This window comes from Salminus brasiliensis, chromosome 1, assembly GCF_030463535.1.
Source record: "Salminus brasiliensis chromosome 1, fSalBra1.hap2, whole genome shotgun sequence".
In the NCBI taxonomy this organism is placed as follows: Eukaryota; Metazoa; Chordata; class Actinopteri; order Characiformes; family Bryconidae; genus Salminus; species Salminus brasiliensis.
Genome location: NC_132878.1, coordinates 72,224,897 through 72,451,947, shown reverse-complemented (window position 1 = coordinate 72,451,947; position 227,051 = coordinate 72,224,897). Strand labels below are relative to the sequence as shown.

General features: G+C 38.1%; 3 protein-coding genes across 9 annotated transcripts; all 3 read right to left on the bottom strand.

The window, feature by feature from the left end:
* Positions 1–209: 209 nt before the first annotated feature.
* On the bottom strand, positions 210–15,935 carry LOC140535862 (uncharacterized). Of its 2 annotated transcripts, none has more exons than XM_072657398.1 (5): positions 15,657–15,935; positions 14,510–14,580; positions 13,226–13,385; positions 9,445–9,574; positions 210–1,749 (listed from the first exon to the last, which is right to left on the bottom strand). In XM_072657398.1, exons 2-5 carry the CDS (start codon positions 14,527–14,529, stop codon positions 1,541–1,543), a joined length of 519 nt encoding a protein of 172 aa, XP_072513499.1. In that variant the 5' UTR covers positions 14,530–14,580; positions 15,657–15,935; the 3' UTR covers positions 210–1,540. The 2 variants fall into 2 exon arrangements, with proteins under 2 accessions (XP_072513499.1, XP_072513507.1); XM_072657406.1 differs by having other exon boundaries at positions 14,510–14,576.
* Positions 15,936–18,646: 2,711 nt separating this feature from the next.
* On the bottom strand, positions 18,647–24,310 carry timm21 (translocase of inner mitochondrial membrane 21). Its single transcript, XM_072657387.1, has 6 exons — positions 23,709–24,310; positions 23,551–23,613; positions 22,704–22,801; positions 22,521–22,594; positions 20,072–20,177; positions 18,647–19,728 (listed from the first exon to the last, which is right to left on the bottom strand). The coding sequence occupies exons 1-6, from the start codon at positions 24,019–24,021 to the stop codon at positions 19,636–19,638; spliced, it is 747 nt and encodes a 248-aa protein (XP_072513488.1). The 5' UTR covers positions 24,022–24,310; the 3' UTR covers positions 18,647–19,635.
* Positions 24,311–24,880: 570 nt separating this feature from the next.
* Positions 24,881–130,092, bottom strand: neto1l (neuropilin (NRP) and tolloid (TLL)-like 1, like). Of its 6 annotated transcripts, XM_072688638.1 has the most exons (12): positions 129,133–130,092; positions 125,948–126,001; positions 125,727–125,861; positions 123,575–123,823; positions 58,244–58,285; positions 57,953–58,080; positions 46,951–47,179; positions 38,571–38,684; positions 35,134–35,689; positions 31,816–31,885; positions 28,409–28,439; positions 24,881–26,394 (listed from the first exon to the last, which is right to left on the bottom strand). In XM_072688638.1, the coding sequence occupies exons 1-10, from the start codon at positions 129,158–129,160 to the stop codon at positions 31,825–31,827; spliced, it is 1,596 nt and encodes a 531-aa protein (XP_072544739.1). In that variant the 5' UTR covers positions 129,161–130,092; the 3' UTR covers positions 24,881–26,394; positions 28,409–28,439; positions 31,816–31,824. The 6 variants fall into 6 exon arrangements, with proteins under 6 accessions (XP_072544739.1, XP_072544733.1, XP_072544738.1 ...); XM_072688632.1 differs by lacking the exon at positions 28,409–28,439; XM_072688637.1 differs by lacking the exon at positions 24,881–26,394 and having other exon boundaries at positions 26,401–28,439.
* Positions 130,093–227,051: the final 96,959 nt, after the last annotated feature.

Sequence of the window (227,051 nt, the reverse complement as noted above, 5' to 3'; positions counted from 1 at the left end):
CACTGTGTTCCTCACCATGTGGCTTTATAGTTGTTAGCTACATTGGCCCTGAAGCTGCAGTGCAAAATGACATACACCAATCTTATCTGATTAACTACATTTGTGTAATGTGTAAACTAGATTTTTTAAACACCCAACAAGATTTAGCCATGATGGACTATTTTATATTGTTGTTGTTTTTTTTTTTTTTGCATGTTATATCTCCAATCTTTTCATACTTCTCACCCTTTTTTAATTTTTTTAAAATTTTACACATGGATTGGAAGGCTTTGACACAAATACAAAAATAGTATGTACAATACTATTCAATGAGCAATAACAATAAAGCAGTATTAGGACTTCATGGAGGGGGAAAAAAAAAACATGATTATATCAAATTATACTGTGAAATATGGGGGACAAATATAACGTCTACAAATACATAAGGATCCTTTATCCTGACAGTTTAATAATAATAAAAAAGTATTGATCCCATTACGTTAACCTGATAGTTTGACAACTGCACACAGTTGACCTCATACATTCTTCAAAACGACATGTGTACGAAAAACAGAATGTGTTAGATCACAGACTTGACATACAATATAATCATCATACGCACAGACCAAACAAAAAAATTAAGTTACTAAAAAAGTAAGCAGAGTTCATTGATGTGGGTTCTGTGGCCCGAATGCATAAAAATCTTTACCGTCACCTGATAAGCCAAAGCCAAAGAGTGTAGGAGTCAAACTCCCTGCATTTAAACACAACTTCATTAGGCCACGAGTCACGCAGACTCCACTGATTATACTGGTCACTTACAAACAGCCAAAAAAAGTAAGGCAATTACAAGACACAAAAGTGCTGAGGGATAGTTTTTGAAATTGTCATCACATACAAACTGAGGTTATGTATGAAGGTGAGGTTAAACCTCGATACATAATGCTCTCCCTTTGGGCCTTTAGAGAAGAGAGAAAACCTCAGCGTCAGCGGTTTCACTACGTGTCTACAACATCGTCTCTGAGGAATCTGCTATACATGATTTTTTCCTTTTTACGTGGCACTGATCAATCCACAAGCTTATGTACAGTTACTTCAAGCCGCTGCGAGTGGAAGCTGTGCTGCTGAATCCATGGCACCAGTCAAAGAAAAACAAACAAACAAACAAATAAAAAAAGCTGAAATGCATATAGGACTAGATTACTGCATGTGCATTGTGTGTTAGATGAATATGTGCTAGCATGATGCTGGTTATATAAGAGGAAACCACAATAAGGCATGGGTGAGCTAAAAGCACCCTTTACATCATGGGAAGTTAAGCAATCCCACCACGAGAGGGCACTATATCCTCTTTCTATTCCAAACTACATCACCGTGAAATTCTTCTTAAGAGGTGTGATGCTAAACACCCTTACCAAATCAATGTTACCTCCTTAATTAGAAAACTAAGAGAAGATCGTAACTCAAACCGTGGGGCTCAAAAGAAACTTCCATGTGGATTAAATACAGCCCTTGCTGTGTTTCGAAGTGGACAAAACTCAAAACTGAGCAGTGAACAACACTAGCTGGATCTGCCCTCTGCCACCAGATGGCCCTGAATGCTGGTGTCTGCTTGCTGGCTGGCTGGAGAGGTGGCACTGGGTGTGTAGGGAGGTGGGTCGTCGGTGATGGTGCTGGAATCATTTCCCTCAGGGATGGCGATGCTTAGAGATGCGTCTGTGTCGTCGTTTGGAGCGTACTCACTGTATGGAGGAGGCTTCAGGTCATTCGCTGTAAAGAAAATAAAGAACAAATGGGAGAATATGGTCAGTTTTAGTAGTCTTGAGTTACTATTACTGTTGCTTTGGAATCACTGGGACCATTTGCAGATGTGACCATATTTGTTGGTACCCTTCCATAACCACTCGCCCCCCCCCCCCCAAAAAAAAACAACCTGAAACTGACTAAAGTAGTCACTTTGCTTATTTAACAGCAAATTTAGAAATAAGACGTAAAATAGTAACAACAACAACAACAACAACAACAACAATAATAATAGCAACTCAAAATATTATCCGTTCAACTAGCATACAAAGCCTATCCAGGCACCCTTCAATGTATCACGGTAGGTTTAGTGTTCTTATATTTTTGAAAGCTTAATTTTCATATGAGAACATAAGCCATGATGTCTTCTTGGAGAAATCTTTGGACAGATGAGAAAACTGGAGCATGTTGGCAAGTCACATCAGCTCTGTCAATATGCATTTTAGCAAATATCAGCCTGCCGTTTTTTTTCTCCAACTTTTAACAGTGCGGTCCTCTTGGACCTTGTTGCTCAAAACACAATGGGTGTGATTAGACACTGAAGTGCCTTAAATTTGGAGTTCACCTTGTACCTCTTTGGAAGTTTTCCCCTTGTCCCTTTGTCTACCACTACTACTATCCTTCTCTTGAATCTGGGGTCGACTTTCCTTCTGCGGCTGCGTCCAAAAAGGTTGGCTACCCCATTAGAGGTTGGCTAGTCCTATCTCATAACTGTGGTCAGAGGATGTTCTTACAACCTTTTCTTTCTGATCTGCTCAGGTAACTCCTTTTCTTCATTTAAATCGGCTGAATGACTGGTAGGAGCGAAGACGTGTGTGTGGTTATTCATAAAGAAATCTGTTTGTTTGAAATATAATATATATAATCTTTTTTTTTCTACCATCAAATCTGTCCAGGGCAGAATTAGGAAATATCTGTAAAATAAGCAGTATCTGCTCTGTTTTCACTCTCTTTTCATTAAACGTTGTTTGTTGTACCAACAAATTTGACTGTAAATGTAATTACAATCAGCAATTTCAATACATCAGCAATGTCATTTTATTCAGAAAACCAAAGTTTCAAGAAATAAAGTATTAATAAAAATGCATTGTACTAGACACAAGCTATGTTCAGAATATCTATGGCATGTATATGTACATATGTGCTTGTTTGTCAAATAAACCTAAATATAGACCCTCGAGACACGTTTCCTTTGTCATTCACACGGTTAGCCTGTGAACACTGCTTGAGCATGAAAGTTACTCATCATATGGCTGGCAGGTCAAACATTAAATGCTTTTATTTAAACATGTTTATTTTTACAATTTAATTTAATTTAATTTATCTTTGACTAATTCCAAAAAAATTACTACTTATTTTTCAGTTTACAATCAATGCAGCTGAGGTTTCTGTATGAAATGAACATATGTATGTGTTCTAACGCACCATTCAAACTTCTTTTTTCCCCTTTCCTTTACCACATAACACTTCATGAAAGGTTAGCCCTATTTTAAGCAGAGAAAGGAAAGTAGAGTTAGCAACCCACTCAACTAAGAAACATGTCACAACCAGCACGACCTGGAAACCACCCTGCTAAACCTACCCGCCTTTTCTCAACTATGCGATTTCCTTGAGATGGTATAAACAAGTTGACCTGCCCTCGTACTGCTGCTTCTCCTGCACAATGACTCATCAAAAAAGTATGATATTGTCAAACTGCAGGAAACCTGCATGGATTCTGCACACCTACACACACAGGACTGCCTGTGTTTAACATTCTGGCCCCAGTCCTAAAGGCATGACCCCAATGCGAAGACATGCCTTCAAGCTCTACTAAAGCTTGCAGTGGATCGCACTGACAAAAAAAAAAATATATATGGCCATTTGGCCATAATGACCAGAGGTATGTTCGAAGGATTAAAGCAAAAGCATTCAACCTCCAGCCCACTGTACCAACTGTTAAGCATTGTGTTGTTCTGCTGCCAGTGGAACTGGTACGTTCCACAAAGTAGATGGTATAGCTAAAGCGGAAGGAATGACAGAAGACTTCCTCAATAATTCAGCATAACCTCAAACCATCAACTTGACGGCTGGGGTGTTTCAACAGGACAAAGGTGGTTGTGAAATGGATAATGGGTAAAGCAGCCTAGCATTAAGTGTTTCATATGGTCTTCCCAAAGATCTGACCTGAACTCTATGGAACATGTATGTGGACAGTGCTTAAAATGTGGGTCTGTACCAGGAAAGCAACACATTCAAATAAACTCTACTATTCTGCCAAGAAGAGTGGTCAAATATCCAACCAGAATTGTGCCAGAAGCTTGTTAATGGCTACCAAAGGCATCTGGTTAAGGTGTAACTTGCAAAGAGGCATTTATTCAATCATTAAATGTGCTGAATGTATCTGTATTTAGTTGGTTATTAATATTCAAGCCTAATAAGAGACTGCAGTTTGTCTGTTAATCAGACTAATTACTTTTTGGTCAAACACAGTTACACAAAATACTTGTTGAAAATATTGTTACCACTTGAATTAAACTGATTTTGAACTAAAATGCATATAGTTCTATCATTATTTCAGATTTACACCCCTCTGAGTGTCCTCAACATCATCCTTACCTCAGTCATTGGTCTAGACTCATTATCTTGATATACATGAAGAAACATGCACTTAAAAAGGTAAATTACTGATGCAGTGACTTTTGTTATTATGACTCATGGAAAAGTTTCAGGAACAGCTAAAATATGTGCTACAACTAGCCAGTTCTTGTTGTGTTCCATAATCATGGCTGATGAGCAATCACACACTTAATGTTTTGCCATTTTTGTTTTCACTCTTCTCTACAGTTGTGAACAAGCTCTTCGAGCTTAAATAGGTCTGCTAGAGCAAAGAAAACAAAATGGAGCAAGTCCTGGGCCGATCAAAGTTTCCCTGTTCCTTTATAAATGCACTTATAATAATTTATTTCTTCTCTCCATGAAGAGGATTTGTTTACACTTACAATTCAAACAAAAAGTGTGCTGTAAGCTGAAGCATCAGTTACCAGTAACGGTTATGACAGATACTATAATGTTTGATGTGACTTTAAATTTGCCTGTGACCAACTTTATGACAACATTATGACAAACACTGCATCATCTATCCAGTGAGCACTATAAATGTTACTATTCCTGGTCAATTGTATTCAGTTGTGTGGAATTAGCTATTTATTGTTGATCTTTTCCCCCGATGCAAATCAAAGAATCTACGAATCTGAGGATTGTTAGATCATGTTCTTTACATGATTCTGTCAGAAAGAGCTGCCTTTTGTCCCATTATTGGGCCCTTCAACAGTTACCCTCTGCTTTTATAGTCATTACATCAAAAAGTCAGAAGTGGGTGGTAACTAGTTACTGAGTAAGATCTGTTTCAGTGTTTTTGAGGCATTTCTTTTTTCTTCTACTCAAGTTTCCTTAGAGTTTAACCACACATACAATGAACGTAATAGAAACAAAGGCACTGATAATGTGGTACTGCAGTTTGTAGTAGAACGTACTATATGATGTGAACCGATACTGAGAGGGGAAGGAAACAGTGATCAAGCAGCTTTCGACCTCCAGTCACAGCATCATGGCCACATCCTGTTTCTAACAAGCAAGTATGCTTTACTAATTAAAACAAAAAAGTCTCTCAAGGTCTTAACTGCGAGACATCTATAGCCTTTACTGTCAGTTTCTACTCTACAGGAAGTAAACTTAAATATGGGGTATTTACTTATATATATATATATATTTTTGCTAAATTTAATATATTGGAAACAATAAAGCATAACTTTCTGTTGCTTTTAATTCAGCAAATGTACAGTAATTATGTGCAGAAATGTGTTCACACAGTCACCGTCCCTGGTAACTGCCTTTTCTTAATAACGTCCTAAACGAAGGAAACTGCTGAAACCTTGCTACTTACAGGTTTTTTTTTTGCTTTATCATTATCAGTAATTTGTAATGTTCAGAGTGCTAGGCAGTGGCTTAAAGGAGACCATGGCTGCTAATTTTTAGCTCTGAAATGTGCATCACCTAGCATTTCCTAACAATGACTGTTAACAAGCCATAGCCTTAACAAGCAAATTAAGAGCCAAGACACCCTTGGGATGACCCAACTTCTGCATGTGGTTCCTTTTATAGTTTCCTTCCTTTAAATATTGTATGAATGCTTTTAAAGATCTGGTCATTCTCCACATACTTAACTATTCACAATAACAGAAATTGTAACCAGAGGTATGCATGTGTGTGTAATTTTGCTTATTGCAAAACAGGACTACACACAGACAACTCCACCAAATTCAGATAATAAGAAAAGATCTCTTCATCTACTCACAGACACCAACATGGGATGGACTAAATGTTTACAATTTGCTCTTTCCAAGAGAGGAGTAAGATAGAACATATACGGTATGACCCCTAATGTGAATGTTTAATTAAAGCTCTATATTGCAGCTGTGATCTGCAAGCCTGGCCTATTGGTTACCTTTCTCTTAGAATAAGAACGGGTAGCGGCTATTCCTGATGTGCAAGTCCCAGAATTGCATCTGAATTTGGCACAATATTCCTGAATGTAGTAAATCTGATAGCTTATGTGAACCACACATTAAGTAGTAGTAGTAAGCAAGCTTCAGATTTCACTGGAATGTCTTGGAGTGTCAAGGATAATAAGCTGTCTGCTGATGTGGAGTCCTTGTCTATAGCCCCTTTCGCACATGTGTGTCCCACAGAGTTTTGGGCAGAAAAAACACAATAAAGGTACTTTGCAGATTGTATGTAATTTTAGTAGCACACACTTCAAGAGAAGCAAGTGCCCTGGATGCATGAACAGCTGCTACTGTGCAAAAACATCTTACAGAGTGGAACCTTTCTGTGGCACTTTTTGTGTGAGAAGTCACATGACTAAAAATGTGAGAGCCGTTGCAGAGGAGGTCATGTCCTGTTTAACTAAACTAACGAATGCACGAATATTGTAAAGAGATCATCTATGGTACCAAAGCCTAAACATAAACAGTAAAAGGTATGTCGTAATTAATGTATCAAGATTTAAGACTTTAAAAAAAAAAAAAAAAAAAAAAAAAAAAAAAAGATAGAAAGGTACATTCTTTTTCACCAAGATGCAAATCATTTACCCTCAAAAAGACACAACGTGGTGCTGAAGGTTCACCACATTTCCTTTCTAAGGAGAAAATGCATGTTTGTGCCTCTTCATCACTGAACTGTAAATGAACAAAAAATGAAACAGTGTATGGAGGCAATGCAACCCATCAACTGCAAAGTAATACAGTACAGTTCTACTCCTTACTTAAAAGTACTAGGAGTAAGACCAGTGGCAAGCAGGGTAGCACCCAGGTGACAGTGTGTACTTCACCCCGCCCCACCCCCCCCCCCCACAGGAGTGTAGCACTAACTGTAAAGAAGCTATTGGGCTTTTCTGATTCTAATTGTTATTTAATGAATATATTCATTTGTTCATCCCAGCATTTTTAGTAAAAGTACTGAAAAAAACTCATTTTATTTGAAGCAACTAATAAAGTACATTCAATTCCAACTTAACCAGCCACTATTCCCACAAAAAAAGAACATCAGTGCATTACTCTTACAGCAAACAAACAAAAGTTAATTCAAGCTCATATAGCCCATTACAACACAGATGTCTGAGTCTCAGATAAACATGTACCCTCTGGACTTGTCTTCCGGTACAATCTGGTAGTTGGAGCACCAAAATAATCTTTGCAACATGTCCCTTCTGAAACCTGATAATTAAGAGACATCCGTCTAAATTTGGCTGACATGCTGTTCTCAGTCCTACGCTTCAGTTTCTTTCAGGTCAGCGGCAGAATGTTTGTTGTTGTTTTTTGCTTGCTTTTTTTTTTTTTTTTTTAAGAGCAATTTAAAGCAACTAATTTGAATTTTAGTTGAACACTAAGTAGCAAATTAATGATCAGCAGAAGGACCTTCACAGATGATTCAATGTATTTATCTATCCTTAAAAACCATTGGCATAGAAATGGTGTTGGCGAATTCAGCAAAGCCATGTCGTCCAACTTGTTAGTGCAATACTGTCATTCACTGCTACTGTTTTTTTATATTTAGAAGTTTAAATTGATTTACTACATTCATAGGGGCATTTCTTTTGCCTGTGTAATTATGTTTTAAGGGGGCATGTTTGCCCTTTGCCTCTAGTAATTTCTGACGCTGTTCCAAGCTATCATAAATTGCTTGCAGTTAATCATGTGGACAAACCAATAAACAGCCAAAAATACTTTCTCGAATAACAATAGCAAAGATTTATATTGACGTCTTTACCTGCTTAACGACCTAAGGCCAGGGAAACTGCTACAACAGACTTTCTGCAAACATTCCCCACCAGCCAGCTGTCATCCAGTCTTCGCTAAGAGCATTTATTGATTCGGTTTTGTTACAAAATTGTCTTGCATCCAATTCTAAGCAGTGACGGATTCTCATCACAACTTCAAGAGGTTTTTAATGGGTTAAAATGTTGTGAATATTGGAACATCACTAGAAAGCTACAGGAGAAAATTTTATATATAATCAATCACCAGTACCAGAATTATACAGGTTGTTTTTTTTGTTGTGCCTTTAAATAAGCACTTCTCAAAAATGACAAATTTAAAAGAAGCAATTTGCCGCTAGTTGGCCAGGGGAGCGAAACTTGGAAACTAACAATGTTTACATGATGTTTGTTGTTTATCTGCACATCTTAAATGCATTCTTTGCTAAATAAAATAAATTAATTGAAAGAAAAACAAACAAACAAAAACAAAACAAAAAAAAAACACTGCCACGTATTATAATTGGCCTTCAATCCTGCAATGTATTAAAATCACACTGGAAAACCTGGTTGTGGCATTTTAATATGATTTTTTGCTTGTTGGATAAGTTCAGTGCTTTTATTCAAAATCAACTACAAACAAACATTCTCCACCACCCAGCTGTCCCCAGTCCCAGCCAAGTGCACTTAAGAATTCAGCGTTGTCGGAAATGTGCATCTCTGAAAATTTCTCAGTGTTTGTAGGTACATGCTCCTAAGCTTTTAATGCTATTAACAGACCATCTAACAGATGTTTTTCAGGGACTGATGTTGGACAGAACTTCAGAAATAAGTTATGGTGTCATAACAAGAGAGGCCAATAGACACTGAATCATTTGCATACCAACATTCTGTTCTTCTGCAAACACGATAAATTTGATTAACCTTTTCAGAACTAAGCCTAGAAGCGACTGCAGGTGCATATATAACTGAAGTGCTGTGGACTCTACACACTCAGTACTGTACAGAGATGTTTAAATACACACTCCCTCTTGCAGTAAGAAATAGAGCTTGATTAACACACATTTACTCACATTTCCAGCCACCACTCATTTAATTCCTTCCTAACTTAGATTTTGCCAGTGAACTATTCTGAATCTTTTAAAGGCTCTGTGTGATTTGTCACAGAGTCCTTGTATACAAATGAGCGCAGTGGCTATTTGCTTTTAATGGCACATCAACTGTTTAAGGATCAGATCCAACATATATAAAATAAATAAATAGATAAATAAAATAAAATCATTCATACATCAAATAAAATACACTGTGAGAGTTTCAGAAGAATTTTGCTTATTCATCCTTAGTCTCCCTAAAGTGGTTAGTCTTACCTCCAGACACAGCCTCATATGGAGGAGGCATGTCTAGCTGAGAGAGGGATGAAGCTGGTGGAAGAGAGGCGGAGGGTTCACCCACTGATCCGTCATCCTGCACTCCATACCAGCTTGGCCAGATTGATGTCTGTGGAAAACAGCAGAAGTGGGAGTTAAATCACCCACACACAGACTCGGATATCAAACATAAAATACATTTAGATGAAGATCTTAATTACCACTCATCATCATGAAAACACATGACAAACTGGTGGTGAGGGGGGGGGGGGAGAATAGTATGGGGTAATAAAGAATCTTAGTAGAGCTTAGCACTGATGTGGTAAGTGAATTTAGAGGAAAGCAGACATGATGAAAGACATGAACAAAAACCATGACGCTGCTAAGGATACTGGGAAGCTTCACAATTTTCCTATCATTTATGATTTGGAATGTCTGTCCTAGAGAACCGACAGTCTATATCCTGTCTTTCGCTATATTATCTATTAGATCATCCATTTCTCTCTATATCCTACACAAGAAACTAACTGAAGCAGTTAACGGTCCACAGTCCAGACCCAGCCAATTAGCAAGGTTTCCCTGGTGTAGTTCCCACTCCTCCCCAGTAGTTATGTATAAATCAACAAAAGGCTGAGAAGCATTGGAAATGGACCTTCGCAAGGATAGCCTAGCTTAATCTAAGCCAGAAGTGGGTTTATTGTGTTTATTTAAGTGTCTATTTTTGACAACATGTCCAGAACAGAGAACAGGTCCATTTAGCATTTTGTAATTAAAAGCATACATCTTCGTATCGTGCGGATGGGCTGGGGAGATTGGCACAATATGTATCTATATGTATCCGTTATTATGAGAAGAACTAAGAGAAGTGGCAAAGCTGGCTCATTCACCCTTCTAGGCAAATAAGTCACAATCATACGGTCCATCAGCTTTAATACAGGAAGACTTTGTGTGCTTACATGCTTGTGCCTTCACTCCTCATTTGCCTAAATACAGCAGATAATCAAATCAGACATGGCCAATTTGTACTGCACTACAATTGCACCAGTATTAAATTATTAATTTGAATTTAAGTTTCCCAAAGCATTTTTAATCTTACCTGGGTTTAATCTCCAAATTAAGGATCAGCTATTGTTCATTTCCTTTGATTTTGTCCATTACTGCGTATTCTAACATTTTTTTTTTTTACAGACTGTTTGAATACACTGACATTTTAGCGGAGGTTTCCCCAACAGAGGTGTCTGTTTGGCATCAAACAAAGATCAGATAAGAGGTGATCTTTATGAGCTGTAGATCAACAGATAAAAATGTGGTGTGACTCACTCCTCTGAACTCCTCTCACAGATCAGCCATAACATGAATACCACCGACAGGTGAAGAGAAAACATTGATTCATTTATCTGCAGTGGCATCTGTCAAAGGGTGGGGTATATTAGGCAGCAAGTCAACAGTCAGTTCTTAAAGGTCATTTGTTAAAAGCAGTTAAAATGATAAAGCATCTTTGCCAAATGAAGGCAAGACGACTGACTGGGTGGGTCAGAGCATCTCCAAAATGGTGTGGGGTTTTCCCCCGGTATGCCCGGTAAGTTCATGAAGAAAGAAAAAAAAAATGTCTGTCACACAGTAATATCATTGTCAAGTGCTCAAACTTTGGTCTAGTGCTAAAATGAGGATTTCCTGTGACAAGATAGTTTTGGGGAAATATATATATACATGTTCAAAATCAATAGCTATCATTATACAATAAGGCCCTGTTGCAGAAAGATGTTTTCTATTAAGTCCAGTAACTACTACGGTCAACTACTACTCTATTTTAAATTCACAACCCAGTCCTAAGACTACATTTGATGTTGTTGATTACTGTAACAACATCCCTGTAACAGTACCTAATAGTAATGAAACAAACACAATGTAATCTGAATCAAGCTTAGACATAACGGCACATCAAACACACGTGCAACAGTCAGTTGATCATGTTTTAGAAGTATAAATGTAATAAAAATAAAAAAAAAGTTTGGGTCTGGGTTCTAGAGGAGTTATGGTGCAAACAGAAAGTGGTCCTACATTGGTAGTAGTAACAAACAGTAGTGGAAACAAATGTGTAGCAGGTCACTGAGAAGTAACTCCAGTGCTTGGTGCCCAATATTACCCAGCCTGGCTCCTGACATTTTACAGGCACCAGATACATTTGACAAGTGACTAGAAGAGAGAGTAAATAAATAAATAAATAAATAAATAAATAAATAAGCTCTTCCACATTTGAGTCACCAACGTTTTATTTTCAAAGTTCTATTTTCGACACTTCCGACAAACTTTCCGACCGTTTGGTCGGCACTGGAGTAGTGTGAACTGCTGAAAGGCGCAATCTGAGAAGTCAGCGAGTGATCAGCAAAGCCTCGCAAGCCCCCGACAAATATCTAGCAGGTTTAAAAACCTGGAGCCGTCAATGACTAAAATTAGTAATGTGAAAAGTGTTGTGATTGGAAGTTAGTGCAGTGACTAGCTAGAGCCGCAAAACATGGGGGGAGAAGAAAGCCTAAGGTTTCTCATCCATATCCTTTTCTCTTTTTCTTCCCAATGTGTTTTCGCTGCAAATTAACACACAGACAGCTTGCATTGCTCGTTTCTTACGGACATCCCTTTTGGAAGAAAACATTTTTAAAAAGTGTCTCATGCACAGCTTCACATCAGTTCTTGCTTTGGGGACAGAGCGTGTTTTTGGAGAGCAGAAAGGCTTGTTGCGAGTCCCTTCTTGTGAAATATCTATAAATATAATTTGGGCCCCTGTGTCACTGATCAGTCGTGTAGCGTGCAAACCACATCGACTGAAAGATTCCCGATTACAAGTCGCAAAGTGTGAAAAGTACAATGATCTGATGACTCTGAAAGTCATGTAGTGCGTATGTGGAATAAAGAGCGTTCGAGTCTGGCCTGCTTTTTGAATGAGGTTCAGTCAGAACAGAGCTAATTAGTATTAAAGGCACAGTAAGAAAAACAGTGTTTCATTCTAAGGGGTAAAAGATCTGTTTTAGCACTTTACACAAAATATTGACTGACAGCACTGATCAAGACTTTAATTATAGATTTTATAGATCTATAGAACTATAGATCCAGGTCTTTAAACAGAAAAAAAACAGAAGAAAATAGAAACATCAACTAGTATTGTTATCAGCTGATACTCAAGGCTTCGGTATCCGTATAGGAAAAGGAAAAGCCGCCTTGTGCCAAATCTAATATTTACAGTCAGTCTCACTAAGACTTTGACCTGATTAAAACATGAGGGAGTGTACACATGTGGAATGTTTCAAGAGGTCTCAGACTGCTGATTCATGGTTTCTTTTGCACAACTTAACACATCAAACAACCTCAGCCTCCTCCAAATGAACTGAAGTCAGAACCATCTTCCAAGCAGTGGCCCCACTCCCATGGTGGTCTCACAGGTGATACACAGATTTACATTTACATTTACGGCATTTAGCAGATGCTCTTATCCAGAGCGACTTATAAAAGTGCTTCACTGTTTACTCTAGAATATCTTCAGCTAGTCTGAATAGACAAAAAAAAAAAAATCAGATGCAATTTCAAATGTAGATGAGCTTTTGACCATTGCAATCACCTCCTGATGCCATCTCCATACTGAGATCACTTCCTGATGTGGTCTCAGTATGGTTCATTTGTGGTTCAGCTTGTGGTTCAATTGATTTGGGCACTGTGAAAAGACATCACTGCAGCAGTGCAGTAAGGCTAGGAGGTCATTTCCAGATGTAATTGGTAGAATACTTACATTTTGCCTCTCGCACATCTGGTGCAGGTAGGCTCGTCCCCCTACAATAACGATCTGTGCATTGCGGGGATTACTGAGATACGCAGCAAGTTGCCTCTGTCTTGAGCGGTACCAGCAGATGTAGAAGAAGATCTTTATCATAATAAATATTATGACAACTCTGGGAGGGAAAAAAAACAAATATAAAAACATTCAGAAACGAGAAGAAAAAAAATACACCAAAATTGACAACATATAATATATCCACTGAAATTATGTGCATGTGTTACATTAATCATTTCCAAAGCTCTCCTGAAGGAAGCTTTCACCCAACACGTATGTAATCTAATCAGGCCTACATTAAATGAAATTTAGGTGTGATGATGCAATGTAAGCTTTCCTAATGTCTAATGTGTTATCACGCTGCTGACAGTTGTGAGTCATGAAGTAGTTATTTTTTATTTTAATTTCTCTTCATTTCTGGGAAAAAAGTCCTAAATATGTTTCACATTTCTCTTTCTTTTTTCAGCACGGCTGTGTCCTCCATATAATCAATTACTAACACCATGTAGGAGGGGGCTTCCCAAACACCTCATAGTGTTAAGATTGATAACTGATAAAAAGAGTCTTCAGTGTGATTGTGCTAAGATGAATTTGTGAAGTACATGGTGACCTGGCCAAAAAGCAGGTGGTGTGTGCCAGCCCTGAGCAAAAAGAGCACACAATTCAACCTGACAGTCTTTCCGACATGTTCAGTTAAATCATTTTGTTAACCAACTGTGAACTTCTCAAGAAAGGCGAGGCACCCTCAGGATGTTGTGACTTGCACTACTCTGTCGATCGCTATCTTTCATCATAAATTTCGACATCAGTACAAAGATGTTAACGCAACGTGACATGAATCTGACCCCAATTCACAAATACCCAGAATGAGTATCGTTGGACATTAATCCAATCTGCTTTCTAGAGAGCAAATCCTAATTAAATCTAGCACACCCCTTTCCAATCAAGGATTTCTTAAGGCAGTAATCAGATGGATCAGAATAGGTGCACTAGGGCTGGATCTTAAGTCTGCAGCAAGGTAGCTCCCCAGGAGCAGGGTTGGAGACCACTGCCTTACACCAACCAGAAATCAGGCCTTTTCCTCATATTAAATTGAGTTGTTGTCAATGTAGCCACATCTGTCTAACACACAGGTTGCAAACCAGTTCTAACAAAAAAGGGAAGGCGGAAATGAATACACCCACGCCTGCTTTAATCACTGAATATAATAAGGAATGAAAAAAATGTATTTCCAAGACTTACATGTACCAGTACAGCTCCATAGCTATCCTCAGTAAGAATCAGATCTCATAATCAATCTGTGGTCAATCTGGCTGAAAAAGAAAAAGACATTTAAGAGCCTAAAGTTTAAAATGATCTTCTGTGGAAGAAGCCTGTATAGTTGCCCAGCCCATCTTTCACCAGCTGCAGGTTGTTGAAGAACTAAACAGCTGTATCTGTAGGCTGACTTAAATTCCCATTACAAAGAGAGCTGGACACCAGCATGTCTTCAGAATACTGGCTGAGATCAGTTCAATGCGATAGAGCTAGGTTTCTTAAAAAATACTAAGCTTTAATGATATTTTATGTTAAGTTTTATATTACATACTTCAGCTGCTCTCGCACACCCTTAGCGTTTCCGTGGGCCATAATCATGGGGCTGCTGAGATTATACAACAACCTCCTTTACCTCAGAGTAGCAGAGCTAGTCTGTGCTGTTATTAAGCTCAGGGTGATCAGACACTTATCTTTTTTTAATATACAGTATCAGATCTAGCTAACGTTATACTCTAAATATTAAAACTCTCAGAGAACAATATTAAAAAGCACTTTAAAAAGCCAGGCAGGTCAGTTTAGCTAATAACGCTAGCTAGCTAGCTAATTACAGTAATACCAATAACGTGATAAATGAGCCCAGCAGCTACCCGTTCACTCCATAATGTCACTCCAATGTTTTCGGTTTCAAAATAATGTTTCCTGTGTTCAGACTAACAGACTTGCTTGAGTTAGAAGACACGGAAGAAGAAGATGATGAAGATGATGGTGGTGATGATGATGATGATCATGGCAATATTGGGCCATATTGAGCCATTCTGGGCTCAAAGTACCGCTCGTGTGTGTTTACACGCAGCGCAGGCTCCTTATTTATTTAATCAGCTAGCTGGTGCTAGCCGCGTTATTTACATTCACATAGTTGGGAGCTGTTCTCCGGGTAACCTTAGCTAGCTAGCACTAGTTTAGCTAAACAGACAACAGCTGGTGCCTTCTTAGTGCTGGCGACAGACTTATCCTAGCTACTTTAACAGCCAACGCTGTTTAACAATACAGATTTAGCTAGCCAGCTCTTTATCTCAGCCGATAAGATTAGTCAGCCAGTTTAAGAGCTAGCTAGATAACAAAAGTGACTCACCTTGCGCCGATTCGCTAAGCTAATTACAACCCAAAACACACAGACCGTTAGCATGCCAGCTAACCAGCCTGTCTACTGAAAAATGTGCTTCAGGTTGGTGGGCTTCAAAATCCGCAAAGCCAACGATAATCCCAGTCCGACTGTTGGCGGATCAAACTCCCAAAGCCGTAAGGATGAATGTGTCTCCTGTTTTACTTACTTTACCATGAGCTAGACAGCTAACATTAACGCCAATCTTTATGTGCGTCTAGCTGGCTTTCTACTAGCGATGGCCGCCTCGTGAACGAATCTTTTTTTTTCCACTCGTTTCATTTTCGTGAATCAATCCGAATGGAACCGACTCACAAGTCCGAACGAATCGAGCTTTTGTTTCTGGTACAATATATAGAAATCAGTTTCAGCCATTGAATACCATGTTTTAACAGACCAAGAAACCCCATGTTGGAATTCACTTGCTTTATTTTCTCTGTGTAGAATTTATTTGAACAGTACAACAGTGCGGTTAGTGTGTGTGTGTGTGTGTGTGTGTGTGTGTGTGTGTGGCGCACAGCTCCGGGTGGTTGGGGTGCTGAGGTGGGGAGTTTGGAGTGCCCCCCATATCTTTTACTGTAGGTAGGCTAATATTGTTTCCTTATGCCTGCAAAAAACACACGGTAGGTGAACTGGCTCTGCTAAATTGCTCCTAGTTCCGAGTGTGTGTGTGTGTGTGTGTGTGTGTGTGTGGTACCCCGCGATTGACTGGCGCCCTGCACGAGGCTCGGTGGGAGCCTCTAAGTAGATGAATGAATGAATACTACAGTACAACCGACGTTACAGTGGAGCTATAATACTATATGTCTAATATCTGTGGACACCCCTTATTATGAATGCATTCCGCTACCTTAAGCTGCATCTATTGCCGACACAGATGTGCAAATGCACATCTAGTCCCTGTACAGAAGTATTGAATAGGACTCTCTGGTGCATGGACCTATTGGAAGCATGCCTAATGCTTTACCTAATACGAAGCCCCCCAGTATTGAGCTGTGGAGCAGTGGGAAGGTGTTCTCTGGATTTATAGGAGTTGAGGAGTTGGGGATGAGGTGGGATGGTGATCATCATCATCGCTGATGCCAGTGGCTCCACAGTGGTCAGACAGGGTTAAACAGTTTCTCCATTAAAGTCAGTGAGTTTGGGTGAGTATGAGTGCAGGCCATCAGATTCAGTCATTGAAACGAGCTGCTCTGTCTAGCTAACGGAGTACAATAACGGTACAACTGGACGTTCGATTCATTAAATCGGACAGTTCGAAGGAATCGGTTCGATGAAGTGAATCAAACTTTCCGTCACAATTTGCTTTCGTCTTTCCTCAGAGAGGGCGGTGGCACGACGTAGGCGTGGCGTGTTGTGTATACATACAGACTCTTACGTAAGTAAAAACGTACATTTACTAAATAACTATATACAAACAATTCAATACAGGTATAGGTTGATTGAATCAGACATAGATAAACACATATCAGCCCCATTAAACGGAACTACTGTTTATTATTTCTATTATTATTATTATTATATTATTATTATTATTATATTATTATTATCATTTATTATTATTATTATTATTATTATTATTATTATTATTTTATTTATTTTTGTGGAGTTCTCTCATTGTTTGCTTAGGGAACCTTAGTTGTGACTAAGTAGTGTGTAAACTAACCCTGCGGTGCGGAGGCCGTACTTCACTCTGGCTAGCTCTCGCCGTGAGTTGTTGATCTGCTTCAAAACTGTGCTCTATTACAGCCACCAAGAGGAGACTCAAATCATACAGGAGTAAACTCTGTGACTTCTACACTCAACTTGGTCTTCAGGGTGAATCTGGAGAAATGGGTTAGGGTTAGGGTTCAACCACTGTCTCCTAAGAAATAGCCTTTCATATAATAGTGCATCTAACACTGCAGTGGACCAACTGATATTCTCTTTCTGATTATCAATATATTTCTTATTATGTAGTAGTGATAGTGAACTAAAAAACATTATAATTATATTTATATTTGCAGCTTTATATTTGGACACCAAACAGAAAGGGCAGTGGTGGCGCAGCAGTTAGAGCTCCGGGCTGTTGAGGACAGGTTTGGGGGTTCGATACCTGGGCCCTTGAGTAAGGCTCTTCACCCTTTCTGCTCCCCGGGCGCTGGAGGTGTGTGTCCACTACAACAGATGGGTAAAATGCAGAGAACACATTTTGCTGTACATAGTACAGTGACAAATACTCGCACCTTTACCGTTTTTACCTTTTTAAATGAAGCATATATAGTGATCTACTGTGGTGTCTCACCGATTTGTCTCTTGCAAGTCAAACATTTGAGCAATATCGCCCCCTGCTGGACACATGATAGGTAGCTTTCACTCTTGATTTCCAGTGGAATAATGTACAATATATTTAAAAATTTGGGGAAAATGCAGCCTTAATGAAGCAGTGTGTGCAAAACGACAAGCAAGCGAGTGAGCTCACCGCAGATTACATCAACCATACAAATACTACTAAAATAAGTATGAATACTACTGTATATATGTAATAAAAACTACAGTACAAATGTAAATATGAACTACACAGCAAAATATATTTTTAGATGTTTTGCTGAGAACAAGAATTGATAAACATAATGTAATCATCTCCATTTTTAGAATACATTTATGCAGTTTTGTGCCTCAATACTTGATCCCTACTTCTGAAATACTGAATATTTATTAAAACATCATTCATTTACATCATTCTTAATGTTCCAGTTTTTGTTTAGTTTACAATCAACTCATCACTCTGCATCTATTTTATATTTAGATTTAAAATGTGTAAAGTTTTAGGGTTATTAATGAGTAAACAGTTATATGAGTAAACAGGGTTATTATTATTATTATTATCTTCATCATCATCATCATCATCATCTGCCTTTTCATCAGGAATGAAGGCCATCAATATTATTCAACATCAGTCAAGAGAAATAAAACATCAAAAGATTGCTTTTACCTTTAATCTGCTCACAATACAGACAGTAAATAGTGTATGAAACATTAAGTGCATTCATTCAAAATTCCATGTCTTCAACATTAAATCACTCAACTAACTGAAAGTCAGTTGATAACCAGCCCTTTAAAGAAAGATCAACCTCAACGATACATCCTCTGGTCTTATGACACAACTTTATAAAAATATGATCCTTGGCATCATTCTAGTCCCATCCATTGAGACATCCCTCTTTTTTAACAGCCCTTCACATAAAAAAAAGCTTTATTTCTAGAAAAACATAATTCAAATATGGCCAATATTCATTATTACAATCGAATAATCTGATTACACAACTGACCACGTCCCTTAAGTCAGTTAAAAAAAAATGCAGAACCTACTCAATGTGTAATTTTTTTTATTATGTAAAAACAGATTAAGTATTATAAGAAGGTGGCCAAGGACCCAGGGAAATCAGGCCGTTTGTAAGCATGTGAGTGAATCCTAAGTTCATTTTTTTTCATTTATCTGGAAGCAGTTATTTTAATATAGTGGGTGCAATTAACCAGAATGTCATATGAACGAAACGGGGCAGCAATAAGTGGGCCCATGTACCTGTGATCAAACTGATCACTGACCTGAGAGTAGAGTGTGGCAATCACTAATCTAAAATAAATTGCATCATTTTTGAAGCGATGTGGACACCCAGTGTAAAACAATCTAAATTTATTTAAAATATTTCACAATTCAAGTCCAATTATTTTCCTGTAAATATAATGGCACCCATAAGCATGACCCAAGAAATTTGGAGACAAGAAAACCTGAATTCCTCTTTAGGTTGAGCTGAAATACTGACATAATCGAACCATAGCCGTGCATGTAAACCTAGCAAACCTGGCAAGCAACATGAAGCTAAACAGATCTTATTCCAAGCGTTATGCTGAGGGCTCGAAGAAACTTTCTGTTCACTGAAAACTGAAAACTCTAATGAAAACCATCTCATCTGTTGTCCTCAATCACGATCGTCCTTCTGGGATACGTGTCTATATCCACAAATATGTAGCGGAATTCATATTTTCCTGTCTCAGGATTCTGTGGAATTAGAAACACACAGCATTTAACTTCAGAAGCCTTTCTACATTAGATGTTAGAAAATCATCATCATTGTAAATAAGCTGTCAAAATGCTCAGGAGGCTGTTTACACAGTGCACAGACATGCATTTTACACTGTAAAAAAGCCTTCTCCTCTGCTAATACAGTTGATTCATTGTCTGTTTCTTCTGATATTAAACACTGCATAATAAGAAACTAGCTGTGCTGTACGTGGAGTTAAATTAAACCTGATCTGATCACACTGGGGAAGCGAAGTGTCAACGGAATCCGGCCATGAAACACAGGTTAATGCAAGGTGTAAACAAGCTCCCTGAATTTTACCTGCTTTGATTCTGAATGTACAGTTCCGTGCAGTCCTGGCTCCGAACCCTCAATGTAAAATTTCAGCCTCATGTACTTCTGGCCGTCCTTCATGTATTCAATATGACTAGGGGAAAATTAGGTGGTTAAGTCAGATATGAAAGACAGTAAAGATATTACAGTATAAAAGTGACCAGAACTCGACTCTCCAAACTGTGCACTCTTGTTATTATTTCTTGGTCAGACGGAATTAAGAGGGCAAAAGAAGGTTGTCTACTTAATGCTAATGCTAAGACTGCACATTTTCTGACAGTAAATATTCCAAATATGAAATCTACAACCTTAAACTGACCAGGGTAGGCAAGAAAATATTAGATCACAAATGATAACACTGAGAGTAGTGCTGAAGTGCTTCTAGGAAAAAATAAGATAATCCTTTATTGGTCCCACAGTGGGGACATTCACAGTATCACAGCAGCAAAGGGATAGCAAGACACATACGTGCCCACGTTCTGCTGCATTTTTGTTGACAAAGCTTGATGCAGGGCTAACATTGTTGGAATCAAATTTGTTATTAACAGATAATTTCTTTAAAAAAGGGCAGGTGTTTTGGGATGTGATGTGATTATGTGTTTATTGGACTCCAGAGGAGCAGAATGTTTTAGATATACAGTACAGGCCAAAAGTTTGGACACACCTTCTCATTCAATGCGTTTTCTGTATTTTCATGACTATTTACATTGTAGATTCTCACTGAAGGCATCAAAACTATGAGTGAACACATGTGGAGTTATGTACTTAACAAAAAAGGTGAAATAACTGAAAACATGTTTTATATTCTAGTTTCTTCAAAATAGCCACCCTTTGCTCTGATTACTGCTTTGCACACTCTTGGCATTCTCTCAATGAGCTTCAAGAGGTAGTCACCTGAAATGGTTTTCAGGTGTGCCTTATCAGTTGTGTCGTGCAGAAGTCAGGTTACTACACAGCCGACAGCCCTATTGGACAACTGTTAAAATTCATATTATGGCAAGAACCAATCAGCTAATTAAAGAAAAACGAGTGGCCATCATTACTTTAAGAAATGAAGGTCAGTCAGTCCGGAAAATTGCAAAAACTTTAAATGTGTCCCCAAGTGGAGTCACAAAAACCATCAAGCGCTACAGCGAAACTGGCACACTCCAGGACCGACCCAGGAAAGGAAGACCAAGAGTTACCTCTGCTTCTCAGGACAAGTTCATCTGAGTCACCAGCCTCAGAAATCGCAAGTTAACAGCAGCTCAGATCACAGACCAGTTGAATGCCACACAGAGTTCTAGCAGCAGACCCATCTCTAGAACAACTGTTAAGAGGAGACTGCGCAAATCAGGCCTTCATGGTCAAACAGCTGCTAGGAAACCACTGCTAAGGAGAGGCAACAAGCAGAAGAGATTTGTTTGGGCCAAAAAACACAAGGAATGGACATTAGACCAGTGGAAATCTGTGCTTTTGGTCCAAATGTGAGATCTTTGGTTCCAACTGCCGTGTCTTTGTGAGACGCAGAAAAGGTGAACGGATGGATTCCACATGCCTGGTTCCCACTGTGAAGCATGGAGGAGGAGCTGTGATGGTGTGGGGGTGTTTTGCTGGTGACACTGTTGGGGATTTATTCAAAATTAAAGGCACACTGAACCAGCATGGCTACCACAGCATCCTGCAGAGACATGCCATCCCATATGGTTTGCGTTTAGTTGGACCATCATTTATTTTTCAACAGAACAATGACCCCAACCACACACCTCCAGGCTGTGTAAGGGCTATTTGACCAAGAAGGAGAGTGATGGAATGCTGCGGCAGATGACTTGGCCTCCACAGTCACCGGACCTGAACCCAATCGAGATGGTTTGGGGTGAGCTGGACCACAGAGTGAAGGCAAAGGGGCCAACAAGTGCTAAACACCTCTGGTAACTCCTTCAAGACTGTTGGAAAACCATTTCAGGTGACTACCTCTTGAAGCTCATTGAGAGAATGCCAGGAGTGTGCAAAGCAGTAATCAGAGCAAAGGGTGGCTATTTTGAAGAAACATGAATATAAAACATGTTTTCAGTTATTTCAACTTTTTTGGTTAAGTACATAACTCCACGTGTTCATTCACAGTTTTGATGCCTTCAGTGAGAATCTACAATGTAAATAGTCATGAAAATACAGAAAACGCATTGAATGAGAAGGTGTGTCCAAACTTTTGGCCCATACTATACAATCCTCTGCTTCTGTGTAAAGCTGACCCAGGTGGAGTTAGTTCAAATTTGTACATTCTAGAAATGTTTATGTATTGCCCTCCACAGATATGTACATGAAAACTAGATGATATCTGCACATTTATTGACGAAACTGATCATCTGCCATCATGGGACAATCTGGGGAAAAAAGCATGACGGCATCTCACTAAAATAATAAATATTTTCATCTATCCTGTAGACATGCGTCATACCTAACTTGTTGTCTTCTACCTCGGCGAGTCGTCTCTCCATAGCCTTTGATGGGCTCACCAAAAGCTCCAATTACCTAAGGAGAAAGGCAAAAGGTCATTTATTTATTATTATTATTATATATTTTTTTATAATAAAATGCTAAATTGCCTCATGTAATGATGAGATTCTCCAGATTGGCTGACCTCGGGGTGTGATCTGCATTTTTCGAAAGCTTTCCCGTAGAGTTTGCTTGGACTGGATGAAGAAAACAGTTCTTGGAAGATGACATAAAAAAGTCCTCCTGCAAAAAGTGATGCTAAATCAATATTTTAAGAATATTAAGATCATTTAACATATTTGACAGATTATTTTATCTTCATCTTGCTTTGTTTTTTTCATGCTTTTTTTTATTCTTGCCAACCGTATTTCAAAATGTTGACTAGATACAGCATTCTAGTTCTCAATGGCTTCACCTTGTCTCATGTGTTTAATGAGAGAACATGCATCTTTATATGTAGCTCCACTCTCTCTCAGACTATACCCGTCTCATAAATGTACATATCAGAGAATTTCTACAGATCTTTCCTGTCTTTGTATATTCTGTATTTTGTATTTATTTATTATAATTTTTATAACTTTATTTTAATATGTTTAGTATGTGTATATAGTTTTATCCTCCTGTAGAGTATCAACCTGAGCCTCACCACAAGCATTTCATTTCATTGCATAAATGTCCTGACATGTTGTGCATATGACAAATAAACCTAAAACTTGAAAGTAATTATCTATAATCTGAAAGTATTATGTTGAATATGTTACATAGATAAAATATGGGCCAATTATTTTTTCCTACGTCATATTTAGACAAGAGAGTTGCTCAAAATTGTGACATGCGAATGGGAAAAAAACACACACCTTTTGGGAATGGGCTTTTATAAGTGTATAAGTTTTACAGTGTGTGTGTGTGTGTGTGTGTGTATGTATGTATATATATATATATATATATATATATATATATATATATATATAGTTCAGGGCATTCTCTCTCACCTGTAACTCCAAGCCCAATGAGCACCACTATCAGATAGGTGAAGTCTTTGCCAGCTTGCTTGACTGTTGAGAGTTAGAGAAACCCAGGCAAAACATATTAAACGTCACACTCAAGTCCTGCAATAAAGTTACTGGACTGTCAGACCCCCTAAACCCACCTTTCTGAGCTGTAGAGACGCCAGAAGGTGCCTGGCTTCTGTGGACTGACACCTGAGCCCTGTCCTTTCCCTCACGGTCATCAACGTTACTGCACCGACCTCCAGCATGGAACCCTCGAGCTTGAACACCAGCGCAGCGACGCCAACATGCCCACTGAGTTAGGGGCGACTTAGCTAACTTTAACTGGGTCAAAACAGGAGTATTCACCTGCAAAGGAGACACTTGTAGAGACGTGGAGACATTCACACGCTTCAGTATGTGCTGTGCAGAATGTGATGCCCTGCCATTTCTAAATATGAGTGAATAAATCATTATACCAGATGTTGAGAGCCAATGGTTGCGTAAACGTGTTAATAACTGCTACAACGAAGCTCAACCCAACCAGGCAGCTACATAGCTAGCTAACCCGATATAGTGCTAGTTAGCTAAAAGCTACGAGGTGGCTGCGTTTTATTATAGCTAGCTACATGAAAAACACCTCCTCTCTCAGATTAGGTAGCTAGCTAGATGCTGGAAACGGCCAAAATGACCAGTACAAAACAGAGAAAGGTGATCTTAGTGCTCATTAAGAGTGCAGCAGCTTGGCATAGCCTCACTTGTGCTAATTCCCCCCTTCAAAATTAAAGTGTACTCAGATAATATAGGTAAATTATAAACCTAAACTTGTGTGTATATGCCGATTTGAAGACAATCAGTTGACTATTTTACAAATACTAGTTATGAATATAAACATATTTCTCAATAAAACAGCAACTATCTTTATGTGTTGAGGTACTTTTATGTTTTCCATTTTGAAGCTTTTAGTCCCGATGTCCGGTGACTGACACAGCTTAGCTGAGGATCATGGGAGTTGTAGTGTTTTGACTTTCACAGTACATCTCTGTACAACACAACATTAAAAAAAAAAAAACATAAGACAATCAAATTACTAATTAAAACATTATCTGTAATCTATTAAATAAAACATTTTAAAAAACATAAACATCTAGGTTAGGTTTTGCAACACCAAAATAGTCTAATAGTCTAATGAAGCAAAAAGAAAAACATCCAAAAATATTCAGTTTGCGCAATGCTCTCCGTAAAATAATAATGTCATGTAATAATCAATGTTGAAACAAAACTTTGACAAGATTTATTTCAATTTCATGTCATTTATTGAAAACAACCAGTCTATGATTTATCTAATGTTGACCCAAATGTAGACATTTTGGCAAATGAGCAGGTTTTGAACATACAGACATTTCATGAATAATAGAAAAAAAAAGATGCGTGATCTACTTTCATATCATCGGTCAATAACCTGTAGCCTATATGTGATCGTAGTGGCATTTGTTTCTATTAAAGTATGCATAGACAAGACCTGCTGACCAATTTCTAAAGATTCTGGTTCAAATTTGTATCTAATATGGGTCCACAATTATCATTCTGTGTCCACAGAGATGACAAGCACTTACCAGGCAGGTGTTAAAGAATTGAAAAACGGGTCACTGAAAAATCAGGTCAAGTAACTGATATCTGTTTGTCAGGTGATAAACACAATAGACATCAAATGTTGTGTGTCATTCTGCAGTTGGTCCTTATTAGAAACTCCAGGTCTGAGCTGAATTTTGTTTTTTAAATCTCGGCTATCTCACCCTGTGGTAAATACACATGTACATTTCCCCCCGAACGTCTCTGGATCCTTGAATTGCTAGATCTTACGAGTTAAATTGATTTACACTACATCCATGCCCAAAGCTAAGCTAACACTCCTGTGCATTGACATGACTCGATGCAAAAGCCAACGACTACTAAACTTTAACACTATTAGAAAACAACAACCGCTACTTAAACTGTGCTCTACCGCTGCCAAAGACACATACCTAACCTCATCTGTCAAAGCTTGCTGATTTGTTTGGTGCATATTTTGATGAGGTCAGTCCTATGGTATCAGTTCAGTGTGCAGTGGTTGTAGCTTAGCATGTAGCAACATGTCCATGTCCAAATTTAGGGTATCCAGTGGTATTAGGTGGAAAAATATACAAAGCCAGTGTGGGGTTCGGAACATGTGTGTGTTTACTACAGGGCAAGACAGTCGCAAATTTTATAAAACCCACCCGGAGTTCCTAATGTGGGCACAATGCTGACTACAAAATGATGACACGACTTCAGCGGCCTGTGCAGCTCAAGCCTACTTCAGGAAAGGGGAAAATAAAAAGGCATGGACATCCAGTAAAGTTTAGATTCAAATCTTATTTTAGCTTTAGAGTCATTTTGTTAAGGTCACAGAATAGAAAAAAAAAACATCATATCCCACACAATGGGCAAAAAACACAGAAAAAAACAGAATGGAAAAAACAATCCCACCCCCATCCTATTCCCAGTATCCCAATGAATCAACACCCCCCCAACATCCCAATGAACCCCTGGATATCAGTTTGTAGTCAGGAGCTGTAGACGTAGGCCTACTGTCTAGGCCCCAAAATGCTGTTCGGTGGCTTAACTAACAGTTTAAAGTCATTGTAGGAACACAAGTTAGTGTCATCCACCAAAAACCAACCAAGAGGCCCTAGGCAATCACAGGAAAAGCAGACTCTGCCACACTTAATATTCGCTGAATCTGACAGTCCTGTCTGGACGAGGGTGTTACGAGTTATTCCCTTAAGCTGTCAAACATGGAAAGATGCAGGGCAGTGATGCATCTGCCTGTAGAAAAAGTGAAAACACTATTAGGGCAACCCTGAAAACCCAGCACATCGTTCTTCTTGCTCTGCATTGGTTTCGCACAGGAAAAATAGAAAACATGGTTCCAAATATCTGGCTATAGACTACATATATTTAAAAGGATAGGTCAAAATGCCAGTCTTGTTCTGTTGTTTGGTGCTAAAAATATTGCTAACAATAAATAAAAATGAAGAGACATCAATTAGAATTTGCAAATTATATCATTCTGTCAGCTGTTAGCTTCCATTTCCTTTCCATTTGGCTGAGCTATTCTGTTAACAATGCACTAAAGGTTATGAGAAGAGATTAGTTTAGTTAAATAAAGTTGATATTGCTAATATAATGCAGTATAGGTCCCCACAAGAGGTTTACTGTTTTAATGGGTGAAAATATTAAATAGGCATATAAACATTTCATCTAATTAGTTCAAACACATCACACTGCCACTGTGTAATCAAACAGTCAATAGAATGGTGTATGTGTATTAGCCGTCAACATTTGGACACACCTACTAAATATGCATTTTTCATCTATATAATTAAATACAGATCTAATGCACAATTAATATCTTTCACCACATTCAATAAATAAACAAATCAATAAATAAAAATCATTGCCCAACCATTTCAAAGTCTTGTTTTTTTTTTGTTTTTTTTTTTTGACAAATGTAATTGGAGACTGCCAGCTGAATCAAATTTCTAGCTTTATAAGTTTTCTGACTCTTCATACCTCTTACTAACACTTATCAAACATGGGCTCCTCTAAGCAACTCTTCAAAGATCTAAAAATTAAAGTAATAGATGCCTATCTATAAGAAATGTATAAGAAAAATCCAAATAGTGTCTTGTGGTTTCTACACTGTAGACTCTTATTAAGAAATGGTGGTTCGGTGGGAACTAGGGGGGTCAAAATAATATCTAGAAGACCAGTAAAACTCTCTGAGAGAACTGCTCGTATGCCGATCAGACAAGCAAATTAAAAAGAAAAAACATATGACTGCCAAGAACCTGCATTAATTTGGTCCTCCAGACTGTAATGTTGGTAATATGCAGTCCTGCAGTCCTCCACCAAAGCAGATTTCCAAATATTGTGATTCATTACTCCAGAGAACATGGAGAGGTGTTCTTCACACCTCTCCAGATGACTCCAGGCCTGTGTGCAGCTGCTCGGCCATGGATATCCATTCCATGAAGTTCTTAACACCCAGTTCTTGTGTTGCTGTTGCTTCCATAGGCAGCTTCGGACTCATTAGCGAGCAAGGCAGCAGAGGATGTGTGTTTTATGAGCACTACATGCTTAAAAAACGTTTTTGACAGCCCCACTGTGATTTTCCTTGGTCTACCGCTTCATGGCTGCCCTGTTTGTTACTCACAGACACTTCCATTTTGTAATAATAGCACTTATTTCTGATAGGGGCAGCTCTGTCGGGGCAGATCTCACAAACTGACTTGTGACAAAGATGGCATCCTGTGACAATGCCACGTTTAAGTTCACTGAGATCTTCAATATGTCCCGCTCCACTGCCAGTGTGTGTATATGTTGACTGCACTGCTATGTGCTTGATTTGATACAGCTGACAGCAATGAGCTAAAACATCATAACTCCTGAATAATTAGCAGGCCTGTTCATGTACTTAGAGCCACATTCAGTATATACAAGATGGAAAAGCACCCAGGAGGTTCCGTATGAAGCTGCCTTTTAGAATGTCAGGAGTGTATAAGGCTGGGTAAGTACAGCTTATTGTAGAATAATGTCTAATTATAATAATCTATAACTACAATGCTATTGTTATTGCATAGCAAACAATACATAAGTAAAGTGAAAATAAAGAAAAAGTAAAGAAAATCTTTCTATAAGTAGGTGTGTCCAAGCATCTGACTGGTACCATACATCATTAGCTCCGCCATGAACGTTCGCAACGAGATGTGCGTGTATGTGTATGTACAAGATTGCTAATGCATCACTGAACCACAGAATCGTTTGGTATTAGCATTACCTGTCTGTAGCAGAGGCAATGTACATACGATCTGTCCTCAGAATTGGAAAAGAAAATGATCACAGTATCATCATTTTAATTTTGCACAAATTTCTTTGCTATTTAATAACTTAATTCACAACATGCCAATTACAACATATTGATCCCAATTCAGGGAAATCAACTAATGCTTCATAATTTAGGCTCAGCTGGAATAATAATAAAAAAAAAACATGAAAGGGACGCTTGTCAAAGTTTATTATTTTCATAACGGATACACAAACTGTGTTAAAGGTGGTCCAGCTTTCAAACAGCTACAAAAGGTTTGTGTACAAAGGTTATGTGCCACGAAAAAAGTAGCAAAAGTTACTGTATTTTGCACCTGCACTTTAAATATGTTAGACTGCAAAATCATCCACTTCAAATTAAGTACGTTTAAAGAGGTTAGCCACACATATTTTATCTTTCACTTTCAGGATTTTAGCATGCATACGTTCGTGTAGGAATTAGCCTTCTAAGGGAGGTGGCGGGGTGGGGTTTAGTTTAGTTCACAATGCCTTGGATCTGACTCTGTATTATCAACCGTTAAACGCAATGCCAAATAGACATAAAACATGCAAAAACGTTTGTCTTGGGGTGAGGTAAATATATGTAGACTATATATATGGGGAGTCATAATCAGTGGCAATACTGTTTATCCAGTGTGAAAACAACAACAATATAAAAACATTGTTTAATGGAAAAATAACAAATGCATGCAACAGGAAAGTTCTGTTCACACTTATTTGTGTAAATGGATGTGAAAAAAGATTTCTCTTTCTAACAAAAACAGTTAATACAGTGTGTTTTTGCCTGATGTTAACCAAATGCCATAGAAACGTCGAAGATGAATGGGAAATGGAGTAGCGTAATGCTCTTAAATTCAAGTTTCAGATATTTCAAGAAATCTCGATCTAAAAGTCTTTGTTTTTTTCTCTGCTACTGTGTCCATGTCCTCCACCCAGAAAAAATTACATCTGCAGTGTGTTCTGTAGGCCCTACGCTTGTCACTAAGGTGTCCGTGCCATCAGGCTGCTGTAAATCTCCGGTCCATGTTTTCATATTTCACTGAAGCTCGTTCGTACTGATCCAGGACTGCACTATTTTCAAGAAGTCTACATGATGGAGACAATGCAACATAATGTAGAGTATGAGCAAAGACACACAAACAGGGCACATTTCACAGTGTGACTACAACAGACACGAAATCACAGGCTTAAGGTAACCTCAATGCATCATCACAGACAGTAGACGGGAATGCTGTTCAATTCATTCAAGACTGGCAATGAAGTCAGACGTGTACAATTTGAATAAATAGTGCATAACAGGCAGGGTTTCTTAACACTCAGTCTGTTTCACCAGATAGGCCTTGTGAAAAGGGCTGTATGCCACATTCGCATCATACCTACTTTTATTATATCTTATTTTCGGATCATACTTATGGTATTATGTTATTATCTTTTTTGACCACTTTAATAGTATTCAGTATTAATAAATGCTGAACAGGAAGGTTATATATTTACATTATACACCGATTAGCCATACAATTAAATCCAGCTGCGTAATATTGTGTAGGTTCCCTTTGTGCCATCCAAAACACACTCTGAAGGAGTTCTGTAGTATCTGACACCAAGACAGCAGATCCTTTAAGTTCTGTTAGATGTAAGGATTGCATCAATGAGCCCTGGGAACCTGGTTCACCAGTTTTTTCTTCCTTGTAGCACTTTTGATAGACACTGACCACAGAATACCAGGAACATAAAAAAAAACCTGCTGTTTTAGAGATGCTCTGACCCAGTCGTCTAGCCATTACCAATACATTAACTGACAGCATACTTGTTTACTACTGCAACTAGAAAATTACTGTTATTTACTTCACCTGTCAGTGGTTTTATGTTATGGCTGGTTGGATGTATATCCATTTATATACTTTTTCAGCTAATCTAAATGTTAGATGTGGCTGCTGTAAATATAACAGTAAGATTTTAGCTACTTGGAAGTATTGCAGTTTCTTAAATTGCTGAGAAAAAGGTACTATCCTTCCTCAATGTCCCCCATATTGATTACACTAAAAGACTTTATGGGTTCTGAAGATAAATGATTAAGAAACCCTACACTGTACGTCAACTCACCCAGGTAAAAAATTGAAGCCCAATGTTTATACTAACATTATATTCAGTTATATTGTACATTATTTATACATTATTTTCAAGCAACCAATTTCAATCTGTGCTCCAAATATATATATTTCTTATTGATCTATGTTTTTTGTTTTGCATTTATTGAAAGGGCATATAATGTAAAAGCATCTTTATATTAAATCAAATTTTTATATTTATATTATATATTATATTTATATTTATATTTATATAAAAAAATTTCAGTCAGTTTTGGAAATGTTTTCTGCAAACTGTAGGTTGTATTTCTACAAGTTGACCAAACTCAGGACTGGATCATGGCCATCTATAAAAAAGCTTCATGTAAATAATCTGGCCCATTATTTACATACGCCACAATTTAGAATCTTGATACAGAAAATGTTCAAAATAAATCATTAAAAAAAAGTATCTGGAGCACAGTTTTTCTAGATATCTAATGGACATATATGACTATTGCCAAGGTAAAATCTGTGATTCATGTAGAAACCACACCCTTTATGCACTTAACCGCACTGTGAAGGAACACGTCATACCTTCTGAAGAACTACTGCATTATATGTTGAGTTTCTAAGAGATGAGTGGCATCATTTAATGACATCCTTTCTTGGGCACAAACCATCATGAAGTTATTTTCAACTGAGGCTCGAAGTTTTGAAGTAGAATTTAGTCCAGATCTTGACTGCTATGAAGATGAGCCTGAACTGAACAGCCGCATAGACTTTACTTTATAATGTTTTGTGCCTGCTTTGTGCACTGAAAGAAAATGCATAACATTTGCTTGCTTCTAATGTGTAAATCATTTCCATATGAATAAAATATTAAACATTCTGTCTATCAGTGAGCTTCTGCTGTTGTTATTTATGTTATTCATTTAGAAATGATGTACACATTCAAATCAAGCCAATTCCAATTACTATTTCAGTGCAGTTGTGGTTGAATCTGCACCTCTCCGCCTCAGTAGATTCAGCACTGAAACAGAAACATATACAATCCATGCACATGAGCAAATGATTCACAAGTGTAAACAGAAAGAAAGAAACATGTAGAAAGGAAAAAGAAAAATCACAGGACAAGCAAGATGGTTTCACATCCAAATGCTAACCATCTCTATGGGCGGTAAAAAAAAGAAAGAAAAAAAAAGAGCAAATAACGAACAGAGACACTGAATCACAATGACCGCACAAAATATCAAAGAAAAGAGTTGTATGTTTTTGTTTTAAAAGGGCTTACCTGATTGTCTCACACCCTAGTTGTGTTGTACTCTGATTCATGTTTGCTTAGAGACCCAATGAGGCAGAACCTGAAATATCACCGCTCTTACATTTAATCATTTAATATCTTAATGGGATTTTGCATAGAAAGAAATACTACCCATATTTCATCTGCTCCCTGGGTCTAAAGGTCTTGCATGCACACATCAGGTACAAAGGACAAATTCTCAAGGGACAAATAGAGCACACACACAATGTGCATGCAAATGCACATCTTCTATTGCAATAGTTTTTTTAACGAGCGTTTCTGTAAAAGCTTTTAACGATTAAATCCAAGCAGTCAAGGTGCAGAAAGTACAGTTGAAATGATCTCAGCTTCATGCCAATCATTTTAGTAGTTCTATTTCTCATTATAACAGTTTACATATTCCTGATTAGACAAAGCAAGGTGGCCTGTGTGCGTCTAATATAAAATAACATCTGTATGAAACATAGGCCAAAACTGTGAGTGTAGATTTAAAAAAAAAACAGCATATCACAGGTTTATTAGAAAAAAATAAACCTCTGAACAAAAGAGGTCTCTGTTGGTCAGTAAGGATCCACAGGTGTCTTCATGCATCCGGTAGAATGCAGATGACCTTCAATAAATGAGCACTTTATTCTGTATAGTTGGTGGAATCTAGACATGTAAGGAGATTTGAGCAAAAACCCAACTAGAGCCTGGACTAAATGGTGTCTTTAGGCTTTTTTTTCCCTTTGCCATTCAACCAGACTGAGGTTGCAAAATTAATCCATATGAATGCACTGCTCATATTAAAAGTGCATAAACTGAATATTTATAATGCAACTCTACATAACGCCCTGTGTATTGTATATTGAATATGTCTGTTGTTGCTTTTAAAAAAACTTTTTTTTCCAAAAACCTCATATCTCCATTTCAGCATTTTTCACTTTTTGAAATTTAATCAGTCAATTATTACATTGACTTGTTTTGAAAAGTTTTATTTTCTTTCTGTTGTAAAGTTGAAATTTTAGAAATAGAAGGTTTTTGTGTGACAGAAACAAAATATACACTAATGTGCAAAAGTTTGGAATAGTTCAAAATGATGAACAAGGCTGTAGATCATTGTAAAATTGTAATGAATGGCATTTTAATAAATGCAGCGTTCAGAATGCCTCCGATTTGAAAAGTGGTTATGAACTTTGAGGTAGTTAACGTTAGTGGGACATATATATTTGCAATCCTTGAAATATTGATGAAAACATCTAAAATACATTTTATTGCATAATTATGACATGTAAATCTACAGCCTGTAAGATATTACTGAATATGAAGTACCATCACCACCTCAATGTAATGAGTGATTCCAAACTTTTGAACAATAATTTCATTCCGTCTCACTGTTCACTGAACTGTTCACAGAGGGTCTCACCACAAATTTCCATGTAAAAATTAAATCTAAAACTTCTAATCATCGCAAAGCAATGACAAAACAACTACTTTCATCTGATTTACATTCCTCTGTTTTTTCAGGAATGTTTTTATTTTTTAGCTTGACCTTGACAACATGGCAGAAGCCACAGCAGCAATTGCTTGCAAATGCAACTATTTAGCATTTTCTTCAAGAAATGCATTTTTCGAATTAATCGTACAATAAAAACAAACTAATCAAACCCATTCTCCGAATGCATTTTTTTAAACTTACAAATTGCTCAAAATTTTTTTTATAACTATTGAGTTTAAATTCTTGCAGAATGTCTGAACTGAGCTAAAATATTTCCTTAGTAATAAATACAACACTAAGAATAACTCATTTCCAGTATATATAGTTTTACAACAGGTCAACTCGACCCATTGAAAGGCACATATTTTGGGTTGCAGAATCTTTCTTTGAAATATAATCCTTTACTTAGTATTTCTCTTTCTGTCAGTGCTATGAATTATTAATTTCTACATGCAATATTTGTCAAGACATAGAGACAGTCAACAGAAAAATACCTTCAATAAAAACAGCGGGTGAAAAATATTGAACACGTCGCCAATTTTCTCTGTAAATATATTTCTAAAGGTGCTATTGACAAATTCTTACCAGATGTCTATAACAACCCATCTAATCCACCTATTAAACAAATGAAACCATAGATGTTCGTCAATTAGGTTATGTGTAATAATGAGAAATGACACAGGGAAAAGGTATTGAGCATGCGTTGTCAACAGACCCTTTAGAAATATATTTACAGAAAAAAATGTTGACGTGATGATTTATTTCACCCACTGTATAGCTTCAGAATGCCCTAGGAAGTCTGTGTGTTTTAATGTACTTGCTGTTGCATCAAGTTTTTGTTTCAATTTTTCATGGAAATTCATGACTTGATCTGTCAGGTCCTTGGCAAGTTGGTGTGGAATGGCCTAAACAGTTAAGTGCAAAAGTATTAGGCAATCTTAAATATCTTTAATCTTAAGTTGTATCTCATCAGTCAGTGTGTTTTAGAAGTAAAAACTCTATATAACATTAGAATAAACCCAAATAAACATAAAGTCAGTGGTCAGTGAGTGTGTTTACTGTAAAACTCTATATAACATTAGAATAAACCCAAATAAACATAAAGTCAGTGGTCAGTGAGTGTGTTTACTTTAAAACTCTATATAACATTAGAATAAACCCAAATAAACATAAAGTCAGTGGTCAGTGAGTGTGTTTACTGTAAAACTCTATATAACATTAGAATAAACCCAAATAAACATAAAGTCAGTGGTCAGTGAGTGTGTTTACTGTAAAACTCTATATAACATTAGAATAAACCCAAATAAACATAAAGTCAGTGGTCAGTGAGTGTGTTTACTGTAAAACTCTATATAACATTAGAATAAACCCCTGTGCTGTGGGTCAGTAATGTTCATGATATTTTGGTCTGTAGAACAGTTAGAGGATCACAGGGTTGGTTGGTAACTGCTCTGTGAACTCCAGACACTGTATGTATTGGTTCAGTTCCATGTATTCTAATGCGGTGTTGTTTTTACCAAATAAGCTCTTAACGCTTAAGACTTTTGCACAGAACTGAAGATAATCTCAATTTTAGTGGAATTTAAACTGGGAAATCCTTGTGCCTCTTGTTCTTGCTGAATAAAAAGGTTTAAAATATTCTTAAGGAAAAAAGAAGCTTAAAAGGAAAAAAAAAACAATGTAAGAAGGAAAAAAGTAGAAAACGGAAAAAACGGAAATGGGGAGGAGGGTTAAAAAAGGGAAATGAAAATCAGGGCAAAAAAAATAAACCCTCCTTCCCCCAAAACTCTGAAAATGTGTTAAAAGTCCATCAAAAATCAATGGATACTGACCGCTGCACTGCTTTTTCGTGTCTGGACAGCCTGTGGCTGGTGGTCGGGACCTCATCCAGCTCGTCGTCGAGCTCACAGGCGTCCTGAGAGTAGCTGTGCTTCATCACCAGGATGCTGCGGCGGTTGGCTGTGTTTGGAGGCAGCAGCGGCCTCGCGGGCTGAGGCTGCATTTCAGTCATGATGGCCGTGGGGCTGAGGTTGGCGCCCTTCGAGCCAGCCGGCTGGTTGGAGCCACAGTGGTGGTCGTGGATGCAGCGGGACGATGACCTCCGCAGCCTGTGGAAGCTTTCCAGGTCCTCGGCCAGCTCGGCCAGATCAGCGGAGGCCGCGGCAGCGCTCCGCAGCGTGCACAGCTCGTAGTGCGGCGGCTCCTGGAACACCTCCTGGAACACGGTGGGGTCGAAATCATCCCGCCGCAGGATGTACTTCTTCCGTGGCTGCTTTATCTGGACCACCACAGAGACTACCAGCAGGATCAGCACCACACAGCAGGTCACCCCAATGATGGTGCCGTTTGTGTTGTTCAGGTTGTCCAGAAGGTTTGCTTTCCTTTTCTCTGACCACAAACACACACACACACACACACACACACACAGAAGGAAAGGGAATCAAGAAATTGCGCAGTACTGAATATAGATTCTGAAGATGACTTCAAAATATACTTGCACTGCACAAGCATGCAACTGGGAAGGTCCTGAAATCTTACAGGTCGGCCAAGGGAAACAACAGCAGTTGAAACAAAAAGAGCTAAGGTCAAAAACAACAGCCCATGACATCTCTCGCTTATTATAGCTAGTTGTTCTACTGTTACGTACTGGATGGTTCACATATGGGCCTCAAACAGTCAGGTTGCTTACTTATTGGCCACATTCTGGAGTCTTCTTCAGTCCACCTTCAGGAGAAGGGGGATCACCAGAACCTTTTTGTGGGGATGCAGGGCTATATCACCTTCAGCCCAGGCCCTGTGTTACTGGCTGGATCACTGGAGAGTCAATACTGAGTCTACCCAAAAGGGGGAGACATTGTGACAGAGACCATACCACAAGGTGCAAACCACTCATCAGCAGTAAGAATGGAAACGCCAGATTGGATTTTGCAAAGATGAGCCACAAAACGTCTGGAGTTTTATGGACTGATGAACCCAAAGTCAACCTTTATCAAGTCTATGGAAAGATCAGAGTGTAGAGAAAAAAGGATCTGCTCACGACCCAAAATATGCAAACTCTTCGACCAAGCAAAAACGAAAGAATTATGGTAGGAAGGTATTCTGGATACTCATTTTTCTACAGTTTCATTTGAATATTAATTTTATTCATCACTCTGTGTATTAGTTGTTTTGTCAACCGTACACAAAAACATACATACACAAATACACACCACTCATTCTAGACTCAAGTCTTTTAAATCATGTGGTAAAAATTCAGTTAATCTGAAAATAGTTCATAATGAGGTGCTATAAATAGTATAGTTTATGGATTAATTGCTGTCTGTTCGCTGCCCAATAGATCACGTTCTGTCCAAGCAGCTGAACCGAGCAGCTGAAACATCATAAATGGCACATGAGAAAATGAAGAAGTAAGTAAGATAGATTTTACTGGTCCCCTACAGGGAAATTCAATGGTTCCAGATCAGGAGAGGAAAGGATAAAGTTACCCTAACCCCACTCCTCACCCAATGAGAAAACAACATGCATTTATAACATTGTTATTTTCTATTCACATTTCTGGCCCTTGACCCACCTACAGGTCTACAGAATGAGTACCCAGAGTACACTCCCTGTTGCTCCATCTCGTCTCTCCATCTACCTGTCCATTCATCCATCCATCTATCTGCCTGTTAATCTATATGTCCATCCACCTGTCCTTCTATTCAATATCACCTTTTGTTTATATTTTAAATACTTTTTGCTAAATTTGCTAAATGTAACATCAGGAAAAATAGTTATATCTACCTTTTTTCAGGTTCAGTAAATAAACAAAAACAGTGTTTAAATGTTTTTAACATTTAAACACTGGGGGCTTTGCACACAACTTTATAAAGAGACAATGTATGTCCAAATATTTGTGGACACCCCTTTTATGTGCAACTGCATGCACACACAGCTTATCAAGTCCGTGTAGAAAAGTACTGCCAATAGAATAGGACTAATAAGACTCATGCTATGCGTCCGCTTTAAGATGAGAAGCAGTGGAACTGTGTTCTCTGAAATTATGGATGGTGCTCCATCTAATACTTATGGGATGAGTTGGGGATGAGGTGGGGTGGTGATCATCTAACATTCTAACAAGACCTCACGAACACTACTGTTACCGAATGCAATCAAATCCTCACAGCAATGCTTCAAAATCTAGTCGTTACTCGTTAATCTAACTCGTTTGTAATACAACAGGTTTTGAGAGAAACACTGATTGAGCAGGTGTCCCAGTACTTTTGTCCACACAGTGTAGTAATGTGTGTGGTTAAAAGAACACATTGTCTATATATTTTAGATATATGTTCAGATATAAATACAACTACTCAGTAATGTACATATGAGTATTATTGCACTTGTCGTTAAGAATCATATTGCACTCGTTGCAGTAGTAGAAATAATAAGCAGTGCTGATGCGTAGTATGTGCTGACAGAATGCACACTGTCTCGGAGTTGGAAATATTGCACACCAGTAAAGTTGAGGTGTATGTTTAGGCTCAGCTTTACCGAAGTGTTGATAATTTAGTGCTACACCTTGGCAAGCAAATCACTCTAATAGGAAAAGTGTTGGACATTTATGGGCCACACTGGAGACGGGCTTTACTCTGAAAGCAGAAAATGCTCACACTGCAGAGGTTTATAGACAGTACTGTCTCTAAACACTGCTGCACAAACAGCAGAAAACAAACCACTCTGCAGCACACCTCTACATCCGTAGACGCTGACAGCCTTATATGCAGCTTCCGGCTAATTGTGGCTTGGGATGCCTGCGTGAGACACAAACCTACAATATCTACAGCCTGGGAAATGTATAAATTGTGGTTATTTTCATATCTGACCCAAATACAGTCACTCTGAGATAAATGGATGGCTGCAGGTGAGATCATTATTTTCTCTAAGTCTCAGACAGCCTTAAAAAAAGTCACTATGGTGCTTTCGAAGGACGAGCGCTCCTCATGAAATAATGTAGGACATTATCTACAATAAATAAATCTGTATTTGGTCTAGCTAATGTAATGAACCTAGAAATTACATTTACACTATATCAGTGTCTATCAGTGTCACTCTCTACAAAAACACACGCTAGACAGTGGATGTCAGAACTAATACAAAATAAAAAGGTCTTGCCCTGCCAGTGTACCATGTATCAGTCTGAAGCTGCCAATTCAACTGCATCAATGGGTGACAACAGAACTGTAATATGAATATCTATGACTGTTAAACATCTTGTTAGAGTTGGCCTCACCTTTACAGTGGTTTTCATCCCAGGGGTAGACGCAGTTCTGGATTCCGTTGCACACCAGTGAGTTGTTGATGCACATGTTGCTATGGCAGAAGAACGTATCTGCCTCGCAGGGGGCTACAGGAGAGGAACGGAGAAAACAACATAGTTGGAAATAAGGGCACTATGCTAACGTTTGGCCTAATAACATAACAACAAACGACACCCACTTTATTTTAGCAGCATGACCTTCCACAGACATTAAAATGAAAAATCCTCTAAAATGAATAACACTTATCGTGATATAAACTTATAAAGAACCTGAGAAATTTGACTGTAAAGAACCTTTAAATTAGTACAGAACCTTTACAATACATAAAGGTTTTTTTAAAGCCTCACTCACACATGTCTATTTCAACCATGGTTCTTTATGGAACCAAAAGTGGTTCTTCTATGGCATTGCTCTCAGAACCATTTCTAGCATCTTTCTTTTTAATTATATAAGTATGAGATAATAAACTCTTAATAAAATGGTCACGTAAAAAGTAGGCTACCAAGCAAAATAATTCATTCCAGAACTCATTATATAAATGATTTATTAGAAATAAAATGATTTTACTAGCTAAAATATGTGTCTGTCATATTTATAGAAACAAACAAAAAAAAAAAATTCTCAAAAGCATCTTAATAAATAAACTTTTTTAATAACTTAACACGCTTACATACTTTGATATTCTTCAGAAATTGTATTAATATTGTTTTTCTGATTTGCCTTATTTTTTCACTTAAGAAAGATTTTCAGAACAATTAAATATTTCTTAACCTTACAATAGCCTCACACTTGTCTTAGAGTGTAAGCGTGCAATAGACAAGCTCTATTGCCAAAATGGTCAGTTCGTATAGGTGAATTACAGAATTAGTGTGAAGGTTTGAATGCTGCGTTTGATTTTGTTTTTCCTTTATTTTTAGTGAATATTGGAAAAATAAGAATATTTCTGATAAGCTGAAATACATGAAATACAGCATAAAAGACTGTGTTACACAGGGTCTAAATAGGACAGCAAGAAGAAATAGTGTCTTAGGAAGATCTTAAGAAAATTGAAAATGAAGACTTAAAAGAATGTTTGAGAACTTCTCAAGATTTTTTTGGAGAACTGTGTTTAACAACAGCTTCTTATTGTTCTTATCTTAAGATCCTACATAAGTTTCTTCTTAGGAAAGCTTTTGTGAATACGGCCCCAGATCGCCATCAACAGATACTCAGCATTGAAGTACTTGTATCGGATCGCGAGGCAAACCCATGGATTGGGGCATCCCCAGCAAATATTACCTTCATAAGTAAAATGACACAAAAATTGACAATGTGTAAAAGGGTACGTGTATGTTACTTGTCATAAAAGGCTTATGTGGTTGTAATGTAGGCCTATGAATATAGCCCTTTAGTAAAGTATTTTACTACAAACAGTGTAGTGTTTTCTACAAACACTATATATATATATATATATATATATATATATATATATATATATATATAATGTGCACATACACTACACTACGGCAATAACATTAGCATCACTTCATCTACAGTGACATCTGTCAATGCATAGGATATATTAGGGAACAAATGAACAGTCAGTTCTTCAAGGTGATGTTTTAAAAGCAGATAAAAAGGTCGAGCGTAGAAATCTGAGACACTCTAAGGGTCAACTTGTGATAGCTAGGTGACTGACTGGGTCAAAGCATCTCCAAAACATCAGGCAGGTCTTTTGCGGTGTTCCCAGTGGTCATGCAGTGGTCATTATCTACCAAAAGTGGTCTAAGAAAAGAACCACCTGTGTTGATCCGATCCATGGAGGTCTCACCTCACAACTTTAAGGATCTGCTGCTGATTTAAGGACTTTAAGGATCTACTGCTAACGTCTTGGTGCCAGAAACCACAGGACACCTTCATTCAGTGTCTAGTCATTCAGTGGTCACATGCTGCTCTGACAAATGACCATATCTGGCTCATGGAGGCAAATGAAGAGGGGAGAAAAATCAAATGTCACATTCAATCTCTTTTTAACAGCACGCGGTACATAACACTCGCTTCCTGAACACACCTGGTAATTATGCGCACCGCGTCAGCCTGACATCTGTGCGCCGATATCGTTCAGATTTAGTAACACATTACTCAAATCCGGCCAAGCTAGTTCAATGGCCTTCTGCTGCGCATGAATTTTAATCCAGCTGTTCAAATATGAATGGAATACGTATGTGGAGATTGGACACAGGTTCTTTTAGCAGATCCATTAACTCCAGCTCTGAGGTCAGGTGTAGCTGCACGGATTTCACAAAATTCCTCTAAAGCAGCAAACGGACGACTAACCAAGTCAAATGACTTTCCTAAAGTTCTCACCCTCAATGCCTATTTTCAAACATATGGATTCCCTGGACACTTTTTCAGAAACCCCTTATTCTGCAGCCCATCTGTTGATGCACAGTTTGTGTTGGCCTTCCTCTAGCCCCTCATCAGTGGTCAGTTTCTGACCACAGAGACGCTGAGTACTTTTGAATGGTGTCCCATTCTTACCATACCAGGACTCCAGCAACACCTCTGTACTGGAAACACTTGTATCAGTGCCACTGCTTTGCCTAGAACGGACCATCACTCAAATAATATCTGAACAACAGCTGCCCTGTGGTCAGAAACTGACCAATGATAAGTGAGGGGGAGGAGGGCTCATAAACTATAGCAACAGATACACCCTTCAGTACAAATGAGTGAAAGCACAAGGTAGGAGTTTCTAATAAAGTGTCCAGTGAGTGGAGGCACAATGTTGATGTTTCTGATGGAGTGGTCAGTGAGTTAAAATGCAAAGTGGTTGTTTCTGATAAATCGCCCAATGATTTGAAGCACAAGGTAGGGGTTCCTAATAAAGAGGCTGGTTGTTGTATATTCATTGAAATATTTAAATTCATTGTCAACCTTTGTATAATTGCTGGTACTCCAATATGATGAATGCTTGTATGAATGAAGGTTGTGCATGTGTCCCAGATGTCCTGACAGACAAACATATGATAAATGCAGAAAGAGAAAGAGAGGACCCAGAAGAAATTAATATCGCTCCTCACTCTATGCCACACTACTGTCATTACAGCAGCTTAATTACTGCGGTGCCTTTCACAAAGGTGCTTTTGTGCCACCCACCCACCCACCAACGGCACATGCATCTCCTTTCCATGTTTCAATGTTGTGCTTTATTGGACCAGAGAGCATTTATACCACATACTGGGTTTACAAAGGCACTTCTCCCAAAATAACTGAAAACTTCAAGGTTGCAGTGAATTATGCAGGTGATGTATTAATGTTTTTTATTTCCTGAGCTGATCCCAAGTGAATAATAACAGCACAAATTAGGATGACTCATCACTCCAGCTGTAATGTCCTCACAGTACTTAAACCACCCGCGTTTCCTCTTAGAATCACCAGGTGGCGACAATCTGCAATGTTAATCTATATAAGATGAAAAATAAACACAAAAAGAGATACAAAGAGAGAGAGAGAGAGAGAGAGAGAGAGAGAGAGAGAGAGAGAAACAGAGAGAGAGAGAGAGAGATAAAGACATTTCAATCAATTGGACACAATTTCAGAAACAGTAAAAACAGGGGTTATATTAGAACAGGGTCTATTGTCTTAATATTATTTATCTGTTTCCCAACTACCTTTCATGTGTGAAGAGGGTCTATAGTTTTAATATTGGCCTGTTTTATCTGTTTCCCAACTACCTTTCATGTATGAAGAGGGTCTATAGTGTTAATTTTGGCCTGCGTTATCCATTTCAGAGCCTTTCGTGTATGAAGAGGGTCTATAGTCTTAATTTTGGCCTGCGTTATCCATTTCACAGCCTTTCATGTATGAAGAGGGTCTATAGTCTTAATTTTGGCCTGCATTATCCTTTTCACAGCCTTTCATGTATGAAGAGGGTCTATAGTCTTAATATTAGCCTGCTTTATCTGTTTCCCAACTACCTTTCATGTGTGAAGATGGTCTATAGTCTTAATATTAGCCTGCTTTATCTGTTTCCCAACTACCTTTCATGTGTGTTTGAAGTCCACCTAATAGTATTCAAGTTTCAACCTTCTAGCTGATGGTCTGAGGTTATGCTGAAGAATTCTGAGATAGTCACTGTCTCCCTCATCATTTTTCCATCCACTTCCAGTTCCTGCAGCAAAACAGCCTATGAGTATGATGATTGACTGCTATGCTAAACAGTTACAGTGCTACAGTTACAGTGTTCTTGTGGTTGAATGGTTCAATGCAAACAATCTCTTTTTTCATGTGGCCAAACAGTAGTCACCAGCTGTAGTCAATCATGATCACTAACAGGAGGCCTTGGTGAGTTAAACATTGAATTAAAACGGAATAAAAAATGTAAGTTTTGACTCTGTATGCATACTTTGGACTTTTGTTTTCCTATGTTTTGTTTTGTTTTGCACCAAATTCTAGTTTGTTCTTTTGTTAAAGATAGTAGAACAGCTTAAGGAAACTAAAAGCCCAACATTGCCATGATGGGTGTATATAAACTTTCAACCAGAACCATACATAATAGTCATTGAAATAAATTGGTCAATAAAGCAAGCTGAATTGAAAAGAAAAATAAATTGAAATGAGCAAGAGAGAGAGAGAGAGAGAAGAGAAAGACAGGTACAAAGAGAGATAGAGTGGGAGAGTGAGAAAAAGAGAAGAGAAAGAGAGGGGGTACAAAGTGGAATAGATAAAGAGTGAGGGGAGAGAGAGAGAAGGAATGAAGACAGAGAGCAAGATAGATAGAGAAAGGGGTACAGAGCGTGATAGAGGGAGAGAGAGACGAAGAGAGAGAGAGAGAGGGAGAGAGAGAGAGAGAGAGAAAGAGAGAGAAGACTTTATTAAAAGCTGATCTACTGCAGTCTGCAGAGGAATTAATTCCTAATGATCTTCTAATAAAAGTGGCCTTTTGCTCAGACAGGAGCGTCGTCTCCTCTCACACTCTGTACAAACTCAGCAATCAGAGGGAGATGTTTTGGGTTTAGCTGAAGTGCAGCTCTCGTCTCAGACAGAAGGCGACAGGGATCAAATCTGATTTGTTCTTTTTTTTCCTAACTGGATCATCTGCGGTCAGACCGCCCTGCCGAATAGGCACGCTCCAGATCAATCAAAATCATGTGTTTGGATTAGGAGTTTTTGGATATTTAATCTCTCACCAAAGCATCAAATATGTGCAAAATATCACATCTGATGACTTGTTTAAAACAGACTGACCCCGGCTGCACTTAGCTCTCGTTGATGCACAGTTTGTGCATCAACGGAAGACCCGGAATGGAGGGACTAACGCCCAGGAAAAAGCTAAAGATGACAGCAGAATGAGAGTTTTTAAGTCACTGTGGAGAAAATAAGCTGCTTTTTCAGTCAATGTAAGAGCATGTCACATTCACTACCATTTATCACTGAGAGAGAGAGAGGTAGAGAGAGAGGGATGACAGATAGATTGAGTGAGTAAGAAAAGTGAGAGAAGGGTGGTTTAAAGGGGACAGAAAGAAAAATAGTGAGTGAGCACATGACAGACTGAGTAAGAGAGGAAGAAGAGGAAAAGAAGAAGAGAGAGGGAAAGAGAAAGGCTGAGAGAGAAAAAGAGAGGAAGAGAGAAATGGGAAATACAAAAGAGGTACAAAAGAAGGAGATAGATAGACAGATGAAGAGATGATGAAAGAGAGACAAAAAGAGGAGAGAAAACGAGAGAGAGGAGAAAGATGGAAGGGGGACGAACGTTGTGCAGGAGTGTTACCCAGGCAACAGCACATCCTGTGTGTTCATCCAGTGTACAGAGGTAAAGAGGGACGCCAATACACCTCAATTCACCACACACACACATACACACAGCATCTCCCACCATACAAACTGACCAGGGCTACAAAATGATGCCTTTATTTCAAGTCAGGGGCCGGTGTGTTTCCTTTATTTTAGCGGATGCTTTGAGATGCCATAGTAACAGTAATGAAGCATGGGTGGTCTTGGAGAGGAAGATAGAATAAAGGATTTACACATAAACATATAAAACCCCCTTATACTATCTCACAGACTGCCTCTCTCTCTTTGCTATCTCTATCTCTATTTTCTACTATCGCCACACATATTACACCACCCATATCTATCTTCCATTAACCCTTGCATTTTCTCTCTTTTCAGTCTGCCCCTGTTGACGGATGCATGGGCAGACTCTGTCTATTAGTGATAATTCAGTCAGTGGGAGTCAAACAGGGCAATCAATATTCAAAACCAAACAAAGTAGACAGAGAGCTGGTAGATTGTGGTCACTGTATGGAAGGTGCGGTCATGACAGAAATACAGTTTCTGCTTTACTGAGAAAAAAATCAAACACAAAGCAATTTTTTTTTTATTCTGCTAATACACTATGACTCTACACTGTTATCCTACACTGTTTCACCACTGACCAGTAACACAATCCACACTGTTATACTACACTTTTTTACCACTGACCAATAACACACTCCACACTGTTATACTACACTGGTATACCACACCAAAATCACACTCCACACTGTTACCGTACAATGTTTCACCACTGACCCATAACTCCACACTGTTACCCTACACTGTTTTACCACTGAACAATAACACATTCCACACTGTTACCCTAAACTGTTTCACCACTGACCCATAACTCCACACTGTTACCCTACACTGTTACACTACATGGTAAAACCCTCACCCATAACACACTCCACACTGTTACACTACACTGTTACACCACTGACCAAAAACATACTCCACACTGTTACACAACTGACATATAACATACTTGTGTTTCTGTGTGTAGTTTTCCATGCTGGCTTTTCTTCTCTGTTTTTAATAGCAGGGTGCTGTGTACAGCAGTATACAAGATGTAAAATGAAATGCTATAAAAGCACCTTCACAGCAAAAAGCATCATAAGCTCACTGCGGTTCATTTCAGCCTTAAGCCAACTGCAGGTCATAAACACCAGCAGCTTAATGGAGGAGTGTGTGTTTAATGGCCGCATGTAAAAGGATTCAGAGAGCCAAAGGTTGAACAGTTTTAGGTCATGTGTGTGTGGGAGTGTGTGTGCACAAGTGATCTAGATAATCATAATACAGATAATATAAGAAGAATAATATCATAGATGGTTACACTAGATCCATTTCCACAGTTACACTACACTCATATCCACGTGTCTTAGAACGTAAAACTGAATTTTCCAACAATGCGAGTTTGGTACATGGAAACGACACACTGTAAACCTCAAACAATGTTATGTTGCCCTTCAAAAGCAAAATCAGGAAATGGAGCTATAAATGGGCCAATTCCAAAACCCCCAAACTGTTATGTTACGTTCTTGACTACGACCTCAAAAAACATAAAACATAAATCCAGCCAAATAGTGAAAGCCTGGAAGTATGGAACATGGAGGAAGGATCACTGTGGGTATCTGTATCAAGGCTGGGGGCGAGCAGCGTGCCACAGGCTTGGTGAGTGAGTGGACATTAATGCTGGGCTAAAAGCTAACCATAGCAGATCCTATTACAATCTCGTCAGCTACACAACAGTTGAAGTGGTGCAATGACTTTTACCACTCCCGGTGAGGTACCCCACCATATGGGGGACTGGGGTTTGATTTTTGGTCTGGGTGACTTTTCTGCACCATACTAATAAGGGTCCTTGGGCAAAACTCCTAACACTGCATTGGCTCACCTAGGTAATGTGAGTAATCTGGATAAGAGCACCAGTATTAGAGCACCAGTTAAATGCCATAAATGTAAGTGTAGCCACACACCTTGCTGACTGGACCTCAGGAGGACTCAGACTGTAACACTATCCAGTAACACTCTGGAATAATTACAGGGCTAAGACAAAACTACTCTACGTTCAATCCAATGGTTTTACTTAGGGATGGGCAATTAATGAATGTCCATGTAGATTATGTCCATAATATATTGTTTCAAATTCTGTTCATACTTAAAAAAAAAATTGGTTAATACTTTCTACACTGTGTATGTTCATGTACTGTTCCCTTATAAACACACTACTGCATGTGTAGTCACGTGAGTCCACCCCGTCCCCCTCGCCAACATAATGGAGAACTCCCCTAACCAACACTGAGCCAACTGAGGAACTCATGCATCTTCTAAAATCATTCATCAATCATAATCAAGGTAAAATGTTACCATTAATCTCATTAAATAATCAAATTAACAAATATTAATTTGAGGTCATATCCCCCAGCACTAGTTTCACTGCACATATTTTCATGGTTACACTTATAAGAAATGCTACGAACACCGCAACCAATATGTCCAACTTCCCAGTGTCTCTCTCACTTCTGAAACAATGCATGCAGTTGTTCTTACGCTCTTGGAAGGTGGTGAATAGGATTTTGAATCGGCTGCGGCGGCTACCCTCGTCAGCCCACATTCGCACCACTCCCAGTGCGGTCAGGAGCATCACGTCACTTGCCACCGTACTGCAGAACTTCACCTTAAGATCCTCCACAGAACTGCTGCCGTCGTACACCGCTACAAAATTACGCTTACACTCGTTAGAGTTCTGCATCTCGTAGTCCAGGAAACGCAGGTAGATCTGCGGGAGACAGAGAGGGAGGAGAGAGAGATTAAGAGAACTAATTGTAGTACATACACTGCCCTTCTGAGGACGTCCTTTTTTGTGCATGTGAAACAAAAACTTTTTCCAATTCCAATTCAAATTTCACCACCATGAAAACAGGCCTGCTGAAAACACTTGTGTCCACATACTTCTGGCAAACTGTGTTCACAGAGCATGACTTACACCTCTTGCAAATAGACATGACTAACAATAACACCTTTTCCCACTACAAACAGTACAGTGATTCTGTCATTTCATTCATGACACCACTGACACTAGATCATGTACAGGTGTACAATTCAGCAGCTCTAGGACTGTATCAAAGTCACCAAAGCTCTTTCATCTCAGCCGCATTACTGGGACTGATATCTCCAATAATGAGACGCCATCAATAAACCTGTCTCACACTTCAAACTGTGCCCCCAAATTAGACATTGCAAAACAAAGCAGATTTAGATCAGTGTTTCTGTCTCTGATCAGTGTGTCTGTAAAAAAACACAAAACACAGCTTCTGCAGGAGTCTCTCCCAACAGACAGATCCAAACATCTGTTTTCTGCTTACTTGAAGGATCCATTCAGCGAACAATCTTTAGTTTCGCGCTGGAGCTGTAAGGCTAATGTAGGTAACAAGTAATGGACTCACATCAAACCCTTATGCCACATTTTTTGCCATGCTTACACTACACCTATTTCTATGGTGATGTAACCCAGTTTCTACTGTTATGCTACCTTTATGTCCATGGTTCAATGGAACCAATTGGCTCAGGTCTAACTGCATGCCTATCTAGTGCCCTGTTTTTAGGTAAGCCATCAACCGCGCACTGTGCAGCTTGATTTATGGCGTGTCAGTGTGTCTTTGCTATCATAACGAGAGAAAAAGTACACCTTGCACGGCTCGAAATGCGCAAAAAGGCAGTTGCTATGTCTTTCAATTATTCATGGGTGTGTTTTGGGCGTAACGTGTAATAAACCAATCAGTGTGTCACTTGCCATTCCCTTGTGCGTTCCATGTGCGTAACAAGCAGGGTGTACGTGTGTCGGGCATGAAATTTACTGCCAAGATAGCAATGAACGTCTGACTGTTGACGTCTGCCTATTTACCTGAACACACCTCATTTCGAGACCACCATGCCCATTCGCCACTGTTGCTATGTACAGACTGTTGGCGGGGTGTAAAATAGCAAGAAGCATCGCAAAGCACCTTGCACATGGTGTAAAATAGGGCCCCTAGAGTTATCCAATACAAACTGTACGAACTCTTGGGGCTATTCTTTGTTAATATAAGTTTGTGATAACACTTTCAGCCCACCAGTGGTCCAAAGACCTTTGATGGGGTTTAATATACTTGCCTAGGTGGTAACAAGATAGGTGTTTGTAATAAAGTAGCCAGTGAGTGGAAGCACAATGGTGGTGTTTATAATAAAATGGATGTAGGTGTACATTAATTCAAACATACTAGCCAATAATCATCAGAATTCCTGTGATAGTTAACACTGAATCATTAACAGTTCTCTCAATGAATGTTTTATGGCTATTTTAATAAATAATTAAGTAATAAATTCAGAAAAAAGAAAAAAACAACAACTTTTGTATCTCTACTACTACTACTACTACTACTACTACTACTATCTGTTATACTACTAAAATCAGCTTAATCACTGCAACTTTGGCAAAGGTGCTTTTGTAGGTAAAGGTTTCTGATAAAGTGGACAGGGAGTGTAAAAGTGTATGAGTGTTTCCCCTCCTCCAGGAAAACACATAAACACATAAAGTGAGAGCAACATCATTGGGTTTGTCCTAGAGATGCTGCACACCCACACGCCGTCAACATTTCTAATGAGCTGAAGGACCCCCGGTGTTCCTGCAGGCCTCCACCATCAGCAGCCTGACACTAAGCAGTGTGGGCGTTGCACAGACACACTCAAATAGAACAAATGACGGTGTGTGAGAACCGCCGGTCTGTTTGGCCGTCCCCTAGGGAGATGGAGTTTAATTAGATTCGGAGATGCCCACTGCTAATTTCCCACATTTGACACTTCGGGGGAGTCTGTGGGCTCCGTGTGGGCATGGGAAAAATGACTTATCCTAGGACTAGTTCAACTAGGGCTACTTTTTGATATCCAGTGCTTATACAACTTACTTTCAAAGCTAGTGGTTGTAGACAAATCAGTAAATAGTGCAGATCTACTTTTACTAACATGGCCTGATTGATAAAATACAAAAAAACAAAACAAAAATACAACATAGTTATATAAATCATTAAGCTGTACAGGTTTCTGTGGTTATTGTACACACAATTTTTGCTGCAACCATTTCCATAGTAATGCAATCCTCACTTCCTCACTTACATTCATTTTCATAGTTACAGTGAACTCATTTCAGTGTGTATGCTATACAAACACCACTCCCATGCTTAATCTTCACCTAATTATTTTGCTACCTTTCACCCATTTTGAGGGTTACACTATGCCCATTTCCACATTCCACTTCTATGGTAGTGTTATATCCATTTTAATGGATACAGTATATTTCCATGGCTGTTACACTCACTTCCATATGCATGCTCCATTAATTTCTATGGCTATGCTACATTTCCATTGATATGTTACACCTATTTTCTTGCATGTTGCCATCAACAACTTAATTTTGTTGCCCCCAAATAATACTAGCTAACATATTGTCTAGCTAACAGGTAGTCTAGCTAACATGGTAGGCTTTATTTAAAAAATATTTTGTTTTTTAATTGTACCAATAATTAATGTTTAGTTTCTACTGTTGGTGATAAATTATTTTATGGTGTTGCAGTTTTATATTGCCCTCCTTGCTTGTGAAACCAAAATGACACAGTTGCAAACAACAGGCCTAACTATGGCCAAAAGCACAAGATTAAATATTCTTTTAGGCAGAGCTTATGATGATTTGATTCCTGCAGTGTAATGAAGTCAATGAATTATACACTGGGAAACAGACTTCATATTCAATTACTCATATTCAATTAACTATTGCTTCATTTCATAAGTTTCATTTATTATCACAGTTAATCAAATTGTGTTTGTCCAGGTTTCACATTAACTGGTAAAGGAGCAGACCGATGCGAGACAGCATTTGATGTTCATTCTGAATCACTGGAAAGGGGTCATTTTACATGCAAACCTTTTGTTTTGACTATAGATGTTGGCTCACATGCATAAAACTGAGCCAAGGTAACTTATAATTGAGTTGATTATAATTATATGATGAGTGAAGTTGATCATAACTGAGCCCTGAGCTAAAACACCAAAACATGACCTCTAGAAATTAAAGGGCAGGTTTATTAAAATAGGCAATAAATACCAATTGTTTACAGACAATGGGCCACATTTATAAAAGTCAGGACTAGTGGCACTGTGTGTGGCATGAAATTTGTGGCATGGAAGTCCTTTTAAGTCACAAGGCAAAGTGTGAGTAAAAGCCAATCAAAGTCCACATGTTAAGGAGAATATGCATATTAGAGATATATGCATATAATAGCTTATAGTTGTTGAAAATGTTAGAATTCTATGGATAAATCCTGTACGGTAAAATACAGTAATATATACACAGCAGAAAAATTTAAGATTTGGTAAACAAACAATATGAACATGAAAAATAGTAATAACTTCTATTTACTTAGCTAATTAGCTGTGTGTGTACTGATGTACTGATATCCTGAAGGACCAGACTTATTCAGGTAGTATTTTTCTGCCGGACAGTGTTCTTTATTCTGTTCAGTGCGGGAAAATTGTTACTATTACACAAACAGTAAAACACACTGGTAGCTATTGTTGAATGTGTTACCACAATGCTATTTGTTCTTAACGTCGCTGATAAATCTGGCAGTGTGTTTTGTAGTGGCCCATTATCACTACAGGCTTCATAATTACATATGAGCAGCACAGTACAAACCCTTGTTTGCTTCACATTCTTTTTGGATGGTGCCAATTTCCATTTATAGTGGCTTTTCCTCTGGTTCTGGTAGCAGTATGACTATATTTGTGTTTTTATGTTACAATATTGGCTCATTATTAAGGGGTTTGACATAGTAAGTCAAAATAATTGTATAAACCTTAAGAAAGTGTAATGGTTTTAAAGCATAATTAATGATTAATCATTTCTTTCCTTGCCATTACACAACAAAACTAACACTATTACTCAACCTACTGCACTGAGAGTAAACAGCTTCCACACATTGCTGCACACTGCACCAAGGCTGGCTTAAAATGAACTTTAAGACAATGTTTTAGAAGGCCCAAGGACCAGAACTTAGCATCGCTCCAGGGCTCGAACACAGCTTTCACACTCAACCAAATGTCCCGAATTCTCTGGGCAAATAGACCAAGGCCCATGAGAATGCTCAAATGTGAAAACACCCTAAACAACAGTATGTTGGACACAGCAATCATCATTACTGAATGGTGTAAACCTCTTTAATGTCTTGATGTTTCTTTTTTGGCAGTAAATGTGTGGATGTGAAAAGTCATTACACTCTCTCAGAGGAATGCTAAAGCAGACTGAGCGGAGGGGCGAATCTAACTGTATGCTTCAGCGGAGCTTAAATGACCAGCAGTCTTTCTTAAGGATGAAAAGAGTCATCGCAACAGGCTGTAAATGCCATGACATAACCCACCCAGTAATCTTACCCTGAAACCCTTATCCCTCTCCCAGTAGAGTCCCAAAAGCTCTGGAGGGATTTCAAATGTTCAAAACCCTGCTCCCTTGTACACTCTGCGATTTGAGGAAACATCTGGTTATCACTTATCATTTGACCATTTTGGTTACCAATCTTTTGAGAACGATCCATGATCTCAAATTTCACCCAGATTCATTTCATAACAAAACTATTCTTTTACATTTAATTTTGGCCCCACACGTTATTAAGCTCCAAAAATAAAGCAATACTTAAGCATTTATGAACAGCATATGCCAGTGTTCACAAGATGACGAGATGTTTTATGAACTGAAACACGAGTAAAACACATTTGGCTTATTTATAACACTGTCATGAAGCATCAGGTAATAAATCTTGCAAGGCAGCCCAATTAAAAACGCAATATATCAGTCACATGGACCAATCTGATGCCCTCAAGCTTAAGTGACAATGTTTTATTTATTTCCTCATATCTAAATGCCAGATATTACTTCATTCCTACCTCTCAACCTCTTAAATTCCTCAGACCAAAGTTTTCATCGCTTTGCATGTAGTTACCGATTAGTAATCCTTAGGGTATAATAAAAGTCACAGAGCATAAGGTGGTTAATAAACACTTTCTATTAAGCTGACTTCTGTGGTTATAAACACAATTAAAATTAAGTCATTAGCCTTATTTACACAGTGTACAGGACAGTTACTGGGTTCAAACGATGGAGAAAACTACATATAGACTACATATAAACTCATTTTAGTTCAAGGGCTTATACGCAATACAAAGCCATTCAGTTCATAAACTTTCAGGACAAAAGTTGTGGACAGCTCTATTAGCCATTATTAGACATGTTGGATGAGCTTTTGTACTTCCAGTCTTGTGACTACTGGCACAAACTTTTCATGAAAACTATGTTATTCTGTGTGTTAAGTGCTAATGTAGATAGACTTCAGGTTATAAATATAATATACTATACCCAAAATATACAAATATAAAACAAATATAGGCACAAGTGTCACATTTTACAATCATATTTAGCTTTTCACTGAAGTTCCAGCCCATATATGTTCTTCCTGAAGTGCACCTGAATAGTGATTTCAGTATTCAAATACTTACACATGGAACAAGTGTACTGATTTGCACAAGCACGTCTCAATTAGCAACATTAGCCTTGTATTTCCTCGCAAAAGTATAGATTCAGACAACAAACATGTCCAGACATGGGTCCCAAACTGTCCCTTTAATTCTAGCAATATTGTCTACCCTGTTCCCTTGTGGATCATTTTAAGTGCCCCCCAACAACTCAGGATTGCAACCCAGGCTTGATTGCTTGAGTACACTCTAATTAGCCTTCTCAGCTACAGTTTTTCAATTAGTAAGCTTTTTCTCCACCGCTGGTTTGGAATACATTATCACTGTGTGCCTGTCGTTACAGCAGCAACCTTTAGGGCTGTGCGTTATCTCTTTTCTTCGCTTGTATGTGTGTGTGAATGTGTGTGTGTGTGTGTCTGTGTGTGTTTGAGGTGCAGCTCACGTCCCCTGCGCTGGCTAATTTGGACTGGGTGCCAGCTGATGGCTAAGGCTCCAGTCAGCTGACAGAAAGCTTCTCTGTATGGTGAAGAATCGGAGCCATTCATGTTTGAAAGGGGTCACTGCAGTCGCGCTAGAGTGTTTGTAAACCCAGTGCATAACTGCAGATTTTTGTGTTTTGTGAAGCACAAAATGTGTGCTGGTGGGCCTTTTGCACCAAGTTTCAACTGCACACATGACACATTTTGTCCCAAAAAACTGCATTACACATTAAACTGAGGTACCATTACAGTATAAATATGTTCCTTAACTAAAGGCATTGAAGACATACCCTTGCGGGTACCAACCCAGTAACAGTTTTGTGCTCTTTTAAGTGTATATTTGTAGGTAGGAAAGGTAAGATAATTATTTTTATAACAATTAAACAAAAGCAATCCCTTGCAGTGACAACTAATCTCTAACTAGATTTCCTGAAGGCAATTCCAGGGCTTGCAAAGCAGAAAAATAAGGACAAACGTGGAAAAATAAAGCTACACACAAACTCATATATGAACGCACAAATCCATTGATTATGAGAGAGAGAAAGATAAACAGACAGATAGACAGATAATTTGAGTTGTAGAGAGGTAGATAGACACATATACATAGAGCTGTAAAGGGCTAGACAGACATACAGACAGACAGAGTTGTAGAGAGATAAGAAAGTAAGACAGACAGAGAGATGTAAAGGGATAGAGGGAAAGACAGACAGACATAGAATTCCAGAGGCATAGAGACAGACAAACAGACAGGCAGAGTGCTGTAGAAGTATAGACATAGAGAGTTGTAGAGGGATAGACAGACAGAGGGTTGTAAAGGGATAGATAGAGGGGGTAGAAGGAGTTGTAGAGGGATAAACAGACAAGGGTGCCAAAAGATGTCTGGGGCACAGACAGACAGGCAGAGGCTCTGGAGACTCCAGTAATACAGTGATATTTAGAGAGTCAGAGAGAGAGGGAGGCCAATGCAAACCTGATGATAATTCCACAGTGGCCCATTAATTAGTCTATGGAAAATATGCCATAGACTTCCTTTAATTTCTTATAATTTATCAAATAAAATGTTTGAATGAAGGTTCTGCGGTAAGCGGCTCTTGAGTTTTTGATACTGGAAGAATAATTAGAATATAATGGATAACAAGTACTTTGCATGCACTGTAATTATGCAATTAATTAACTAACTGTGGTGGCTTGACTGCACCTATAAGCAGATTAGGGCTTCAGCTATCACTCTTACATTCAGCCAGTAAATCAAACAAAGAGGCTGTGGAGTGAACTGTGTATGTTGTTTAACTTTGAAAGCTCACAGGTTGGTAATTGGTTAAGAAATATGAGTGGGTGTGTAGAATGCTGTAGTTTGAACTGTGCTGTGATGTAATTACAGCAGTGCTGCCCCCTGTCTACTGCGCTTACAGTAAACATTCCTATGAGGCCAAAGAAAAACGACAGTGATCTAAAGCCATTTACAGAATTAACTCTGGCAACCTATAACGGGGATTATTCGCGATGTGTGGCAACCCTGCTCCGAAACACAATTAAAGTCTCACGGTGAGAGGCTTTGGGCCGCCCAATCACTTACAGTCCATTTAAATGTATTAATACTCCAGCCAACAGCCTGTCATGTAATCTACTAAATGGCACTGGGGAATCAATAGGGGTCTAGCAAAGAGACTACAGCGTTTAAGCAGGGGAGAGGGGCTGGGTGCAAATTGATCTATCCATGCCTCTGCTCACGAATTAGCTCTTCCGTAGCAACTGCTGCTAGGTTGGGTGTAGTCGTGTGTAGTTCTTGTGATGTACTCGAGCTATCGTGGCAAATTGCATAGCAGTCAGGTGGGTTAAGGTGTTGGACTGTGTTTTGACTACAGTCAAAATTTCAATATTTCTTTAATTTAAATGCTTATAGTACTGTGTTCAGAGCTGTGATATTCTACCGAAGGAGAAGTTACATTAAACTGGTCTCATTCAAATGTGGAAAATTAGCAATTTTTTTTTTTTATGAAAATGAAATTTTACAAACATATTGTAATTAAAAATAGAAGGTGTTAACATTAATGTACTATCACTCTAGCACAGAAACATTGCCATTTTGCCATTTTTCACTTTGTTGTCATAATGTGAATCTGGCAGATGTTCTTTGCATTGTTCTTGCATTTTAAGCTTAATGGATCAATAGAAATGCTCCAAAATTACATGGACGTTTACATTGAAAAATATGCTTTTTCATTTTCTTTAAAGTTTTCATTTTGCCACTTTAAAGAGTTTCTTTTTGTGGTTTAGCAACAATATATTACCAAAAGAAATGTAACATGCTATTTGTCTCAAAATGCTGTATATGTTTAAATCAAGCAAATATAATATACTTTTACCTTTTGTGTGGTAAACACTTTTGGCTAAATCAGAGAATCAAAAAAGCACAACCCTTCACTTCACAGCCTTCTGAGGTTTCTTTGCTGGCAGATGATAAAACCGGCTAAATGCCTCAGTCAGAACGATCTGTCAATGAGTGACAAGGACATATGCTTTTAATTTGCTTCCCTACAAGGACATCAGATAGCACTGAAATCAATTGGCAAGGCAATAAATCACATTAGGCCCAAATATTATCAGCCAAGAGCTGCATCATAGCACATGATGTGATGTTTGTGATTCTTCTTCTTTTCTCTATACTTTCATTCTCCTTCCAAGTACCTGCAGATGTTAATAGCTACTACATACAATTTGCCATAGTTTAAATCATAATAAAATAATATAATATCTCCTACTTACTTGCGAACACTAAAATTAAAATGATTATAATTCAAATAAATAATTCAAATAAAACTTACCAGAATGAAAGTATAATACTAACCCATGTTGATGGCCAATGGCTTTATGGGTATCAGCATTGCTGGGATTTGAACTCACAGTCTGCTGATGAAGAGTGAATCTTTATACACATGCATGTTTAACTGTGTTTGTAATGGTAATTAAATGGGAAGGGGTTATTTCTGCTGTGTATTACAATTAAAATATAAAATATAAAAATATTTTAATTTAATTTAAGTGATATTTAAAAAAAATAGGATCAGCACTGTTCTTAAAATGATCATATTGAACAAAACCTCATTATTCATAGTGTTTACATCATATTGTGGACGTCTTTTGTGCAGATTTTTGCATTTTTCCTAACCTCTATAGCCTCAGCCTGATAAAGAAACGGGTCACAAACTTTGACACGCTAATTGGCGTCCCCAATCAATAGCGCTGCGTCTCTGGCTGTGTGACCTATGACACCCTCTGTACTGTCTCTGCTGTACTGTCTGAGCCAACATGGAGGCAGTGCTGATTGTTGCAGTTAACTCTTTTTTTGCTGATTACAGAGTACAACACAAGCAAGAGGCAGCGTAGTACACAGTCAGTCGGGAAGAGGAATTAGAAGGTAATTGTCTTCTGTGATTTTAGTCGTTTTTATAGAGCATTAGCTGGTTTCTGAAGCTGCCGTTTGTTGTGAGGCCTGTTTGCCCTGCTGATTTTCAGCCCCACTTACAGCCACGCCCATTTAGCAAGGCAGCGCGAAATGCAAAAACCCAGTGTGTCCGGGCATTAAGGCAACTGCCACTGCTAAGCAAGCGACTAAATGACTTTCGTCTCATCCGTCTTCAAAACGGCCTTAAAGGCACAAAGCAGAAGCAGGAAAACACAGCGAGTTGTGTGCTGAAGCACCGTGGACAGGACCAAAGGGCTGAAAAAAAGTGTCCAGCGAAAGTGTGACAGAAACAGCCTGGGGTCTGGACTACTTCATGGGCTGTAAACCTCCCCCTTGGCAACAGCTTGCTGATTAAAAACACTCCTGACCCCAAATAAACCACATGGCTCATAGCCTGACCTTTTCCAGCCCAAAGCTGCCCCTCTGCACTCTCCCTCTCATCCTGCGTGATATGAATATTGACCCTAAAAGAGCATCTCCGTTCTGCTGTAAAAAAACAAAACAACATCCACAAGCAAAGACACACAGCATCAGCCAGAAGACTCTCTGACACCTACTCATAAAGGGGTTTCTTTTTATTGTACTATGGTCAATAGCACAGGTGGTTATTTGTCACAAGAGGATGTTTAGCAGGTGTTTTGAATGTGTTTAGAGGGATTTACGTCTTCTTCACTTTGTAGACAACTACAAACAAGAACTTGCGCAAGATGCCACACTATTAGCACTGTCCAACTCCAAATAGTTTGAGGTGAGTGTGTGATGATTTAGGTGTGCAGTTAGCACCATGCTAATCGATAGAGTTTAAGCACACAGTAATTCTTAGCTTGGTTAGCCTCATAACTCCAGTGTAAAACTAAAAAAGAAATTTCAGACATCAAACAGGTCTTGGCTGACTGACTACATTAGGGGTATGGGAAGGGGGGAGGTACTATGTTAACTGGTTTTTAAGCCAAATGATCACTTTAATAACAACAACAACAACAACAACAACAACAATAATAATAATAATAATAATAATAATAATAATAATAAAGGTTAATAAATAGTTAACCTTAGAGCGAGGGGGTGCTCTAATGAACCACTTGCAGTCCACGGCCTCTGTGGGAGACGCTTTACCGTCTTTGGTGATTTGTTGAGATTCGATGATGCCTTCAGGTCCACCCATTTCAAACTCGCAAACTGCAGAGAGTCAGAGTGTGTGTGTGTGTGTGAGAGAGAGAGAGAGAGAGAGAGAGAGAGAGAGAGAGAGAGAGAGAGAATGTTAGAAGAGTTGAAAAAGCACACTGTATGTACTTGGAGCTGTGGAAGGGTTTAGAGGAGAATGATAATGAAGGATACATACAGGGAAGAGGCTTGGGGATGCCCATGTCTTTAAAGTCAGGATCTACAAAGAGAACAAAACACATATTAACATATAAAGCTTCATTATCCTTCATGACCACCGATCTGTCAACACTGATTATGTCCTAAAGTCTTTGGCAGATGCATTCTAGCATCTAACATTCATTCTGATATAATTTCCGCCTATTAGTAATGGGGGAATTCAATTGATCTGCTGCTGCTGAATTGTGCAAGCAGCACTGCTCTGATGCACACAGGTTTATTAAGGACAAAGCTCAAATGGCAAACAACGAATGCAATCTAATAGCCGCCAATTAGCGTGGTGTTATTTGCATAATGATAATTGGCAGCTATTCACTTTCATTTATTTCTGGCAAATATTCCAAAGCTGCACATGTCGCATGTCTTTTGGTGCACACAGAGGTTATGTGCACAAATATGGTAGGAATTGAACAGCAGGCCAAAAGATCAGCTTTAGCCTCTTCATTTGTTTCTAATAACAGCTGCAGTTTTGCAGACAAAAAAAAAGGCTTTTCCTTGTGGAGAGCTGCCAAATGTCTCCGCAACTATTAAATGTTCATGTTTTCATTATCCTGGGGGGTTTCAGTCCCCACAGGAAGCTAAAAACACACATACACACACACACACACACACACAGTAATAAATTGGTTTGGAGGGAAAAGTGTCCCTGTGTGACCTGCTGTTTGCCTCCAGCAGCTGCAGCTGCCTGAAACTGCCCGATAATACTGAGCCAAACTTACTGAAAACCTGATCAATCGTTTTTCTAACAGAATCAGACTGTCCAAGTACAGGCATTGTACACTTTATTAGGACTATCACTACCTTTGCTTGTCCACACACTGTTCATTTTATCAGAAACACCTACCTGTTACTTCCTTCACTCGCCACTTTATTAGAAACACACACCTTGTACTTTGACTTACTGGCCTCTTTATTAGAAAGACCCATCTTATGCTTCCACTCACTGGCCACTTTATTAGAAACCCATACCTTGTACTTCCACTCACTGGCCACTTTATGAGAAACACCTACCTTGTACTTCCACTCACTGGCCACTTTATTAGAAACACCTACCTAATGCTTCCACTCACTGGCCTCTTCATTAGAAACACCTACCTTGTACTTTCACTCACTGGCCACTTTATTAGAAACACCTATATAATGCTTCCACTCAATGGACACTTTATTACCTAGTAATAAATGCTCCCTGGTCCAATAAAGCACAACATTGAAACATGGAAAGGAGATGCATGTGTAGTGGATGGGTGGGTGGGTGGTTCAAAAGCACCTTTGTGAAAGGCACCGCAGTAGAGCTGCTGTAATGACAGTAGTGCCGCATATACTGATGATACACATTTGAGGTTTGTGGTTTGTCTCATGCTTCTGTGCTCCACCCTTGAGTAATCATGGTGTGTGGATCAGACCTGACACCTTAGTATCTTATGAGTGATGCTGTGGAAAGATATGGGGCACCCACACTATGGAAGGTGTACGAGAAAATCCGGCATAACTGAAAGCTGGATTTTCCATTCATTAAAGCAGGACTGGCCAGGCTCTTAATGTAGTATCGTTTTCAAAAGGTGTCATACAACCACGCTGGGGATTCAGATCAGGCTGTGACCTGCCTGAGCCTAACCAGCTATGGAGCGGAAATAATAAAAGAATGAACCGATATTACAGAACAAGGGTATGAGAGAGAGAGACAGGGAGGGAGAGAGAGATAGCGAGAGAGTAAATTGCTATATCAAATGAAGTTCGCTGGCAGTACGAAGATGAGATGTGTGATCAAAGCAGAGAAGAGTGTGGAAATGGGACCATGGCTCTGGCATTTACATTCACAATCAGTCTCTCGCTCAGTCTCTTCAAACTGAATCCGGACGCTCGGATGCTCTTTGAAAATGCACCCAGCTGGATCCTGAACATCACAAATCACGAAGGACTCGCCAATGGCTCCTAATCCGCAGATTTACACAGCAAAAATCTGGACTGTTAAATTAACACTTGCAGTATTCATGTGGCTTTAGACTGAGTTTGTGAGAATGTGGCTAGCGAGTAGAACCTTTGGTCAGGCTTTTATAAACACTGTACCATTTTAATTCAGCCTTGGGGAATTTGGTGTTGACAGATTTGCGAATAAGGTTGCAGCGGTATAAAGGTTTTAAATATAGCATAGTATAAAAAATGTATGGTTATCATATCGTGTACATGCCTAATACCACTGTTAAAAAAAAATGTAACCGAACAGAGATTTCCACCAATTTTTTAAAATCAAACAATCAATGAATTAATGTAGAATATGTTAGGTGAAAACATGCACTATGCCGGAAAGCTAGCTAGTTAACCAGCTCTTGACCAGCATATTGTGTGTTGCATTTATATTTGGACATGCTTGGTCGCGCTGGTCATGCTGGGTGACCAGCTTGATTATGCTAATAATGCTGGCCGACCAGCTTGGTCAAGCTGCTAGACACCAGCATCAATTCTCTCTCTCTCACACACACACACACACACACACACACACACACTGTTTTGGTCCGGCTTGTTCCATCAAAGGCAGCTGTCTCTGCCTCTTCTTGGTCAAGCTGGTCATGATGGTCAACCAGCATGGCAGAGCTTGTTCATACTGGTGGTCTAGCTTGGTCAGGCTGATCATGCTTGTAGGCCTACGCCATACCCTATGCTGGTCAGGTTGAGGTGGCCAGTTTTTGTCGTTGTCTGGTTTTTAGCTCTGATTTAGTTTAGCAACCAATTAAAGCTATTTAAAAAGATGTGCCCTTTTTTGGTCTAAAGTGTGTGGTTAAATAATACTGACTGGTTATCAGGGTTGCTAATGTTGACAGACTCATCCACCCACACAGAGACCGATTCTGCTTTCCTGCTTGTCCAGTGATGTTTTTACTGGACAAGATACTATGTATTTTGAGGTGTGTAGAGCTAGCATATCACATGGGTAGCTAATATTGTGCTAGCATAACACTGAGGTGGCTAGCTACTATCTTAACTTTCAGCGGTTTAGACTCCATGCCCACAGTGCCAATCCCTAGACACCAGCATCAACTCTCACACACACACACACACTCTCTGTTCTTTGGTCCGGCTTGTTCCATCAAAGGCGGCTGTCTCTGCCTCTCTTCTTTTCACGCTGCATGTGAGTGCTGTCTCTCAGCGAGCGCAGAGAAAAAAGGATGTTAGAGTGGAGGGGTGTTATCTGCTCTCTATCTGATGATCTAGTGAAAAAGGTTCTGACACTGTTTACACGGTTGGACGTGTGCTGATCATGAGCATGCGTTTGTGTGTGGCTTGGAAATGAATGGCTAAAGCCCATGCTGTGATCCGCCAGACACAAATAAACGAGAGCGGGCGCGTACAGGAGATTTGAAATAACAACATGTCAACAGTGGCTGAGTAAATGTAGTAACATGTGATGTGGCAAAATGTCAAACTACCAGTATAGATAGATACATAGCTATAGATAAGACAGATGGAACAGCTGGATAGATGGATGGATTGATATACAGATAGACCAAACATATTTGCAAATGTTTGTGGACACCCCTTCTAAAGAGCGTATTCAGCTACCTTAAGCTGCACTTATTGCTGATACAGATGTGCAAATGCACGTACACACAGCTTGTCTAGTCCCTGTAGAGAAGAACTGCCAACAGACTAGGACTCTCTGGAGCAGATAAACATTAAACTGTTGGCACCATGCCATATGCCAGGCATGGGCTAGATGGGGTATAAAGGCCCCCCCAGCAGTGAGCTGAGGAGATGTGGAAGTGTGCTCTCTGGAATGATGGTGGTGGAATGATCCATCCAATACTTCTGGGATAAGCTAGGGATTTGAGGATGAGGTGGGATGATGATCATCCAAGATGACCTTGCTAATGCTATTGTCACTGAATGCAATCAAACCTTCACAGCAATGCTCCAAAATGTAGTAGATCTACATCTAGTCTTCCCTGGACAGTTGGTCCAACAAAAGCAGGACACACTCTTTTTTAAATACTTTTGATTTTGAAAGAAACAAAGAATGAGCAGGTGTCCCAATACTTTTGTCCATATAGTGTAGATAGAAAGATAGATAGAACATAGAAAGAAATGTTATGCGCACATGCACAAGCCATTTATTTGTGTGCATATGTAGGGTGTGTGTGTATGTGTACACTACACACCCAGATCAACCATAACATTAAAACCACCTGCCTAATATTGTGTAAGTCCTCCTCATGCCAGCAATACAGCTCTTTAGGCATGGCCCTCACAAGACCAAGCCAACATTATCCTTTTCAACACACTCTTGTCTTGGGTCCACTTGCCTCATTGAATCTTGGGTGTCCATGGCTCATGTCTGATCACTGTATGTCTATAATTCTCCAGATATTCCTTCTAATGAGCAAGTTCAGCTACTTTAAGGTGCACCTACTACTTACATAGATGCTTATTTATGCACACACATAATCTCCACAGAAAAACACTGACCAATAAAACAAGCTCTGCAGCCACACATTGGCCTAAGGTCACTGTGTCCAGTGCCAAGTTTGACTTAAATAGGTGTAAAGACTCCCAGCATTGGGCTGTGGAGCAATATAACTGGAGTTGTCTGGAGTGATGGAGCTCAATCCAATACCCTTAGAATGAGTTGGAGTGGCAAAACTCATCCAACATCAGTATCTGACTGCACTAATGCACTCCCTAGCCATGTTTAAATGTGTGTGTATGTGTCCAAGCATATGTGTGGATCATGCATAGATCTGGCCCTGTGTACACTACATGTGAGGAATGCCTGTTTCTTATGTTGTGGCGGAGTGCAGTGCTAAAATCAAAGTGGCAGCTGGTTAATGAAACACTGACCTATGGGGTCAAGTGAGCTGGTTACTGCACTGATTTATGATGAGGGTTTGGCATTGTTTAACCCGGAAGGGTCCAGGCAGTTTATTACAGGCAACACCAGTTCCATCAGTAAACTTACTCTGTGTGTTAGAAAACCTTTCTGAAGGTTGCATTACCTTTGTTTAAGGAACACACCAACAGACAATGATTTTGATATGCTATATTGAATGGAAATCTTGTTGACTCAAAACATGATTATCATGGGTAACATGTAGGTAAACAGTTTAAGGGGATTTATGTCTCACAACAAAGAAGACACATTCGTAACATAGTAGTTACTGGAAAATTCAGTAACTACTGGAAAATTGTGAAATAATTCACAAATGACAGTAGATACTGAACAATCCATAGTAGACACTGTATAATTCATAGTGGATACTGAACAATTAATAGCATACACTGAATAATTCATAATGGATCCTGAACAATTAATAGTATACACTGAATAATATATAATGGATACTGAACAATTCACTGTACATATTGAGAAATTCATAGTAGGCACTGTATAATTCATAGTGGATACTGAATAAATGATAGTAGATACTGAACAAGTCATAGTAGACACTATATATTTCATAGTGGATACTGAATAAATGACAGTAGATACTGAATAATACATAGTAGACGCTGTTTTCTATAGTAAATCATGAATAATTAATAGTAGATACTGAATAATTCAATCTGGATATGAATTTTTCATAGTGGATTTCTAATGATAAATATTAGATAACGAATAATATATAGTGAATACTGAATAAATGACAGTGGATACTGGACAATTCAAGGTGAATACTGAATAAATATCAGTGGATACTGAACAAGTCATGGTGGATACTGAGTAAATGATACTGAATAATACAAAGTAGACTTGAATAATTCATAGTAGGTACTAAATAATTAATAGTAAATACTGAATAATTCATACTGGATACTGAATTTCTCATAGTGGATTCCTAATTATTAATAGTAGATACTGAATAATTCAGAATGCATAACGAATAATCCATAGTGGATTGCGAATTGCATTTGCTATCTATTTATATGTACAGAGAGCTCCAAGCCTGCACCTCGTTTTTCATTTATTTATGTCAAAAACGAAAAAACTAAAAACAATATAAAATGAGTTTTTTCTTGTTTCAGAAATCAAGACTACGCACACAACACTACATGTTCATTAAAGTCAAATCACAACAAAAGATCTACTTTTCTACTTAAAACAATAATGTGGCCTCAAGTGAACGTTTTCACAGGATTTCTCTGCTTGTTTCAATGAGCTACGAATCGGAAATGATTAATATAAAATTACAACATGAAAGAAGCACAAGGCTCTACATCCACTCTGTAATGTGGAGAGGCCTTGCGGCAAAGATTTCTTTATGAAAAGCAGCCTAGAAATAGTCTTCTATCAAAGGCGCTAGAGCTAAATAAAAAGACCGGGAAACTAAATCACAGATTATACTGAGTCAGTGAGAGAAATGTATTATTTTGCTCATTTCCACATTCAGATGGTGACAATACTACTGAGCTCAATGCCAGTAACTCATGCATGAATCTCTCTTGCAGGAAAGAAAAAAAAGTGACATACAGTGGAACAAAAATTAAGACCAAAGACACAGAGGGCTTGCTTGTGTGTGTGTGTGTGTGCTTCACTTTTCAGTAATCTCAATTTGCTTTGAAAACTGAAATTCAGTCAAATCGTACCAGGTCATCACTTACTGCAATGGCTTCTAGTCCACACTTATCTGGACTTAAGAACAATGCCTAATGAGAAAGGTTACCCATCTTGTCATTGCCACTAAGAACACAGCTACTAACTGTTACTAGTACACATAAACAAAATAATCCATCCATGCAAATGAGCATATTACTAGCTTACTACTAACAGCTACTAGTGATCTACTGTAGACTGTTTTATTTCAGTGTAATCAGTGTAAAACACTTGTGTAGGGATTGGTTTGGTCTTGTATTAATTATTTACACACTTATAAAGGATGGAATTGCTTTCTTGACTCTCCTGCTAGCTGCTGCTTACATTTCTTTTAGTAACATACCACCAAGGTAATACTGTGCTAGGACAACACAGTAGTTCTGTGCTATCTTCACATGTTTGTAACTAGTTAGTCTAACTTTTAGCTGTCATGTTATTGCTGTCATGTTAGACATACATTATTTGGACCTGAAATACAGTACTTGGAATTTGGTGGATACTGAACAATTCATAGTATATATTGAATAATTCATAGTAGACACTGTATATGTCCTAGTGGATACTAAACAATTCATAGTATACATTGGATAATCCATAGTAGATACTGAACAATTCATAGTATATACTGAACAATTTATAGTATATACTGAATAATTCATAATGGATACTGAACAATTCATTGTAGACACTGAACAAGTCATAGTAAATACTGCATAATTCATAGTGGATACTGAATAAATGACAGTAGATACTGAACAAGTCATAATAGACACTATATAATTCATAGTGGATACTGAATAAATGACAGTAGATACTAAACAATTCATGGTCGATACTGAATAAATGATAGTAGATATTGAATAATACATAGTAGACAAACTGACCTATTTTAGTAGATACTGAAAAATTAATAGTAGATACTGCATAATTCAATATGGATCCTGATTTTTTCATAGTGGATTTCTATTGATAAATAGTAAATAATGAATAATATATAGTGAATACTGAATAAATGACAGTGGATACTAAACAATTCATGGTGAATACAATGCCTAATGCCTAAAGAACAATGCATAATTAGAGGGGCTACCCATCTTTTATTGCCACTAAGGACACAGCTACTAACTGTTACTAGTTGATTAGTACTCAAAAAAGAAGTATTGTCATAGATAAAACACATAAAACACATAAGAAATAATCTATCCATAAAAATGAGCATTTTACTAGCTTACTACTAGCAGCTACTAGTGATCTATTGTAGATGTGTTTTATTTCAGTGTAATCAGTGTAAACCACTTGCGCAGGGATTATTTTAGTCTTGTATGAATTATTTACACACTTACAAAGGGTGGAATTGCTTTCTTGACTCTCCTGCTAGCTGCTGCTTACATTTCTTCTACTAACATAACACCAAGGTAATGCTGTGCTAGGACAACACTTAGGCAGTAGTTCTGTGCTATCTTCACATGTTTGTAACTAGTTAGTCTAACTTTTAGCTGTCATGTTATTGCTGTCATGTTATACATACATTATTTGGACCTGAAATGCATTATTTAGAATTTAGACATACAATATTTAGGATGATGAAATTTTTGAAATTCTGTACATAGCGTCATGCTATCCCATCCTGGGGTAAACAAAAATGCTTTAAACCTGAGAAACCTTAGTCCCCTGTACATTTTCCAGATGAAAAACACTGGATCCTCTGAATGACTTAGTCAGTGAGAAGTTAAAGTACGAAATGCTACATCTATGGAACAACCCAGCTAACATAGCTGCACAATACACTGCTGTCACACGAAAGTAAGTTGAGCAGTTAATCTCAAAACTATGATACAACTGCACCATCTACTAAAACTACTGCCTAAAGACAATGTCTTTTGGTAGGAGGACATGCTTCTTAGCAGCTAAAAGCATACAGAAAACACAACAGATAAAAACGAAAGGTATCACAATGTCTACATTAAAAATATCACTCATACTGTCCAAAATGTAAAAAAATAAAAAAATAAAATGCAGCTTCAAAGCATTTTCTAGCATTTTCATTTTATTGTAGTGCATGTTGTAGTTGCTGCCGGGTGCTGTAGCCACAAGCAGCCTATAAAACTGCTCTCCTGCCCCTTTTTCTTTAATTTAACATGGCCACTCGGTTTATTTCTGTGTTATGCCCAAGCTACCTGCATTAAATACACAGTACTTTGAGGTCATCCTGCCTTTGACTCGTCTTTGAGGTGGAAATGAACTAAAGTTTGGGTACTACCCCAGAACGGGTGGAAAGCTCAAGGGTGTTACGAAAAGTGTCACGACCACAGTGGAGAGGCAGAAATCAGGAAAAGGTAACAGAGTGTCAAAAGTAGCTTTTCCTCCATGTTGGATGAGTGACGTGAGAGAAGGCTTGATCATTATTGGTCAGCTACAGCTGGCATAAGATACATTTTCAAACACTACAAAAAATAATGGTGCTCCAAATGGTTCTCTGAATAATGCCATTACTACCATAGATGTGTGTGTGTGTTCGTGTGTGTGTGTGTGAAGAAACTTAAAGAAACTTAAATGTAAAGAATCTTCACATAACAGTCTTGGAAAGGTCCTTTACACTCACACATCTCTATTATAAAGCCAGTTCTTCTGTGGCATCGCTCAAAGAACCATCTGCAGAGTGTAGGCGCTCAGAAGACACGTTGATGAACGTGCAGTTTGAACATGCGCAGAGTAGAGGAGTGGGTTTCAAATTCTTTAATATCACATAAATTCAAAAATTGCAGACGAGAAGTGACGGAGGATGACGCGATAACTTAACATGAGAATTTTTTTAATCCTGTAATGTAAAGATGTGGATGTCTGCAAGAAGCGAGTCATTAAATTCCCATGAAAAAAAGAGAAAAGAATATGGGTGAAGAATTGTATTGGGATGCGAGGCAAGCAGGGATGGTCTGTTCTGCAGAGGGAGCTGGAAGTAAACAAATATAAATTTTTCTAATGAAAACGTAGGTATTATGGTTGAGTGTATGCCAATGTGTTTTGATAGAAACTATAATATGCCTCTGCACCATACACATGTAGATGCTGTAAGGCTGGATTCAGGGAGTCCTTTTCATTTCATTTCTTTTCATATGATAAGCTGATTGTTTCTCTGCGACTTCCAGAACCTGTTGGTGAGTGGAAAATCAGGGCTAAATTTATGTAGTGTGAACTCGGCATTAGAAGGCGTCACTATAATTGAAAGAACAGCGGATCGCAGTGCTGTGATGCACCATGTAACTTATATCCACCACCACCAAAAGAAGAGGACCTGCATCTGTGGTTGAAGGCACTAAAAACATCCACCCAAACGTCCAAACACCTGCGCTTACCATTTTGTGGAGGGGAAACCAGCATCAGAACATCCTTAAAAAAAAGTAAATGCATCACTGTGACAATAACCAATGGTATCGTATGGCTCATTTGGTCCCTGCATTTGCACTAACACCATACCACAGCACAAATAAACAATAAATGCAATATTTCAGCAATACATCATGGCATCTTATTGGCTCATTTCATCTAGTATCATTTAAAATCCATTTTTTTGTTGTCAGTTTTGTCAACTTCTTTTAAAGGTTGCACCACCACTAAAACTAATAAGAAGTGGTCATTAGCAATCATATATCATATACTGTCTGAACATGCTTTGGGGGAAATGAAAGCAGATACGTCGGATGCATCACTGTAGAGCAAGATCAGCTCGATTTGTTCTAGAGAAATCAACCTCTGAATACAAATGAACAGCTCTGAATAAAAGCTTTTTTAATCGCGGGAGTGATTTATGAATGTCCCAGCTTTCGCAAGGTGTAAAGTTTCTGCAGTGTTACACACATTATCACACTTTTGCTCTGGGCATTAATCTGAAGGGCATGTTTGAGATTTTACTGCGCAGCAGAATGGAAGTGTGTGTATGTGTATGTGACCTCTGTGTACACACACCGTGTCCTCAGATCGGATCTGCCCAGGAGGGAGCTGAATTATACAGTGTTTCCTGATTCTGCTGCAGCAAAACGAAATTTCATAAGCAAAAAATAAATATTTATATGCTGTTTATTCCTCGCTCCCTCTACATTCATAGTTCTTTCAAACTTGCGATTAAGGTTCTTTTCTGTTTTTTTTGTATACCTAGGAAAAGCAAAGCATTTTAATTCCTGATATTAATGGTTGACTTAATAGTTGGACCATATAACTTAAACTCAAAAGAATAGTGTGCCAGTGCTTCTCGGACTGATCGGATATGTGTTTTTGTACAGCAGCCAATTATATATATATATTGTTTCCCCATAGGTAAGAATGGCAGAATGTCTAGAGAGTTTGTTACCACGCCTAATGTCATAATAAGGGCCGGCCTATCATGGCTGCAACAGTGGCTATTACAATTTTAATGATGTCAAAATGGACACTTCTAAACCTCGTCAGTAGGTGCCTATTATGATATAATCAGCACCGCTTACAATGTCAGTGATGTCATAATAGGAATTTTCAAATGAGGTTTAGAGGTGTCCATTATGACACATTTAACATTGTAACTGCCACTAATGATATCATAATGGCCGCCTTCTGTTAAAGAACTTAAATAACACTGTAACAGGCACTGATGATGGCACCTATTAATGAGGTTTAGAGGTGCCCATTGTAACTAACATTGTAACTGCACCAACCACCAAAAAACAACATACTAATCATTTGGAACATTACAGCAATCACATAGTAACAACCAAGCAACCACCTTGGATGCCATACCATTTTCTTAGAAAAGCTTTTACTGTTTTTTTAACAGCAAAAATAAAAATCCAAAATATGAAAACAGAATAATAACAAAAAAACAAACAAACAAACAAAAAAACATACAAGTAAACGCCCAAATTCTTAGGAAAAGTGACAACACTTCAAGTGTTAATCGCTGGCTTTGTCAAGTCAACTTATTTCTATGTGTAATGTAACCCCATGTCCCGAAAAGGTATAAAAAATTATGTGAGTGTGAGACTGTAAGTAGATGGAGTGTGGTCACCTCTTACTCCTAATACTTGTGTGCAGTCTCAGTTTGTGAAGTCTAGCTTAGAATGTAATCCTTTGAAGCGCTCAGTATTTACTCATAACGACAGGCAGGAGAAATATGTTTCCTATGAATGCTGAAATTGCATCGGCTCATGGTCTCACTAAACCATGCAGGCCAATCTCACCGGTCTGTGCACACCCCTGCAAACGCTATCAAACATAACTACCAGCACCCCCCCTCCACCCAACACACACACATACACTCGCACATTTGTTTGCTTGTCAACAAGAAATGCTAGGTCTGAACCATGTACAGATTATTTCTTCTAATAAACAAATCATGATTGAGTGTTTCATCCTGCATCTTTTGATTACTGTAAACATGTCCACACATGCTAGCGAATAGATGCTTTACGTCTGGTCACTTTATTAGAAACCCCTACCTTGTGCTTCCACTCACTGGCCACTGTATTAGGACCCCTACCCTGTGCTTCCACACACTGGCCACTTTATTTGAAACCCCTACCTTGTGCTTCCACTCACTGGCCACTTTATTAGAAACCCCTACCTTATGCTTCCACTCGCTGGCCACTATCAGTTTATTCTACCTATAGAACAATGCTTGTTTGAAATATGTACATTTTATAAATGCTATTTTGTTCTTTTAAGACCAAGGAGTGACATTCTTCCTGCTTTCCCCATTTAAGGACATGCATTAGCTCGGTTTTCTGAGTGTCTCTTACTACATTTCCCAGAGGCTTTGCTTCTGTTCTGTGGCTTCCTGGTGACATTTAAAAAGGTGGCTGATAAATATCACCCAAGGTGCTAAATTGGTTGATCAAACTAATGAATTACTTCAATTAATCAGTGTCAGACTCCACTGAAGAGGTTTTAAACCATCCCCCTGTTTACCAGTCCCAAGCGCCTTAGCGCTGCTGCCTGATGGAGCGCACTGGGGCTTGTTGCTCATTCACAATTCAAACAATTCAATGCATGAAGTAATCTCAAGTATATCCTAGATTCTATTCACTTAGATTATGATTCCGTAGTGCACCGTGATTCAATTAATTTTGGGAAATGACTTAAAGTATCATGAAATTGAAAATTTTATATCAGGTCAATTTGAATCCTTATTCTTTCATGAATGATTTAATACATCATACATGTAAAATTATACACTGGACGAGTTGAATGTTGTTCTAGTAGATTATAAATGATTCAAACATTCCAGAATCAGAGCAGAACGATGCATCATGATGCACTGGTGTATGTATACACCCCTACTGCATACACACATTTCTTCATTTGAGTCTAAAGCTCAGCAGGGGAAGGGCTCAGGCTTATCTCCACAATTTACTGAACATGTACAGTAATGGCGTGTACAGACGAGATGCCACACTTTTACAGACGAAATCCGTTTAGAGGCTCTCGAACAGGGGCGGGCTTTTCATGTAGCAGCAGAAATGAAGCGGAGATTTAACAGAAACGTGGCATGGGAGGAAGGAAAGATGAAACAGAAGGGATGAATGTGGAGAAATCTGACGCTTAATGATAATATTCAGTAAACGGGGGCGAAACGCGAGTGTGTGTTGGTTTTTTGCCCTAAACAGTTATTAGAGCGGATATTTGTACTGCAACTCTTCTGGATATAAAGCCCTGCTAAGCCCCAGGGCAGTGTGTCTGGCCTGAAGCCACACACACACACTCTCACACGCACACACACACACACATCAAAAGTGTTTTTAGTGCTGTGTGTGTGTATGTAACCCTAACCTTAACCTCAGCAGGCCAAAAGAGCAGATTTTACTCTTTTACTTTATCTAATAAAAGCTGCAGTTTTTTTGAGGGATTTCTCTCAGCTCCAAATTTTAATCAAACTGGAAAGATTTGGAGCCAACAGAGAGCTATACACATTTATATGCATGCATTGAATACATTACATTGCTGGCATTTAGCAGACACTCTTATCCAGAGCAACTTACAGGGTTACTCGTATTACAGAGGTGGGCCAGCATAGTGTTGGGAGTCTTGCCCAAGGACTCAGCCCACAGTCACCCAGACCAGGAATCGAACCCCAGTCTTCCACATGGTGAGGTAGCTCACTGGCAGGTAGTGGTGTTATCTGTTGCGCCACACCAACCGTCATTGAAGAGGCAAAGCTTTCTGATCTGTATCTATATTAGAAATGCTTCCCATTCTTCACATTGTGTCAAAACTGCATGGTGAACATATTTACTTTATACTTTATATAAAGTAGGCTCTTTACTTTACACACTATCCATATTAAAGTGTTTCTTAAATCTCAGATTTAATTTCTCTGTATGTATATAGCAGCAATCTGCAGATGCAGTTTTAGATTTTTGGGAGTTATGATGTACGATGAACGTGGCAGCAATCATTCACAACCGTTCACAGAAATGACTGCCTTTTTCAAGCCTCTTATTCCTCCACGTCTTCATGGTGTGAACTTCATTACTTTATTGGTGCTAACAGAGGGAGTCCCTGTACAATTTCCCTGTGGACCCATCACTGACCAAGCTGTTATTTTAGCTGAGGAATTAGTGGGTAGACTTCAGGCTGGAGGTTTTATTTCCCTGGAGAACAGCTGATACTGATCAATACCCTCCACTCCTCACTCAGACAGCTGCTTATAAACAGCTGCTTCTATTTAACCCTGGGAGGTTGCACCTATCACTGGCAATAACAGGAGCAAGTTAGAATTTTATATGAATTATTTCTGACATGTTGCTTCACTGAAACAAGTGGAGAAACTGTGTGAAAAGTGCAGCTTGTAAACTTTCAATCCATCCCACATTACTGTCTGTGAGTAGAAGAGGAGATATCTGATAAGGAGTTTATAGCTTAGAAAAAACAACAACAACAACAACATCCTGTAGTATTTGATGTTGTGGACCAGTAAGTACTTACCAGTAAGAAATATTTAATGGGTAAATATGTAGTAATTATCTGGTGTATACTTTGCGGTACCTAGTAGGTACCTAGTGCTGAAAATGCTATAATCGCTCAAAACCAAAAATATTAATATTATATTATATTATATTATATTATATTATTTAGCACTTACAAGTAAATATTTGATGTGTACCTTGCATGTTCACTGAGTAAGTACAGATTAATTAATTTACTAAATTTACAGTCTAGATTTTATCATTATATTTCCCAGAACCTATGACTAGGTACTTGGTAGTATGTGTGTGGGTATATTCTGCCTAGGATGATGATAGGAGAAAAGCAAGTTGCTACATAATTACTGTGTACAATTCTACACTTTCTACTTGTCTACACCTGTTTACAATGAACTAATCACTTTATTGAAAAATGTACTTACTGAGAACTCAGTGGTAAACGCTCTACAGTTACTGCACATTGTACTTACTTAAAATTCTGCTATTTCTTACATTAGACATTTGCACTGTACTTGCACAGTAAGCTTGCAAAGAATGCAAATATTACATAATTACCTTTTACATTATAGAACAATTACTGCATTTTGGTTCTTAGTTCGGCTTTCATTCTTGGTAGTTTGATAGCTTCATTGTTTACCTGGTAGCTTCACATACAGGATAAACCTTGTATATAGGTCTTTAAATCCTTTTTATGTTGCAAAAAGAGGGTTCCACTATTGTTACAAAGCAGTAACAATAAAGTTTGGTACTATAAATAACTCTGCATCCTTAAAAAAAGAGTTATTTAAGGGTTCCTTCGCGAATGCAATGGTTTATGTCTTGTGCAAATGTTTGGGCACCCCTGGACAAATCATATGTTGTTAATTATCTCTTTTGCAAATTCCACATCTTTTACAGAGACAAATTTATGTGTCTTTCTGTCTAAAGCATTAGACATTGTTATACTTATGTTTGTTTTATGAAGAGGATTTATTCGCACATTTAGAAAATCTACAAAGTAGGCGTCTAAAGTTTTAGGTATGACTGTATTAAACTTTAAATTTGAAGACCAGATTTTCTAAAAAAAAACCTTTAAATGGTTGTATTTAGCATCAAAAAGGGCATAAAAACTGTTATATTAAATCCACATAGAACCCTTTTAAATTCAGTTCAAAATCATTCATCATCATCAATTGTGTAATTGCAGAATTACATTTAAATAGTGTAGCACAAATACAGCAACGAGTCCAGACATGTAAGGGTTAAGCGCATCTCTCTCCACAGCCACAATCAACTCCATCCGCATCCCGCTAGTCAAGCAATAAATCAATACTACAGTAGATCTTTTTCATCACAGCAGTTCAGCATATTAGAGGGCTGGGACTGAGGCTGAGGGGATATTGCCGAAAGGTAATTAAAGTGTCTGATTGCATTTTTGAGATTGCATTTTTTCCCTTTTTTTGTTTGGTTTCACACCAAAAAGAGTTTCCAGATCAGATAGCAGAGCCTATTTTCAGATCTGCTGCCTTCTAGTAGCACTACAGGCTGATGAAGCAGGTTATGTATGCAAAGCTATTTGCATTTCCCATAGCGCAATGTTTCTCCGGGTCTGTGCGAGTAAACCAACAAACAAATAAACGCACTACAAATACAAAACACAGCTGCTAAACACTTTGCAAAAACAAAACAGAAAATAAAATTTGACATGATAGAAATAGCTGAGAGGGAATAGGACGATTCAGAAAGAAGCAGAGATTTGCTATATTAACCCTTCTAAGTACCCAAGGGCCAATGAAACTGCTTATATTCTGTTGAATTTCGTCCAACTTGTAGTTTCACTGAAACAAGTGGAGAAACTGTGTGGAAAGTGCAGATTGTATGGATGGCTGTGGCATTACCAGGGATCAAACTATTGATCTCTGGATGATTGGGCCAACCATGATATATAATTCTTATCTGTTTTGTAGTTTCACCGAAATAAGTGGAGAAACTGTGCAAAGTGGAAAGTGCAGATTGTAAACTTTCATCAATGTTAGTAGGTAGAAGGTAGATCTTGTATTATGATCTAACTGGGAGAAAGAAGTGGAAAAGATGAGAGTGAGACCTGTTATGCTCTCTGGGTCTTTCAACCATGGATGGCTATGGCATCAACAGGGATTGCATTACTGATTTCAAGATAATAAGGCTAGCCACAATACATGATTTTCATCTGATATGTAGTTTTTAGTGAAACAGCTGGAGAAACTATGGAAAGTGCAGATTGTAAACTTTCACTCAATCCTACAGACGGTGAGTTTTATTATGATCGGAATTTGATAGGAAGTTAGTGTTGTGTGTAGATGTTATCCTTTATCATTTTTCCATTTCTTAACACAACAACAGAAACAATCAACCTCTAACCTATCAATACAGAACATAAATTACATTCAAATTAATTTAAGAATAATAATTTTTTTTGTGTTTACCCCTTAACACAGCAAGGCATATTACTCAGTAACTAAAGGGACTTCTGTACAAACTGGTGGGACAAAAACAATTTCTTGGGAAATAGAAGTTAATAATAGGTGCTAGGCTGATAAAGGAGTTAATAACCTATATAAGTGTAATAACCGATATAAGTGTCTCTAATAACTAAGTCATTACATATTAGCAATTAGATAAACAACAACAAAGTAATTACTACATGGGTTAAAATAGTATAGAATAGTATAGATGATGTAAGCACACAAGTGTATCTCAATAGTTTGAATAGCTTAGTCTGTTAGTAATCATTTTAATAGAGTAAAGGTAATTACACTTATATGATGTGTTGTTAAATGACAGCTTTCCTAACATTTAGCTAGCTGTAATAGTGAGCTTGTGCTGAGGCAGGATAACCTAACCTATAATCTAAGCAAAGATCTGTCTTAAGAGCATTCTGTAATGTAACAGTACTTACTTACTCTCATTACTTACCATCAGATAAGCCCAGCAGTTCATTTAAATGTAATTACCCCTAACCTTATTAAATGTGTACAAAGTACAAATAAGAGAATATGCTGTTATTGACTATACTAAGTAAGTTACATCATTTACACAGCTGTAATCCACCTATAACAGCCAATACGTCATTAGTAGGTACATTGTTGTTGCAAAAATTGTTGTACTTAGGTTCTTAAAGACACTTCAGATAAAGTAGGATCAACATGGTTAATCAGAGCTTGTGCAAGAGGTTTTGAGAGGCTTTGGTTTGGCACTGGGCATGTAAACAGGGGGATGTCTGAGAGAAACCGTGTTCAGAGACGCAGAGGAAATCACAGCAATTTGACTTATTGAACTCTGCAATGCTGCTGCTTCCACTTCCACTTGCACCAAACACGCACACAGTACTACTCAGCACAGAAGAGCTTCATGGAGGAAAAGCCATTAAGAAGAAGCAACTCTGAATGTTGACCTTCTGGATACTTTATACAGTAACTGAAACAGCCTTAACTTCTCTTCCAAAACAACCTGCAATCCGGAGGATCACAAATTACTTCACTATCATACACATCATCTTACACTCTCAGACCATCAAAAACTTTGGCCCCAAGGTGTTCATAAGGGGCTCATAAGTTTTAATTTTAAGACCTATTATTCAGGAACGGCTATGACGCTACTATGCAACTTGTGTCGTTTGAGAGTGAGGAATTGAAGTATGGGCTTTAAATTAAAGAATGGGCTTTATAGGCTCTGCATTTCGCTGCAATAGCCTTAATTTACTGAAAAAAAAATCACAATAATTATAGCAGATCATTAGATTACAGTTTTGCTATCGCCAGCAGGACCTGTAACTTCAACCTGTACCTGTAACCTGAGAGCCTTTTTTCATAATGCAGTCCTGCCTGAGTTTAGTCCAGGATGAATATCTCTCTCTTAGCATCTTTACATGACCCAAGGCTGATTTTGGTCCAAAAAGCCAATAATTGGATTTATGGCTGCATTAAGGAAATGACACCAGTCCACATCCATCAACTGACATGTAGCCAAAAGAGATATAAAACTGATCGGTATGTGAGTTTGATAGAAGTGCTGGTGCAGAAGCATCTAGGACATTTCACTCATGCTATAGTTTGTGGAGGAACATTTTTCATGTTTAGAAATGTCTCAAAAAGAGAACATCTTTAATCAGGATCACGTGCATCTATGTAGAATAGGCCTTAATACCGTATGACTTTAACCCCATTACCTCCAAACACAGATCTGCTCTGATCATTTTAGTCTCAGCTGGATACACATCTCTGTGATTTTCCGGACAGATGTTGCCTCAAGCTGATAAAAAAAGGTTTGACTGGTGTTAATTGATGTATGTTAACTGCTGTATTGCTGCATTGGTCTCCATCCTATCTACACTGGGTGTCAGCAGGAGGGATCCTTGCATTATCTGTGTTTCTGTCTATGAGCCTATTTGTCGACCTGTCCATCCATACATTAGAGACTTCTGTGCACCCACAAAGCATTAAAATAAAGACCCTTTAACCACACCTTAAGTGGCACAGTGGGTAGTGTGTGTGCCGCACAGCTCCAAGGGCCTGCAGTGCAGTGTTCACCCATGCAGGCACTGGGAGAACACTGCACTGCGCAGTGTACTCCCAGTGCCTGCATGGGTTTCCTCTGGGTACTCTGGTTTCCTCCCACCTCCCAAAAACACACATATTAGGTGAATCAGCTATGCTAAATTACCCATAGGTGTGAGTGTGTAAGTGAATGTGTGAGTATGGTACCCTACGATTCCAGGTAGGCTCTGGACCCACTGCGACCCAGACCAGAAATAGAAGTATAAGACGATGGTTCAATGACTCAGCCATTTTTTCTTTAACTGCTGCTTTCCTTTTACAGTGGGGTAACATTAATGCTAAACTGGCTAAATCATAATACAAAAATTCACGTTTGTGACCTATCCCGATTCTGTCACCTTTTTAATTAGGCTAAAGAAGTCTCAGAATGCTGATCACATTCCTGTCTAATCTAAATGCCACAGACTGGCAAATCCAACATTAGATGATTAGGTAAGAATCTGCTGATCGGCATGAAGACATGGAAAGAAGGAAATCTTTTTGGCCTTCTTGCCCATTTACTCTTTCCCTAATCAAAGCTTTTACACCAGCCAATCAGAGTGGTGTGCTTTCTTGCAGAAGACCATAGCTGAGTGTGCTGCAAATTATTCCTGACAACACCACTTAGTATAACAGATAGACCGAACACAGTCTATAATATCCGTATGTTATGCTGCAGATGCATGATTCACATTGCAAGATTTTAGACCCAGGTCTGTCTCTTTACTGCCTAAAATAAAAAAACACCACACAATAGCAGTGCAAAGTGCAGACATACCTACTCGTAGAAGTGCCTTCCGTATTTGACTAAAACATTGATAGAATAACAGAAGAGAAATAAGGATAACACCACAGTTTGCAATTAGATACGTGCCATGATATCAGAATAACATAAAAAAAGAAGCACTGAATAGATTATCAAATATGTCTGATAAATGAAGCTGATATTTCATTAAATGAATTCATAGGATCAGAATGCCATGGTGGATGCATGACTATAGTAGTAACATATGACATTATTTGGGAGCCATGATGGCACACAAAACATTTATTTTATATACAAATGTATATTTTATTTTATACTTGATCTGAAGCCAAATAAATTACATACTTTTGAAAACACTGATTTCAATTAGGAGCACAATCAATATGTGGGCCAAGGACAATACCTGCTATTTTGCATATGCAAGCATATGCATAGCAAATGTAACAAATGTATTGTAGCAAGTGTTACATTTATACTTACAGTATTGATTTAACACTAGCAAATATGTAAATGGCAACAGAATAACTTTTTTCCATTTTGGATCAGCATCACATGAAATATGACATTTAACTAATAATCTTGTACACCTTAATAACTGCCAATAAAGCAAAACACGACTGGTATAGTAAACTGTTGTAGATGTAGATGATTTTAAAATGACCAGGGAAAGATGCAGAACATATACATTTGAATAACTATAAAGGTTTTAAATCTACATTGTAAAAGCTATTAATGACAATAAAATGTAATAATATAAACTTTTCTTTTTTTTAATATAAGCTATTCTAATTTGGTCTAACCATTTAAGGCCAATGAAAAGTGATTTTGTACTGTTTAATTTACTCTCAACTTACTCAATTTTTGCACAAAGCTGAATCATTGTTCATAGATTGCATCACAACCTACCATTTGGAAACAAACCAATGAGCATTTCTGTTCTGAACTTGTGGCATACAGGTTCAGAAAATATTGCAGTGCATCCAAATATAAAGGATGCATTAAACTTATGTTCTATAGTCATAGAAACACAGTAGACAGCACACGAAAAAGCTCTAACATTGCTTATCAATATTACCATAATCAATGAGAACAGGCAACACATTGCTCTAAGGGCAAGTTTAACCAGTTAAAGGAGCCAAACACATAGCCCCTGAATGCAGCCGCTCAGTTTGAAAGGGTTAATTGTAAAGCACGCACATTTCATCAGTTGTGTCCAAACTTTTCACTGCTACTGTACCGATGAAGATTCATAAAGGCAGCTAAATGAGGGTACTTAAATGGCTCTGATATTCCATTGCTTAATGATAAACAACCCAACCCCACCTCATCACACTCCATTACACCGCCTCATCTGCTACGACAAATTGTTCGGAAAAGAAAAACATAAGCAGACATTTGGTTTAGAGATGTGTAAGTGTGGCGTGTAATTGTGTTTTCAAGCAGATGGGTTTGCAATATGGACCTCGGTGCTGCTCTATATACAGCGTTTTTACCAAAGCGACCTTGCTTTATTTTGACAGAAAGTTTAATCAGGCATAATCAGACACTGTCGGTTTAAGAATAAGACTTGTGTACATTTGAGATTGAGTAGCATTGCTGTAAAGAGTGCAGAGAGACTCCACTATAGTGAAAGTATGGGCACTATATCATAGTCTAACTCAATTAAAAGAGCAGAAACTGTACTATAGTGAAAGTATGGGTACTGTCTCACAATCTAACTCAATTAATAGAGCAGAAACTGTACTATAATGAAAGTATGGCATTGTATCAAATTTTACCTCAATTAAAAAATCAGAAACTGTACTGTTGTGAAAGTATGGGTACTGTATCAAAATCTAACTCAATTAAAAGATCAGAAACTGTACTATTGTGAAAGTATGGACACTATCAAAATCTAACTCAATTAAAAGAGCAGAAACTGTACAATAGTGAAAGTATTAGTACTGTCTCACAATATAACACTAGGAGTATAAAGTGTAAAGCTGTAAAGCAGCATCTAGGTACAAGACGCACTAGATGGTCTGGATTTGTTTAATGTATATTATAGCCGTTATGTTTTCATATGCCTGTTTTGGAATATAGGAAATATTTTAAAATACAGGAAAATCCTTCTGTGAGTCGATCTACCTTGGTACTGCTGTAATTTTAGACTGCTACTGTACTTCCACTGTACATGACCTCACTCCACCACATTTAGTTGGCTGCTCTCTTTTGTCTTTGAAGAAATGGAGACTATTTCACGGCTCTTGGCACTCACTCACTGCTTTTCCGGTTTTAGAGGAACTTTCGGATAATGGGCTGTAATCTGGGAACAATAATTCAGCCGAGAGGATTGTGATGAAAACGAAAATTCATTATGTAGAGGAGAGAGAGAGAGAGAGAGAGAGAGAGAGCGAGAGAGAGAGAGAGAGAGAGAGAGAGAGAGAGAAAGGAAAAGAGAGAGAGAGAGAGAGAGAGAGAGAGAGAGAGTGAGAGAGAGAAAGGAAGAGAGAGAGAAGATCAGTGCCTTCTGCAGCAGTGCTCACTTCCTCCGATTACTTCTTTTCAGACATTAAGCCTGAAAGTCTTGTGATATGCAGGTATGCACAATAAATCTATTAGGAGTTCATTAGGATTTACATTCAACCACTGTCTATCTGTCTGTCTGCCTGTGTATCTATATACCTATCTGACCATCTATCAAGCACCGAGAAAGCCATTCACAAAACAGAGGAATTTGAGACAATTGAATGGCATCTTGCTTCAGCCTACATAAGGGCCTAAAAATGGGGCCAATATCATACATATCAATACAACATGTTGTATTCTGTATTAGACTCTTTTTTATTATTTTTTTAAGTGAGAAATATCTTTCAGCACAATGTCATTAAACATGCTAAGGCTAAGACATGGTTGGTGTTGGAAATTTGCTTCTTTCCCAGGCAACATGATCATGTGGGGCTTATATTTGTAGAACTTGCGCAAGGTGGGTTCCAGGTGGGCATGGGCTCTGAGTAAATTGCACATTCATTTTTACTGAGAGCCAGTTGGGCTTCCCAAATGGGCCTCATCGATACAGCCCACCTTAATAATTTTGGCTCAAATGTTAGCTGATGGTTAGTGACTTAGCTTGTGTCTAGCATTAGCTCTTTAGCCCCGTCTGAATGCACCACACCAGTCATTTTTACAGACTGTGCGTTCCAGCATCAGCAAAGGAACAAACTACAAAAACCACAGGGTTATATTCATCCTGTAAGAATTGACATATGGGTTAATATTTGATCATGTCCTGTGGAAAAGGAGTTTTGGTCTTTTTCTCAAGTATGAAGGTGCTAGAGGAGGCATTTAGTTCTTTATTGTGCATAGCTCACATAGCTTGGGTCATTCAAATCTCTGGCAAACCTCAGTCAAATCCGGAAGATGAGCCAAAGAGATGCAATGTTACTGGTAGCTTTAGGCAAGTCATTGTGTACCGCAATTTTCAAGATAATTCATTATTACTATAAGTGGGATATAGTGTTAGTTATCTCGTTTTTTGGAGGTTGATGGCAGTGCCTAAATTGTGTAGCCACTTTTATCTCTGTCTTTTATGCTGATTTATGCTGATTTTATGCCATATGAATTGTAATAAATTTTACAGACATCCTGTGGTACAATTACTTTACTCCACCTCCCCATGTAAAACTAATCCTGTTCGAACATGGCTTAAGATGTGTATTTGTGGCTGTGTAGAGAAAGCAGCCAACTCACTCTGTATTCAGTTCAAATGCAGTGTGGATAAACACAGCTATCATCCTGCCTGTCTTACTTAAGGAAGAGCCTTTTACTGTGTTAAAGAAAACAACTCAGTGACTTCCATACACTCTCTTAGGAATTACACACACACACACCACCTATTTCTGGCACGTGTTTCTGAAGTTACCACTTCAACATATTCAACATATGATATCAAGAATAAAGCTAAGGTTATTAAGCAGGTCACAAAATCAAACGTTTACATTACATTTACCTTTTTGGCATTTAGCAGACACTCTTATCCAGAGCGACTTACAAGGTTACTCGTATTACAGACATGGGCCAGTGTAGTGAGTCTTGCCCAAAGACTCTTGTTGGTGTAGCACAGCATTGTCACCTAGACCAGGAATTGAACCCCAGTCTCCCACATGGTGTGGTAACTCAGTGGCAGGCAGTAGTGTTATCTGTTGTGCCACACCAACCACTGCAAGCACATTTCAAATCTCTGCATCACACTATCATCAGTTAGATGTGTAAGAGTTGTGGCTATTGCTGTCAAACATTATTTACACATTTTATTTTAACATTCACAAGCTGTCAATCAAATTGTCTGCAATCAAAAAACTGTCTGCAACTTTGACACACACACACACACACACACACACACACACACAGATAAGAGCATATAACAGTAAAGCAATAATAATAACAATACAACGTTCAGTAATACTCATAATAGAGTATACACCTACTATGTTACATTGTTATTATTATTATTATTATTACTTTCTATTATTTTACTGTATTAGGGCACATTTCCCACATAACACAACAAAGATTAAAAAAATCCTTCCAATTAACATGTGGGTGTTATTTTTTTCCCTTTTCTTTAAAAGCCAACTGTCATTCTTAATCAACATCCACAAGCCTGCCATCTGTAATATGCCTTTTCATTTTTACATAATATGCTAAATGTAATATTCATATTCAACTTTCATTCAAGCTGATCTACAGTTTGATCTTCCCTCAGCTCTCTCCTCAGCCTCAGCCTCTCTGACTAATAATTTAACACACCTGGACTGCAGAACTGCAGCCACGTTCAACCGCAACATTCACAATCCTATTCACAGAAACAGAGTTTTTTCTGAGTCACTTAATGACAGAGATAGAGAAAAGAGAGAGAGAGACAGAGGGAGAGAGACGGGGGGAGAGGGAGGGGGGGGAGAGAATGGATCACTAGAGATAAAGAGATACATAGATAAACACATACATACATGAAAAGATATTAGCCCCAGTGAGTCTACCACATCCTCACCAGCCACATTTAGCCAGCTATGGCTTTGAACAATCCCAGGATGGATCAATGGATGGACGGATGGATGGACAGACAGACAGATGACACAGCTAGGACTGGAACTCACAATCTTCTAATGACGGGGCACACATTTCTCCTCTCTCAGTTCAATCCTCACTTTCTTTCTGTCTTTTTTGTATCAATCTCTCACTTCTGTGAATCTTTTACTTTCTCAATCTCACTCTCTCTCTGTCTCACCGTCTCCAGGTCCAGGAAAGCAGGAGAGGAGGCACACTGCATGTTGGCAATGCAAGTCAAAAGTCATTTTAAAGCACCTGAATCACGTCTGCACTTAAACCTGCGTCAGCACAGACGCAGGCACACACACACACACACACACAAACACACACAAATACACACCAGCCATGATGACTTCACTAAATAACACACATCCACTAACCCTCCACTGATAATTCTGCTTTTTAGGGAGATAACGATCTCCATTAGCCCACAGCTTGCACCGGCCGAGAGGAGCTCTTAGCAGAACAGCAAAAAAAAAATACACTCTTACTAAGCAACAGGAAACACACACACTTACACTCACACACACACATAGCCATCCAGCACAGTAAAGGAGACGTGAGGCTGAATCACCTGCAGAGACCATCAGAGAGAAAATCCAAACTAAAGCTGGTGAGAGTTCAGAAGCAAAGCTGAGGGCAACAATGGGTTAATCAAGTACAAACATTACAGCCCACACACACACACACATACAAAATACTGTCAATAAGTAAACAAATATGTGACTATATTTAATATAATGCATAATGGATATTATTATGAAATATTTTGCATTGATTGAAGGGTTATTTTATTTGTTATATTGTATTGGCTATACTGTATCATGAAATAATGGTGATACTTTACTGGTTACAGGATTATTGGTTAAATTGTATGTTTAAATGGTTGTATTATACTGGGTAGCTGGTAATTACTGGCTACACTGTACTGTTAGATGGATTTATCAATCCAGTATATATATATATATATATATATATATATATATATATATATATATATATATATATATATATATATATATTGGTTTGATGTAATAATTGATCTTATTATATATGTATATGATTATATCATATTGTATATGAATATACAGACGATGTAGTGTACTTGCATAGACGGGTTATATTGTACTGTTTTATATTATTTTACTGGTGATATTGTACTGGTTAGATGGCTATACTGCATTCTGGCCGCTCCTGATCCGGCTGTAATTGATTGGCCATCTGATTGAAAGCACTGTGAGTAGCCAGAGTGGGCAGCCATCCATTACAGCTGACCTTGGGGAGTGCTTCTCTTCCATTCTCTCACCTTTCCACTCCTCCTTTCCTCACCATCTCCCTCTCTGCATCGCTCTGTCACACGCACGCCTCACACACACTCCACTGCTCTGCACTACGGGGGGAAAAATGGCCCCCAAGGCTGCATGCTATGAATATACATGTGTAAGAATGATACTAGGCTTATGAGCCACACAGAACAAAACACACTCACACAGGTCATTTGGAGGACTGGTCAAGCAATTGTTTTATATATATATATATATATATATATATATATATATATAATCGCATAATTTTTTTTTGCAATTTAGAAAAATATTTCTAGGTGTTTTTAATCTACAATTAATGAAATAATCCCTACTTTAAATTGGTTCAGAGTCTAAAACGGCATGCTAAGCTTTTACAGACTTATCACTCAATTATGTTCTCTGTTTCTCCTATTTGCTGAAGTGATTTAATAGCTGCTGCAGTGGCACACCGAGCATGCTTTCAAACCTCACCTTTCAGGCAGCTTTTTTCACCGATTCTCATTTCAGCAGTAAATGGACTGGCTGCTTTAAATGGATTCTCATAGCTATATTTCAGGATGGAATGAAAGAATGAGGGAATAACATTTTTAATCAGTGACTGAATGAATGAATTAATGATTGGATGAGTACCATAATAAATGCAGGGAATACACAAAAGAATATATATAATATTACATACATGCCAAAACCTAATTAATAAGCACATAGTAAATAAATGAATGGACAAGATGGAATAAATGAAAATAGCATATGCAGTGCAAAAATAATGCATGAATGAATTATTAGCTAATAGTACTAATTAGTTAATACATGAATTGTGCATACAACAAAGGAATGAATTAATAAGTAATTGAATTAACGAATATATAAATGAATGAAGTAAGGAACAGCTTGTAAACAGGTCTCTTAACTTTCTGTTAGTCTGGAATTAGACCCAAACTGTCATCCTCAGCTGAGAAGGAAATTGGTTTAGATGGTCAAGAACAAAGCAAGGACCACAGAGGAAACGGCCTGCTATGAACTGGAAGCTGCTGAAACATCAATGTCATTGTTTACAGTCAAGTGAGTTTAAATTGCCATAGACCAAGAGCCTGCCATCCAAGAAAGAAGCCCCTGCTCCAAAACTGACACCTTTAAGCTTGACTAAAGTTTACAGTTGACCACACTGACAAAGAAAAAGCCTTTTGGAGGAAAGTGTTATAGGCAGATGAGACAAAGATTGAGCTGTTTAGACACAATGGCCATAGGCATGTTTGAAGGAACAGAGGCATTCAATCCCAAGAACAACACCAACTGCTAGGAATTGTGTTGTTTTACTGGAGGACTGGAGTGTCATGGTCAATTATCCAACCAGAATTCAGCCTCTTGATGGCTGTCAAAAGTGACTGCTCAGGAAGCATTTCACCAAATATCAGGTGAGTAAGACATTACTGAAAGTCCAATATTGCCATGACATTCATGTCCAGGATGTATGTATGTAAACATCCAAACCAGAATAGGAAATGTATGAGCAAATGTATAGTACTAGAAATCCATAAATAAAAGATTAAACAGCCGTTTTTACTAATTCATAATTCAATTATTACCACATAAAAATAAAGAAATTATAAAAATAAAAGTCAACAATCAGAAAAGTTCTGTTTTAACCTGCTGATGAAATCCATGCTTCATATTTGTACTACAAACACACACACGTCACAATCCTGTCATCCATCCAAGAGTCAAACTGCTCATGCATGTGAAACCATGTCTGAAGCTGCCTCTGTCCTGCATCTCAAACAGCACACATCAGCCAATGTGCACATACACACATACATACACACACAGTATGTCTAAAATTGCACACACGTGTCAGACACCTGTCTCATTTTACCCCTTTGATTCATATTTCACATTTACAGGTAATTATACAGTTAATTATGCAATTAATTACAGGTTTGAATTTGCTCTTCTGACTTTTTTCTGTTTGTTTAAAGGGCAAAAAGCAAGCAATTTCTGAACACAGGACCACTGTATTCCACATGTTATTGGGGTGGTGGACCGTTCTCAGCAAAGCAGTGACATTCTAGTGTTCATGGTAGTGTGTGTGGTGCTGCTAAACTAAGAGTGGGTCCACCACCCAAAATATCCAGACACAAGCAGCTCTGTGATTAGAAACCGATGAACCACTGATGAAGGGTTCGAGGATGGATAACGCATGTGCATCAGTGGATGGGCTGCAGTCTCTAACTGTAAACCAGCAAAGTGGAGCTGAAATTGAGAGGTTTCTGATACAGTGGCCAGTAAGTAGAATTCCAGTTTTTGTAGTAGGATGATGAATAATCCATCCTTTGTGGGCCTGCAGTGCTTCGTCTAATTTATGATCAGAATTCATGTGGGCCCGTTAGATTAAAGCGATCACAGTAGTTTCTCCTGCTCCCCAATTATCTTTTCAGTGTGGCTGTGTCTTAACAGTGATTATAACCCAAAAGACTTGTAATAGTATGTTTCCTCATTTCAAATAGATAAGCACAAGCTAAGCTTCATTATGAAGTCTCTGTGGAGTCTCCTGCTTTAACATTTAACGCTGCAGCTTCCTGGGGGAAAATACTGCTTCTGTGATTCTCAACCTTTTTGAGATGGTTTGTTTCAGATGAATAATCTGAAAATGACTCTGGGTGTGGAGGAGAGCACCATCATGCGTTGTTGGAGGACCTTTTAGAATGACGGCATGTAGGCTGAATGAAACGGGTCATTAAATAAACATTTAAAAGCTCCACAACTTATACATTCTGTATATATACATACATTTTAGACCAAGAACCAATAATACAGTACATTAGTGCTGTAACCTCTCCAACCTCTCAAGTATTCACCCAACTCAGGGGTGCTCACCTGCTTGTGGCACAAAGCAATAATATTACATCCGGATTCCTGAAATGTCTTTTTTAATAAAACCTTTCAACAGCACTGCAGGACAAAGAGCCGTGCTCATCATTTATTAGCTTCAGAAACCAAAGCCTTACTCCCTGAAAGTCTCTCCATCATGCCTGGCTGCAAATGATCAGCAGATTAACATCTACAACTTGAGTAAAGCAAAAGCTAGTTTAGCAAAGCTCTGAACTAGCTTCTGTATTTGAGTAAACACACATATTAGTTCACTGTCAGTGTAATCAACAGCAGATTCCTAACTAAATAAACTAAAGACATAGCAAACATAGAGGTAGCCTTTTTCCGCAGACACGTTAGATGACACTTGGCTGGTGGAATGGAAATGTACTGGTTAAATATTTCATTTACTGATTTAAATCGATAGCTAGGAAAGTTAGGGCAGTTTCACACATCCTACCTCTGCATGACACAGGTGATGTGGCAGCAGGATGGCTACAGCTCGCATGCACTGGTACAGTGGGATATTCTTTGCTTAATAATAAAAATAGAATAGAAGAGATAGAATAAAGAGAATTTGTAAAAGAACACTATTTACCTAAAAGTAGGTTACGTTTGTTGGATGCGCTGTGTTTTTTCCCTCACAGTGAGCACAAGTAAGAGCTCGGTCAGAGAGCAGTTTGGATTAGTAAGTCCTAATTCTTTTATTATTTTTTTTTTTATCTGAGGAATAATAAACGTGAGTGATGTGTAACTTTTACACCTATTCATGTGTTTTCTTGTCCAGAATAAGGGTTTCAAAAAATGCCTTTCCTTTAACTGCTTGAGTAGAAGAATAGAAGCTGCAGCTTAGAAAACTACTGGCTAAGTACTGAGTAACTTCTAAAATATTAATACTTTGTTATAATAATTAATAATGTGAAAATTACAACTTATTTTAAATTAGCATGTTATAAATTATACAAATGATTATTATTATTATTATTATTATTATTATTATTATTATTATTATTATAAGAATTAAGTAGTTATGTTGATAAAACAAGTCATTGTTTTGACATACTAGGTCAAAATGTTGATATAATAAGTCTTAACTCGAAAACAAGCAAATATTTTCTCTCAATTTTTACTGTATTGTGTAGAATTTTATGTCAGCCCTCATAAACGTATGTGCTGCAACATAATTACAATAACACATGTGTGTGTGTGAGTGTGTGTTCACTACCAGATGGGTTAAATGCGGAGGACACATTTCGCTGTACAGTGCACACTGTACAGTGACAAATACGTGCACCTTTACCTTTACCTTTATAATTTTCCATTAGGATCAATAAAGTAAAAAATGACCTAATCTAATCTAATCTGACCTAACGCAAATAGTGAAAAAAGACATATGCCAGAAACAAACACACCTTCATATACTTTGAGCTTTAGAAGCAGAGTAAGAGATTCTTTATTATAATGAACCCCTCCAAGTGTTCTCGCTAGTGATCATATATTTAGCAAAATGTGAGTTGTACATTTGAACTTTTCCCCCATTCTTTATTTGCTGCTGGATTTCATTAAACAGCACTTCTGCTTCTTCATTGTGTGACTGTGAGGTTTTCTTTGTAAATGTGAGATTTTCAGTTCAATCTGACCTCAAACAGTTATAGTTTATAAAAAGTATGATCTCATTTAAAAGTTTTCTTTTTAGATTGGCTATTAGTGAGGTCACATACAAAAATATATGTATGTATATATATATACATTTTATATATACATACATATATTTTTGTATGTGACCTCACTAATAGCCAATAGCCTACTTATGTATATATAAAATCTAAAATATAAAATATAAAAAATGATAAAAGACAGAGACCACTGCAATGAATGGGACTTCATTAATGTACTCTGTGCCTCTGTTTCCATCAGGCCCTTGATATATTTAGCTGTCTGATCTAGCCTAACTGATAGATCATTACACACACACTCAAAATGCAATATTATTTTCCAACAGATTACTAGTTTTTGAGCAGTTCTACCTGACAGCAAAGTTATGGTGGTGTCACACTGATGTGACTTGCAATGACTGGCATCCTTTTGCTGAGCAAGAGGTAAATGTTCATGAAAGCAGTGCAGGACAAAAAATCAATACTGCGCTTCACATAAACTCTTCATAATAGGCAGTTATTTTTTCAGGTTTTTTTCCTTACTTTTATTATCTTGGCACTGAATGTAATTCTCTAACACAGTGGCAGACACATTGCATTTGCCACAACAATCAAAGCATCCTCTGGGTGGTTATCCCTGGGAGGGCTTCTATGAAAGATGTGCAAAGTACGATATTGATTTTTGTTGACACCGTATGTTGCTTCAGCACCTGCTTTATAAAGTGCATTTCCTGCGCAGTTACTGTTTCTGGCCAAAGGCATGAGCAGGGCCAGGGTGCGTAGTGGTATGTTTAGCAGGGAGGGTTCTTTTTACCTAGCCATTGGTGGAGTGGCTGTGTGGCTGTGTGGCTAAAGGCTGAATGCCGTAATTGCTATGAGCTTCGTTAAATGAAGAAGCAAATGCGGCAGTTTTGAGAGCACAAGTGCTTGGAAGAAAGTCAGGTGTTGAATTAACTTGATTCAAATACTGTGCATCGTTTCCACATGAGTTATTATTATTGCCATAAGTGTGTATATTAATGTGGAAATGATGTACATACTTGAATACAGTACATTCAATGCATTACTTTTACTACAGGGATTTAATATCTCCCAGAGGAGTACACAAAATGCACACAGTAAAGATCATGATCATCACTCTGCAGTGAATTACATGTGCTCTCAAGCAATATGTTCATATATTACTTTTAAAATGTTTGCAATATTGTCTGTTGTTATATTTTATATTCAAATGAATGGATAAAATGTGAAATTAAAGATTAAACTACACACAAGGTAGTATAAGGTATTTTCAACTGCTTTATTCAGCATTTTAACAATTCTGTGAATAAGAGGTGAATAAAATGAAGAAATAGTACTCTAATTATGTATTTACACTCATTTTGTAGCTTCTATAATCTATAATCTTTTAAGCTAATTACACTAAACAATAAGGCATTCAGTCATTATGTCAACAATATTACTGTTATTTGATAATGATTTTTATCAACAAGCTCAAAAACCCTAACCTCTGTCTCAACATCAAATGTTTTTTTTATCTGTTTCTATCGATACAAACCTCAAAGTATGATGCCCACCTGATATTCTAACTGTTTTAAACTGAAGGTACAGAAAGTATTGATCTGATTTGCCAAACGGGCGTTTGTGTGCAACTCTAAATGTGGAAGGGTTAAAGTAAAAAAAAGCAACTGTCTACTTGCAGTGACACTACAGCCCAACACTGCAGGCTACACATGCATAGTGATATGGAGTCTGCCCTATTTCACTGGTGTTACATTTTCAAAGGTTAGGCTAGGTCCTTATCTTACTTCTTCCACTCTAAACTCCACTCTTTCTCTCGAACTCACTCTGTCTTCTTGTCTTTGAACGATCTAGCCCATCGACCTGCAGTCCTTGGCCGTCTGATGCTATCAGAGCAGCACTGCCATGGCAAAAATCCAATTTACCCACAGATCTGGTGGAGGACCAGCTGTTTTCTACTCTACCATCCCCAGAGCTCCATCTTTACACTAAAATCACTGCCCCTGTGATTTTCCCTCATCTTTTCTTCTCTACTTAAAGTTCCATCTCACTTCTCACTGTGTACACAGAAACGAATAATAATGCTATTTATTTGATTGACACGTGAACATCGTTGTTAGAAGTATAAACTATATTACAATACCAAATATTATTAATATAACAGGACTTGTTTAAAACTTTTAAATAATTAAATGGTTAAGATGTGAATTCAGAAAATTGAGTAGGTTTGGTGTGAAACACTGTATTCTAGAGAAATTTACTCAGAAATGTTTACAGTGGTTCTAAATGGACCCAAAAATGTTATGGCTCCTTAAACCAAATGATCATGAATATGCTGCATGAACATAGTTCTGAGAAGCTTGAAACAAATCAAATGTCATATCACGTGGTTTCACAAAGCAGCTTTACAGGGATCCGTAATAGGACAAGAGAAAAAAAATACAACATACAAATCTAAAACCCCCGAGTGAGCAAGCCAAAAGCAACAAGGATGGCAAGGAAAAACTCCCTCAGAGCTGGAGGAAGAAACTATGGGAGAACCTGGTTCCTCTGGTTGGAGCTATTTAGAAATTACTGATAAAAATCACAGCACATAAGACTGTTAAAATATATAGATTTTCTAATCTTTTCATGCTGTAGGGGGCAATAGGGCACAAAATGGTCACAAAAAAGATTCCTCATCATTTTTACCATCATCAACATTCCATATTAAACTTAATGGCTATATGTGTGTCATAGCCATGGTGACCCTGGTTCCCATTACCACCACTGTAAAGAAATCTGAGACGGCAGGTTTCTGTACAAGGACTGTTTCTCACCAAACTCCACTCTGAATGGCTCTGAACATCTTGATCACTGAATAGTGTAGAATTTTGTATTCTGTCGAATTTCCTTTGAAAAGTAAAAAAAATAAAAAAAATAACCAGCCCCTTTAATGCTGCACAGAGACAATTCTTGGATATGACAGACAGCTAGGATAATTGAATCAAGACCCTACCTCTGAGTGATCACAGCATATTAGTCAAAACAAATTACACTGCCCGTCGTGCCAATGATAAAGTCATGCTGTTAATTTATATGAATTATTTCTGACTCGTAGTTTCACTGAAACAAGTGGATTACATTAGCACCACATCAGTGTCTGTAACTTGAAGAAGATTTTTTTAGGGTCTAAATCTGACTCTCTGAAGAGTTAGTCGCTGTGTATGAAGTTCTATTTTGTGAAAAGAAAATCCCTTATATGGGCGCACTATCAAATATTGTCCATACAATAAAGTAAATCAAATGAAAACATATATCTATCTATCTAACTGTGTAAATGTGTGTTTGCTGCTCTGCCACCTGCAGAAATCAATTTAGATTCATTTGGATTTGTTAACCTCCTATGGAGCAAACAACCAAGCCATGCCATGACTTTGGAGTGTCCTGACCGTTGGTATGGGCACAGGGCCGGGAGCATATGGGCATTGAGAGTGTGTGTGTGTGTGTGTGTGTGTGTGTGTGTCTATGTGTGCGTGCAGGGTGGCTCTGCAGAGTTTGTCCTGTGTCTGCTGGTCCTCATTACCCGCCCCTGCAGACCGGTGCCTCCCCTGCCCACTCATTTACATACCAGCATGACTTTTAACTAGAGTCCAATCTGCCAACCTGAGAGAACCCTGTTCATCAGCAGGGGAGCATATGCTGCCCACAACCTCACACCAACACCACGCTGGACTCAGTGTGTGTGCATAAATGTGTGTCTGTGTGTGTGTGTTCCCTCGCATGTGTTCAGCCCGTGGTCTCACAGACAGAATTTTATACATAACCATATACATGTATCAAAACATAGAGAAAAATGACCACTGACTTTATGTTTATTTGGGTTTATTCTAATGTTATATAGAGTTTTACAGTAAACACACTCACTGACCACTGACTTTATGTTTATTTGGGTTTATTCTAATGTTATATAGAGTTTCACAGTAAACACACTCACTGACCACTGACTTTATGTATATTAGGGAATATTCTAATGTTATATAGAGTTTTACAGTAAACACACTCACTGACCACTGACTTTATGTTTATTTGGGTTTATTCTAATGTTATATAGAGTTTTACAGTAAACACACTCACTGACTTTATGTTTATTTGGGTTTATTCTAATGTTATATAGAGTTTTACAGTAAACACACTCACTGACCACTGACTTTATGTTTACTAGGTTTTATTCTAATGTTATATAGAGTTTTACAATAAACACACTCACTGACCACTGACTTAATGTTTATTTGGGTTTATTCTAATATTATATAGAGTTTTACAGTAAACACAGTCACTGACCACTGATTTTATGTTTATTAGGGTTTATTCTAATGTTATATAGAGTTTTACAGTCAGAAGCACCCTCACCACTGAGATAAACAATTTTACAAAAAATGTTTTAACTAGGAGGTCATGTCAAATTAAAATCTCATTTTTTCGAGGAAGACCTGGTTTAAAAGCATTATCCTTGCCTATCTATGATAGCACATATACTGTATATACACTACAAGATACTGTCAATCAAATCTTTATTTTTTGGCCTTTAATTCTGGATGACAGTTCTATTATTTTGTTTTTGCATTGTTATGTTATTAATACTGGGTGTTTTATCTGTCTTGTCTTTTTGCTTTTACTATTTTCATTGGACAGCGATTTGGTCAACATTTGCTTTTTAATTGAGCTTTTAAAATAAAATTTATATAAATATTACTTACAGAGTATTTCTATTGGTCTATGTGTCAAGAGATTTGAGTACAATGTAAAAAAGGCACAAGGCTTTGCTCCAACAGCAACACAGGGGAGCCCACATGTCCAAAATTGATTTATTTAAATATTAAAATTAAAAGGTTTTAGAATTTGAGAAGCAAATAATAAACATGACATGCAGGTCTGCATTATTTCTAGGGAAATACACACAAATACTGCTGTTTTTTCCACCCTACAATATGGTGTAATGTTAAACATATTTTCAGGTTTGTAAGGATTTCAGTTCTGAGACAGGATTTGATTATAGTTTGAATAAACAAAACTCACAATGGTTTTCATAAAAGCAGGGAAAAGGAAAAGTAAATGAAAAATGCTCAGGAGAGAGTCTGCCACAGAGTCTTACATTTCCATATGCATTTTTATTATACCCTTTTGTATTGTGTATTGCCCTTTTGAACTATGTGTGTGAACATGTGCATGAAAGTAAGGTATACAAAGCATCCCGTTGATGTACCTCTTAACTTTATTTGCCAGTGGTGTGAATATTTGTTTAAAAATTACATGTGTGTGTGTGTGTGCGTGTGGTGTGAATGAATGAAGGGAGTTTGTGTATGTGTGTGTGTGTAGGAGGATGTGTGTGTAACTGAATGGAGAGAGGTCACATTAATGAGATTTCAAACAGTAGCTTTTCTCTTTATAATGTGTGAGTGTGAGTGTATGTGTGTAGTTTGGCCATTATGTGGCACTCCAACATGGTGCACAGATAAGAGTATTTTGTACTCCACAGAAAGGATGAAACATCAGTATTTCAAACACACACACACAAACACACACACCTCTTCACATTTTTCTCACATTTCCGTCCCAGTGCCAGTGCTGTTGGTGCATCACCATAAAAACCATTCCTTAGGTAAATTTCTGGATTCAAAGCTATTAAATGGTGTGTCACTAATGTATATACAATTTTTGAATATAGCATGTTAATAACTACAGTGCTTTATAAGGTCATTGTACCACACTACCCACAGTTTTAAGCCAGCGCTTAAAAGTGGTCACTGATGATGGCTATCTGATGTCTGATGTGACTGTTTCAGTTGATCAAATTTCAAGGAAAACTACAGCTGTGGATTGTCTTTATAGCCATAAACATGCCATAAAGGTTCATTTTTAAACTGAGAAAAGCTGAGAAAGAACTTTTTTTCCCCAAAACATTAAAGAAATGTAAAACAAGTATTACTGAGTTACTGAGTGTTTCTTCATGAAAGGATGAATGAAATGTTGGTCTGTGATGACTTTCTGAAACTATATTCGAAAAATAACCTGCTCTTGCAGATCTCGTTGAATCTTAAATGACATTTGTAACTTATCTTTCTTCCACCTACGCTCAGCCTTCCTGCATTCTTGCCTAAGAGCACTAATTGAATCGTTCAGCCAAGGTTGGGATTTAAATCTTGCATGTCTGGCTCTGAGAGGGGCAACTGGCTCTAGCACAGTTGAGCTGTGAGAATGGAAAGAAGCAACTCACTATTCGATGACTAAGCGGGGAATGGTTAATGGTTAATAATTAGTTCATAAACACACTACAAATCAGTGAGCTGGTGCTTATCAAATACTGAGCCGCATTCATCTATACTGGTAAATATTAGATCTTGTTGGTTACCGATTTGACCTGTGCTGATATTTGTTAATTTGTTTATTATTATTAACCCACCTACAGAAATGATCACTTGGCTTATATCGTCCTATTAAATCACTGTGAGTAACAGATAATGCTGCACCACTAGAAGTGAAAGCTTCACTGCACGTTCTACCAGGAAACTCTAATGTGCTGGCAGCACAGGGGTTGGCTCCGCCCCTGTCCTATCCATGTAGGGCAGGATCTGCGAGGGTCTAGACGTTAACTGATCTGGGTCGTCGATAGAGCCTTCGCCAAAGACTTTAACCTACAGTTACTGTTATCTATTACCTTGTTAAATCTATCTAGATGAAAGGTCTTGCCTCTGGAGTCTTTCTGGTAAAAGTGCACTCATTAATGCGGTGAGTAAAGTGTAGTTTGGGACACAGCAGAACTCTCCACAGCACAGTGGAGAGGTGGAGGAGGAGCTGGAGCGAGGAGGACACACAGAGACCAGATTAGGTTTAAAAGGAATGCTCTTACAGATGCATGTCTAGAAGAGGCTGCAGTGTCTGTCCCTAAATAGGCAGTTTTCAAACAGCTCAGAGAGATGGGGTCTCTTTGCCGATGGCTCTGATTTGGGAAAATCTGATCAAATTAACAGAATGTGCAGATCAAGAGATTATGGGGATGCCAGGGAATCCCACAGTGAGGAATTCATCACAAACATAAAATTAAAGATGAAAACATGTTAAATAGCTTTTTATATTCAAAAACTAAAACATTAGTGAAAACTATATTTTTCCAGGAAGTAATTTCATTACATAAAGTGCTTTTATCACAAAAAGTCAATTTTACTGTGACATGCTGCTGGACAGCAAAAAGCCAGAACATTGGTTGACAATTTTTATTTGTATCATCTGAAGGATTTAATTAATTGGACATGTAGCTGCAGAGTTTAAAACTAAATCAAAATTAACATTTTTTTCCACCAGCCTTCATTTAAATCACCCACTTTGGTTTCTTCACATTTTTAGGATTTTAATATAAAGCAATTGTGCTCTAAGTACAGCTGGAATACTCTGCATCTCTGGGTGTTGAATGCCTGAGGAATCCAGTCTGTTTGTCTATTGGTATCTTGAAATGAAAAGCTAAATCATCTAAATATAAATTTCCAATGTCTTCTGGATCCCCTGAAGTTTAGAAAACCAGCGCACACGCTGCAGATACCTGTCACTTCTAGCCTGGTTGCTAGGTCAACAGCAGCTTTCTCCCAGTGCTTTCTGTTTGTGTCTGATTTATTTATAAAGGTGCAGAGAGGGCTTTCTACTGGACACAACTGCAATGTAATACCCTTATGCAACAAAATTATAGTTTGCTGCAGAGAAAAAATGCTAAAATACTAAAATACAAAAAACAAACAATGTACTTTGACTGGTTGGTTCTGGTCAGGTTTGGACCTGATTGAGTCCATAAAGAAATCCAGGGTATAAGTAGGGAATTTGCACCCCTTTACTGCAGTAACAGCCTTTTGTTGGAAAGGGTTTACACTAGATGTTGGAACATTGCTGTGAGAAGGATTCACTTGCATTCAACTATTTGAGAGCATTAGTGAGGTCAGACTGCCATTCCAACTCATTCCAATTTCAGATCCATTGGATACATCCCCCATCACTCCAGAGAATGCAGTCCCACAGCTACACATGTCAATGCCAACCTTAGGTTCAAATGCAGCTGCTATAGAGCTTTGGGTTCATGTGCAATGCTCTGGTTCTATTGGAATGTCAAGATACTTGGATGTATTCATATATTTAAGCACGTTATTATGCTGTGTTATAACAGCATGTCTTTAAGATGATGGACATTCTCTAGAGTGGATGAATAAGGCTGCTAATGCAGTCACTGTGACTTTTACACTTAGTCATCCTCACACGCATGCACATACACATAGAAAAGCCAGACATTAGATTATTGGAAACTGATGACCAGGTCCTGCACTGGGGAAAAACTGAAGTTTCTAAAACCTTAGATTTACTGGACCTTTCCTTCTGCTGATTTTTTCTGTATGTACAGTACAATCACAAGGAAACCCTGATGTTTTACTCCCACTGTGTAACTTCGGTCGATTTTCTTCTAAGAACACTGTAAATGTTGAATGTTGTTCTTGTGTAACCACACAGCAGCACCGCTCATATTAAGGAGAAATCAGAGATTAGATCCAATCCCATATATGAATAAAATATACTAAATAAAATAAAGTAAAATTAAATTAAATAAGTGTAAATATAAAACACAAGACACTACGTGGGCTGTAACTAAATAAATAAAGATTAATAAGAAAAAAAATGGAACATACCTTAATCATATTAAATGTGAACAGAACTTATTTATTTTATTTAGTATATTTCATTCATTTCTAGCTGCATTCATGGTTTGTTTTAATCTTAGATTGAACTATTATAATTGATCATTAACTATTATAATTATATATATATATATATATATATATATATATATATTTCTTTTATAATACATACATTTTCTCAATTCATATATTATACATTAGCTTGGCTACATGAGGGTAAAGCTCAATGTACTATATATCACATTTCGTACTAGTCATTATTTTTCATACAATGTTAGAAGTCATAGCTACTGGCAGTTAAAACAAAACCCCACTGTATTATTTTTAAATATTATTAAACATTTGTTTTAATGGATTCTGACTCATAACTCATCGAAGCAGAATGTGAGTGATGTGATGATGTTAGCTGTGGGGTACTAGAGTGAGTAGATTTAAGTTTCATAGCCTACTTTTAGACTTTTATTAACACTCTGCAGATTTTAAAGAAGAAATCTTAAATCAGTATCAAATAACACTCAACATTTTAGTTTCCATACCCGAAAACTAAACAAGACAAAAAGCTCTATAACGTTATCTCTAGTAAAGACTGCCGACCTCTAGGAGTTAAAGTGCAGCCAGAGTATAAAGATTACCCCAAGCTTCAGAGAACATGTATCTGCAGAACAGATCCTCCAATCAGCACTAATCCGTCCTTTCTCACCATCCTCACACCCACCTCTCCTTCAGCTCACAGCACTGAGGCAGCGTGTGTATTCACGCATGTGTGTCCTGCTGCAACACATACCGACCTGCCGAAGTGGCCTGACTGGGCGATAATTGCCCGAAGAGGGAGACACAGAAGTAGTAGAGGAGGTGTGACAGGACAGGAGAGAGAGAGAAAGAGAGATAGAGAGGGAGAGAGAAAAGGGAAATGGGAACTAGAGTAATAGAGAGAGAGGTAGAGAGGGACAAACGGAGGATGAACAGACGGAGAAAAAGAGAAAGCAAGAGAGAATGAGACTAAGATGGATAAAGAGGGGAGGTGAGGAAAAGAGAGTCAGTGTAGGATTGCCGACAAACACACAAAGTTACTCTGCAAAAAAAAGGAGTGCAACAGAGTCCAGCACTGTTTAACTTCTACATTAATGTATTAGCAGTGCAGCGGGAATCAGTCTGCAGCCCCCACCCTCGCTCTGCAGGACAGGAAAGTGCAGTTCCTGAAAAAACTGTGTTGGTAAAAGAACGGTGCTGTTGTCTACTCTGAATAATTCTGCATATGTTGTACATGTTTCAGTATCGACTATGAATTATACATTGAAGCTAAAATGTGAGTTATGTTTATATTTATGTAATACTCATTTTTTTTCACAAGAATATTTGTATTTGTATCTGTTTAATATTTGGATGTAAAAAACAGAAACCCCTCCTAACACCTCCTGCTAACTTATATTAACTGTGTAAATTCACACAACATTCATACAAACATACAGAATAAGCCTTCTGCTTATTTGAAGAACCTACAACCTACGAGACATAGTCTTGAAGATTTAGGCCATATCGCATTTGTGTAGTTCATAATTACACACTTTCTAAACAGCAGAAGAGCAGGTTCAGCATGAGTGCGTTGTAGAAATCCACTCAGCTACTCACACTTAGATCACTGAGGCCCTGCATGCGGCCTTGCTGCTTTTTAACTCCGGGAGAAAGTTTCCAGTGGCAGTGGTCACTGGAATAAACACTCCATGAGAATTGGTGCGAAAGGCGCCAGTATGTAACTGAAGGCTGGATTTAGCCATGAAAATGTTGCCATGGTGATAGCGTTAGCTTTACCACAGGATGAGGTAGAGTTTTTAGTAGGTTGTAGGGTCTTCAAACCCCATGAATTAGCCATATCATCACACTCCAATGATGACATGGCATGCAGAATCTGTTTTATTTTGACTGACTTTATTTCATACTTTCTCGTCCTGCTGAAGCTCCCCCACTTTACAGAGGCTGGAGACCAGGTTCTACCATCTAGATCGAGTACAGAGAGACTGGTAGTGCTTAAGATGGATAAGTCGTGCGCAAGGAGACTTTATGCAAGCATTTATCTAGAACATAATGGAGATATGAATCAGGACGAGACTCAAATAATTACAGCAGTGCATTTTTGTTTTTGTAGCAGATTTAAATGGCACTAAAAGGTATGTTGGATAATCCCTATTACTGGATGAATGGACCAAATAATCAGAGTAAAAATAATCAGTGAAGATCTATCTATAATAAAAGCTCTGTCGACCCAAGGACGTTTTTTAACATATAAAAAATGTAATCTCTGATGTAACTGTAATGTAATTTATCACAGTGACCCCAGCATACTGTCATATTTCCCAAACCCGACTGAAACATTCAAGGCACGGGCCAGTCACATCAATTAGAATGTTCCTACATTAATATCAGTGTTATACGGTCAGTTGAAAGGACGCTCACTGGCCTTTGAAGTGGAAGACTAAAAGACTGAGGATCCAGGTTGAGTTTAATATTCTACACTAGTGTGTGTACACCCTCTCTCTCACCCACTCACACAGCCTCAAGAGGACAGGGAAGAAACATGGTGATGCTTGTACATCACATTAAAACCAGACTTTTCAGATCAGAGGCTGCAGGTAGAGTGTGTGAGACTGGAAGCAGAAGGTAGGTGTTTCTAATAAAGTGGCCAGTTAGTGGTTGTATAAGATAGGTGTTTCTAATAAAGTGGCCAGTGAGAGGAAGCACAAGGTGGGTGTTTCTAATAAAGTGGCCAGTGAGAAAAAGCACATGGTGGTTGTTTCTAACAAAGTGCCCAGTCAGTGGAAGCACAAGATAGGTGTTTCTAATAAAGTGGCCAGTAAGAGGAAGCACAAGGTGGGTGTTTCTAATAAAGTGGCCAGTGAGAGGAAGCACAAAGTGGGTGTTTCTAATAAAGTGGCCAGTAAGAAAAAGCACAAGATAGGTGTTTCTAATAAAGTGGCCAGAGAGGGGAAGCACCAGGTAGGGGGTTTTGATAAAATGTAGGGTTAGTCTGCGCAATGTATTGTTCGTAAGATATTAAGGAACGAAAAGCAGACAGAATGAGTTGAAGAAGGAAATGTTAGACCCTCCTTCAGCCTCCCTCTATTTCTCTGTCATTACTGCATGTCCATGAAGACAAAGCAGTTTTTGACATGGCCTGTCTGGAGGAGCTTTTGGCTTGTGGCTTTTGACGTTTTTGCTTTTGATTTGATCTGAAAGAGGCAGCTGCCCAGATGATGGGTGAGTAAGAGTGGAGTCATGTAAGGCTGAACGAGTCAGGGTGGTTTGGGGGGGATGCAGAGAAACTTTTTTTTCTTTCCCCCCCCATCCTTCACCAAACACACTCCACTGATCCTCCATCCTTTATTCTTTATCTAAATTACATAGAGGAATATTTATATCCAACCTCAAGAGCCGGTGTTAATGGAAGTCATGCCTCAGCTGAGCTCCATAAAGATGTCTCGGGGACTTGGAGATAACTTTATCGCTTTTAGAAAATTGTTAATGGTCTTAAATTGGCTTTTTCTGTGAAGAGCAGTATTAATCAAGCAGCTGTAATCAGAGATCTCACCAGCCTTAAAAAAGCCCAGGAAGGGATCAGAGAGGATCTATCATTGCTGTGATGAAATCCCAAGAGAAAGCTCAAGCAGAACTAATCATCTTAATAGATCCAACAGCTTTTACTAATTCAGGCAAGTGTCTTAAAGGGCTGTCAACTCAACTGCAAATATTAAAATTATTATCTTAATGATGCTAAAGATTTGGGATGGAACCATTATTAACCAAAGTCATATTGGAAAGAAAAACCTAAACATTATTTAAAACTGAAAGTTAAGAGCTGGAAAAACTCATTTTCAGTGTCTGATTAGGATCTTTCAGACAGCACAGTGATCTGCAGTGGCGTAACCATACCTCACAGTAGCAGGCTTTTCTGCCTCTGTTTTCTGTCAGAGACCATACTATATATATATATATGTCGGGTTACTTTGAAAAAGCAATGTTAGTGGCCAGTGCAAGTATAGGCCGAGCCAATTATGCAATTAATTATGCACACGTATAGCCAACAAACTCTGTTAAAATAACTGCAGTTTATTTACTGCAAACTCTACCCTCAGCTCAGACATGCAGTGATAGCAGAATAGCTGCTCTGTCAACAAGCTGCTCTCCAAAGCCCAGTTTCACATGTGTGGAACTGCAGAACTGATTTTCAGACACTGCAGATATTCATTTTTAACCTAAAGACGTGTACTACAGTCATTTTACCACAAGAAAAAGACGAGCGAGATCGCCCACTGACATACAGTCTTGACACTAAAAGACCGTAGTGTGTGAGGGGTGGTGTTGTGATTTGTGAGAGGCTGGGTTGCAAGTGTGTTAGGGGTTGGGCCTGTGGTGTGTGAAGGGTGACATTTTGGTATGTGAGGGATGGCGTCATAGAGGGGTGGGGCTGTTGTGTTTAAAGGGCTGTGACATCAGCATCTTCCAACTTAGGGCACATCCTATTTGTGCACTAATTACTAATAATAACTAGAGTATTAGCATTAATATTTAGAGTATGTAGTATGTATGTAGTATGTATGTAGAACTTTGAGTGTGGCTGTGATGGACATTATTATCCTACAATGCAATGCAAAAAGTAAAGGAGGAGCTACTCACATCCATAGCAATTTTAATGAAGGTGTTTTCTAATGCGACATAACTTCTTGTAAGTATGTTAATATTTTGTGCACTAACCACACAGTCCTTTTCACAGCTAGCAGTTGGATTGTATATCCTAGACTATTTAATATCTTAGAGGTCTGGAGTTATTCCTGTATTTTTATAACATTAAAAGAGTTTAATGTAATGACATAATTACTTACACAGTTACAAAATGAACTACATTTACATTTAGTAAAGATAGGGTCAATTTAGCACTTTTTTGTTTTTGTTTTGACATAATAAAATTACACAAATAACCTCTCGCTGAGCTGTGGCCACCTGCTGGTTCTCGATAAGCTATACCTTTTTAAATAAACAAATTAAAATCACAATAATATATTTACGAACACAAATGTGGTGTGGATTTAGAAAGTTTAAGCGCAGGAATGGTGCTTTTCTAATGCACACATGCCATATTAGCACATTCACAACATTATAAAATAGTTATATACAATAGAACAATAGAAGCACACATCACACACAAAGGGCTTGGACTGCAGTGGATTAGAGGAACTGGGAGCTGAATGGTCAGGGAGGTCAGTCAGACTGTATTATAAGATATTACATACAGTACAAAAATGGTAATAATAATTTACTACCTTAAATAATTCAGTCCAGAATGTCACATTACATAAACTGTTACTAATAAATGATCATTTTACTTTAGTATTATCAGCACATCTTATTTTAAATTGTGTGGCTGTATTATTTATAGAAATGAAAAAGATCAAATCAGTATCCAAAAATTGGATTGGGACATCCCTAGTAAATATCACAACTGTTTAATTGGCATTCTCTTTGCATTTCAGGGGTTGACTGGACACTCACATCATTCCTTGGCTGCATGGCTGCATTCAATCTTCAACCATTTGTTTATTACAGAATGGCTATTCTCTGATAAATGCTGCAGGCTGTATGAATGGACTGGCATGCACGAGTGAGGTTTTCATTTTTTTCCCCCTCATTTAATTTTGCAGCCGATGTCATTTGCGATCTCATTTGGTTTAATCTGGCAGATGAATCAGTCACTTAGGAGTCCGGTTCCATTTCACATAATTAGCGACTTGGTGGAGGAGGCAAATGATACCAGAATTAGACTCTAATATTCTAACCCAGTGTTTTCCAATTCTGGTCATAGAGTTCCCCTGCACTGCTAATTTTAATGCCTTCTCTGCTCGAAAAGCACACATTTTAGACTTGTTTCTGGGCAGATGAGTTGAGTCAGGCATTTTGAGTGCAGGAAATCACTGAAATGTGCAGCGCATGAGGAAAACCTAGAGCCATAACCCACAGAGAAACCCTAAGAGACTTCCTTTCAGACCTGATTCTTCCTTTGGTGATCTGCTGAATTCAATAAACCTCATAAACCTCATCTGCTTATTTATCTCATAAAAACACAACAGGGGTAAGAGCTTAGAATACAATTTGTTAATCATTACTGCAATCACAGGCCCCAACTATGGGGTGGCATTGATGCCCCAAAAGAATTGTGGAGGCAGTGCTGCCAGGGCTGCCAGATTAGCTGTTGTCCCGTTTTCCAATTTGTAAACACAGTCTGGGGGTGGAAATGCTGAAAGTGTGTTATTTTTGGGCTACCTTTCTAAATCTACTGCTGCTGCCAAAAGGTTTTGATATGTTGCAGACAGTACAAAATGAAAATGAATAATATTTCTGATCTGCTTTGTGCTGGTCCTGGTCTTCAGTGGCTGGCTAAGGTAGATTCAGTAGATTACTTACATGTAGAGAGATTAATTTATTAAAACTATGTAGTTGGGTTTTACCCACTGTTTCATTGTCTAACACTACAATTGCCAAATAGCCACTAGAATGGTACTTTCAACAGTTTTGATTGTGATTTGATTTAAAATAAAGCATGTTTAAAAAAGTGATAAGATTAATATTACAAAAGATTACTGAAACTTTTGTTTTATTGAAAGGCCACAGTGGGTTTTGAACGTTTACAAAAAAGATGCTATTCCAGTGCGTCTGTTGGTACCTTGGTGTTTCTGCATCTAGCTTCCTTCAGAAACGACTTGCAGTAAAAACTGACCAATGGGTTCTGATTTATAGCTATATCAGAGTAAAAAAAAAACATGATCAGAACAACAGAAAAAGAACAGAAAAAGAAAAATTAGGTTTCCCTAAAGTTTCATTGCCATGACATGTTAAAGGGGTGTCAGGCTCTGATATTGTGCAAGGCACCAATGAGAAGATTTATTTAAGAAGAATTAAAATGATCAAAAGAGTATTGAGTAACGCCTATGAAAGCAAAGGATGCACAACCTGAAAGTGAACAGGCTGTCTCTCCATTGTGCCAGGCTAGAGCAGCAGCTGATCACAACCAAGGGTAAGCCAGATCAAGTGAAGAGACACTGCAGGTAAAACCTAAAGCTATTCTTGACAGATAGCACATAGAAGTGTGTGAGAGCTGTCCACTGAAGGCCAAAATTACACATGACTGCTGAGAATGTGTAATTTACCTGCACCATGTTTGGCATTTTGGTCTTTCTACTGTTAAAGCAGCCCAGCCCGTTCAGCCCTAACTTTCTAAAACTGGTCTGAACGTAAAGACAACTGCATGGCACATACATGAGAGTTCAAAACTGCACCATGCAGAGAGATACATGTGTCTTCATGAATAAATGCAACACCCTGTTTGCATTAATAGTATGTCTGTTTAGAGGAACATCTCTGAAACTACATTGAAAGAATATATTCTGACACTCTTGCATGAAACAGTAAAGCATTCCATTTTTCCTTTCTTTTTCCTGCTGAATATGGCACTTTCCAGACGACTCTACCCGCAGTTGTTGGCCCATTTTTGCGGCCGCGTGTTAAAAACCGATAGTTGTCCACTAACAAATGGTGCAGGCTCTGCTCGACTCAATGAATATTCAGATATGGAGAAGCCTTGGGGAAGCACACTGGCCCGGAACCGTTATCAGGCCAGTTTCACTCCTCTTCTTTCTCTTTCTTTCTCTCTCTTCCCATTTCCCCCCTCCCTGAACGGCTGTATATTTTCAAGGACTAAAAATAATAAACGAAAGCGCACTGCTGGTGTGATTAATTGAGCTTGGCAATCAGAGACGGAACTGCAGGAAGAGCAATATTGTGCAGTAGCTTGTACAGTGTTTGTGTGGGCAGGGGGGACAACAAAAGTCCTAAAAATCAGCACAGCACATTCCAGGGCTGGACAATGCATTATACTGATGGATGCACAGTGATATGGGAATGGTTTCAGTATCCGCATTTAATTGTTTACAGAAAAACAGCAGAATTGGACAGATGTTTAGGTGTGTGCAATACCTGGAGCTGATTTTTAACAATGTTTTCATTGAATGCCAGAAGAGGGAAATGTTGAGGTGACACTGGACTGCTCCACTAAAATATCTGCATTTCATTCATTCTGCATTCCATGGAGGGGTCAGTGATACTAATAAATATGTATTTACACAATAAAATCCCTTTAATAACCAAGTAACTACCATTAACGCATATGAAAAGCATATAACCATAATTACCTTCACCCTATTACACATGTGTAATCACATTAGAAAGAAAATATGCACCTGTGTTTATTTAATGAATCATTAATTGATACAATAATTGCATTGATTGTTAATGTTTAAATATGCGGTTATTAGATACATTTAACATATAGAAAGTGACCAGAATGAATATTACAAATTATTAGATATCATCAGTTCTCATAATGGTGCATCCTTATTATATTTTTATGTTGTCACAACATTTATTTCATTATTAATAAACACAAGTTAAAAGCTCAACATAATGTATTCTGGCTGTCACAATTAGTTAATTAAACCTGTAGAAAATGTACACTCCTGATGAATCAGCTTAGTGATTAGTTTTTAGTTTTAATGGTAATTAAAGATTCCTCAGCAATTGCCCACATTGCCCAGAAAGGGAAGGTTTTTCTAGCACCAAAATCACTTTAGCGTTTGCTACTGAAAAAAAAAACAAAAAAACAACCCACACCAGTCGAATCACACAAATGTGACACTTTACACTATTGTATGGGCACATGATAAATTTGCAGTATAACATGTAGCAATATAAAGTATTAGGTTGTAACCATATCTTACAACCTAAGCACCACTGGCATTACACTTCAAAAAGCACCAATGTAGAAAAAGATGACAAATTGGGTTAGCAGCTAGCCTGTAAAGACGTGTGCTGCACGGCTAAGTACCTAGAAACACAAGGCACAGGAAATAGAAATGACAAATCATACATTTTCAAGATTTCCATTTCACATCCAGTCACACTGCCATGGCAACAACTCTCACATTGCCATGGCAACAACTTAATTGCACATCGCATTTTTTGGTCCATATCGTGCAGTCCTAAAACACACACACACAAGGTTAATAATATGTACTGAAGGCATACTTCAGCATTTCAGCTTCGCTTCATTAGTTGACTAGAATCAGTGAGTACCCTGTTTTTTACTACAAGAACCGAAAGCTTAAAGCATCTTCCCACTGGCTTTAATTACACGAACAATTTGAGTAAACTTTTTCTACTCATGGATTTGCATTGAAAATATTGTCTAGTAATTGCCTGTGTGGTTTAAACGCAGCAAACAGTGATCAGGTTGAAAAACACTGGAGCATTGCTTTAAAAGGTATTAATATTCCCAATGGGAGCATTCACTGTAATTGATGTTTGCGGAGCTGCATACTTAATGGTCAGCAACCAAGCTCAATACAGCTAACAGAGGTTAAACTAACACACACACACACACACATTCAGTGATGTTGTTCAGCATTTCATCACTGATCTGTCTCTACTGCAGTTAGATCTACACTACAGCTGTAAAATTATTTTTTTTCACAATTAATCGTGTTGCAGTACATAGTGTATATGAGTAGACAGAAGTGTCATCAGAATGTATTTATTGCTCTTAATAATTCATTATTTTGAACCTGAACGTGAAAAGCCTGTGATTTCATCAGAATGACTGCAGTGTCCAATCACCAGTGTCCAGGTGAGAGCAGCAGTGGCTGCATGTTCCACCCCTTTTCTGTATAGAGTGTATAGATCATAACGATCATATGTAGAGTCAGGGGTTCAGCTCTCATTCTCGCTCTCATTTATGCAGTCTGTAGGTTCTTGCTACAGTGGAGGCTCTTGAGTAGAACTGGAGCGCCACTATGCTGCTGCTTTTGTTCGTTTGCTGCAGCATATTTATGCAAAGGCCTCCCGCCTGCGCCGTCCAGCACAGTTAGCCGAAAGTGCTGAAGGTGTCTCTTTAAAAGCGCTTTAAAAGCCATGTTTGAACGAGACAAGCTACAATCACAGATTCCGTCCGAGTAATGTGCGAACTTCAGAGCGTGAGCAACTGGGCTCCAGCCCAAACTAACACAGAAGGACTGAAGGGTCAAACTAAGAAGTATTGGTGCATGTCTTTTTAACACACTAACCTTTACAGCGCTAATGTGACACAAAGTGCAATAATATGTACAGTAGATGAAGACTGAGACACACAAAAAGCCACTCATAATACTATTCAATAAGCAAATATACCGCACAGACGTAGAGGCTCGAAGTTCACATGGGGTAACATTTCAGTGAGATTTTAACCTGACTGGGCAGTGAGCCATCGTGATTATGAATGAAGTGCAGCTAAACCCAGTCACTCTGAGCTGCTTTCAGCACTGGAGAGCAGGCTTTGATTAAAAGCACTCCTAAAACACTCCGATACGCAGCCTCAATCCAAACACACTCATCCAGAAGCCTTTCAGCCGTACAGCGAAATTACCTCCGACTAAAATCAAATGCGAGAGCACTTAGGAGTCTCTGTCTAAGTGCCATGTGCCCCTGAAAATGTCAGTGGTATAGAAGGGAAGGCTTTCATACTTAACCTTTTTCTGCAGGCCCCCCAGTGGCCATTCTGCCGGCGAAATGGGAATTCACTGTTTTTTAGTTTTTTGTATATTTATTTTTTTTTGCTTTATTAGTTTACATCTGCCACCATGTGAGTTACAGTGTGCAAACATGATTGGTGAAAGTGTGTAGAATGAGAATGATTTATAAGGTACCACATTTACGTATCTATCAATACATAAAAAAAATCCACTAAGCTTCCTTTACAGTAGAGTGAACTGTGCTTTTCCCCCCAAGCATGCATGCACAGTTTGGATCAGTAAGAACTCATTATTTTTTTTCCCAAACAAGGAAACAAAGTAACATGTAACAAGTAACAGTTGCTGACACTCACATAATTCAACTCCATGAATGTTGGACTTTGTTAGATCACCTTCATTATATTGTCAAGAAAATCAAGACTGATTTTGGTTGGCAAGACTGAGAAAATGGCCTAAATGAAGGTTTTGCCTCTGACTCCAGAAGAGAGGTAGGTTAAAGTAACTGCTTAGCCAGCTGCACTCTCCTATTATCTTCATTTTTAAGAGCCTAAATCTGTTATTTCACTGATATAGCCTTGGCTAATTAGCATTAGCGGTAATTTAGTTGGAATGTTGACAGTGGTAAGCCGACAGTGGTGGAAACTGATCAAAGGCCTGGTTTCTGACTAAATCTCTGCAATTGCGAGGTTACGGACAGAACTAAGTAACTAATTAGGAGAAATGGAGAAGGAAAGGATTGTGGCTGCAGATGTCAGCGCTGGAACTCTTTACCAAAAGGCCAGGAGCTAAGAATTGGGCTCAAGTGCAGTAAAGGCTCCACGACACTCAGGTTCAGCTGTGGATCGCAGATTGCACCCTTTGCTGTGCAGATACAGTCCTTTAATTTCTCATATTAATAAACACGTCCATTAAATTATTGTGTTCATAGTTTTAATTTCTTTTTTAACAGCCAGTTCACTCATCCACACTGGCCAGTGTGTACTGCTAAAGTCTCATAGCTCACAGTGATAAGCAACAATGTTAAGCGACAGGCGAAACAGTGACACCGAAAGTTTAAAGAACATCTGTGTCAGCAATGGGTGCTGCTTAAAGTAAGTGGACTCTTACTTTTCAGCATATGGTGTACAGATCTACTTAGATCGAGGTTTTCCTGCGAGTCAGTGAAGGATTTGGCTTCAGGTAAACAGTAGATGACATAACACACACACACACACACACAGAGTTAGAAATAGAATAAAAGACAGCGTCTCTTCATGAAGATCTGAGAGAAGCTTCAGTATTGAGATAACCCAGCTTCACAAACAGAGAGAGAGAGAGAGAGAGAGAGAGAGAGAGAGAGAGAGAGAGAGAGAGAGAGAGAGAGATGGAGGAAGGCAGTGTGTGTTTTATAGGAGATATCTGCATGGGCTTCTCAAGAGAGAGAGAGAAAGTGGGAGTGAAATAGGGACAGTGAGAAGAAGAGAGAGAGACAAAGACAGAAAGAGTGAAGATGAAAGGTAAGATATGGATAGAAAGAGAAAAGGAAGACTGAAAGAGACAGTAGGAAAGCCAGAGTGGAGGGACAAAGAGAAAGTGCACATAGAAAATAAGAATGAAGGTGAGATAAGGACAGAATGGGAGGGAGAAGACTGAAAGAGTCAGAAAAACAGAACAAGATAGAGAGAGAGAGAGAGAGAGAGAGAGAGAGAGAGAGAGAGAGAGAGAGAGAGAGAGAGAGAAGGTAGAACAAGGAGAAAGTGTTGGACAGAAGCCATGCTGACACTGGTATTACAGTGAAGATTAACCTTAAAATGCAGGAAAAATACTGTGCTGAGTTATCTCTATCACTCTCTCTCTCTCTCTCTCTCTCTCTCTCTCTCTCTCTCTCTTACACACACACACAGATAAAACATATTTTTCTCAATTAAAAAAAAAAAATAAAGGAGCATAATGCAAAAAATGTAGGCACTTTAAAATCTCAGGGCAGTTTAATCAAGGCCTTAGAAAATCATTTGTGTACTAGTACTATGGTGTGTTAACAGTCATTGTTAGAAAAGATAATGCAAATATAAAAAATGACTCCTTAAACCCTCCCCAACAATCAGCAGCCATGAGCTCCTCCAAGCAGCTGCCTAGCACTCTGAAGATTAAAATAATCCATGCCCACAGAGCAGGAGAATCCTACATGACAGCAAAGCATTTTCAGGTAGCCGATTTCTCTGTATCCAAAATAATGAAGGGCTTCTGCTGCAGCCAGTAGCAGAGGGAACATTTCACTGCTAGTGGAAAGAATGGATCCAGTTAACGTCACAAGCTTCACCCTGTATGTAAAAGGCTGAATATGTAAAGAGGATGCGAGTGTATATATGTACCATATCTACTGCACCTATATAAACATTTTCTAAGACTAACTTTACGTGCACACACACACAAACTGACAGCTAGAATGGTAAGTCCTAAGCATGATGCGAGGGATAATTGGCTTTGCTAGAAGAAAGGTAAAGGAAGCAGCAATGAGAGATAAAAACGTTTAGACTTAAATTAGTCTTGTGTGTGTGTGTGTGTGTCTGAATTCTCTAGGTGAGCTCTGTGGGCCTGATAACCACACTGTGGATGCCCCATGAGTGAAGGCTGAGGCCCGATAAGCAGTATGCTGTGTGTGAGCATGTGTATATATGTGTGTGTGTGTGTGTGTGTGTGTGTGTGTGTGTGTGTGTGTAAACAGGCTTGGTCTTGGTGGAAAGAGTGGTGTGTGTGTGTGAGAGAGAGGTACCACTCTATTCCTGCTGGCGGGAGGCCAGGAGGCTTATGCTGAATGGACGTTGATACAGTACCACAAAATACAGCGCCATTTTGTGTTGATGACAATAACAAATGTCATAATATTATTTTCGTATGACTGCAGATATAAATATCATGTTAAATGATACTGTCATGGCAGATATTTCAGTAAAGTTCTATTGGGCTGCATGTGTACATGCATATGTGTTGCAAAAAACAGGAAGGAAAAACATGAAGAAAGGTTGGATAATAGTCATATAGAAAATGCATAAACAAACCCTCACAAAATGATAAGGGGACCACAGGGTAAACAATAAAATGGCAAGGCAAATGTAGAATATGGGCCCCTTAAGTAGACGTGACACAACCTTAACTTAAAAAAAAAACACTGTGTGCTGTTTCAGGACAGATTCGTTGCAAGACCAGATAAGATTCATTCTTTTTTCTCTTTAATATCCCATCCAACATTTTCTGCTGAAATCGACTCCATTTCACATCACATCCATCAACACACCCACCTATACCATCCAGATCCATCCCTACCATCTACACATATCAATACCCATCCACACACAAATAGCCATTCATACCCATCTATACCCATCCATACCATCCACACACCTACAGCCATTCATATCCAGTCGTATTCATCTATACCCAATCATACCCATTCCTATCATTCCCAGTCAATCATACCCATATTTACCCATCCATACTCATCCCTTGCCATCTATAACCATTCATACCTATTCCACCCATTCATACCCATCAATACCTATTCATATCAATCCATTTCAATCTATGCCTATCCATTCCCATTTAGAACTATGCAGATTTGTTGTAGGATCAAATTCCTTTTCGCCCTCTGATATCCCATCGAGTGCTTTTCTCGATTTCTCTGTTAACACCAATTTTGCTTTTAGTCATTTTGAGGGTACTGTTCTGTTTACTCAGCGCTAGAGGTGAAATACACTTAAACTTTAAGGCAGTCAGGTTACTTTTTTAAGCTGAAGCACCATTTTGTGCAGTGTGGCATAAGTCTAAGATAAAACACTGCAATTCAGAAACCGAGTGTTTCCTTCCTCTTAGCCTGCATCAACTCGTGCCAAACACCTCAGTCTGATCGGATTACTTTAGCAAATTAGATCAGCAGGAAGCAGCGTGCCACGCCTGCAGTTTTTTATAACCAGGCAGAAGCAACAGCTGATTACTGATCAAAATGCTCTCATATATATATATATATATATATATATATATATATATATATATATATATATATATATACTGCTTTCTAATGAATCTAATAAACAGACTAAACATATTGGATGTATTTTATTTTGGAGCTCTAACTAGTGACATGTACTGAAGGCGTTTCTGGCAGTCGGAGATATCACACAAAGTGTTTTAATCCAGTTTTATTGGATAGAAAAGTGTTGACTCAGTTGCATCATCATTCCTCTTGAAATAATTCTGCAAGGAAGCGTCTAGCAGCCAATCTCCATCAACAGCTATCAACAAAAAGTACTGGGAAAATGTCCCTTCTGCACATTTCTGCAGTTAAGATGGACACACACAACCAGTAATAGGTGGAAGGATTATTTTATTCCAAAGACTAAACTCTGTATATGTGTGTGTGTGTGTTGTGATTTTGGGGAAGTTGTTGAATGTTGTGGCTTTTATTTTTTCATTTTACATTTAGTATGTCTTGCTGCAGAACATATTAATGCCTCCACCATGTCAGTGTCAGTTTAGTGCTGACAATGACCCACCACCTAAAAAAATGATAGCTGCTCTGGGGTGGTCAATCCTGGGGGGTCCTGACCACTGAAGAACAAGGTGCACGTATTTGTCACTGTACTATGTACAGCGAAATGTGTCTTCCGCATTTTGACCATCTGTGGTAGTGAACACACACACACACACACACACACACACACACACACACACACACACACACACTAGTGAACTAGGGGCAGTAAGCACACACACACGCAGAGCAGTGGGCAGTCAACTCCAGCGCCCGGGGAGCAGAGATGGTAAAGGGCCTTGCTCAAGGGCCCAACAGTGGCAGCTTGCCGAGCCCGGGTATCAAACCCACAATCCTGTCATCAATAACCTGGAGCTCTAACTGCTGAGCAACCACTGCTCAGACAAACAAAGTACGCAGAGGAACAAATGGACTATGGTCTGTAATTACAGAACTACAAAGTGCTCCTGTATCAGTGTATCCAGTTCATTAAGTCGTTTTCATTTATATTTCCAATTTTCTACTTTTTAGAATAATAATGAATTTATTATAATATAATAATAATTATAATTTATTTTCAATTATTTTGTGAAGAATGCAATAACAGCAAAAGCCAATCTAAACTGTACTCTATTTTAGATTATTCTAATTAGTTCCTCTTCATAATTCTGCATAATTGATGCACAGGTCTCAATGTACCCATTGGTATTCACCTTAGAACAGTGTAAAGTTTTACATAAAAGTATCCATCAAACATTAACATTAACCCAAACTTGTGGGTGTAAACTTTTCAACTCAATGATCGAATAATATAATATTAATATGATGTATGTCTCAAAACTGTACTCGACTGTACATTACATTATTTTTCTCTCAAAAATCTCTGCAGTCTATAAACACTGGGGAAACAAGGCAGTTGATCTTTTTCTGTTGGCACTTGTAGTGCCAGCAGTTGTGCTGTTTTTCTTTTAAACAGTGTGCCGTGTCTGGACTGCCCAAATGAAATTTATGCCACAATGCCTTTGGGAACTTTTACAGCAATTAAATAGAAAAACAACAGGCCTCCTTGTCTATAGAGTGCACAGACATCCAACATGAAAATATCACCAATTTGTTCACTGCTCAGACACTGGGCTTTCTACATCATGATGAACAGGCATGCTGTAGAAGTTCCAATAAACTGTAAGCAGCTGTTGGATTAGGGAAAGGGGAGCAAATACTCTTTTCAGTTTTCTTACCTTTTGCTGCAATGGGGAACCCTCAAGGTCTTCAGAGAATTCAATTCTGCTGATTTAAAAACTACCTCTTCAACTTTAACATATTTTATTAAGCTGTAGGTTGATTATTTTTAAATATTATTATCACAGTATAACTGCTTTTACTTTATTAAGTTTTGGTAGAATCTGTCATTTTTAAAATCAGTGGCATCTAGGTAGATACAACTAAATGAGCTCTCATATTCATTAGCACTTCACTGGTAGGACTTTTTATTATGTTGTCTTTGATTACTGAGATCACATGGAGAAATACAGTAGCAGTAAAAAAGACAGCAATGGTCACTTTATGAACATCATCTAAATACCATGCTTTTATGAATCTAGCCCTCTCTCTTATAAAAAATGCCATAGTATACAGTTGTAAAGCAGAGTAGCTCACATGAAAGTATGCTATATCATAATTCCCCCTACTTAATTTAAGTTGGAACACACAAGGGAAGTTGTGTTCCAAAGACAAATATAGGAGTACAAGCTGCTCAGTGTTTGAAGTCTCTCTAATCTAATCTGGAACTCAAATTAAAACTGTATATGTATGTCCAAAAGTCTGTTTGTAGATACCTTCTCCTACAGCATTTCTTCTTAAATGAGTATGTTCCCCTTCGCTGCAATAACAGTTTATATTCCTCTAGAGTTTTTCAATAACAGTTTATATTCCTTATATTCCTACAGAGGATATACACAGTTGTGACAACCTGATTGCATTCGGCCCCACGAGCAAAAGAATTCTGGCTTTCTGGCTCCTTCTCATTCAGCTGCAGGCAGCATTCATAAGAATAGAACAAATCCAGCAACTCCAGCCTTTCTAAAATACTTTCTCTGTCTCCAGCTTGATCAACCTGTCGCACCTCCAAAACTATATCAGTTCACTCTGAGACCTTTACAGAAACCCAGAAAAACAGTGAGCCTTCACTTCAATTCCTGCTCAATCTCACTGTGGGGACATGCGGCCAGCCCGAAAGCGAGGAAGGTTCATTCTTTCAATTTAAAATTTTCAATTTTCCAGTTTGAATCCATCACAGCTCAATAACATGGGCTGATCTGCTGCACTGGGGCCAGCCCGGTCTAATCTCAAACACCATTAGAGTGATTTAAACCCAATACTATTCCCAATCCACAAATTAAGAGATTAAATGCATTCACTCCATCACTGCCTTTACAGGATTATGGTGATCGAAGAGCTTCTCTCCAGCTTCATCTTCTACAAATTAAACATTTCACAAATGAAGTCTGATATATAACATGCTGACGTGAAGATTAATCATGCCAGTATTTGTCAAGAGAAGTAAAATCTCATTTTGAAAGATTTTTATAAAATCTTAGGTTAAATGATTTCAATTGCAACTGTATCCACTGTTTTTATTAGTCTGTGTTTGTTGTTGCTGTTGTTGTTGATGCCGCCATTGTTGTTGTGAGTGCTACCTGTGTTTGTTTATCGTACAGGTGAGTTATTGAGCCGACTAAAGAGTGTGTGTTTTATTAAAGACAGACAGATCTTATTTGCTTACATCAATTTATCTGGAGAGAGACAGAGAGAGAGAGAGAGAGAGAGAGAGAGAGAGAGAGAGAGAGAGAGAGGTGGAAGAGTAATAAGGTCAACTGAGCCCAGGAGGAGAGGGAGAGACTGCAGGAGAGAGAGAGAGAGAGAGAGAGAGAGAGAGAGAGAGAGAGAGACAGAGAGAGAGAGAGAGAGAGAGAGAGAGAGATGTGTTACCAGACTGACTAAGGCCAAGGACAGCAGCTGTGACCAAAGTAAACGTAACTATCCATTGCATTTCTACAAATCTAGATTGCTGAGTTATCATACTGTAAATGTAATGCAGAGACAAGCACCAGTGTCACTGTGAGCCACAACCCTTGAACTATTATTCTTTGTTTTGAAAGTATTTAAATGGCATTCATACCATCTGTCCCCATCTATTTCAATCCACATTCATCTTTATCCATCTATTCCCAGTCATGTTCATCTGTAGAACTAACTTCTCTCTCTTTACCTTCCCCGAGTAAATGGCCACCCAGCCCGATCTGCAGGAAGATTGCCCGCTGAGGTCCCCTCTACCTGCATCTAACCAGCTGCCACCTACCAGTCCAGCCAGCGGGTCCCCCCCCCCAACCCGCCACCACCCATGGCTCACCCGCCAGCCGCTGCTGCCTGTTTGGTGGCCGTGCTGAAACCTAGATGGACTCGTGCCTGTCTGACACTATTAATATCACAACTATTAACTTTCTGTTGTACCTGGTTTGGTAATTTTTATCATTAATGTTTAAAACAGTCTGGCCAGAGGAGGATGGGTCCCCCTTGTGAGTCTTGGTTCCTCCCAAGGTTTCTTCCTCCAGCTCTGAGGGAGTTTTTCCTTGCCACTGTCGCCGTTGGCTTGCTCACGGGGGTCTTTGACGCTTCATGTTATTTCTTCTTTCTTCTCTGTCTCTGTTCTTTATTAAGTAATAATTATGTAAAGCTGCTTTGTGACGACAAAGCGCTATACAAATAAATTTGACTTGACTTGACTTGACTGTACCCACCTATCCCCATCTATATTCATCTGTACCCACCTATCCCCATCTATATTCATCTGTACCCACCTATCCCCATCTATATTCATCTGTACCCACCTATCCCCATCTATAGTTATCTGTACCCACCTTTTCCTATTCATATTCATCTGTACCCACCTTTTCCTATTCATATTCATCTGTTCCCACCTATCCCCATCTATATTCATCTGTACCCACCTTTTCCCATTCATATTCATCTATACCCAGCTATCACTATTCATATTCATCTGTACCCACCTATTCCCAGTCATATTCATCTGTACCCACCTATCCCCATCTATATTCATCTGTACCCACCTATTCCCAGTCATGTTCATCTGTACCCACCTATTCCCGTTCATGTTCATCTATACTTACCTATTCCTATACATATTCATCAGTACCCACCATATTTCCATCAATATTCATCTGCACCCAAAATCTTCAGTTATTTATGAGTTTACGACACCTTCTCCATCTTCCTTTTTTCGTAAATTAATTAGAGAACAAAATTGTTTAAAACAACTGAAGCTATATTACCTTATATCCAGATATTTCTGAATTATTTGTAGATCATTCAACTTAGGATGTCACAATATAATCATATCATATCTACCATGTGTTGCTTTGCACTTTTGTATTGTGTGTATTTGTGAGATATGTTACTATCCATGTGTTTTCTTGTTCAAAAGGAAACACAGTAAATAAGAATCTATGTGTTTTGTTAGATCTTGAAATATTTCGAAACATTCAAGAAATAATGTTATATATATTCAATATGGAAGTAGCATCACATTCAAGTTGATACACACTGCAACATTCCTGTATAGGACTGTACAGCCACTGCAGACACAGTCTAAAGATGTATGGTAGTTTGTGGTTTCTAAAAGCTGCCGTTGTATTTCATTCAGGCAGAACCATGATCGCCCATACCAGCACATCCCTCTCCGCCCTGTCCAAGCATAGCCATCACTCTCTGCATCAGATAACTGCGTAAAAGATTCATGTGTTTACTGCCAGGGCTCAATGGTCCAGCTATCAAGAACCTGATTACACCCTATTTATTTTAACCCTCAGTTAAACTGGCCATGGCAAAGACTGTAATTCAATGAAGGCTGAAAAATTACTAAAATATTTTATTATGTTTATATTTATTTATTATTATTATTATTATTATTATTATTATTATTATTATTATTTATTATATCTTATTTGCTCAAATTCAACTCCAAAGACAAATTAGTGCTCTAGTGCAGTCTGTCAAAGGTGCTAATGCTATTACTTTAAATGCAGTGTTTAAATGAGAGAAGCTACAATCTTTTATTTTATTCAGAGCAACATGGCTTCACATGGCCTAAACTACTACTACTACTTTTGGTGGGTCAAAGGGTCAAACTAGAACAAAACACCCAAAATATTATAACCTTTAATAGCATTACATTTTATTTAGATTATTTCTGACCTGAAGTTCACTAAAATAATTGGAGAAACTGTGTGGAAAGTGCAGATTATCTTAATCCATCCCACATTAGAATCTGTAAGATGAAGAGGAGCAATTTTACTATGTTTGGTGATGATACAGGCTAGTGTACTGTAGATTTTCTAGTTGCTGCACTGGAGCCTAATCTGCATGGCAGAGGCTTCGAGGAATGATTGCACAGAAGAGTGTAGCTGCATGCAGAGAGAGGAAATAGTTCACCATTGAAGGTAAGACTTATCTAGAGTGATCTCTTAGAGATGAATAGTTAAGGCATATGTTCCCTTCTCTACTGTAGGTCGTGATAAAATTACAGCACTTCTGTTCAATATGGGCGACACACAGCCTCCGGTAAAAAGAACCCAAAAAACAGCATCCATGCTCCTGATAAAGAATATCTGTGGCATATGATTTCCATAATTAGTGAGATAAAAGTCCACGAATTCACTTCAGTTGATGTTCCCTCACTAAAAAAAAGTCCAGCATCTGCTGCTGTACCGCCAGTGCTAACACATGCTAATGCAGATGGCAGAACAGATGAATGAAAAGCACCTCCAGAGAGAAAAAAGACGCAGAGCATCGTGACTTTGGGGTCTATAGCAAGGATTTGGTATAATACTTAACCTTTGAAACTCTAGGGACAACAGTCTTAGTAGATACTAAATAATTCATTGAGGGCTAAAGTAGTTTTTAAATGTAGGTATTGTGATATAAACTGAGGTGTGAGTTACAGTCTCTCATTAGGGTTGAATATTAATATCACTCTAAATGTAGGTATTGTGATATAAACTGAGGTGTGAGTTACAGTCTCTCATTAGGGTTGAATATTAATAACACTCTAAATGTAGGTATTGTGATATAAACTGAGGCGTGAGTTACAGTCTCTCATTAGGGTTGAATATTAATAACACTCTAAATGTAGGTATTGTGATATAAACTGAGGTGTGTGTTACAGTCTCTCATTAGGGTTGAATATTAATAACACTCTAAATGTAGGTATTGTGATATAAACTGAGGCGTGAGTTACGGTCTCTCATTAGGGTTGAATATTAATAACACTCTAAATGTAGGTATTGTGATATAAACTGAGGTGTGTGTTATGGTCTCTCATTAGGGTTGAATAATAATAACACTCTAAATGTAGGTATTGTGATATAAACTGAGGTGTGAGTTACAGTCTCTCATTAGTGTTGAATATTAATAACACTCTAAATGTAGGTATTGTGATATAAACTGAGGTGTGTGTTACAGTCTCTCATTAGGGTTGAATATTAATAACACTCTAAATGTAGGTATTGTGATATAAACTGAGGTGTGTGTTACAGTCTCTCATTATAGCTGAATATTTATACCACTCTAATTGAATGGGATCATGTTTGCCTGACCTCGCAACATTTAAGGCTGGACTGAATTGCATTATCTCTCAGAGATCAGTGTAGATGGGTCTTACCTTCAGTGGTGAGCTATTTTCTCTCTCTGAATGGCTCCACACAATCTTTCCTCAATCATGCAGTATAACCATTGATGTAACTCTAATCTTTATATGTAATAGGCTGGTCTGCAGTTGTATTATTATTATTATTATTATTTAGCTTGTATTCACAGTTGAATAATAAGTCTGTTAAGTTTTATTGCAAATATTTACTGCAGTATTACAAATAATTCAATATTTAATGATGTGGGATTATTCTAATCTTTACAGACGTCTGAGACTCTAGAAGATAAAGATTCTCATTATCTTTAACATCAAACATCTTAAGGTTAACGTCAGACATGTTTCGGTTCAGCTGTTCTCGCCCTAAAGCTCTCTCAGACAGAGTTAGCACAGATACTAACTCGGAATGCAGAGAATCAATCTGAAATAACAGTTTACAAATAGACCATACTAAATCGTCACACTACGGCAGCGAGGCATATGAAGTGTGTCATGCCTTTGTGAGTTGTTGTAATTGCTGGGTTTGTGTCTAACAATACAAATTAGCTTACACAGTTACACTCTGTACGTCTTTTCGTGTCAGTCAAAGGCACAGTGAAGGAACTCTTTAAAGGGTCCATGTCCTACATCCAATAGGTCCACCTACAATCATTGAAAGGGTGTAGGTCATAATATGTCTCTACACAACCATTTTCCAACCTCTCTTTATGCCTTAAATTTCAACAGTTTTTCATGAAAGTGGCTTTTTAAGATCTACCACATAAAATCTGTATTCTGAAGGTGCTTCATGAATCTTATGGTCTGGATCTGGTGTCAATGTGAATATTTTTTTCTGGATTCAGTGTGTTTAATGGCAATGATCTTGTTTCAGTGTGAATATGGTTTTGGATCTGGATTCAGTGTGTTTAATGGCAAAGATCTGGTTTCAGTGTGAATACGGTTTTGGATCTGGATTCAGTGTGTTTAATGGCAAAGATCTGGTTTCAGTGTAAATACGGTTTTGGATCTGGATTCAGTGTGTTTAATGGCAAAGATCTGGTTTCAGTGTGAATACGGTTTTGGATCTGGATTCAGTGTGTTTAATGGCAAAGATCTGATTTCAGTGTGAATATGTTTTTTTATCTGGATTCAGTGTGTTTAATGGCAAATATCTGATTTCAGTGTGAATATGTTTTTTTATCTGGATTCAGTGTGTTTAATAGCAAAGATCTGGTTTCAGTGTGAATACGGTTTTGGATCTGTATTCAGTGTGTTTAATGGCAAAGATCTGATTTCAGTGTGAATTCTTGTTTGGATCTGGATTCAGTGTGTTTAATGGCAAAGATCTGATTTCAGTGTGAATTCTTGTTTGGATCTGGATTCAGTGTGTTTCATGGCAAAGATCTGGTTTCAGAGTGAATACTTTTTTGGATCTGGTTTTAGTTTGATTAGTGTTGTGGATCCAGTTTCAGTGTAATTAATGGTGTTGACCTGCTCTTAGTGTAATTATTGTAATTAATCTAAATTATTTCCACATAAATTCAGTGTATTCAGTGTACTGTTGACAATGTGATTATAAGGCAGAGAGTGATTTAATGATTCACATTCAAAACTGTGATTAGACAAATATTAGTCACATCATTAGTGACAAATTAGTCATGTTTTATCTGCAATTAATGGCAATTAAAAAGGTAAATTATGAGCAATTATTTGTAGAAACAAAACAAAGGATTTATCTGCCAGTGTGCTCTGAAACCCCAGTCTCCAACGCATCCGTCTGTTGGGCATAAAACCATCAAGAGTCTCCCACCACATTCTCCAACACTTTGTACCCGCAAGTGTTCTGCATTATTAATAAAGAAGTCAAGAGCTGTCCTGATCCAGACAAGATCTGCTCCATAGATGTGACATTCGCTGCCTACAGTAAATACTGATTGAATATTAAATGCCTACTGATTAAAAAAGGAGGAGTTAGATCTCTAAACACACTCACATTTACTAGACATCTACTATTAGAGGTGGCACTATGCCACATTTTTGTTTCTGTTATTAATATTAAAACTGATCCAATGTTTTTTTCATGGAAGTAGTTTTGTTTATTTAGGCGAATCTGGGCAACTGAACAAAATAGCTGCATTCATTTACATTATTAACAGTGTTGTCTTTTTAAATGGGTAAATGTAATGTATCTCGTGTAGTGTGTGTGTGCCAAATAGCAAATAGCAAATAGCAAGAGTTTACTTGTAATTGAGTTTACTTGAGTTTCATCAGTCCTGACTGATTCAGCTATCCAAAATTGTAAAATTTCTCCAGTGGTTTATATAATTGTCTCCACAGATATTATACTTCAAACATGATGTTTGTTATCCTTTTGTTATGCTGATAATATGCAACAACAATTAGTGTTCAGCCAGTTTAATTAGGAAAATTATCTGTGATTGTTCTGTATTTTAAATCAATTCATGGGTCAAAAAGCTTAATTAGCTGATTGGTTTGAACAAAACACAGTTAGAATGAAAACTGCTACCCCAACAATAATGTGACAATAACATGACATTATTCTAATAGGTTTCTGTGTAGTTAATGATTTGGATTTGGTTTCAGTGGTGTGGTTTGGCTTTTAGTTGAATATTAATATGTTTGAATCTTGTTTTAATGTAATTTATGGTTCAGTGGTTCAGTGTGGTTACTGGTGTGGATCCAGTTTTAGTGTGAATAATGATGTGGCTTGGATTTCTGAGTCATTGCTGGTGTGGATCTGATATTAATGTAGTTAATGGTGTGGATCTGCTTTCAGTCTGATTGCTGACAGAGATCTGGTTTCATTATGATTACCAGTGTGGATCTGTTTTCACTGTAGTTACTGAAGTGGGTCTGGTTAATGGTTAATGGTGTGAATCTGGTTTCACAATGATTTCTTCTGTGATTATTTTTTTATTTTGCTTATTTGCTGTGCATTTTTTACTGATTACTTTAACTGATGTGGAATTCTTCAATACATGTATTTTCATGGCATTTAAAAACGAGGTGATGTTTTTAGGGTTTCTTTGGACATAACTGCTGTTAAATATGGTGAAGACAATTGTATGCAGCCTATAATCTACAAGCACAAATATTCGAGGTGTCTAAATGGTTCTCGGTTTCTTCCAGGACCTTCCAAGTCTTTAATTGCCATGTAGAGGTTCTGAGCAAAAAATCCCCTTAATTATATGTAAAGGAAGTCAAACTAAGAAGTCAGATGCAGCCAGCCATTAGCAGAAAACGGGAAAAGCACTGACTACCAACATGAGAGTATTCACAGCATTAAGTGGAAACAGTTCTTTCTTGTTCTTAACAGGTCTGACCATCTGATGACACTACAGGAGGCAGCACAAGATTGTGAAATTCCAAAAATGTCTTTTGAAAGGAGTTAAATTCACATTTGGGATATTTTACGAAGACTGCAGAATATCACCCAACAGCCTCAGCACCTGCTCACTGGCCTCTACTATAAATGTGTTTTGTTCTATGATATTCTCTTATTCTCTTTATATTCAGGAAAACATGATAAAAACTGTTAGCTATAAACACCCATTCACTACAGTTGCATCAGACACAGATTAGGTCAAAGAAGCTGGAGTGAGTATCCCTTTAATGGATATATATGGCACATATGGCGCATGATACAGGCAACGCGCAAAATCAAGAGGCAGAGATTCTAACAAGTAGTTACTGATTGCATTTGGAATTCATGACAGTGTGCAGTGGGACGGCCCCAGAGGTCAGGGAGTCAAATCGTGAGTCCAATATGTCGAAAGAGCAGCTGCCAGATCACAGCATTTCAATGCGTTCTAATGAATCAGTCTGGCTATAAACTGAGCTGCTGTCTTGACGCCTCTGACATCAGTAAATTAATAGAGTGTGTAAATTACAGCCATAAAGCCACAGCAGCAGGCAATGCAACAGACAGAAAGAAATGACATAAACATCATACATTACCTGCTGTGAAGTTGTAGTTTGCCGAAAAGCCAATGGCTTCCAGTTCACCATCCGCAACAAATTTTATCCAGAGGTAGCGTCCGCTCGACCTGATGTACTGGGGACTCTGCTGGCCACAGTAGCGTCCAATTATTGGAGAAAAGCCAAAGGGACCATCCCGCACTTCAATGTGGTCAAATTTACATTCCCATGAAGGTTCTATTGAATACTTTTCGTCAAAGAAGAGATCAATACACTGTCTTGGGGGAGCTGGAACAGCAAGAGCAAACACACAACACAAACATATCACTCAGACCTACAGGGAACACTTAAGCTGTAACTGAATACATGCTGTCAATTTTCAATCTTGGGATTTTCAGGGTTGCAGAAAAAAAAAAAAAAAAAAAAAAAAAAAAAAAAAATATATATATATATATATATATATATATATATATATATATATATATCACCATTTACAACACAGATTCACCGCTTGGATATATGCGTGTGTGTGTGTGTGTTTTCCTGACAATGTATGACCTTAGATTTCAGATTTTAGGACTTGGATTAAGCCAAGTCGTGGACTAAACTGAAGTTCAAATGATAACTCATGATTGGATATTCATTTTAGTCTAGAAATAGCTTTAATAGTGGTCTAGAAATTTGTTCTTTAATCTTTAAAATCAATGTTAAGACTTTTGTAAAAGATCCACAGGAATCAAACAGAAGGAGGAAAAAGGCAAAGGGAAAGACAATAAAAAATAATATATTTAATAGAATGTACAGCAGTGTGTCTCTGTACAGGATGTGAATTTCATGTATGGCAGTCCTATTCAGTAATTATGAAAGCATGAATTAATTGTTCACAAGGTTAGACTTGTCTTATTTCAGAGAAAATTCTCAAGTGATAAAATGCAGACTTAGAGACTTATATTAGACTTTTGGCCGCTTTTGGTTGCACTTAGAAACATTTAAGTCAAGAATCAAATCTGTAGTTGAAATGTGTACAACATTCCACTTAAATAGCACATTTATCACCTAAATTCAATTACACTGAATAACAACCCCACATTGATCTAATATGTTTTATTTATGTGGACATTTTAAATGGTGTATATCAAATTACTTTAACCTGCTTACTTGTTTACTTGTCTACTTGTTTACTCACAGCTTACTTGTTTGATACGAGCAGGTACAAATGGAATTAAGCAGCCACCCAGAAATAACAGCTTATTTTAATTTCTATACAGAGATTAGTCTGTTGCATGTAAAGGCCAAATACACCTGAATGAGTCATGTTCTGGATCCACTGCTGTGGCTCCTTTTAGTAAAGAGCAGGTTTTACATTTGCTTGCATAACATGACTAATACTGCCTGTATTTAGAGCTAATACTGAAGTAAAATCACCCAGAAATAAGCAGATATCAGCCAACACACAAGTGGAGTGAAATCAGAAATCACTGCATGTTCTCCTTCCACACCGCTGTGTTTCTGTCGGCAAAACACAGTATCAACAAGGGTCTCTGAGCTAGCTGAGCATATTCCAGAACAGGAGGAGGTGGTCAGAGGAAGTAAAACATGGTATTATTGTTTGATATTATTTTGCCCCGCCCTCTGGTGCATGGTGACTTTAAAAAGGTGTTACATTGACATGTATAATTACAAAATGTTTTAATAATTATATCTGATGTGCTCAATGTGAGCGATGTTTTTGTTTCAAGTTGACTTTTCATTTTATTTGTGTGTTCAACACAACATACTATCCAAATGTCCAAATGTTTGTGGACACCCCCTCTAATGAATTTTAAGTTCATTCACACACAGCTTGTCCATTCCCTGCGGGGACGTACCGCCAATAGAATAGGACTCTCTGGAGCAGATAAACATGAACCTATTGGCATCATGCCTAATGCCAGGAGTATAAGAGCATTGAGCTGTGGAGCAGTGCAACTATGTTCTCTGGAATAATGGATAGTGCAAAAATCTAGTTCAAAATCTAGTAGAAAACCTTCCCTGGACAGTGGAGACTCCTACTGGAGTTACTCCAACAAAAAGCAGGAAAAGCAAGAAACAATTAATGAGCAGGTGTTCCGATACTTTTGTCCATTTAGTGTGCACATATTTGCTTAAATCATTTTTTTTTTATCTATTGCTGAAGAAAATGAAACCGTACCTTCGATGATGTAAATGCACTCTCTCTCTGGGGGGTATTTGTTGGGGTAGTTTGGAGATGTGAACAGCCCTCCCTCTGGATTTTTCACCCACGTTCCGCACTGGCCGGCGGGCTGCACCCCAGAGTTGTTTTTCACTGAAAGAAGCAGCAGAATCAAACATCGGTGACAATAAGTTGTGACCAAAAAAGGAGAAAATAAGCAAAAGAAGCTCCCACATTACCTGCTTCCTTCTTCGTTGCCCCAGACAACCCAAGTATGAGGAGACTTGCAACAACTGTGAGAGAATTTAATATCAAAAAGAGAGAATTATTAGCAGTTGAAAAATCCACATAAAAAGCCTGTGAAGAGTATTGTATTGTTAATCAATAGATGTGTGCTGTGCTGGGTTGCGGCTCAGAAAGATGGAACTCAATTTTGGGTTTATTATGAGGCTCGTTTCAGGTTAATTTCCAAAGAGATCAGAAAAGTAGAGTAAAAAGTCTGCTTATAAACAACACTTATAAAAGAGGACATGTTTTAAACACAGGGTTTGCACAGGGTTCTAGTGTGCAGTGGACAGTGATTACACAGCCACAGTCCAACCACAGTTGGATAAATTCCAATAGTGTTCATTCCTGGTCTTGCTGTAGGAGTTTATTCAGCACTGGGGTGTCTGTCTCTGTAGAGATGCACAATAATATCGTTATCACATTCTACATTATAGATATGTTTATGTGTCAACATCTGCAGATATGCAAATGTGCAATACTGAATATCGGCACTGGCCCACAGCTGCCATATCGGTGCATTGCTTATATATGTTCACCATGCACAGCTTTAAGTTCTGCAAGAGTTGTGAGGAGTACAGAGAAGCAACCATTGCTTCACTTCACTTCACTTGTGTGAGGGGGACAGTCTCAAGACGCAAGTTCAACTTAGACAGGGATCCCGAGTTTCAGCTCCACGAAACCTCCTCTCTAAGTCCAGCTGATAATCCTATTAATCCTTGTGTGAAAACACCCAAACGGCCAATTGCGTGAAACACAAAGTTGTTGAGCGGCTTATTTTTGGCTTACTAAGTGAACATGTGGAAAGTGACGTTTTTATGACAGTTAAATGCAAGACTGTTGCCACTATCATGCACTGCCAAAAAAATAGTATCTCAGCGAGTGGCCAGCTGCCAGAAAAAGCTTGTCTTGAGGTAGATTTTTTTTTTTATATCAAGGATACATAGATACGATACAGTTTAGTATAACTGCATTCTTACACAGTAAATTTGCCCGTGTTAAAGCAACACTATTAGTGTTAAACATGCAGTTGTTGAGCGGCTTTGTAATTTTTGGCTTACAAAGTAAACATGTAGAAAGTCAAGTATTTATGACAATAAAAAGCAAGGCTGTTGCCACTATCATTTTGTACTGCAAAAAATAAAGTCTCAGCAAGTTAAATCATAAGGCCGGAGTAAGAATTCTAAGATTATTCAACTTATTTCTAGACATTTTAACTTGTTATCTAATAACAGCGTCTTCCATTCCATTGGCAGATAGAATCTACGGAATACAACACGGCTTCATGGTACAGAACAGAGAATTTTCTACACAAGTAGAAAATGCTTAGAATTAGGTGACAACGTTCTTACAGCAAATCTCAAACTTAGAAATGAAATATTTAAACTAGACTTAAGATGATTTCACTTAAGCCTAGATATCCCCTTTTGTAGTGTTAGGGCTGTTTACCAGTGTGACAAACGCTTTTTAATTTTCATTGCTTGTAAGGTTTGCAAAACAGGTCACTATACTTCGAACATAAAAACACAACTACACCTCATGCACAAGAAAAATGCCAGCCTACCTCACAAGAGTAATATCTCTGGAACCTCTAGACCATTAAACCAAAAGCATTACTGTACGTACCGGTGCACCTCATATTCAAAACATCCTTCTTTTAGTAACTTTCCCTGGTTCCCATAGCAACGCCACATGCCAATTTTCACAGCAGTTGGACCGATGTTTCTCTAGATACACTCAAAGACTGTTCCTGTACCATAAATGTAGCTTTTATCTTAATAAGTGTATTTGATGGCTGAGTTGTGTGCAGATGTCACGGAGTTCCCTCTTGGTGGCTGTAATAGAGCACTATTAGCTAACCAGGTTAAAGTACAGCCTCCGCACAGCAGGGTTAGTCTAACACACTGTAACTATAACAAAGACCGCCAAAGTACACAATGAGAGACCTCTATCCCATATATTAGTACATCCGCAAAAGCTGATGCTGATGGGTTGATCAGACAGGTTGATCAGAAAGTTGCTGTAGATGGAATGGAGCTAAAGTCTGGCTGAGTTTCACAGGGCTGATATTTGCTGTTCTACTTTGTGGTGTAAAGTAAAGGTGTCAGTGTTTGACTCAGCAGCCTCTTCTCTTCTCACTGATTAGATTTATTAGCAGGCAGATATTTTCATGTATTTAAGTCAGATAGCTTGTCTGCTTCAAACAACATAGAAGTGTGTTAAACTCATTGTGTTCTCACCCCTCAGTCTGGTACAGCTAACCCTGCCCATGAGATAAGTTGTAAAGCTTGGAAAGCCTGGAAACAACGCTTACATTTATATTTGTAGTGAAGACGGTAATGTTGTTTCCATATAAACAAAACATTTATTTTGCAGAAATACTTGTTCACTAGGTTGAGTTAGGTTGAGTCCTGCTCTCCCGTTACTTACGTGTAAATAAGCCTGGACAGCCTACACGAAAAACATCAGTTACCTTACGTGCGAAAATCACACAAACCCTTGAATAACATATGTTGATGTTTACATACAGAACATAAAATAGTACAAAGTCAAAAGTAAGTAAAAACAAAAAGTGAAAGAGCATTTCAGACCTAAAAACAGTAATCATGCCTTATCTGCAGCACAAAAAAAAAAAGGTCAGCATACCTCACAGGTAAAAATGTATACTGAATAACACGTGGGGACCTCACGCATAAAACATCAGTGTCTACATTGCATACAATGTCAGTATCTATGTATCCCTGATGACAAATCCAGCTCTGGCAGCTGGCTTCAGTTGGTCTAGGCTGCTCAGGAAGCCGCTCATGCTGAAAAGAAGAGCAATGAGCTGGTCAACCAGGTGGGTCATGCCAGTGGACCTGCGTGGTCCGGCTATTCATGCTGGTCAACCAGCGTCAGGTTATGCTTGTGGACCACTATAGAGATCATGGTCAGGATGGCCAGGCTGGTCAGGTTGGCTTGTAGACCGGCTAAAACCTCTAAAGTCAACGAAGGCATATATCCCCCAGGCTGGTCAAGAGCTAAGCCGGTCAGCAGGGATATGCAGCATCTTCGGGCACAAAGCAGCGTGCAGCTGCCAGTAGCCTATAACTCACTTCCTAAAATCCAGAGAGAAGTTAAGCTGGGGGTTTGGACTCACCGTGAAGGAAACTGCGCCCATGTACCATGTCTGTTCCTTTCACAACGGGCTTCGACCTCAACTAATTCCATTTAGAAGGGAATACTTCCTGAAGAAACGAGCGACGATGGGGCTGAAGTGACGAGAGAGAGAGAGAGAGGGAGAGAGAGAGGGGGGGGGGGGGCAGCGTGGAGTCAGAATCGCCGCACACAGCGCAGGGATTTCATGCAGGGGCTGCTCTGATGCAGGGGGGGAGGAAATTCCATAAAGAGATGCCCAACTCCTCTCCAGCCAGGGATAAAAGCAGCTGGGCTTTAAAACACGAGCCTGAAATCCATCCAAACGCTCCCAAATCCTTCTGCTGCTGCTTCTGCCGCTGCGTGGAGGGCATGGACCTTCACTCTTCACTCTTCAGAGAGAGGGAACGATGCCAACATTATATATATAAATAAATATTAGAGGAAAGAATTCCTCCCTCTCTTTCAGGGGCAATCCTCACAATCCGTGCACACCCGTGGCCAGATCATGCCTCATTCCTCTTTCCTCTTTTTCACTTGCTTGCAGCAGACACAGCACAAGCCAACTTCAGCAGCATGAAGACAAAATAAACAAACAAACAAACTGACAAACAAACAACGTGTTTATGTTGTTGCTTTCTTCCAGTGCAGAAGATGAAAAAATCCCCCCATGCAATCAGCCTGCAGTCAGCAGCCCAAGAGTTCAGTCATCACCTCCATCCTTGACAGCAGTTGATGCTTTCATGGCTGTTCAAATCCCTCCGAGTTCATTGTGGCCCCCCTCCCCAGTATGATGCAGCAGTAAGCAGGAAAACACACACACACACACACACACACACACACACACACACTTCTGCCCGCTGTCCGTGGGTTAGCAATCCAGTCTATAGACGCTGTTGCATCAAGTGGATGATGCTGCTGCTTCAAGGAGCCCGGCCAGACTGCGGGACCTCAGAGAGAGAGAGAGAGAGAGCGAGAGAGAGAGAGAGAGAGAGAGAGAGAGAGAGAGAGAGAGAGCGAGGAGAGGAGAAATGGCAGGTAAACACTCTGCGAGAGAAAGAGTGAAAGGAAGAGGCGAAAGAGAAAGGAAAGAGAGAGAGAGAGAGAGAGAGAGAGAGAGAGAGAGAGAGAGAGTGAGAGAAAGAAAGACGTGAGGAGACACGCGGCTCTCGGCAGCACCTGCAGCGCGAACTGCTGAGCTGGACGCGACACGCTGTTTTTTTTACACCCGTATTCGAACAATGTCACGCCCCCTCGCGCTGGAATTGGTTAGCAGTGACTCCGCCCCTTGTGCTATGATTGGCTTGGATTGGAGTAGTACTCCACCTCGTGGGCCAGGATTGGGCAACAGTAGCCCCGCCTACTGCACTGACATTGACAGGTGGCTAATAGGAATGCGCGATACCGCTGAATGATGCGATATTGAGTAATATATATATATATAATTGTTTATTTATTTATTTATTTATTTATTTATTTATTTATTTAAAAGAAAAACCAGCCAGTCACAAGATTAATCTTAAAATTATAAATATGTTTTAAAAACTGACAGAGGTCAATGGTGGTGGGAATACACCACTTTTCCCACAAAGCTTTGCGAATGATGTCAACCAGTCACTTTTCCTCCACTTCAACAGCTGTCAGGCAACTTCAACTGCATATATTCTGACTTTCATTTTTTTGACTCTACAGTGCTGAGCAAAGTCAGTCCACCCTTCATTTTACAACCTTTCAGACAAAGCAAAGTAGAAAACATAAGTGTGTATGTTATATATGTGTTTAACAACCAATTTGACTCAATCACTAAATCTAATAGTTCATCCAGCTTTACCTTTATTACAGCTTCCATTCTCTTTAGGAGACTCACTTTCAGTATTTCTACAGCTCCACTGCTCTAAAGATTAGCCATTACAAGTCTCTTTACTGCTCTGCCCTTCCCAAACACAGATTAAATGATGTGGAGGTCTGGATTCTGGGTGTGGTCATTCTGTTGTTGTGAGATCAGCAGCAGCTTCGTTGTTTGGTTTGTCTGTTTTCTGGTCTCAGTAAGAGCTTCTTGATCAGCTCCACTTTCTTTCAGACCAACAGTGTTGAGTCATCTTCTCACCGTGGAAAAATGAACACAAACACAGGAGTTCAGATCTGTTTATCTGATGAGGGGGCAGTGTTGGGGTCTGCCAGGTGTACTGTATAAGGCAGCAAGTGAGCACAGTTATTAAAGTTTTGGATGCAGCTAAAAGGAATAAGTGTTCCTTTTTAAGGAACAGTTTGTGATTTCTAGACGCCTGCATTGCTGTAAGGATTTGATTGCATTCAAAGAAAGAGCTGTAGCGAGGTCAGGATGTAGGATGATCACCATCCCACCTCACACCTCATACTTGATGGAGCACCTTCATCATTTCAAAGAACACAGTTCCACTGTCAATGTGCTTTATACCCCTCTAGCTCATGTCTGGCATTAGACATGGTGCCAATAGGTTAATGTTCATCTGCTTCACAGTCCTATTCTATTGGTGATAATTCTGTAAAGGGACTAAACAAGCAGTGTGTGTGTGCGTGTGTGTGTGTGCATATCTATCTCAGCAAAGGGTGCAACTTAAAGTTGGAAAACAAGAAGGAGTGTCCACAAACATTTGGCCATAAGATGCACAACTGAGACCTTTCTCCAGAAATGCTGTTGTTTCTTTCAGACATTTCTTCTACATAAGAAAAAAAAGTGCCAGCTGACGTCCAAAAAGTGTTCAGTCACTGTCCTGCTTGATGACGCAGCTGATCAAAGTGACTCTGGGATGTGAAGTAATGTCTGCAGCGTTAAATGAACCTTGGCAACCAGTGGACATTTCCCATGTTGCAATATTCTCATTCAGCATGTCTTGCTTGGACCTGATGCCACACTGTGCATGCTAATAGATGCATTTGTATGCACGCATCGACCGGCATAAAATATGACACTCCTCAAGTACATCAAGGGCTTTTGAGTAACAGCCAACTTATAGACGGTTCCAGGCCTGGACGGGATTAGCATTAGTAAATCTGACACTGATTCAAGATCGTTTTTGGACGTTTGCTTAACCTCAGAAGTTGCAGTTATTGGTGGAGATAACCAAAGCAGGCTTGTAGTTTTAATAAGTGGAGAACCAGTTTAAAGTGTAGACTCAAACATTGAATCTATTCCACATTATTGTTGGTAAGTAGAAGAAAAAATATTTTATAATGTGTTTTTACACGTTTTCTATCAGTCTGATCTGGCCTTGCTGTGCTTGAGTGATATAGCTGAATGTGGAGCTTGATGTAAATCCTCTGTATTCTCTTTCATAAAGGCATCTCTTTATTATGGACTTTGACAATTATATGCCTTCTTCCTCTAGAGTGTTCTTGACCTGACTAGATGTTGCGAAAGGGTTCTTATGTGTTTTCTGGTAGAATCTACATTCATCTACTTTAGGTGTCTAACCTGATCTTTTCAGACATGTTTTTGTCACTGAGCTCACCAGTACATTCCTTTTTTTAAAGGTTTAATTTTATCAGTGTTTCTGCTACTTCTCTGATGAAAAGATTTGATTTCAGCCAAATATTGGCCTTCTTCACTTCAATCATCACCTCTTTATTCCATATATAATGATTTCCCATTAACAGCTACCGTATACAAATCCAAACCAACAGTGCCCCAAGAAAGAACAACCGCTAAACTTGCAACAAAGTCATGGACATCATTGATGAGTTCCATGGAGGCCCCACCTCACAGCTTACAGGACTTAAAGGATTTGCTGTTAACGTCTTGGTGCCAGATGCCACAGGACACTTTCGGATGTCTTGTGGTGTCTATTCCTTGATGGGTCAGAGCTGTTATTATGGCATGAGAGGGACTTACACACAATATTAAGCAGGTGGTTTCGGTACTATAGCTGATTGATATAAAGAGCCACAACAACTCAAATAACCATTTGGGTGCTTAAACAGTTCTTTGTCTGGTAAAAATGGTTTGTAGATTTAAAATGAATCTTAAAAAATGGTTCGTTATAGCACCAAAATGCTCCCACTATTAAAAGTCAAACAACCCTCAGTACTAGATAGAACCTTTTTGCTTAGTGTCATTATTCGCATATCATTTTCATACAGTAAATTCCTGTGATAGAGTTTGTTAACAGCTACTTTCTGTTGTTGAGTATTAGTGCTGAAGGAGGATCTCTCTATATTGCAGACTTTGACAACAATATGCCTTCTTCCTTGAAAGTGCTCTACTTGATTAGATGTTGTGAAAAGTTTTTTTTTCACCAAAAAAACCCTGTTCATCTACTTTAGTTGTCTAACTTCTGATCTTTCAGTCCTTTTATAGTCGCTGAGCTTGCCAGTGCAGTTCTATTTAATAATGTACCAAATTGTTGATTTGATCACTCCTGCTATTTCTATAGTTTCTGCAATTATTCTGATAAGGTTGTTTTTTTCAGGCTAATGTTGTCCTCCTTGACTTGAACCAAACCCCTTTAGACTGCTTATTATTAATAGTTCAGATGAACAGCTACCAAATGCAAATTCAACACTTGGAATCAAATCCAGGCATTTAACCTCCTTAATTTGTAATGAAATAATGAGAGAACAAGCCTGGCCATTAATCTGTGGGTCAATTATTTGTCCAGTTACTTCAATTATGCCTTGATTGCTTCATTTCCAGTAAGGTGGTGTACAGAGACAAAATTATGAAAAAAGTTGTCACTGTCTGAATATTTATGGACCAGACTGTGGTATAAGACTGTGGTTTCACATATGCCATTCAGTCCACAAATTAACACAACAGTTCAGCCCTGCTCACTTGCACTGATGTTATAGTACTGTGTTCAGAAGTCTGCTTAAAAAAGCCATTTTCTATGGGAGGATGCAGATGTTATTCTTGCTATGATTCACATTTGCTCTGCTGTGGATTCTTACAGATCACATGAAAAATATGACCTGCTTGTCATGTGTCACTTAGGGGGGGGGGGGGGGGGCTTAGTGAACAGAATAACTGATATATGGCACTTTGTCATGATAATTTTGCTTACATTTGTCATTAAAAAAAACTTGATAAACAAATATTTCTACACTTGCATGCATATCATTACCTTTCTCTTTCTTGTTTTTTTAAGTGGGGTGTCATCTATGCAAAACCTGTTGGGGATTGCTTGCGTTTAGGGAACATGCTTCTCCATCTGATCACAGCTTAAGGTTTAAGCTTAAGTGTTTCAGACAGGCCTGTTTTTTAAATGAAGCACAATACAAGTCAACCAGTTAGAACTGATCTGATCTCATTTACATATATTGGTCTGAGGGCACAGTATTGACAACAGATTGAGCCTAGTTTCCCAAAGGCATCTTGGTGTTAAGATCATATTAACTGGTAAAGAGAGCATTCAGTGTGATGCTCACTCAACCACTTAAGAATCACCTTTGCGCCAAGATGCTTTCAGAGAACCCAGCCCGGTTTAATTCTAGAGGGTGAAAAAAGGGAAAAGTGGATTGAAAATGTATGGAATTTATAACATTTTAAGCCAATTGTATTTATTTTGGTTATAAAACCATACAAACCTCATAAGTGAATCACAGGGGGGGAAATAAAATACTAGGAACATGTAGGATAAGTGCATAGCTTTAATTTCAGTTAAGGGTAACTTCTTCTAAAGCAGTGTAAAAGAGTTCTCCATGTACATGCACTGACTCATGTCTTACGACTGTGTGCGCTGACTGTGAAGTAAAAAGAATGAATGAATGCGAACAGACTGTCCTTCATGTCTTCTCACTCAGCAAACTGCTAGTGCTGCTCATAATGAGACACTGAGACCCATTAGAATGAACCGTTTAGACGCTGGCTTTGACATTGAGTGTATTTATATGTAGAAAGAGGCACTCAGCTCAAAGTTGTTTTTGCGACAGTTCAGACTGAGACAGAGGCCGAAAGGTCGCAGATCTGACATTCATGAGTTTTTTGGCCACCATTTTTGACTAACTGGTTATATAGTTTGGACAGATTGAGTCGCTGCAGCGGAATCTGTCAAAAGAGGGGCGTGTTTCCATACACAGCTCAGTCATTTTCTTTTACAGAATGAAATCATAACAAGGGACATTACAAGGCTTAAGATGTGTGTGGAGCAGACAGCCAGTCTTAAATATGTTTATCATTTCCACATGGATAGACTATATATTACACCAATACAAATATGAACAAAGTGAATAGACTAAAAGGGTCTGGTAGGTGTTGTCACTAAATACCTTTACACTGATAATTGAATATTAGTCTTTCCAAGACTGATACAATTAAGCATAAACAGAAGGGTACAATTGTCAAAGTCTGACTAAAGTTTTATTTGTTGCCCTGGCTGATCTTGATTAAACTATTCCAGATAGATGTAGATTTAGTATCTAGATCTAGTATCTTGAATAATAATCGCTTAGATTGGTCTTAGATTGGACTTGCTTTTTCATGGTACCACATTGTCATGTTTGTTTACATTTGCCATGTGCACCTTGATTCATGTGTATCTGTTTAATCTTCACCCTGGTCATACCTGTGTCCATGTGTTACTCATTTCTTGCCCATCCTCATAGTTATTCTGTCCAAGTGTTACTTGTAGAACATGGGTACTAATATTGGTTATTATGTTTTATAATATAGGTTATTATATTTTGTTTCCTGCCATGTTCTTGCCTGTTTAAAAGTTTGGTTGACTGAAGTCCATTTGTCCAGTTTTTGATTTGTCCTGTTCTCTGTTTTTGGATTTCTTTAAGAAATAAGTGACTTGTAATCACGTCTCGCATCCTACTTGCAAGTGCCGACAACGTTTTAGCACCAAACATACATGAGCGATAAAAAGTGAAGGAGCCAAGGTTTTGTAGTGAGGAAGACACATCCTTAATGTTAAACATCTTGTCAGAACTAGATGTCATTAGATATTGAAAAAGAATTGGAACCTCATTCAATAATAAACCTAACGATGTCATGTCAGTCTATGTTAGCGTGCATGTAAACATGACTAAGAATAGATTATAAGCCCAAGCAAACATCTTTGCTGGGTCCAGTTTCTTAGACTGACTAAGAACTTAGTCAGGCTATGGTCTGCATATGACTGCTGCCTGTGTGGTGAATCCAGAACATGTTGACATGGATGGTCAAGGTGTGACAGAAAATTAGTGATGGGTAGTCATAGTGAGGCTTAATGGATCAAAAATGTGCAAATATAAGTCAAGTCAAGTCAAGTCAAATTTATTTGTATAGCGCTTTTTACAACTGTTGTCGTCACAAAGCAGCTTTACATAATTATTACTTAATAAAGAACAGAGACAGAGAAGAAAGAAGAAATAACATGAAGCGTCAAAGACCCCCGTGAGCAAGCCAACGGCGACAGTGGCAAGGAAAAACTCCCTCAGAGCTGGAGGAAGAAACCTTGGGAGGAACCAAGACTCACAAGGGGGACCCATCCTCCTCTGGCCATATATAATCACTTGATGTTTCTTGATACAGTTCTAGCCCTTTTGTAGTGTATAGTACTTGGCATGGAAAAGAAAGCTAGGCATGGAAAATGTTGGCCTGAAACAGAAATGCTGAGCACAAACATTTCACATGGTAAATGGACCATGTGTGTTCAAATACCATGATAGACATTAAACATTGCACTACAGCTGGGCCTAGTTTTGACCAATAATACACTTGCCATTATCAGGAATGTCCCATATTTGGCCCAGACTTGTGTGCTATCTGGGTTGTCACAGAATGTTTATATGGTTTATATGGTTAACTGCACTGGCTATCTCTACTGAATGAGTAAATGAGCTAGCTCTACAGAAACACATTCCCTACAGTTTTAGGACACTGTCCAGTAACCAACAGTAAACAAAATACAAAAGGCATCTGTTTGTTTTATTTTGAATCAGAATAATGTTAGCAAGATAGTTAAAAGCTGTTGCTACTGCTTCCATCTGTTTTGTTGTGCAGCAAACAGTCCCTAAAGAAAACTGTTTTTAATCATTAACATTACATATAAAACTCAGAAGACACATATAGGTTCACTGGTAGTGTTGGATAGTAAATACGATGGCTTTATTTGTGCTGAAGACATGCCAACTCTTAACAGCCTAGGAGCCTGACTGTGGGTCTAAAGTGTTATTACAAACTGTTATTACCAAGGAACAGCCCCACCAGAGGTCCTTGTAGTTACTGAATAATGCACTTTTGTGTGTAATAAACCCTACTGTGTTAAGGGATTAAAGAGAGCTGGCAGGTTTCTATTCAATGACCATTTTCACAGCAAACACTCTGTTAACATATTACAAGCAAAGGTGGTGGACCCAGAGGTCAAATGCAATGACAAGCCTCAAAATGCAAAAGGCAAAATGCAGCTGTTTTTATTAGTCAGGCTATCATTAACAAAATATACACTAGCTGCTGCTGCTTACTTTTTTTTTGTTTCACTGCAAATAAGTTTCAATTTGATGGTAGATGGTAATTTTTAACCATCCTCAATATTACAATATTGAAACTCAGAAGACGTGTATATTCACTGGTGGGGTGCAATACTAAATAATGACTATATTTGTTTTTTTTTAGTCATGGTGACCCCTGGTTCGTATCAACACAATCGTAAAGAAAGATGGCAAGTTTCTCTTCAATGGCCAATTTCTCATGAAACCTACTCATAACATATCTGAATTATGCAAAATGCAAATCAATTTGAAAATTAAAGCAACATTATGTCAAAATTTTACATTAAAATAACTTTAAAATCATGTTGATGCCTCACTGACTTGTAATAGGACGAAACCTCTACTGCCTCAGTCCACATACTACTTTAACTTTGGTGTCAGTTCTGTACCTCTCAGCTTGCCAAATAGGTGCTTTCCAGGTTGGGTGCTCATTTGGGGTGCTGATTTGTTTTTACAGCAGTAATGCTGCTTTAACCCCTTAACACTGCAAGGCTTATAACACACTGAGGTGTAGCATTCAGTACCTAAAGGGTCTTCTGTACAAACTGAAGGGACTATTTTCTGGTAATAGACGCCAGTGGCCGATAAGCTGTTTAGGTTTAAAATAACACACACGGGAATCTTACACAGTGTATTTCCACTATCATGGTAACAGTGATACCAGTATTTTAGAAAACTGATTGTTATCTTTAATACAATTGCTTAATGTTTATCTGCATTGCAATAGCAATAGTATACATGGACATGGGCACTACTCTTCAAAATTGTAAGACAGCACACAATGTTTGTGAAAAAAATGCAAGACAGCACAATTTGAATCCATTTTCGAGAAGATCTTTGGCCAGTACAGTAGAAGATACCAATAAATATTACACAAACAGTAGTTTCACTTGTTTTTAAATCAAATTGTCAACATCTAAACACTGAAATGCAACCAAAAAGCACCGGGCAGTTTTAAAATAGACAGCAAGGCATAAAAGATCTCCAGAATATTCCTTTGTCAGCCTGTCTCAGCTTTAACTTGGTAAGACAGTGTAAGAAGGATTCAAATGTAAATGCATCTGTACACATGCTAATCCTATTAGAGAGGTTTTTGAATCTCAGACGGAAAATACAAGACCTTACACACTCTCTGACTGGAAGTGCAATATGAAGGTCATGTGACCAAATAACTGAGAATTCCGAGAATTGATGGGTGAGTTGTGGGATGAATAGTGACAACATGACAATTATGCAAACGAGGGCTTATCTAGCATACTGTAACATCTCCGCTTTTACTGATGCGCTCCAACAGCAACGTCAATGGGAAGGAATCTAAAGCGGCTCTGAGAAAACGATTCATTTTGGGTTCCTGAGGGGGAAAAATGCTGCTCGTTTTAATTAATGAAATAAAATCTCTATCAAAGTAAGCGATAAGCGCAGCGCTAGTTCCGCCTCTCTGAATTTGTAATTAAAAGTTGCTGTGGGGAAACTGGGATGCTCAAGCATGTAGCCTATATGGCTGTAATAAATAAGCAAATGATAAACAAATAGGTGGGAAATTGATAAATAAATGAGGAACCATTTCTGAATAATTAACATCCGCGAGAGTCATGCTGAGTTGAATTATGTAGCAATGTGTGCAAATGGGTGCTAATATCAATAATAAGGTCTTTTCTTTTTAGTACAGTCATGCACTCTCTGTCAGGGAGACACAGTGGGTCAAAAGCTATATTTGCTTAATGCACGCTAGCACAGCGTGGATTACAGTAAACATAAATAGAAGATCATGTAGTACAGAAAGGTTGGAGTATCTCAGATAACCACTGTGTACATTGTGGTGAGCAGAGAAGCATCTCAGAATACATAACACGTAGAAGCCTGAGATGGATAGGCTAAAACAGCAGAATACCTATCAAAGCATTTGAATCCCGTTATCTATTTAAATAATAAGAACATTTACCATGTGCATCTCTAAAGGACCTCTATTTACCAATTTTACCCACTAATGGCTATTTTTAGCATGGTAATGCAACATGTCATGAAGCAAAATTTGTCTAAAATTTGTTTCATGAACATGTCAAGTGATATTCCCAGCATTGGACCTGAATAAAATAGAACAGCTTTGGGATGCAGAATGGGAGATTCAGAGCATGAAAGTCATGGCAACAGGGACCAGAATCTCAAATAATGTTCTTAACATCTTGTGGAATCCATGCCATAAAGAATTAAGGCTGTTATGAGTCGAAAGGGAGGCCATACCCAGTATTAGTATTATAGGGAGATGACAGTCCTGTTTTTTTTCTGTTTGTTTGTTTTATTGTTTTCTGCCCCAGCATCACTAAATCTGTCTCTGCTCAGTTTTTCTTGATGCTGAAAATTGTTCTCCTTTTTCTGAGGTTTGAAGTTGCTTTGTTTGGCTGGTGTAATCAGGGTACTCTGTGACCAGCTTCATATCTTTGTCTACAAAACAGATGGCGATTCAGATCTGTTTTTATGGATTTCCATACAATCACGGACCCCCTGCCTACACATTATGGACCCCTGGGGGTCCCTGAATCCAACTATAAGAAACCATGCACTATAAAAAAGAAAAAAAGAAAAGTCTGGGAAATTACTAGGAAATATGCAACAAGATCATCTGTCTATGTTTAGAACACTATGTACAAATTACTCTTGAGACCAGGCTAAAATATTGAAAATAAAAAAATACAAAATTAACATGTAAAAATGTATTGTATATTTTACAATGTAAAAAAGCATGGAAACACTGTTATTAGTTATTATATTAAGATTTTTATGTTTATGTTTATAAACATTGACAGTATAAAATACTATCTTGAACTCTAGGGCAATCCCTTTCATACAGTAATTATTACCATACAATGTAAGGTTCAGTAATACTGCATCTTTAACAGTAATACTTTAAAAAAAACATACAATAGTACTATAGAAGCAAATCAAATTCTGGCTGTTAATTTAACAGCACCATATAATATACAGTTATGAAACAATTGTAGCGTATTACAGTGGACATTTTATAAAGTAAAGTTCTGGCAACCACAGCTGCCAGTTTTTACCATGAACTTGAGAAAAATGTTTTGTACAGTGTGGCTTTATGAAACCAAATGAGTCTCTTTTGTGACACCTTTCTGTTAAACAGTGCACCCAACTTCTGTCTGTGATAAATAGAAATGCTCTTGGCTGCATCAACCTTATTAGATATTTGCTGAGAAGTTTATTTGCTAAAACAAGAAAGCACCATCTGTTTGCCATTCAACAAGCTTGTACTTCATTAAGCAACACTTTCAAGAGAATATGGCACTCTTACCCTGAATAAATATTTGCAGCAATGAGCTGCTGGCTATATCACACTCGCAGGCTAGCTCTGTAGGTTTTATTACTGAAGGTACGCATCCGGTTTTACTGATTGCTTGTCAGTAAGCATGCTGCCTTCAGTGCAGAGAAATATTCTTGGATACCAGCATTATATCTGTCATTCCTTTCAAGGCCTGCCCTGTGGAGGTTTCTTTTGCATTGTCTGGCCTTCATTTGTCTTTTGTATTGAGTTTTAAAGCTCATATTCCTTCTATATTTCCTTGATTCCACCTTTATGATGCATAAGATAAAACTCAAGTTGCTAAATGAAAGGACTGACATTTTGAAAATGAAGATCATAATGGAATTGTGTGTTGCAGCTTCTGGCCATGCCCGCTCATTCTACTTTTCATATGTCTCCCATCTAATCGCTGAAGCCAGAGTCAGAGTCAAAAAACATGAAATCCTGTCAGTAAAAGCCCTTAATATAGCAGTATAAGGTTCACGATAAGGTTATTGTAAGAATATTGCTAGATTACTTTATTTATTTCTGGATATTTGTGCTTATATTCAGTGTATTGCATATTTCATACAACAAGCTAAACATTGTTGCATGAAATGATCTTATCTCCAGTATCCCCCGCCACACGATGCCAAATCATTAAAAAAAACTATATAATACTGTAAGGCAGTCTTATAACATCAATCTATTTTCTATTGTTTTTTTTTAGCATCTTCTGCCTCCAGATAATATTAACACATTGCTGGTGTTTATGCCACTCTCTAAAGTCAGCCTAGTAACAGAACTGGAGACTGCAAAAGGACTAGCCTCCTCACAGCTTATGGAAGCTCAGAAAGAGGCTTAGGTTTATGGAAATTGACATGTTTCAACCAAAATGGGAAGCTATTCCAAAAATAGAAGGCACTACAATGCTGGGAAAGCTGCTGTACAATTGGACTTCAAAAGGCCATTCAGAAACTGCGAGCCAGTGAGTGTCATTCAGTTCAAATCCATTAGTTATTGACCAAAAGAGGAGCCAGTGTGGAAGGTCTGTGAAGAATGAAAAGGTAAGAGCATTTAGATAAGCTGACTGACTTAGATCATCAACTGAGGATGAGAGCACTGCTCAAAAGTAAAGCTACTACAGAAAGACTGGGCAGGTGCGAAATTAAGTTCTAATAACATTATTATCCAGAATGAAGTTGTAGTAACAATAATATCCAGAATTCCTTGATTGTCAAAAGTGGTGATCAAATCTCTAAGCAGAAAATGATTAACTACAAACAATATATTTGTATATATTTATGTTTATGTTCAGAAAACCCAACACTTTATGTTGCCAAGTACTTACATGTATTAGGAATTAGCCCTGATAATTGCACAGATATCCATGACATGTAACATAATAATTAGAGTAGACACAAACACAGACTGTTGACAAGTAATCACTGTAATCAAAATATTTGAAATATTAATTATGACAACTGTTTGCTTTACTTTACTTTACTGTGTAGCCACCTAAAATACATGATCCAATAGAAATGTTCCAAAACTTCCTGGGATTAAATAGTTTACAGTAACTAACAGCAAAATTTAATTTAATTTAATTCTTTTTTTTCTCTGCAAAGCAGCACAGACTACGCTCCCCACAAAGATGATGCATCATCCATAAACCCTCCCTCTAAGCAGTTCTGTGACCCCAAGTACGGCTAGCTAACTGTAAAAACAAAAATAGGACTCCATTTTGTAGGCTCCGTGCCGAATCGTGTCCGTATGGAAAGCCACTGCATTCGGCTCTGCAGGTGGGTCTCAATATGTTATGGAACCCATGCTGTAGATTGTATTTTACATGCACTAATACAGGTTTAAGTTTGTTTTCAGAGGGAAGACCAGCCAGACCAGCCTGTTTAGAACATTTTATTGAGCTGCTCAGCAGTTGCAGAGAAGGCTGCTTAGTATTACGGATGTGGACGCGGATAAGGCCCCGGGCGGCAGTGTTTTTTTCTCTGCAGGAAGTGACTGAGCACTGGGAGGGGGAAGGCTGCAGCTTCTGCATAAACTCCAGGGTGTTTCCTATGGTTGGGAGAAACTGAAGAGCAGGTGCGCATAAATGTGCTGAAATTATAACCAGGTGTGTGAGAGAAACTCTACATACAGTCACACATATTAGGAACTGATTTGATGTATATAACATTTAACAGTGCCATTTAAAGCCATATTCCATTGGTAGGTAATTGTGTTTATTTCCAGTGTTGTTTCTTGGAAAACAATGTTGCAATTATTAGCAATTATTCCTTGAAATAATCTAAATTCATCTCCATTAAAATAAGAAATCCTTGTGTCCAGTGATTCTGGGTAGGCTCCGGATCCACTACGATCCTGTGCAGGAAGAAGTGGATAAGAAAATGGATGAAGATGGATGAAATAAGACATTTTCACTAGACCTGTCCTGACCTGGTCACACAGTTTATGGATGGAAACTAAGCAACAAAATGGACCAATGAATCCATTAGTTCAGCCCCACCCACTCATGCTGAAGTTTTAGGAAGTGTTTCAGCCCAGACAGTTTTTTGAGGCACAATCAGAGGCAAAGTAGCAGAAGTAACAGAAACAGCCCATTTACTTCTACAGGATAAAGGAAGGTTGAACTGTTCTTGATACATAAAACCATACAAATGTTACCAGAAGACCTCAGGAAAAAAATTGGGACCTTTGAATAATTTCCAAATAGAAAATATTATATATGTGGAGTAGATTTAGCATGATGTCACTTACCAAGATATAATTTTTACACTCTGTCACCTCGTTTTGTAAGCTGATGAAAAGCAGACTCTTAAATTAAACTCCACTCTGTAATATTTTGCCCTTTCTTGACAGTTCTTGATAGCACTTTGTGTAATAATTGTCATTTTGGGAAATATCAGTATTGGCAGATTGGGGCATATTAAAACACTGCTGTCAGTTTTAAAGTTGAATGTTATCTTTCTGGACATAATAACGTTGTGTCTCATTGAACTGAATAAAAAATGCCTCCATTAGCCTCCTTCTGTTTGGTTCTGGCCTCAGAAGCCGGCACTTTGGCTGCTGGCCTGTGTTGTTCTGTCCTCAATCTGGTCCTCTTGTGCTTCGCCCCTGTAGTTTAATTGCCTCTGCAATTCTTCATTTGACCTCATTAGCATGGTGGTGGTGGTGGGGGGGGGGCTTACTGCTGAGTGTCAACCCCCAGGCTATGACCACTACCCCTTTAAATAGAGGGAACTTCATTTAAAAAAAGCTCACACTTTAAAAGAAGAATACTCCAGTGTACTCACTGCCACATGTGTTGCATAGATGTGTTGCACCTGCACATTGGCTTCTATTTTTAATAGAGAGGTTTCTCATTTGGTTAGTGTGTTTTCTGATATTTTAAAAGCACAGGAAAATCTGTTGAAATGACTGTACATTATTATACAGACTATTCTATAATGCATCAAAAGGACACAATAGGTTAATACTGGATAATCCCACTAGGCTCTTAAGTGGCGCAGCTGTCCAAGAGCCGTCCAAGAGCCATCTAAGTGAAGCCATCAAAGCATTGGGATGTCGGTCTGGGACTCACCCTCTCAGGATGCAGCACCCCATAATTTATAACTGTGCAAACCATCACCAGTGTTTGTTAGCTGACACAGAGCTTCACATGTCTCAGAGAAAGCAACCCAGCCTTCACCCTTCTAGCACTGGGAACATTGAGCGATTGGAGTCCTAGTTAGTAGGTGAGAAATGGAAATGATTAAATTTGGGAGAAAAAAACAACTGGAGGGTTGTATTAGGACAGAGGTGGAGAACATTCAGCTCAATAAACGTCCTATTCTAGCCTGCCGAATACGTTTAGAATCCATGTTCTCAACAGTGACTTTTTAATGAAGTTCAGCTGCCTGACTGACTGACACTAATCTATAGGCACAAACAGGCAGAGAAGCAAACTCTTCCGCAGAATATCTGTCTCAGCTCATGCTGGGACAATAGAGATTCATTCGGAGAGGCCGATCCAATCAAAATCTCAATTTTGAAGAGCTGCGGGCATCTCCTAAACAGTAAAAACAGTCAAAAAAAGTTGGAGGATTTTACTAAATGTCAGACACAGCATTTCTTAATGCTGCCTCACCAAAAGAAGGCCTGGTGTTCCTCAGAGATGTTAGCTAGCATAGTTAGAGTTTTAATGTGAACCTGCAGGGTCAAAACAAACCCTGAAAACTGACGCTGTTCGTGAGTAGGTTTATAATGTTAGTTTATTGGTCTGACAGATTCTGTATGTAGAGCTGGAAGTCAGTGTTAGTCAGCCGGTGGCTCAGTTGGGTTTTATCAGTCAGAGAAAGTTGTCATGTGTGGCCTGTTACCTCAAATAAGTTTGCTAGCCTTGCTTAAGACAGTTGTTTGCGTGTATCTTTTTGCGTTGCTTTTCTACAAGCATTTTTTTTAAGTAAAGGTGAAATGTATCAGTGCAACAAGAAGTGTGATGTAACTGAGTCTGTGAGTGAACAGTCACCGGAAGACATAAAACTCATTCTCTTCTATACTTTGGAAAAATCTACTTTCTGTCCAGTGGGTTCAAACCTTTGACTGGAACTGCACCTTCACTGGCAGTGGAAATGGTCTGCAGTGAGACTCTTGTTCTACTTTGACTTGAGAAGGATTCTTTGACGAATGGATTGGACAAACCTGGCCCCAGCTTTACCTCAGCATAGCAGCAGAAACTCAGAACTCAGTCTAAGTGTGAAAAAGCTGCTGCGCTGTTCATCAGGCTAATCAGAATGCATGTCTTGCCCATAAAGCAGAAAAGGGCAAAAATACATCAGTTCTAGTGAATGGATTAATTGGCACCGTTAAACATGTTTATTAATGGAGTACAGGTTTAAAGCAACGGTGATTGAATATGTATAAACAATTGGGCAAAAAAAAAATGCAAAAACAAAACATTAATTTAATTTAGTTTCTTCAATAAAACAGAGAAAAGGACAACATGACATATGGGAACATGCATGTGTAATGAACTGCAATATGTGACGACTAAATAATTCACATCCTCTAGATTCTAATTCCAAACACTACAATTTGTATAAATAAAAGAGGAGATCTAGATTATTATATGAATTTGATGAAAGGTTATGCTGTGTGTTCATCAGGTGTTAGCAGACACATTCTGGCCATTTTTTTTGCTGTTTTTGCATACAAATTTGAACTGGAGTTATTTGTTACCTCACCCACTATGTAAATAATGATGTGAGTAAATTTAAATAAAATATGAATAATATGAATCATACTAAAAATAAATATTAGATCAAGTACATTAAATGTTAATGATATTGATTTTTATTTGGAAGTAAATGTTTAAGAGAGTCAGACATGTTCACAGTGATGGCAAATAAAACCTGATATCTATAGAGTATATAGGGTCCCTCACAGAAAGTGTTTACACCAAATAATTATAAATACACTACCGGATGCCTATACCAGGGTAAACCCTTAGGTCTTAGGACCCTTAGGACCCTTAGGTCTTAAAAGTATACAAAATATACACAATAGACATATCATCTAAATGGTGGAAAGACACATACAGAGCTTTTAAATTTTTTTAATTCTTTCATTTTGTCATTATTTTCCCAATAATTCAAAATTACATATACAACTCAGAAGACTGAGTTGACTGATAAATTTGAGTTAAGAAAATTCTGTTAACTGCCACTGAGTTAGTTGTGTGTTGTGTTTGTGTTGTAGCCAAGGTTAGCCCTGGTTTCATTCACCACCACTGTAAAGTTTCTCTACAATTAACCATACTTTTACACCAAATCCCACTCTGAATGTGTTCATTTAAACCACTGACCTTAAAACCCTCTTTGAAATATAGCTATTATAATCCGCAACTGTTAACTGCCACTGAGCACTGATTACCTTTTTAAAGCAAATGTCTCCACACTACTCAAACACATGGTCAAAGATGAGACAGACTGCTGTAGTAGGGAACAGAAATCCTAAATGCAGCAGTGCTGAATCCAACAGTTGAATCTGTGTGTGCTGAGAGTGAGGAATGATTAATGGTGTCAGCGGAGAAACCGACGCTAGTGAAAGCACTAGAAAGCTTGTGCTGGTAGAAAACCTGAGGGAACAGATGGAGAGGGGCTACGCTCATTGCATCTTCTACATGAACTCTGCAAAGAGCCACATAAAATAATGTCCTGAGTGTGCCAGAGTGTGTATGGTGTGTGTAACACATCCCACGCTGGCATGGTGAGCTGTTTGTGTATTAGAAGCACATAGCTGTTAGCTCCCGTGACTTAATTCCGCTAAACATCACGCACAGTGCTCCCTGAGCCGCTTACTCCTTATCAGCTTTCCAATAATGATCACAAGACATTGATAAACTGCTTTAGTGAGGCAGTAATACATCAAAGTAGAACACTTACTACAAAAAGCATTGTAATTCAAGCGAAAGGACAGATAAAGGAAAACTGTAGCGCAGGGTTTTCATCAACTTCACTGTCCATCAGATAAAAGCAACTAACAGCCACATTTTTAAAGCTGTCAGGTGCAAGTATTTTCAGCTCTACACTCTGACTGGATAAGCCATGAGAAATATCCCATGTAAACGTACAGTAGTGCCTGCAACACACACCTCAGTTTATATCACAATACCTACATTTAGAGTGTTATTAATATTCAACCCTAATGAGAGAATGTAACACACACCTCAGTTTATATGGAATACAATCTTCCTACATTAATGAATGTCACCATTTCAAAGCTGTAAAGTTTTCTTACTGCAGTGATGCGGCAGTTATATGTAGTTGGTGTCTGTTTGTTATTCTCTCTTGTGGTGTATGTGTTAAAAATGTTTGTTAGAGGTTGTGTTCGCCTACCTACATTTAGAGTGTTATTAATATTCAACCCTAATGAGAGACTTTAACACACTCCTCAGTTTATATCACAATACTTACATTTAGAGTGTTATTAATATTCAACCCTAATGACAGACTGTAACTCACACATCAGTTTATATCACAATACCTACATTTAGTGTTATTAATATTCAACCCTAATGAGAGACTGTAACACACACCTCAGTTTATATCACAATACCTACATTTAGAGTGTTATTAATATTCAACCCTAATGACAGACTGTAACTCACACCTCAGTTTATATCACAATACCTACATTTAGAGTGTTATTAATATTCAACCCTAATGAGAGACTGTAACACACCTCAGTTTATATCACAATACCTACATTTATAGTTTTATTAATATTCAACCCTAATGAGAGACTGTAACTCACCCCTCAGTTTATATCACAATACCTACATTTAGAGTGTTATGAATATTCAACCCTAATGAGAGACTGTAACTCACACCTCAGTTTATATTACAATACCTACATTTAGAGTGATATTAATATTCAACCCTAATGAGAGAATGTAACACACACCTCAGTTTATATGGAATACAATCTTCTTACATTAATGAATGTCACCATTTCAAAGCTTTCTTACTGCAGTGATGCGGCAGTTATATGTAGTTGGTGTCTGTTTGTTATTCTCTCTTGTGGTGTATGTGTTAAAAATGTTTGTTAGAGGTTGTGTTCGCTGGCACCAGGTGGTTTGGCTGATGACTGAATAATGGATTTCACCCAGAAAACAACCATGAACACCACAAACACCAGGCAAACAGCATCAGGCCAGACTGGCTCAGGAATCGACAGGCCTAGTTATCAAGCTGTTAGAGCTCATTGTTTGTAATTAGATTTTTTTTTCTAAGAACAACATGTTACCTCACCCCCAGCTGATCACAGCAGCTTATGATTTGAAGGAATAAGCAAATTTTATCATGAAATTGTTTCATTTAGGAAGGATTTATGAAAACTGATATGGAACCAGCTTCTGCCTTCCCAATACTTTCCTAGAGGGAAATGCATTTATCTGGATTTAAGACATACTGAGACTTGTCTTAGTACGTTGTATAAAATATGCTAGCATTTGTTTTAATACATCAATATGATGCTTTCCTCAAAAACATACAGGTAAACAAGTGGATCACACTTTAAAAAATATGATGCTTTTAGAAGTACATTACTATGAAGTATACTTTTAGTTTGAGTTAGTTAATTTCAATTAATATACTTCTTAAAAAACGTTCGTAAAAAAAGACTGTTGTAGAGTTTTGCAAAGTGTATTAAAACAACGTCTACAGTAATTCGCTTAGAGCACATGTCACATAGAGAAATGTAAAAGTAATCCCCCAAAATAACCCCCCCACTGATCATTTTACAGATGTTTGAGTTGAATCAACTTATCAACTTATAACAATTGAGTTTATTCAGTTGCTATTAGCAAATGAACAGTGAATATGGTAACTGTTAATATGTTGGTTAGGTTATGTAAAACATGGATTTAAATACCCCTCAGTTAATGATAGAAAAACCCACAATGGTCACAGAAATAACTTGAATCTGACAAAAGTACTAATAAATAAAATGCTATAAAAATTAACCAATGAAAGTCAGACATTGCTTTTCAACAATGTTTCAACAGAATTATAAAAAAAAAAAAATAAACTCATGAAACAGGCCTGGACAGAAATGATGGTAGCCCTGAAATTAACCGAAGGGACATGTTAAATCAAGATGTGTCCAATTATTAGCATCACAGGTGTCTACAATCTTGTAATCAGTCAGTGGGCCTATATATAGGGCCACAGGTAGTCACTGTGCTGTTTGGTGACATGGTGTGTACCACACTCAACATGGACCAGAGGAAGCGAAGGAAAGAATTGTCTCAGGAGATTAGAAAGAAAATTATAGACAAGCATGTTAAAGGTTTAAGGATATAAGGCCATCTCCAAGCAGCTTGATGTTCCTGTGACTACAGTTGCACATATTATTCAGAAATGTAAGATCCATGGGACTGTAGCCAACCTCCCTGGACATGGCCGCAGGAGAAAAATTTATGACAAATCAAAGAAACAGATAATACGAATGGTACCAAAAGAGCCCCAAAAAATATCTAAAGAGATTAAAGGTGAACTTTAAACTCAAGGAACATCAGTGTCAGATCGCACCGTCCGTCATTGTTTGAGCCAAAGTCGACTTCATGGGAGACGACCAAGGAGGACACCATTGTTGAAAACAAATCATTAAAAATCCAGACTGGAATTTGCCAAACTACATGTTGACAATCCCCAAAGCTTCTGGGAGAATGTTCTATGGACAGATGAGACAAAAATTTTACTTTTTGCCAAGACACATCAGCTCTATGTTTACAGATTAAAAAATGAAGCATATCAAGAAAAGAACACTGTCCCTACTGTGAAACATGGAGGAGGCTCTGTTATGTTCTGGGGCTGCTTTGGTGCGTCTGGCACAGGGTGCAATAAAATCTCAAGACTATCAAGGGATTCTAGAGAGAAATGTGCTGCCCAGTGTCTGAAAGCTTGGTCTTAGTCGCAGGTCATGGGTCTAGCAAAACAGGATAATGACCCAAAACACACAGCTAAAACACCTAAGAATGGCCAAGAGGAAAACATTGGACTATTCCGAAGTGGCCTTCTAAGAGCCCTGACCTAAATCCTATTGACTATCTTTGGAAGAAGCTGAAACAAGCCGTCTGGAAAAGGCACCCTTCAAACCTGAGACAACTGGAGCAGTTTGCTCATGAGGAGTGGGCCAAAATACCTGCTGAGAGGTGCAAAAGTCTCACTGACAGTTACAGGAATCGTTTGATTGCAGTGATTGCCTCAAAAGGTTGTGCAACAAAATATTAAGTTAAGGGTACTATCATTTTTGTCCAGGCCTGTTTCATGAGTTTATTTTTTTAAATAATTCTGTTGAAGCATGGTTGAAAAGCAATGTCTGACTTTCATTGTTTAGTTTTCATAGCATTTGTATTTATTTTTACTTTTGTCAGATTCAAGTTATTTCTGTGACCATGCGTTTTTCTTTCATTAACCGAGGGGTACCAACAATTTTGTCCACATGTGTAGTTCAGTTCTAGCACTCTTTATGTGCACTGATCATTAGTGTAAAGTTTGGCATACTTGAGTCTACCTTTTTTCACTAGGGTTCAGAAACATGTGTTGGCTGTTTGGTTGCATCTAGTGTCAATGACCAACCCTTATCCACATCTTAAAGAAACATATGGAATTTTTAATAACTTCAAACTCATTCTGATGCTCCCCTGACTTTAATAAGAAGAATAGTGTCTCTATCACTACTACTTTGGACTTGGCACTTAATGCTAAATGCACTGTGTACCTTAAGTAGAGCCAGGATAAAACTTGCACACTCACTTGTCCAGAAATGCATGTGCACAGCATGTCCTTAGATGATAACTCAAATTATGAATTACATTACATTACAAAATGCCAATTCTTGCATAATAGTGTCTTTATTGTCTAAAACAATTCAGAGCTAGAGGCAGAAGAGGCAGAAGATGAAAATGTGCCCATTAGCCTGCAGTTCTATTGCAGTCTCGTCCCTGCAGTGTCACCAGAGTCTTTGCTTTATCACCCAGCGTCAGAGGCCTTGTCTGTAGCTGCACTAATGTGCATTAACCAAACTGACAGTGCTTCCAACACGGCTGCTGATGCATCCCTGACTCTGCCTGTGAAAGCACCAATCTATCTCTGTGCTATCTGAACATAGCGGATCATTTCATTTGTATCCTAACCTATAGTCATCCATCCCTATTAACACAGAAACTGGCTTTGTGTCTCTTTATACCATGCTAAGCTCCAGTGGAATTAGTCGTTAGAATGCCAAAAATGACAGCGCTTATCAAAGTAGTGCTAGGAAAAGATTAAAACATGACTGGAGACTATTATGGATTAGCCCTCTATTAATTTCAGCAGCCGCAGGCTTACAGTGACTGATAAGGCTGTCGTCCTAGGTTCACAACTCTGGATAAGTACATTACATGGCCAAAAGTATGTGGACATCTAACCATCAAACCTTTATGAGCCTGTTAGACATCCCTTTACAAGTCCATGGGCATTAATATTGAGCTGGCTTCTCTTTGTGACTATAACAGTTTGTACTCCTTTGGGAAGGTGTTGCAGTGTGTCTGTGGCAATCTGTGCCCATTCATTGTAGGGCGCTTGTAAGGTCAGACCATGTTGGACAAGACGGCCATGCTCATAATCGATATTCCAATTCGTCCCAAAGGAGTTCAGTGGGGTTGCAGTCAGGGCTCTCTGCAGACTACTGCGGTTCCTTAACACCACTGCAGCGCACATAGCCATCTTAGGATTTTGTGGGGCAGCTAGGCCATGAAAACCCATTTCATGAAGCTCCCAAAACTGAGATTGCAGAGAATGTTATGGGAAGGTTAGCCTGCAAAGTTAAAGAAGTCTTGTTCATGTGAAAATGTGTGACAAAATAATGGTTTGTATCATGTGTGTTTGTGTTAACATTTTCCAAACTTAAGGATTGGAGCATTATTTAAACATAGAATAGAATAGAATAGAATAGAATATGTCCTTAATTTATACTGATAAAAAAAAAGTAAAAAAAAAAAAAAAGTATAAAAACATTCTAGGAACATTCTAACTTTCTTCTAACCAAATGGTTCTAGCTAAGAACCCAGTTCTTGTGCTGGCATTGCTTCCAGAGGCAGATAGGAGCTCTGTCATGAGTAATGTAACATCACTAAGCTCTTTAGTTTGATCCATTGCACAGTTTGTCTATGTCGACTGCTTGGCTATGTGCTTAATAAAGTTCTCTTTTCTCCACACCATTAGATTATTTTTAGATTTAGACAAAATGTCTATTAGGCATTGTTCATAACATAAATAAAACACAATGTATACATTATTTATTTTTTTATTTGATATACTTTTTAAAGAAACTTTTCATAAAAATTTGTTCCACATAAGATGTATGAGTGTGAAGAACCTTTTTGCACATCCAAGCCAAGAACCATTTATAAATTAACTTTCAAAAGAGTGCATGGTATTGCTAGAGTACTAGTATCATGAAACCACATGAGGGGTGACATTATATGTGCTTTAGTGTACAAAGCAAAATCAACACCTGAAAAGTTCATTTGAAGCATATTTGGTTCGACTCTACAGAGAGTAAAATCACACTGTCTTACCCATGTGTTGTTCTTGCAGTTTTAATATACACTAAATAGAACTATCTCTTAAATACACTAGTGATGCTCATAAATAACATATTGGGATATTTAACATTTCTATTTCGATCAGTAATTCAGCTCTATTAGATGTGTAATATTTAACACAGCAGATTATTTTACTGTGTATAACATTTCTATACTTATTTGCGTTTACACCTCTTACTTTAATTCAGTTTTATACCTCTTTTCTCCCAGCCTTGGCTGTTTGTGTTGCCATAGGTCACCGTCCTTATAGGACATCCATCTGTTTCGGTTGAGTTGAGTTGAAGGACGGAGAGGAAACCCTGCTATCCATCCTGTCTTTGTCCTCATGGGCTCCAGGCCACAGATGATAAATGGCACCACTTGGACTCGTGTTCCATTCCCAGCAATAGAGCTCTGTAGTGTGCACTGTAGAAGCTGTGCATCACCCAGTGCTGTACAATATATCATTTGGTGATTGTGTGATAATTAATGTTGGCTTCTGTAATAATGAAATGACACACAAAATCATGCACAAACACCTTTTAATTGTGATATGATATAATTTTTACTATGAAAATGTAAAAAAAACTATAGATCTATAATCTACTCTCAATTTTACCATGGATACTGTACTATGATATGGTATTCTATGAATGTAAATGTTCATGTCTTACGATGACGACACTCTGAACACATTTTGTCCCTATCAGTTTGCCTGGCTTGTCTGTAACCTAGCAACGGCCAGAAAGCCATTAAAAAGTATGCGCCAAAAATATTGAGCCATGGGTTGTTAATCAACTAAAACAGTGTCCACAACAACTAGCAATGCAAGCAAGATCCAGCAACAAACCCAAATGCTCTCACAGTGAAAACGTCTACATTGGTTGATTATTTGTCATCTTGTACAATGAACCGTTGGTACGTTGAAAGGAAATGTGACCCCTAGTGGCAAAGAAAATGAGAACAGGTGACTTATCTTCAGTCGTTGTGAGAATCAACTCACAACCCCAACACTGTAACCAAGAAAAAACTACAAAAAACTACAAAAATGTAAAATGTAATTTGACAAAGGAGAAATTGAATGACCTTTCCTAGAGCAATCTTAACATTTAAGAAAGTGAACATTGCCTTTGTTCATACTTCTATGAAAGCTGTACACCACCAGGGTGCATAGATTGCCTTAGGAGAAGAGGAGTATACAGAATGTTATGACTACACAAGGTGTAAATTGTTGATTTAAACTGAATGGTAGACCACCAGAAGTTTCCCACATGGTCTTCGTGCCACTTAACTTTTTAAACCTTCCATCTACCTAGATCTCCCGATCACAAACAATCCTGGAAGGGTTAGGGGTAGCATGTGCTTCTCCTTATCAATGTGCCACCAATGCAATGCCACTGGAGCTCAAAATGCTATGAGGAAAACACTAACCGCTAATTCGGTTACATCCCCTAACTGTGTTGGCTAGCATCGCAGAGTGATGGGGGAGAGGGAGGGCCATCCTACCCTCTCCGAGGGAGTGAGCCCAGATTTGCTTTCTAGGACTCCCAACAAGTGGATGGCCGTGGAGCCATCAGGGATCAGACTTGCAACATCCCAATATAAGAGCCTCTTGGACAAAGACAGATGAGACAAGTTTCTGAGAGCTATTACTTTAAAAGATTTTCAATACACTTTCAAAAAGTGATGGAGACAAAATTAGGCATTAAAAGAAACTGGTCAGGACATGCCCCCCTGAGACTACCAGATATAATCCTTGGTTAAACACAGCCACATTTCCAGTAGAAGTAGTGGTTATAATAATTGATGATATGAAATTACATGTGTTACGTGGTACACCTCGAGTGCTCTTGACTTTGACTCTGCCTTTGCTTCCACTCCTCCCTGACTAGGCAACTTCAGATAAGTGCAAGGCCAGCAGAGTCCTTGGCTGGAGCTGGAGCTGGATCTCTGTCAGCTCTCAGGTTCTGTAGGACTCTCCTAAAGAGGAAACATTCTCGATGGGAGGTTAGTGGAGGATGAATGACCGACCTGCTGTACATCTGTTTGGCTTGCAGTAGAGAGGTGGGGTTGTTCTTGGGGGAAGACAAACAGGGCAGAAAGAGAGTGGGCAATGTCAAAGAGTGGCAAATCACACCCACTGCTGTGCCAGAATGAGTTCTTTATTTATATATTCCACCATATGGCAGAGAATGTGAAGGAAGCAGCGTGATTCAGTGTAGGTTTTATGTTGAGTCTGCTGTTTTTCAGCTACCCCACCAACCCCAATTTCATTCAGAAGAAATAACTGCGGTTGTATTTAAGGATCAGTATTACTAAGGATCAGTATTATCGCCAGATACAAGGTAAGGTATATGGGCTTTTTTTTTTTTTTATCAACCACTGTACAGAACTTATAACTTATTATGTTTACATACAATTCTTGGAAATTCCATGAAAAATATTTTAGATATTTAGGAGTTAGGAATTTCTAATAAAAATTAAAATAGATAAAATGTTGAAAATTATGCAGTAAATATTTATGAAAATATGTGGTGTTTAGGCCTTTGTATAGATGTAAAATATAGATGTTTTTTCCATTGGAGCTTGTATTCACATGACTTTCAGGTGGATCTGATCTGCTCATCTGAGGTTTTTACACAAACTCTGTGTAGTTCATGTACACCCTGTTATTAAAGCAAAAAAGGGACACACTGCCAAATTCTAAAAATAAAATAAATTCATGTTCAGATTCTTTTTTTACTGCTTTTATTGTTACTTTTCAGCTGCTCTCAGGCTTTTGAACATCACTGTGTATTTTCTAACCTACCCATGTACTGTTTAAAGAGAACCCTGCCATATTACCCTCACTGTGGTTTATATATCCAGTACTATTAAAAATGATGTATACAGTGTAAAATAAACAAAAGTTCTCTGCAGGTTGACATTTTCATGGCTTTAAATGGTTCCTTTCTTTCTTGTCCACTGAGTGAGGAACAGGGAGCTAAATATCTTCTTAAGTCAAATATACACTATATGTCCAAACGTCTGTGGACATCTCTTTACTGACTGCATTCAGCTACTTTAATTTAAACCCATTGCTGACACAGCTGTGCAAATGAACACACACAGCCTGTGTAGCCCTAGCAGAGAAATACAAAATAGGACTCTCTGGAGCAGATAAACATGAACCTATTGGCACAGTGCCTAATATCAGTTGTGGGCTAGAGTGATATAAAGCCCCCCAGCTGTGGGGCAGTGGAATTCTGTTCTCTGCAATGATGGTGCTCCATCCAATACGTTTGTGATGAGTTGTGGAGTTTAGCATTTTCCCTGAACAGTAGAGCCAGTTATTCCAACAAAAGCAGGATCAACTCTTGAAACAATGAATGAGTAGATGAAGCACAAGAAGGTTTCTTTTGATCTATATATATATCAGATAAAAAATATATATATATATATATATATATATATATAACATAATAAGTAACATAATAAGGTCCCACTTTGTGAATATAGTCATTTTATTTCAGTGTCTGTTGAAGTGTTAAATATCCAGTGTGGCTGAGATTGTGGGTTTCAACCCACAGCAGTACGACATAATTTGACTTCCACACTAACTTTTAGGCTGCTGCTGCCATCAAAGGTAAAAAAAAAACTAAAAAATAAAAAAGGAAAGGAAAGACAGGTGACACATGAAAGATTCAGATATGGGTGACACGGGCAGCATTCCAGGGCATGAGTTCACAGAAGCTGCATGAGGCTGTATCTCTGCTTAGTTGACAGTGTGACAGTAATTACTCAAAACTTACCAACCACAATAAAACATCTCTCAGAATGTAAAAGAACACAAATATGAATGCTTAATAAAACTACTACTAAAAATCTTTATTTATTAACTACATTCAAGTTCCAAACAAACCCCCAAACTGCCTGCGCCGCACAGCTCCAAGCATTGGGTTGTGAATTTGATCCTCACTCCAATCTCTGCTGTTTAGCAGTTTGATGTGTTCTCCCTGGCTACTCTGAATTCCTCCCAGCCTCCCAAAAAACTTGCAGTTGGATTGATTTTGCTAAATTGCCCCTACGTGTGAGTAAATGGGTGTGTGTTCTGTGTTCTGAGATGGACGGGCTGTCTTTAGCACAGTGTTTCTGGTGCTGGTTCCGTACACTGACCAGGAATAGGTGGACAAAAAGATCAAATGGAATCAATACAGCTGATTAGAAGGAACTGAGTCATGACAGCAGTCATTTACCACATTCTGTTAAAACTTAGAATAGATCCATCTTTGTTTTCTACTGTGATTTTAACTTGATCTACATGTACTCATAAAGGCCTGTGTGTTAGTATATTGGCATCTGCTGAAAAGTGGCTTTTACAATTGGATTAACATGCTTTTACAGACGAGCGCTTGTAATTGCCCTACAATGCAAAGCACTCGCATTAAATTTAAGAGCAGTGGGATCCTAATGGTGTCATGATTGCAGCTTCTCAAAGGTTTGAGGTTCAGTCTGAATGCTTCTCTTTAAATTAGCCTAATCCTTCTTAATGGTATACCCTGACTAAGTGAGTTTGGGTAGCAAGTGTTTACTGTTTAAAATCCAAAAGTGATGATGCTGCTGAGCATATTTTAAGGCATTTGCATGCATTTCTCTTTGCTTGTATCTTTCCGCTGAACGACTTTAACCCCATAAGAAATTGTTGTTGTTGTTGTTTTGTTGTACTATTCAACTGCACTATATGGACAAAAGTATTGGGACACCTGCTCATTCGTTGTTTCTTCTAAAATGTAGGGTATTAAAGGAGTTTACCTTACTTTTGTTGGAGTAACTGTCTCTACATTCCAGGAATGGAGCATTGCTGTGAGAATTTGATTGCATTCAGCAACAAGAGCATTAATGAGGTCAGGGTGTTGAAAGATCTATACCCCACCTTATCCTCAACAGTATTAGATGGAGCACCATCATTCATTGTCCCACTGCTCCACAGCTTAATTCTTGTGAGGGGGAGGTGCTTTATACCCCTCTAGCCCAAGCCAGGCATTAGGCATGATGCCAGTAGGTTCATGTTTATCTGCTCCAGAGAGTCCTATTCTATTGACAATACTTCTCTACAGGGACTAGACAAGCTGTGTGTGTGTTTATTTGCAATCTGTACCAGCAATGAGTACAACTTCAAGTAGCTGAATGCTTACATCTTACATCTTTGTAATAATATATAGGATTATATATGTCAATAAGCCACAGCATTCTGAGTGCTCTGAGTGCTCACAGAAGACGTGAACAACTTTGATTGCCGTAACAGCGGTGCATGTGAAGGTCTAGGATATCTGTTAGACGATAACTGAACAGTCAGCTCTCGTAGCCAGAATGTTGGATGTGACAGGAATGAGCAGCGTAAGGCCTGACTTGACTTTAATGAGGGACAGCTTGTTACACCCAAGAGCTGGAACATCTAAGTGTTGTAAAACCACAGATACCACACCTTGTAGAAGTAGCTGTACCTGGGGCACATAGAACCCCCCCCCAAAAAAAACAAAACAAAAAAACAAACAAAAAAAAAACAGAATGCTAGCATGTTGTAATGTTTTGGCTTATCTCTGTAGCTACATAAAGAATGACATTTACTATAAGGGTTAAATAAGCCATGAAACCTCTTATGACACCTTTAGGATGAATAAATAGATGCAATAATATTCAAATGTTTATAATCACTTTTTATTCACATAAATTCACATATTAATAATCGCTGCTTTATTCAGTATGTTTGTCATGTTTTACTTTTCTGCATCCTTTCCATGATCAGATTTTCATGAAGAATGGATGAAAAGAAATGGACCAAAGTGACAAGTGATGCAAAAATAACATTAACTTCTATGACAAATTAGGAAGTATTTTAGTTTATTATGTAAAGTTACAATTTGAAAGCTTTTTGCTAGAAGTTTTTGTTATTTTCTCCCATGTTTTTATCCATTTAATCTCTATTGTTTTCCATAAAATAAATGCAATGAGTTTAACTTTTTGGACAACTCTGAGACACAAACTACATACTGTTATTTTAATACAGTTTTTTTTTATGTTGTATTCTTAGTTACAGTGGGAAACTATATAGTGATATCACTTAATTGATTGCATGTTAAATAGAAGAATAGCATACGCTGTGGTCACGGTGCTTGAAGCTTGGAGGCAGACGCAAGTGCAGGGAATTATTAAAAAGAAAACAAAACTGAACAAACAGGGAACAAGCCTGGGGATTAATCGAAACAACTGGGAAACCGAACAGAAACCGAACCAACAGGCCAAACAAACATACAGAGTACTGAGACTAACAAAGGCAAAAAGCAAAACAAAACAAAAAAACCAAACAAACAGGTTGAGCAAAAATAAAAAAAATATAAGTACTGAGACTAACAAACAGAAACCGAACAAGCAGGTCAAGACAACATAACGCAAACCAACATAAAAACATATACGTGATCATGCACAAGACCAGACAAGAGAAGGCTGAAACAAAGGGGTACTTGTACAAGGACAAATGAGGAACACCGGGCGCTAACAAGAGGGTGTGGCTATGACAGACACAGGTGGGAACACTAATGAACAGGTGGGCTAGGAAGGACAGAAACAAACAGAGCAAAACAAGGGTGAGGCCAAACAAAGGAACAGGAGATGAACAGTAAATCATGTGGGGAAAAAGAAGCAGCACACTGATGTAATGATAGAAATGTCTGTTAGGTCATTATGTTCTCCAACATGTCAGACAAAGTCAAACAAAACTACAGAACTCATCAAATGTGATCCACTGCACTAGCACTGCTCTTAGTGACAACTTTTCACATGTTTGCATCACCTGTGGGCAGTAGTGTAATAGATTGTACTGTCATTTATAGACTGGAATTCACTGAAATTCTTTAGGGGCCCTCCAAGTCCAGATTACCCATCAGGAATACCAGGAGATTCCAGGGTGGCCTCATATGTCAGGTGACCTGGACAGTCAGGCCAGCAAATATGAGCTAAATGTAATGTCCACAGACCCGCTCCTTTGCTTCTCTGTCCCATGAACTTTCATATGATAGATATAAATGACCTCTTAAAGCATGCATGTGACCATTTTTGAATTTTTTCACCTGAAATATTGCCCCAACTACAGCAATTCTGGTGAAAAATTTGACTTTTTTGGTTTAGTCACTAGCAGACTTTTCAGTGCTTCCTAATGCAGCTGCAGAGTGAGGAGTGTGTATGGAGTGGGTACAAAGTGTGGGAATGTGTACCTATCCTGTGAGCTGGCAGAGGAGTCTCAAGGCACCGAGGCCACGTTATTAGAATTAGATGAGCTTAATTATCGAGCCTATGCATATTAAAAGGGCCCAATGCACCAGACCAACCGCCTTAAAGCACAGCGTGATCCTGATGCTCCTGATTCAGTCAGCAGGAGTTTATGTTAAATTACACACGTTATTGACAGTGTGTTTGAATAGATTAACTGCCTAATGTGGTATTTAGCCAAACTGTTTACACCCACTTTGCATTTCTCTCCAGTATGATGTTTGAGGAATAGAAACAAACAATTGTTGTCCTGCAGAAATGCTGCTTGAAGCTCTGCTGACTTTTAAACATGGCAATGTTATTAGTTATTAGTTTTCCTACAAACTGTATTAACTTTTCTTTTCTGTTTATAAGTTTAGAAATGTTCCCTTTTCTATAACAGTACTCACATTTAGGTTTTAGTAAGGGTTTGATAAACATGCAGCATGCAACTGCAATCATTAATGAAATAGCCTCAACGTGCTCAGAGGAGAACACTAAGCTTAACTCAGTGTGAAGATTTGTTTAATGTTTTTTTTTTTTTGTTACACTGCTTACCAAGATAAACTGCATTTCTCCCTAAAAGCAGGCACATTCTTCTGTCCCAACATTTCCTCCTAGAATGGTGCTGTGGTCCATTTTCACTGCTAGTAATCACAAATTTTTCTTAGTAAAAAACAACAACAAACAAACTGTGTTTACAACATAAAGATACCTGTTTATTTATAACAATTATAAATATTTTTTACTGAATATTTTTACTCTTGAACCCCCCCAAAGGAAAACATTTATTTTATTTTATTTTATTTTATTTTATTTTATTTTATTTTATTTTATTTAAAGATACGTGACTCATTCTGCTCCACAATTGTAAAGGACAGTACTATGCAGTAATAAAAAGAAATAATTAAATAATTGACTTTTAAAATATATATTTAAAAAATAATATTTAAAATGGGATTCTTGACTTTTTAAATGTCAAAAATGTATTGTTTATTTGTGTGTGAATAAGTGCAGGTGTAGAGGAGATTGGTTTCGGTCATGGCAGTGTGTGTGTGTATGTGCGTGTGGCAGTGTGTGATGAAGAGTGGCAGATATGCGCTTCAGCAATGGCATTTTCATTTGCTGCTTTAAAGTGTGCACTGCTTCTCTCCGTGTTATCAGTGCTGCTTCTGTCTCTTGTCAGAGCGGCGAGGGAAATTGGAGGAGGCCAGAGACGTTGGGGCCCGTCCGAAATTCATCTTCCTCCAAAATCACAGCGGGGGGAAAACACTCAGGAATAAATCGTTGGGCTCAGACACCCTTGGAATCGTTTGTGGAGACGACACAGCGAGTCAGATATTCGTGACAAACATGCTCTTCAGTGTAGTGATTCATTTCCTGTCTGCAGCGCTCAGAGAGAGAATCTAGCATTGCGTTCTGCTTCTCTTTTGATAATTTCTTTTCTTTATGTGTGTGCAGCACTAATAAAGTTCTCAGGAATCTACAAACATGTCAGCACATCAGTCCACAGGAGAACAACCTAATAAAACATAAAACTAGAAACCAGCTGTAAACTAACAGAACAGAAGCCTCTATCCAGCTCTATATACCTCTTTATTCCACTGTATATGTATATATACAGTATATATATTAGTTTTTTTTTTGTTTTGTTTTTTTTTTTTTTTGGGGGGGGGGGGGGGGGTCACCATGGTTTGAACTCTGTCACTGCTCTGCTGCTCTGTAGACTGTGTAATAATTCTTAATGAACCAATAGAAATGCTCTAAATTACTTAGAATAGAGTCTTATTTGATATTACCTTTAGAACATTTTTGGTTTCAAATCACTGTCAAATCTATAATCAATAAACTGTTTAATCAGTGTAAACTATTAACAGGTTGATGATAACAGAGTTGACATTTTCCATAATTTTGTGCTAACCTCACACTAGATACCACATGACAAGTCACAAAACAGAGATTCATGGATTTTCAACATATTGATATTTAAACTGAATGAGAGATTCACCCAATATCACAGTAACATAACTGAAAAATAATTCAGACACTGTTTTTAGATTTTGAAGTATGACAAGTTTCATCACATTACTAGGTGCAGGTCACATTTCTTACTGTTACTGGTTGAAAATGTATGCAGTTGTCTAACAGAGGTTAAGCAGAGTTGAATTATAGATTATAATTATATTATAAGAATTATAATTAGTATTATTATTAAAAATTGATTCGACAAACATTATTGTTTTGGAAGAATAACAAAAGGTTATTGGAAGATTCAAAATGTACCCCAATTCTAAGACTAACCATATATACACTCTAAAAAATACAGGTGCAATGAAGGGTTCTTCAAGCAATGCCATAGAAGAACCACATTTTTTTCCATAAAGAACCACTAAATTGCACTAAATCAGCCAATAAAATAGCATTTACAAGTAGGGCACTTAAGACTCTATATGATACACAAGTTTACAAGATGTGAATATATTGCCACCTTTTACTATTTCCGATATGATTTTAATATATTTATTTATTTTCTTTTTTGTAATTACTCTCCATCGCTTAGGTGCCTAATATTATTCATTTGATATTTTATATTTTGCAGTGTTTGTGATGTGGGACTTAATGTTACTATTTTGGGATATCCTGGACTGCAGCAGAAGTTACAAACATAACACAGGTGAAGCTGATAACAAGGGGTGGAGTTAGGGGAAAGAGGTGACTAGGCATAGGCAGAAAGAGAAGGAAGGAGAGTGACTGAGAAAACAGTATAGAGTTTTCCATTCACTTCTTACATGTTGAAAAATATACAGCACTGAATATGACATATAAGGTTTTGCACTTGGATGAGGTGAAAAAGTAGGTTTAAGAATGAAGGAGAAATAATCTGATGGAAACAGGATAAATGAGGATGTAGTGGGGGTGAGAGTCATGTGTGTGGTCCACAGTTCATAACCCTGCTCTAAAGTACAAACTGTATTTAGCCCTGTACTTTAGTCCATGTTTTTAGACTACAGTGTGTCATACAGTTTTAGACACCACATAAGCAAGACTATTAGAGATTACTGAACAACTCCACGCGGTTTGAGGAGAGTGTGTGATGCAAGCCTTCACCCTCCTTCAGCATCATGCTTGATAGGGAAGACTTAAGTAGTTGGTCAAATTGGACATGACTAAACTGGAGAGAAAATTAGATAATAAAAAAAGAAATCTGTCCAAATGCTTTCTCAAAGCTGCACTAAGAGCTTGTTAAACATGTTTCTCTGCCTTCCTCACAATTATTTAGGCATATTTAATGTTCCAACATGTTGTGTGTGCTGAGATACTGAATATAATACTGTGTGAGAGTTCTGTCTTTCTCTGTGCGAGCGCTCTGTGTGAGCGTTTTTCATTTTCACCTTTGCCGCCCACAAAACAAATATTTTTAAAGAGATCCACGGTCCAAGTATCATAAAGGTTTGACTTAATGTAAAGAACAACTGGCACAGTATGTCAAAAAAGTAAAACTGGCAAAAATGGAGATGGAGCGACAATATGATGTAATGAGCACTGCTTCCACTTCCACCTATAAAGTTTAGAATCAACGTGGCATGAAATGTTGTGGAGAATTTCATTAATTTAATTAATTAAACTAATTTTAGAGATCCTCAGGAGATATGTCTGAGGTTAAATAGAATTATATAATAATAAAAATATTTTATTTCATGAATTCATATTTATTTTCTTGACTTAAATGAACAAACACAATAATACATATATTTATTAATATAATAAATAAATATATAAATATATACCTGACTTAAAAAACCAACAACATAAAAACCAATGACTTTTTCATGAAGATTGAACACTGCACAGTTGAATAGCACCCCCCCTCCTGACTCAACTAAAGTTTCATGGGTTTGCCTGTCTTACCAGCATACAAGCAGCTCTCTCTGAAAGTTTCCTTGGTCTTTCAGATCTCGGCTTGACCTCCATAGTTCTCCTGAGCTGCCTTTTCTAAATAACACAGTGTACTGTAGGCTGCAAACTCAAAATGATTGGATATTTTCTTATTGTCTTCCTCTGCTTTGTGGGCATGGACTTTTATTTTCAGATCTTTAGACAGTTGCTTTGAGGAACTCAAATCTGACTTTTCCTCGTTACAGTTGACATGCTTGAGACCTGGTTTGTTACATTTAAACCTTTGCGATACTTAGGATGTCTAAACATTTGTCTGAAAGATAGATTAACTGTGCAGTAGAATGTATTGAACAGATGATGCATTATGCTAGATTAGCTACAAAGCTGTAGTAACTACTTTGTTATAAAAACATATTTAAAAGACTGTATTTCATTAGACCAAGTGCCACCCAAACTTTGCTTGGTTGGAAAGTAATCATATAAATATGCCCTGGTGACTAAAATCACTCAAACATCATAAGTAGATCTCAGGGAAAAAATAAAATAGTGGAAATGGGTCCTTTAATGGAGTGTCACATGTGTGTAAGTGTGTGTGGTCTGTTGTGTGAGTGAAAGACAGCGGCTCATTACTGGATCTGGTCTGGAACAAATGACGAACTGAACCCGGGGCCGTGACTCATGCGAGGCATTGTTGTGATGAGTCACCAGAGCTGGGGCTCCTCGTTACGAGAAAACACACTGAACCTCAGGCTCCACACACTACCTCCGCTTGCTAACACCACCCATTCTGAGAGGACCATGTCCTTCTCCACACTCAGTTTTAAACTGATTTCCTAATGAGAGATGTTTTAAGAATCAAAATAACAACAATACTCCTGCCTGTCTGGGCACTGACTTTAAAGACCAGTAGACATCTTTATATTAGTACATTTCATACACAAACCAAGCACTTTATTAGGAACGCTATAATAGAATGAGTAGGACCTCCCTTTGCTATCTAAAAAACTGAATATCTGGTCCATGTTGACATGATTGCATCACACAATTCCTGCTGAGTTTTCAGGAGCCTGTTTCCAGCAGCAATGTCCTGTTCTACTACATCCTGTTGTATGTATGAATGTCCTGTTCTTCATGAAACCACTTTGAGATGACTTTTGTTTTGTGACTTAACATTAAAAGATGGGTGAATGATGGAATGCACATGGTCAACAACAATGCTCAAATAGTATATGGCATTCAAGCGATGTGTGGCATTAACAGGCCCAATGTGTGCCAAGAAAACTCTCCCCACACTATTAAGTCACTTCCACCAGTCTTTATCTGTCCAGTTTTGGTGAGCCTGTGCCCACTGCAGCCTCAGCTTTCTGTTCTTGGCTGACAGTAGTTGAATCTGAGGTGGCCTTCTGCTGCTGTAGCTTATCAACCTCAAGGTTTGATGTGTTGTGTATTTTTTATTTGAATACAGATATTCTTTGGAAAGTGCATATATTTAACCATCTAGAGTACAATCTTCCCAAAAGAGTCCAGGCTATTACTGCAGAGAGGAGTTAAAGACTTGCTTGGTTTCAGAAGAAACGTTGGAGGAGCATGTGTCTGTAGACATAATTTTTGATTGTTTGTGCTTTGTGTTTATTTATATTTAGTGAATACATTTATTATTTATATTATATACTGAATACTTCTTAGTATATACTGAATCAGTCATAGTACATACTGAATTAGTAATTGTAGATATTGAATTATTCATAGTAGATACTGAATGAGTCATTGTAGATACTGAATTATTCATAGTAGATACTGAATCAGTTATTGTAGATACAGAATAATTCATAGTAGATACTGATTCAGTCATTGTAGATCCTGAATTATTCATAGAAGATACTGAATCATTCATAGTAGATACTGAATCAGACCTAGTAGATACTGAATAAGTAATTGTACATAATAAATCAGTAATTGTAGATAGTGAATAATTCATTGTAGATACTGAATCAGTTATTGTAGATACTGATTCAGTCATAGTACATACTGAATCAGTTATTGTAGATACTGAATCAGTCATAGTAGATACTGAATAAGTCATAGTAGATACTGAATTAGTCATAGTAGATAGAATCATACATATTAGATACTCGATCAGTAATTGTAGAAGAATGAAAACAAAATTCAGAAGTGCTTATAACATTTATTTATTTAATTTAAAAATATAATTTTAGCACAATTCTATTTTCTACTGATCTGAATTTGTCTTAGAGCTTACTGAATAAAACTCCTGGCTATGGCACATTTGCTGCTCAGGATATTTATGCTCTGGGCCTTTACTATCTTTACTACATCTGAATTACATCAGTAATGAAAACAAGAAATGTGCCTCCAAAAGGTGCAAGCAGGATAAGAAACCTAGGGTGACAGGCAGAAATCAATAAGTTAACTCCTATAAAGTACAGTTTTGCTTCATAATAGTATAACTGCTCAATATGTGCGTTTATAAATGAACATTATATTAATAAACTGTGATTTTTTTCTGAGCTGTTGATATGGGACTAGGATTAGCCAACAACAGCAAGTGTTAGTTATAATGCTAGTTTCCTGCATCTTGTTTTACAGATTGTTTTTGTTTTCATTGTTTTACTGGAGAGTCACTGAGAGTGGGAGCCAAATTGTATGACGTATCAATCTATAGCTGAAACTTAAGTTACTTAAGTAGATATTAATGTCATCAGTTTAATAAGTGTATTCTAGCTGGTTAACATTAGTCTACTAGCCAAGTATACACAACTGACAGAGTTAACCAATCAAACTTAGTCAGACTCAACTTCATGTTAGGTGCATTACTCTGGTCAGGGCATTGTTTAATGTTTAATGTTTTGCGAGTGCTGCTTTTACATTGAGCCTTCTCGCAATCTGTGATGGGGGTAGGTTGACGACAGGTCCCCCCACAGGAAGTCTGAGGTAGAAGGAAATCTAACAAATAGTGGAGCGGGTGTTCGGTCAGGGCACCATGCAAGCCAGAACCGCTACTATGTGTCTGCATATACAGTGCATGTGTCCTTGGGCTGCGACAGCAGCTCTGCCCCTCCACAAACACAAAATATATTAAATGAACTCTTATGTGATGCTAGGTCAGTTTAACCCAGCATGTGCTTTGTTATATAGTGACCCAGCACTGGGTTGTGGAAATTACCCAAACAGGGTTGTTTATAGCCCATCATTTTTATATATACTCACCCTATTCAATGGTTGGTCACATCTCAGCAGTGGTACATTTCAGTGCACGTAACTAAAATTGAAACTGCAAAGTCATTCCTCATTCCTCTCTTGTTTTTAGCCCTGGGATGTGTCCTTCTGAATTCCCTGAAGTGTAGAGTCAGTGTGTATCACCCTACAATATCCCAGAATCCCAAGGGAATATATAAGCTTTGTAAGCATCCGTGGATGCTTCTTTCAGGTGAATTACTGTCCTTCTGCTGATCCAGTCATTTTTATAGTTAACAGTAAGTCATACAGTGTTAGAAAACACCTAAGTAAGTCTATTATAGTAGGCCTCTTTCATACTGTGACCCACCTGTAGATGTAGTGTTTGTCCCAAAAGTGGCTTTTTACAGATACATGCTTCAAGCACTCCCTACATGCAAGATCTAGATGCACATCCCTTTGGAAGTTGCTTGCACAAGAGTTTATGCACTTGTGTGTGTGTGTGACAATGCATGCTTATGTAAAAGGCCACATTGATGGCTCTAATGATACAAAAACAATATAATAACAAGAATTATATATATTTACATGCACAGGCTCAATACACCATTCTAACTGATGAGTATTACATTTCCATTGTTAGTTTGTTAGCTACATTAGCCTACATAGCCTCATTTTACTATGGTTAAGGTTAGGTTCAGATAAACCACACCTACAGGGTGAAAGTGGGAGTGGAGGATGCTATGCTGTACTTTCTCTATCAAACCCATTCTCATCTAGACAGGGGGGCAGCGCTGTGAGAGTTTTTGATGTTTCCTACACCGTTAACACCATTCAGCCCCTCCAACTGAGAGACAAGCTGGCAAGGATGCAAGTGAATCCACACCTGGTCGCCTGGATTACTGACTACCTCACTGGCACACCTGTATGTCAGACTGAAGGACTGTACCTCAGAGACTGTGAACACCTTCAAGACCAAGGAGATGGTTTTGGACTTTCGCAGGACTAGGTCACTCACTCAGCCTGTCTCTATTGAAAGGTTTTATGTGGAGATGACTAAGACCTACAGATATCTTGGACTTCACCTGGATGAAAGGCCAGAGCCTGCTTTACTTTCTGAGGAGGCTGGGGTCCTTCAATACCTGTAGGACATTTTTCCATGCTGTGGTGTGCTGGGGAGGAAACATGAAAAAGAGGGATGAGATTAGGGGATGTACATTATTCAGTCTTTATCTATCTATCCAGATTTAGGGTTAAAGAGAGATTATGGTGCAGGTTAGGGTTAAGTTTAGGTGTAGAATAAGGTGTAGGTTTAGGTATAGATTAAGGGGTAGGTTGAGGTTAGGTTTAGGTATAGATTAAAGTGTAGGTTAAGGTTAGGTTTGGGTGTAGATTAAGGTGTAGATTAAGGTGTAGGTTAAGGTTAGGTTTAGGTGTAGAATAAGGTGTAGGTTGAGGTTAGGTTTAGGTATAGATTATGGTGTGGGTTAAGGTTAGGTTTAGGTGTAGATTAAGGTGTAGGTTAAAGTTAGGTTTGGGTGTAGATTAAGGTGTAGTTTAAGGTGTAGATTAAGGTGTAGGTTAAAGTTAGGTTTAGGTATAGATTAAGGTGTAGGTTAAGGTATAGGTTTAGGTGTAGATTAAAATTTAGGATAGGGTAAGGTTTAGGTGTAGATTAAGATATAGGTAAAGGTAAGGTTTAGGTAGATATTAAGGTGTAGGTTAAGGTGTAGATTAAGGTGTAGGTTAAGGTTAGGTTTAGGTATAGATTATGGTGTAGGTTAAGATTAGGTTTAGGTATAGATTAAGGGGTAGGTTGAGGTTAGGTTTAGGTATAGATTAAAGTGTAGGTTAAGGTTAGGTTTAGGTGTAGATTAAGGTGTAGATTAAGGTGTAGGTTAAGGTTAGGTTTAGGTGTAGATTAAGGTGTAGATTAAGGTGTAGGTTAAGGTATAGATTAAGGTGTAGGTTAAGGTGTAGGTTGAGGTTAGGTTTAGGTATAGATTATGGTGTGGGTTAAGGTTAGGTTTAGGTGTAGATTAAGGTGTAGGTTAAAGTTAGGTTTGGGTGTAGATTAAGGTGTAGTTTAAGGTGTAGATTAAGGTGTAGGTTAAAGTTAGGTTTAGGTATAGATTAAGGTGTAGGTTAAGGTATAGGTTTAGGTGTAGATTAAAATTTAGGATAGGGTAAGGTTTAGGTGTAGATTAAGATATAGGTAAAGGTAAGGTTTAGGTAGATATTAAGGTGTAGGTTAAGGTGTAGATTAAGGTGTAGGTTAAGGTTAGGTTTAGGTATAGATTATGGTGTAGGTTAAGATTAGGTTTAGGTATAGATTAAGGGGTAGGTTGAGGTTAGGTTTAGGTATAGATTAAAGTGTAGGTTAAGGTTAGGTTTAGGTGTAGATTAAGGTGTAGATTAAGGTGTAGGTTAAGGTTAGGTTTAGGTGTAGATTAAGGTGTAGATTAAGGCGTAGGTTAAGGTATAGATTAAGGTGTAGGTTAAGGTTAGGTTTAGGTATAGATTAAAGTGTAGGTTAAGGTTAGGTTTAGGTGTAGATTAAGGTGTAGATTAAGGTGTAGGTTAAGGTTAGGTTTAGGTGTAGATTAAGGTGTAGATTAAGGCGTAGGTTAAGGTATAGATTAAGGTGTAGGTTAAGGTTAGGTTTAGGTATAGATTATGGGGTAGATTTAGGTTAGGTTTAGGTGTAGAAAAACATGGACGTTTTTCTCTGTGAGATCAGACTACTCAGTTTATTCTTATTTTGACTGCTTGGCTCTGGACTCTCTGTTTGTAGGTTAATCTCTTTCTCCATGAACAAAAAACACAATCCGAAGTAGGGTGCTGTTGTCCAAATACAGGTGTAGACCGTTATTAATTAGCCACTACCTCACAGAGATCGTCTCACCACCCCACCTATAGAGCGTTTCAGAGCCTAGGATGCAACGCTCAGCTGCTACATCACTGAAAGCTGTTCCATGTTAGAATATGGGATCCTTTGAATACACCCTTTATTTTTGAGAAATTAAAAGTCACAGCTGTTGCATCCTTTGAAACTTTCAGTGACCAAAGACTAAAAACATTGTTTTTATTAATTAAATTAATTTTCATAAATTTAACATTGTTTATTTCCATTTTGTATTTACAGTATATGGGGGATATGGAGTTCTCTCATTGTTTAATTTGTATTTGTTTAATTAAATTTTCATTTCAGTAGTAACCAATGTACAGTATAGGCTGCCCCCTAGCCTGGCTTTTACTGGCTTTTACTGTGAGTTGTTGATCTGCTTTAAAACGCTGCTCTGCTACAGAGAGTCAATCACATAATATAGGAGTGAATTCTGTAATCAAACACCCAAAGGATGCTTTTATAGGCTTAGGAAATATATGTCCAAGTGCTGTGAACATTCATAGATGCTGCTATGGGAATATCATTACATTTATTACATCAAAATCCATGTTCCATTTTACCCCACGTCAGACTGTGCCCCACGCTCCCTAATCATTACCCCAGTGTGGCTTATGCTCAGGAGACAAAGCCTGACTCATGGATCTGCTCTTGGATGCTTTCTATTAAATAGAATCAAGTCAGTGTACAAGGCTCTAATTGAATAAGTAATGAAAGAGGCTTGCATACTGAACTAAGGTTGCCGCCTAAATAATTAATAGATAATTGAAGGGTTTGAAAACTGGCCGAGCTGTCTTCTATTCGCTTTCATTGAGCACTATGCTACTTAAAGAAAAAAAGAAAAGATTTATTGGTTAATACCTGGTAGATGTTTTGTATTTCTACATGAGTGTCTGAGTCTGGATGACTCTGGATTTCTTCCCTACTGATTTTGGCCTGCAATGCATCTATGTGCAGCTATAGCTAATGCTTCTTTCAGAGGATTTTGGAGGTCAGACTTCACTTTGACCCAAACTAATGTGTAATATGTTATTTGTGGTGTTACAGCTACATGATTCAGACCAGCTCACATCAATACAAGTCCACACTCGTCCATTGTTGCCCCTGGAAAAGTATGTTCAGATGAGGACGTTTGGTTAGCAAACTGTAGCAAACTGTAATCTGGGCTTGCTGTCTTTAGTACATGTCATGTCATTTACATGAAATGGTAAACATGGTTGTGAATGAATTGTCTGATGCTTGAGACATTATTTTACCATAGTTTTGATTGGCTAAAAGTTTTTTTGAACCAGTCATGGTTGGTATGTGTAGCCTCACTGGTGGATTTGAATGAAAAATACAATAGCTATATTTGTGTTGCATGCATGGTCAGAGGTAGCAGAAGTATACAAGTCCCATACTAAAAGTAAAAGTATAAAAACTAGTTTCAAATACCTTAGTAAAAGTTGAGGTATGGTCTACATTTATACTCAAGTAAAGTTATAAAAGCACACAAAATCTACTCACCTCAAATTGTCCCTTTTCGCCTTGCTGTTATATAAAAAAGTCATTTTAAACTGATGAGTTGATACAGTTTATCCAGAAAAATTGTTAAATGTTCAGATTTGGATCTACTATTTTTACATAAGTATTTAAGAAGTATATAAAATTTTATTATTTTTTATTTTTGTAAGTATACTGCATAGTAATGTATTTTTTTACGATTCTATATTATAGTTTGTTTTAGTATAATCAGATATTACTTGCAAACATTTGATAAAAATAGAATAATATAATACTATTAATGAATAATATCAATGTATTTTTAACATATTTTAAATAGTGCATACCTTTGCTGGTATATTGTCACCATACTTGACATACTAGACAAATCTTTTGTGTATCATAAATCTCAATTAAGTGCACTGTTTTCATTAGGGTGATGCAGCTGAAAGAGCTAGAGACATACTTACAAAACTCACTTAAATGTGCAGCGCCAAAAAATTTAACTTGAAAAAATAAAATAAACTCGAGCTGTGCATGCGGGTGGGGGGCGTGAGTGTGGTGTTTATCTGTCAGAGCAGTTCATCACTTTCAATAGTTCAGTTGTTTCATGAAGATTAGATTGGAGAAGACTGACATTTTCAACAGATTATAAAACCGAAGTTGTGCTCTGTTTGAATCAAAGCTTTTACAGATTTGTGATTTCCCACCTCTGGTCATGGTGACCCGTGGTTCCTATCAACACCATTGTAAAGAAATCAGAGTTGGTAAATTACTCTACAGTAAACCACGATTTCACCCTGAACCCCACTCCCAAAGTATTCATCACAACCTCCGAATTATGCAGAAATGGGAAAATCTATGGAATTCCCCTTTAAGGCCCAATAGTGGTTTTCGTAAAACCCTCTGAGGACACACTGCTGTTTTGTTGTTGTCTTTATGATAGTATTTGACACATGGCCAGCCTGAAGAGTGCACTTGATCTGTGCAGTACTTTTTCTTCATGATTGAAAGACACTCTCCAAACACTCTGAAATCCCTTAAACCTTCCAGCGTTGAAGCGATTGTAAAAATGTCTCTCTAGGAAAGCAATTTCTGTCAAGGTGGAAAAAAGACAGCCAACAGTTTTTTTCAGACCTAAAGCAACATTGCAACCATTTAATGACAGTTCATTGATCAGTTCTTAAATTTGAACTAGTATTAGCTCCTCGGTTTGGTCCCTTTATTTACAGTTTACATCTCATTTACATCTAATTTATCTATTTATCAATTCCTTCCATTCTTTCTCAAACTCAGGTACTCTTTACATTGTGTTCACTGGCTAAAATGTCACTGATACACCATTGCATCACTGCAAACATCACTGCGGTGTTGTGAAAGTAGTAGTAGAAACTACTACTGTGTTGTGAAAGTAGTAGAAACTTTTACATTTATTTTGTAATATTGGAAAGCCTTGAAAGCAATAAAACGTTTTTTCATTGCTGCTTTCAACCTTGTACCAATTATCTTGTTTACAGTTTGTGTGTTTAACTGTGAATAGTTAAATAGTTAATAGTTAATAGTAATGGAAACCATAAATCCCTGAAGCCCAATGACATTTCATGGGTGCAGAACTGCTAGGTAAGGTAAGCTGTTGACTGCAACAACACAGTCCTTACAGCAAAGAAACTTCCCAGCTAGCAAAAAATATTATAGGAATGAGGTTCCAGGAAGCTTCGCCTGCAACGTTACAGAAATAATGTTCCAGGAAGGTTGTAGAAAATATGTGAGGTAATAAAGGTTTGCATCAGAACGTTATTACAACATTTCCTACACCATGTTCCCAGTTAGGCAAAAACAAACATTATGGCAACATCTGAAGTAACTTTCCAAAAACTAAAAACACAATACAATAAAACACTGATAAAACAGATACATAATCACGCTGATGAATAAAATGTAATGAATGTGACATGAACTGTTTCAGGATTGGAGCATTTTCAAACATAGAATAGAATATATTCGGATTTTACATAGAAACGTTTACTTGATAAAGCTGCATTACTTTTTGAAATATGTCAACCGAAGGTGAAAGGCTTATAATAATAAATAATAAATTAATAAATAAATGAAGTTAAAAGAAAAACTAGGAAACGTCTAGAAAACGTGACAGATTCTAAAGCCCAAAATCATGATGTTCACATAAGATTTTACTAACCAAAACTTTCTAGCTGGGTTGGGTCTAGCATAGCAGCCTTCATTAGCATTAAATGTTCTAGATTTCTGTAGATTTGTTCAGTACCACCAGCAGCTCTCCTGATTTAATCTAATGAAGATAATCTAGGTGCTGGAGGTGAACTGCAAATACTGACTGTCCTCCAAGAACGTTCTGGAATTGTTCAGCTATCACTCTCTGTCTCTCTATCATACACACTCTCTCTTTTTCATTCATAATCTCTCTCTCTTACACACACACAGCAATTATAAAATATGTATTCTAACAAAGGGACACATTCTTTCTAGATAAACAGCTTTACAGAACATTTTATTAAAAGACTTCTCCACATATTGTTATGTTAATTTACCTCATTAGACACTAGTAACACCTGCAAATGTTTCTGAAAAAATGTACTGATAAAGTATGCCTATACGTTTTGGCCCAGTTGTCAGATTAGAAGCTTTAACGATCTAAGAGTAAAGATAATTCTGGTTATTGCAAGGACAAGGGACTGTCACTAAGACACTGCATGGGGGGAGATACAAAAGAAGGCCTAGCAGATTTTTACTGCATTGCTTATTGTGGTGGGAGATTAAAATTTGATAGACAATGAGAAGATAAACACCCCCACATGCAAATGCACAGCACTGAGCATTCCTCAGAGGATATGTGCCAAAGCTGTTTGTCACTGAAGGCAGAGATTACACATCAGTATCATATCTGATATGCCTCAAAGTATGTGTGGGGGGAAAGGAACACACTTTTTGCAAAATGTGGCAATGATGAGAACAAACAACATATTTTTTTCTGCTGATCTTACAGCATCTTTTTCATCAATTGTAGCAAAGAAAGAAATGAAAAAGAATGACCAGTTAAGATAAAGTCTACAAAAACGGAGACCTTAACATGCAGTGAGACTAACACTCAGACCTTAAACAGCTTAAAAAATGTTTTCTATTTTTTTACACCATTTAAATTTACATTACCAATAGAAATGGTTCAGCATGACTTGGAACCTTATGTTACATTACATTAAAGTTAATACATATAAAAATATATGTTTTTTTTTTGTTTTTTTTTTGAAAATGTTAAATAGCTGCCAGGGAAATACTTTAAAATATGATTTTCTTTATGAAGGTTTATGAGTGATTTAATGTTAGTTTATTAATAGTTATTAACTAGGTAAGCATTATTAATCAGTTATAACACAAATGGAAAAGGTAACTGAAAATATGAATGTAAAAAATATTGCTTAGAGCTGTGAATGTAGTCTTTTGGTAATGTAGGCCAAATAAGCATTTCTGAAAGCATGTGTAAACTAATGGTGTAATGCAATCCTACTTGAGTCTACATGAACATATTTGAGTCAGTGTATACATAAATATCTCTTTAAGGCAGTGTTCAGACCAGGCTACTGGAGTGAACTGCTCACGGTCGACTGCATTTGCTTCTAGATTCTGCCTGATCTGGTAGCCCTATGGATCCATAAACTACTGTAGTCTGGCAGAATCAATGAAAGCAGACATAAAAGGAAGGGTCAGTAAAGTATTCGGACACAGATGCAGAAATGTGAGCTAGAGTTGAGTTTTAAAAAGCTAACATTTGTAAAATTGGAACTGAAACATTAAAAAAAAAGTGAATAGATCACGTCATGAATCACGTCATGTATCATGAGTGTTATACTGACTGCACCAGATTGGTGAGTCATCAAGAAGCTCTAATGTTAATAACATGCATACAGAATGTAATTTAAATTGCAAATCAACAATCTATATTTCTGAACATGCATGCTTATTGGTTCACAGACACTGATAAGACTGTTAAGGAATTGAATGACATGGTGCTTTTTATACTGTGGAAACCGTAGTGTTATATAGTGTCAATTAAATAAATGACAAGAATGTGTAAACCAGAAAATGACAAAAATAGTTTCATCCAGAAAAAGTTCCATAACAGTATTGCATTGACTTTTTAAAGGAAAAACCAACAATATAACAAATCACAATTTTGTAAACATGTTTAATGTTCAGATCGGCTGCTTTTCCAAATTGAGTTTAGTCTACAGTTTCAAGTAGTATTTTTCACATTCTACAGTTTTACTGACTTCATTAAATCACAGGAGGCTTGTCCTGAGCATGTTAGCCTGTTAACTGACTGGCTCAAATAATAACTTGTCCACTGTGTCCAGCTGTGTGTCAGACAGGCTGCAGTGCAAGTATAACTGGTAGCAATGACTATATTGTACTGTTACTAGCTACATTTCTAATATGAATTAATGTCAGTGGCCTGCACTAATTTATCATTTGAACATGTTTTATTACAGATGTTGTACAATGTTATATATAAATCTTATTTGATATTTTAATCTATTTATCTTTAAATCTGGCTAATAAAGTCAACAGGATTGTGCCATGTCTATAAGACTCACTAGCAGTATGATTACATGAATAAAATGAACACTGTAGTTTGTCGTATTGGAATAATCTGATCGGTAGCATAAACATATTGAATTTTAATACTCAGCCCAAGTTGTGACTGATGACATACACACACGCAGAAAAAAGGCACTTGTTTTCATCCTCTCGTAACCCGTTGTTAAAGAGGCAAAAGCTCCCAGTGAACACAAGAAAGTCTTCAGAAAGCTAAAGCTGGGCGTGAGGCCAGCCTGCCAGCCTGGAGGACTTAAGATATTCATTTTGTTCTTATGTTCCACTAGAGAGAGAGAGGAGGGAGAGATAGAGAGAGAGAGAGAGAGAGAGAGAGAGAGAGAGAGATGGAGAAAGAGGGAAAGAGAGAAAGAGAGAGGGAGAGAGAGAGAGAGAGAGAGAGAGAAAAAAAAAAAGAGAGAGAGAGAGAGAGAGAGAGAGAGAGAGAGAGAGCACTCTTCAAATGAGCTCATTAACCTACAACAGAGATTTTTCACAGTTTGGATACACAAAAAGGGCTAAAGTTGTGTAGCCTTTTTCTGAATGTGTTTTGTCAAAAAGAAAATGTGATATGAATGATATTTCAACAAACTATTTAAACCATCTATAGTAGTGCTGTATGTTTATCTGATAGAATCCTGGATTATAGCTCCTCTTGTTTAAACACAGCCTTTAAACAGCTTTTAATGTGAAACCTTTAGCCGCTTTGTCAGACTGCACTGAATGCTGCTCACAGGAGACCAGTGGATTAAACATCCAGCAGCAAATGAATGTCATGTTTTAGTATAGTAACTTTCAGAGATAAATCTGTTTATTACTTTATTTATTTATTTATTCAACCTTTAGCAAATAGATGCATATAAAGTGGCTTGCAAATGTTTGGGCATCCCTGGTCAAAATACACTATATGGACATATGGAATTGATAAGTACTGGGGTTTCAGTTTATTGTTTCTTCTGAAATCAAGGGGAGTTTATCCTGCTTTTGTCTCTTCTGTCAAGGTATGTGTTTATACTGAAGCTAGATATCTGCTCCAAAGAATTTCAGCATTCTACTAGATTTCTGCTCTATAGAAACCTCTTCTATTGGCAATACTTTTTTTACAGGGACTAGACGAGCTGTGTGTGTGCATTCGCACATTTGTGTCAGCAGTGGGTGCAACTTAAAGTAGCTGAATGCAGTCAATAAAAGGGGTGTCTACAAACATTTGGACATATAGTGTATCTGCTTCTATGAATAGCTAAGTGAGAAAAATATAACATTACTTCCAAAAGGCGTTGTGTCTATTTTTTTCTACAGTTTTAAAAGAACAAAAATGAGAGAGCGTCCAAAACTAAAGTCACTGCATGGTCAGTACTAGCAGTACTAACACCCCCTTTGGTAACTAGCACAGCTTTTTTAGCCAGCTAATAGTCTTTCAGTTCTTGTTGTGGAGTTGTCCATTCCTTCCTGAAAAAGGTTTCTACTTTTATGAAATTATAATCTTGCATCCGCTCTTCTTCTGGTATCTATCCACAGATTTTTATTGACGTTTAGATGATGTTTAATGAGGTTCCCTGTGCTACTGACAGCAACTCAATCCCAAAGCATGATCAAACCATACCTGTGCTTACCTTTGCATACCTTCATCAATCCAGAGTTGTTTAGTTGTTCCTTTGAAATCTTTGGATGCTGAGTGTTGTGGTAAGGACACAGAAACTCTTCCATGACGGACAAGTTTGTCTAGGTGTTGCTGCATAGTAGAATAGTGCACCATCACTCACCGAGTCTCATAAATCCTCCTGAAAGTGTTCTGCAGTCAAATGGGTTTTCGAATTGACTTTCAAGCAATACTAAGAGCGGAATATCAAGTTTCATTAGACTTCCAATCCTTAACTCCTTTCCTTTTAACTGCCATTCCTTATATATTTTACAAATTAAGGAAATGGCTACCCATGAGCGTCTTAAATCCTTCTCCTGCTTTCTAGGCATCAAATTATTTACATTGTCAGAGTGCTAGGCTGCTTCTTAGAGAAGCCCATGGCCCTCTGCTGATAGTTGGAACAATGTTTAAGGAGTCAGAGTATTTATAAAGCTTTGAAATGTGCATCACCTGACCTTATGATTGTAGATAAGCCATAGCCCTATTTAAGGTCTGAGACCTTGGTTCAATTTGTTGGGGTGCAGAAACATTTATGTGGTATAGTGTTCTTTCCATTTTCTTCACAATTCTACAAAACAGAAATAATAATAATAATCTCAAAATCACAAAATGTTTTACCTTTAACTTTTTGCATTTTTTGGCGATCAGATCTTCTTCTACTTATGAAACCATTCAAATGGAAATGATTTCATATTTGAATGAAATACGTTCACTGCATCACTTTCTCAGTGTAGAGACTCTAATTGTGTTCCTTTATCCTTCAAATGTGAGCTGGTGCAGATGTTGGCATTTCAAATGGCAAAGATGATCACATAATCAGCTTCAAATACCAAGCAAAGGCTTCAAGCCGTCTTTCATCGCCATAGTAACGCTGTCACGCTAGTGCCACAATCAGGGTCATGCAGAATGGGCTTGTATGTTGCAGCAGAACTGGGTTTTGGTGATGTTAAGTGAGTAACTGTGAAGGTTATGGCTCAAAATGAACCTGTCATGCTGCAAAACCACCAAGCTTTCTTATAAACTCCACATATACAGCACCATTAACCTTTACTGACCGCTGAGTGGTAGTATGGTCTGCTGGGAGAAGTGTTATTTTCCCATAATAATGGACAGTGCTTGGTAGTGATGCAGTTATGTTCGACATAGTCGATTATATACAGCATGAAGCATGTTCTGTGTGCAAAACACTACACACTGTTAGTAACCCAAGGGTCACTAGGTTAAACATGATGCTTTGATAACACTGACTTTACCTTCTATTGCTTGGTGTCCCAGAGATGCCAATGCTGTAAGAACCCAGCAAACAGAAAACGACTGAAATCTTTAACTCCTGCCTTATACTCACACATATACACTAATCAATCACTATATCATGAATACCAGTGGCAGCAATGCAGTGCTTTAAATCATACAGATGTGGGCCAGCAGCTTTAGGTAATTATTACATCAACCATCATTAATTGTTGGTGTCAGACGGGCTGGTTTTAGTATTTCTAGAACTGCTGATCTACTGGGATTTTCAGCGCAACAAACTCTAGAGTTTACACAAAACCATGCAATTAAGGGAGAAAAATAACATCCAGGGAGCGGCAGTTCTGTGGGTGGACACGTTTTGTTGATGGGATATGTCAACAGAGAATGGCCAGACTGGTTAGAGCTAAAAGAAAGGCTACAGTATCTCAGACAGCCATCTCAGAATGCATATCATCAGACCAGGCCACTGTCTTCCATCACTCCGAGGTTCAGTTCAGATGCTTGTAAGTCAAATGCGGGAGATTTTGATTATTGAATAAGGGTTAGAATGGGCACTCTAACACAGTTCTGTGACTTCCGATAGAGTAGTCTTTCCGTTCATCCCAGATCAGATAGCTTTCATCACCCTCCTGGCTTAATGCTGCCCAATTTCTTCCATATCCAACATCTCGACTACATGATCCGCTTGTTCACTTACAGTCTACAGTCTAACAGATGCCAGACCTTCACATGCTTCTCTATTATGTCATGATCAGCATTATTCCCTTTATTTCATAATGTTTTGGCTGCATTGAGTGTACACAGAATTTTCATAGACGTGTGTCTGTGGCTCCATCTTTTACACATGGTTTAAAGAAACTACTTGAACAGCCCTAAAAACTGACTTAAGTCAAAAATATCCATCAGTTCCACATCAATAAAATCACATTACTATAACAACACAGTTGGGTTTACTCATTTCTGCCAGTAATTGTGTTGGTGTAATATAAATGTATTCATGTGGAAATGATACGAGCAGCTGAAGTAAATTCAGTGAACAGAAGCAGAAAATGGTATTTTCTTTGTGTTTGTGTGACATCTGCTGAGATTGCCTCCACCAGAAACATGTAAAAAAAAAGAGCTGTTCCAAGGCTATTTCCTAACCCCATCCTTGGCACTCCACAGGCATATGTGCATGTGTGTGTGCATGTTTCAGTTGCATGTCAGTGTGTGTCTTTAATTTTCATGCAAAGCCACCAAAGCCCTTCCACCAGCAGACTTAATCCTATTGGGTTCCTGAACCCGGCTTTGGATTTTTTTCAATATTCATTTGTGGAATCTCGCTATCACGTCAGCCCATCTTAGTCTCCTTGAACACTTCAAACACACAGAGATTGAAAATAAACAGGTAATAGAATAGTCCTATAGTTTCAAATAAATATCAGATGTGCTGCATGTGTACCTACTGTATGTGTTTTATATAAAGATTAATGACAAGTTAAGCAAAAACGTGTGTGTTGACTGTAAAACTCTATATAATATTAGAATAAAACCTAGTAATCATAAAGTCAGTGGTCAGTGAGTGTGTTTACAGTAAAACTCTATATAACATTAGAATAAACCCTAATAAACATAGTCAGTGATCAGTGAGTGTGTTTACTGTAAAACTCTATATAACATTAGAATAAACCCTAATAAACATAAAGTCAGTGGTCAGTGAGTGTGTTTACTGTAAAACTCTATATAACATTAGAATAAACCCTAATAAACATAAAGTCAGTGGTCAGTGAGTGTGTTTACTGTAAAACTCTAAATAACATTAGAATAAACCCAAATAAACATAAAATCAGTGGTCAGTGAGTGTGTTTACTGTAAAACTCTATATAACATTAGAATAAACCCAAATAAACATAAAGTCAGTGGTCAGTGAGTGTGTTTACTGTAAAACTCTATATAGCATTAGAATAAAGCCAAATAAACATAAAGTCAGTGGTCAGTGAGTGTGTTTAGTGTAATACTCTATATAACATTGGAATAAACCCTAATAAACATAAAGTCAGTGATCAGTGAGTGTGTTTACTGTAAAACTCTATATAACATTAAAATAAACCCAAATAAACATAAAATCAGTGGTCAGTGAGTGTGTTTACTGTAAAACTCTATATAACATTGGAATAAACCCTAATAAACATAAAGTCAGTGGTCAGTGAGTGTGTTTACTGTAAAACTCTATATAACATTGGAATAAACCCATATAAACATAAAGTCAGTGGTCAGTGAGTGTGCTTTTTAAGAAATAAACTCTCACAGTCTAGATAAATAGCTTTATGGAACAATTTATCTGACTTTGAAGTATTGTGTGATGACACCTGTCTTAAACAAATGTGATATTATTTATGTGTCAAATCTGGTGCCAGAAAAAAAAAAAACTAATGCAATTTAGTGACTGCCTATTTGTTGCCATAATAATTGAGTTTTAGGCCAACAGCTTTTTGCTCTTTCTGAAGTACAGAGAAACGCATCAAAATGACTGTTTATGGCATGCCATGTCCATGTGAAACAGAAGCAGCAGACAGAGATTAGGTTGAAAATCTGTGGACTTTAATGCTAAAAAGCATTTTTCTACCTTCTGCTAGGCTGCTGCCTGAGTATCACTGTTAGTGTGATATAACTAAAATGTGTGTCCCAAAATAGCCCCCTTTTTTATCTTCAGTCCTTTGCAGTTATTCAGTCACCATACTTGTAAACGCTGTGGGGAGAAATAAAAGAATGCAATACAAAAAGATCTGATAAATAAACCGCATTCACTAATTAAAGCACATTGAATTCAAAGCACATTTACAGAGTGTGGTGAAAAAACATCAAAAAGGAGAATGCATTCACACCAGTCTTCACTGTACCACAGATGAAATATACTGGAGAGTCAATTATAAGTTTCACGTTTGAGGTGACTTAATTAGCTAATAATCAATATTAGCAATATTTGCAAATATGAATACTTGCACATTTCTGTTTCCCAAAAGTTTGGAATCAACCAAATCAATATGGTAAACACAATTAGGATGTTAACAGACTTCAAGTAATGAATAGACAAATCATGAAGCTGTTTTAACACTGAACGCACTGTGCTTACTGCTAATGCCAGTGCAAGCTGCTATCTACATTACTTGCCGGTTGGGTGCAAGGTGGGAGGAGCTTTCTGTAGTGAGGGAGGGTCTGCATATGTGTACTGGGTAGCAAAAGAGACAACATGTTAGCTTGCAAGGTTATTTTAGATGATACTTAGGTAAACCTCCAAGATCAGCTTGAGCGAACACCTTGATGGGTCATGATAGATGTTCAAAGGTTTTGTACAACTCATGTTTCAGAAACAGATAAAATTAGCCTTTCCTCCATGTTGGAGGGAACTACCAGACATGTCCACTGCTCTCCTATCGGTTGCACTGAGACTCGGGCAATCCATGTTGTGCATAGGTAAAAAAAAATATGAGTTTTATATGACCCCGGGCGTCTGCCACAGCAAACTCTGTTTGCTGCGCTTGCCACTGAGCTGCATGCAGCAGAAATTTGTGTCTGTGTCACACATCCAATTGAAAGTAATGTGTTGTGCACAGTGGTGAATTGTCCATGTTCAGTGTGAAAGCAGCTTAAGAAAGGTAAAGCAGGCAACAGTCGCAGGGTGTCTTTAATAGGTCTAATGCAAAACTCATCATCATGACAGGCAGGGGTCAGAGCACAGGCATATCCATAACCACAAACCACATAGCAGGACAAATGTTCAACACCACAGAATCCAAACAATAGAACATAGCTCAGAAATCAGGCAATACAAAGCCTTTATACCTGGAGCTAATGGGTAAAATCAGGCTATAAAATGGCAGTATATTTATTTTTATGAGGATTATCAATACAAAAAGGCTATTTTTACAGATAAAGTTACAGATAAGTTAAATAAAACTTTCATGACTTGACAAAAATACATGAAAAAAACAAAAATAGCCTTAAAATAACACTCAAAGTACAGAATGTTGCACTGTGTGGTATTAATAAACCTGTCCTATCTAAAAATAGCTGACAGATTCCTTTTATTCAGGCTTTCTTTCATTTCTAAGTGACTTCTCACAGCTACTCACTTCAATCCCAGGCAAATCAAAAGACTTCAACAGAATCTAACAGTAACGAATATCTAGTAACACAAGTAAAATACCTTTGCCAAGGAACATACAGTGACAGCATATTTAGCATGAAGAGCAAAGGGACAAATGAAAGGCCTTATGTGCTCAGTTCCCGCTCCTATTACGCTTCCACTATAGACACAGCCTGTCCTTTACTGACACTGAGCAGACTAAATATAGGCATCAGCAGCGTCCACATTATAACGAGCTGTAAAAATAGAGGTGTATGATGTATATGGGCCTTGAGGAAAAGTGTCAGTTTCTTTTGTAACAAGTCACTGGGACAGCCGAGCACAGGGAAGCGCCTGGCAAGCTGTCATTATCACACTTCACTATCTCTCTCTCCCTGTCACAGTCTGTCCAAACTCTGCCGCTTAGAGGTTATCTGTGTGACACACGAGGAAAATTAATCCACTTTGCAGGAATGAGGGGGGAAAGTGTTAACACATCAGGAGAGTTCATCAGAGTGACCCAGAAGAAGACGTCTGAAGTTTTACAAAACCAACGTTTCAACAAAGACGTTCGCAGACGTTTAAAACAGTGGACACGTCTCTGCTGAGAGGAGAAACTTTTGGTACTTCACTTCACTTCACTTTCCCTTGTTTTTGTTAGGAGGGGAACAACAGTGTGACGAAAGGCTTCAAAAACACTCAGGACAGACGGTCCATTGGAGACGATGCTTTGCAGCTAGGGGGTTGGTACTTTATGTAGGGGACTTTGTTGCCATGGCTTTTTGTTTGTGTCATTGCTGCTCACTCATGTCCTTTGCAGTTAGCTTATGGGGATATTTATTATAAGTGAACTATTTTTGCCAGACTACTTACCTGTCATTTTAAACTTGACTGTTTCTTTTTTTAATAGTTTTTTTGTTGCTAGGTTACAGGCAAACAAGGCCGGTTGACACTTATAGAGATTAGTTTGGAATGTCATTATTATGAGATTTAAAGAAGCCAGTTTTATTGTTATTATAATTGTGGTACAACATTTTACTGCTGAATATAAAATTGCTTTTGACAACATTATGTAACAAGTTTACTTTAGAATAACAGCTTTATGATCATTTCGATGCTCCACTGACTTGTAAAAGTGGGAATGGCATCTGTTATTGCCATACCTAACTTATACTGCTCTATGTAACTTTGGTGGAGCTGCACATTTACATTACATTGACATTTACGGCATTTAGCAGATGCTTTTATCCAGAGCGACTTACAAAAGTGCTTCACTGTTCACTGAATAGTTTGAATAGACTAGAATTCAAAGATACCTATAAGCTTAGATACTACTAAATAAAAAAAAAGTCAGTATGGAGATCATAATACTCAACACTACACTTCGCCCAAGTATTCTTGGAAGAGGTGGGTCTTTAGTCTGTGTATAAAGTAGCGAGCGACTCTGCCGTCCAGACACCCAGGGGAGGTTCGTTCCACCACTTCGGTGCCAGGACAGAACAGAGCCTGGATGCTTGTTTTCTGTGGATCTTAAGGGAATGGTGGGTCAAGCCTAAGCCTAAGAGCTCAAAGGGCTCTTGGTGCAGATCAGCCTTTGACCATTGCCATTAAGTACGGAGGGGCTGGTCCATTCTTGGCTTTGTACAGGATTGACGTGTTGTACAGTAGAAATCTGCATGACCGAGTCAGATTTGCCATGTGGCAAGTTCCTTGGATATACAGCAGCTCTGTCTTGCCGGGGGTGAGTTTGAGGTGGTGAGCCGCCATCCAAGAAGAGACCTCTCATGAGAACAGTGTATCACTGCGTAACTGATCTACTTAAGCTTAATTGCTGGGGGTGTTGTAGTAGTAGGAATTCTCTCTTGTACATCAGTTTATATCTTTGAGTCTTTGTGTGATTAACATCAGTAGTACACCATATAGCCAAATGTTTGTGGACATCCCTTTAATGAACGCATTCAGCTACTTTAAGTTGCACCCATTGAAACAGCCATGCAAATGCACACACATAGCTTGTCTAGTCCCCCCACATAACGGTTGGGACCATGCCTAATGTCAGGTGCAGACCAAAAGGGTATAAAGACCCCAGTATTAAACTGTGGCACAGTGGAATTGTGTTCTCTGGAATGATGGATAGTGCTCCATCCAATACTTTTGGGATGAGTTAGAGAGTTGAGGATCAGGTGAGATGGTGGTCATCCAATATACTGACCTTATATATGCTCTTGTCACTGAATGCAATCAAATCCTCACAGCAATCCTTCAAAATCTAGTAGAAAGACTTCTCTGTACAGTCCAGACAGTTAACATAACAAAAGTAGGATAAACTCTTTTGTTTTCAGAAGAAACGATGGATGAGCAGGTGACCCAATACACACAGTGTATACACACACAAAACTACACTTGTTTTATTTGTGAGGAGATCTGATCATACAGAAACTGCATTATATTTGTTTGCTGAAGAATCAACTTCAGCTTTTTACTCCAGTAAAAGTGTAAAAGTACTGGCTTTAAAACTACTTAAAGTATAAAAGTAAAAGTAATGTAAGGAAAATAAATGCCAAAAGCTTAGGCCATGCCACAGGGGTCTATAGTGCACAAAACATTTTTCTAAAAGCCATAATGACAATGATGTTCTAATAAAATGTTAATGTTGAAAAATGTTGGGATGCACTAAGCTACCTTCAACTGCATATCTGCCCATTGAAAATGAATGCATTTTAGTAATATTAAATATTAAAGGAGCATCTATGTGCACTACTCAGCATTAACATGTGTTTCTTGGAGCGGAAAATATTATGAGTAGTTGCCTATAAGTATTGTAATAGTGCAAAAAGTCAAACTTCAGAGGCATGTTATCAATAACCTTTATTGGAATGTAAATGTGGAGCTTAGTTGGGACATCAGTTGGAACACTCGAGTTCTCTCGAGTCTCTGCCACAGGCATCTTCATACTTGGCTACATATGTCTCCTATGTGCTTGCTGGAGTGTGATGTGACGTGTGCAGGTGCGATGGATCACTCACAAACCAATAGGGTGTCAGAATGGTATACAGTATGTTCATACTTCTCATCCAACCACAATCAAATTCACACTTTCCGGATTATCTAGATAGGGGTTTTTAAAGGATGACAAGCTGGAATAAAATGTAAGGAGTAGAAAGTACAAATAATTGCGTGAAAATGTAAGAAGTAGAAGTAAAAAGTAATACTAAAAATAATAACTCCAGTAAAATATAGATAACCAACATTTCTACTTAAGTAAAGTAACGAAGTATTTGTACTTTAGCTGACACCTCTGATCCTTTAGTGCTAGATATAACTGCAGCCTTGGACACAGTGAGTCATTTTGTTCCCCTGTCAAGGTTGCAAGAGCTGTGCATCGGCAGCACTGCTTTGGACTGGTTCATATCATTCACGAAGCTGTTGTAGTGCTCGAAAGCCATCTTTTGGTTATCATGCATTCCTAAATGACTGATTTAAAGCATTAATTACAAACATAGCTAAGGAGAGGCTGGTGTTATGTGTGTGGCGTGGACTAGATTCCCAGGGTAGGCAATATGATCAATAGGAGTGGACATGAAGCGCATGTCCATCACTGTAAACTGAACTTGGAGATTCTGCATTAGATTCTCTTTCCAAGCACAGATGCTGAACCTGGTAACCGCAGTTAAGGCGAAGAAATTGCTCACAATCTGTGACAGTGGTTAGAGTTTGACAGCGATTGATTGGACGGTGGCAGTGTTTCTGGGTGTCAGCAGGTTTTTTTCTCTGCAGCACCTTTACTATTACCCACCTTTTTCTTTCTCAGTGCTCTCTCTATTACATCTTCACATGAACGGTTACTCTGGGCTCCAGCAGCTCCAGTTTAAACACAAGCATATAATCTTAATTAAAAAATAAATATGATCTACTTAAGCTTAATTGCTGGTGGGTGTTGTAGCAGAGGGAATTCACTCTTGTACGCCTGTTGATATTTTAGCCTTTGTGTCATTAACATCAGTAATATCATATGGGAGGCTTAGTTTTTTCCCTTTCTTATATATAATGAACGCTTACATATTATATATATATTTATATATAATATGCATATGCATAATCTATTTCACAATTTATTTATTTGGAACAAAGCCTTGTATCTCTGAAATGGCAACAAAAGATGCTGGTGAGAGCTTTTAAAGCATCATTTTACTGCTTTTACTGCTTGAAGTGTCCATGGGCTGGACATCAACAGTTCCACCCTGGAGTGGTTCACATCATACCCAACTGACAGACAGCACTTCTTCGGGTTCTTGAAAAGCACTAGGTATAATGTATTTGTATGTATTAGTAGTCATGCACAACATTCTGAATGCATCAATAATAGAACTAAGCTTAACTGCTAAGCATGCAGGGAAATTTATATTTGACTGTGGCACACTAGATTGGTTCATATAATACCCAACTGACAGAAAGCATTACGATTAAAAGTATTCAAGAAATATTCAAATTAGCAAACTTCAAATTGAGTGAGGCTTTGATTCACATATGTTATATAACTTTCTCGCCTTTCGTATATGCCTTTCTGGTTTGCCTTGTTTTACTCAGGTTATAGACATTTCTGTTTTAAAAATATATAAAAACATGCACACATACACACACACATACATACACACACACACACACACACACACACACACCTCCCCTTTCTTTCACCCCACAAAGGTGTGTATTCTGTATGACCCAGTGTGTAATTAGCGGGTAATTGTGTAATGCATGCCCGAGGCCACTTTGACCCATTTATCCCCTACCACGCTATTACACATTACTCATCTATAGAAGCAGAGCTTTAAGGTTTGCAGCCTTTAAATATTTCAATAGCAGCTCATTTGGGTCGTGCGACCCTGGGCCAGAGCCAGCCGACTCATTTCTTGCCCATTTCTCCCCCCTGACATTTCCTGTCTACACTCCACATAAAGGGATGAAAGCAGTGAGGTACAGGCCAAATTAGACTGGACACGACACATGAAAGTCAGCAACATAGTGGCTGATAATAATGGCCTCATTTTCTGGTTACTCACAGGAATCCCACCAATGACCAAATCTGAAAGTGACCTTTGTCGCAACTTGATGTTTTTGTTTATTTATTTATTTATTTTTACGCTTAGGATGTTCTTATTTGTAAAATGACCTTGGGATTGTAAAAGGTCCTGGTATCTTATTTTTCCCCTGTAATTCACATGTCTTTTTTGTAGGGTTTACATAGAAAATCATAGAAGTCAGAATTCAACGCTATATATTATTTTTCTTATATACCCTTGAACCTCTTAAACTGTATGACTTATTATATCCAAAGATTATTTTTCAGTTATTAAACAAAAAGCAGTGCAGTAAAAAAAAAGGCTAAACACAATTGGCTGATTAAGAGGATGTGACTTGTATGTCATTAACCTCTGTTCTGATTGCTTGCCCTATATTGTTCTTTATTCAATAAAGCAGTCTGGGCTGACTCAGACCATAAAACTTTAAAGGCCGGGGCCAAACTGCTGTATGCTGATCAGGCGGATTGGTGAGTTGATTCATTCAGATTTGAATTTTTGTATATCATTACAGCTATGATTCCAAACATAGTGAAATAGTTGCTGATGTGGTAACAAAGCTGTAAATATAAATTTAATTGTTTCCCTATGCTTTTTGTCTCTTATGTCTTTAATGGTCAGGTGCAGTATGGCATACAAACCATACAAACCATGCTAACAAGCTGTAATTACAGTGTTATTCCATCTCAAGACAGGTGGCATCAGTTCTTCATAATACATATAGTTGCACTAAATAGTACTAATTTCCTCATTCTAAAACTGTTTGGTTGGTCTTTTTTGTACACATTGTGCAGGAAATCTGCCTTTATTACTTTCCTATGGTGTTAATAGGTTTATTTATTTAATAATCTTTATTGAAAGAGACACTGTTAACTGAATCAAAAAAGCAATGCAAATGCAAAGATGCTGCAGACTCTCAATTAAATTTGACATATTACCATAATCTAAACCGAACCTAACCCTAAACATAAAAATAGTAGAATGTAAAAAATCTTACAATTACAAGGAGTTTCCATCTCTTACTTCTTTTTTTTTAAAAGAAGCTCCATAACGAAGAAAAGCAGAATGTCATGGTGCAGGTGCTTTCTCAATTTCTCTTCAAGTATATGACAGACTGGGTTGTTTTTGGCAAAACAGTACCACCAGTGAATAGGAGCTCCTTGTGAATCTTAAAATTTGTATGAAATGCACAGGAGCTTCTTGTGAAGTATGTATGAATATGTTTCTGCAAATGTTACAAATTTCTTGAGGTATATGCACAAATTTGATAAGATCTTGTTGTCATATCAACACCAAATTCAGAGTGCTAAATAGTAGTCATAGAATGAATCCAAAGAAAACCTATAGCAGCACACCACATTGCTAGCAAGCTAACCAACAACTGCTTTACCTGGTGCATACTTGTTCCACTGATGCAAATTGCTTTTCTTAAACCAGGAAAAGCAACATTTATGTATTACTGATTTATTTGCTGGTTAATGCAGAGAAGACCTCTTGTGATTGTCAGATGCTGCTTAGAAATGGGTAAAAGTCACAGTGATTTGACCCAAAAAACAAGAATTTTGCTTTTAACCAATGTATTGTGCCTAATATGACCAAGAACATAAACTAACCAGGTAAAAAAAAGTTCAATTTACATTCTTGGTTGACTTCAAACCCATTGAACATAATGTAGATTGTGATCTATGCTTTTATTTACGGAACCAACTGACCCAATCATTAATCATAAAACGCTTCATAAATCAGCGCTGGCCTGCTTCACTCCTGATGGCAGATGTGGGTCATTTACACCATTCAGCCGTCAGATGTTAAAGTTTTGTTGATCTAAAACTGTGCTTTTTTTACCATTCTCAGTAAAATGTGTTTTATTGTTTTGGTAAATGAAGGTTATTAGTATGAATTAAAAATCTGTGACTAACAAAAGGTTTTACTCAAAAGCTAGGTAAAAATGAATGTTTAAAAATTTTGTGTGTGTTTAAAGCTTGACTGTCTAACACAAGTTCAGCAGGTTAGAATGAGATGAGGAGTCTCTCCACTGTTTGTATCATTAATGAAGAAGATCTACAGAAGAATAGAATCTGCAGATCTAAGATCACTGGAACATAAACAGACAGACGGTTGGTGTGAAAAGCAGGTGTTGGACCAATTAGAGCCTTTAACGCCAGTAAAAATGACTTTTGCCTGTTCTCAAAGCCACAGGTAAATACTGCAGCTCTTTGTAAAAAGAACTGATGAGGTTCCTCTGCTTTCTTTTAGTCAAGAATTCCTTCCTAATCAACTGGAAAAAAATAAATAATAATCATTTTCAAACTGCTATTAACCTTCCTGTAAATAATTATGTAAATTAATCAGCAATTCACTGTATAATTGTTCTCCAGTCTGTAAATAGTAACTGACTTAATAATTAATTATTTTATTACTCCTAATGACTTGACACCAAAAGTTCTTCTTTCATCTTCACCTGAAAAAACAATGAAACTGAGCTACAGGTTTGGAGTTTAAGGTTCTCTCCCAGCTCCTGTTCTTGGACAAGAAAACATATGCAAGATTTGAAAGGCCATACCTCAGAATGCAAAATGTGGAATTGTCGTTTAGTTACCATTAACTTTCAGATCAACCATTCCTATGTACACTGATCAAACATAAGATAAAAAAAAAATGCTGACAGGTCAAATGAATAACACTGATTATCTGGTTAAAGTGACACCTGTCAAATGGTGGAATGTACATATTCCTCAGCAAGTTAGGCAGTAAGTTCTTGAAGAGTGAAAAGATGGGCAACTGGGTCAGAGCATTTCCAAAACAGCAGGTCTCATGGGGTGCTCCCAGTATGCATTAATCAGTAGCAACTAAAAGTACTTCAATGAAAGACGACCAGTGAACTGGTGACAGGGTCATGGGCACCCAAGGTCATGGAGGTTCCACATAGCAAATTACAGGGTCTGTAACAGCGCCTTTTAATGTCTTGGTTACAAAGAAGAGATTTTATTTTGGTTCTTTGGACAACTCAAAGAACCATTTGGACTGGATTCTTGTAGATGTTTTTATAAAGTCTTTAAAAAATGCCTATATATATATATATATATATATATATATATATATATATACCTTGCTTGGAGTGTAAATAATTTTGTAGCTTCATTGTGTTTCATTTTGGGAATGGACATATAATGGTCACTGCAGGTCACTCTGGAAACCCGTCAAACGCTCTGCTTTAAGCTCTTGTCAGCAGCTCCCCTCGATCAGCAGAGCTCTATTAAAGCATTTGTTTGTTCCCCAGAGAAGAAGGAACCATACAGCCATATGGCTATAACGCTAACACTGTGTTTTTGTTTATCCACACTGCAGCACTTACAGGCGTCAGCAATAAGTGAGACAGCTTGGATGGACCTGCCCAAACTTCTCCTGCAGCTACAGCCTCCACACATCCTCTCCTGTGCTTCAACACATGGCCAAGAACAGTTTGGAGTTTACTTTTAAATAGTCACTTTGTGCTGAGTCTCTTTCATCTACTTTCCAAGTAGATAAAAACTTCTCTGTAATGTATGTCCAGAAGTATGTAGGCACCATTTTTTTCTGAAATCAAAGATATAAATATGGCTGCAGTAACAACCTCTACTCATCTAGAAAATCTTTATAGTAGGTTTTGAAACATTGCTGTGAAAAACTGGCTAAACAGCTAATTAGCAGATTTTCTTCATCAAATATAAAAAAAAGTTATAAGAGCTTTTGTACCTCCAAAAATGTTATTCCATAACATAGCAATAACTTTATAGCTACATTTGCAATCAAAGTTGTTCAACCTCCATTGCAATTTAGGGTTAATAGCAACATGTTTAATCTGTTTGCAATAAACCAATTAAACAAGACAAATTTAAATAGCATTCCGAGTGTTTTCTACACATTCATCACAAAGCGCTACTTTTAATGATGACTGCAGTCTCAGAATTATTCAACCCATTCATGACAATAGTCTTTAATACTTAGTAGAGCACCCTTATTCTGACCTGCTGCAAACATGATGCGCAGTCAGACACCAGTATCAGCATTCTTGAGTGATCTTAGCCCATTCCTAATGGGCAGTGGCCTCTAGTTCACTAATACTCTTGGATTTGTGTGCTGCAAGCGCCTTCTTCAAATCCCACCAAAGCGTTTCTAACCACTCCAGAATCTTCCAGGACTTCTTCTGAAACCAAACCTTTGGTGGACTTTGAGGCTTTAGCTTTAGCTTCCTCACAGAAGGCATGGTGTTTTCTCCTAGGATTTCCTAATACTTGATTGAATCCATCTTGCACTCCATCTGCTGCAGGTTTCCAGTGCCATAAGAAGCAAAGCAGCCAGAGGATCATTAAACCACTACCATGCCTTACTGTAGGCAGTGTCTCTTGTCAGGGTATGCTTCATTTTTTCTCCTCCAGACATACCACTGATCCAAAGGACAAAGTTTAATTTCCAGTTATTTTATCACTCCACAGAACAGAATCCCAAAACATTTGTGGCTTATTTATATGGTTTTGAACATGCTGGAGCATTCTTGAGCTTTTGGGTCAGTAAAGGTGGACAGGCATGGAGACCTTCAACATTTAGTATGCTCCTTACTGTGCAAAGGAAAAGTTCAGTGTCTGCCACTACCAAATCTTACTGCAGTCTTTTGCAGTCTCTCAAAGGGTATTTGACCCCCTGCATTCTCAGGAATCTGGTGTCAGCTGATGAAAGCTTCTGATAGCTTCTTAGCTGTTGATTCTCAACAGGTACCGTTAGGTTTAGGTTTTGATTAGATTTTTTGATTTGAAGTTCAAATTAAATTTTTTGGTTAGTTTTAATAGGCATTTAATAGTTATTTTGGTAAACATTAGTTAAAGATAAGCTGATCATTTTCAAGGCATCTTCAGATAACCATCACAATAAAGTGCTACTAAACAATAATGAAAATACAAAACTAGGGTCATAATGATTAAAGAATGACATATATGTCTTAGAAAGTAATGTTAATATACTCATTATATCATATAATCTAATCATTAATATTAATTAAGTAACTATTATTAATTAAGGGACTAAGAGGTTGCCCAGGACTGGCGGGAAGTGGGGGTGGGGGGGAGTAAAGGAATTTTAACCCTTTTCTCATGGGCAATGCCCTCCAGTTCACTTTTATTCTCATATTTGTGCGCTGCATCCACCTTCTTTAAATCCTACCAAAGACGTCAGGCAACTCCAACTCTAGTGAGACGACCAATCCAGAATCTTAACAAATACTAAAATATGACTTGAGACAAGTAATAGATCATCAACATTTACACCTGACAATGTCTTTTTAATGCAGTACTGTATGTCTACATACTGTTTACGTTTAGGCAATAGAGTAACTGGATAAGGCTCAGAAGACTACTGCAGTGGAATTAAATTAGTCATTTGATTGTTGTTGATATAATTGGAAATGACTCCAATAAATGTCTGTTGAGACAGCAATATGGTGAGAAAGAGAGAGGGAGAAACAGAGCTAGAGAGGGAGAGAAACAAAGAGAGAAACAGACCTCATGTATGGCTAGCCAAGCTGAAAGCTCACAGACAGTTGAACAAGGGTGATAAGCTGTGCAGCAGATGCTGGCATATCGAGAGCTCACAGTAGATGCCACATTCCCTTCTGCCGAGTCAGCCATGTGATTGACAGCTGAACTGAAGAGAAGATGCTCCAGGACTGGAGTGGTTTGAATTATTGAATGCTAACTTTCTCAAACTTTTTTTTTGTTTGGCCAAGGGAGATGAGCCATCAATCATGCAATCCACCTACAGGGAGAAGGAGATTAATGTGTTGCCTAAAGGTGACTTAACAGTGACTTATGATTTGAGAGCCTATGTAGTAATTCCCGTAATTCCCAACAAAAAGGAAGTAAAATATTTAAATGTGTGACACCAAATATCAGGGGTCTCTTTAGCATACATCAAAATGTGGATGTTCCACTGTGCACTATACACAGGATTGTATTATACACAACATAAACTATACATATTACCGTAGTACTACACATACCTCTGTACTGCACATAATACACAGTGCAGTACTATACACAGTCCTGTAATATAAACAGTACTGTATAATACACATTGCTGCACTATGCACAGTGCTGTAATATACACAGTTATGCACTGTTCACAGTGTTGTGCACTGTACTATACACAGAGCTGTACAATATCCAATGCTATATTATACACAGTGTAGTACTACGCACAATGGCATACATGTATAAACCTACATGTGAAACATCATAGTGGCATGATTGAAGATTATAATTTGGAGGTGTAGGTCAGCATGGCAAGGAGATTAGACACTGTTTAAATGGAGACCATTAAAGATTAATGCTGTGCCAGCGTGTTAATAAGGCCCAGAGAAAGCAAGTTTTCAGCTAACAGCATTTTTTTATTATTCTCCTAAGATGCACAAGGTCATCACTAAGCAGACACACCTGCAGAGAGTTTCTGGTATCGTCCATCTTTTGCTGAATGCTCGGAGAGGTTGAGTGCGGTGAACTAAAACTGCAAAAGTGATTTTATAACACCGAAATACAAGAGAATGGAAATGCTAGAGTGTGAAAGATGCTTATGACATGACAACGCTGGGAGAAAATGGGAGAAAAGAAAGAGGGACATCATTTTAATAGGACTTCTGGGGTGCAATTCCAGGTTGGTGTAATGTGATGGGATATCAAAGTATTAAATATTTAACCTTCTAAATCTTTAACCTTCTAAATCTGGCCAGTGCCAGATAAGTTTTTAGGGTGAATGTGCAGAGGGGCATTACTGGATTTAATCAGTTTTAGAATCAGAAGTATTTTCGACATACAAGGAATCTGTCTTGGTGAGTGTACATGTATGACATGTAACACAATAAACAGACCAAACAAGTGCTCAGATATGGATTATGGATATGGACTTTAATGACTACAGAAGAGGAATTTTGTTTTGGGGAGTAGGATAATGGTTGAGGGCCTGAAGCGTGTGGGAACAGAACCAACTTCCAATGATGTTAAAAATCTCCGCAAATTAGCAGCAGTTGATCACAGTAATGCTTAAGGGAGGATGGTGAGACTGGGTCCAGAGCTTGTCTCCTTCTAGCATCTTGTAACGTCCTGCTCATTTATGGTGATATATAGTTACAAAGGCTGACAGAGCAAAGAGGGTTAGAGATCCTTTGTACTGTTAAATCTTCAGTAGAACTCATTCCGTGTTGGTGAGCTGGTGGTCTTTCAGTAGATTCAGGAGTTGTTCTTGCTTTGTCGCTGGTAATCTCCTGTTAGGCTAAAAGAGTTCAACATGATCTGTGTATTCATCTAGTCTGTCTGTTGCTTCTTTAAAAACAATCTAATCAATGGAATAAAAGCAGCCTTGTAGCTTTTCAGTTTCTCCACTGGTCTACCTCTTTACTGCTGTAACAACAGGAATGCTGGTTTTGGGTTTGAGCTTGTTTGTCGGGAAGAGGTGAACGAGGCTGTGTTCAGGATCCCCCAGAGCTGCTTGCATGATGGCGGTGCAGCAGTGGTCCAGAATGTTTTCTTCACTTGTTGGCTGTACTTAGGCATTTCCAATTGGCACTGATAAAGTCTCCCAGAACGATGAGTAGAGAGTCCAGATTCTCTCGTTCTACTTTTTTTATCCGATCTGCCAGCAGCTTCAGTGCCTTGCACACATGCTTGGGGCGGGATGTAAACTTCAGCCAGAATGGAAGAAGAAAACTCTTTGGGGAGTAGAACAGCTTGCAGAGGATTAAAACTGTCTCTAGATGAGGAGTACTTGATTTCAACCGTGACATTGTTGCACCAATGTTCATTAACAAAAAAGCAGATTACACCTCTTTTGCTTTCGTCTGTCTTCTCTGTGTCTATGGCAGCTCTATGGCAGTTTGGGTAGGTATATATATATGAGGGCATATCAGAGAGCCAGATCTCTGTAAAACAAGGAGCAGATGAAGTTGAAACATCTTTGTTGGTTCTATTGAGCAGATGTAGATTTTCCATGTTGTTGGAAGATGAAATAGTGAGAATTCCACAGCGTCTGATGTGTCTACACTTCTTTCCTAGGTTGAGGAGGGCCAGAACACTAGCAAGAATTTCCAAAAGACTCTGTCCCTCCGACCCGGTAACTGTTTGGCACAAAAACACATACAACAGGTAGAAACGACACACTGAACAACACATCTTATGATCAGATGTTTTTGTGGAATACATCAAGTTTTTACACTTTGACAGAACTGATCAATAAACATTTTAACAAAGAGGAAGTATCAGAAAGAAACATTAGCTTTGCTTGGTCTCATCCAACATCGCTACCATGGTCTTCGAATGCCAGCTAATAGCCTCATTCAACATTGATACTATGACAGCCTTTTCATGTCTTTCAGCAATTGGAGGTCTCTCCACCATCCAAATGCCTCACTAATGTTTACACATGCCAGTGCCATCTTTTGATCTAAAAACTTTTTGATCACCTTTGTTGTCTTTTGTGGTCTTCTTTCTGGATTTTGTTAAATTTTCCCTTTTAGTATAGTTCAGATGTGCCAGATGACCAAACGCCCCTTGTTGTTGATTGGATGGAAAAGTTGTCAGAGCCACCTTGTTGGTTTTGCCTTTACAGAGCCAGGGCTAAGTACAAACACTGGACTTTTTCCCAGGATGCAAACACACTGGATAACTGTGAGTAAAACACTTAAATTCAGTGATATGCAGTAGCTTTAACATTTGACGTTTTGGCTTCATGTTTAGCTAAATGACTGATAAGACTGGAAAGTAAATAAAAGACAGATGCTCTCTGACTTGCCAGGGCCAATAAAACATTTCCAAAAAAATCCATAAAATTGAATTGAAATGGACAACAATGATTCTGATTCTGAACACTAAAATAATCAAAACAACAGTAAGTAAACTGAAACACAGCAATGGTGTTAACATACCATATTTTGTTCACATGAAACCAACTGACATTTCAATTCAATGTATTATTTATTTCCGTGTATTGAATTAAAAGGTTAAATAACAACATAAAATAATCACAAACAAATGATGACCTATGAGGCAGATCACTCCTAAGATATAAATATCTCTTTCACCGAAAGTGTGAAACAAACACTGTGTTTGTCTGTCAGCATCAACAGCACAAAGTTCTCATGAATGTTATTACTTTCCTAGCCTTTTCCCCCAATGCTTCCATTTCCCTTTGACTTCTGTCTGTGCTGTTTTGTTTTACGAGAGCGGTTTACACCGCCTGCCACTTCTGATTAAACTGCCATGTGGAAAAGAATCTTCAGAAGAGGCACAAACCATGGAAGATAAATTAAGCTTAAACAACTGCTTCTCGCTTGCATGTGCATGTTATCAATATCAACATCAATATCACTTTAGTGCCAGAAACGGGTCTCTTGGGCTGAAGCGCTGGTGCGCCACATTAAGAGAGAGACGCTATGATTTATGAAATAAATTTCACAGTTGCATCAGAGGAATTACAGTGAGGGGCTTCACCATCAGGAGAATCCATGGGTGGGCCAAAAACAGAAGAACACACACTGCTCAGCTTACTGCATGACAAGCTAAGGCTACTCTTTTATGCCAGCTCAATTTTAACATCAGTCTAAAGCAATATACATTCTACATTGTGGGAATACAACTCTGCTGTCATGACAAAACCTCTGAAATGTGGAAATGTAACTGTGTATTTGTGCGTATCTATCTGCGAAACCTACTTAAATTTATTCATCAACAGTTAGCTCCTAATTCCCTTTCTGGGTTTAATGCAATTGGGTTATGTTGTTTTAGCTGCTGGGCTGCTTTAACTGTAGCTCACACCTCTCACTTTGAGGATGCAGCAGTTTATTTTACTCCAAAAGGGTCTAAAAAGAGAAGAATGAAGTCAAACACACTCCAGCCTCTGTGCTGATAGATGCTAAATGAACTAGGAAGCTCTACTGCAGTTCTAGATGTTAATCAGTACACAGTTAGATTTCAGATGCTGCTTTTGTTCTTCTACTTCTACTGTTTTTTGGAAAGAAACTTTCATGCAATAATTGTTTCACTGCAGAAGCAAAATTTACCAGCAGATGGGTTTCGAATACTCTACATTACTCTGCTGAAACTTTTGGCAACTTAATTGTAGTAATATTTAGTCATTTTTGGTAATCTGGAAATCTGGTTTTATCGGTTTGTTTATTGTGAAATGTTCACACAACATAAAAGGCAGCTGAACTATTCAAATAGTGTAAATAGTATGTTCAAATCTTAAATTTTAAACAAACTTGGTGTTTAAACCTGGCTTAGCATGGAAACTGCTCACAGTTCCTTTGAGTTAAAACGTTAAGTATTCATGTTTGACATTATTTACAAGTGTCTGAGTAAGTCTGTCATTCTAGTCATCAGCGGTGCATGATTAAACAGCATGTCTGTGTTTAAACCAGGGCCTGGTCAATATACTGGACGGCTTATAATATAAGCAGATATTGACAGCCTGCGGTCCTATCAGTATGGATAACATACACAATGCACTGTAAATTATGCTGGCTATGAGTACAATGCAATTCTTAGCCTCATAGTGCAACTGAAGACAATATGGGTTCCCATGTCATTACTAGACTGCCTGTAGTGTCGTTGGCTGTGGTGATGGTGTGATGGTGTTCTCCATTATTTTTCCTGAAAATGTTTCAAACACACATTAATGTTTCTGATTGTGTGAAGTGTGGGATTTGTTGTTTGCCTGGGGCTTCTAGCATGAGTGTTAAGTGTCATTTTCTTCCATTGCTGCAGTCGATGGCAAAAGATGGGAAAATGTAAGTCTTGACAGAACATTTAACTGATCTCTGTGGTAAGCTGCTGTTGCCGCTGACTGTGGCTGAATTTTCTGTCTTTGCGCCTCTGAAAAACATGAAATTTCCAGTCGGCCGTTAACTGTCTACCGGCAGTATGTACACCTGAATTACCCCACCATTAATGGCCAGGTTGAGTAGATATGTTAGAAAACACTAACTTAAACTAGTGGCATATAAAATTCAAATACAAATATAAATTGAACCTGCGATGGACAGGTGCCCATATTTCTGCCTAGCGCCCAGTGATTCTGGGTAGGTTCTTTACTGACCCACTGGGTTCTTCACCAGAAAGAAGCTAGATAAAGATAAAAGAAAGATTGATTGAACAAATCAATATAAAATTGCAGATGATAACATTACTAGACAATGTTTGGGTTATTGTCATTTTAATCCACATTAAACTGATATCGTCCACAATATTTTTATATCAATCATATCAAGTTTACACTAATCTGAACAACCTGAGATATGCAGCAGCACAACTGCATTTGAGGAAACACTTTATTCCTAAATGAACTCATGTTTAAATAAAAAGCCATGTAAGACATTAAGGTGCACAGAACAAAGTGGTGACTCCATGTTTCATTCAATAACAGCTTTCCTTCCTGAGCTTATGCTGTTATTACTATCCAGTTCACAAAAGCTTGCACTTCTAGTCTCTTTGATGAACTGAAAACTGGTTGGCAAAAATGCCTAATAATCGTCCACTATATAATCTACTTCTGTCCTTCAATAAGCAATTAACCAAACTCATCCTGAAGGTGCTGGATAGCTGAAAACACAGGTCTACTGCTCCACAGTCCAGTGCCAGACTTTATGACCCTCTAGGACAAGTTTGGCCTTGGGTATGGTGACCTGTCAGTACTAAATAAAACCCTTGCTTAGACTGTACTGAATGACTTGCTCAAAAGTAGAAATACCTGTTGTAATAATAATGTAATATGTTAATGTAAACCATTTTAAAGCTATTCTCACATTACATTAGCCAGTCTCAATGGAATAGTCTGGACATAAATGACCAATAAGCTTCATTAGCACAGTGGGAATAGACACCCACCAGGCCTAGGTAGGAGCAGCTTTTGCCTTAGTATTAAAGAGTTAAACATGGACTTTGAAGCTTCGCTGAGGCACTGGAGTGTATTGATTCTGGTAGATTGACAGCTCTTAAGGTCAGGTACATTCCCTTAACTTGGTCTTCTGCCCTAATGATAAGGCTTATGTACTCAGTCACAAAACACTTTATTAATAAAGTGAGAAAGAACTCAACACCACTAAAAGCATGACCATGCATTATTCACCTGCACATAGTAATTGTGTTTATTTTGCTTCTCCTTTTTTCCCTATTTCTTTTTTTGCAACGACACTGTCAAGTTGGGCTCTTCAGGCTCCGCCCACATATTTGTTCTTCCATAGCTCACACCTCAGTTAATGTCACAATACCTACATTTAAAGTGTTATTAATATTCAACCCTAATAAGAGACTGTAACTCACACCTCAGTTTATATCACAATACCTACATTTAGAGTGTTATTAATATTAAATCCTAATGAGAGACTGTAACTCACACCTCAGTTTATATCACAATACCTACATTTAGAGTGTTTAATAATATTCAACCCTAATAAGAGACTGTAACTCTTTTTTCAGCTCATGGTTAACACTGCTAATTGAGTTCTAAAGTTAAAGGAATGAAAAGTTCAGGTCTGGAACCTTTAGTCTTTCTGTGACATTTAAGAAGTTTAACTTTTAAATTATCTGTATGTATAGAATATATAACAATAAAACATTTGCTTAGTAAGATATTTAAATGTTTTAATCATTTAATAATAATTCAAATGTTGAGCTCTAGTGATATACTTTGTGAGTCACATTACCCATATCATAGAAGCCTGTGGTGTATGTTGCTTGTGCCCTTTAAAGAAACCCCTTTCCTGTGCAGCTCTGCGGGAGCCGGTCAATATTTCTCTGAAGTAGGGTCTTTCAAGATGGGCAAAAAATCAATAAGCCTTTTTCACACCGCATTCATCTTCTTGTTTGCATTTGCCTGATCAGCAATACAAAGTGCTCCCATGCTGTACTACCTACGTAATAAGTAACTTCATAAATGCTAAGCTATTGGTTTATAAAGCTTGGCATTTTCAGGAATTGGCTGGTTAATTGGTCCCAACTGCACTAATAATTTATTTGTTTTTCAAAGTGTGGACAAGAGAGGGTTGACTACACTTGGACTCCAATACTGGGGCTAATTTCAGTTAGTTCCTGAATCTAATTTAATCAGCAGTGAAGTACACTTTATTTTCCAACGTATGTGGACGCCACTTCTAATTTGAAAGTCCACCTATTGCTGACACAGATATTCAGTCATGCACGCACACATTCACCTGATCAGCCTTTAAACCACTTGCTTAATGCTGTGTAGGTCCTCTACACAGCATTAAACTGTGTAGAGGAAAAAACAGAAAAAAACTAATGAAAAACAGACACTAAGAGTGTTTGTCAGTACTGAGTATTTCCTCTTCTCTGTTAATCTAGCTGCTCAAACCAGTGTTGGACATATTCAGGATATATACACACCTCAGCGTATATTTGCTCTTTGGCATCAATGAATGTGGATCAGATGTTCCTCAAATGAATATTGGCTGATTCACATATTGAATGTCAGCCCTTTTAATGTCCTCTGTATTCCATTGTTTACTGTATTGAAGTTTTACTCAATAACTCTTTACTGAGCCATTAGTTACTCCTATACTAACATTTTTTGGCTGTGAGTGAGCATGTGCACACATACAGAACAGTTCGATTTGCCATGGAAATGCATTAATTTGTTTTTGCAGAGGAACGATAAGACGCTACTGAGGAGTGAAGTGTATTCTTTTGTGTTTTCTTAACCCCTTAAAAGCCTATGTTCTGCTGACAGACCGAAAGTGTTATTGCAAACTTCTATTACCAAAGTTACTGAATAATATATATTACTGAATAATGAAAGAATAATATATATATATATATTACAAATATTACTGAATAATATACCTTAGTGTGTAATAAGCATTGTGTTGAGTGTTAAGGGGTTCAAAGGACAGTTTGTGATAGAAAGGAAATGCAAACATGTCAATGTTCAATTCTTTAGGCAAGACTACTTAGCTACATGTAGCCATGGTTCTCAAAGTGGAGTCTGGGAAGTGTTTACCACACATGATTGAACCATGATGATTCAAAAAACATTCAAATGTTTAGACTGTTCTTTAAAGAAATAAATTAAACCACTTTTGTAGATAATTTTTTTTAGAACCTTTTAACTAAAAAAAAGTAAAACATTTTTTAAAAATGCAGCACGAAGCTCTTTTATACAATTTTGCGAAACACAGTAGCTCACAGAAAGCAATTTACTGTGGTCAGCAAGGACAGGCAGCTTACCCCATATTCTGAGGGGCACAATTTAAATCAGTTAAAGGGAAAAACACACTCACATACGATGGATGAGTGGACTGCCTATGACAGGTTAAGTTTTATAGAGGTAACAGAACATCTTCTGCAAACCTCTATTACAGGCAGTTGCAGAAGACATTAACATCAAGCTATATAACTGGGATAAGCATCACACTGCTGCGTTTTGGTCTTGGCCTGTCAGCACAGCTGCCACACTTGCATAAAATTCCACATTCATCAAAGTTGCATTTTCAATATTACAGCTTAGCCTGATGCAGCAAGGTGTAACAGTCAGTGATTCAAATCTAATAAGTGAAATTACTGTGGCAGTCACTGATAACAATGCGCTTACTGCTAGTCTGGAGTCGAGGCTGAAATAACCTCGGAAGAATACCTGGCAGTGATAGCAATGATTTGTGAAAGACCGTAAAGTGAAAGTTTAACTGTTTTTAAAAACTTTGCTGGGTAAATCACATCCAAGCACGTATGTTTCTTAATAGATATTACCCAATGGATTCATTAGTTGGGCATCCCTTATGTTATTCTTGGTGTTCTGTAGACTTCAGACCATCTTTAAGATTAATGGTGATTTTTTAAGTTGGCATCATTTCATCTTTTGTTTGGAGTCTCGGAGATGCCTGCACTAAAAACATGGTCAAAATCCTTGATCCTCCACTCTTGACCCAGCTATACTTTCATGCAGGTTCTTGGCAGTCATATGGGGGCTTAGATTTGCCTTTCTTACCAGCATATGAGCAATTATCCAGATGTATTTAAATGTAATTACATAATTACATAATTACATAATCAATTACATGATGAATCAGGTTTGTATGCATGTCTTTTTTTATTCCTGTTTGTTTTGGGTTTTTCCTGCAAAACACTCACCGTAAACAGAATAAAAACCAAATTCAGACCATATCAAAATGTCTCCTCTTCTACTTACACACCCTTATTTGGGATAAATTAAAAGCTTACCATCTGCACTTTCCACACAGGTTTTCCACTTGTTTTGGTGAAACAACAGTTTTAAAGCCAATCACATAAAATTACTAAATGACTGGGTTAGTGCTGACAAAATGTGCAACTTTTGACACCTAAGGGCACCATTTGACTAATCAAATTTTAGGGGCTGGTCCTGTCACTATTAAAAAAAAGCAATGGAGGGCCTAATTTTCTCCAATGAAGAGCCAAACTTAACTCTAAATTTTAAACATGTTCCACATTAAAAAAAAATACATGAGGTGCAAATTCAGCCATCCCTGAAGTCACTTATTATCTGAAGGCATCTTAATTGAATCAGTGCAGCAAAATGGAATGAAAAGCTTTTTTGTTAAGCACAGGCGCCTCATTTCACTCTCAAAATAGAGCACATTAACCAAGAGCTCCAATGCTTCAGTGGGTCAGCTCTATTTGTTTCTAATTTTAGAGTCACTAATGAAAGAAGTTTAATGGGTCTGGCATAAAAAAGTGAATCATGACGTGCATACACCAGTGTGTGGAAGGATAGGAAGGAAGGATACGTCAGAGCTCTGAACAGGATTCGTAAAGGTTAAATCCTTTGATTAACTGTGAAATGTCACTTTAATTATGACAGTTACAATTTGATCAAAAAGCTCAAAAAGGGAACATTTCAGATGAAAAGAAGAATTTAGATGCTGCATAAACATCCTGTCTTTATCTCCAATTTCAGCTAAAGGTTCAAATGATGATGTTTGTGTGGTTTTCTGAACCATTTATACCCATATATAGCAGGTGCATTATCTTTTAATTTCCTACAATTAAATAAAGATGCTATTTGGAGGGAAAATGATTCCGTAAAGAACATTATTATTGTGATATTTTGTTCATTAAATGTATAAATGCAAGAGTTTATTTGCACAATGTAAAGGATTTATACCAACAGCAGATTTAGACATATGTTTAAATTAGTTAGTGAAGGCAATGGTTCTATATCCTTAACTGTGTTAGCTTGTTTCTCAATGACAAAGAACCTATTGTGTGTCAAATAAGTACTTAATTGCCTGTTTTCTATGCTATATTCATCCCTTTTTACTGAGAGGGCACCATTTATTCATGCTGATCAATAATCATGAGACTGCCCTACAAATGAACTATTATGAATTATTAAAAAAAGATGATTGCTGTAAAGGCTGTAAATGTAAATGAGTGTAAATAATTGCTGTAAGCTATTAATAGACTTAAATTCGCTTGTGTCTTTAACTTACTTTTAGCTGTAATACAGAACACTGAGAAAGAAATTTTACATTACATCAGTCCTGCCAGATGTTTTGATAATGGGTATTCACTTGGCTTCTTGCACCAGCTTGACATCTAGTTATCATTTTCCCTGTGCTGATATTTTTTCTTCTATTTGTCTCATTATACTTTAACAGTACAATTAAACTCTACAAAGCCAGGGTCAGAGGGCAGAGAAGGTTAGGGGTCTTGTTCAAGAGTCCAACACAGGTGTTGAATCCAAAACTCTGATTGAAATACTATAAAAAGGGGTTTCAGATTTTAGATTAGCAAAAGCAATACTCTGCATCCACTCAAAAAACGTTTGCTCTATATGTATATTTACACCCATAATACTATATTAGAAAACACATAACCTATAGAAGCACACCCAACAATAAAGGAAACAGTGATAGAAAAACACAGCAACACATAGTAAGTTTAAATTCCACATGCTGGTACATTTTCATGTGACCATGCAGCTCACACACTACTCTGGAGGCTGATTTAATCAGGAGAAAAACACTCAACGGATCACAGATGAGACATTGACTTTGATAAGGGTAATCTCCTCTCTTCACAAGGCTATATAATAAATACCAGCATAATAAGACCACTGATTATGGTCACAGGTTCATAACTACTATAAAATTAGCATCAAAACCACCAGCAAATTTAAACCAAGCCGATTCACTTCAACTAGTTCTCAACCTCTCTGCATAATGAGCTTAATTATCAGTCAGTCACTGTTTAGAGGAAGACGCTTGTGGGCCCCATCTCAGCGTCTCAGCGTCTCAGCGTCGTTTCAGTGAGGCCGCCAGCTGTGTGAGGCAAAAAGAGATTTATTCTGCTCATTGTGCTGCCATCTCTTCACATGATTAGAAGAGGTTTATTTTTAGATGACAACTCTGATTTGTTCTATTTACTTCAGCAAAACATCAGGCCTGCAGAAGACAAGGCTTTCATTAGGGCTTCAATACAGTACACAGACCAAAACATCTCACTGAAATGATACTGCTGCATGGTTATTGTGAAATAACTGGGATCCATTAAAAACACATTGGATCATTTCAATGCTTCGAGGGCTCGTTTAAACACTGCAGCCATCTGTGATATTCACAATGCAAAGACTGATGCTGTGATCATGATCAGCAAGGCATTTTTCCCAGTTATTTTAAAGAGTTAGGGTTAATCCATGTCATAGAAATCTGTATTTTCCTCACAAACTCTGCACAGAGTTTAATGTAGTATGTAGAGATTGTTGTTTTGAGAAGTCTCAAAATGTGGTGTTTAACACTCTAAATATGGGACACAAGCTGCAAACACCAGACCATCTTAGAAAGCCTTGCATTGAAAACCAACAATTATACATATTGTTGTTGTACAAAATGTTGTATTTTCATATTTTTCATTTCTTGAAGTGGGAAAATGGGCAAGCATTAGCTTAATCAGAGCCTTTCTGGCAGGAGCCAAATTGTGATGGCTATACAGCTGGGTCAGAACATCTCCAAACTGTCAGTTTTGTTGGGTGTTCCCAGGATGCAGTGGTCAGTACCTTCCAAAAGTTCTCCAAGAAAGGACAACTGGTGAACTGGCAACAAGGCCATGGGCTCCCAAGGTTAATTTATGTGGCCCCTGCAATTCAGCACATCACAACTTACAGGACTTGCTGCTAAATTCTTGGTGCCAGGTGCCACAGGATGTGTAGTACATGCCTCAATGGTCTGATTATTTTTGATGTGATGATGGAGCCAGCACAATATTAGACAGGTGATTCTGATGCCATAGCTAATCGGTGTGTTTTCAGAACAGCATCAATTTCTGAGTATTTCTAATACATACTGCACACTCTATAACAGGGACAGCTCAGTATACTTCATATTTACTACAAATACAGCTGGAAAAATTTGATTGAGCTAAGTAGACAAGACCCTGCAGCTACACACACACACACACACACCAACAAAGAACATCACCTATCCCTGACAAGCACCATACTGGGTTCATACCAGGGAAAATACAATCCACAGAGAGTCTTGGTGTATATTTATGCTGTCTGTCTCATTCCAAATGTCTTGGGATTGACACTATGGGGTACTGTATCTGTTTCTTCATAAAGACAGTAGGGTTACATCTGCAATAAACCCAGTCTCAGTCTCTTCTGTCAAACTCATTAAAACTGATACACACACCGACCTAACTGGGACATCCAAGGAATAAAAGCTCATCTGAATAAACCAAAGTACAGATCTAGAAATCACATAACAAATGGGTGCAGAGTGTCCTAAACCCATACTCCACTAAAAATGTTGTTCCAGTAAAACAATGATGACAGTAAAAGTATCTTTCTAAAAACAGCTTGAGTAGAAGAGAAAACGAAGCAGCAGTGGGAAAAGAAATACTAAATAGTGTCTAGAACTGCAACAGAGCTTCATAGCTAGTCCATCCAGCATCTCTCAGCACAGGAAATGAAGTGTGTTTGATTCTTCTCTTTTCTGAATCCTTTTGGTGCACAATAAAAAAATACAAAGTGAGAGGTTTGAGCAACAGTAAAGCAGCCCATAAGCTGAACCAGCACAACAGAATGACATGGAAAAATAGCTAAATGATTCCTTTCCTCACTGATGTACTGGAATAGAAGTAAAGTTGTTAGCAAATAAAACTGGATTCTACCCATCAATGCAGAGAGGCAATGAGAATTACTTAGGGCAGACTGGAGCTTTATTTAGGAGCGTTATTAGAAATCACAACTGTACTAAAATAAAACAATAACCCACCTTATCAGATTTCCAGCACAAAATAACACAATTGATCTGGCACACCTGATCCAAATATCAGGAAAAAAAGTTCTTGAGCTCTGAATTGATGTAACCCCCTTGCTGGCTAGCATCATGCTGAGTGAATGGGGCGAGGGCGGGTCATCCTCTCCACTCAGAGAAAGCAAGGCCGGTTGAACGTCTGGCCATCATACAGGGATCGAACCTGCTCTCTCCAGAAGACAGAGCCAATGCTTAGACAGCTGCAGATACATCAAGCATACATACAGAATAACAAACTGATGGACTGATGGAGTGACTAGAAGCCAAGGATTATTCACTAATTCTGAAATCATTGTCAGATGAACATGGACAGTGGACGCTCCTGCGTCAGCCTCAGCTGACCTCGCTGTCTCTCAGCAAGCTTTTTAAGGCAGAAGCAGATGAAGAACAGGCAATGTATTCAATCAAGTCAAGGTTACAATGTTTGTCTATCTGACTGGTCTGGTCATTTCAGATGCGCTGGCTGCTTCTTGACGGAGCAATTTTATGCTGCTGGTTACGGAGCCCACAGAAATGGCACAGCTCCCGGTAATCCCCTCACAGGTACACGCACAAAAATACACACACACACACACACACACACTGCTTCTCCTCACCACACTGATGTCACCACTTCAGTTCTGCTAATGTAAAAGAATATACACAGTAACACACTGAACTGCGTACAATAAGGACAACAGTTTCATAGGACTGATTGGTTGATTTATTGGTCAGTTGATTGTTTCATTGATTTTTTAACAGGGTTAATTAATTGATTGCTTAGAAGGATTCATTCATTGATTGCTTATTGCTTAGTTGATACTGACTGATTACTTAGTGGACTGATTGGTTGATTGCACTGACTAAAATAATGGGTTGATTGCTTAGATAATTGATTAACTGCTTGATGTTCTGGATAATTGCTGAGCTAACTGATTGATTGTCTGACTGACTGACTGATGATCTGATTAAATAATAAGTTGATGGACTAATTGATATGCTGTCTGATTGATTGATGGGTTGACTGATTGGTTTATGGACTGGCTAATTGATGGGCTGACTGTCTGATAGTCTGGTTAATGGATTGATTGATTGTTGGCCTGACCGTCTGATAATCTAGATAATTGATTGTTTCATTGATTGATTTTAGTGATTGTTATGATGGCAGATTAATAGGCTGGACGATTGTTGGTCTGACTGACTGATAGTATGGTTAATTGATTGATTGTTGGTTTGACTGATTGATAATCTGGGAATAATGGCTGATTGTTGGGCTGCCTGACTGATTGATTGTGATAGGCTAACTGATTGATGATTTCACTGACTGATTGATAGGCTGGCAGATTGATTGATAGGCTGGCAGATTGATTGATGGGAAGACTGTTTGATGGGCTGGAAAATTGTTGGACTTTATGGACTAACTGAGTGACTGACAAGCTGACTGAGTGATGGTTTGACTGACTAATTGGTTGCTGAGCTGATTCATTAATTGTTCCCTTTTCTGAGTTAAAAACTTGCTTTAGAAAGTGAAAATTAAAATGTACTTTTTTATTATCTAGAAAGCGCTGTTATGTTACTTTGTCTATGTGTGTGTGTAGAAAGCTGGTTATACTTTTATATCAGCTCAGCAAGATTAAATAGGCTCTGAAAAAGAGAATATGGAAAAACCATATTAAGGAAGCATATTAATAATTTGGCTTAAGGGAGAGCTTTGAGGAGAATATACTCTCAGTTTCAGAGACTAATGCCTGTATGAGTTCGGTTAATATCATTCGTCTAAAATAATACGTATTGCGTAGCTTATTCAAGATAACAGAACAGTTGCTTGCAAGAGGGTATAAAAGCCGTGCAAAGGCTTGATTACATAATCGCCAACCTAGAAAGACAAAGCAGGCCTAGCATGGGCAGCACTTAACACTGAATAAGTAGTCATTAAAGAGCTAGAAGCTAATGTTGGAACTAATGATTGTGTAATTCATATCTACTTTGCTCTTATCACCATCATCAGCCTGCTATCATTAGGCTTAGAAATCTATTCACACATAAATATCGCCTCAGCTGCAGAAGATTACACAGCAAAGATTACACAGTTTCATATAAGCACTGTGCGCAAACAACTCACAGTTGCTGTAAAATATTAATACTCAAACGTACACAAAAGAACACAGGTCAAATGTGCCAATTCATTAGGCCAATGACACACTTTGCCTTGGAGGTCCTGGTCTGGGCCTAAACCTACTCCAATAAATAAATAAATAACCTGTTTAGTTAAATTATTCAACACCTTTCCAGTCAGTAACATAACAAGTCACCTCCGGGCCTGCATGTACAGCTTTTGTACTCTACGCCCTTAATCTGATAAACAATCAATCACTAGGTGAGTCCAGCAAAGGGTAATCAGGCAGGGTCTCAAAGACTTTAACAAGAGGAGCTGCAATTTATTACTTTCAACAATGGCTGCTGAATGTTGTATATTATGCTGAATGTAGTGTATTATGGGAAATGCATTAGAAAGTGTCTAATGAATCTATATACCCATTATGGTTGTGCCATAAGTAAGTTTAGCCCAGCAATCAAGGATCAAATGGCACATCTCTCACACACTTACCTGGACCATCAACTCAGCCAGAATAGTGAAGGCCCAACAATGCCTCTACCTTTTGAGGAGACTGAAGTACATTGGCCTTGGCCCTTCAGCCCTCATTTCCTTCTGCAGGAGCATGGTGGAGAACATCCTGACCTCTACCATTACTGTGTGGTTTGGTAACTGCTTTGCTGCAGAAAGATGGTCTGCAGCGGATGTCTGCAGCAGAGCAGTTACCATACCACACAGTGATGGTGGAGGTAAAGATAAATGGCAACAGCCTTCTCTCCATAAGCTACATCTACCAGCAGATGCAGAATAAATGGTATCCTGCATTATGCTACTGGTATTTTACATCAAGGCATTGCTGCAATTTGATAATTCAGCACTTTAAGGCTTAAAGACTGCAATATGTCCTGTACTATGCCACTATGATACTATACTGTACTGCCCACTATACGATTACTGACATTGCTGTCTCATTAAAGTTGCTGCATATTAGGACACTGGTGTAATAAAGGCTCACTTGGCCAACTTGTTTATCGCTTAGATGTGCATAGTCCATATACTTATTACCTACTGTATTTCTAATGTTGTCATTTAGTATTCCTGATACCATGAGATCCTAATTTGTCAAAAGCCGGTCTTTACCAAGAGCCTTTCGAGCCTCAAGTACAGCTCGGCTCGACCCGCCGTCCTTCAAAATCTACGGAAGACAAGCGTCCAGGCTTTTTTCTGTCCTGCACCAAAGTGGTGGAACGAGCTTCCCCTGGGTGTCTGAACGGCAGAGTCGCTCGCTGTCTTCAAAAGCAGACTGAAGACCCACCTCTTCCAATAATACTTGGGCGAATAGTAGAGTGGTCTCCTTACTGACTTGTGTTTAGTAGTATCTAAGCTTAGAGGTATCTTTGAATTTTTAGCCTATTCAAACTAGCTAAGGTTATCCTTGGGTAAATAGCAAAGAACTTTTGTAAGTCGCTCTGGATAAGAGCGTCTGCTAAATGCCCTAAATGTAAATGTAAATGTAATTTCCTCCCCTTTCCTGTACAGCATGTTCTGGAGTGACAGTAAAGACAGATTAAATGCTAAAGTTATGGATTGATCTTTTCATATTTGAGTATAGGGCACAGTAACATTTTAATTCTGTTAGTTTGTTTGCGGCATGTTTTGTAACAGTTAAGGGTTACAGAAGTGAAAAACAAATAATCAAGCCATATGTCAAAAAAACTTTCCTCGTAAAGCTTGAATGCACAGGACAACAGTGATTCATAACCTGACACTGTATTACTAATAATGTTAATGTACTAATAATGTAATGTACTGGTAATGTTAAGACGTCTCCATATTAATGTTCCAGTGGTTATTATTTATCTGATGAGAAAGTCATGACTTCTCATGTCCATTTGTTGTGATGTGACAACTTTGCAGACTGAGCTAAAGCTTTCGGCCAGCAAACACAGAATCATGTGCCATATCTTTATGGCACAACTTCTATTGTATAAAATGACACTGAAATTAACAGCTGGTAATGAAAACTTCACATTTCTGTAGTCAATATCAATTGACAAGGACTCATTTATTAATCCTACTGAGGCTACAATTTATAGCAGTATTTCTTAGCTTAGTGATAGCTGTTATCCTGCTAAACTAAAAAACTATCCTTGTAAAGCTTGAATGCACAGGACAACAGTGATTCATAACCTGACACTATATTACTGTATTTCTTCAAATATTTAGGCCACGGTGGCAGTGTGCATATTTCTTCCTGACAATAGAGCTGATGATTGTTTACCTGTCCTGACCCTTGACAAATTATATAAATAAAACGCTCAAATTTATCTATGCTAATGCAGCCCGTGACAAGCATCTTGAGCATGGACACTCCACCGGAATCAATTTGTTTTAAGATGAAACGGCTCTGTCAAGCACTTACTGGGTAGTTCAATCATGTACTGAATTCATCAGATCAAATGTATCTATTGGAGACAGGGTGACAAGGGACGAGTAAAATATGCAGAACACTGCTTATATATTGGCCATAATTCAACATTAAGAAATGGTTATGTAAATGAGCTGACTTGGCATAAAATGTATGAAAATACATTTGTGATATATAACTTTATAGTGGCCCAGCATTGCATCTAAAATCTAACATATCAATAGGGGTTAGTAACATCCTCTACTCTTCTGGGAATACTTTACACTAGCTGTTAACAACATTGCTGTGAAGAGAATTTAATTGCATTCATCCTCATGAGAGCATCAGTGGGGTCAGGTGATTGTTGGATGATCGAACTCATGCCAAAAGTACTGGATGAAGCTCCAATACTCCAGAGATCGCAATTCCACTGCTCCACAGCTCAGTGCTGGGGGCTTCCCTCTAGCCCACCCTTGGCTATGGGCATGGTGACCTTAGGCACATTTGCTTCAGCTTAAGAGTGTCCCATTCTACTTGTGTGGGGTGTCTAATAGAGTGGACAGTGTTTAAACACTCCGGCAGCAGCAGTAGCACTGCTGTGTCTGATCCACTCATACCAGCAAATCACACACTAACACACCACTAACACGCCATGGTATGTCAGTGTCACTACAGTGCTGAGAATGACCCACCACATGCTCTGTAGTGGTCCTGTAGGGTCCGGACTATTGAAGAACAGGCTAAAAGGGGGCTAACAAAATATACAGAGAAACAGATGGACTACAGTCTGTAATCATAGAACTACACAGTGCTCTTATATGGTGAACAGTTATACATGCAAATTCTATTATGTCTTGACTACACTGTGTGCAGAATTATTAGGCAAATGAGTATTTTGATCACATCATCCTTTTTATACATGTTGTCCTACTCCAAGCTCTATAGGCTTGAAAGCCAACTACCAATCAAGTAAATCAGGTGATGTGCATCTCTGTAATGAGAAGGGGTGTGGTCTAATGACATCAACACCCTATATAAGGTGTGCTTAATTATTAGGCAACTTCCCTTCCTTTGGCAAAATGGGTCACAAGAAAGATTTGACAGACTCTGAAAAGTCAAAAATTGTGAGATGTCTTGCAGAGGGATGCAGCAGTCTTAAAATTGCCAAACTTTTGAAGCGTGATCACCGAACAATCAAGCGTTTCATGGCAAATAGCCAACAGGGTCGCAAGAAATGTGTTGGAAAAAAAAGGCGCAAAATAACTGCCCATGAATTGAGGGAAATCAAGCGTGAAGCTGCCAAGATGTCATTTGCCACCAGTTTTGCCATATTTCAGAGCTGCAACGTTACTGGAGTATCAAAAAGCACAAGGTGTGCGATACTCAGGGACATGGCCAAGGTAAGGAAGGCTGAAAAACGACCACCTTTGAACAAGAAACATAAGATAAAACGTCAAGACTGGGCCAAGAAATATCTTAAGACTGATTTTTCTAAGGTTTTATGGACTGATGAAATGCGAGTGACTCTTGATGGGCCAGATGGATGGGCCCGAGGCTGGATCAGTAAAGGGCAGAGAGCTCCACTCAGACGCCAGCAAGGTGGAGGTGGGGTACTGGTATGGGCTGGTTTCATCAAAGATGAACTTGTGGGACGTTTTCGGGTTGAGGATGGAGTGAAGCTCAACTCCCAGACCTACTGACAGTTTCTGGAAGACACCTTCTTCAAGCAGTGGTACAGAAAGAAGTCGGTGTCGTTTAAGGAAAACATGATTTTCATGCAGGACAATGCTCCATCACATGCATCCAAATACTCCACAGCGTGGCTGGCCAGTAAGGGTCTAAAAGAAGAAAAAATTATGACATGGCCCCCTTGTTCACCTGTTCTGAACCCCATAGAGAACCTGTGGTCCCTCATAAAATGTGAGATCTACAGGGAGGGAAAACAGTACACCTCTCTGAACAGTGTCTGGGAGGCTGTGGTGTCTGCTGCACGCAATGTTGATCGGAAACAGATCAAGCAACTGACAGAATCTATGGATGGAAGGCTTTTGAGTGTCATCGTAAAGAAAGGTGGCTATATTGGTCACTGATTTGTTTTTGGTTTTGTTTTTGAATGTCAGAAATGTTTATTTCTAAATGTTGTGTTATATTGGTTTACCTGGTGAAAATAAACAAGTGAGATGGGCGTATATTTGTTTTTTATTAAGTTGCCTAATAATTCTGCACAGTAATAGTTACCTGCACAAACAGATATCCTCCTAAGATGGCCAAATCTAAAAAAAACCCACTCCAACTTCCAAAAATATTAAGCTTTGATATTTATGAGTCTTTTGGGTGGATTGAGAACATAGTTATTGTATAAGCTTTGGCATTGGCAAACATTGGCAAACTGATTTTGTTTGGGGCAAGGGGAAATATTGTGTAAATTAGATTCTGATGTGGAAGAAAAGCTGTAGTAATGCAGTAGTAATGATAAAGTCTGAGACGGGGTAGTTCTGCGTAGCTGACAGGCCAGTAAATGTGAACAAAAAAAGCAATCAGCCCCTCCATCAGCGCACTGAACACAATGCATACATCACCATGTCAGCTGAAATGGCTAGCGAGTATGGCTAGTGAGCAGATAACATGATCACATGCTGAATCTGAATACTAAGTTACCTAAAATGTTCTGGCATCAGGGCTGGGAAGGTTTGATAAATGAAGCTTGATTGCAGACATGGAGACTTTCACAATAAGTCAAGAGCAATCAGGACAGTGTAAAATTATGCATGACTGTAAAGCTGTGAACAAGTCACTTAAGATTGAGTTTAAAAAGGTGACCAGATACTGCATTATCCAATATGAGACAAAGGAGGTCAGAGGTCAAGAGGATGATGGGGTAACATATAGGTGAGAGCTAGGCACAAAGGGAAAATGAAAAATTAATATTTAGAGTATTTAAGCAGGTTCAGGTAGAATGTACACATAAACGAGTCATAGAGACAGATACCCGAGCTAAAGTACAGCCTCCATACAGTTTGATATGTGGTTGGTTGTGATGCAGTCTAACAACATGGTCTGTCCTACTGCAGTAACATCAATGTTAAGACGTCTTAATTTTAATGTTCCAGTGGTTATTATTCATCTGATGGGGAAAGTCATGACTTCTCATGTCCATTTGTTGTGATGTGACAACTTTGCGGACTGAGCTGTAGCTTTCGGCCGGCAAACACAGGATCATGTGCCATATCTATATTGCACAACTGCTATTGTATAAAATGACACTGTAATTAACAGCTGGTAATGAAAACTTCACATTTCTTTAGTCAATATCAATTGAGAAAGATTCTGTGAAAGAGGCTACAGACTGAGGCTACAATTTATAGTAGGATTTCTCAGCTTAGTGATAGCTGCTATCCTGCTGATGATGTGCACTTAGCCTGGGTAGCTGAATACAATGCTGCATCTAAAATGCAGCAATTAAGCCATGTCTCTACAAGCACAAATACACAGCAGTCCCTGAGCTCACATTGTCTGGTAAGCTGTTATTCAAGGTAGTCCAATCTGTTGTCAATGGAGTGGACGTTTGAGAGGAGAAGTGATGGTAAAACTGGTTGCCCTTGACCGGCCTTTTAGCCCAGCATTCCACGCTTTCATTTTCTCATATGCCTCTTTCAGCTTTTGAAATGGCATCAAGCAAAGATGCAGTCACAAGGCCAGCTTTGACCTTCAACAGTAAATACTCTGCCATTTCCTCTGTTCTTGTTGTTTTGTTTTTCACATTCCTGATATCATTATCATGTGAAACTTCAAACCAGACCTGAGTAATTTATCAATTTCACTTAAATGAGTTGTAACAGGTAAAATACACAATGCTACAGCTTGGAAATGCAGAGAGCTGCAGAACGCAAAGGCTGCAAACAAGCTACAAAGTGTAGGTGTTGTAATGTATGTAGGTGTTGTAATCGGTATTAAAATGAAGTGGGTGGAGACAGTGGAGGCCAAAACCTACATGAGAGACCAATGAACACATGAAACACCAAAACTGTATTACAATTACAACCGTATTACAGAACTGTTCAGGGCTGGGTTTACTGAAAGCGTCTCAACACAAAAGTGTTGACAAAATGGTTGAGCGAGTATCACAATAAACACACGTACCACTAAGATGCTTTTGGGAAACTGAGACATCACTAGTAATTGGACTGTATGTTTTGTTTGCATTAGCAATTCAAAAGCACCCGAGAGATGGATAAACAATTTTAACATAACAGAATTTTGTAAAATAGAGGAGGCCATACTAAAAAGACGCAAAGCTAAATGAGGCAGATTTCTGCTCTAAATTTCAGACATGTAGATTTATCATTAAACTGGACCACTTGACAGCAACTTGGAACCACATATACGCTGAACAAAATGTTCTGGCACACTGTAAAGACCTGTCCAGGACTGAATGGACAAAGTCTATTCTCTCCTGTTCTTTTGCACTTTGCCACTCTGCACAATTACTGTGCTTTACGCATGGGCAGAAAAGCATTAGGAAGGCAATTATCACAAGCCTTGTCACTGTGAAAGAGGGAGTAAGGCTGAATTCAGTTCATTTGCTGCTGTGCTCTCACTGCAATGATAAAGCAACACTGCTTCAGCTATTTAATTATAAGCACACTATTGCCAGCTTCCTGCTCGTGCTTATAAACAATGTGCTTAAACACCCACACCATTAATTTTCATGCTTCTGAGCCGATTAACGATGTCTATGGCTGATTAACGATGCTGTGCAGTAATCCCAGTTGTAAAAATCACTGCTTTGTCAAAAGATGCAATATTTGAGTTGCCATTTTTTTCTCATTAATCTTTTAATGCAGAGGCAAAGCGTTGCCTATATTTGCTTCTTAATCTACTTCTCTCCTTTAATAATGTAATTCTTTAATGCTGTTTTTGTTCTGGGCATTTATTTTCATATGTAAACAAGATGATCCAACAAAGACACTTTTTCTATTTTGCGTCACAAACTACCATTTTGAACAAGCAAGCACAAGACTAATGATATACACACACCAAGCAATTTAGCGCAAACACTTTAATAATATTGGGCACAGCCTCCTTTTACTCTGAAAACAGCCTCAATTCTTCATGACATGGATTGCACAAGATTATGAAAGATTATGAGACTCATGGTGCATGTTGGCATGATTCTATCATGCAATTCTGAAGATTTCTAGAAGCACTTTCCTGCTCTCATATCCCAAAGATTCTTTATTGGATTTAGATTCAGTAACTGGAAAAGCCACTGAAGAACACATTGTCATGTTCATAAAACCAGTTTAAGACAACTTTGTAACAAGGTGTTCATCATTATCATGGTTCAAATAACCATTAGAACACAGGTAAAGTGTGACCAAGAAGGGATATACATGGTAAGCAACAAAACTCACATACTCTGTGGCATTTAAATGATAATTTATGGGTATTAACCAGCCCAAAATATGCCAAGAAAACAATTCCCCTCACACCATTACAACACCCTCACCAGCCTAGAATGCTGACAAAATTCAGGTTGCATACATGGATTCAAGCTTTTGAATATTTTATACAAATTCTGACCATACTGTCAGCGAGCCTCAGCATACATAAAGGTTAATCAGACATTAGCAACAGAACAATAAATAAATATCATATGTGCTCTGTAAAACAGGTGAAAACTGCATAAAACAGTGATTACGTGGATGCAGATGGTATACATTATGAATTGACTAGCTTCACTGGGATTATGACTCTACATAGTCTCCACACATTTCAGTAATTTTATTGTATCTTCAAAAAGTAAAATGTACACATCTCTTTACATCTCTTGTCCTACTCCTTACTGCTAAAACTCCCAAGTCATCCAAGTAACTGCGTCTGCAGCCTTTCAGTCAAACGTGACACGAGCAAAACAGTGCTAGCATGGCAGCACAGCTGGTGAAATTAATTACACAGCAGAAGATTTGACCTTACTCAGTCTAAATGTCCCCAGCATGAGCTGCTGCTAACTTGCGCTTCTGTCCCGGTCATCGGACGTTGGTGAGTGTGAAATTGAAGCTATGAATAATGCTCTCTGTCTTCATTAAACGCTGTCAGTCTTGATTTGGCTGCCAAGTGGCCTCTGTCAGCTAACAAGATTGGTAGACTCAGCCTTGGGGCTTTGGACTTGTGTCTTACTTTGAAGCAGACACACCTCAAAGAGAGCCTCGCTAGAGAACATTGTCTTACTATTTCAGTTTGATAAATTTTAAAGTGCCTGTCGACTCCATTGCAAATCTGCTCTAAATTGGCCAACACAACATGTAAAAACTGTTAGCATTGTTTAAATTACAGTACTATGGCTAGGTTGCCATTGCAAAAAAGCAATCATGCAAGTAATGGTAACATACAGGGATTCTGAACTCAGGGACAAAAACTCTAAAAATTGGAAGAATAAGAAGAAGGGGAAGAAAAAATAATACTGGAAATGTATCAAATGGTAAAAATACATCTCTTATAAATATAAATTCTTGTACAGCAATGCTGCACCAGCCTCTAATTGAGATTTTCCACTTTGAAGTAAGCCCCTTTCTGATCATGCAACTGCTTTGAGATAAATTCTTGAGCTTGGATTCTTTTAAATTGTTTTACAAATCTTATGAAACTTTGTTGTTGTTTTTGTTTGTTTGTTTGTTTGTTTGCTTTTACTGGGGCGGGGGGATTCCCAAGATTGTATCCCATATTTGCATAATTAATGCTTGGTTATAATAGGAAGTGTACAAGAGTGTATAACTGGGGTGAATGCTCATTCATGTTGGGTCACATAGTGAAGGCCTCTGCTGAGGTCTAAGAGTTGGCCATATTTTTGAGATCATGTCTTTGATCCCCAGTGGTGCTAAAGCCATCCAGCAGTCCAGCAGTCCAGCAGTCCAGCAGAGCAGAAATGTCCTCACTGCTTATGTCATTATGAACCATTCGTTCATCTTCATTTGTTTTCAAAAGAATTAAGAACAAAATACATGTTATTTAACATTTTATTTAACATGGCAACATTTATTTGGATTGAGCTATTTCAACTTGTAAACCAGAGCTGTAAAACTGGCTAATTCCAAAACCCCCAAACTGTTACATAAAGGTTTTCATGCAACACGTTAAAATTATTTTATGCCCTTAAAATGTACAGTCACAAGCAAAAGCCTTTAGGGGCTAAACACAACATTTACAAGGGCATATGGAGAATATGTTAGCAACAAATTCTTACTAAATGCATTCTTTGGCACCTTTTTATTGTTTATCTTTGTTGCCTAGTGCTCCATTTGAGATAGTGGGTGAAATGCCAAGATCACCATCCTATTTGGGTGATGTCTCAAGAAATGTAAGACAGGGTCCTCTTATGTCTAATATTTTATAGAAGTGTGAGTCTGGTCTTGAATGTTCTCATTCACTGTTTTCTTTAATAAAAGTACGTTGGTCAGTATTAGGGACTGTTCTGAAGACCTCATTTAGTGTGTTGATTATCTTTTGAACATTGTTGGGTGTGGTAAGCACATGTCCAAAGACAAGGATCTGTGTGATTTTTTTGGGAAACCCTCCACTTCTAATTAGTTGGGGTTTAATTATATAGCAGAAGGTAGGATTAGAGTGGAAGCTGTTTGTATAAAGGGCATGTGTCTGATTCTTCGAAAAAGACTTCTGGGCCTTTATACACTTACTGAGCACATTATTAAGAACACTAATTCTGGGTAGAGCATCCTTTTGCTCTCGAAACAGCGTTAATTCTTTGTGGTATGGATTCGACAAGATGTCGGACAAATTCCTGGTCCGAGATTCTGGAAAATGTTGACATGACTGTGTCACTCAGTTCCTGCAGAATTTTCAGGAACATGTCAATGCTGCAAATCTCTCATTCAACCACATTGCAAAGGACTTCTATTGGATTTATATCTGGTGAATAGAAAGGCCATCAAAGAACACAAAACTTTTTTCCTTTGTGACATGGTGCATCATCCTGCTGGAAGTACCTATTAGAATATGTGTTTATATAAATTGTGCTTTTTGAGGGCATGAACATGTTCAGTGATCATTGACTGGTTGGAACACAGTCCAAAGTGTTCCAAGAAAACATTCCTCAAACCATTACACCACCTCCACCAGCCTGGACTGTTTATGCAAGGTCAGGTTCATGAAAGAATACATGAAAGTTACACTTATACCCAAGGACACTTTACAATCAACACTGTTCATACTCAGCCAACACCAGCAAGAAGTGCCAACCAATTGTGCAATTTATACTCATGACCGTCCACCTGGAGAACTGCATCAAGCACTAGAGTGGTTCCCCTAGGACCCAATCCATATCTGGACATACAGACATACACTCATTTATACACATATATACACACTCTACACACTCACCAGGGCAATTTTAGAGTAGGAGAAACTCCATCCAGACAGACACTCGAACCCAAAATCCCAGAACAACATGCTAACCACGAATTCATGAATTCATGGATTCATGCTATTGACACCAAATTTAAATGTGACTATTTTTCTCCCTGGGCAGAATAGACTAGATTATGAATTTCCAGTCTACAGCTGTCCAGTTTTGATGAGCCTGTTTCCACTGCAGCCTCAGCTTTCTGTTCTTTGCTGAAGTTAAAAACAACATGGCCTTCTGCTGTTGTGAATCATCCACCTCAAGGCAGGACATGCTGTGTTTTCCGAAATGAGTTTCTGCTCAACAAGGCATTTCCATCCACATAGCTGCAACCCACTCGACATTTTTTATATTCCACCATTACCCTAGAGACTGATGTACATGAAAAAAGTTGATTATGGTCAACAAATATAATTGATTACGGTCATTGAAACTATATCAATGCAGCCCCTTTAGTATGGAAGCCATTAGATGTAAACCATTAGAAATGAAGCTATCAAGATGTGATTAAAGTATAGGCTTTGAGCTTTAATTCAGGATGTTTACAGTAATTGGACACTTGACTGATGAGCAGTTTTCTTGCCAGATGTAGCCAATTCCCCTGTTATTTCATGACAGATTAAAGAGATGAAACGTCTGGAGTTGATTCCAAGTTAAATTTGCATTTGGTAGCTGTTGAATGTATGAATACTCACAATATGCAGTCCAAAGAGGTGTCAATGCAAGTGAAGGAGGCCAACATTAGGCCAAACAAAAAAGCTAAACAGTTCTATCAGAGAAGTAGCAGAGACTTTAGCAGTGGTCCAATCAAATTTGGTACATTCTTAAAAAGAAGTAATGCGATGAGCTTAACAACACCAACAGGTCTGAAAATTCATGGAGACAACTAAAGCAGATGAATTGCAGAATTCTTTCCTTAGTGAGGAATAAAATCAAGTCAAGACAAGAACACATTTGTGTAAATATGTAAATATTGAGATTTTTCTCCAATATTCAAACCACTGGTAACACTTTGGTCAGAATTCCCCAATTAGCTTGAGTATAGAGAAGTAAAGGGGGGGTTTATAATCTGAAACATACCGCGTCATCTGTCAAACATGGTGGAGACACAGTGGAAGCTGTGGCAAGGATAATGCTTCACAGTATAGATGGAAATCCCTTAAATTAAAGCTAAAAGTCTACACTTCAGTCATCTTTATTGCGTTATTTAATTTCTACTTTTATTTATTTTGATTTCATTTGTTTTATCTGTCTTACATGTTTATTTGATCAAATAATTTATCTTTGAACAATCCTAATGTTAATTTAAACAATGTTGTATTTTCTATAAGACAACTGTAAGTAAGATCTTGGTCTCAGTAGGTTAACATCCCCTGTATAAATGAAAAATAAATAAAATAAAGTTCTGGGTGTGATTGGGACCTGGTTTGGTTGGCAGTGGGGTACTAGGGATCAGGGCTGAATCAGTGTTTGGTTGGACACAGAGTTCAGGTCAGGCTTAAGGGTTTATTTCGAAGCCTGACAATGTTCTGGGACTGAACTATTGGCAAGGAACATCACATATGGACAGATGCTCAGTGTAGGATTGTGTTTAGGCTTGGTGCTAAGTTCAGGACAGTTCTGAAAGAATTTGACAGGGCTGAAACCTTGACTTGAATGAAAGGCCTGGAATGGTCAGGGTGATGATTGGAAGGTGAACTTGAACCAGGATTTTCAATTGCACTTGTCTGAACATGAACTTATGGTTCTATTACCTGTGTCATTTCTTCTGTCACAAACTAGATCGTAGTGTCTTGAATTTCCCTTGAGGACCATCGCATGGCTACTGCCCAGGCTTTTGAGATGGGGTGGTTTTTAGAATTAGGTCTCTATACTGACCAGCCCAGATCTGTAGGGTGTTGTGAAGCAAGTTACATGCATTTTCATAAACAGTGATTCTGTTCTCTGTCTGAGGGGCTGGCTGTAAGTCTGTAATGTAAAAGAGGTTGTTCTTGCAAAGGGTTTGATATGGGTTAAGTGTCTGCTAGCTATAAGGTATATGTAATATGCTGGATGCCTTGGTATTGTAGTCTAACATTGGAAACTAGTTTGAAAAAGTGTTTGGAAAGTCAGGGTTATACAGTCTTTTCCTTATTCCTGAACCAGTCCATTTCCTCATAACTACAACCTGATAGCCTCTCTGTTGCATGCTATTATATTGCCTCATAAATCCATTTACTGCATACTCTTTAGATGTAAAAATATATATATAACAAAAAATATATAAACACATTTTTAAGCTTCCTAATTGTTTTTTAGCAAATTATTTGAACTAAAAAACACTACTAAATTACTTTTCAAATATATTTTATATGGCTTGTATGTCTGTCTTTTCTAAACTTTCTGTTTGTTCTGAGCTGCATTTCAAATAAGTATGGCACACTTGCTGAGCACACTTCATCACACTATTGGCTCAAGCATTGAGTGCCTCTTTGAATACCTATTTGATGTTTTCTACCAGATTTCATTTATTCCACTTTCATTTAGTCGCAACATCTACTGCACACATTGTATTAACATTCAAAGCACATTGCTACTGAAGTGAAAGCAATGTACTCTGACATAAAAATAAGACAAGTCATAACATTTTCGTACTGCTGTCTTTCTTGGGAAAACACCTGCCTAACACTCGCCAAATTCACTAGAACCTCCTTTGTCCAGTTACAAGTAAATTGTATACACTTATTTCACACTGAATAGTGCTCATAAGTGTGTCAAGTGAAATGCCTTTTAACTTGCCAGAGCCAAGGCACTGGGGTGACGAGACTAATAGGGGCCCTAAAAAAAAGTGTAAATTAGTTTTTTGGCAGAATTGTTAGAGTCGTGGGGTTCAATAGCTTTTCATGAGGCCCCAAATCCCTGGCAGTGCCCCTGCTAAGGCCACATAGCTCTTGACTGACTACAGTTGGAAGTTTCTCTGCGCCCACAGAAAAAGGGTTTGTTTGACAGAACTAATTGGACTGACCAGCACACGATACAATGAGAAAGTCCATATGAGAAAGTGCAGATCTGAGATGAATGATTGTAGGTTAAGTCAGAAATGTTGTTGAAAGGCCATTTGTTACATTCATGTTACATGATAAGTAACTTCTATCTGTATATACTGTATAAACATGCTGTTACAATTTATTAGAGATCCCTTCATTGAACTGAAGCCTTGTGGACAACTACTGATTGAACTACAGAACTTGCAAAATAGCTGCTACTACTATACCACATTTCTCACTTGTCTTATGAAAATACATGAAAGAAGAGTCCATCATGTGCCACACTGGAACTAAGTGCATTGCTAAGATTTGTGCTCATTCTTTAGCCATGTGATCCCCTGGAGTCATGTACAATGCTCTTAGCCATCAGATTCACAGAGAAAGCAACCATGAATACTAACTTAACAGTTCCAAACTCAACCATATTGGGGCTAGCAGTAGGCTTGGTTAATATTCAGATATCTCTTTCCAACAATCTCATCATGCTTATCGCTGGTTATTACTGCCGCTCTTGAGGATTGCAATCTAAACCTAGATGTACGATTGAGAATTTCAATCATGTTCGAAAATAGCAGGGTGTCTGACAGCATGAAGACTGGGAAAATCACATTGCTGAACTGTTCACACTTCATGAGTGGCCATCACAGGCTCACACAGTAATTTATTGCCGAGCTGGGGGTTTTGTTGCAATCCCAAAATTTGTGAATAGAATGTGTGGTGTGCACTTGGTATCTAATAAGACCTTACAGCTTGACTATAGCACATAAGTGCACAGTTACAAATTGTAGTCTGAGCATTGCTACACAGTTTATCAGCCCCCCTCTACCCTATTAATCACTGGTCAGTTTCTGATCACAGAGCCACTTTTAACTGGATATTATGTGGATGGTGGGCCATTTTCAGCACAGCAGTGACACTGGCATGGTAGTGTGCGTGAAGATGGTATAAATGCATCAGGCACAGCAGTATAAAGCCACTTTAATAGCAGCTCATAACTTGTAATCTAAATTTGACATATCTCTCATATAAATTCATCATAACTGACTTTTAGCTCTATGCCTTTGATCATCAGCACGAAGGTCGGGTAGGGGATTCTAATAAATTAGACAATAAATGCAATAGATCGTATTTTAGAATTTAAAAGCTGTAATATAAAGTTATATGAAAGACAATGCATTCGTGTGCATTTCAGCAGTCAAACCTTCCATGCAGAAGGTCTTTACTTTTGCACCAGAGGTCTATTTAATTACAAAGCAGTGCATATGTAGCAGGTTGGAGATGCACTGCATTGATTTCTCTAATCACCCGGAGGTAATTATGCAGAAATAAGCTGAATGGGCTCTTTGGGGAGAGGGGACTGTTTCTCTTTTTTATTTTTCTTTTGCTTTTTTTCAGTTAATAAATGCTTTCTCTAGTTGTAAGCTGTTCGATCACAGCTCCCCAGAGCCACACACTCTGCACCATTGCGCAACCCAGCGACCAGATTCAATTTACCCAATGTACCTGTTTTTCCTATGTGATTCAAATGTATTTCACAATACATAATTAATCACATAGTGAGTTACATGGGACATTATATTTGCATTTGATTTACATTCATACTGACAGAGTAAGTATTCAGAGTTTCTCTGCTTCAATGTCAAAAAGAGGAACCCAAATACTCACTCTCAAAAACATTTTTACTTTTTATTAAATATTATACCTTTAACCATCATTTTCAGTGTGTTCAATACTGCAGTTCAAAACATATCTAGTATTAATGATGTATTAATGAGGGACGCACAATATATTGGTGGCTGGTAAATGATTTGCTGACAATTTTACTGTTTGGTGTGTTTTCCCCGTATCTGTGTGGGCTTTCTCTAGGTACTCTGATTTACTCCCAACTCCCATTGACTGGCACCCTGTCCAGGGGTATTCTTGCCTTGCACCCAACGACTCAGGTTAGACTTTAGATCAAACCCAATCTAGACCAGGAAGAAGTGGATAAGAAGATGGATGGATGAATTAGTTTCTTTTCAATAGAATTTTCCATTCCTCCTTGATTTCTCCATTCTTTTTTATTGGTTTGATCATTTTCCATTCACCTTAGATCTTTTAAAGTATAGGGTGTTGTAGCAGGTGAAGATCTTCAAAATACTTCAAAATACTTTTCTAAAATAAATGAAAAATATTGTCTGCCTTTTAACATAAATAATAACAAAAATTCTTGTTTTATGATATTGGTCACAATATCATATTCCTGGTATTAATCGTTTAATATTGATGATTGCATACATGAACTAAAATCAACTGTGACCATAAACTGATCAACCAGCTCAAACCACTGACATGTGAAGTGTATAACATGGATTGTCTGTTATTTGTCAATAGGTGGGATACAAATATTAGGCAGTAAGTGAACAAGTCAGTTCTAGGAAATGGGAAAAAATATCAAGCATAAGAATCTAAGTAACTCTAATGAGGGTCAAACTGTGATGGCTAGATGAGTTGGTCAGAACATCTCCAACATAGCAGGTCTTGTGGATGTTTTCCTGGTATGCAGTGGTCAGAACCTACCGAAAGTACTGCAAGGAAGAACAACCGGCAAATAGGCAACAGGGTCATGGGCACTCAAGGCACATTGATGGAGTTAACCATGGAGGCCATACTTCACAACTTACAGGACTTGCTACAGGATCTGTGGCAAATATCTTGGCACCAAATACAACACAAAGGGGTCAAAGAGGTCTTGTTGAGTCCATACCTTGATGGGTCAGAGCTGTTTAGGCAGCACAATGGGAAACTACACAATATTAGCTACAGGCCATAGATACTACTGATAAACTATTATCACTCTTATCCTACAGTTATTGCATTGCTGCACCATTATTCATTTTACACATGTGTACACTGCTGTGGTTGCACAATATTTAATCTGTATAGTGTTGCATACTGCTATTCTGTGAACAACACTGTAAAGCACACTGTATAGAAATGCCCCATAAAGTCTGTGTATGCTGTGTATACTATTGTTCTCTGTGTGTTGTCTGTAAATTATATGTAGCTGTATATTGTTGTCATGGTGAGTTAGGCCAGACACAGAGGGACGAACACTCGCAGAGATGGGTCCTAAGCAAGAAGTTTATTAACAAAACTCAAGATAACACAAGAGAACAGAAGCAGCAGCTGACAAACAAGAGGGTGAAAACAAAAACACCTGAGACTGGGGGTTTAGCTGGGGGACCAGCTACTTGGCAAGAGCGGCTAGGCCGACCAAACCGGGCATTTCTATGTGAGCGTAGGTCGCCTAGCTGGAACGAGAGTCTTGGCAGAATGGCCGGGTG

What these genes read in the sequence shown, in the direction of transcription:
- LOC140535862 (XM_072657398.1), bottom strand. Translation starts at nt 14,529, where the DNA reads ATGGAGCTGTACTGGTACAT. An exon ending in AGATGTGCGAGAGGCAAAAT is followed by an intron (nt 9,575 to 13,225) that starts GTAAGTATTCTA and finishes TGTTTTCCACAG; the next exon opens with ACATCAATCTGGCCAAGCTG. An exon ending in ATATGAGGCTGTGTCTGGAG is followed by an intron (nt 1,750 to 9,444) that starts GTAAGACTAACC and finishes TTTTCTTTACAG; the next exon opens with CGAATGACCTGAAGCCTCCT.
- timm21 (XM_072657387.1), bottom strand. Translation starts at nt 24,021, where the DNA reads ATGATTTATTCACTCATATTTAGAAATGGCAGGGCATCACATTCTGCA. An exon ending in AATGCAGATCACACCCCGAG is followed by an intron (nt 22,595 to 22,703) that starts GTCAGCCAATCT and finishes CTTTCTCCTTAG; the next exon opens with GTAATTGGAGCTTTTGGTGA. An exon ending in GGTAGAAGACAACAAGTTAG is followed by an intron (nt 20,178 to 22,520) that starts GTATGACGCATG and finishes ATTTTCCCCTAG; the next exon opens with TCATATTGAATACATGAAGG.
- neto1l (XM_072688661.1), bottom strand. Translation starts at nt 129,160, where the DNA reads ATGGTACATGGGCGCAGTTTCCTTCACG. An exon ending in CATCCCCAAGCCTCTTCCCT is followed by an intron (nt 58,081 to 58,243) that starts GTATGTATCCTT and finishes GACTCTCTGCAG; the next exon opens with TTTGCGAGTTTGAAATGGGT. An exon ending in ATTCACCACCTTCCAAGAGC is followed by an intron (nt 38,685 to 46,950) that starts GTAAGAACAACT and finishes CCTCTCCTGTAG; the next exon opens with CCCCCTGCGAGGCAGATACG.